Source organism: Anomaloglossus baeobatrachus, chromosome 1, assembly GCF_048569485.1.
Source record: "Anomaloglossus baeobatrachus isolate aAnoBae1 chromosome 1, aAnoBae1.hap1, whole genome shotgun sequence".
In the NCBI taxonomy this organism is placed as follows: Eukaryota; Metazoa; Chordata; class Amphibia; order Anura; family Aromobatidae; genus Anomaloglossus; species Anomaloglossus baeobatrachus.
The window spans coordinates 923,908,573-924,196,930 of record NC_134353.1 but is presented as its reverse complement, the minus strand read 5'-3'; the positions used below and the strand labels follow the sequence as shown (position 1 = coordinate 924,196,930).

Sequence of the window (288,358 nt, the reverse complement as noted above, 5' to 3'; positions counted from 1 at the left end):
AGGACGGTCCCACAGACGGCTGCTTTGCTTCCCCGGTAGGTGACGGTGATGTCTCTCTTCCTTGCACCTGTATGTACGGTTGGTTGCGATGGGTCCCCACCGGTAACCCGCTCCCCGGCTTCAAGCTGGGCCGGAGGAGCACTACACTTTGCCCGCAGGCGCTGGCCCTCAGAGACTGGTGCCCTGGCGGTGGCGGTGCCTCTGTTGTACAGGTTGGACTGTTGCCTTCAATCGGGACTTGGTTGTTGGGGGAATCTACGTCCCCTTCACTGACGGATTCGGCAAATTTGGCGACTCCTAGCCTTGCCGGGGTCCGAGAGGCCCCTGCCCTGGTGCTGACTGTCCTTCGGAACACTGCTCCAGACCACCGGGCACACAGCCAACGGGGTCCTTCCAGGAACTTCCAAACGGTCCCCCTCTGGACAGTCACCGCCGTTGCTGACCTTGCTGTTCTGGCCCTACACAAAGCTGGGCTCTCAGGCTTTCCTTTCTTCTTGTCACCTCACTTGCTTTCCTCCTTTACCACTTCTCTCTCTTTACTTTCACTTAGGTGTTTACACTTGCCCTCCCTGGGCTCTAACTGCCTGACACTTCCTGCCTCCAGAGCTGTGAGCTCCTTGGTGGGCGGAGCCAACCGCCTGGCCCACCCCCTGGTGTGCATCATCAGACTCCTGGAGGAAGGCAACAAGGATTTTTGGTTCAGCTTAGGTGTGCCTACCTGGGGTGTGGGGTGTGGTGGTGTTGTGACCTGTGTCCCCTGGCTTGCCCAGGGCGACACAGATGGATGAATGGATGTAGGGAGGGATAATGGATGGATGAATAGATAGATGGATGAAGGGATAGATGGATGATGGAAGAATGGATGGAAGAATGGATGGAGGGAGGGATGATGAATGGATAGAGGGATCATGGGTGGATGGGTATGTGGATGGATGAATGGATGTAGGGAGGGATAATAGATGTATGGATGAATAGATAGATGGATGAAAGGATAGATGGATGGATGGAAGAATGGATGGAGGGAGGGATGATGAATGGATAGAGGGATGATGGATGAACAGATGGATGGATGAATAGGTGGATGAGTAGATAGCTTTTCTAGGTCAATGCCATCCTGTCTATCAACTGGTGTCAAATCCTGACCTGCTTATTGCTGGCCACAATATTACATCTCTATCTCATGAATCCATGCCTCTTACAGTACATGACAATATCCTGCCGGCTTTAGAAGCTGCTGATTGACATTACGTGCTGTTATTCAGTCTGTGATCTACATTTACCCACAGTCCAGATCCTTCTCTACAAGTGACTCTCCTAGTTTTACCCCTTTGCACATTGCAAGCCCAATAGTTCTCAATACACAGGGGCAGAACATTACATGTATGTACTTATACTGATCATTCTCCTTCTTCTCTCTTGCAGCATGTGTCAGGGGGAATCCCTGGGTGCCCACCCAACATCTACCCTCCACCAATGTGGACCTGGATCTGGAGCTGTGGAGTGTGACAATGGTGTTTGTGTCAAAGCTATCAAACGCCATTATCACACTAATTAGCTACTGTGACACCATCTCAGTGCCCTCCTGCAGGAAGGAAACAACAACAGGTCTCCGAAAAATTCCAACACACAGAAGAGAAAAAGAGAAGGAACATCCCTGTTAGGTGACACCTCCGCTCCCATCATCTGCGCAGTTTGTAAGTCCTCTTGTGTTTGCACTGATTCTTTATGTTAATAAAGTTCCATCGTTATATAATAAACATTTCTGCAACTTCCTAACTTTGTGTTATTTCCTGCTTGCTGTAAGTGTGCCGCCCCCGTGCCAGCAGCCGGGCTGCTCGGATCCGGATCCGCGGTGGCTCGAGGGGTCTCGCGGCCACTCAGTTAAAAGGGGAATATTTACAGGGGGGATTGAAAAGTTTGTGACGCCACCCACGGTGCGTGGTAATGTGAGGGACCACCGCTGCTGTTGGGGAGCCCAGTGACGGTGGTGTGGCAGACTGATGTTTAACCCCTCCGTGGGTAGGGGGTTTGTGTCACGAGGCCGGCGGATGGTTGATGATTGGGTGCCGTTGGGGTAGGAACAGGGGTTTTTCAATGTACTCACTCAGTCCAGGAATAACAACACCGACAGCTTGTAAACCAGAATTCTGAGCACCACTGCAGCTTGTAGGGAGCACACTTGAGTCCGTGCCCCTTGGTGTTGCTGTTAGCCTGTGGCCCTGTCCTTGGCACCTCTGTCTCTGTTGGATTCGTGGGTATAAAACTCTTTGGGTCCCGCTCACCGTTATGGCTAACGGAGTGAGCTTGCTCTCAGGGTTCACGCGTAGGATTTCTTTGGACTGTACTGGGAAAGTCCTATCCCATCGGTGCGCTAGTACCCCGATTTTGGAGCGGGTTGGGGATGACACTTGAAGTCTTCACCCCCGTCGGGTAAATTACCGGAACGCGTGAAGCTACTTTCCGGCCTGGGGACAACGTACCCCGTCATGCCCTGGCCCCTGCCCGGTGATAGCTCAAGGCTGCCGGCCGCCCTCCTCGGCAGTCCGTGCCCCTTGACACTGTCACCTGCGACCGGGGTTCCAGCTCCTACCAGGCCCAGACCAATGTCTGCCACCTAGTACACAGGAGCTCTGCTCCGTGACCTCTCCTCACGAAGGTCACACTCTCCGCCTCTCTCCTCTAGCTCAACTTCAGCTCAACTCCAAGCTCAACTGTCACTTTCCTCACTTTCCCTTCACCAACCCCCCATGTGGGCGGCCCTATTCCCTTCAGGCCCCCCAATGGTGTGTCTGGTGGGTAAAGTGCAAAGTGTTTCTAGGATTTTGATTGGCTAAGCTGTTAGCAACACCAAAGCACCAGGACCTGTAACCAAGGAGGGTGGATACTGTGCAGAAGGGCATATTGCACAATACCCTGTGACAACCTGATAGGCCAGGGCGTCACAGAAGTGAATAGGAACATTATTGATTATAACCAGAAAGTGAAAAAAATGTACGTATCTATTGTAAGCTGCCACTATGGACTAATAAACCACTGTGGTTTTCTTAGCTTCCATCATACTTGGTACGCATGTCGTGCCTGTCCAAGTGTCCGACTGCTTGTTATGTAACCAGTAGAGATGAGCGAACCGGTCGCGGCTCGGCTCGAGCTCAGTTCGCCGAACCGAGGTCTGGTTCGAGTTCAGTTCGGCGAACCACTCGAACCCATAGGAAACAATGGGAGGCAATCACAAACACATCAAAATGCATTATAAATGTACACATACAGTTAATAAACATTGCCATAACACTTACCTGTCCCCGGGATGCGTCCTGCACTCTGTCTCCTGCCGCTATTCCTCCTGATAATCGCTGCGTCCTCCTGTTAACCAGCAGTGATGCAGGACCTACGTGACGTCATCAAAATAGCATGTGACCAGTCACGTGTCTGTTATCTCATTGGCTACAGACTGGTCACATGACTATGACGCCTCATGCTAGGACCTGTCATTGCATCTCTCTGTTACACGGTGCACGTTTGTGTATCGCCGTGTACCGGCGACATGCTCTAGCACACGGTCGACTCCCCGCTCTGCTTCCCCGTTTCCTTAAGGTACCGTCACACTAAGCTACGCTCCAGCGACCCCACCAGCAACCTGACCTGGCAGGGATCGCTGGAGCGTCGCTACACGGGTTGCTGGTGAGCTGTCAAACAGGCAGATCTCACCAGCAACCAGTGACCAGTGACCAGCAGCGCCGCGTGAAAGCGATGCTGCGCTTGGTAACTAAGGTAAATATCAGGTATCCAACCTGATATTTACCTTGGTTACCAGCGCACACCGCTTAGCGCTGGCTCCCTGCACTCCTAGCCAGAGTACACATCGGGTTAATTTAACCCGATGTGTAGTCTGGCTATGTGTGCAGGGAGCTGGCACTGGCAGTGTGAGAGCGGCGGACGCTGGTAACTACGGTAAACATCGGGTAACCAAGAAAAGGGCTTCTTGGTTACCCGATGTTTACCGTAGTTACCAGCGTCCGCAGAAGCCGCCTCCTGACCGGCTGACACAGCCGGTCAATAACGGAGATCACTGTTGCCATAGCAACGCGCTTGACGTCCCGCTACCAGCACGCAGCGGCACCGGAATCACGTAATCAGAGCAGCGTTGCTATGGCAACCCGTGCCACCGCTTACAGCCGGGAGCCTGTGGTCACTCTCACAGAGTGATTTCTGCACGGAGCACAGCGTCTTCCCCCATGCAGCTGTGCTGTCTGATGGAGCAGACAGAGCTGCATGTGTTGAAGGGGAAAGAAGACAGAAGAGCATGGATCGTGGAGGGCTGAGAGGGGGTAATAAAGATGGAGTCTCTAAATGTATCTGTGTATTTATTTCTATTAAAGTATTTTTTTTCTGTGTGGTGTTTTTTTTTAACCCTTTATTGGAGATTCTTAATGGCCAGGGGAAACGTGCCTGACATTAAGAATCTCTGACTTAATACTAGCTAGTAAAACAAAGCCAGTATTAACTCATGATTACCCAACAAGCCACCCGGCTTTAGGGCTGTTGGAAGAGTTGGATACAGCGCCAGATGATGGCGCTTCTATGAGAGCGCCATTTTCTGGGGCGGCTGCGGACTGCAATTCGCAGCAGAGGGGCCCAGAAACCTTGGGCTAACCTGTGCTGTGGATTCCAATCCCCAGCTGCCTAGTTGTACCCGGCTGGACACAAAAATGGGGCGAAGCCCATGTCGTTTTGTTTTTTTTTTTTTATTATTTCATAAAATTCATGAATTAAGTAAAAAAAGGGCTTCCCTATATTTGTAGTTCCCAGCCGGGTACACATAGGCAGCTGGGGATTGGGGGCAGCCCATAGCTGCCTGCTGTACCTGGCTAGCATACAAAAATATGGCGAAGCGCACGTCATTTTTTTTTTGTAGTTTTTTGGCAAAAAAAATAAAAAATGCTTCCGTGGATTTTCCTTTGCCAGTGAAGGTAACACCAAGCAGTGGGGGTCAGCAGCCAGTAGCTGCTTGGATTACCCTTAGCTAGCAATACAAAAAATGCAGCGGGAGCCCATATATATTTTTTTTAATTATTTATTTAAATAACTAAAAACAAAAAGGGCTTCCCTGTATTTTGATTGCCTGACATGACAGTGCTGTAAAAATAAATCTTTAAAAAAAATGACGTAGCGCTCCACGGTATTTTTGATTCTCAGTGCAGATAAAGCAGACAGCTATGGGTTGTCTCCCCCATCTGCCTGGCGTTACCTTGGCTGGCAATCAAAATACAGGGAAACCCATTAATTTTTTCTATTTAAAAAATAGTTAAAAAAAAAAAAATGACGTTGGGTCCCCCCATTTTTGATAGCCAGCTAGGGTAAAGCAGACGGCTGTAGCCTGAAAACCACAGCTGGCAGCTTTACCGTGGTTGGGGATCCAATGTAGAGGTCACCCCAGGCTCTCTTTTTATAATTATTTTATAAATATTAATAATTACAAAAAAAAAGTAGGGTCCCCCCCAAATTGGATCCCCAGCCAAGGTAAAGCGGACAGCTGTGGTCTGGTATTCTCAGGTTGGGAAGGTCCATAGTTATTGGGCCTTCACAGCCTAAAAATAGCAGGCCGCAGGCACCCCAGACGTGGCGCATCCACTAGATGCGCCAATTCTGGCGCTTCACCCCAGCTCATTCCGTGCCCTGGTGCAGTGGCAAACGGGGTAATAAATGGGGTTGATACTAGCTGTAAAGTCACCTGACATCAAGCCCAGCAGTTTGTGATGTCATGGCGTCTATCAGATACCCGACATCATAAACTGCCAGTACTAACAAAAAAAAAAATCGACAAAAAAATGTATTTGAAAAAACACTCCCCAAAACATTCCCTCTTTCACCAATTTATTGTAAGAAAAAAAATAAGGGGGTCCCACGACGACTCTGGACCATCTAGAATATGGGGGGAGACACTCAGGGAACGTATCCCCCATTTTCTAGGAGTGCAGACCCTCCATGTGAGGAGTGTGGGTGCAATGAATCTGCACTCACTCTCCCCGGGTCCACAGCAGCAGAGTCCATGCCGTAATGGTTGCTACCAAAGCTGCAATGCCCTGCTCATGACGTAAGGGCATGCCTAATCAGGAGAACTATTCTACATTTCCAAATATTGGTATTTTCTGATATTATTGCTATTCCACCTACTATATATTGGGGATAGGATCTTGGTGATGGAATACCCCTTTAAGTCCAGTTATCCAGCTGAATGAATACTAAACAACAGAGCTCGCTATTTAGATGTGTTTTCTTGTGGCGTACAACGGACTCTCATGTTTGGTATTCGTTCAGCAGGGCAACTATAAAATCAAATACCTCCATTTGGAAATGTAGTATATAGCTCTCCTGATCAACTATGTTCCTTACCTCATGAGCAGGGCATTGCAGTAATAATAATAATTTATTCATTTATACAGCGCTATTAATTCCATATTACTTTGCATACATTGGGAACACTGTCCCCATTGGGGATCACAATCTAAATTCCCTATCTGTATGTCTTTGGAGTGTGGGAGGAAACCAGAGTACCCGGAGGAAACCCACGCAAACACATGTAGAACATACAAACTCCTTGCAGATAGTGTCCTTGGTGGGAATTGAACCCAGGACCTCAGCGCTGCAAGACTGCAGTGCTAACCACTGAGCCACCGTGCCGCCCATTTAGCTGACAGATGCATAACCACCACTCACTGTGTCTGAACACAGGAAGCTGAGCTGACAGCCGCTCTGTGCATGCGGCAGCGTCTATTGTGAAGGAGAGGGCCACGGGGGATCAACGCTGCACAGGTACCGTGGGACACCGGGGAACACCGGTGGGGTATAGGGGGTGACCTGGCAGGGCCTGGGGAGGAGTTTTCTGTCGCATGTGTCATGGCACATGCAACAGAAATCAGAGGAATAGGGTGAATGCGGCCGGCGCACTGCTGTGCGCGCGGCCATCTTGGATTTCCGGGAGGGGTTCAGGGGGGGCACTTTGGCGAAACCGGGGGACCGGGGAGGAGATTTATCATGTTTGTTCATGCCAGATGGGAGATAAATAATTTTTTACCAACGCTGTCATTTACTGTAACGTGATTATCGGTATACAGTGTATACCGGTGATCACGTGAGCGGGGACCGGAAAAACTGGCCTAACTCATGATCTCCAGGGTCTCAGCTACCCCCTGAAACCCCGGAGATTTTCTGACGCTGGGGGGCGATATTCACTTATTTCTGCCTGCTGTTTATAAACGGCAGATCAGAATAAAGCTACGGTCACACGACCGATCCGTTTTTGCGGTCCGCGTGGCATCCGTTTCTGTTCCATATACGGTCCGTATGTCATCCATGTGTCCTTCCGTTTGTTTGCATACTGCAAAAAAACTGAAGGAGGGAAAATACATAAATTTACCCAGGATCTGTGATGCCCTGGACACCCAGGGGTCACAGGTAACAATACACAACACCACACACACCCCCATCCCAGTGAGGCACCAGCAGCCAACAAGTCCTGACCGCCTCCCTCAGGTCTAGCAAGGCACACCAGGTGGGCGGAGCCAGGCGGATAAGCACGCCCTCCGAGGAGTCTGCTGGCCTGAGGCAGGGAAAGGACAAGTTAGTCGAGTGGGGAGAGGAGTAGTGAGAGGAGTAAAAGTGGCGAGCTGAGAGTCAGGGGCCTAGGACGGATCCTAGGACCCCTTGGAACGGTCAGGCAGGCAGACGGTGGTGGCCGTCTGCAGGAGTCCGGTCAGGGACTGAACTGCGGAACCGTAGGGATCGAGAAGAGGGTGGTGACCCTTCGGACCCGAACCGGGGAGCTAACAAGTCAACTGGAGCACCAGGCAGGGTACTCAGACCCCGTTCTAGCCCAGAAGCAACCGGGCTCAGACAAATCTACTGATTGCGGTCTGGACCTCAGGGGTTCATTCCCACCCAAAGTCCCTATAGACAGCAACAGCCCACCGATTCCAGATAAGAGCCACCGCCAAGGGCCAGAGATCCAAAGGGCCAGTGCCTGCGGGCAAAAGGGCTCCTCCGGTACCCAAAAGCCGGGGAGCGGACTACCATTGCTGAAGCATAGGGAGTCACTATAGCAAATTTAAAGGTGCAGGAGAAAGGCGACATCACCAACCTCACTGGGGACACACGCAACTGGCTGCGGGCACCGATCTACACCGAACTTGGTTTACCATTGACTCTGTGTGGTTTAATCGTGAGTACACCAGTGCCATCAGACACCACGCTGCAAGCGACCCCTGCGTCCTGCAACACCCCACTCCTGCCACCTGGCCCTGGGACCAACAAACCTCCTACCCACGGAGGGGTCAACACCTAGCTGCGACCCACCACTGATCCTGGACGAGTCCCCGCACCCTCACCACAGCGGTGGTGCCCATCACCTCACCACGACCCGTGGGTGGCGTCACAAACTGTTACCGGTCACCGCGGCTTCGGCCATGAAACCGGTCCACCCCAAACCAAACAACCAAACCCCCCTCCTTTCCAGAGCGACGTGGCCCCCGGTCCGGAGGCGCTCGAGCCACCGACAACCCGAGCCCGGATCCGAGCGGCTCGGCGGAGAGCAGCCGAGGCCCCAGAGCGGTACAGATCCATAGCTTCAACCTACATGAGGCGGTCACATGTTCACTCCAGTGCCATTTTCTACTGCTTTTCACAGCGTAGAGCGCTCTGGTGATTTTCTTGTGCTTGTACACTTCATATCAGTCTTTTCTGTCATTATAATGGCAGAAAGACACATAATGTCCCACTCTCCTGCATTTTGTAATTTTGCACCCTTTGGTGCCTTTCATGTGGCACTAAGGGGTGCTTAGCCTTGTATTTAGCCAAAAAAATGAAAAAAAAATGACGTGGGGTTCCCCCTATTTTTGTAGCCAGCTAGATAAAGCAGACGGCTGCAGCCTGCAAACCATAGCTGGCAGCTTCACCTTGGCTGGTAATCCAAAACTGAGGGCACCTCACGCTGTTATTTTAAATTAAATAAATAATTAAAAAAAAAAACACGTGGGGGTCCCCCCAAAAGTGGATCACCAGCCAAGGTAAAGCAGACAGCTGGGGTCTGATATTCTCAGACTAGGGAGGTCCATGGTTATTGGACTCTCCCCAGCCTAAAAATAGCAGGCCGCAGCCGCCCCGGAAGTGGCGCATCCATTAGATGCGCCAATCCTGGTGCTTCGCCCCAGCTCATCCCGTGCCCTGGTGCGGTGGCAAACGGGGTAATATATGGGGTTAATACCAGATCTGTAATGTCACCTGGCATCAAGCCATGGGGTTAGTGATGTCACGCGTCTATCAGATACCCGACATCACCAACCCAGTCAGTAATAAAAAAAAAATAGACGACAAACACATTTTTATTTGTAAAAACACTGCCCAACACATTGCCTCTTTCACCAATTTATTAGAAAGAAAAACATATCCAGGTCTGCTGTAATCCAAGGGGTTCCCATGACGATCCACACTGTCCCAGTCATTGAAGAGCAGGATGTTCCCCATTGGCTGGGAGAGCAATGCAGTGACCTGAGCTAACATCAATGGGTCAGCCCAGGTCACTGCAGGGGATGACAAGTGCTCCTGTCAGCGAGGTACATTACCTGCGCTGATCTCCTGCACTGCTGACAGCACCTGTCACTGAGTTCAATGACCTTCACAACCAAGTATCGCGAGCGGCCCGTGACGTCGCCGCTAGTCACAGTCTCGGGTCGGAAGCGAGAGAAGGTGACATATATACTAGGAGGGGCCCAGGATGGGGATATATAACAGGAGGGGGGATATATATGTTTATATATAAACATAACTTTTATTGATACAAAATATTTAATTCTGCCAAAAACAAAGGTTGAAATCCTACCCTCTATTGACTTAAGGGGGCTTTACACGCAACGACATCGCTAATGAGATGTCGTTGGGGTAATGGAATTCGTGACGCACATCTGGCCTCGTTAGCGACGTCGTTGCGTGTGAAACGCACGAACGACTGCTAACTATCAAAATTACTCACCATATCGTGGATCGTTGACACGTCGTTCTAATATCAAATATCGTTGCTGTTGCAGGACGCAGGTTGTTCGTCGTTCCTGCGGCAACACACAACGCTATGTGTGACACCGCAGGAACGAGGAACAACATCGTACCTTTGGCCGCTGGCAATAAGGAAGGAAGGAGGTGGGTGGGATGTTCCGGCCGCTCCGTTTCTATTGGGCGGCCGCTTAGTGATGACGTTGTGACGCCGAACGAACCTCCCTCTTAGAAAGGAGGCGGTTCGCCGGCCACAGCGATCTAGCTAGGCAGGTAAGTACATTGGATCGGGACTAACGATGTTGTGCGCCATGGGCAGCGATTTTCCCGTGACGTACAACCGACGGGATCGGGTGCTTTCACCAGCGACATCACTAGCGATGTCGCTGTGTGTAAAGTGGCCTTTACTGTCTCATTACCTTTAGGATGAGGCTCTAAAGTCAGGTATTGGGTGTTTTGGGATTATATTATTTATCTGCGAAAAACGCCTTGTTTATATACATATTGTACATTTTTAATTATCAGTGCTCTGATACTTCATTGGGGATAAGTACAGGATTATTATGTCCATCCCCCTAATTCATCCATTCTTTTTCTCTTGTCAATCATGTTTTTAACCTTTGTTTTTGTCAGCCTTATTTGTTTTGTGTCAATAAAAGCCATGTTTATTTATAAGTTGCTGGGTGTGCACATTTTTATTATGCAGCTTTTTTCCTTTCATGTTACAATTCATTTTTCTGCATAGTTTTTGTTAGCACCCTTCCCTTTATTTATATTTGTTACACTACTTCTTTCTTAACAAAATGTTGTGAGGAACAGTGTGTGCGTGGGATATTATCCATAGGGGCAGTGTGAGTGTGGAGATATTATACAGAGGGGCAGTGTGGGAGAGATATTATGGAGAGGGGTGGTGTAGAAGGTGTATTGCTTAGAAGGGTGTATTATGGAGAGGAACAGTTTAGAGAACAACTAAACAGCTAACATTTTTGGCCATGACACTGTGTGTGTGTGTGTGTGTACATATATATATATATATATATATATATATATATATATATATACTTATACTCAAGGCAATGAGACTGTAGAAGGTTTGAAAGATGGAATGGAGCCTGCAATGAAGTCTCAGGGGGGCCCGAACATTTTTCCAGTATGGAACCCTGAAATTCCTATTGGCGGCCCTGTTGGTGGTGCTCGCTCATCACTAATTTGTAATTATAATTTGATGTAGTTTTCGACACTTTGTCCTGGATTTTCACAGCTGGGAGAAGAAATAATTCAATGATGTGAGGAGGTGGCCATGCGATAGATTTCTCACCGGTCCAGAATAAGCCCAGTGACAGGCAGATTAATGAATGTAAATGAGATGGTAACACAGGATGAGATTTGCCCTTTAATTCTCAGATTTATTTAAATTGGACACATCCCAGCGAATCTTTCCAATTTGTGCAGCTTTCTTAATATTTCACAAAGAGCAGTGATTTCTGAGGAAATCTTCATATCATTTAGTAATACAAAATGTCAGATATATATAAAATGGAATTTTACCCGCTGGATATCTGTATAGCGTTCAGATAGTTTGTGCTCCACATTTCCGTTCCTTCAGTTTCTCATCAAGAAGTAGCTGTCTTATTTTTACCATTGTCAGCCATATTAGATCTCGCTGGGTGTCATCTTCTGCAGCAAGAAGAAATACAGGACCTTATAGGGGTTGTCCACACTTGGAATGAAAGTTTGCAGTCACTCTATGATGTGACTGCAGACTTTTGAATCGTCACAGTGTGCACCCTGCACAGTGTCAGGATTCTGCGGTGCTGGCAGTGAGAGCATGAAATCACATTACCACAAATGTGCAATTTGCAAACTTCTGGCCACATTCCGATTAGACATGTCTGGCAAATCATATAATTGTGGTCATAATCACTGTCATCGGCGCCACTGCTGAATCCTGACAGCCTGCAGTGCACGCACTGTGAGGATTCAAAAGATCATTCCAAATCTGGACACTCCTGTTAAATAGTGTATCTACAGTGCCTACAAGTAGTATTCAACCCCCTGCAGATTTAGCAGGTTTGATAAGATGCAAATAAGTTAGAGCCTGCAAACTTCAAACAAGAGCAGGATTTATTAACAGATGCATGAATCTTACAAACCAACAAGTTATGTTGCTCAGTTAAATTTTAATAAATTTTCAACATAAAAGTGTGGGTCAATTATTATTCAACCCCTAGGTTTAATATTTTGTGGAATAACCCTTGTTTGCAATTACAGCTAATAATCGTCTTTTATAAGACCTGATCAGGCCGGCACAGGTCTCTGGAGTTATCTTGGCCCACTCCTCCATGCAGATCTTCTCCAAGTTATCTAGGTTCTTTGGGTGTCTCATGTGGACTTTAATCTTGAGCTCCTTCCACAAGTTTTCAATTGGGTTAAGGTCAGGATACTGACTAGGCCACTGCAACACCTTGATTTTTTCCCTCTTGAACCAGGCCTTGGTTTTCTTGGCTGTGTGCTTTGGGTCGTTGTCTTGTTGGAAGATGAAATGATGACCCATCTTAAGATCCTTGATGGAGGAGCGGAGGTTCTTGGCCAAAATCTCCAGGTAGGCCGTGCTATCCATCTTCCCATGGATGCGGACCAGATGGCCAGGCCCCTTGGCTGAGAAACAGCCCCACAGCATGATGCTGCCACCACCATGCTTGACTGTAGGGATGGTATTCTTGGGGTCGTATGCAGTGCCATCCAGTCTCCAAACGTCACGTGTGTGGTTGGCACCAAAGATCTCGATCTTGGTCTCATCAGACCAGAGAACCTTGAACCAGTCTGTCTCAGAGTCCTCCAAGTGATCATGAGCAAACTGTAGACCAGCCTTGACATGACGCTTTGAAAGTAAAGGTACCTTACGGGCTCGTCTGGAACGGAGACCATTGCGGTGGAGTACGTTACTTATGGTATTGACTGAAACCAATGTCCCCACTGCCATGAGATCTTCCCGGAGCTCCTTCCTTGTTGTCCTTGGGTTAGCCTTGACTCTTTGGACAAGCCTGGCCTCGGCACGGGTGGAAACTTTCAAAGGCTGTCCAGGCCGTGGAAGGCTAACAGTAGTTCCATAAGCCTTCCACTTCCGGATGATGCTCCCAACAGTGGAGACAGGTAGGCCCAACTCCTTGGAAAGGGTTTTGTACCCCTTGCCAGCCTTGTGACCCTCCACGATCTTGTCTCTGATGGCCTTGGAATGTTCCTTTGTCTTTCCCATGTTGACCAAGTATGAGTGCTGTTCACAAGTTTGGGGAGGGTCTTAATTAGTCAGAAAAGGCTGGAAAAAGAGATAATTAATCCAAACATGTGACGCTCATTGTTCTTTGTGCCTGAAATACTTCTTAATACTTTAGGGGAACCAAACAGAATTCTTGTGGTTTGAGGGGTTGAATAATAAATGACCCTCTGAATAAACTTTTCACAATTTAAAAAAAAAAAAAATAAAAAAAGAAATAACATTCTTTTTTGCTGCAGTGCATTTCACACTTCCAGGCTGATCTACAGTCCAAATATCACAATGCCAAGTTAATTCCGAATGTGTAAACCTGCTAAATCTGCAGGGGGTTGAATACTACTTGTAGGCACTGTATATGAAAATAAAGTACTCTGGGGTCTGTATTTAGGGGTGCTAGTCTGGTGGTCTATATTAGTTTACACGTTCATGCCTGGGGGTCAATATTAGAGTAGTACTTCTGAATTGGATTCTATATTAGTATTGGGGTTCTGGTCTGGGATTATTATTTAAGGGGGCTTGATTTGGTTTCTGAATATAATTTTGGGTTTGGTATAAACGTCTTAATTTATTTTGGGTTCTAGTTTGAATTTGTTTTGGGGTTCTGAATGTGGAGACACGAGGGTCAGTGGAGACTCTCGTCCGCTGGCCTCGCTGTCTTCAGAAAGACCGCACAGACCTGGGCACATTCCACTGAATGCCCGCACTTTTTCTCCGTGGATAGAACACTACTCAAACAACATAGGGTGAGGGAACCACACATTGGTAAGACTTTATTGGTTCACCAACCGGCAAAAACATACCATACATTCCCAGCAAGAACAGAAGATGGTACAAGTAACAGTGTCACCCTTCCACAGAGATAAGATTCTTTGTGGCTTTGGGGCTTCCAGGGCCAACTATCCCAGTCAGCAGCACTCTGCTTGTGGCGGGCACCTATTGAGAGGAGATAGCGGCAAGCTTAGGAAGCTGACTGAGCACAGCAAGATATGTAACCAGTTGACCGAATTGTCTAAACCTCGGTTCTCCAAGCAAATTTGTGGGCCCAGCTTTGAGCCATTTTCTGATCCTCCAGCTGGAACCATGGTTCCTAGGCTGAAGTCCTGTAGAAAAATGCTGATAGTGACAGGAGCATGATCCTTTTTATACCTGTCAGTTCTCATTTCAGGGTATTGTGTTTTACAGGATTTGAAGTCCTGTAGAAAAATACTGATAATGACAAGAGCATGACCCTTTTTCTACCCATCAGTTCTTATTTCAAGGTATTGTGTCTTGCAGGATTGGTAGGAGATGTCTTTTCTCTCATTTGTTGCTAGTTCAATCTGACTGCATAATTTTCCTCTGAAGAGGCAGAGGCAATCCACACTTAACCAACAATAGGGCTTTGATCAGTCTGACAATAAACAATGGCTAACGTCTCTTGATATACCGAACAAAGGAACAGTACATATAGGCCTAATTAAGAAGAGTTCACCCCCAAACACAAGTGGTTAGACAATGAGTTGTCACACTGTTGACCTAATTAATTGTGGCTTCTAGTCTACAATTCTTTCTTAGATTTGGGGTCTGAAGTAATTTTTGGGTTCTGACTAGGTTTCATTTACTTTTGGGGTCTGGTCTAGAGATCTGAATTCATTTTGCGATTAGAAGTGTTTTTTGGGTCTCTTTTGGTAACCTTAGTTAATTTTGGGGTTCTCAGCTCTGAATTAATTTTGAGAACTAGTCTACATTTATTATGGGGTCTTGGGGGGTCTGAATTATTTGTATGGTGTGTTCTGAGGTTACAATTCTATCAGGGTCTGATCGGGGGTGTTGAATCCATTTTTGTTTGGTGTCTGAATACATTTTGGGGTCTGATCTGAATTAATTTAGGGATCTGGTATTTGGTATGCATTCATTTTGAGGTCTGGTCTAAGGTCTGAATTTATTTTAGGGTCTGGTCTCAGCATTGAAGTAATTATACATTTTGGGGTATAATATTTTAATGGGGTCTCATTTAGGGTTTAATGCTTCAATCATTTCTACAATCATTCTGGCGTGACTCAGCTGGCAAGTGTGTAGCAGAAATGAGAGGCCGAAGACATCTGGAGAGAGACAAGCCTGGACCACAGATTAGAAAATTGGTGCCGTCTAACTCTGTACCTAGTATATATGATTGCTTAAATGGCGCCTGTAACATTGAACATAGTAGTATAGTAAGTAAGTGAAAAAGGTCAAATGAGCGAGAGGGGAGATTGTCTGGAAAAAGAACCGAACATAGAAAGAAGCCTGATACAAATGTCAGTGATAAGAAGAATAAACCTGTGATAACAAAGACAAGAAGCAAAAGGATTTTTGATACAAAAACAGCACAAAACATTTGCCATTTATAAGCAATGAATGGCAGGGGAGAAAGATGGATGGATGGATGGATAGATGGATGGATAGATAGATGATGGATGGATAGATGATGGATGGATAGATGATGGATGGATTGATAGATGATGGATGGATAGATGATGGATGGATAGATGATGGATGGATGGATAGATGATGGATGGATAGATGATGGATTGATAATGATGGATGGATAGCTGATGGATAGATGATGGATGGGTGGATAGATGATAGATGGATAGATGATAGATGGATGATGGAGAGATGATGGATGAGAGATTATGGATGGATAGATGAAGGATGGATGGATGTGTCGCGGGCGGGGAGGAGGGTGTCAGCACACCGCGCTCACCCCTTCTGCTCGGGTCCGGCAGTTGCTCCTGGTGGCTCGAGCTGCGGGCCGGATCCCGGGGTGTCTCGAGCGGCACTCCTCGCCCGTGAGTGAAAGGGGGGTGGTTTGTTGGGGTTATAGTTCGTGACGCCACCCACGGTTGTGGTGATTGCACCACCGCTGCTCGGTGTGGGGGTCCCGGGGATGGTGATGGGAGCAGCCAGGTGTTGTGTTGCCCCTCCGTGGGTAGGGGTTGGTGATCCCGGGGCCCGGTGGAGAGATGTAAAGTGTAGGGCCTGGAGGGCGCAGGGACGCGGGGGCAGCGCTGTGCCTTGCGGCACTATGGTACTCACTCAGCCTGACACGGACACAGTTTGTACGGTAACCCAACGGCTGGTAGGACGGTCCCACAGACGGCTGCACCTGCACTCCCGGTAGGTGGCGGTGACTTCTCTCTTCCTTGCACCTGTGTGGTCTGGTGGTATCGGTGGATTCCCTCCGGTTACCCGCTCCCCGACTGCAATCTGGGCCGGAGGAGCTCTACACTTTGCCCGCAGGCGCTGGCCCTGGGGAAACTGGTGCCTTGGCGGTGGCGGTGTCTCCCCGTTAATGGTCGGGCTGTTGCCGTCAATCGGGACTTTGTTGTTGGGGGATCTGCGTCCCCGTCACTGACGGATTCGGCAAATTGGGCGACTCCTAGCCTTGCCGGGGTCCGAGAGGCCCCTGCCCTGGTGCTGACTGTCCTTCGGAACACTGCTCCAGACCACCGGGCACACAGCCAACGGGGTCCTTCCAGGAACTTCCGAACTGTCCCACTCCGGACAGTCACCGCCGTCGCTGACCTTGCTGTTCTAGCCCTACACACAGCTGGGCTCTCAGGCTTCTCCTTCTCTCTGCTCTGTCACCACTTCTTGCTTTCCTCCTGTTCCACTTTCCTTTCCTTCACTTTCACTTCTTGTTGTTTACTCTAGCCCTTGCCTGGGCTACTCTGCTTCTTTACTCAAGCCCTGCCTGGGCTAATCTGCTCTTCACTCCTTCATGTCCCTGAGCTTTCTGCCTGGTTACTTCCTGCCTCCAGAGTTGTGAGCTCCTTGGTGGGCGGAGCCAACCGCCTGGCCCACCCCCTGGTGTGCATCACAGACTCCTGGAGGGAGGCAACAAGGATTTCTGGTTAGCAGGTGTGCCCACCTGGAGTGTGGGGTGTGATGGTGCTGTTATCTGTGTCCCCTGGCTTGCCCAGGGCGACACAGATGGATGATGGATGGATAGCTTGATAGATGATTGATAGATGATGGATGTAGATGATAAATAAATAGAAACAAGATATTACAAAAACAAGAAAATAAAGCAGCAGAAGCATAAGTGCAGGTTTGGGTGCCAGCCCACAGGTTGCAACCCACCAGTCTATGGTACATAAAAAAGCAAAGAAAGTTGGCAACACTAGATGGCAAATTCCATGCAAAGGCTCAATTGCTTTTTAGCTGAAATGTTGACACATATATATGACACATACACATTAATACAGTCATGGCCGAAAGTGTTGGAAACTCATTAAATGGAGCCAATCCCCAGGATTTTTTTTTTATATAAGCTAAAGCCAGTGCTATACTGGCACTATCATGTTGATTCTATACATACCTGTAGTGGTCAGCTGAAATATTTAGGCTTTGAAGTCCAAAAAAGTAAAGTTTATAAAATGAGCAGCTTCTTGAGTGACAGTTGCACTGGAGCAGATCATATATTCATAGTTATCCCCTCCCCCTGTTAGAATTAGCACAAGTATTATACAAATGATTCACTTTGTCTGTTGCAGGACCTGTGTGAGGTCATACCCATGTGACCAGAAGGGGCGGGGCCTCAGCCAACAAAGCAGGATACCGGGTCACATGGGTATGACCTCACACAGGTCCTGCAAGAGACAAAGTGAATCGTTTGTATAATGCTTATGTAGCACCTACGGGGCAAGGGGTTAACTGTACTCGTCGCCGGGCCAGTGATGTTGGATCTGGGGATGTCACAAGTGGCCCTGCCTGGTTTCGTGGCCCTGAGGCGTACAATAAAAAGGGGGATGGTTGGGATGATGGGAATAGTTTGTCTCGTGATGCCACCTGTGGTACGCAGCCAGGGATTAGCTGCCGCTGCGGGTGCTGTCCTCCGGGGCTGGTGGTATTGCAGCAAGGATGGTTCTGCTCCCCACAGGTGGGGGTGAAGCTCTCCCCTCAGCAACCATGTTTCTTCTCTGTCTCTCCAGCTCACCCGATCGTCTCCTGCCTTTTCCAGTCGGGCCGGTCCTAGCTGGAGAAGCTCTTAAGCACTCTCTCCAGTGATCATGTTGTTCTGTATCCCAGACTATTCTGAAGTGATTTCCCGTGTGTTCTGTAACTTCCCCAGTGCTGCCCCACCTCCCAGGCCATTGCCCTGGTAACCGGCAATTTCCCAGGCTGGCTGACTTCCTGAGTTGTGTAACTGACTGGCTCACTAACTGGGTGTTTGTGTGAATGTTGTATAAGTGCTAAACACTAGCGATTAACTTCTTCATTACCCGGAATAAGTACTGCACCTTAAGTGAGATGCAGTACCCTGTGGCGAATGAAGCATCAGGGGTGCCACCTTTATGCTAATTCTAACAGCGGGAGGGGATAACTATGAATATATTATCTGCCCCATTGCAACTGTCACTCAAGCAGCTGTCGATTTTTTTAAACTTTACTTTCTTAGATTTGAAAGCCTAAACAATATCCGAGCAGACCACTACAGGTATGTATAGTATCGACCTGATAGTGCCAGTGATAGCACTGGCTTTAGCTTAATTTATTCTCACTATCCCTTCAGTCTTGACTGTAATGAAGGCAGGAACAAGTGAATTTGAAGAAGTAAAGCAGCTATGTTGAGAGATGCTCTGTGTTCATGATGAAATGTACAAGAAGTTGTGTGCCCGCAATCTGCTGTACATAGTTGTCGTCAAATGGCTGGTAAGTAAAACAAAACTTATTACTTACTGTTGGTCTCCCTCTTTGAACTGGTTTAAAAATCTCATCCTGGCCATCTCAGGTCATCGGCATCATGCGGCTTCCAAAGACTTCTCACCACCCCAGTGCAAGTAAACACACCCAGCCAGGACTCCCAATCTCATGTAACATGCAGGGGTGTAAGAGATGACTACTGAGAGAATACAAGCCATTTTGTTTTTATAGCAACCATCTTGTCTCATAACTGATGCCATAGGGCTCAGCTAGCACTGATGTGCGGAGAAGTTTCTCATTTCTACTCACCCCTCTTATTGGTGCATAGTTATTTCTTTGTTTGGGATACTATAAAAACTGGTCACATGATGTAATAAATCAGAAACTTTCAGTACACCACAGAGTGTGTTCTGTATTGATTTCCCAAGTGCTTGTAAAACAAATCTTATTAAATTGGAGTTCTAATAGCATTGAAGGAGTGTATTTTGCTCACACTACCTTGCCCACAGCTACTGCCCCCGTGCATATATATACAACTAATAGTCATCCTGTGGATAGAATCTCCCACTGAGCTGTGGATCTCTGCGGCTCCTCCAGAGTGACCATGGGCCTCTTGGCTGCTTCTCAAATTAGTGTTCTTTCTCTTGCGACGTTACCTTAGGTGGACGGCTGTGTCTTGGTAGATTTGCAGTTGTGCGATACTCCTTCCATTTTGCATGATGACTTGAACAGTTCTCTGTGATATATTCAGAGCCTAGGCTATTTTGTTTTTTAATAGCCTAATCCTGCTTTACTCTTCTCTACAACTTTATTCCTGACCTGTCTGGTGTGTTCCTTGATTTTCAAGAAACTCTAGGTTTCTTAATGTTCTCAACAAACCTCTGAGGCCTTCACAGAACAGCTGTAGTTATACTGAGAATAAATAACACACAGGTGGACTCAATTTACTAATTAGGTGACGTCTGGAGGAAATTGGCCCCTCTAGATTTTATTTGGGGGATAAGACAACAAATGCACATCACTATTTTCAGATTCATATATTTTAAAATATTTAGAAAACCAGATCTTGTTCTATCTATCTATCTATCTATCTATCTATCTATCTATCTATCTATCTATATATCTATCTACAGTGCTGGCCAAAAGTATTGGCACCCCTGCAATTCTGTCAGATAATACTCAGTTTCTTCTTGAAAATTATTGCAATCACAAATTCTTTGGTATTATTATCTTCATTTATTTTGCTTGCAATGAAAAAACACAAAAGAGAATGAAACAAAAATCAAATCATTGATCATTTCACACAAAACTCCAAAAATGGACCAGACAAAAGTATTGGCACCCTTAGCCTAATACTTGGTTACACAACCTTTAGCCAAAATAACTGCGAACAACCGCTTCCGGTAACCATCAATGAGTTTCTTACAATGCTCTGCTGGGATTTTAGACCATTCTTCTTTGGCAAACTGCTCCAGGTCCCTGAGATGTGAAGGGGGCCTTCTCCAAACTGCCATTTTGAGATCTCTCCACAGGTGTTCTATGGGGTTCAGGTCTGGACTCATTGCTGGCCACTTTAGTAGTCTCCAGTGCTTTCTCTCAAACCATTTTCTAGTGCTTTTTGAAGTGTGTTTTGGGTCATTGTCCTGCTGGAAGACCCATGACCTCTGAGGGAGACTCAGCTTTCTCACACTGGGCCCTACATTATGCTGCAAAATTTGTTGGTAGTCTTCAGACTTCATAAAGCCATGCACACGGCCAAGCAGTCCAGTGCCAGAGGTAGCAAAGCAACCCCAAAACATCAGGGAACCTCCGCCATATTTGACTGTAGGGACCGTGTTCTTTTCTTTGAATGCCTCTTTTTTTTCCTGTAAACTCTATGTTGATGGCTTTTCCCAAAAAGCTCTACTTTTGTCTCATCTGACCAGACAACATTCTTCCAAAACGTTTTAGGCTTTCTCAGGTGAGTTTTGGCAAACTCCAGCCCGGCTTTTTTATGTCTCGGGGTAAGAAGTGGGGCCTTCCTGGGTATCCTACCATACAGTCCCTTTTCATTCAGACGCCGATGGATAGTACGGGTGACACTGTTGTACCCTCGGACGGCAGGGCAGCTTGAACTTGTTTGGATGTTAGTCGAGGTTCTTTATCCACCATCCGCACAATCGTGCGTTGAAATCGCTCGTCAATTTTTCTTTTCCTTCCACATCTAGGGAGGTTAGCCACAGTGCCATGGGCTTTACACTTCTTGCTGACACTGCGTACCGTAGACACAGGAACTCTCAGGTCTTTGGAGATGGACTTGTAGCCTTGAGATAGCTCATGCTTCCTCACAATTTGGATTCTCAAGTCCTCAGACAGTTCTTTGGTCTTCTTTCTTTTCTCCGTGCTCAATGTGGTGCACACAAGGAGACAGGACAGAGGTTGCGTCAACTTTAATCCATGTCACCTGCTGCAAGTGTGATTTAGTTATTGCCAACACCTGTTAGGTGCCACAGGTAAGTTACAGGGGCTGGTAATTACACAAATTAGAGAAGCATCACATGATTTTTCAAACAGTGCCAATACTTTTGTCCACCCCCTTTTTTATGTTTGCTGTGGAATTATATCCAATTTGGCTTTATGACAATTTTTTTTATTTTTTTTCATTGAAGACAAATTAAATGAAGATAATAATACCAAAGAATTTGTGATTGCAATCATTTTCAGGAAGAAACGGAGTATTATCTGACAGAATTGCAGGGGTGCCAATACTTTTGGCCAGCACTGTATCTATCTGTCTATCTATCTATTTATCTATGTATCGATCTATATCTATCTACAAACTAAACTTTTCTGCTGCGTGTTCTTTAAAAAACTAAAGTAATGAGGAATTGCTACAAAAAACTACAGAATTTCTAAAACGTTCCGTCCTTGTAGCAAAACTAATTGGAATTATATGTCATAGCTGGAATACTTCGGTATAATTGCTGCATTTCTCAGAGAAGCCGCAGAAATAATCAGCTCCCTGACAGGGTGACAAGCTATCCTCCGATGTACGGCCATAATAAACAGTGCATGCAGGTGACCGCTGCGCAGAGCGGGGGGCGCAGGTCTGGGATTCACACCTACACATGTGGACTATCCTATTTTTTTTGTTTTTGTTGGCATTTATATCTGTCAGCCAGGGGCACGGGTCATTTCATTAATTCTGCATTTGACTTTTACAAGGCTTCTTCTACCGCTGAGAAAATTGGTCACAAACTAAATGTATTTTAAGGGCACAAAAAGCAGGAAATATTCTTCTTTTGATGTAAAAAGACAAGTTGGACATGAGGTCAGAACTTTTAGCATATTATCTTTATCACAGGCTCGTATGGTTCTGTTTCATGTATGATTAGGCTTTCTTTGTTCGGAGCCATTATCAGGGAAGAATCTGACAATAATTGGGATAGAAAAATTCCTAATTTAGGCATAATTGCCACAGAGGTTCCTTCTATCGCCACATATACATAAAAACAAAAGCTTGCTCCTTTGATCACACGTTGTGGGGAGACCTACGACATCTGCTCCCCTCCTATTTATTCTGGTTGAACCCTTCCACCCATGCCAACTATAGTTTGTCTCTGTTGATCTGTGAGGTGTGGTGTCCCAGACTGTTTGGTGAAAGTTAGGCTTATTTGCTTGGAGTGGTTGTTTTGTACTTCCTTTCTGCTATTGTTTTTCCTCCTGAATCTCTTATTGTCTTTATCTTTGTGTGTATATGCTGTTTGACAGAGTTTTTATCTTCCCTTGTCTGTCTTTATCTGTGGGTTTCATCACACTCCTGTCCTGTCCCTCCCTGGGGGAGGGTAAGAGGGAATCAGATCAGGATTGGTCAGAAGCAAGGCCAGGAAGGAGATACGGGCATCTCCACCATCAGGAGTATCCCGAGGATTAGGGATAGCACAGGGCCCTAGCTTGAGAGACAGCTTAGGGGCCCCGGTTCCCCCCTTTCCATAGTCATTGTGACAGCAACTTTGCAATTTACCTCTTATTAAAAATCCTCTCCATTCTCAAGGGGTAGATTTTTAATTCTATAGTTTATTATTTATTGTCTAGGTCTACCTGAGGTGACTGGTTTCTTAGGCAAGTAGCATGCTCTTGCAAGAGTTTCACTACACAAATTGCAATCGCTGCTGGAAATCAGAACAAAAGAATGACTCTTTAAAAAACACACCATCAAAGTTTTTAACCTCTTAATATATTTCAGTCATTATATTATATGGCACTGTGTATTTACAATTGCTCATTTTGCCTTTCTACCCAGTAAATTCTTCTCTTTTCTCTGCTGTATGCAGAAACTGGAAGTCTCTTGTCACTGCATGAATCATTCCCCTCTTCAATTCCTGACTCAGCTGCTCTGCGCCATCCCCCTTACATTGACTCATGCAGGGAAAAGAGGCTTTCTGTTTCTACTTATAAGACATATATGATCAAACCCTATTATGCTGTGTGTCAATCATGCACTAAGGTTTTGTTATAGTCATGTCTTATGATTTCATAATGCACTCTTCGCTATCTCTATTATGGAGGTGCTATTTCACTTTCTATTTCCAGCAGCAAAAAGTCAAAAATTATGATTTTAGCAGTATAAAAATGAAGAAGGTTGCCCTCGACTAGAAAAAGATGACTTCTTTTTCCAGAAACAGCCCTGCGCCTTTCTATTAGTATTGCAGCTTAGCTGAGCTGCAATACCACTCAAAAGCTGTGAATAGGCGTTTGCGCTGTTTTTTGGGGAAGTAAACAGCCAGGTTTAGCCTATCCTGGACAACCTATTGCATTTTTATGAATTGTAATAAGTGCGTAACTAGAGTCCGATGAGTCCTAGTGCAGATTTGGATATGGCCCCGCCTTCACCCCACCCATCCTGCATGTTGGTCAGATATATGAGCCTTTCTAGCTTTCTACATCTTATAAAGACATACATGTTGCCCTCCCCCCATTATGTAGTAATGTTCCCCATCCTGGTTTATATGCCCCCATACTGGGCCCCATCCTGGTATTTATGTCCCTCATCCTGAATTATATGTTTCTCATCATCCTGATAGATATGCCCTCCATCCTGGGCCCCTTCCAGGTATATACGTCTCAAATCCTGGTATATATGTCCACAATCCTGGCCCCTTCCTGTTATATATGTCCATCATCCTGGTATAAATGTTCACCATCCCTGGCCCCATCCTGGTATATATGTCCCCATATTGAGCCCCTTCCAGGTATATACTGTATGTCCCTCATTCTGGTTTACATTGTATGCCCCCCATCCTGGAAATTATGTCCCTCTTCCTGGCCCCATCCTTGTATATATGTTACCCTTCCTGGTATATATGTTCCCCATCCTGGTATATATGTCCCTCATCCTGGGCCCCATCCTGGTATACATGTTTACATATTGGGCCCTTCCAGGTATATACTGTATGTCCCTCACATTGCTATATATTGTATATCATGTCCCTCATCGTGGTATGTTATATATATCCTCCTTCCTGGGCCCTATCCTGAGATATATATATGTCACCATTCCTAGTATATATATATATATATATATATATATATATGTCTCTCCCTTCCTAGTATATATGTGCCCCATCCTGGTATGTACTGTCCCCCTGCCTAGTATATATTGTATGTCCTCTATCCTGCCATAAACAGTGCCTTGCAAAAGTATTCGGCCCCTTGAATTTTTCAACCATTTCCCACATTTCAGGGTTCAAAATAAAGATAAAAATTTTAATGTTATGGTGAAGAATCAACAAGTGGGACAGAATTGTGAAGTTGAACGAAATTTATTGCTTATTTTAAACTTTTTTAAAAAAAATAATAAACTGAAAATTGGGGCGTGCAATATTATTCATCCCCTTTACTTTCAGTGCAGCAAACTCACTCTAGAAGTTCATTGAGGATCTCTGAATGATCCAATGTTGTCCTAAATGACTGATGATGATAAATATAAGCCCCCCGTGTGTAATCAAGTCTCCGTATAAATGCACCTGCTCTGTGATAGTCTCAGTGTTCTGTTTAAAGCGCAGAGAGCATCATGAAGACCAAGGAACACAACAGGCAGGTCCGTGATACTGTTGTGGGGAAGTTTAAAGCCGGATTTGGTTACAAAAAGCTTTTCTGCAACTTTAAACATCCCAAGGAGCACTGTCCAAGCGATCATATTGAAATGGAAGGAGTATCATACCCTGCAAATATACCAAGACCCGGCCGTCCATCCAAACTACCATCTCACACAAGGAGAAGACTGATCAGAGATGCAGCCAAGAGGCCCATGATCACTCTCGATGAACTGCAAAGATCTACAGCTGAGGTGGGAGAGTCTGTCCATAGGACAACAATCAGTCATACACTGCACAAATATGGCCTTTATGGAAGAGTGGCAAGGAGAAAGCCATTTCTCAAAGATATCCCTAAAAAGTGTCGTTTAAAGTTTGCCACAAGCCACCTGTGAGACACCAAACATGTGGAAGAAGGTGCTCTGGTCAGATGAAACCAAAATCAAACTATTTGGGCACAATGCAAAACGATATGTTTGGTGTAAAAGCAACACAGCTCATCACCCTGAACACACCATCCCCACTGTCAAACATGGTGGTGGCAGCATCATGGTTTGGGCTTGCTTTTCTTCAGCAGGGACAGGGAAGATAGTTAAAATTGATGGGAAGATGGAATGAGCCAAATACAGGACCATTCTTGAAGAAAACCTGTTGGAGTCTGCAAAAGACCTGAGACTGGGACGGAGATTTGTCTTCCAACAAGACAATGACCCCAAACATAAAGCAAAATCTACAATGGAATGGTTCACAAATAAACATATCCAGGTGTTAGAATGGCCAAGTCACAGTCCAGACCTGAACCCAATCGAGAATCTGTGGAAAGAGCTGAAAACTGCTGCTCACAAACGCTCTCCATCCAACCTCACTCAGCTCCAGCTGTTTACAAAGGAAGAATGGGCCAGAATTTCAGTCTCTCGATGTGCAAAACTGATAGAGACATACCCCAAGAGACTTGTTCTGTAATCGCAGCAAAAGGTGGCGCTACAAAGTATTAACTTAAAGGGGATGAATAATATTGCACGCCCCAATATTCAATTATTTATTTTTATTAAAATTCTTCACCATAACATTAAAATTTTTATCTATAAGTTTGAAGCCTAAAATGTGGGAAAAGGTTGAAAAATTCAAGGGGGCCGAATACTTTCGCAAGGCACTGCATGTCCCCCATCCTGGTACATATGTCTCAGATTCTGGTATTCATCCTTCTGCCTCTGCATATAAAAGCCGAAACATTCCAGTAACCTCCCTCCACTCCCCCGCCTCGTGGTGTCCTTCTCTACAGCCTGCGCAGGAGCTGGCGACTAACATTGGGGTGCACGAAACGGTGCATGATATCCTCAGATGCACATCCAGCTGAAAAAGGCGCTGGGGTCGGCGGGTCCCTCTGAAGGCACGGGTCCATAATGTTTTTTTGTAAAGATCTTTGTGTTTTAAGAATCACATCATTTTACAACCCTTGAATGTGAAGGGGTGTGCTTGGCGTAACCCAGTCTAGCGGCAGCTTTATCATCTTGGTGCTCCCTACAGACAAATGGCCCTTTTCTTCCTTTGCTGAAGATATGAAGAAAATGGGACTGGATTAATAATAAGTCAAAGCAGAATGGATTTTTATACAATGAGAAAATGAATTAAATATTGATTTTAACACTAGAAGTCCCAGGAATTTCGAGCTCCATAGGGTTCCAATGGTAGAAATGTTAAATGACCCCTCTCTGGGACTTCTAGTGTTAATGAATAGCTGCAGTCAATGTCGGTTTTAGTCTTCTATTTTTGCAAGGAAATTATTTCATTTCAGAACCTTCAGTTATGAATAGAGAGAGGAAGAGTAATATATAATGACTATCAGCAGCCTATTATACTTCTATGCACAATGCATTCTTCAATAATGAATCTCAGGGGGTGGACAAGAACCTATAGGTGTGCATTGAAAGCCTCGAAATGTTACCCTGCACCAATAGGATCTAAAAAGCCTACTGTTTCGACTGTTCCTCTGCTCTTCCATTATTTGTATTCCTCCCACAATGAAAAGTTCTGCAACTTTATAATTGACTTTCTTTGTTCAATTAGTCACCAGTTTCACGATCTTCACATCTTCACTTGCAGTCAGAAAGTGAGAAAACTCTTGAAATCCTGTTGACAGGTTTTAGATATGTTTGCACAATTTCTATGGATCATTTGCCTCCCAAATCCAAATTTAAAGCACCATTTCAGTGAGGTTTTTTTTTTTCAGAGCTGGAGTGGCGCTTTAAATGCAAGTGTGGCGCCCTGGACAAGCCAGGTCGTCACAGAACTACACCAACACACCCCACACCCCAGTTAGGCACACCGAAGTCAAACACAAAAATCCTTGTTGCCTTCCTCCAGGGGCTGATGTCCACACCAGGGGGTGGGTCAGGTGGTTGGTCCCGCCCACCGAGGAGTTCACAGTCCTGGAGGCGGGAAAAGGAGTCAGTTTAGAGATCAGTTTTGGGAGTGAGAAAGTGAAGTGGTAGAGGAGCAGCCTGACGGTGTCCAGGTGTGTGGCCCGGGCACACACAGCAAGGTTGGCAGACGGTGGTGACCGTCTGCAGGAGAGGCTGATTGGAGCAAACCGTACGGACTGTGGACGGGCGGTGGCCCGACGGTACCGGATCGGAGAGCAAAGAGACGCCAGCACCATTCGGCAGGGCTTACGGACCCGACCAGGCTAGGAGTCGCCGTAAAACCGGTCAAATCCGTTAGCGAAGGGAACCTCCGGGGTTTCCCAGCAGTCAAGACCCGATTGAAGGCAACAGCTCACACCGTGAAGGGAAACACAGTCACCGTCAAGGCTACAGTTCCCAGGGCCAGAGCCTGCGGGCAAAAGGGGCTCCTTCAGCATCCATCCAAGCTGGGGAGCGGGTTACCGGTGGGAAGCCATTGGAACCGTAACACAACACAGGTGCAGGGAAAGGCAGTCACCATCAACCTACCGGGAGGAGAACAACCGCAGCCGCCTGTGGGACCCGTCCATCCAGCTGTTTGTTTGACCAGAGACTCCGTGTAAATTACTGGCTGAGTGAGTACCACCGTGCTGTGCGGCACAGCGCTGCCCCCACGACCCTGCATCTCACCAGGCCCCGTAACCCGCCTGCCATCCATCCCTACCCCTCACCGGGCCCCGGGACAACCAACCCCCCTACCCACGGAGGGGAGAAACAACATCCAAGCTGACCCTGTCATCGCTCCCGGGATCCCCGCCCAGAGCAGCGGTGGTGTCACAACCTCACCACAACCGTGGGTGGTGTCACGGACAATAACCACACACCCAAACCACCCCCTTTCACTCACGGGCGAGGAACGCCGCTCGAGTCCCCGGGATCCGGCCCACCGCTCGAGCCACCACCGAGCAGCAGCAGCAGCCGGACCCGAGCAGTGGGTGAGCGCAGTGTCCCCTCCTCCGCCCGCGACACAAATCCCCTGCTCCCAGTGTTATACTCACCCGCCGCCGTCTTCATCCTTTTCCTGCGCTGCTCCAGTCCTGTAGTACCATCTTGTGCCTGTAACTTCTGGCTGTCTGGAAGTCAAAAGCTGTGTCACAAGTTCTCAATGCAAGTCTATAAGAGCCATAATGAGGCAAGACTGAGGGCCTCATAGAGATGTATTGAGTTGTGACCTCCATTAAACACTGGAGCTGCAGGCAGATCCCATATCACAGGAGACCGACCAGAGCGAAAAAGATTGTTATGGACATGATTATGAACTGTAAGGGGTAGTTTACACGTTACGACATCGGTAACGATATATCGTCGGGGTCACGTCATTAGTGACACACATCCGGCACCGTTAGTGACATCACAGCATGTAAACCCTTGGTGCGTCACCGATCGCAAAAACGGCATAAATCATTGATCGGTGAAACGTCGCTCCATTCCATAATGTCGTTGCTGCTGCCGGTACGATGTTGTTTGTCGTTCCTGCAGCAGCACATATCACTATGTGTGACACCGCAGGAACGACAAACATCTCCTTACCTGTGTCCACCGGCAATGAGGAAGGAAGGAGGTGGGTGGGATGTTATGTCCCGCTCATCTCCGCCCCTCCGCTTCTATTGGCTGGCCGCTTAGTGACGTTGCGGTTAGAATAAACTCTTTTTACAGTTTACCCAATAGGAGACGTGTTACGTATTTTTGGCTCCTAGCCAACTGATTTCTTTAAATGTATCTGAACTTCTGTAATTAAACCAGTCATATTTCTACCTAGATCCGTGTACACATCAATGGTCTGTGTGGATGAACCCAATACCATGCATGCTGACAAATGAATCATATGATATGGAATGCAGACGGGTTTAAGATGTGGATGCATAACTTGGATTGCATCACGCTAAATTATGCCCCCCTTATCAAGATGAAGATGCCAGAGGGTGAGTATATGACAGGGGGCAGGGAACTTGCATTTAAAGCACTACGCCAGCTGTGAAACAAAAAAAAACAAAAAATGCTGGAGTGGTGCTTTATGAAATTTTCTAAATAGCCTTCAATAAAAATATTCTACCATTTTGATGATGTAGAGGCTGTACAACGCCTTCACATAGCTGGTTTTGCTGTTGCTTCTCACTGACTTGTGTCAGTATTCCAAAGCTGATGTCATCTGCTCACTCTGCTGAACCTCTGCCTTTTCTGGATGTGTTTGGTGTTTTTCACCAGGTATTTTTCCATCCCTGAAACATGAAAAAACCTCCAAAAAAATTGAACAAAGCAGTTTAGCAAGAGAAATGAACATGACATCTTTCAAACAATTTTTCATGTGTTTCTTGGAGCTGTTCTGGACAGTGATAGTTGTAATCAAGATGGAGGGGAGGAACTACTGATTGCAGGAGGAGACATAACACAAGTATTAGTGTAGAAAAAGAAGAAAGCCTAGCTCTTGCACAAGGAAGAGGAGATTATTCAGGGGCTGCTGCATAAGGAACAGGGTCTGGTGTAGACTGGAGACTAGAGATGAGCGAACCGGTCCCGGTTAGGCTCGAGGTCGGTTCGTCGAACGGAGGTCCCGTTCGAGTTCGGTTCGTCGAACGTTCGACGAACCGAACTCGAACTGCAAAGGAAACAATGGCAGGCATTCACAAACACATGAAAACACCTAGAAAACACCCTCAAAGGTGTCCAAAAGGTGACAAACAACTCACAACACAACACAAACACATGGAAAAGTGACAAGGACATATACTCATGCGAAAACAAAACAGCTGGACAAGGAAAAAGATATAGGCATGGCACGCCCTTCTAAAATCATGTAAAACACCGCAAGGTGACTCCAAGCGGAGTCTCCCTTTTTTCCAAAAATTGTGCCCCACACACACCCACCCATTCAGTGGCAGCACTTGTGCCCTAGTTGTACACTTCACAGCTAGATTTGCATCAAGCACATTCAAAAATACGCCATAATTAACCGTCCCCAGGATGACACCGGGGTAGGTAGCAAAGTCTTTGCTGAACCATGACTTGTTCATCTTGGCTCCTTTTAAAAACAATGTAAGTAAGGGTTACTCCAAGCGGAGTCTCCGTTTTTTCAAAAAATTGGGCCACACAGACACCTTATCAGTGGCAGCACTTGTGCCCTAGTTGCAAACAGGATGTTTTGATTTGCATCAAGCACATTCAAAAATACGCTATTCTTAACCGTCCCCAGGATGACACCGGGGTAGGTAGCAAAGTCTTTCCTGATCCCAGCTCTGTGCATCTTGGATCATTTTAAAAAAACACAGCAATCAAGTGTTACTCCAAGCGGAGTCTCCCTTTTTTTCCAAAAATTGGGCCCCACACACACCCACCCATTCAGTGGCAGCACTTGTGCCCTAGTTGTACACTTCACAGCTAGATTTGCATCAAGCACATTCAAAAATACGCCATTCTTAACCGTCCCCAGGATGACACCGGGGTAGGTAGCAAAGTCTTTCCTGATCCCAGCTCTGTTCATCTTGGCTCCTTTTTAAAAACACTGTAAGCAAGGGTTACTCCAAGCGGAGTCTCCCTTTTTTTCCAAAAATTGTGCCCCACACACACCCACCCATTCAGTGGCAGCACTTGTGCCCTAGTTGTACACTTCACAGCTAGATTTGCATCAAGCACATTCCAAATCCACAAGCATTTACTCTCCCCAGGATGACACAGGGGTAGTAAATTCCTGGTGGATCCATGACTTGTTCATTTTGATGAACGTTAGTCTGTCCACATTGTCACTGGACAGACGCGTGCGCTTATCTGTCAGCACACACCCAGCAGCACTGAAGACACGTTCAGAGACAACGCTGGCAGCTGGACACGACAAAATCTCCAAGGCGTAACTGGAGAGCTCTGGCCATTTTTCTAGATTTGAAGCCCAAAATGAGCAAGGCTCCATTTGCAAAGTCATGGCATCGATGTTCATTTGGAGATACTCCTGTATCATCCTCTCCAGCCGTTGACTATGTGTCAGACTTGTTGTCTCTGGTGGCCTTGCAAAGGAGTGTCTAAAAAAATTATGAAAAGATTCCATAAAATTGCTGTTACCAGCACCAGATACGGTGCTACTGGTACGGGTAGACTGTTGAAGATGAGGAGACCGTCCCATGTTTGTCAAGTTACAACTGGGAGAATCACTCCCTGCACCTGCACGGTTGTTTGGTGGAAAAGCCGAGCTAAGATCGAGTAACAGCTTCTGCTGATACTCCTGCATACGTGCGTCCCTTTCTATGGCTGGAATTATGTCACAAAATTTGGACTTGTACCGGGGATCTAATAGTGTGGCAATCCAGTAGTCATCATCACTTCTAATTTTGACAATCCGCGGGTCATGTTGGAGGTAGTGCAGCAAGAAGGCGCTCATGTGTCTTGCGCAGCCATGCGGACCAAGTCCACGCTGTGTTTGTGGCATAGAGGTGCTACCCGTTCTTTCTTCCTCTGACATCTCCCCCCAACCTCTTTCAACTGAAATTTGACCAAGGTCTCCCTCATCTGCTGAGTCTTCCATGTCCATGGACAGTTCGTCCTCCATTTCTTCATGTTCTCCAGCACCTTCCTCAACATTTCGCCTGCTACCATGCGCCCTTGTTGATCCCTGTCCCCCATGGTCCCATGCCTGCTGCGTTGGTGATGATGAACGTCTGGACCTTGGTGATGTTGTTGTCCCTTGCGCATATGAATCCTCCTGTAGTTCCTCTCCTTCCTGTTGTCCCACCCCCTGACTCCGAATAGTGTTTAGCGTGTGCTCCAGCATGTAAATGACTGGAATTGTCATGCTGATAATGGCATTGTCAGCGCTAAACATATTCGTCGCCATGTCGAAACTGTGCAGAAAGGTGCATAGGTCCTTGATCTGAGACCACTCCATCAGGGTGATCTGCCCCACCTCTGCATCTCGTTGGGCCAGGCTATACGTCATGACGTATTGCACCAGGGCTCGGCGGTGCTGCCACAGTCGCTGTAACATGTGGAGAGTTGAATTCCAGCATGCCGCCACATCGCATTTCAGGCGATGAACCGGCAGGCCGAAAGACTTCTGGAGCGATGCAAGTCGCTCAGCTGCGGAGGTTAAATGGCGGAAGTGAGCAGACAGTTTTCGTGCCCTGGTCAGAAGGCCATCTAGGCCGGGATAGTGTGTTAAGAATTGCTGGCCAACAAGGTTCAACACGTGAGCCATACAAGGCACGTGTGTCACCTTGCCCAGGCGAAGGGCCGCACCCAGGTTTGCAGCATTGTCGCACACGGCCTTACCAGGCTGCAGGTTGAGTGGAGACAACCATTTATTAAACTCGGACCGCAGAGCTGACCACAACTCCTCAGCTGTGTGACTCCTATTCCCAAGACATGTCAAGCTAAAGACCGCCTGATGCCGTTGCGCTCTGCTGCCAGCATAGTAATGAGGGGTGCGTGATTCCTTCTGCGCAGTGAGAACGCTGGTGGCCTGACCAGGCAGGCTTGGGGCGGAGGTGGAGGACCCAGATGAGGTGGAGGAGGCAGAAGCAGTGGCGAAACTTGGACAGACAGAGGATTGACACACAAGTCGTGGGGACGGCAAGACTTGTGCAGCAGACCCTTCACCATCTATCACCATAGTTACCCAGTGCCCAGTCAGTGACATGTAACGTCCCTGTCCATGCTTACTGGTCCAAGTATCGGTGGTGAAATGCACTCGTTCACACACAGAGTTTCCCAAGGAAACGGTGATGTTGTGTGCGACATGCTGGTGTAGCGCGGGCACACCTTTCTTAGAGAAGTAGTGGCGACTAGGCATCTGGTACTGGGGCACAGCGACAGACATAAGGTCTCTAAAATCTTGTGTGTCCACTAGGCGGAAAGGCAGCATTTCGGTAGCCAAGAGCTTACAGAGGGATAGAGTCAACCTCTTAGCTTTGTCATGGGTCGTAGGAAGTGGCCTTTTATTTGAGCACATCTGAGGGACAGAGATCTGGCTGCTGTGTGTAGACGGTGTTGAGTAGGGTGTCCCTGGAAAAATGCAGGTTTGTGAGGAAAGTGCAGGCGGAGACATGATGTTGCCTTCATCCAACGTTGGTGGTATCGATGTCTGAGAGAGCTGTACACACTCACTTGTTTCCCCTTCCAAACCAACTGACGACCTACCAAGCAAACTGCCTGTTGCGGTTACAGTGGTGGAAGTTGTGCGTGGAAAACCAGGTGTGACAGCTGTCCCCACAGTCCTAGAAGATGAAGAGCGTGCGGATGCACTGGAAGGGGCAGGCCGTGGATGGTTCGCTCCGCTAGGCCGCACTGCAGCACGGTGAGCTTCCCACCGGGACCTATGATATTTATTCATGTGACGATTCATGGAAGAAGTTGTCAAACTGCTGAGGTTTTGACCTCTACTAACAGAATCACGACAAATTTTACACATCACATAATTTGGGCGATCTTTTTCTATGTCAAAAAAGGACCAGGCTAGGCAAGGCTTAGAGGGCATGCGACCTGCTGAGCCCCCCCGACTAGTGCTCAGAGGCAGAGTGGTGGCTGATGATGCAGTTGTAGATGTGCTACCAGTGCTCCTCCTCTGTCCAGGAAGGCGCAAGGTAACTTCGTCGTCGGTTGCATCCTCCTCCACCGCCTCTCTTGACCTCCTCGAGTGCCTGACTGGGGGTTGACAGTAGGTGGGATCTAGAACTTCATCATCAATTGTTGTGTTTGCACTCCCCTCCCCCTCAGACCAAGCCTCTTCTTGCCCTGACCGAATATTTAAGTTGTCATCCCAATCTGGTATCTGGGTCTCATCGTCATCAGTATGTTCCTCATTGTCTATAACCACAGGTGTTACAGTTTGTGACAAAGGGTCAACATTACGCTCAGAAACTTGGTCCTCACTGCCTGAATCAGAGTCACAAAGGTTCTGGGCATCACTGCAGACCATTTCCTGGTCTGTACTCACTGTAGCTTGGGAGCAGACCTCTGATTCCCAGGCTATAGTGTGACTGAACAGCTCTGCAGACTCTACAGCCATCTCAGTTCTACCATACTGTGCAGGGCTGATGGAGACTTCAGAGCTGGGAGAAAGCAAGTTTGATTGGGATGACAACTCAGAGGACTGGTGTTTTTTGGATGCGGTACTTGAAGTGTCTGAGAGGGCACTTGTTGGACCACTTGAGATCCATTCAAGCATTTTTTTGGCCATCATCTAGCTTTGTTCCTGTTGTTCGTGTCCGTAAAAAAGGGAGCACATCGGATTGTCCACGGTAAGTAGTAGACATCTTACTTTTGCTGGTAGATGGTCTTGTGGCGCCTCTGAGGCTTCCGTCGCCACAGGTCATTGCACTCCATCCAGCGGTGTGATGCCCATTCTGGGTGAGGAAAGGAGTGAACACCGGTCCCCTGGTAAATCCACACTACACCCATTGCTAGGAACACACTGGGACCAGGGATAGTGGCAGAAAACCCTCCCATGCTGCATGCTGGGAGGGGTCGTAAGACCCATCCCTGCTCCTATAGGGTAGAACAGAGCAACTGGGGAGGTGGGAGGAGCCACAAGAGTGCAGACACAGAGAGGAAGGTCTAGTGGAGTCAGTTGGAGAGAAGGAGAGAGAGTGGGGAAGGAGGAGGAGGTCTGCAGGAGGCAGGCAAGGAGGAGAAGTGAAAGGAAAGAGAGCTCCAAGTCAGTCAGGAGCTGAAAAGAAGAAAGAGACGCTTCCTGGTGAAGATCCTGGGACTCAGAGGGTCCAGGTGACACCAAGCAGAGAAAAGAAGGGATTCCAGGGCCACGGGTAGCTGTAGAGCTGCGGTGGCCTGCTCCACAGGAACATCGGTGGAGGGATCAAGCTGCAACAGGGGACGGTCCCTAGAAACCGGAGGAGTGCAAAATCATCTCCAAACAGTAAAAACCGAGGCCCAGGGAAAGTTGTAAACTCCCCGGGCCACAGCCCACAGCAGAACCTTTAGAAAAGGGGTAATCAGCCGACAGGTGACCCCCCCCAGCCTGGAGGCTGTTGTGGAGGCCAAGCCAGGTTTACCCTATAAAAGGCAAGGCTTAGGAAGACAGCGGAAGACAGAGTCACTTAAGAGAAGGGCACCGGGTTTTGCTCCAAGAATCACCCAGAAACGGCGGAGGTCCCTGACAGGGGTCCCAGCAGTCCCAGGGTTCCTGCCGGCTTTGACAAGAATTGTGAGTAAAGAACTTAAACTGCACCCTTGGAGTGGTCTCTGTTATTTTATCCGCTTAGCTTTCCATCACACCATAGACTCTCACGAGCACCAACTGTGCCCCGGGGCACCGCTCCACCTGTGGGGAGCAGTACCACCATTGCTGCCACTTCATCACCCTGGAGGCCTTACACAGCAGCGGCGGCTTAATAGCCGCATACCACAGGTGGCGTCACGAACACAAACTTTATTCATCACCAAGTCACTGAAGCCATATTTAAACTGACACCCACCAGGGCCACGGAGTCGGGCCCCGCCACCACTGACTACCCCTGGACTGGTCCGGCCCGGCACCGGGTGTCCCATAGCTCTGGGGTGGGGCGAGTCATCTTTTGGCGCTGTGAACAGGATTTCGTGCCCGGTCCCACCGGGTACTGTGCGCCTGCATAAACTGTGCTTAAAAGACTGTGCATTTTATTGTGAGAAACTGCCGCCATTGAAGCCACTGAGCGCGGGAAGAAGGGGGGCGTGCCTGCAGAAAGAGCGCGAAAAGAAGCCCCACCCCCTTGTCCAAGGAAAGAGCGCGAAGCGGTGCCCGCCATGGAAGGCGGAAGAAGAAGAAATGGCGCCTAGAAAAGCTGGCCGGCTGGCAGAACAAGTCAAAATGCCAGACCAGCAGAGAGAGAAAATGGCTCCTGCAAGCGGAGGCCAGGAGGAGCTTACCTGGATCAGTCCTGTGACCGCCGCTAAGCTGGAGGCTGAAGTCGGAAGGATGGCTGACGGGATGAAGAAGCAGAGCGGACGGGAGACAGCCGTGTGGGGGAAGGAGATGGTGCTGGCCATGAGGAGTCTGCAGATGTCAGTGCAGCGAGGCCTGTGTGGAGGTGCCGCCCACGACCATCCGGAGCCCACACCAGTGATGGCGATCCTGCTGCAGAACATCTCCAGCCTAGATCTGGGTGAGTCCCATGCTGCCCCTGCTGGCGCGAGTGCCCCAACCCCTGCTGCCATGCCCGCGGTCCCTGGAGAGACGCCCGGCATGGCGACGCCGATCCAGGCCGCAGCCACGCCAGGTGCGGCCCGCCAAGATTTCGCCGCCGGAGCGACGCCCATCCACACCGCAGCAGCGACGCCAAGCCCGGCCCGTCCAGCTCAGGCCCCAGCGATACCCCGCTCGGACCAGCAAGATCCCGCCGCAGCGGCGACGTTAATCCACGCGACAGATGCGGCCCGCCAAGCCCAGGCCGCAGCCACGCCAGGTGCGGCCCGTCAAGAATCGGTCACAGCAGCGACTCCAATACAGGCTGCCGCCATGCCAGGCGCGGCCCGCCAAGACCAGCAGACGCAGACTGTGCTGACCGCTGTCTACCTGCTGCCAGGTGGGGAGCCGGAAAAGAATCCCTACATGTAAAGAAGTAAGAAGATGCTGAACTGTAAATAGCCCCTGTCTGCCCCTTATGCTTTGTGAAGATGTCCCTGATGTGCTGCCCTAATGTTCTTTTTGAAGATGACACCCTTTCCTGCCTTAGTGTCCCTTGTACTTTTTGAAGAAGTCACCCCCCCTGTGTATGTGTATCGGGCCACGGAACTGGAATGTGGTCCCCGGTGAATGTGATGTCTTATGTGTCCTGTGTAACCAGGCCACTGGGCTTAGTGGCTGGTATTGTTTTCCACTTTGTCGATTGAGAGAAACGAACTGCCAGGCTACTGGACTTGTAGTAGCCAAAAATGTAATTAGTTGCACCCGTTGTGCCCCCTACCAGAATTATGGGGGATGTGCCCGAACCGTGCAATGGACTGGAAGTGCACACTTAGAGTTTTTCTTTATAAGAAGCTTGCAACGTTTACCAATATGTGCCTCCCATAAAGGGAAGAAATGTTTTATTGTTTTTCTTTCTACACGCGTGTAAAAATGTTTTTGCAGATTCTCCACATTTTCTGTTGTTTTTCAGCCCGAGGACGTGCTGGGATTTGCTGTGGGGGAGTGTGGCGCCCCTGAGGCTTCCGTCGCCACAGGTCATTGCACCCCATCCAGCGGTGTGATGCCCATTCTGGGTGAGGAAAGGAGTGAACACCGGTCCCCTGGTAAATCCACACTACACCCATTGCTAGGAACACACTGGGACCAGGGATAGTGGCAGAAAACCCTCCCATGCTGCATGCTGGGAGGGGTCGTAAGACCCATCCCTGCTCCTATAGGGTAGAACAGAGCAACTGGGGAGGTGGGAGGAGCCACAAGAGTGCAGACACAGAGAGGAAGGTCTAGTGGAGTCAGTTGGAGAGAAGGAGAGAGAGTGGGGAAGGAGGAGGAGGTCTGCAGGAGGCAGGCAAGGAGGAGAAGTGAAAGGAAAGAGAGCTCCAAGTCAGTCAGGAGCTGAAAAGAAGAAAGAGACGCTTCCTGGTGAAGATCCTGGGACTCAGAGGGTCCAGGTGACACCAAGCAGAGAAAAGAAGGGATTCCAGGGCCACGGGTAGCTGTAGAGCTGCGGTGGCCTGCTCCACAGGAACATCGGTGGAGGGACCAAGCTGCAACAGGGGACGGTCCCTAGAAACCGGAGGAGTGCAAAATCATCTCCAAACAGTAAAAACCGAGGCCCAGGGAAAGTTGTAAACTCCCCGTGCCACAGCCCACAGCAGAACCTTTAGAAAAGGGGTAATCAGCCGACAGGTGACCCCCCAGCCTGGAGGCTGTTGTGGAGGCCAAGCCAGGTTTACCCTATAAAAGGCAAGGCTTAGGAAGACAGCGGAAGACAGAGTCACTTAAGAGAAGGGCACCAGGTTTTGCTCCAAGAATCACCCAGAAACGGCGGAGGTCCCTGACAGGGGTCCCAGCAGTCCCAGGGTTCCTGCCGGCTTTGACAAGAATTGTGAGTAAAGAACTTAAACTGCACCCTTGGAGTGGTCTCTGTTATTTTATCCGCTTAGCCTTCCATCACACCATAGACTCTCACGAGCACCAACTGTGCCCCGGGGCACCGCTCCACCTGTGGGGAGCAGTACCACCATTGCTGCCACTTCATCACCCCGGAGGCCTTACACAGCAGTGGCGGCTTAATAGCCGCATACCACAGGTGGCGTCACGAACACAAACTTTATTCATCACCAAGTCACTGAAGCCATATTTAAACTGACACCCACCAGGGCCACGGAGTCGGGCCCCGCCACCACTGACTACCCCAGGACTAGTCCGGCCCGGCACCGGGTGTCCCATAGCTCTGGGGTGGGGAGAGTCAGTCTATCTTCAGCAGATGATAATGGAGCTTTGCCACCTTCCCCACGGACAAACCCTTTTTTCCTTTTCCACCACGCCTCTTCCCCTTTCCACCAGCATCTGTCATTTTGCCACTCATGTTGATTGCGACAAGATTGTGCACTGAAAATGTGGTAGTAAAAATTGAGAGGTGGTGTAGATTGCAGCGGTGGTCTAGCTTTATTAACAGCAGAATAATAAAGAATAAATATCCCTGACAATGCAACTATGGCCCTTAAACTGGCAGCATAAATTGCTAGTATAATGGCTTAGTAACAATGAGTTGGAGTGTGCAATGCAGGCAGACGTGCTGCAAATATCTTTGCACTAGTGGGGCAATACAGAAGTCCAATAGCCACGTTTAGGATGCCACTAGGTACACTCAGTGTTTGCTAGTATAATGGCTTAGTAACAATGAGTTGGAGTGTGCAGAGGACAGGAGGGTACAGTGGCAGGGTTGTGGGGCTCTGGGTAGAGGAATGGAAGCCTGCCTTTCTATTCCCTCCTAATGGGGAAATACAGCGAGGAAATCCCTGACCTTAGCTACACAGACGCTGTCTCTGTTTTCAGGACCTGTCACCTATGGCTCTGACCCTGCCGGTACGAGCCCTTAAAAGGACTGATAGAAAGTGCTATCCCTAAGCTGTCCAGCGCTGGGTATGGAGCGCATACAGCAGTATCGGCGATAGGACTCAGGACGGAGCTGCGCCAGTGATGTCTGACACCAAGGACGCAGAAGAGATAATGGCGTCCGGACGGGCAGATACTCGTTTTTATAATGCAGGGACATGTGACATGGACATCCTATCACACATGCTGTTGCTTCTCTGGCTAAAAGTCCACTTAGCTGTGTGTGTGTCTGGGATTGGCTGACATGCTGGCCCGCCCCACTACACGCGCGCGCTTAGGGAAGGAAGACAAGGAAAAAAAAAACAAAATGGTGATCGCCATTATCCATACAGCAGTGATCTGAATGCGCTGTTCCCGCACACTATACACTGAAATTTCATAATAGTGTGAGTCAGAGTGACTTACACTATTACAGCGGAAAGCCAGCTAGGAATTAGCTGGGTTTTTTGCTGCTAGAACCGTTCTCGAACGTATCTAGAACTATCGAGCTTTTGCAAAAAAGCTCGAGTTCTAGTTCGATCTAGAACAGCCCCCAAAATCACTCGAGCCGCGAACTGGAGAACCTCGAACCTCGAACCGCGCTCAACTCTACTGGAGACAACTACAGCAAATGATGTAGTCCACAAATGGGAACCTGAAATACAAGGGCAGCACGTGACAATATGCGTGGGGCCGGTACCACCAGGAATTCTAAGTACTTTTGGGGGTTTACTCACCCCTGATTTGGGTTGAGGTTTTTTGGGAGCAACCAGCATCAGGAGGGTTCTATTTTTCAAGACCTTCATATGCCTTGAGGCCATGGCCATTTGGCATTACTTCAGATAATATGTGTAGGCCTGCATTTAATCTTGATATTTGCGAAAGGGTTCCCTCACTCTCATATACTTTCTTTGGTTGTTATTAGTTGCAACAGTCACCGGGGAGGACCACTGGTATATCTGAATGTTGGTGGACCTTCCTCTCATTCATATTGGTCACTGGTGACCCTCACCCATTCATTGTTATTTGTACATCATTGAATGATTATTGCTTTGACTTATACTCGAATTATATTTATACATTATGTATTTTGATCTCCTGGTGGTCCATTGTTGTGATTTTTAATTTTTTTTTAATTGTATCTGTATTTTGTAAGTGGCTATTCCACATTATCATCTTCCATATGTCTGATTTGCGTTGTTTGTGTCACCAATAAAAATGTCCTTGTATTTCTCTACTTGAAATATTGTCTGGTTGATCCCTCATTTCTTTGGCATACTTTTTTCTTCTTGTGCTTTGACAGCTGACAAGAACCCCTTAAAATATTACCCGATTGCCGCTGCAACAGGGCAATCAGGAAGAACGCACTAAAGGGTGCAAGTGTAAAACCCTGCTCTAATCTAAGCTCTCCCTCCTAGATCAACTCTCTCTGAACTTCTTCCAGAGGACAGTGGACCGAGCATCGCACCCACGAGTCTCACAAGCTTCTCCATGAATCAGGAGCGCTGGAGGAGTGGTGTGGACCTCTATGTGGGCGCCTAGCTACTCCAGCCTCTGTGGAAGTTAGATTTGTGACGTAGCGAACGACGCCAGTCTTCATGAATTTAACAAGCGGCAGTTGCCGTCCCCCCGTCCTGCCCAACTCTTCTTGCTTTGGTGTAGCTGGGCAAAAAACACGTAGGAACCCCAAAAGTCACATTATTGCTCCAGTTGCACCAAACTTAGGTGACTTTTAGGCTAGTTTCACACTTGCGTTGTGCGGCATCCGTTGCTATCCGCAGCCTTGAGTAATTACGGTAACCGTTGCAGGAAACCGTTTGATTCCTCATAGACTTCTATTAGCTACGGATAGCAACGGATGGCCTTGCGTTGCATCCGTCCGCCGACGCTGCGTTGTATCCGCCTGGCGGATGGAACGCTGCATGTAGCGTTTTTTTTTGCGCTTGGCGGAGCGTCAAAGAAACGCAACCGGCAGGATTCCGTCGGTGTCCGTTGTTTTTATAATGGATGCCTATGGTGGCGGATTCCGTTAGAATCCGTCATTTGAAGGATTCCGTTAACGCAACCGTCTTTACACAACTGCGCATGCCCAGATGTGTACAGTGAAGGAAAAAACCTATAATGGATTTCGTCATTTTGTACGATCCGTTGCATCCATTGTGCCACCATATGCAACGCATTCGTCACACAACGCAATGCAACGGATGCCGTTCAACGCAACTGTGCAACTAGCCTTAAAAGCTTTTTACACCACAATACTGGCCTAAAAGCTTTGATGATTGGGGCCCTAAAGGTTTGTTAAAGCCAAAGTGACCATTAAAAGTTGGTGTCCTTTAACGTCAAAACAGTTTACAATCCAAGCCCATCAGCGTATGTCATTTGGCAACAAGACTTCTCGCATTTCACAAGTTGCAGTCTCCCCTTCATCAGATCTTAGAAAATCCCATCTAGTCTCATTATACTTGTCTCAGTGTACTGGGTGCAGGAGGAAATTAAATTTCTGTCCACAATGCTGGAGGCCGGCTTCCTATTCTAAAGTATATTGCTTACAAGAACAACGCACCGATAATGGAGCTCTAGCAAAACTCATTTCCACGGCTCCACTCAGCCTCCACATGGTGAACGCCATAATATAGTCATCACTGAAGTTAATTCTATCATTTTCTGACATGAGCTCATATTAATCTTGAGGGATAGAAAATTGCAATTTATTCATCTCTGAGATTTTCTTTCAATCATCATTAAAGGAAAACTATGGACAATTTGCAATATTAGTAAAATGGAGCTAATACAACATGCCAGATGACCAGTATAGACATAAAGCTACATGATAACATTCTGTTTAATTGTATCCACCACTAGGGGGAGCTTAGGAGCTTTTTTCATAAATTAATCTAAATAGACATTGAACTTAACCCCTACACCCCCCCTCCCCCCCAGCCTGTTTTAACCTCCATGACCTGGCTAATTTTTTTCACTTATGACCAGTGTCACTTTATGAGGTTATAATGTGCTGCCCCCGTGCCAGCAGCTGCGCTGCTCAGATCCGGATCTGCGGTATGGCTCGAGGGACTCTACCGGACCCAGGGGTCACGCGGACACTTCAACTAAAAGGGGACGTATTTGTAAACTGTCTGTGACGCCACCCACGGTGTGTGGTGAGATGTGACACCACCGCTACTGTTGTGGGGGTACCCGGGGGCGATGGACTGGCAGCTGGATGTTAACCCCTCCGTGGGTAGGGATGGTTGCCCCGGGGCCCAATGTCTCTGGTGCTGAGGATGGTGATTGCAGGGGCCGGCGCGCCCGGCCCTGCCGAGGGTGGTATCAGCTTACTTGTCGCGGGCGGAGGAGGGGACGCTGCGCTCTCCCTCTGCTCGGGTCCGGCTGCCGCTGCTGCTGCGGCCTGCTGCTGCTCGGTGGCTCGAGCGATGGGCCGGATCCCGGGGACTCGAGCGGCGCTCCAGTTGTTGATTTGCCCCTCCGTGGGTAGGGGATTGGTGGTCCCGGGACCCAGTGATGGGGTTGGGATGGTGGACAGGCGGGTTATGGGGCCTGTGGAGGTGCAGGGGCGCAGGGGCAGCGCTGTGCCGCACGGCACGGAGGTACTCACTCAGCCAGTAAACACGACACAGTTCTCGGTAAACAAACGGCTGGTTGGACGGGTCCCTCGGACGGCCATGGTGCTGATGTTCCCTGCAGTTAGCGGTGACGGTCTCTTCCCTGCACCGATGTAATGTTTGTTGGTAGCGATGGATTCCCACCGGTAACCCGCTCCCCGACCTGGATATGAGCCGGAGGAGCCCCTCTCTTGCCCGCAGGCGCTGGCCCTGGGAAACTGGTGCCTTAGCGGTGGCGATGTCTCCCCTTTACGGTTGGACGGTTGCCTTCAATCGGGACTTGGTTGTTGGGAGACCCAGTGGTCCCCTTCACTGACGGATTTGGCAAATTATGGCGACTCCTAGCCTTGCCGGGATCCGAAAGGCCCCTGCCCTGGTGCTGACTGTTCTTTGTATACCGCTCCGGTACCGCCGGGTCACCACCCATCCACGGTCCTTTCGGCAACCTCCGAGCAATCTCTCCTGCAGACGGTCACCGCCGTCTGTCAACCTTGCTGTCTCAGTCCGGGGCACACACCCGGACCAACTTCAGGCTTCTTTGCTGTCACTTTCTTCACTTTCTACTTCCACTCTGTCACTTGCTCCTCTTCCACTGTTTACTCAAGCTCTCCCTGAGCTAAACTGTTTACTCCTTCTACTTCAAGCTCTCACTCTAATCTGCCTGGTTTTCCCGCCTCCAGGGCTGTGAACTCCTCGGTGGGTGGAGCCAACCACCTGGCCCACCCCCTGGTGTGGACACCAGCCCCTGGAGGAAGGCAACAAGGATTTCTGGTCTGACCTTGGTGTTCCTGCAGGGAATGTGGGGTGCGTGTGGTGTTGTGACCTGTGACCCCTGGCTTGCCCAGGGCGTCACATTACTCCCGGTTGAATAAATCACACAAGTCACTGGTAAACCAAGGTGCTGGTGGCCGGCTGCCACAGACGGGTGTATCTGGTACCACACCCGGGCTGGTGGTCTGTATCTCTTCCCTCTGCACTTAGTGCTTCGTGTGGTGGACTTCCCGGTGTGAAACACGGGAGTCCGCTCCCGGTCCTTTGGTTGGGAGCCGTGCCCGCTGACGCTGGCCCGTGGGATCTATAGGCCTTTTTTACGGATGCCCATTATCCCCTGCATTGGGCTGTTGTCTCTTTTCAGGACTTAGGTTGGGACAGGACCTAGAATCCTGCCCTCAATCGGTTAATTAGCTAAGCCGTTGGTGACGGTCCTGGCTTCAGGGCCCGAGTACCCCCTTGTGTGCACGGTTTCCGGGTCAGTTCTCCGGTGTCGGTACCGGCGGGCTCCAACCCTGCCTCGGTCCACCTCGGATCTGCCGAGCCATCTTCCCGTCTCCTGCCGATGCAGACCACCGTTTACACGCCTAGTCAGTGTGTCAGGGCCCCGACCCTGGCACCTGTCACTTCCACCTCCTCACTCTCCTTTACTCTCAACTTAACTCCCAACTTCAACTCACTGTTTTCCCTACCCGGGCTCTCTAGACTCCTTAATGGGCGTCCCCATCCGCTTGGTTCTGCCCCCTGGTGTGTCTGTCCTGCCCTAAGGGGGGGTGACTAAGACTTCAAGTTGGCTGGTGTAACCCTTTGTGGGAAAGGTGTTGTGCGGGAGCCTATCTGTGACTACCTGATTTTGCCAGGGCGTCACAATAACTCTGGAATGCTTCAATAGATCCCGGTGGTTCTGAGAAAGTTTTTCGTGACATATTGTACTTCACTATAGTGGTAAATTTAGGACGATATCTTTTACATTTATTTCTGAAAATATCGTAAATTTTGGGAAAATTTAGCAATTTTCAAACTTTGAAATTTGACACCCTTAAACGAGAGAGTTCTGTCACACAAAATAGTTAATAAATAGCATTTCCCACATGTCTACTTTACATCAGCACAATTATTGAAGCATCCTTTTTATGGGAAGTTTATCAGAAATTTCTATTTTTTCCACCAAAATTTACAAAACAATTTTTTTAGGGACCACATCAAATTTGAAGTAACTCTGAGAAACCTAGGAGACTGAAAATACCCAAAAGTGACACCTTTCTAAAACCTGCACCCCTCAAAGTGCTCAAAACCACAGCCAAGAAGTTTATTAACCCTTCAGGTGCTTCACAGGAACTAAAACTATGTAGAAGGGAAAAAAAAAAAAAAAAATACTTTTTCACACAAAAATGTTAGTTTAGCCCCATATTTTGCATTGTCACATGGCTAAAATAGAAAATATGAGCTGCCCCTGCAGCGTTCGAACCACTCGGATCTGGGGGTCTGCTGTGGCTCGAGATTCTTCAGACCCGGGGGCTCGCGGCCACTTCAAATGGAAAGGGGGTATTGACAGGGGATGTTAGAGTTTGTGACGCCACCCGTGGTTCGCGGTAAGGAGAGTACCGCCGCTGCCGATTGGAGTACCCAGGGGAGATGGAGTGGGGCACCCAGATGACTTTCCCTCCACGGATAGGGAAGGCCCCAGGACTCTGGATGATGGTGGAGCAGGAGAGCGCAGGGCCGGTGGGGAGCAAGGGAGGACCACGTACTCACTCAGGCAGTGTTGGTGATGATGCGACCGCAAAGCAGACTCTGACAACAAGGTAAACCAAGTCTCTGGGTGCCGCTGTCCTCTTGGGGGAGCTCATCCGGGTATCCATCCCCTCTGGTACTGCTGGGTGATCCGGAGCCTGCCTCCGTGCACAAATTAGAAGTGTTCTGGTGGCCCTTTGGCCTAAAGCTGTCCGGGCCCCGCTCCCTACTTGTTGGTAGTTGAGCTGCGCTCTTAAGGGCTCACGCTTGGGATTTCTGTGGGCTGTATGGGTTGTAAAGCCCTATCCCCCTCGTTGCACTAGTGCCCCTGATCTCTGAGCTTCTTGGGGACAGTCCATAAATTCACTATCCTCCACAGGTTAATTGCCGGGTTGCCTGAAGCTACTCCCCGACCTAGGGTCCTGTACCCCGCCATGCTTTTGGTCCTGGACCGGTTATTAGACTCCGATGCCTCCCGTGCTCCAAGACCAGGTCTAGGCACCCAGCCTCAATATCCTGCGACTGGGTCTCTGACTCCTCCAGGCCCAGACCACCGTCTGCGACTCAACCTGCCACAAACAGGGAGCCACCACTCCCCAGCTCCTCACTTCTCGAGGGCTGTCTCTCCTCTCTCTACTTCCCTCCCACCAGTCTGCCTGACCCCTAGGTGGGCAGCCCTATTCCAGCTAGGCAGCCCACTGGTGTGCCTAAAAGGGTGTGGTGTGAGGTGTGGTTTGGATTTGGGATGCTGATGGAGGCATTACCATAGGTTAGGAACCCAGAACCATGAGGGGTTGAATACTGCACCAAAGAATAGGAAGTGCAGTACTCTGTGACGCCCTGAATAGTCCAGGGGCGTCACAAATACACCATACTGTTTGTTGTGCAATTTCTCCTGAGTACGCCGATACATCATATGTGGTGGAAATCTACTGTTTGGTCGCATGGCACAGAAGGGAAGGTGCGCCATTTGAATTTTAAAGCACAAAATTGTGTGGAATACAACAGTATAGATAGCAGACACTATGTTGCGTTTGTAGAGCCCCTGATATGCCTAAACATTGGATCTCCCACACAAGTGACCCCATTTTGGAAACAAAACCCTTCAAGGAATTTATTTAGATGTTTGGTGAGTACTTACAACCCTCAGGTGCTTCACAGACATTTATAACGCTGAGCCGTAAAAATATACGGTATATATTTTTTTACTATAAAAATGTTGCTTTATCCATAAATCTTTCATTTTCACAAGGGTACCAAGAGAAAATACATAGTGTAATTTGTTGTGCAATTTCTCCTGAGTATGCCGATACCTCATATGTGGTTGAAATCTAATGTTTGAGCGCACAACAGGGCTTGGAAGGAAGGGAGAGAGTGCCATTTGAATGCAAAATTGGCTGATATCGTTGCAGTTACCATGTCTCATTTGAAGAACACCTGATATGCCTAAAAAGTGGAGCATCCCTGCAAGTGACCCCATTTTGGAAACTAGACCCTTCAAGGAATTTATCTAGAAACTTAGTGAGCACCTTGATCCCCCCAGGGGCTTCACAAAATTTTATAACATTGAACCGTGAAAATTAAAAAAATACATTTTTAACAGAAAAATGTTGCTTTATCCCCAAATCTTTCATTTTCACAAGTGTAGCAGGAAAAAAATGCACCATACAATTTGTTGTGCATTTTCTCCATATGTGGTCAAAAAACACTTTTGAGGCACAGTGAAAAGTAAAGAAGGGAAGGAGCACCATATTTAAGATTTATTTGGAATGATTTGTAGGTGCCATGTCAAATTGCAAAACCCCTGAGGTGCCTAAACAGTGGAGCTCCCCCCCCAAGAGACCCCATATTGGAAAATAGACCCCTCAAGAAATTTAGCTAGATGTTTGGTGAGCACCTTGAATCCCCAGGTTCTTCACAGAATTTTTAACCACAAAAATGTTGCTTGAATCCCAAATTTTTCAAATTTACTAGGGTAACAGGAGATAATAGACCATATTATTTGTTGTGCAATTTCTTCTGAGTATGACAATATCCCATATGTGGTCAAAAATTACTTTTGAGGCACAGCACAACATGAAGAAGGAGGAGCACCATATTGGAGTTCAAATGTAGTTGGAATGGTTTGCCGGTGCCATGTTGCATTGGCAGACCCCTGAGATACCTTAACAGCAGAAACCCCCACAAGTGACAAGCGTTTTACAAATTGCACCCCTCAATTTCAAGCATATTGACACCACAGGTATGTCACAAAATTTTATACTATTGGGTAGTGAACAAAATATAATTACATTTTTACCACTAAAATGTTGTTTTATCCCCAGATTTCCACTTTTCACAAGGGGAATAGGTAAAAATGTGTTACACAATTTCTCCTGAACATGTCAATACCCCACATGTGACTGTACAGTAGTGTTTGGCTGCACCACAGGGCCCAGGAGAGAAGCAGTGCCATTTGATTTTTGGAGCACAGATTTTCCTAGAATAGTTTGCGGACTCCATTTGCAGAGCCCCTAAGTGCCAAAACAGAAGAAACCCCCTCAAGTGACCACAGTTTGGAAATTATACCTACGGGTGTATCTAAGATTTAGTCTCTGAAAAACAGAGCCATTTCATACCACAAACATATGGTATCTTTATAAATACATAGGTTTACCTTTGTCTACTTCCATTTGTTTGCATCTCAATTTTATGAGTTCAAATATGCATTCATTAATAGCCTGCCAGCACAAAATGACTGCTCAAACCAGGCGCTTGGTGCATTATTGAAACGGACAAGCAATTTAGTGCACCTTCTATCTCCATTCTTCTAGCTCGTGGAAAGCCAGGGCTGTCAATCAAGGAAAATTGGAGGTTGTGATTGATAAAAAGGAAGCAGAATAGGAGGTTGTCACGGGTGACAGACAGTTTTCTGGCAATAGAAGGTCACAGTGTTTGGCCTTCTATTGTTCTTGCTGTCAGTATTCATTGGAATAGGTAGCTTTCCTGCTAGATTTTTAACTCTCCCCCTTTAGGACTCAGCAGGAGCTGGCATTTCACCCAGCTGCTGATCATCAGTATTCTCTTGGTGCTTAAATACTCCCTTCTTCCCTGGTCTGGTGCTGGTGATATTATTTAGTTCATTCTAGCTCTGGTTGCAAGCAGGTGGCTAGCTCTCATCTGTAGTATTGTTGCTACGGTGGTGAGGACCCCAGGGATCAGCGCTAGGTTTGGTCAGGGGGTCACCATCTTCCCCTTGCCTAGACCCAGGGGTTCCCTTTCCTTTTGCCGCTCGCTTGGTACTTCCCAGTACCTAGCGTGACAGAGGTGCACTGAGCTGTTTGGTCACACGAAGAGTACACAGAGCAACTGTGTTTGATTTGAACAGTCATTTTGGGTTGACCAACTCTCTCTAGATTCTAGTCAAGTAATTTTGCAATACATTTTCATATGCTATCTCTTTCAGAGCCTGTTACAGATTTTGCATTAGGGTCAATGGTAATGTCAGTGATTGACTGCAGCAGTCGTCTGATCTGTCCTGCAGCAATAAAACTAACCAGCGTGGAGCAGAGGAGAGGTATAACTGGACAGGAGGTGGTTTTATCAGATAATTATTGAATCCAAAAAACACTTTATAGGGATTTTTCCCGTTTAGGGTATGTTCACACAGTGCATTTTTGCTCACTACAAAGATGCAGCATTTTTGGCCCCAAAAAACGCACAAAAAATGCACCTGTGGCAAAAACACATAAAAAAAGCATGCCTTTTTGCTGTGTTTTTACCGCATTTTGCCCAACACGTTTTTTTAAAGTCAAATCTATTGACTGGAAGGGCTCAACAACGCTGGAAAAATGCAAAAATAATGGTCATGCTGCATCTTCAAAAACACAGCCAAAAAAAAATGCCCAGTGTGGACAGCAAAATAGAAATCCCATAGACTTTGCTGGGGGAAGGAAATGCATGGAGCATCTTTGTGACCTCAAAATCGCACCACAAAAACGCAGCAAAAGATGCACTGTGTGAACTTAGCCTTAGCATTCTTTGTCATGCCTATGTTAAAAATAATAGGAGCTGCCGATACTCTCCTAAATCAGTTTCATACATGCACGGCCTGAATGTCTTGCACAGTTATGTCAGGATGCTTGAAGAGGTTAAAGCTCTCTGCCTCTCAGTCTCATTTAGGCCTCTTTCACACGTTGGTGAAAATCACGCACGTTTTTCACGGACGTGTCAAAGGTGCGTATTGCCCTGTGTGAGCTGTGTTTATAGCACACGTGTGTTATCCGTGATAACACACGGAGAACGGAACGGAGAACCCACGTGTCCCTGGCGTCGCTGTCCGTGTTGCTGATCTTCGGTCTCCGATCCTGCCGTCTCCCCGCTGCTGCTGCTTCCGGCCCGCAATGAAGTGAATATGTAATGAGCATAATGAGCGGCGGTCGGAAGCAAGTGACAGCAGCGGCAGAGACAGGAGGGCAGGAGAAGGTGAGGAAAGTTTTTTTTTTTTTTTTTCTCAAACACGTGTGTTTTCTCCGGTGTGTGTCACATAGAACACATCCATGTGGTCCGTTTGCGTTCCATGTGACACCCGTGATGCCGGAAAAAAACGAACATGTTTACGTGTGGAGCACACGGGCACACGTATGTTCCACACGGAAACACGGTCCATGGCAGAATACGCACGTGAGCGCAGACACATTGATTTTAATGGGTCTTCGTGTGCCCGTGCCTCCGGTACGTGAGGAAACTGACCAAACACGTACCGGAGACACGGACGTGTGAAAGAGGCCGTAAAGGGTTTCTCCCATCTACTTAAATAGGTCAGATAGCGCTTGCAATTGCAAGCAATTTTGCAATTTACTGCTTATTAAAATATTCAACCGTTCTTGAGATATTAACACTTTTAATTTGTTTTTAGCTCATTTCCTGGGAGACCGACCACCTCTGCTAGACAGCACAACATGCGCAGAGCTTATCAGTTCTTTTCTATGGAGCTTCTAAGCACTGTTTTGACGCTGGCCAGGATCACTGGAGCGCACTGTAAGGCTACTTTCACACATCAGTTTTTTGCCATCAGGTTCAATCCGGAAAAAAACGGGTAAAACGGATCCAGTACCGCATCCGTTTTTTCCCCATAGACTTGCATTGTTACCGGATTGTACCGGATGGCTTTGCGGTGCATCCGTTTTTTTCCGGATGCGGCAAAATAAATAAATGCGGCGGCCGGAGGCAACGTAGCTTGCAACGTTTTTTTGTCCGGCAAAAAAAAACGCATCGCGCCGGATCCGGCGCGATACGGCGTGTTTTACAATAGAAGCCTATGGACGCCGGATCCGGCGTAATGCGGTAAAAAACGGATGCGGCCGCCGGATCCGTTTTTGTTAACTGCGCATGCACCAATGTAATTAACAAAACGGATCCAGCCAAAAACCGGACGAAAAGGATGCAAAAACGGATGCAAACCGTATCCACCGGATCCGTTTTTTAACGGATCCGGCATAACGGATCCGTTAAAAAAACGGATCCGGTGGATACGGTTTTCACTTTTTTTTCAGGATCCGTTGGATCAGGAAAAAAAAGGACTGTGCCTGAATACAGAAAACTGATGTGTGAAAGTAGCCTTACCTCTTAATCCCAGCCAGATTAATGTTTACAAGCAAGACAGCAGTGGTGGTCGGTCTCCTAGGCAACGAGCTGTAAAGAAAAGTGGTAATATCTCAAAAGCAGTTGCAGATTTTAGTAAGCAGTAAATTACAAAAGTGTTTGTTTTTACAAGCGCTATCCAACAGTATATATTCATGAAAATAGGATTAACCCTTTAAATGACTGGGACTAAGCAGCAGTATCAGACTCGGCGACTCCTAATGAAGGTGACACAATAGTCGCTTCAGTCAGTTGATCGAGTCAGACCCCCATTGATCTGATAAGTTAGGACTATTATAATAATATTTCATGAATAATACAGTCTGAAAAAAGTCCCTTTAAATAATTAACCCTAACAAATACGATTGCTAGCGGATCAGCGAGTCACACATCCTCAGCCCCTGACTCGTGATTTATCTGTTCGCAGCTGTTGTTGACTTTTGATGGCTATTTGTTTGCCCTTTAAAATAACACGCTCGGTGTATTTTTGGAGCCCAGGGTACGAATGTGCGGCCTGTGCTACAGGAATATCATTTACACTGGACAAAGTGGCTCCAGTTTTGTTATAGTAAATACCTTTGAAAACGTGTTCTCACAAATCTGGCCACCAAACCCTAAAAAGAGCCAAACTGGGCTTCAATAAAATGGCTTCCTTTTTCTTAAACTGCCATGGTGACGGAGGTGTATATTAAAAAATAACCCACAGGTGACTCCATTGTAAAAATATAAAGTAATGAAATTATTCAATCACAAGGTCTATAGATTAGGCTTTATTTATCCTATTAGGCCCTCATTTTATTTTAAACTGTCTGTTTCCCATAGCAACCAATCAGAGCTCACCTTTCATTCCTTAAACTGCTTTGAAAAAATGAAAGCTGGGCTGTGATTGGTTGCCATAGGCAACAAAGACACACGTGGGTAAATGAGGCCTACAGGCTTTATAACTTTATACTTATGGCTTCTTTACATTTTATGGTTCTATATGTTTTATATGACTGGTAAAGGAAACCTGTTAGTGGTAACTGCAGGTAAATACCACTTTTTCACTATTTCGGCAGATAAAGGCCTTTTTGTGCTGTGTTTTTAAGGCCATCAAACGCTGAGTGTATGTATGTGTCTATGTCCACTAAAGGAATCAGTACCGTCACCTTTACCATCATGAAATGTTGCACAGATGCCTCAATTGACTCAGGGAACGTCATAGACCATGTTTTGAAGTGATAATTTAACCCCGCGCTTTACAGTTACTCTCCAAAAAACCTGCCTCCATTAAAGTCAATGAAGCTGGGAACTACAGGTTAGTAATAAGAGCTGTGGTTGGTTGCTATAGGCAACGAAGGACATTATTGTGTGAGGTAATATGATATCAGTAGAGACAGACACACACAAAGACACACAGAGACAGAGTCACACAGACAGATACACAGACAGACACACAGAGACAGAGACACACACACACACACACAGACACGCACCAAGACACAGACACACAGAGACAGACACATGTGACGCCCTGGGCAAGCCAGGGGTCACAGGTCATCACACCACCACACCCTACACCCCAGTTAGGAACACCAAGGCTACCAAAATCCTTGTTGCCTTCCTCCAGGGGCTGATGTTCACACCAGGGGGTGGGCCAGGCGGTTGGCTCCGCCCACCGAGGAGTTCACAGCCCTGGAGGCGGGAGAACCAGGCAGATTAGCTCAGGGGGAGCTTGAGTGAGGAGCTAAGTGAACAGAGATGAGTTTAGGAAGTGAAGTAGAAGGAAGTAGCAGTGGAGCTAAAGAGAAAAGCTGAAGTGACAGGAAAGTGACAGTAGTAAAGCCTGAAGTTGGTCCGGGTGTGTGCCCCGGACAGTGACAGCAAGGTCAGCAGACGGCGGTGATAGTTTGCAGGGGGACTGCTCGGAGGTTGCTGGAAGGACCGCGGACGGGTGGTGGCCCGGCGGTCTGGAGCAGTATACGAAGAACAGTCAGCACCAGGGCAGGGGCCTTTCGGATCCCGGCAAGGCTAGGAGTCGCCATAATTTGCCAAATCCATCAGTGAAGGGGACGTCTGTCTCCTAACAACCAAGTCCCGATTGAAGGCAACAGTCCAACCGTAACAGAGAGACACCGCCACCGCCAGGGCATCAGTTTCTCAGGGCCAGCGCCTGCGGGCAAATTAGGGCTCCTCCGGCCTATATCCAAGCTGGGGAGCGGGTTACCGGTGGGAACCCATCGCAACCATTATCAACTTAGGTGCAGGACAGAGGGACCGTCATCGTCACCTACTGGGGAAAGCAAGTGCAGCCGTCCGTGGGAACCGTCTTTCCAGCCGTGTGTTTTACCGAGAACTGTGTCATCGTCTCAGGCTGAGAGAGTACCACAGTGCCGCAAGGCACAGCGCTGCCCCCGCGTCCCTGCGCCCACCAAGCCCTGCATCTCCCACCTCATCACTGGGCCCCGGGATCACCAACCCCTACCCACGGAGGGGCAACACAACAACTGGCTGCTCCATACCATCCCTCCCGGGATCCCCATACAGAGCAGCGGTGGTGTCAACAAATCACCACAACCGTGGGTGGCGTCACGGACAATAAACAATCCCCACACCCGAAAACCCCCTTTCACTCACGGGCGAGGAGCGCCGCTCGAGTCCCCGGGATCCGGCCCATCGCTCGAGCCACCGAGCAGCGGCAGCAGCAGGCCGCAGCAGCCGGACCCGAGCAGTGGGAGAGCGCGGCGTCCCCTCCTCCGCCCGCGACACACACAGCCACATAGACACACACACACACACACACACCAAGACACAGACACACAGAGACAGACACACAGAGACAGACACACAGAGACATAGACACACACAGATTCACAGAGAGGGAGAAAGAGAGACCGACAGAGAGAGAGAGAGAGAGATAGGGAGACAAAGAGGAAGAATGAGAGCGACAGAGAGACACTTAGTTACTTTCCTGGGCAAAGTCGGGTATTGCAGCTAGTATATTATATTTCACACTCTGGTTGTGTGGCGTCCCAGGACCTGGTCGCCACAACAGCATTGCCCTTCCAAAGGGTTAATGCTGAGCCTGGAGGTAATTGGGAGGTCCATTGGCCAGCAAGTTTAACACCCAACGCAGTTCTCCCTCCGGCCAGCAGGGGGAGCTCTGAACCTGGAATTCCAGGGAGCCTTCCTCAAGTCTGGCCTGGGGGAGGAAGTAGTGTTCAGTCTGTAGGGAGAAGTGGAGGGAAGCAGACGCAGAGTGAGCTGTCCTGTGAATCTGGGGCCTAGAGCTAGAGTAGCTTGGCCCAGGAAAGCAGGAGTAGCTGAGAGGCAGCAGAGAGACTCGGACATCGGAGTCTGTGGCCACCAGGGCTTAAGCATACTCCCTGGTAGCCGAATCCGAAGGGCAGGAGAGCTGCAAGCACCTGGCCCAAAAACATCCCAAAGGTACAGCTGCAGCATCAAGGCCCGGTGTGGACTCCAGCAGAGAAGCACCAGAGAGGGCCTGCGCAGCCTGCTACAAAGGGAAAGGGACGTGCCATCAGTCCCAGCAGCAAAGAGGGCCATTGCTGGATTCAGAGAAGCAGGGTCCTATCATAACAAAGAAAAGTACAGGAGTAGGCCTCATACTCAGCTGGCCAGAAAGATCACCCCAAGTACTTCCAGGCCGACCGGATCCCCATCACCACCTGTAACGGTCTCCCAGGACTGGACTGTTTCCAAAGTAAAAGAGGAAAAGGTAAAGAGACTGTTGTTTGTGCCTGGTTCTTTCATTGCCTGTCGGCCCTGCACCGTGTTAGCCACACAACCCCATAGACTTTCACGAGCACTAACAGTGTCCCCGGGGCTCCGCTCCACCTGTGGGGAGCAGTACCACCATTGCTGCTATAACATCACCCCGGAGGCCTCACACAGCAGCGGCGGCTTAATAGCCGCAGACCACAGGTGGCGTCACGAACACAAACTTTATTCATCAAGCCACATATTCTACTGACACCCACCAGGGCCACGGAGCCGGGCCCAGCCACCACTGACTACCACCGGACTAGTCCAGCCCGGCACCGGGTGTCCCATAGCCCTGGGGTGGGCGAGTCAACTTTGGCGTCACGAACAGGATTTCGTGCCCGGTCCCACCGGGTACTGTGCGCCTGAAGAATTGCGCTTAAAAGACTGTGTTACTGCGTCTTTCACTGTTTGAAAACTGCCGCCGCCATTAGCCCCGCTGAGCGCAGGAAGAAGGGGGGCGTCTCTGACAAAGAGCGCGAAGGGAGCGCGCCATCAGAGCAGAGCGCTGTTAACCCCGCGTGACCCAGAAGGGAATTTGAAAAGTGAACGGAGCCTGGTAAGGTTCACTAAGGGGGAGGAAGATGTCCGACTCAGAGGGAGGGCAGGTGGCTGCCATAGCCCGAGACGCCGCAGCACCAGCCGACGCAATCCCAGTCGCCGTCGCCCCAGCCCCCGCTGTAGCGCCGGTAATGCCGATCACAATGCCGTACATCCCGGGAGCGGAATGGCTGCCGCAGTACTCCGGGGAGTCCCATACCTTGAGCGACTTCAGAGAAAGCCTGCACAGCTTGTTCCGGGTGTATCCGCTGACTGAGAGCCAGAAGGTGGGCATATTAATGGGGCAGCTAGCCGGCGCGGCCCAGCGTGAAGTGAAGTCCTGGCCTGATACAGATAAAGGGACAGTAACCCAGATACTGGCCAAGCTAAAGAGTACTTTTGACACCCGCACTGCAGCAGAAATAAAGATGAGATTCTTTGGGTGCAAACAACGGGCCACAGACAGCATAAGGGACTATGCCTTAAACTTGCAGGAGGCCCTGAAAGCAGTTAAACAGGTGGACCCAGAGAGTGTACGTGAAGAAGACAAACTCCTAACTGAGCAGTTCATAGAGGGGCTCCTGTCAGATGCCCACAGGACCCAGCTGCGTATCATGGTCCTGCAGAACCCTGCTCTGGACTTTGCAAAGTTTAAGGACCAGGCCATCCGGGTACTGAGAGAATCTACACCGAATGACCCAGTATCCCTCCGGCCTCTTGCTATCACGTACCCTGGGGTGGTGCCTGCAACACCAGCTGCTGCAGGGGCCGAGGCGCAGTCCCTGGAAAAGGATCCCACTGCAGAGCTCAGACAGCAGGTCCGGGAGCTGACCAAAACTGTAGCTGCCCTTGCCAAGACCGTGCAGTCTCTACAAGTGACCCCATCACCTGCAAGAATCGAGTTGGCCTCCAGCCCAGATGACGTCCCATGGATGCGACAGAGGAGGATTCCGCCGACCCGAGGCAGAGACACAGACCGGTATGATTCAACGGGACAACCGATCTGCCGCCGCTGCAGCCAGGCGGGCCACATTGCACGACACTGTCCTTTAAATGGGCCGAGCCTGGGGCCAGGAGCCGACCCCCAGGTGTAAGGAAGCCCGGCTCAACCCCCAGCCGCAGCAAGTATGTGGGAGGACGACCGGTCCTTCCTATTGTGCTGGATGGGATCCCTTTGAATGCTCTCCTGGATACGGGGTACCAGGTAACAACCATCCCCTATAAACTGTACAAAAGATATTGGGCTGATTCAGACATTGACCATGGCCCAGATGATGATTTAACAATTGTGGCCAGTAATGGTCAGCCCTTGCCTCAAATTGGGTACAAAGAAGTAACCATTAAAGTGGGGCGGGTAGAATTGCCATGTCAGGGGATGATAATTGTAGATATTGATCGCAAAGAATCTGACCCACTGCTAACCATTGGTATAAATGTGATAGAAAATTGTATTGCTGAAGTGATAATTTTGTTGCAACAGGCGTCTGAAACTGCCAGCTCCGGGCAGCAGCGTGCCCTACAGAGGGAGATCCGAGCCCTGATGAGGAGGCAGCAGGTAGAGCTGGCCGGAGGAGAAATTGGCAGTGTGAGGGTAAGTGACCCCCTCCCCATTGCAATACCCCCAAGAAGTGAAATGTTGATATGGTGTCGGGCAGCAATAGGCCTCAAGGGTCAGGACTACCATGCCTTGGTAGAACCGGTGTATTCAGACAGTAGGCCTGGAGTCCTGATAGCCAGAGGGGTAGCAGACGTCCGAAAGGGGAGAGTGCCCGTCTGTGTCCTGAATTGTGGGGAGGAGGAAGCCAAATTGCCCCGGTACGCCACGGTAGCAAAACTGTACACTGTCAGCAACAATACCATCAAAGCAGTGGAACCCTTGATCCCGTCCGACCAGGCGGAAGACAATGGCTCCAAGGGGCAGCTAGAAGACTGGTGCCAAAAATTACATGTGGGCACCGACTCCACCCCCTCACACCAAAAGCATGGGGTTTACCGGGTGGTACAGGAGTACGAGCGGGTCTTCAGCAAACACCCCCTAGATTTTGGGCAGGTGAAAGGGGTTAAACATCAAATCCCCACGGGTGATCATCATCCCATTAAAGAGAGATACCGCCCCTGTACCCCCCGCACAGTATCAGCGTGCCAAAGAAATGTTACGGGAAATGAAGGAGGCTGGGGTTATCAGAGATAGTTGTAGCCCCTGGGCAGCTCCACTAGTGCTCGTAAAGAAAAAAGATGGTACAATGACAATGTGTGTAGTTTACAGGCAAATTAACCGCATTACACATAAAGATGCTTATCCACTGCCCAGAATAGAGGAGTCACTAACAGTCTTAAAGTCAGCTAACTATTTCTCCACCTTGGATCTCACCAGTGGGTATTGGCAGGTTCCCGTGGCAGAGGCGGACAAGGAGAAGACTGCATTCACGACACCAATGGGCCTCTGTGAGTTCAACTGTATGCCATTCGGGCTCTGTAACGCCCCAGGGACATTCCAAAGGTTGATGGAGTGCTGCTTGGGCCACCACAACTTTGAAACCGTGCTGTTGTACCTGGATGACGTCATAGTCTACTCCAAGACTTATGAAGACCACCTGAGGCACTTAGCAGAAGTGTTTGAGTCCTTGTCGAAATATGGCCTGAAGATAAAGCCGTCCAAATGTCACCTCTTGAAGCCAAAGGTACAGTACCTGGGTCATGTGGTCAGCGCAGAGGGTGTGGCACCTGATCCGGAGAAAGTCACCGTAATCAAGGACTGGCCAAGACCCACCACGGTAAAGGAGGTGCGGCAGTTCCTTGGGCTGGTGGGCTACTACCGAAGGTTCATTGATGGTTTCACTAAGATAGCAGCGCCCCTTCAAGATCTCCTGGTGGGCCAGCCAAAGCAGGCTAAGAAGCAGAGCCCTCCATTTGAATGGAGCAGCCAACTAGAAACATCCTTTGTCCGGCTGAAAGGGGCTCTCACGGGAGAAGAAATTCTGGCCTACCCTGACTACAGCCAGCCGTTTGTACTGTATACAGACGCCAGCAACGTGGGACTGGGAGCAGTTCTGTCCCAGGTGCAGGGAGGCAGAGAGAGGGTGATAGCGTACGCCAGTAGGAAGCTTCGGCCCACAGAAAGCAATCCAGAAAACTACAGTTCCTTCAAGCTAGAGTTCCTCGCTATTATTTGGGCAGTGACTGAACGCTTCAAGCACTATCTGGCATCGGCCAAGTTCACCATCTTCACGGACAACAATCCGTTGACACACCTGGCAACAGCCAAGTTAGGTGCGTTGGAACAGCGATGGATGGCCCGGCTGTCTAACTTTGACTTTACCATCAAGTATCGGGCTGGCAAGAAGAATAACAATGCTGATGCGCTGTCCAGAATGCCTCACTTACCCGAGTCTGGAGAAGACCTGGATGAACTCGAAGAGATAGAGTTACCGGCTTTCCATCACCAAGGTGTTTCCCAGTGTGAGCATGCTGTAGGAGTGAAGCGCTCGAGCCAGCACGAGGTCTCGGTCAACCCATTACTCCACCATAATTGGGAAGAGACACAGAACGGTGACCCGGCCGTGCGATTGGTCAAAGAAAAGCTAGCACAAGCTGAGACTCATCTTGGCCCAGATGCTCCAGAAGAAGCCCAGCAGTTGTGGAAGGAGAGGGGACGACTGTTCACCTATCAAGGCAAGCTCTGTAAGAGATATGTTAACTGGCGAACGAATGAACTCGTCTGGCAGATAGTGGTTCCGCAGAGGGATGCTCCAATGGTCCTAGCAGCTTATCATGATAATGCAGGACACTTCGGGTGGAAGAAGTTGGAGACCCTACTCCGTGATCGGTTCTACTGGGTGCACATGAGGAAGACAGTCGAGAAGTGGTGCCGAGACTGTGGTCCGTGTAACCTGAGGCGGAAAGATGATGCCAGCCAGAGGTCTCCCCTACAGCCAATTGTCACGAAGCAGCCCCTGGAGTTGGTGGCCCTGGACCACGTGAAGTTAACACCAAGCCGGTGAGGCTATGTGTACGCCCTCACCATTGTGGACCATTACTCTCGTTTCCTGGTAGTAGTGCCAGTGAAGGACCAGACAGCCAGAACAGCAGCGAGAGCATTTCAGGCCTACTTTTGTCGACCTCACGGTTACCCTGAAAGGGTACTGACTGATCAGGGTCCTGCATTCGAGGCAGAAGTGTTCCAAGAGTTCTGTAACATGTACGGTTGTAAGAAAATCAGAACCACACCGTACCACCCCCAAACCAATGGATTGTGCGAGAAGATGAACCATGTGGTTATTGACATGCTCAAGACTCTACCTTTGGAAGAAAGAAACCAATGGCCAGAAAAATTACCAGATCTGGTAGACTTGTACAACCATATCCCGGTAAATTTGACCAACTGCAGCCCTGCTTACCTGATGCGAGCCAGACCTGGCAAGTTACCTGTAGACTTTGAGATGGGGACTGTGTCACCTGAGGCGGTTCAGGAAATAGAGGATTGGGATACAGAGCGGCAGCAGCGGTACCGTAAGGTCCAGGAATACGTAGAGAGGAGCCTGTCTCAAGCAAGAACGAGACAAGAGCAGCATTACAATCAAACAGCCCCAGCAACTCCCTTAGCACCTGAAGAACAAGTCCTCAAGAAGAAGCGGAGGACGCATAAATTGGATGATCAGTGGGAAAACGAGCCCTACACCATTATCCCCTCCAACTTTGACAATAGTAAGGTATGCCTCATAAGCAAGGATGAAGGCAAGACCTATCAAGCAGTTTCTCGGGACCGCCTGAAAGCGTGCCCTGAACGGTGCAGAACCCAAAAAGAAGTAGAAGAAGTACAAGAAAGTCCCCAAAGTCAAGAAAAAGAGGAAGAGATGATCCAAACAATCCTTGGAAAATTCCCCAAAACTTGGACCCGAATAAACAATGCCATAGTGGTACCAGTCTTGACGTTCCCGCAGTTGGTCGAGCCAGAAACAGAAGAGGTTCCAGATCCACCTAAAGAACCGGCCGCTCCAACACGAGGTGACACGCCAGCAGTGGAACAGGAGGTTCAACCCCCTGCCAGTGGTGAACCTGCCGTACCCTTGGCGAATCTGAGATCCCGTAGGCAACCGACATGTATCCCTGTCAGGGTTAGGCCTACCAATCACACGGGGGGGGCAGACACTCTAAGTAGTCAGGGACAAACCCCAGAGCTACGCCGGTCCCAACGTAGCACTCGGGGACAGCCCCCTCCAAGGTATAGAACATAGAAAGTAAAATACCTAACAGAATGTAAATAGTTATGTGAAATGTCTGTAATGTTGTGTATAAAATGCTTTTTTGTCTTAGGCGATTAAGTAAATGGACAATTGGGCCACTGGACTATGGGTGGCCAACACCTAAATTGTTCATAGTTAGCACCCGTGTGCTCAACACCCCTGAAGAAAAACCCGTCCGGCGTGCATAGAGTGGGGTCATCAATGCTCTGACGCACGCCCAGAGCCTACGTTGGGGGTTTGATCGCGGCGGGTCCCCCATGGAGCAGTGTAATGGACACCCGGCAGGGAGCCACACTGGACTCTTATAGTAGTGTTTAAGTTTGTAACGTTTAAGTAATGCGCCTCCCATAATGGGATGAGATGTTGTAACATGTTGTGTTTGTTTTCACAGTCCGGGAGTACTGAATTTAACTAAGGGGGAGTGTGGTGCCCCAGGACCTGGTCGCCACAACAGCATTGCCCTTCCAAAGGGTTAATGCTGAGCCTGGAGGTAATTGGGAGGTCCATTGGCCAGCAAGTTTAACACCCAACGCAGTTCTCCCTCCGGCCAGCAGGGGGAGCTCTGAACCTGGAATTCCAGGGAGCCTTCCTCAAGTCTGGCCTGGGGGAGGAAGTAGTGTTCAGTCTGTAGGGAGAAGTGGAGGGAAGCAGACGCAGAGTGAGCTGTCCTGTGAATCTGGGGCCTAGAGCTAGAGTAGCTTGGCCCAGGGAAGCAGGAGTAGCTGAGAGGCAGCAGAGAGACTCGGACATCGGAGTCTGTGGCCACCAGGGCTTAAGCATACTCCCTGGTAGCCGAATCCGAAGGGCAGGAGAGCTGCAAGCACCTGGCCCAAAAACATCCCAAAGGTACAGCTGCAGCATCAAGGCCCGGTGTGGACTCCAGCAGAGAAGCACCAGAGAGGGCCTGCGCAGCCTACCACAGAGGGAAAGGGACGTGCCATCAGTCCCAGCAGCAAAGAGGGCCATTGCTGGATTCAGAGAAGCAGGGTCCTATCATAACAAAGAAAAGTACAGGAGTAGGCCTCATACTCAGCTGGCCAGAAAGATCACCCCAAGTACTTCCAGGCCGACCGGATCCCCATCACCACCTGTAACGGTCTCCCAGGACTGGACTGTTTCCAAAGTAAAAGAGGAAAAGGTAAAGAGACTGTTGTTTGTGCCTGGTTCTTTCATTGCCTGTCGGCCCTGCACCGTGTTGGCCACACAACCCCATAGACTTTCACGAGCACTAACAGTGTCCCCGGGGCTCCGCTCCACCTGTGGGGAGCAGTACCAACATTGCTGCTATAACATCACCCCGGAGGCCTCACACAGCAGCGGCGGCTTAATAGCCGCAGACCACAGGTGGCGTCACAAACACAAACTTTATTCATCAAGCCACATATTCTACTGATACCCACCAGGGCCACGGAGCCGGGCCCAGCCACCACTGACTACCACCGGACTAGTCCAGCCCGGCACCGGGTGTCCCATAGCCCTGGGGTGGGCGAGTCAGTTGTATGCTAAGCTTTTGTTGCTAATTAATCCCTAATATCAATCCCCATATTTCGCAGGCTGCGGTAATTCAGGTTGCCTAGCAACCACAAAGTGACCGCCATGTTATCACGGGCACAAGAGACTGCACTTTTATGCTGCACAGACTTGTTTTGGCCAATCCATGCATGCTGACAGGAAGGGACGAGGGTCCAATGATGATCACTAAAGCCACGCTGAGAAATTATCATATTTATGAGCAAAGTAATTCAGTAATTCTCTGTACATAACATTTACTAACATGAGGAATAAACCAGGCGACACAATTTACATTGGAAACTACAGTAAAAGAGATCACAGAACACTGCATAGTAGGGAGTCAGAATATTCTATTAATTGCAATAAATATACAGTTTATAAAAGCATTATTACATCTTATTTATCATAACACAAAATTAGCGCATTACACTGAGAAACAGGTATGAGGGAGCTCTATGTCTGCAGCGTCCGGTATGAGGGTGCTCTATGTCTGCAGTGTCAGGTATGAGGGTGCTCTATGTCTGCAGCGTCCGGTATGAGGGTGCTCTATGTCTGCAGTGTCAGGTATGAGGGAGCTCTATGTCTGCAGTGTCAGGTATGAGGGAGCTCTATGTCTGCAGCGTCCGGTATGAGGGTGCTCTATGTCTGCAGTGTCAGGTATGAGGGAGCTCTATGTCTGCAGTGTCAGGTATGAGGGTGCTCTATGTCTGCAGCGTCCGGTATGAGGGTGCTCTATGTCTGCAGTGTCAGGTATGAGGGTGCTCTATGTCTGCAGTGTCAGGTATGAGGGTGCTCTATGTCTGCAGCGTCCGGTATGAGGGAGCTCTATGTCTGCAGTGTCAGGTATGAGGGAGCTCTATGTCTGCAGTGTCAGGTATGAGGGTGCTCTATGTCTGCAGCGTCCGGTATGAGGGAGCTTATGTCTGCAGTGTCAGGTATGAAGGAGCTCTATGTCTGCAGTGTCAGGTATGAGAGTGCTCTATGTCTGCAGCGTCCGGTATGAGGGAGCTCTATGTCTGCAGTGTCAGGTATGAGGGAGCTCTATGTCTGCAGTGTCACGTATGAGGCAGCTCTATGTCTGCAGCGTCAGGTATGAGGGAGCTCTATGTCTGCAGCGTCCGGTATGAGGGAACTCTATGTCTGCAGTGTCAGGTATGAGGGAGCTCTATGTCTGCAGCGTCCGGTATGAGGGTGCTCTATGTCTGCAGTGTCAGGTATGAGGGAGCTCTATGTCTGCAGTGTCAGGTATGAGGGTGCTCTATGTCTGCAGCGTCCGGTATGAGGGAGCTCTATGTCTGCAGTGTCAGGTATGAGGGAGCTCTATGTCTGCAGTGTCAGGTATGAGGGTGCTCTATGTCTGCAGCGTCCGGTATGAGGGAGCTTATGTCTGCAGTGTCAGGTATGAAGGAGCTCTATGTCTGCAGTGTCAGGTATGAGAGTGCTCTATGTCTGCAGCGTCCGGTATGAGGGAGCTCTATGTCTGCAGTGTCAGGTATGAGGGAGCTCTATGTCTGCAGTGTCAGGTATGAGGGAGCTCTATGTCTGCAGTGTCACGTATGAGGGTGCTCTATGTCTGCAGTGTCAGGTATGAGGGAGCTCTATGTCTGCAGTGTCAGGTATGAGGGAGCTCTATGTCTGCAGTGTCAGGTATGAGGGTGCTCTATGTCTGCAGCGTCCGGTATGAGGGAGCTCTATGTCTGCAGTGTCAGGTATGAGGGAGCTCTATGTCTGCAGTGTCAGGTATGAGGCAGCTCTATGTCTGCAGCGTCCGGTATGAGGGTGCTCTATGTCTGCAGTGTCAGGTATGAGGGAGCTCTATGTCTGCAGCGTCAGGTATGAGGGAGCTCTATGTCTGCAGTGTCAGGTATGAGGGAGCTCTATGTCTGCAGCGTCCGGTATGAGGGTGCTCTATGTCTGCAGTGTCAGGTATGAGGGTGCTCTATGTCTGCAGCGTCCGGTATGAGGGAGCTCTATGTCTGCAGTGTCAGGTATGAGGGAGCTCTATGTCTGCAGTGTCAGGTATGAGGGAGCTTATGTCTGCAGTGTCAGGTATGAAGGAGCTCTATGTCTGCAGTGTCAGGTATGAGAGTGCTCTATGTCTGCAGCGTCCGGTATGAGGGAGCTCTATGTCTGCAGTGTCAGGTATGAGGGAGCTCTATGTCTGCAGTGTCACGTATGAGGGTGCTCTATGTCTGCAGTGTCAGGTATGAGGGAGCTCTATGTCTGCAGTGTCAGGTATGAGGGAGCTCTATGTCTGCAGTGTCAGGTATGAGGGTGCTCTATGTCTGCAGCGTCCGGTATGAGGGAGCTCTATGTCTGCAGTGTCAGGTATGAGGGAGCTCTATGTCTGCAGTGTCAGGTATGAGGCAGCTCTATGTCTGCAGCGTCCGGTATGAGGGTGCTCTATGTCTGCAGTGTCAGGTATGAGGGAGCTCTATGTCTGCAGTGTCAGGTATGAGGGAGCTCTATGTCTGCAGCGTCCGGTATGAGGGTGCTCTATGTCTGCAGTGTCAGGTATGAGGGTGCTCTATGTCTGCAGCGTCCGGTATGAGGGAGCTCTATGTCTGCAGTGTCAGGTATGAGGGAGCTCTATGTCTGCAGTGTCAGGTATGAGGCAGCTCTATGTCTGCAGCGTCCGGTATGAGGGAGCTCTATGTCTGCAGTGTCAGGTATGAGGGAGCTCTATGTCTGCAGCGTCCGGTATGAGGCAGCTCTATGTCTGCAGTGTCAGGTATGAGGCAGCTCTATGTCTGCAGCGTCCGGTATGAGGGAGCTCTATGTCTGCAGTGTCAGGTATGAGGCAGCTCTATGTCTGCAGCGTCCGGTATGAGGCAGCTCTATGTCTGCAGCGTCCGGTATGAGGGAGCTCTATGTCTGCAGTGTCAGGTATGAGGGAGCTCTATGTCTGCAGTGTCAGGTATGAGGGAGCTCTATGTCTGCAGTGTCAGGTATGAGGGAGCTCTATGTCTGCAGCGTCCGGTATGAGGCAGCTCTATGTCTGCAGCGTCCGGTATGAGGGAGCTCTATGTCTGCAGTGTCAGGTATGAGGGAGCTCTATGTCTGCAGTGTCAGGTATGAGGGAGCTCTATGTCTGCAGCGTCCGGTATGAGGGAGCTGTATGTCTGCAGTGTCAGGTATGAGGGAGCTCTATGTCTGCAGCGTCCGGTATGAGGGAGCTCTATGTCTGCAGTGTCAGGTATGAGGGAGCTCTATGTCTGCAGCGTCCGGTATGAGGCAGCTCTATGTCTGCAGTGTCAGGTATGAGGGAGCTCTATGTCTGCAGTGTCAGGTATGAGGGAGCTCTATGTCTGCAGCGTCCGGTATGAGGCAGCTCTATGTCTGCAGCGTCCGGTATGAGGGAGCTCTATGTCTGCAGTGTCAGGTATGAGGGAGCTCTATGTCTGCAGCGTCCGGTATGAGGGAGCTCTATGTCTACAGCGTCAGGTATGAGGGAGCTCTATGTCTACAGTGTCAGGTATGAGGGAGCTCTATGTCTGCAGTGTCAGGTATGAGGGAGCTCTATGTCTGCAGTGTCAGGTATGAGGGAGCTCTATGTCTGCAGTGTCAGGTATGAGGGAACTCTATGTCTGCAGTGTCAGGTATGAGGGAGCTCTATGTCTGCAGTGTCAGGTATGAGGGAGCTCTATGTCTGCAGTGTCAGGTATGAGGGAGCTCTATGTCTGCAGTGTCAGGTATGAGGGAGCTCTATGTCTGCAGTGTCAGGTATGAGGGAGCTCTATGTCTGCAGTGTCAGGTATGAGGGAACTCTATGTCTGCAGTGTCAGGTATGAGGGAGCTCTATGTCTGCAGTGTCAGGTATGAGGGAGCTCTATGTCTGCAGTGTCAGGTATGAGGGAGCTCTATGTCTGCAGTGTCAGGTATGAGGGAGCTCTATGTCTACAGTGTCAGGTATGAGGGAGCTCTATGTCTGCAGTGTCAGGTATGAGGGAGCTCTATGTCTGCAGTGTCAGGTATGAGGGAGCTCTATGTCTGCAGTGTCAGGTATGAGGGAGCTCTATGTCTGCAGTGTCAGGTATGAGGGAGCTCTATGTCTGCAGTGTCAGGTATGAGGGTGCTCTATGTCTGCAGCGTCCGGTATGAGGCAGCTCTATGTCTGCAGTGTCAGGTATGAGGGAGCTCTATGTCTGCAGTGTCAGGTATGAGGCAGCTCTATGTCTGCAGTGTCAGGTATGAGGCAGCTCTATGTCTGCAGTGTCAGGTATGAGGCAGCTCTATGTCTGCAGTGTCAGGTATGAGGGAGCTCTATGTCTTCAGCGTCCGGTATGAGGGAGCTCTATGTCTGCAGCGTCAGGTATGAGGGAGCTCTATATCTGCAGCACTGGGTATCATGGAGCTCTATCACTGCAGCACCAGGTGTAAGGGAGCTCTATCACTTTAGCGCCAGGTATGAGGGAGCTCTATATCTGCAGCACCAGGTGTAAGGGAGCTCTATCACTGCAGCGCCAGGTATGAGGGAGCTCTATCACTGCAGCATTAGGTATGAGGGAGCTCTATCACTGCAGCATTAGGTATGAGGGAGCTCTATCACTGCAGCATTAGGTATGAGGGAGCTCTATCTCTGCAGCAGTAGCAATGAGGGAGCAGCTCTGTTACTGCAGCACTAGGTATGAGGGCGCTCTATCACTGCAGCACTAGGTATGAGGGCGCTCTATCACTGCAGCACCAGGTATAAGGGAGCTCTATCACTGCAGCATTAGGTATGAGGGAGCTCTATCTCTGCAGCAGTAGCAATGAGGGAGCAGCTCTGTTACTGCAGCACTAGGTATGAGGGCGCTCTATCACTGCAGCACTAGGTATGAGGGCGCTCTATCACTGCAGCACTAGGTATGAGGGCGCTCTATCACTGCAGCACCAGGTATAAGGGAGCTCTATCACTGCAGCAGTAGCAATGAGGGAGCAGTTCTGTTACTGCAGCACTAGGTATGAGGGAGCTTTATCACTGCAGAACTACGTCTTAGGGAGCTCTATGCCTGTAGCACTGGGTATGAGGCAGCTCTGTTACTGCAGCACTAGGTATGAGGGAGCTCTATGTCTGTAGCGTTAGGTATGAGGGAGCTCTATAACTGCAGCACTAGATATGAGGGAGCTCTATAACTGCTGCACTAGGTATGAGGGAGCTCTATAACTGCTGCACTAGGTATGAGGGAGCTCTATAACTGCTGCACTAGGTATGAGGGAGCTCTATAACTGCTGCACTAGGTATGAGGGAGCTCTATAACTGCTGCACTAGGTATGAGGGAGCTGTATCACTGCAGCACCAGGTATGAAGGAGCTCTATCACTGCAGCACTAGGTATCAGGGAGCTCTATTTCTGTGGCACTAAGTATAAGAGAGCTCTATCACTGCAGCAGTAGGTATGAGGGAGCTCTGTTACTGCAGCATTAGGTATGAGGGAGCATAATCACTGCAGAAATACGTGTGAGGGAGCTCTATGCCTGCAGCACTGGGTATGAGGGAGCTCTATTACTGCAGCACTAGGTATGAGGGAGCTCTATCATTGCAGCACTAGGTATGAGGGAGCTCTATATCATAGTATCATAGTATCATAGTTTTTTAAGGTTGAAGGGAGACTGAAAGGCCGGCTTTTCACATTACGACATCGCATGCCGATGCTGCGATGTCGAGCACGATAGTCCCCGCCCCCGTCGTACGTGCGATATCTTGTGATAGCTGCCGTAGCGAACATTATCGCTATGGCATCTTCACGTGCACTCACCTGTCCTGCGATGTTGCTCTGGCCGGTGAACCGCCTCCTTCCTAAGGGGGTGGGCCGTGCGGCGTCACAGCGACATCACACGACAGGCGGCTAATAGCATTACAGCCGGGAGGCAGGTAGGAGATGTTCCTCGCTCCTGTGGCTTCATACACAGCGATGTGTGCTGCCGCAGGAACGAGGAACAACATCGCACCTGTCGCTGCAGCGAAATTATGGAAATGTCGGAGACTACACCGATGATACGATAACGACGTTTTTGCGCTCGTTCATCGTATCAAAAAGGTTTTACACACTACGACATCGCAAGTGACGCCGGATGTGCGTCACTTTCGATTTGACCCCACCTGCGATGTCGTAGTGTGCAAAGCCGGCCTAAAGGCTACTTTACACACTGCGATATCGGTCCCGATATCGCTAGTGTGGGTACCCGCCCCCATCTGTTGCGCGACACGGGCAAATCGCTGCCCGTGCCGCACAACATCGCCCAGAGCCGTCACACATACTTACCTGTCCGGCGACGTCGCTGTGACCGGCGAACCGCCTCCTTTCTAAGGGGGCGGTCCGTGCAGCGTCACAGCGACGTCACTGAAGCGTCACTGAACCGCCGCCCAATAGCAGCGGAGGGGCGGAGATGAGCGGGACGTAACATCCCGCCCACCTCCTTCCTTCCGCATAGCGGCTGGGAGGCAGGTAAGGGGAGCTTCCTCGTTCCTGTGGCGTCACACAGAGCGATGTGTGCTGCCGCAGGAACGAGGAACAACTTCATTACTGCTGCAGTAACGATTTTTAAGAATGGACCCCCATGTCGCCGATTAGCGATTTTGCACGTTTTTGCAACGATGCAAAATCGCTTATCGGTGTCACACGCAACGGCATCGCTAATGCTGCCGGATGTGCGTCACAAATTCCGTGACCCCAACGACTCCGCATTAGCGATGTCGCAGCGTGTAAAGCCCCCTTAAGTCCATCTAGTTCAACCCGTAACATGTTGATCCAGAGGAAGGCAAAAAAAAACAAAAAACAATGTGGCAAACAAGCTCCAATGGGGAAAAAATTCCTTCCTGACTCCACATCCGGCAATCAGACTAGTTCCCTGGATCAACACCCTGTCATAAAATCTAATATACATAACTGGTAATATTACATTTTTCAAGAAAGGCGTCCAGGCTCTGCTTAAATGTTAGTAGTGAATCACTCATTACAACATCATGCGGCAGAGAGTTCCATAGTCTCACTGCTCGTACAGTAAAGAATCCTCGTCTATGATTATGATTAGGCCAGAGAATCACTTCTGGGCATGCTCAGAAGTAAAAACCGAATCCGGTACATGCCTCCGGCATTTGATGCATGCCACCGGATTCGGCATGCATAGACTTTTATTATGCACCATGCCGCACAGCGCCGCACCCGGCGCTGTGCGGTTTTTTTTATGAGACAAAAAAAGTTGCATGAAACGTTCCATACGGCCACCGCATTCATTAATTAAGCCGCATCCGGAAAAAGCCGGATGCAACGCAAGGTCATCAGGCCCAATCCGGCGACAATACAAATCAATGGGGATAAAATGGATGCGGTACCCGATCAGTTTTAACCGTTTTTTTCCGGATTGTGCCTGATGGGAAAAACCTAATGTGTGAAAGTAGCCTAAACCTTCTTTCCTCAAGACGTAGCGGATGCCCCCGTGTTCCAGTCGCAGGCCTAGGTGTAAAAAGATCTTTGGAAAGGTCTCTGTACTGTCCCCTCATATATTTATACATTGTGATTAGATCCCCCCGTAAGCCTTCTGCAGCGCTAAGTATGAGGGAGCTCTATCACTGCAGCACTAGGTATAAGGGAGCTCTATCACTGCAGCACTAGGTATAAGGGAGCTCTATCACTGCAGCACTAGGTATGAGGGAGCTCTATACTTGCAACACCACTGCATAAGAATCGCTATAAGAATATCTATCACTGCAGCAACAGTTACTAAAAGGTGAGAAGTCTAATGTCGTGTCAACAGGTATATTGTAGCTCGATCACTGCAATAACAGATATATGAGCACTCTATTATTGCAGTAACAGATATATGAGCACTCTATTACTGCAGTAACAGATATATGGGCACTCTATTACTGCAGTAACAGATATATGAGCACTCTATTACTCCAGTAACAGATATATGGGCACTCTGTTATTGCAGTAACAGATATATGAGCACTCTATTACTGCAGTAACAGATATATGGGCACTCTATTACTCCAGTAACAGATATATGGGCACTCTATTACTGCAGTAGCAGATAAATGAGCACTCTATTACTGCAGTAACAGATATATGAGCACTCTATTACTCCAGTAACAGATATATGGGCACTCTATTACTCCAGTAACAGATATATGGGCACTCTATTACTGCAGTAGCAGATAAATGAGCACTCTATTACTGCAGTAACAGATATATGAGCACTGTATTACTGCAGTAACAGATATATGAACACTCTATTGCTCCAGTATGAGAGCTTTATCACTGTAGTAACATATAAATGAGAGCTTTATTACTGCAGTAGCAGATATGAGAGCTTTATCATCGCAGTAAGGGGTACTTCACACACAGCGAGACCGCTACTGAGTCACGGTTTTTGTGACGCAGCAGTTACCTCATTAGCGATCTCGCTGTGTGTGACACTGAGCAGCGATCTGGCCCCTGCTGTGAGATCGCTGCTCGTTACACACAGCCCTGGTTCGTTTTTTTATTGTTGCTCTCCCGCTGATAAGCACACATCACTGTGTGTGACAGCGAGAGAGCAACAATCCTGAATGTGCAGGGAGCAGGAGCCAGCGTCTGACAGCCTGCGGTAAGCTGTAACCAAGGTAAACATCGGGTAACCAAGGTGGTTACCCGATATTTACCTTTGTTACCAGCCTCCGCAGCTCTCACGCTGCCAGTGCCGGCTTCTGCTCCCTGCACACGCTAAGCGGTGTGCGCTGGTAACTAAGGTAAACATCGGTTAACCATACCCGATGTTTACCTTAGTTACCAGTGTCCGCAGCTTCCAGACGCCGGCTCCGTGCAAGCGCAGTGTCGCTTGCACGTCGCTGCTGGCTGGGGGCTGGTCACTGGTCGCTGGTGAGATCTGTTTGTTTGACAGCTCACCAGCGACCATGTAGCGACGCAGCAGCGATCCTGACCAGGTCAGATCGCTAGTGGGATCGCTGCTGCGTCGCTAAAGGCCCCTTTACACACTGAAACTTTCTAGCGATCCCACCAGCGATCCCAACCTGGCCGGGATCGCTACGAAGTCTCTGGTGAGCTGTCAAACAGGCAAACCTGGCCAACGACGCAACAGCGTTCCGGACCTGCAGAACGACCTAGCTAGTCATTGGGGACGTTGTAAAGCAGCTTTTTGAAAGGGAAGTCGCTAACGAAGTCGCTGTAAAGTCCCCTTTACACACTAAAACTTTGCTGCACAGCGGGAAACAAAGGACCAAAGAATGGTCCTGAACGATTTGTAGCGATCACAACATCACAGCGGGGGCCAGGTCGCTGATGCGTTTCACACACTGCAATGTCGCTGGGGAGGTCGCTATGACGTCACAAAACCGGTGACGTTACAGCGATGTCGTTTGCGATGTTGCAGTGTGTAAAGCCACCTTAAAGTGTGACGGTACCCTAACGTATATATGAGGGCTCTATCACTACAGTAACAGATATATGGGAGATCTATCACAGCAGTAACAGATGAGTGCTCTATTGCCCCAGTGACATATATGATCACTCTATCACTGCAGTAACATCATATATATATATATATGAGCACTCTATTACTGCAGTAACAGATATATGAGTACTCTATTGCTCCAGTAACAGATGTATGCTGCAGTAACATATATATGAGCACTCTATCACTGCAGTAACAGATATATGAGCACTCTATTACTGCAGTAACAGATATGAGTACTCTATTGCTCCAGTAACAGATGTATGCTGCAGTAACATATATATGAGCACTCTATCACTGCAGTAACAGATATATGAGCACTCTATTACTGCAGTAACAGATATATGAGTGCTCTATTGCTCCAGTAACATATATATGAGCACTCTATCACTGCAGTAACAGATATAGGAGTACTCTATTGCTCCAGTAACAGATGTATGCTGCAGTAACATATATATGAGCACTCTATCACTGCAGTAACAGATATATGAGCACTCTATTACTGCAGTAACAGATATATGAGTGCTCTATTGCTCCAGTAACATATATATGAGCACTCTATCACTGCAGTAACAGATATAGGAGTACTCTATTGCTCCAGTAACAGATGTATGCTGCAGTAACATATATATGAGCACTCTATTACTGCAGTAACAGCTATATGAGCACTCTATTTCTCCAGTATGAGAGCTTTATCACTGTAGTAACATATAAATGAGAGCTCTATCACTGCAGTAGCAGATATGAGTGCTCTATTGCTCCAGTAACATATATATGAGCGCTCTATCATTGCAGTAACAGATATGAGAGCTCTATTGCTCTAGTAACAGATCTATGAGTACTCTAGCACTGCACTAACAGATATGAGTGCTCTATTTCTTCAGTAACATATATGAGAGCTCTATCACTGTAGTTATATGTAAATTAGACCTCTATCATATATTTTAATCTTGATATCTATAGTTTGACTCAAAAACACCCTTGAAATGTATCGTAACATGAAAATATGGAATTTGCAGTCACCCGCCAACAATCATCACAGCTATACATCAGTATACTCAGAGCGCTACTCACCATACAGTGACTAGCCTAATGCAGCAATGTCTATAGGGACAGGCACGTCCGTATCTCCTTATTCTATACATGACAGAGATCAGTGTGGCATACTTATTACAATAGTTTCGCAGACAGCGCTACATCCATGCAGTTACTGTATAAGAGATTTATAAGTGTCCTCTCTACTTCTTAAGAGTCCTACAGGAAATGGAAAGTCACGGATTACAGGACAGTTCAGATGGATAGCCACGTCCACGGAGAAGCAGTGTCATGTTTTTTTTGCTTTTGTGCTTTGGCGATTTTTTCGAGAGCTGGACGGGATCGGCTGGACCTTCTCTTTGACGGGATTGGGCTTCTTCTGCTTCGAAGTGTTAGGTCTTAGGGATTGTAAACCGAGTATCTCACAATACTTGTTGCACTGATGCAAGGCCTTGAATTGATCAATAAAGGACACTGAGCAATTTCCTTTAAATCCTTTGTATCTGAAACATAAAAACAAGGTGATTACTACAGGATTAAAGAGCAGAGGATAAGAAACAGGCTGGGGCTAGAGGGTGACATTACGATGCGTCACATTGCACCATAATGAGAGTGAATGGGGGTGCATTGCAAATTGCAAATTGACGTGGCACAAAAATCACAAGTGGGCCAGCAGGTTTTTAGCAAGGGGTGACAATGCAACTAGCCAGTCTCAAGACTATTGTCATTACTTTGCAATGACGCATCGATCTTTACTCATTGAACCTCAATACCAAATATCTCTGAAAATATAAAAATGTATTGACTAATGTAAAGAAAAAGTAATTGAAATGCCAGAATTGCCATTACTAGGTTGTTGCACCTTCCCCAAAAATGTAAAACACAACTATCTAAATTTTATATGTGCCCCAAAATGATACCAATATAAATTATAGCGCAGCAGAGTCAGCACGAAAATAATATGAACTCGTACAGCTCCATTGACAAACATATGTAAAAAAAATAATGGTACATGTCGCGGGCGGAGGAGGGGACGCTGCGCTCTCCCCCTGCTCGGGTCCGGCTGCCGCTGCTGCTGCGGCCTCTGCTGCTCGGTGGCTCGAGCGATGTGCCGGATCCCGGGGACTCGAGCGACGCTCCTCGCCCGTGAGTGAAAAGGGGGCTTGGTTTAGGGGATTTATTGTCCGTGACGCCATCCACGGTTGTGGTGATTGTGTGGACACCACCGCTGCTCTGTATGGGGATCCCGGGAGTGATGGTATGGAGCAGCTAGATGTTGGCCCTCCCCTCCGTGGGTAGGGGGGTTGGTGGTCCCGGGGCCCGATGATGGAGAGTTAGGATGGTTGACAGGCGGGTTATGGGGCCTGTTGAGGTGCAGGGGCGCAGGGGCAGCGCTGTGCTGCACGGCACGGAGGTACTCACTCAGCCCAAGGATGATGACACAGTTCACGGTAAACAAGCGGCTGGTTGGACGGCTCCCTCGGATGGCTGCGGTGTTGATGTTCCCTGCAAGTTAGCGGTGACTGTCTCTTTCCTGCACCTAAATACGGTTGTTGGTAGCGATGGATTCCCACCGGTAACCCGCTCCCCAGCTTGGATATGAGCCGGAGGAGCCCCTCTTTTGCCCGCAGGCGCTGGCCCTGAGAAACTGGTGCCCTGGCGGTGGCGGTGTTTCTCCAATATGGTTGGACGGTTGCCTTCAATCGGGACTTTGGCTGTTGGGAGACCCAGGAGGTCCCCTTCACTGACGGATTTGGCAAATTCACGGCGACTCCTAGCCTTGCCGGGATCCGAAAGGCCCCTGCCAATGGTGCTGGCTTCTCTTCGTATACCGCTCCGGTACCGCCGGGCCACCACCCGTCCACGGTCCTTTCGGCAACCTCCGATCAGCCTCTCCTGCAAACGGTCACCACCGTCTGCCAACCTTGCTGTCTCAGTCCGGGGCACACACCCGGACCAACTTCAGGCTCTTAACTGTCACTTTCTCTTCCACCTTAACGCCTCTCTCTTGCTCCTCTACCACTTCACTTCAACTCTAAAACTCATCTGCCTAGTTTTCCCGCCTCCAGGACTGTGAACTCCTCGGTGGGCGGAGCCAACCGCCTGGCCCACCCCCTGGTGTGGACATCAGCCCCTGGAGGAAGGCAACAAGGGTTTTGTGTTCTGACCTTGGTGTTCCTGCAGGGAATGTGGGGTGTGTGGTGGTGTCATGACCTGTGACCCCTGGCTTGCCCAGGGCGTCACATACAGATCTCTGGAGATGGAGTAAAAAATGAAACTTTTTTATAATTAATATTATTTTTTTTTTCAAGTTTAGAAATTCTTTTTAAGCCACTAGAGTCCTACAAAAAAACCCATATAAAAGTTCCTGATTGGTGTAATGTACTGGCGGAGAATAATGTTAATAGGTAATTTTTACTGTACAATGAAAACCCCAAAAAATGACGTGACTGTTGAGGATAAGAATTGAGTATACAAAAATACTTAATTCAGCCATTTCATAGGCTCAGGTATATAGTTTGGTAAATGTAAACTAACACACATGTTTATGTATGCTTTTGTTCCTTACTAACACGCATATATGTATATTGCATATTCAGTGTATTTTCCTTAGACACAGTATATACCAGCACATGTAATTGTAAAGATGGCTGCCATTTCCTGTCTACACCCGAGGTTATAAAAGAAATTCCTGGAGTCTGGACTGTCCAATCAAAGAGAGGATATGCAGTTTTCTATACGTCATGAAGCCCCGACCCACGATATTTGATTGGACTGTATTTTGTCCACGCCCTTCACTTCTGAAGAGCTGTGGAAAGTTTTAAACAATAAAGGACCACTTGGTCAATGCCAGTCATGGAGATAGATGTAACTGACTCGTTGTCCGTTATGTAGGCTGGCTTTGCACGTTGCGACATCGCAGGCCGATGCTGCGATGTCGCACGCGATAGTGCCCGCCCCCGTCGCAGGTACGATATCGTGTGATAGTTTTCGCTACGCCAGCTATTGCTACGCCAGCTTCACACGCACTCACCTGCCCTAAGACCGTCGCTCTGGCCGGCGACCCGCCTCCTTCCTAAGGGGGCGGGTCGTGCGGCGTCACAGCGACGTTACACGGCAGGCGGCCAATTGGAGCGGAGGGGCGGAGATGAGCAGGATGTAAACATCCTGCCCAGCTCCTTCCTTCCGCATATCCTACGGAAGCCGCAGTGACGCCGGTAGGAGATGTTCCTCGCTCCTGCGGCTTCACACACAGCGATGTGTGCTGCCGCAGGAGCGAGGAACAACATCGGACCGCCGCGTCAGCGTAATTATGAATTACGCCGACGCTGCACCGATGATACGATTACGACGCTTTTGCGTTCGTTAATCATTATCATCAAGGCTTTACACACTACGATATCGCATGCGATGCCGGATGTGCGTCACTTTCAATTTGACCCCACCGACATCGCACCTGCGATGTCGTAGTGTGCAAAGCCGCCCTTAGTCTCGAAGTGCACTCATGACATTACGATTTGAAACAGCTGTCAGATCGAAAAGGGATCGCTTGTGTCCCGTCCTTAACATGACCATGGGGCTATTTAGACGTTGGCCACCAAAACACCAAACACTGAAGTGGTTAAAAGCAGTGACATCAGACGGAACATGTGCACAGCAGTGGTGCTTTCACATTGCTGTGCACTGTGTTCACTTTATGGATACTTTTAGGATAGATGTTACATAGTTACTTAGGTTGAAAATAGCCCCCGGTCCATCTAGTTCATCCTTCCTCCACCAATTATATATTTTGTCACTAAATCATTTATAACCCACAATGTTGTGTACTGAGGAAATCATCCAGCCCTGATATAAAGCTGTTATAGTATCTGCCATTACTACCTCTTGTGGTCGGCATTCCACAGTCTGACTGCTCTAACTGTAAAGAACCCTTTCCTATTTAGCTGCCGGAATCGCTTTTCTTCCACTCGCAGTGAGTGCCCCCTGGTCCTTAGTATTGTCTTTGGAATGAATAAGTCATGTGCCAGTCCTTTATATTGACCACACATGTATTTATACATATAAATGAGATCTCCTCTGAGACGTCTTTTTTTTAAGCTAAACAAATCTAACTTTTCCAACCTCTCATCATATGTGAGGCCTCCATTCCTTGTAATAATCTAGTTTCCGCCTTTCAACTGACACTAAGGCCGGCGTTACATGGGACGATATATCGTGCAATCGCATGAGCGATCGCACCCGCCCTCGTTGTTTGTGCGTCACGGGCAATTCATTGCCCGTGTCGCACAAAGTCGTTAAACCCCCGTCACACGTACTTACCTCCTTAACGACATCGCTGTGGGCGGCGAACATCCTCTTCCTGAAGGGAGAGGGACATTTGGCATCACAGCGACGTCACACAGAGGCCGCCCAATAGAAGCAGAGGGGCGGAGATGAGTGGGACGTAACATCCCGCCCACCTCCTTCCTTCCTCATTGTCGGCAGGACGCAGGTAAGCTGTAGTTCGTCGTTCCCGGGGTGTCACACGTAGCGATGTGTGCTGCCTCGGGAACGACAAACAACTGGCGCACAGAAGGAGGAACGACATTATGGAAATGAACGACGTGTCAACGGGCAACGATAAGGTGAGTATTTTAGCTCGTTAACTGTCGTTCGGACGTGTCACACGGTACGACAATCTCTAACGATGCCAGATGTGCGTCACGAATTCCGTGACCCTGACGACATATCGCCCGATATATTGTACCGTGTGACACCCCCTTAACTTCTGAATATCCTTTTTAAAATGTGGAGCCCAAAACTGGATCCTATATTCTAGATGTGGTTTATAGAGGGGTAACAATACGTTGGGATCACGAGATCTAATCTCTCTTTTTATACACCCTAAAATCTTGTTTGCTTTAGCAGCTGCTGCCTGACATTGAGTGTAGCTGCTCAGCTTATTTGTAATGAGAATACCCAAGTCCTTCTCCTGTTCTGTAGTCCTGAGTGTCCTCCCATTTAATGTATATGCAGCTATAGGATTACTCCGTCCTAGGTGCATTACTTTACAGTTATCAACATTAAATCTCATTTGCCAAGTATCTGCCCATTCTGACATCTTATCCAGATCTTTAATATTGTACAATCAAGGTCAGTTTTTAATATCATACATAGTTTGGTGTCATCGGCAAAGACTGACACTTTACTATCAATCCCATCCACAAGGTCATTAATCAAGAGATTAAAAATAATTGGTCCTAGTACAGATCCCTGCGGTCCCCACTGCTCCCAGTACAGATCCCTGCGGTCCCCACTGCTCCCAGTACAGATCCCTGCGGTCCCCACTGTTCCCAGTACAGATCCCTGCGGTCCCCACTGCTCCAGTACAGATCCCTGCGGTCCCTACTGCTCCCAGTACAGATCTCTGTGGTCTCCACTGCTCCCAGTACAGATACCTGCGGTCCCCACTGCTCCCAGTACAGATCCTTGCGGTCCCCACTGCTCCCAGTACAGACACCTGCGGTCCTCACTGCTCGCAGAAATGTCTGCATCAAATCTGTATCTCTTGGCAGATCTACATTTTTTCCACGTTTTTGATGTGTTTTTTTATGCATGTGTTTTCTATGCAATCTGGAGTGGAAAAACGCTGCAAAAATGCTGAAAGAATTGACATGCTGCAGATTTATTTCTGCACCAAATCTGAAAGGGAAAAAAAGCAACATGTGCATAAAACTTCAGGATTCTCGTGGACTTTGCTGGCATAAGGATTTGCATGTGTGCCGCCCCCGCGTCAGCAGCCAGGCTGCTCGGATCCAGACCCGCGGTGGCTAGAGGGGCGTCCGGACCCGGGGGTCGGAGTTGTGCAGCCACTCAAATAAAAAGGGGGTATTTACAGGGGATTGCGTCTTTAAAGTTCGTGACGACACCCGTGGTGTGTGGTAAGGTGGAGTATCACCGCTGCAGCTGGGAGTACCCGGTGGCATTGGAGTGGGAAGCTAGGTGTTTAACCCCTCCACAGGTAGGGGGGATGCCCCAGGACTCGGTGATGGTGTTTGGGAGTGCCATTGGGGATGTAAGGGTCACTTGTGTACTCACTCAGTCCATAAAGCTGACACCGACAACTTAGTATGTCAAGGGAGGAATTTGGTTGAAGACTGCTAATGGAGTCCTCGTTTGGGATATCCAGAGACGGTGCCGTATTAGCTGTATATCAGTGCCAACATATATCAATGTATATAAGACAAAGAACACAGACATACTCTCTTTTCAGCCAGCGTCATCAACTGACTCATGTATTCTATTGTTCCAGCATTAAACACATCACTTCAGCCTGAAAGATATTTACAAAAACTTTTCCATTTGCTCACACATACTGATAAAGAATAATTAGGTGGGAGTGCGTATGGGCAGCATTGGGAGAATGCATGAGATCATACATCATCCCAAATAATACACTTTCATAGTTAGTATCATAGTATCATAGTTTTTAAGGTTGAAGGGAGACTCTAAGTCCATCTAGTTCAACCCGTAGCCTAACATGTTGATCCAGAGGAAGGCAAAAAAACCCCAATGTGGCAAACAAGTTCCAATGGGGAAAAAATTTCCTTCCTGACTCCACATCCGGCAATTAGACTAGTTCCCTGGATCAATACCCTGTCTTTGAAGACAGTAAGCGACGATGAGTTTCTGTAGAAATGATACATGGGAGTATGGGATCACCCGCCTCATCCTACAAATACTACATTCCTTCTCCTGTGAATTTCACTGATAAGGCTCCCAATTAACCTAATGAATATCTCCTTTGTTCATTTATACTTTGGCTAACTTTTTTCAATATACAGCTTTGAATTATACTATGGCTCCATGCGATGGCTACATAGACAGACAGATAATTATGCAACTACATCTACATTTTGATTATTTATATACACAGATATTCTTATTACGTTTGAACAAACAAGCTATAACTCAGGCGACCTCCACAGGTAAACCAAAGTCTGGACACTGCTGCCGCCGAGGGGAGCTAGTTTGGGTCCCGTCCCCACTGGTGTTGCCTGATGATCTGTGACCTTTCCCTTGGCACTTTGTTCTCTTGTTAGTTGGTCCCTTTAGCTTGAAACTAGTCGGGTCCCGCTCCCCAGTATGGCTAACCGAGGGGGCTTGCTCTCAGGGTTCACGCTTAGGATTTCCTGGACCGTTTTAGTGGAAAGTCCTATGCCCCTTGTTGCGCTAGTACCCCGATTTTGGAGCGGGTGGAGAGCGGTTCTTGAAGGCTCCGTTCTCGTTGGGTCAATTGTCAGGTTGCCTGAAGCTACTCCCTGACCTAGGGTCCATGTATCCCGTCGTGCCCTGGTCCCAGCCCAGTGATGGTACAAGGCCGCCGGCTGTCTTCCTCGACAATTCCGTGCCCCTTGTCACAATCCCCTGTGACTGGGGTCCAGCTCCTACTAGGCCCAGACCACTGTCTGCTACCTAGTTACTTCCAAGGAGCCCGGCTCCTGACCTCCTCTCATGTCCTCTCACTGACTACGACTCACTGACTCCTGACACTCCTGACCTCCCCTAATCAGCCATTCACCAGCTATTCCACTCAGACCGTCCACTGGTGTGTCTGGTGGGTGTGGTGCAGAGTGTTCCCAGGAATTAGCTGCTGTTGGCAACACCATTAGTTGGGGACCCATAACCAAGGAGGAGCTGTATACTGCACAGAAGGGCAGATTGCACAATACCCTGTGACGACCTGATAGGCGAGGGCGTCACACATGAATTCTCAGTTTTCTAACAAATCTGCACCAAAATACCCGCATCTAAAAACTCACTGTGTGTACACAGCCTTATGGAGTTTTTTAATTGGGCAAATTCCGGGCCAAACCTAAAACAATGGTGGAATTGCATTTTTTTTTCTCATCGTGGCACCCACAAGTGACATTATATGGTAAAGTGAACTACAAGTCTTTGAAGTAACTAAAGAGCAAAAACGAAACTTGGCAGTGCAATTAATGGGTTAATATACTGTATGTTTAGGAAACTAGGGATCAGAGTAGTTTGTCGCGGGCGGGAGGGAGCCGCGCTCACCACGCTCGGGTCCGGCGCTGCCGCTGCTGCTGCTCGGTGGCTCGAGCGTTGGGCTGGATCCAGGGACTCGAGCGGCGCTCCTCGCCCGTGAGTGAAAGGGGGTGGTTGCTTGGTTTGGGGATTTGGTCCGTGACGCCACCCACAGTTTGTGGTGAGATTGGGACACCACCGCTGCTCTGGACGGGGACCCCGGGAGCGATGACAGGGAGCAGCCGAGATGTTTCTCTCCCCTCCGTGGGTAGGGGGATTTGGTGGTCCTGGGGCCCGGTGAGGTGTCGGGGAGGCAGGGTTGGCGAAGTGCAGGGTCGCGGGGGCAGCGCGGTGCCGGACGGCACGGTGGTACTCACTCAGCCAAGAATGGATGCAGAGTCTCCGGTAAAACAAACGATGGACGGGTCCCGCAGCCGGCTGCTGTGGTTACTCCCGGAAGGTTGGTAGTGGCTTCCTTTCCCTGCACCTGTTGTGTATCTTCGGTCCTGATGGCTTCCCACCGGTAACCCACTCCCCAGCTTGGATATGTGCCGGAGGAGCCCCTTTTGCCCGCAGACTCTGGCCCTGGGAACTCTAGCTGTGGCGGTAGCTGTATTTCCCTTTTTCTGTTTGGACGGTTGCCTTTAATCGGGTCTTTGCTGCGAGGAAACCCCGGAGGTTCCGGTCGCTAACGGATTTGACCTGTTTAACGGCACCTCCAAGCCTGGTCGGGGTCTGCAGGCCCTACCGGTTTGTGCTGGCTTCTCTTCGCTCCCCGGTTTGGTACCAGCGGGCCACCGCCCGTCCCCGGTCCTACGGTTCCGCGTCGATCGACCTCTCCTGCAGACAGCCACCACCGTCTGCCAACCTTGCTCTCGGTGCTCGGGCCACGTACCCGGACACGATCAGTCTGCTCCTCTACTACCACTTCACTTCTCCTTCACACTCCCTAGCTGTTCTGACTTCCTTTCCCGCCTCCAGGACTGTGAACTCCTCAGTGGGTGGGGCCAACCACCTGGCTCCACCCCACCTGGTGTGGACATCAGCCCCTGGAGGGAGGCAACAAGGATTTGTGTGTGACTGGTGTGCCTATCTCAGGGTGTGGGGTGTTTTGTTGCAGTACCTGTGACGACCTGGCTAGTCCAGGGCGCCACAGATCTATACAGGTCAGAAAATGTATTATACAGTATATGTAAGTAGGTGCATTTCTGGCCATTTTGGGTGGTGGGGTGGGGGTAAGGTTGAGATTTCCAGGAGGAACAGGTGTATATCTTCAATGTTTCGTGATTTTGGGGTAATATGTTGGTAAATGTGTCGTCAGGCTGCCAGCTCCTGCTTATGCTCAGAACGTAATTGTGTGGAACAGAATTTATAAGGTCTCAGATGGCAGCGAGCGGAGGACGGGATTGTAGAAAAGAGGGGTTTAATTGGGCAACAAACAGATTATCTGGCTCCAGCTACGAGGCCTGAGAATAAATACCATTACGGTTTACTGCTTCTGTGCTAATTATCAGCCGTCGCTCATCAGACATCATCACAGCTCAGGAATAGGAGATCGGAACATTTCTCTGGAGCGATTGCACAGCTGGGAATCACAATGGGAGCAAATGTCCCTGAATGTTTCATACCCACCGAGCGCAAAAAATGGACCATAATCCGTATCTTGCATTTTGGGGATCATCTAAGTTTTAAAGGGGGAGATTATGTCTTTAATAACGGGCAATTTTCTGCTCTTATCCATATCTTATATGTTGGGGATGAAGCTTGTTTTTTTCTTTTACATAGCTCACCTGCATTGAGTTAAATATTTACAGACACCACTAGGGGGCGCTTACTGCATTCAATTTTATTCTTTTTGGGATATTTTGTTTTCTTACAATGTATTTGAGGTTAAAAATATATATTTTTTGCAATTGGGTTTCATTAAAAAAATTTGCACCGTTTGGTCAATAAAAGTCTGATCTATCTACACATATTATTTAAAGGGTTTTTCCCACAAAAAAAGTGAATTTCAAAGTTGAATTAAATCAATAGATCTTAAAATAATAATAATTTCCACAATTGGATGTGTTTAAAAAAAATGTTTCTGTGCTGAGATAATCTTATATACGTGTCCCTGCTGTGTAACTGTGTAATGGCTGTGTCGGACCGTACAGGGACATGGTCTGATCATACCAGAGCTCCTGGAGAGGGGAGGAAGTAAAAAACTACACAGATACTACAGCATGGGATTGTATCTGATTCTTTTTTTGGGGTAAAGCATTTCACCATCTGTTTTTAAAAATTATTATACCTCATAAAAATAATTATTTGCGATCCTGTGCTGTTATTTTTGTGTACTCTCTTTTGCGTCTGTCGGGGGCCAGCTTTCCCCGTCGCGGGGGCTGCTCGGGGAGATCGCGCTGGAATCCGGTGCCTTCTCCTCGGTGGCTCGAGCGGGCCGGACCCGGGGCTCGAGCAGTGCTCCTCGCCCACGAGTGAAAAGGGGGAGGAATTTGATTTTTGGGATAGATAGCGTTCGTGACGCCACCCACGGGTTGTGGTGATGGTGGGCACCACCGCTGCTGGTGACGGGGTTCCCGGGAGCGATGGCGGGGAGCAGCTAGGTGTTAACTTCTCCGTGGGTAGGGGCTGGTGGTCCCGGGGCCCGGTAGGAGGGAGGAGAGTTCCGCAGGATGGGTTTTGGTAAGGTGCAGGGTTGCGGTGCGGTGCAGCGCAGCGCGGTGCTGGATGGCACAGGTGTACTCACTCAGACACAGATGGACAGAGTCTCTGGTAAACCAAACGGCTGGATGGATGGATGGATGGGGCCCGCAGCCGGCTGCGGTGTTCTCCCTGGATGGTTTGATGGTGGCTGTCATTTCCCTGCACCTGTGTTTTGTATCTTGACTCCAATGCCTGGGCACCGGTAGTCCGCTCCCCGACGTATACGTGCCGGAGGAGCCCTTTTGCCCGCAGACGCTGGCCCTGTGGATCTCTGGCCCTTGGCGGTGGCACTTATCCGGAATAGTTGGGCTTTTGCCTTCACTCGGGACTTGGGTGGGAATGAACTCCTGAGGTCCAGACCGCAATCAGTAAATTTGACTAAAGGTTGGCTTCGAGCCTAGTCGGGGTTTGAGTACCCTGCCTGGTGCTTGGCTCCATTCGGCTCCCCGGTTCGGTAATGGTGGGCCACCACCCGACCCTGGTCCTACGGTTCCGCTGACCTTCGCCAACTCCTGCAGACGGCCACCACCGTGTGCCTACCTTGCTGGAAGTGCCTGGGCTCAAACCCAGACACCACCAGTTTTGCTCCTCTCACTCAACTGTCCACCACTGGACTCTCTGAACTCAACTGCGTGTTTTTCCCGCCTCCAGCCTGTGTACTCCTCGGTGAGTGGGGCCAACCTCCTGACTCCGCCCCACCTAGTGTGAACATCAACCCTGGAGGGTGGCAACAAGGGTTTAATGTGTGACTGGTGTGACCTGTCCAGAGAAGAGGGTGTATGGTGGTGTGTCTGTGACCACCTGGCTAGGCCAGGGCGTCACACGTCCTCCCCTGCCTAGGAGATGCGGTATGATTAGACCGTGTCCCTGTACGGCCAGACACGACCTAGGAGATGTGGTATGATTAGACCGTGTCCCTGTACGGCCAGACACGACCTAGGAGATATGGTATGAATAGACAGTGTTTCTGTATGATCAGACGCGACCCAGTAGCTGTGGTATGATCAGACCATGTCCCTGTACAGTCAGACATGGCCATTACACATTACACAGTACACAGCAGGGACACATAAATAACATTATCTCAGCACAGGAACATTTTTTTTAAACACATCCAATTGTGGAAATGATTATTATTCCAAGATCTATTAATTTAAATAAACTTTAAAATTTACCTTGTTCATGGGAAACCCCTTTAAGCCATATGGTAAACACAAGCAAAAAAACAAAAACAACAAAAAGCCAGAGATAATGTTTTTCAGTAGCCGCACCTCTTTTAAAAAAGTGATCAAAATATTGCTTGTACTCCAATGTTTTGTCAATAACAATATCAGCTCACCATGTGAAAGAAAAGCTCAATTAAAAAATACAAAAAATACTAATCACAGAAAATGGTTACAAAAATACATTTTTTGTATTTATTTATTAATTATTATTTTTTTTTTTTTTTACAAATGTGTGATTTTTTTTTTCATTACTACAATACTCAAAAAAAACCTCAAAAAACTATCCAAGTATCATACTGACCTGGAGAATCATGTTAACAGTTCATTTTAACAAAATGAAAAACAAATCCCCTAAAAACAATGGCTGAAATTATATTTTTTATTTTAAGGGGATGCTACTATTGTATGGGGACACAAAAGGTGGATTTTACTATTGCATGTGGGCACAAAAAGGGACAATATTATTCTGTGAGGGTCACAAAAGGAGCACATTATTATACTATGAGAGGCATTTAAGGAGGACATTGATGTTCTATGACAGACACAAAACGGAGGCAGTATTATTATATGGCGGGCACACAAGAGGGAACTTATTATTTTATGGGGGTTACAAAAGGGAGATGTTACTATTCTGTGTGTGCGTGGGGGAGGGGGGCCATAAAAAAGGAATTATTGTGGATCTCCAGTAACAGGAGCAGAGCACCTGAGGAGCGAGAGGAAGGTGAGTATGTGTATGGGCTCATCCTGTGTGTAAGGAGCTACAGTATGTAAGGGCTCATTCTGTATATAGGGGCTATGTGAGTTCTCATACTGTATATAAGGGCCATGTGGGGGGCTCCTTCTGTATACAGGGGGTATATGAGGACTCATCCTGTATACAAGGAACTATGTGGGGGCTCATTATGTATATAGGGGCTATGTGAAAACTCATACTGTATATAGGGACTATGTGAGGACTCATCTTGTATATAGGGGCTATGTAAGGGCTTATCCTGTATACAGGGGCTATGTAAAGGCTCACACTGTATATATGGATATATGGGGCTGTTTGAGCGCTTATACTGTATATAGGGGCTATATGAGAGCTCATCCTGTATGTAAGAGCTATGTGAGGGCTAATCTTGTATATAATGGTTATGTGTTGGCTCATACTGTATATATGGGGGGCCGTGTGTGGGCTCAACCTGTACGTAAAGAGGCGATGTGAGGGCTCATACTGTATATAGTGAGCTATATCGGGGGCTTATACTGTAATAGGAGGCTATGTGGAGGCTCATACATTATACAGCAATGTATATGGGGGCTCATACTGTATATTGGGAGGTATGTGAAACCTCATACTGTATACAAAGGGGCTATGTGGAGGCTCATATTGTATATAGGGGCTATGTAGGGGCTCGTACTGTATATAGGGGGCTATGTGGGCTCATACTGTACATAGTGAGCTATGTGAGGACTCCTACTGTATATTGGGAGCTATGTGTAGGCTCATACTGTATTTAGGGAGCTATGTCAGGACTCATACTGTATATAGGGGCTGTGTGTGGGCTCATACTGTATATAGGGGCTGTATGTGGGCTCATACTGTATATAGGGGCTGTATGTGGGCTCATACTGTATATAAAATGCTATAGGAGGTGTCAGCATACTTAATTCTGCTCAATATTATGTGTATCAATTAATATTAATATAAAATAATGTTTATAACTAATATGTTAATATTAATATTGTGCAGAATTAATTTCAGCCTCCGCAACAGCCATCGTCCTTCATGTGGACCCTCGGGAAAATTAATTTCCCACCCCTGCTCTATTATGTAAAGTGATGTACATAAGGGAAAAAAATATGCACCGTGTACCTGTGCGACTTTGCATCTACAGCTGTTCACCAGCACACCTGTGTACTAATCAAGTATCACATGATCTATTAAAAGGGGATGATGTGAAATGTCATGTTATACATCAGGGCTGGGGGGCCCACACATTCTAAACTGCCTCCTATTAATCCGCCCCTGCTGGCATGTAATGCTATATGGTCACTATATGCTGGTAATATTGGTCTTAGTACAGTGGTTTGTATTAATGATCAGTATGGCGAATGTAGTCAGACAACCTCAGTAACTTGCTGGTGGTAGTCGGCAAAATTTTGCCCAGGAGCCCATAGGGGTCTCATTACACCTATGGGTGCCGATGTGCTCAATTCTGGTTCCCAACTACTGCCCTGAAACAGACACCTTCTATCAGACATTCTTATGCGGGCTTTGCACGTTGCGACATCGCAAGCCGATGCTGCAATGTCGCATGCGATAGTCCCCGCCCCCGTCGCAGGTACGATATCTTGTGATAGCTGGCGTAGCGAAAATTATCGCTACGCCAGCTTTACATGCGCTCACCTGCCCTGCGACCGTCGCTCTGGCCGGCGACCGGCCTCCTTCCTAAGGGGGGCGGGTCGTGCGGCGTCACAGCGACGTCACATGACAGGCGGCCAATAGCAGCGGAGGGGCGGAGATGAGCAGGATGTAAACATCCCGCCCACCTCCTTCCTTCCGTAGAGCCGCCGGCGGCAGGTAAGGAGATGTTCCTCGCTCCTGCGGCTTCATACACAGCGATGTGTGCTGCCGCAGGAACGAGGAACAGCATCATACCTGTCGAGGCAGCGTAATTATGGAAAAGTCGGAGCCTGCAACGATGATACGATCACGACGCTTTTGCGCTCGTTAATCGTATCATCTAGGATTTACACACAACGATGTCGAAAGTGACGCCGGATGTGCGTCACTTTCGATTTGACCCCACCGACATCGCACGTGCTAAGCCGCCCTTAGATCGTTGTGCTCTAATGCAATTTCCAAACAGAAGATCCCCCCCTTCCCCCGAAGCAGCATGGATGATTCATCCCCCGAATGTTATCGAGAATAACTTTTAATAAGTCTTCTCCATTATGTGCAGGGATGATTTGTGGAAAATTCTCTGGTCGTTTATAGAAGTAAGAAATGTTACTCGCATTAATGAACGGTTGGAAGAGTCACGATTTCCAGATTTAGAATGATACATCTCGGATTGTAAAAGTGCATATAACATCCTGACGGGAGGATGAGAAGATAATGAAAGCGCGAAGAGCGATGTCTCAATAAAGACGCAAGATATTTTGCAAGGAGCTGAACTCTCCTTATTGCAATACTGGTAATGGCGATAGAACGATAGCGAGTCTCCAGGATGTGGTGACCCCTCTGTGCCTTCCCGTATATGGGCACTTAGGGGACTGGTATTTGTGCTTGGAAGGTGCATGGTGGTATTGTGCCGCCCCCGTGTCAGCAGCCGGGCTGCTCGGATCCGCATCCGCGGTGGCTCGAGGGGAGTCCGGACCCGGGGGTCGTGCGGCCACTCAAATTAAGGGGGTATTTACAGGGGATTATATTTAGAGTTCGTGACGCCACCCGTGGTATGTGGTAATATGGAGTACCACTGCTGCAGTTGGGAGTACCCAGGGGCGATTGAGTGGGGCAGCCAGGTGTTAGAACCCTCCACGGGTAGGGGGAATGCTCCGGGGCTCGCTGATGGAGTTCCGTTGGGAGTGAAGGAGTCACTTGCGTACTCACTCACTCACTCAAACCAAAGTTCTGGATACCGCTGCCGCTGAGGGGAGCTTAGTTCGGGTCCTGTCCCTAATGGTGCTGCCTGGTGATCCGTGACCTTCCTCCTGGCACCAAGTTCACTTGCTTGTTGGTCCCGGTAGTATAGAACTAGTCGGGTCCCACTCCCCAGTGTGGCTAACTGTGGGAGCTTGCTCTCAGGGTTCACGCTTGGGATTTTCTGGACCGTTTTTGTGGAAAGTCCTATCCCCCTCGTTGCGCTAGTACCCCGATTTTGGAGTGGGTGGAGAGCGGATCTTGAAGGCTCTTTTATCATCGGGTAAATTGTCAGGTTGCCTGAAGCTACTCCCTGACCTAGGGTCCACGTACCCCGTCGTGACCTGGTCCCAGCTTGGTGATGGTACAAGGCGGCCGGCTGTCCTCCTCGACAGTTCTGTGCCCCTTGTCACGATCTGCGACCGGGGGTCCAGCTCCTACTAGGCCCAGACCACCGTCTGCTACCTAGTTGCTTCCAAGGAGCCCGACTCCTGACCTCCTCTCTCTCTCTTCACTTCACTCTCCTACTGACCTACTCCTGACACTCCTGACCTCCCCTTAACCAACCCCTCAAGTGGGCGACCCTATTCCACTCAGGCCGTCCACTGGTGTGTCTGGTGGGTGTGGTGCAGAGTGTTCCTAGGATTTTATTAGCTGTCGTAGGCAACACCATGTAGTTGGGGACCCAGAACCAAGGAGGAGGTGGATATTGCACGGGAGGGCAGATTGCACAATACCCTGTGATGACCTGATGGTCCAGGGGCGTCACAGTATTAGTTAGGCAAAGCTGAATGATTAGGTTTAGGCATGGTATAGTTGGTAGTTCTTAGACACAGCAGGATGGTACTGTATGTTGGTATAGTTTAAGCATTCTAAGGCGGTATTGTTTAAGATCAGCTTGGTGCTATTGTTTAGGCAACGTATAATGGTATTGCTTAGGTACAGTATAGTGGCATTATTTAGGCACAGTACAGTGATTCCTTTTAGGTACTGTCCCCTGTTTTTGTCAATATTATTTGGGTGCTCTATAGTGGTATTACTTGGGCAGTACATGGTGGTATTTAAGCATAGCAGAGTAGTCTGGTTTCGCCTCTGTATGGTGGTATTTTTTTAGGACTGTATGGTTGCATTGTTTAGGCAGTGCATGGTGAACTTGTTTAGGTAGTGTACGGTGGTATTATTTAGACATTGGTGGTAATATTTAGGCAATTAATAGTGGTATGTTTTAGGCTCCATATAAAAGGAGAACAAGAAGAACAGAAACCAAAAATGTAGTAGAAAAAAAATATTTTTATTAAATATTTTATTATGCAAAAAATGTGATTGTTACAAAATACAAGCATAGAAGATCAGTTAAGAAAACAGGGCTAGCACATATTTCGTGAAAACCTGCATGAAATGGACAGGAAAATGAGAATTGAGCCCCCTCTCCCAGCCAGCGTGACCAGTAGAAAAATGTGAAAATTGTCACATGATAAAGTATTAAGTCTCGAGAATTAATGGCTGATACCTTTCTATAGCAATATAACAATAGACATTTCAAAGAATGTGGTATAGAAATGTCGCTGCATACAAAAAATGCCCATAAAATAGGAGAGCATATGTATCTCTATAGTAAAGAGGAGAGGGCAGACTGCAAAAGCAATAAACTATTTTGGAGCAAAAGAATTATTATACCTGAGGTGGAGAGTGGTCATGGTGGATGGGAGGGGGGGGTCCCCAACGAGCGTTTCGCAAACACTTTTACCAGGAACAGTTTATTGCTTTTGCAGGAAAATGAGAATTGAGCCCCCTCTCCCAGCCAGCATGCCCAGTAGAAAAATGTGAAAATTGTCACATGATAAAGTATTAAGTCTGATACCTTTCTATAACAATATAACAATAGACATTTCAAATAATGTGGTATAGAAATGTCGCTGAGTCCAAAAAATGCCCATTAAATAGGAGAGCATATGTATTTCTATAGTAAATAGGAAAGGGCAGACTGCAAAAGCAATAAACTATTTTGGAGCAAAAGAATTATTATACCTGAGGTGGAGAGTGGTCATGGTGGATGGGAGGGGGGGGATCCCCAACGAGCGTTTCGCAAACACTTTTTCCAGGAACAGTTTATTGCTTTTGCAGGAAAATGAAAATTGAGCCCCCTCTCCCAGCCAGCGTGCCCAGTAGAAAAATGTGAAAATTGTCAGATGATAAAGTATTAATTCTCAAGAATTAATGTCTGATGCCTTTCTATTGTGTAAAAAAGGGGAAAGACCTATACCTCCAGTTGTGGGCAACCATCCAAAGTGGATGGGATAAATGTCAGAGACATGGTATCTCACACATGGCTGTCTTAACCAGCATGTTGGACGCAGCTACGGCCAGAAAAATGAATTAATCAATGCATGTGTACAACAGTTGAAAAGTATATTAACATGCCTAGACAATGGCTATGGACTGTGTACGTTATAATGGCATGAAGGAAGGCCAATAGTTAATGATGGAAAATATAACAATAGACAGTTCAAAGAATGTAGTATAGAAATGTCGCTGACTACAAAAAATGCCCATAAAATGGGAGAGCATATGTATCGCTATAGTAAAGAGGAAAGGGCAGACTGCAAAATAAATAAACTGCCCTTGGAAAAAGTGTTTGCGAAACGCTCGTTGGGGCTCCCCCCTCTCCCATCCACCGTGACCACTCTCCACCTCAGGTATAATAATTCTTTTGCTCCAAAATAGTTGATTGCTTTTGCAGTCTGCCCTTTCCTCTTTACTATAGCGATACATATGCTCTCCCATTTTATGGACATTTTTTGTACTCAGCAACATTTCTATACCACATTCTTTGAGCTGTCTATTGTTATATTGTTATAAAAAGGTATCAGACATTAATTCTTAGAATTAATACTATATCATTTGACAATTTTCACATTTTTCTACTGGTCACGCTGGCTGGGAGAGGGGGCTCAATTCTCGTTTTCCTGTCAATTTCATGCAGGTTTTCACAAAATATTTGCTAGCCCTGTTTTCTTACCTGATCTTCTATGGTTTTATTCCATTTTGTGACAATCAAATTTTTTGCATAATAAAATATTTAATAAAAATATATTTTTTCTACTATATTTTTGGTTTATGTTCTTCTTGTTCTCCTTTTATATAATGTCTATTATAGAACATACCCACTCGGGGGCTACAACGTAGTGGTACCCCGGTGTTATCTATCCAGTACTATGGCCTTGCTGCTATATTGTTTAATGTTTTAGGCTCTGTATAATGGTCTTTGAGGCAATGTGTGGTGATATTGTTTATTTACTGTATAGTGGTATATTTTAGGAAATGTATGGTGGAATTGTTTAGCTACTGTATAGTGGTATTTTAGGCACTGAGTGGTGATATTGTTTAGGCACTGTATATGTCACGCTGACACTATCGGGGTCGCGCCAGGTATAAGGGGACCCCCAATGAGTGCTGCCATAAACAGGGTATATCGGGGACATGAGACAATGGTGGGCCCTGGCTGTAGGGAGAGTAGAGCCGGGTCCCAACCAGCACTCACCTAGGGTTGATCCCTGTACTTCCTAATGTCCCTACACGGGTTCTTTCACCCTGTCGAAGATCACGCACCTAGGCCCCTTCTTACGCTAAACTCACACTGGCTAGTGAGAAGGCCAGTGAGAGCTCTAGTCCCATCATTGCAATAAACCATCACAAGGGTAGTTAGACAGACAGGGGGAAATAAACAAAAGGTTATAACAAAACTACACAGCTGCAGCCAGACACCAAGGCTGCAGGCAACACAAATCCAAACAGCAGAACAACTGCAGCAAAAGGTCCAGCAGCTTCTAAAGGCTTCCTCCTTCCAAATGTTGTCAGAACAGAATGAATCTTCTATTTCTGGCATCAGGTGATGTATAATATGACTATTTAAAGGAGATGGGAGTGGTCACGAACCGGCTGCATGTGGGGTGAATAAACCAGCAACTACCAGCATGGAAAATTACATTAACCCTTGCTGCACCAGCAGAAAGCAAATACATTTAATATACAGAGCTCCACATGATAATGTGGAGCTCAGATCCCAGAATCGTCACAAATAGCTCAAGGACAGAAGACACTCGTGACAGTATAATGGTATTTTAGACACTGTGTAGTAGAATTGTTTAGGTACTGAATAGTGGTATTTTAGGTACTGTATGTCAGAATTGTTTAGGCACTGTATAGTATTATTTTGAGACACTGGTGGTATTGTTAGGCACTGTATAGTGGTATTTTAGGCACTGAATGGTGGTATTGTATAGGCACTGTACAGTGGTATTTTTGAGACACTGTATGGTGGCATTGTTTAGCACTGTATATTGTTTTTTTAAGCCACTATATTGTGAAATTGTTTCAAATCTTCATGGTGGTATTTAGGCATTGTCCAGTTTTGTTTAGGTGGTATTATTGGGACTTTGTATAGTGCTATTATTTGGGAAGTCTATGGTGGTACTATTTAGACAAAACACAGTGGTCGAGTTTAAGCATTTTATGGTGGTATTTATATACTGTATGGTGGTATTGTTTATCTATAGCAGTGAGTTACTAGTTTTTGGTACTGTGGGTTAATGTTATTTCGGTATTGAATAGTGATATTTTTTGCATTTGGATAGATATTGTTTGAGCAGTGTATGGTGCATTATTGTATGGAAAATTCATTGTACAATTTGAACATTATTTTAGTAGTTTCCTGTTTTCTGAAAGCAATGTAGTGGTCAATCCCCTGATTACAGGGATGTATGACTTACAGGACCAATTGGCACAGTTTTGCTATAATCCTTATTTTCCGTGCTATAGATGTAGCGGTGCTCAAAAAGCTTCTCTGTATATAACCCCGCCAATGACTGGCAGCTCCATGTGTATACTGCATTGTGAGAAAGCTGCCAATCAGTGGTGGGGGCGGGGTTACACAGATTAGCCTGACTGCTGGTAGGGTGACTCATAGTCAAGCAATGATAATCTCCTGCTGATAAAACACTCATTGTATTGTAGCTAAAACACTGCCTAATAAGTGATAAATCCCTATATTCAGGGTGTCAATCATTATATTATTCTGCTTACGGATTTAATAGCAAAACCTGCTAACAGATTCCCTTCACAGGTAAACCTGGCTATCGGAATAGGTCCTCATACACATCAGACGGTCGCATATTCCTTCTCAAATTGGCCATTTTGGACAATATTAATCTAGACTAGGGATAGATAACTGCTGTCAGCCATAGAAATAGCAATCGAGTTGCACAATTTGTGTTATTTAGTCTGGGTTTTTGATGCAACCTAACTGTATTGATGCCGCCATACTGTACATCAGGACTATAAGACGTTACTATGTTTTCCTAGCCATGCTTGTTTCTGCTGGTGGCCATAATATATACGTATATAAATGATACAGGTAGATGATGGAGGTGCTCTGCGGAGCAGAATGATTACGCACTCACCCTTTGCCCATGGTTGCTATGCCAACATCTGTCAGCTTCATTCCGACACCTACGGAATTAAAAAGATATATATATATATATTTATATGTTAACGGATTGTGATTATCTATGCAATATTTGCATTTTCTATCGATATACTGCCATGACATGCGAGCAGCAATTCTCAGAGGCACAGAATTTGCATTACATACAATGATCGTTACTCGATAAATTAATACTTGTTGCAATATTACAATCTGTGTTTTTACATAGGACTGCAAAGTAGCCTTATAATGACAAGTACAGTATCCTTGTGGTGCAGCCGAGGAGCTGGGTCACTCATCATGAGGTTGTAGCGCCCCAAGGGGCAGGCGGTTAATCTACTCTACGCTGGGCCGTTTCAAGTCGGGTCAGGCGATGTCACGGGTGGACTTGCCCGATTCCGTTGCCCCGAGGCGTACAGTAAATGGTGGGGGAAGTGGGGTATTGGGAAAAGTTTGTTGTGATGACACCTGTGGCATGCGGCTAGGGAGCAGTTGCCGAGGCAGGTGTTATGGCAGCCGGGATGGTATCGCTCCCCACAGGCGGAGCGTGCCCCGGGTGGATAATGAGGGTTATAATGGCTGTTGGCCCCTAAACACTGGGTGGCGGGCCGGAAAGGACGAGTCAACACAGTCTCTGTGGGTTCAGGGTGCAGTTTACTCACAACTTCAGCTGCCAGCCCAGTCACACTGGTCACTGCCGTGATGGGCTCCGCTCAATCCCAGATCCGGTAAGGGTCTGTTTTGAGACAGAAGGAGAGAAAGTCCTATTTCTAGGGTGTCCCCATCCGCAGTTAGGTACCCTGGCTGAGCTGCCACTCCAAGCCCCTGGGCCCAATGAAGTCCAAGCTTTCAGAGATGTCTTGCCAGAACTAGAACTGGTCCTGACGGGTCTGTTTTTTATGTCTGTGTGTTGCGCCTATTTCTACCCCAAGTGGAACCAGCCCCCCAGGTGGCTGGCTTCAGTGACTGGGGAAGTCCCATGATCGTGATGGCCATCCCCCTGCCTACCCTGAGCCATCAAACTCTATGTGAAGGCTCCTGAGCTGTATGTAGTACCCTGAGTCATCCCACCCTATGTGAAGGCTCCTGAGCTGTATGTAGTACCCTGAGTCATCCCACCCTATGTGAAGGCTCCTGAGCTGTATGTAGTACCCTGAGCCATCCCACCCTATGTGAAGGCTCCTGAGCTGTATGTAGTACTCTGAGCCATCCCACCCTATGTGAAGGCTCCTGAGCTGTATGTAGTACCCTGAGCCATCCCACCCTATGTGAAGGCACCTAAGCTGTATGTAGTACCCGAGGCCATCCCACCCTATGTGAAGGCTCCTGAGCTGTATGTAGTACCCGAGGCCATCCGACCCTATGTGAAGGCTCCTGAGCTGTATGTAGTACCCGAGGCCATCCCACCCTATGTGAAGGCTCCTGAGCTGTATGTAGTACCCGAGGCCATCCCACCCTATGTGAAGGCTCCTGAGCTGTATGTAGTACCCGAGGCCATCCCACCCTATGTGAAGGCTCCCAAGCTGTATGAAGTACCCTGAGCCATCCTACAATATGTCAAGGCTCCTGAGCTGTATGTAGTACCCGAGGCCATCCCACCCTATGTGAAAGCTCCTGAGCTGTATGTAGTACCCTGAGTCATCCCACCCTATGTGAAGGCTCCTGAGCTGTATGTAGTACCCGAGGCCATCCCACCCTATGTGAAGGCTCCTGAGCTGTATGTAGTACCCTGAGTCATCCCACCCTATGTGAAGGCTCCTGAGCTGTATGTAGTACCCTGAGTCATCCCACCCTATGTGAAGGCTCCTGAGCTGTATGTAGTACCCTGAGTCATCCCACCCTATGTGAAGGCTCCTGAGCTGTATGTAGTACTCTGAGCCATCCCACCCTATGTGAAGGCTCCTGAGCTGTATGTAGTACCCTGAGTCATCCCACCCTATGTGAAGGCTCCTGAGCTGTATGTAGTACCCTGAGTCATCCCACCCTATGTGAAGGCTCCTGAGCTGTATGTAGTACCCTGAGTCATCCCACCCTATGTGAAGGCTCCTGAGCTGTATGTAGTACCCTGAGCCATCCCACCCAATGTGAAGGCACCTGAGCTGTATGTAGTACCCGAGGCCATCCCACCCTATGTGAAAGCTCCTGAGCTGTATGTAGTACCCGAGGCCATCCCACCCTATGTGAAGGCTCCTGAGCTGTATGTAGTACCCTGAGTCATCCCACCCTATGTGAAGGCTCCTGAGCTGTATGTAGTGTGTGAATGTGGAACACCGGTGATTAACCCCCCTCTTATCTGAGATGAATACCACACCTTAATTGAAATGCAGTACCCTTTGGCGACCAGAGCCTCAGGGGCGCCACAACGTCACAATGTGTTAATTGTGGTTTCACATAGTGTTGAGAAAAAAACAAACTGCAAGAAGACAGACCAGCAAGAAGATATGTACTCATTATGTGCATCTAAAAGGGAACTTGTCAGCACGTTCTTCCATACAGAGGCAGTGGTGCGGCTGTGTATGTGCTTGTTCCCCAGTACAAATTATATTTATTTTGTAAAGATCTGATGTGCCAGTCATGAAAAATCTAGCATAGAAGTCATATGCAAATCAGGCTAGAAGTGCATGGGGGTGTGAACTGCTTCTTATAAGTGCATTGACACGCCCCCAATGAGATTCCAGCCTGATTTACATAGGACTTCAGTGCTAGATTTCTCATGACGGGTACATAGGATCTGTACAGAAAAGGTATCTTTTTATATTTGGTGTAAGAGCCTTCTCATCTGTATGGCTACTTCCATATGTAACAATGTGCTGACAGGTTCTCTTTAAGGGATTAATAGCCCGGCTGCTTTAATTTCCAATAGCTAATGTTAATTGTATCCTTTTCTGGTTTCCCGGGTCAACTTTCTCCCCACACCCCAGCCTCTGCTATTAGTCTGGATTTGCAAAATGTCAATACTGTTTTATTTCTTGTAATGATGTTTGGAAAAGGTCCGCTCTTGTTTTAAGTAGGCAGCGCCGCAGCGGTACCACGAAGACATGTCAATGATTCGCCAAAGATTAGTCTCAAGGAGCTTGACTTGCTTTATAGAGCGATAACATCAAACTATGGAAGCCGTACACTTCTATGGCTGATGCCCAAATTGAAGAATGTTTTTATGGGTGACTTTATTGTTACGCCTGCTTCCATGTTCCAAAATCTAGTGGTATTAAGAAGCAACAGGTGGATATTTTCATCAAAAGTAGTAAAGATGATGAACTCTTTTAAAATTTATCACAAAAATGGGATTCTTGGAAAGTTAATTGTCGCAAATTGCAATACTGCAAAGCCTCCAATTGCCAATCTGCACCCAAATCTGCATGTTCTGGCAGGAAAAATAGTGCAAAAAAAAAAGCCCAGCACTTTTTGCCACATTTTTTGCAGTGATCTGCTTTGGGGTTTTTTCAGCAATTTGCCGTGGTTTTATTTGCAGTGATTTTGCACATTTTTTGAAGAAATTTGCTGTGTTTTTTTTGCTGCGCTTTGCCACATTTTTAATGCACTTTTTGCATTGTTTTCAATGGTGAAAATGCAGAAAAAATTAACATGCTGCAGGTGTTTTCTGCAACAAAATCTGTAAAGAAAAATACCTGAATATGTGCACTACCAGATCAGATCAGATCTCATACTTTGCACTGATGAGGGGCAATCACCCTGAAACATCGTGCCTGCAAATTTAGGTTCTAATCTGGCATAAATCCGAAATCATATGACCATGCTCCTTAAAGGGTCACTTTTGACTTTTAGGATTGCTACCTCCAATAGGGGGCGCTAGAGTTCATCTACTTCCTCACTGAGGAGGCAATTTTCATATTTCCCAGAGGAGCATTGTGGCTCAAAGTCTCCTCACCACTGGCCTGCTGGAATGGTATGTCAGTCTCCGCAAGGAGAATAGTTTACAAAAACTTATGACAAGCTGACTGACACAGATTTCAGATTTTATTCTATGTAAAAAGTATTGCGCTGACTTGCGGATGCTTTCTAGTCCAATAAGAATGAAGGAAAACAAAATGTGCAATAGTGATTCAAATGGTGGTTATACAAGAAAAGAAAAAATGGAATACTTGGTGTAAAATAAAACAAAACGGTCCACTTTTGACTTGGTGACAGGTCCTCTTTAAATAGCTCTTGTTTCATTAGTTTGTTGTAAATGGCAGGAAATTTGTAAATGTTGCTAATTAACCCTTTTGATAGCGGCTGTACATGGAGATGAGGCTGATGATCTCTCTGTCTGGCAGCAGACCTAAATAATCTGTAATTCATTAAATTACTTCTGCTATTCGCATGTAACAGCGGACAGATGGCTGACTGGTTAGTGTCTGGTGCCAGTAGTTTCTTCTACTAGTATCACAATATTCCCCTGCTGTGAATTGTATATACTCCAATCCTCTTCCCTGGCTGTGAGATCACTTGTTACAATATATTGCGTCCAGTACAAGCACACTCCAAGATATAAGCCAAAAAGACGCCCCCATGTGGGGGTAGGTATCAAATCACTTCTTGATGCTTAAATGGATGGTTAATTCAAACCTTAAATCAGCTGAGAAAAATCATAGAAATATTTAAAAAAAAATTGCAATCTATAAATTAAAATAATATGCGAGTCATATTAATTCCTTTTTTTTTTTGTAAATTTGTAGAAAAATAAATTATTGCAATTTCCACACTGACCACTAGATGTCAGCACAATACATGATATTTTGGAAAAGCTTCTCATTTTACTGCCGGCAGTAAAACTGAAAGATGTCTCGATACTTTTAAACTGATGAGTAAAATAGAAAATAATGATGATTGTCTGCAGAAACACGTGATCTCACCTTGCATATCCGTGATGAGCAAGTTTCCATTGGTCCTGTCAAATACCCAGTGCTGAAAGGTGCAGCATTTCTGCCCAGCTTCCGAATCTTTTCTCAGTACGTTAATCTCTTTCCCATCTTTGATGGAATACTTCACAAAGTCTCCTATAAGTTCCTCCTCCACTGTGGCGTACGGGATGTTGTTGGCTGGACGATGAATGAGGAAAATGGGGATTATTCTAAAAAAAAAAAATAATAAAAAATTATAGAGTTTTATTGGACGGTCATTACTTTACCCAGATACAGAATATTTCTCAGGTGAGTTCACTAGAAGTTCGCAAGAAACTTTCATGATCAGTTTAAAGGGAATCTGTCAGAACAGTGCTACGGGGAGGCAGGGAATAACAGGGGACCGGTGCTTCTAAACTGGCTAGGGGGGCCCCAGCTGTCAATGATCCCAGAGATACGTATGAAGGTGATTATGTCTGGGCCACCTTTCAACCCCGATTCCTGACCACCACGATCTAGCACCCCCTCCCTCCCTACCCCAGGGATGAGGGGGCCAGGACAGGAGCGTGTAAAAACCCAACAGTAATGGACAAACAAGGAAAACCAAAACTCTAAAGGCCACAGTCTCACTAAGCGACATCGCTAGCGACATCGCTGCTGAGTCACGGTTTTTGCGATGCAACAGCGATCTTGCTAGCGATGTCGCTGTGTGTGACATCCAGCAACGACCTGGCCCCTGCTGTGAGGTCTCCGGTCGCTGCTGAATGTCCTGGACCATTTCTTCAAAGGCGATGTCCTGCTGGACAGGATGCATCGCTATGTTTGACACTGTGTGACAGGGTCCCAATGACAGCAGAGATCGTTATACAGGTCGCGAGTCGTTGGTAAGGTCTGACTGTATGACATCTCACCAGCAACCTCCCAGCGACTTACCAGCGATCCTTATCAGGTCGCATCGTTTTCGGGATCACTGGTAAGTCGTTAAATGTGACAGGGGATTTAAGGGGGCTTTACACAGTAGCGATATCGGTAACGATATCGCTATCGTGCGTACCCACCCCCAATGTTTGTGCAACACCGGCATATCGCTGCCCGTCGCGCACAAAATCGCGCTCCCCCGTCACACGGCTTACCTGCCCTACGACGTCGCTATGGCCGGCGATCCGCCTCCTTTCTAAGGGAGCGGGTTGTGCAGCGTCACAGCGACGTCACATGCCAGCCGTCCAATAGAAGTGGAGGGGCGGAGATGAGCGGGACGTAAACATCCCGGCCACCTCCTTCCTTCCGCATTGCCGATGGAGGCAGGTAAGGAGATGTTCCTCGCTCCTGCGGTGTCACACACAGCGATGTGTGCTGCTGCAGGAACGAGGAACAAAATCGGTAATGAGAGGTGAACGATTTTTGGTTTTAGGACGACCGCTCCACGGCAAACGATTTTTGCCACTTTTGCGATCGTTTTAGGTCACACATGACTGTTACACGCTGCGATAACGTTAATGACACCGGATGTGCGTCACTAACGACGTGACCCCGACGATAAAACATTAACGATATCGTAGCGTGTAAAGCCCCCTTAACACACAGCATGTTCACATAGAGTAATCAGACAACAAGTGATAAGGAGAAAACTAAAGCAGGGAGGACACACAGAGCTCACATCCAGCCTATATTACTGGGAGAGACACAGAGCTCACATCCAGCCTATATTACTGGGAGAGACACACAGACCTCACATCCAGCCTATATTACTGGGAGAAACACACAGACCTCACATCCAGCCTATATTACTGGGAGAGACACAGAGCTCACATCCAGCCTATATTACTGGGAGAGACGAACAGAGCTCACATCCAGCCTATATTACTGGGAGAGACACACAGACCTCACATCCAGCCTATATTACTGGGAGACACACAGACCTCACATCCAGCCTATATTACTGGGAGAGACGAACAGAGCTCACATCCAGCCTATATTACTGGGAGAGACACACAGAGCTCACATCCAACCTATATTACTGGGAGAAACACAGACCTCACATCCAGCCTATATTACTGGGAGACACACAGAGCTCACATCCAGACTATATTACTGGAGAAACACACAGACCTCACATCCAGCCTATATTACTGGGAGAGACACACAGAGCTCACATCCAACCTATATTACTGGGAGAAACACAGACCTCACATCCAGCCTATATTACTGGGAGACACACAGACCTCACATCCAGCCTATATTACTGGGAGACACACAGACCTTACATCCAGCTTATATTACTGGGAGACACACAGAGCTCACACCCAGCTTATATTACTGGAGAGACATACACAGTTCACATCCAGCCTATATTACTGGGAGCGACACAGAGAGCTCACATCCAGCCTATATTACTGGGAGAGACACAAATACCTCACATCCAGCCTATATTACTGGGAGAGACACAGAGCTCACATTCAGCCTATATTACTGGAGAGACACACAGACCTCACATCCAGCCTATATTACTGGGAGAGACACACAGAGCTCACATCCAACCTATATTACTGGGAGAAACACAGACCTCACATCCAGCCTATATTACTGGGAGACACACAGACCTCACATCCAGCCTATATTACTGGGAGAAACACAGGCCTCACATCCAGCTTATATTACTGGAAGACACAGAGAGCTCACATCCAGCCTATATTACTGGGAGACACACACAGTTCACATCCAGCCTATATTACTGGGAGAGACACAGAGAGCTCACATCCATCCTATATTACTGGGAGAGACACACATACCTCACATCCAGCCTATATTACTGGAGAGACACGCAGAGCTCACATCCGGCCTATATTACTGGGAGACACCCAGATCTCACATCCAGCCTATATTACTGGGAAACACAGATCTCACATCCAGCCTATATTACTGGGAGACACACAGAGCTCACATCCAGCCTATATTACTGGGAGAGGCACAGAGCTCACATTCAGCCTATATTATTGGAGACACACAAAAGAGCTCACATCCAGCCTATATTACTGGTAGAGACACACAGATCTCACATCCAGCCTATATTATTGGGAGACACTCAGAACTCACATCCATCCTATATTACTGGAGAGACACACAGACCTCGCATCCAGGGTATATTACTGGAGAGACACACAGACCTCACATCCAGCCTTTATTACTGGGAGACAAACAGACCTCACATTCAGCCTCTATTACTGGGAGACACACAGAGCTCACATCCAGCCTATATTATTGGTAGAGACGCACAGATCTCACATCCAGCCTATATTACTGGGAGACACACAGAGCTCACATCCAGCCTATATTACTGGGAGAGACACAGAGCTCACATCCAGCCTATATTACTGGCAGAGACACATAGAGCTCACATGCAGCCTATATTACTGGGAGACACACATACCTCACATCCAGCCTATATTACTGGTAGAGACGCACAGATCTCACATCCAGCCTATATTACTGGGAGACACACAGAGCTCCCATCCAGCCTATATTACTGGGAGAGACACAGAGCTCACATCCAGCCTATATTACTGGGAGAGACACAGAGCTCACATCCAGCCTATATTACTGGGAGAGACACACAGACCTCACATCCAGCCTATATTACTGGGAGAGACACAGAGCTCACATCCAGCCTATATTACTGGGAGAGATGAACAGAGCTCACATCCAGCCTATATTACTGGGAGAGACACACAGACCTCACATCCAGCCTATATTACTGGGAGACACACAGACCTCACATCCAACCTATATTAGTGGGAGAAACACAGACCTCACATCCAGCCTATATTACTGGGAGACATACAGACCTCACATCCAGCCTATAATAACGGGAGTGACACACAGGCCTCACATCCAGCCTATATTACTGGGAGAAACACAGACCCCTCACATCCATCCTATATTACTGGGAGAGACACACAGACCTCACATCCAGCCTATATTACTGGGACAGACACACAGAGCTCACATCCAGCCTATATTACTGGGAGACACACACAGACCTCACATCCAGCCTATATTACTGGGAGAGACACACAGACCTCACATCCAGCCTATATTACTGGGAGAGACACATACCTCACATCCAGCCTATATTACTGGGAGAGACACACAGACCTCACATCCAGCCTATATTACTGGGAGAGACACATACCTCACATCCAGCCTATATTACTGGGAGACACACAGAGCTCACATCCAGCCTATATTACTGGAGAAACACACAGACCTCACATCCAGCCTATATTACTGGGAGAGACACACAGAGCTCACATCCAGCCTATATTACTGGGAGACACACAGACCTCACATCCAGCTTAGATTACTGGGAGAAACACAGACCTCACATCCAGCCTATATTACTGGGAGAGACACATACCTCACATCCAGCCTATATTACTGGAGAGACACACACAGTTCACATCCAGCCTATATTACTGGGAGAGACACAGAGAGCTCACATCCAGCCTATATTACTGGGAGAGACACATAAAGCTCACATCCAGCCTATATTACTGGAGAGACACACAGAGCTCACATCCAGCCTATATTACTGGGAAACTCAGATCTCACATCCAGCCTATATTACTGGGAGACACACAGAGCTCACATCCAGCCTATATTACTGGAGAGACACACAGACCTCACATCCAGCCTATATTACTGGGAGAGACACACAGAGCTCACATCCAGCCTATATTACTGGGAGACACACAGAGCTCACATCCAGCCTATATTACTGGGAGAGACACAGAGCTCACATCCAGCCTACATTACTGGGAGAGACACAGAGCTCACATCCAGCCTATATTACTGGGAGAGACACGCAGACCTCACATCCAGCCTATATTACTGGGAGAGACACATAGAGCTCACATCCAGCCTATATTACTGGGAGAAACACACAGAGCTCACATCCAACCTATATTACTGGGAGAAACACAGACCTCACATCCAGCCTATATTACTGGGAGACACACAGACCTCACATCCAGCCTATAATACCGGGAGTGACACACAGACCTCACATCCAGCCTATATTACTGGAAGAGACACACATAGCTCACATCCAGCCTATATTACTGGGAGACACACACAGACCTCACATCCAGCCTATATTACTGGGAGAGACACACAGACCTCAAATCCAGCCTATATTACTGGGAGAGACCAATACCTCACATCCAGCCTATATTACTGGGAGAGACACACAGACCTCACATCCAGCCTATATTACTGGGAGAAACACAGACCCCTCACATCCAGCCTATATTACTGGGAGAGACACACAGACCTCACATCCAGCCTATATTACTGGGAGAGACACACAGAGCTCACATCCAGCCTATATTACTGGGAGACACACACAGACCTCACATCCAGCCAATATTACTGAGAGAGACACAGAGAGCTAACTTCCAGCCTATATTACTGGAGAGACACACAGACCTCGCATCCAGGGTATATTACTGGAGAGACACACAGACCTCACATCTAGCCTTTATTACTGGGAGACACACAGACCTCACATTCAGCCTATATTACTGGGAGACACACAGACCTCACATCCAGCCTATATTATTGGTAGAGACGCACAGATCTCACATCCACCCTATATTACTGGGAGACACACATACCTCACTTCCAGCCTATATTACTGGCAGAGACACACAGATCTCACATCCAGCCTATATTACTGGGAGAGACACAGAGCTCACATCCAGCCTATATTACTGGGAGAGACACGCAGACCTTACATTCAGCCTATATTACTGGGAGAGACACATAGAGCTCACATCCAACCTATATTACTGGGAGAGACACAGACCTCACATCCAGCCTATATTACTGGGAGACACACAGACCTCACGTCCAGCCTATAATACCGGGAGTGACACACAGGCCTCACATCCAGCCTATATTACTGGGAGAAACACAGACCCCTCACATCCATCCTATATTACTGGGAGAGACACACAGACCTCACATCCAGCCTATATTACTGGGAGAGACACATACCTCAAATCCAGCCTATATTACTGGGAGAGACACACAGAGCTCACATCCAGCCTATATTACTGGGAGAGACACATACCTCACATCCAGCCTATATTACTGGGAGAGACACACAGACCTCACATCCAGCCTATATTACTGGGAGAGACACATACCTCACATCCAGCCTATATTACTGGGAGAGACACACAGACCTCACATCCAGCCTATATTACTGGGAGAGACACATACCTCACATCCAGCCTATATTACTGGGAGACACACAGAGCTCACATCCAGCCTATATTTCTGGAGAAACACACAGACCTCACATCCAGCCTATATTACTGGGAGAGACACACAGAGCTCACATCCAACCTATATTACTGGGAGAAACACAGACCTCACATCCAGCCTATATTTCTGGGAGAGACACAGACCTCACATCCAGCTTAGATTACTGGGAGAAACACAGACCTCACATCCAGCCTATATTACTGGGAGAGACACATACCTCACATCCAGCCTATATTTCTGGGAGACACACAGACCTCACATCCAGCTTAGATTACTGGGAGAAACACAGACCTCACATCCAGCCTATATTACTGGGAGACACACAGAGCTCACATCCAGCCTATATTACTGGAGAAACACACAGACCTCACATCCAGCCTATATTACTGGGAGAGACACACAGAACTCACATCCAACCTATATTACTGGGAGAAACACAGACCTCACATGCAGCCTATATTACTGGGAGACACACAGACCTCACATCCAGCCTATATTACTGGGAGACACACAGACCTCACATCCAGCTTATATTACTGGAGAGACACACACAGTTCACATCCAGCCTATATTACTGGGAGAGACACATAGAGCTCACATTTAGCCTATATTACTGGAGAGACACGCAGAGCTCACATCCAGCTTATATTACTGGGAAACTCAGATCTCACATCCAGCCTATATTACTGGGAGACACACAGAGCTCACATCCAGCCTATATTACTGGAGAGACACACAGACCTCACATCCAGCCTATATTACTGGAAGAGACACACAGAGCTCACATCCAGCCTATATTACTGGGAGAGACACAGAGCTCACATCCAGCCTATATTACTTGGAGAGACACATACCTCACATCCAGCCTATATTACTGGGAGAGACACAGAGCTCACATCCAGCCTATATTACTGGGAGAGACACAGAGCTCACATCCAGCCTATATTACTGGGAGAGACACGCAGACCTCACATCCAGCCTATATTACTGGGAGAGACACATAGAGCTCACATCCAGCCTATATTACTGGGAGAAACACACAGAGCTCACATCCAACCTATATTACTGGGAGAAACACAGACCTCACATCCAGCCTATATTACTGGGAGACACACAGACCTCACATCCAGCCTATAATACCGGGAGTGACACACTGGCCTCACATCCAGCCTATATTACTGGGAGAAACACAGACCCCTCACATCCATCCTATATTACTGGGAGAGACACACAGAGCTCACATCCAGCCTATATTACTGGGAGACACACACAGACCTCACATCCAGCCTATATTACTGGGAGAGACACACAGACCTCAAATCCAGCCTATATTACTGGGAGAGACACATACCTCACATCCAGCCTATATTACTGGGAGAGACACACAGACCTCACATCCAGCCTATATTACTGGGAGAGACACATACCTCACATCCAGCCTATATTACTGGGAGACACACAGAGCTCACATCCAGCCTATATTACTGGAGAAACACACAGACCTCACATCCAGCCTATATTACTGGGATAGACACACAGAGCTCACATCCAACCTATATTACTGGGAGAAACACAGACCTCACATCCAGCCTATATTACTGGGAGACACACAGACCTCACATCCAGCCTATATTACTGGGAGACACACAGACCTCACATCCAGCTTATATTACTGGAGAGACACACACAGTTCACATCCAGCCTATATTACTGGGAGAGACACAGAGAGCTCACATCCAGCCTATATTACTGGGAGAGACACATAGAGCTCACATCCAGCCTATATTACTGGAGAGACACGCAGAGCTCACATCCAGCCTATATTACTGGGAAACACAGATCTCACATCCAGCCTATATTACTTGGAGACACACAGAGCTCACATCCAGCCTATATTACTGGAGAGACACACAGACCTCACATCCAGCCTATATTACTGGGAGAGACACACACAGTTCACATCCAGCCTATATTACTGAGAGAGACACAGAGAGCTCACTTCCAGCCTATATTACTGGAGAGACACACAGTCCTCGCATCCAGGGTATATTACTGGAGAGACACACAGACCTCACATCCAGCCTTTATTACTGAGAGACACACAGACCTCACATTCAGCCTATATTACTGGGAGACACACAGAGCTCACATCCAGCCTATATTATTGGTAGAGACGCACAGATCTCACATCCACCCTATATTACTGGGAGACACACATACCTCACATCCAGCCTATATTACTGGTAGAGACGCACAGATCTCACATCCAGCCTATATTACTGGGAGACACACAGAGCTCACATCCAGCCTATATTACTAAGAGAGACACAGAGCTCACATCCAGCCTATATTACTGGGAGAGACACGCAGACCTCACATCCAGCCTATATAACTGGGAGGGACACATAGAGCTCACATCCAGCCTATATTACTGGGAGAGACACAGACCTCACATCCAGCCTATATTACTGGGAGACACACAGACCTCACATCCAGCCTATAATACCGGGAGTGACACACAGGCCTCACATCCATCCTATATTACTGGGAGAAACACAGACCCCTCACATCCATCCTATATTACTGGGAGAGACACACAGACCTCACATCCAGCCTATATTACTGGGAGAGACACACAGAGCTCACATCCAGCCTATATTACTGGGAGACACACACAGACCTCACATCCAGCCTATATTACTGGGAGAGACACACAGACCTCACATCCAGCCTATATTACTGGAGAAACACACAGACCTCACATCCAGCCTATATTACTGGGAGAGACACACAGAGCTCACATCCAACCTATATTACTGGGAGAAACACAGACCTCACATCCAGCCTATATTACTGGGAGACACACAGACCTCACATCCAGCTTATATTACTGGGAGAAACACAGAGCTCACATCCAGCCTATATTACTAAGAGAGACACAGAGCTCACATCCAGCCTATATTACTGGGAGAGACACGCAGACCTCACATCCAGCCTATATAACTGGGAGGGACACATAGAGCTCACATCCAGCCTATATTACTGGGAGAGACACAGACCTCACATCCAGCCTATATTACTGGGAGACACACAGACCTCACATCCAGCCTATAATACCGGGAGTGACACACAGGCCTCACATCCATCCTATATTACTGGGAGAAACACAGACCCCTCACATCCATCCTATATTACTGGGAGAGACACACAGACCTCACATCCAGCCTATATTACTGGGAGAGACACACAGAGCTCACATCCAGCCTATATTACTGGGAGACACACACAGACCTCACATCCAGCCTATATTACTGGGAGAGACACACAGACCTCAAATCCAGCCTATATTACTGGGAGAGACACACAGACCTCACATCCAGCCTATATTACTGGAGAAACACACAGACCTCACATCCAGCCTATATTACTGGGAGAGACACACAGAGCTCACATCCAACCTATATTACTGGGAGAAACACAGACCTCACATCCAGCCTATATTACTGGGAGACACACAGACCTCACATCCAGCTTATATTACTGGGAGAAACACAGACCTCACATCCAGCCTATATTACTGGGAGAGACACATACCTCACATCCAGCCTATATTACTGGGAGACACACAGAGCTCACATCCAGCCTATATTACTGGAGAAACACACAGACATCACATCCAGCCTATATTACTGGGAGAGACACACAGAGCTCACATCCAACCTATATTACTGGGAGAAACACAGACCTCAAATCCAGCCTATATTACTGGGAGACACACAGACCTCACATCCAGCCTATATTACTGGGAGACACACAGAGCTCACATCCAGCCTATATTATTGGTAGAGACGCACAGATCTCACATCCAGCCTATATTACTGGGAGAGACACAGAGCTCACATCCAGCCTATATTACTGGGAGAGACACACAGAGCTCACATCCAACCTATATTACTGGGAGAAACACAGACCTCAAATCCAGCCTATATTACTGGGAGACACACATACCTCACATCCAGCCTATATTACTGGGAGAGACACACAGACCTCACATCCAGCCTATATTACTGGAGAAACACACAGACCTCACATCCAGCCTATATTACTGGGAGAGACACAGAGCTCACATCCAGCCTATATTACTGGGAGAGACACGCAGACCTCACATCCAGCCTATATAACTGGGAGGGAAACATAGAGCTCACATCCAGCCTATATTACTGGGAGAGACACAGACCTCACATCCAGCCTATATTACTGGGAGACACACAGACCTCACATCCAGCCTATAATACCGGGAGTGACACACAGGCCTCACATCCAGCCTATATTACTGGGAGAGACACACAGAGCTCACATCCAGCCTATATTACTGGGAGAGACACACAGAGCTCACATCCAGCCTATATTACTGGGAGACACACACAGACCTCACATCCAGCCTATATTACTGGGAGAGACACACAGACCTCAAATCCAGCCTATATTACTGGGAGAGACACATACCTCACATCCAGCCTATATTACTGGGAGAGACACACAGACCTCACATCCAGCCTATATTACTGGAGAAACACACAGACCTCACATCCAGCCTATATTACTGGGAGAGACACACAGAGCTCACATCCAACCTATATTACTGGGAGAAACACATACCTCACATCCAGCCTATATTACTGGGAGAGACACACAGACCTCACATCCAGCCTATATTACTGGAGAAAAACACAGACCTCACATCCAGCCTATATTACTGGGAGAGACACACAGAGCTCACATCCAACCTATATTACTGGGAGAAACACAGACCTCACATCCAGCCTATATTACTGGGAGACACACAGACCTCACATCCAGCTTATATTACTGGGAGAAACACAGACCTCACATCCAGCCTATATTACTGGGAGACACACAGAGCTCACATCCAGCCTATATTACTGGAGAAACACACAGACCTCACATCCAGCCTATATTACTGGGAGAGACACACAGAGCTCACATCCAGCCTATATTACTGGGAGACACACACAGACCTCACATCCAGCCTATATTACTGGGAGAGACACACAGACCTCAAATCCAGCCTATATTACTGGGAGAGACACACAGAGCTCACATCCAACCTATATTACTGGGAGAAACACAGACCTCACATCCAGCCTATATTACTGGGAGACACACAGACCTCACATCCAGCCTATATTACTGGGAGACACACAGACCTTACATCCAGCTTATATTACTGGAGAGACACACACAGTTCACATCCAGCCTATATTACTGGGAGAGACACATAGAGCTCACATCCAGCCTATATTACTGGAGAGACACGCAGAGCTCACATCCAGCCTATATTGCTGGGAAACACAGATTTCACATCCAGCCTATATTACTGGGAGACACACAGAGCTCACATCCAGCCTATATTACTGGAGAGACACACAGACCTCACATCCAGCCTATATTACTGGGAGAGACACACAGAGCTCACATCCAGCCTATATTACTGGGAGAGACACACAGATCTCACATCCAGCCTATATTATTGGGAGACACTCAGAACTCACATCCAGCCTATATTACTGGGAGAGACACAGAGAGCTCACTTCCAGCCTATATTACTGGAGAGACACACAGACCTCGCATCCAGGGTATATTACTGGAGAGACACACAGACCTCACATCCAGCCTTTATTACTGGGAGACACACAGACCTCACATTCAGCCTATATTACTGGGAGACACACATACCTCACATCCAGCCTATATTACTGGTAGAGACGCACAGATCTCACATCCAGCCTATATTACTGGGAGACACACAGAGCTCACATCCAGCCTATATTACTGGGAGAGACACAGAGCTCACATCCAGCCTATATTACTGGGAGAGACACAGAGCTCACATCCAGCCTATATTACTGGGAGAGACACGCAGACCTCACATCCAGCCTATATTACTGGGAGAGACACATAGAGATCACATCCAGCCTATATTACTGGGAGAGACACACAGAGCTCACATCCAACCTATATTACTGGGAGACACACAGACCTCACATCCAGCCTATAATACCGGGAGTGACACACAGGCCTCACATCCAGCCTATATTACTGGGAGAAACACAGACCCCTCACATCCATCCTATATTACTGGGAGAGACACACAGACCTCACATCCAGCCTATATTACTGGGAGAGACACACAGACCTCACATCCAGCCTATATTACTGGGAGACACACAGACCTCACATCCAGCCTATAATACCGGGAGTGACACACAGGCCTCACATCCAGCCTATATTACTGGGAGAAACACAGACCCCTCACATCCATCCTATATTACTGGGAGAGACACACAGACCTCACATCCAGCCTATATTACTGGGAGAGACACACAGAGCTCACATCCAGCCTATATTACTGGGAGACACACACAGACCTCACATCCAGCCTATATTACTGGGAGAGACACACAGACCTCACATCCAGCCGATATTACTGGGAGAGACACATACCTCACATCCAGCCTATATTACTGGGAGAGACACACAGAGCTCACATCCAGCCTATATTACTGGGAGAGACACATACCTCACATCCAGCCTATATTACTGGGAGACACACAGAGCTCACATCCAGCCTATATTACTGGAGAAACACACAGAGCTCACATCCAACCTATATTACTGGGAGAAACACAGACCTCACATCCAGCCTATATTACTGGGAGACACACAGACCTCACATCCAGCTTATATTACTGGGAGACACACAGAGCTCACACCCAGCTTATATTACTGGAGAGACACACACAGTTCACATCCAGCCTATATTACTGGGAGAGACACAGAGAGCTCACATCCAGCCTATATTACTGGGAGACACACACAGACCTCACATCCAGCCTATATTACTGGGAGAGACACACAGACCTCACATCCAGCCGATATTACTGGGAGAGACACATACCTCACATCCAGCCTATATTACTGGGAGAGACACACAGAGCTCACATCCAGCCTATATTACTGGGAGAGACACATACCTCACATCCAGCCTATATTACTGGAGAGACACGCAGAGCTCACATCCGGCCTATATTACTGGGAGACACCCAGATCTCACATCCAGCCTATATTACTGGGAAACACAGATCTCACATCCAGCCTATATTACTGGGAGAGACACACATACCTCACATCTAGCCTATATTACTGGAGAGACACGCAGAGCTCACATCCAGCCTATATTACTGGAGAAACACACAGAGCTCACATCCAACCTATATTACTGGGAGAAACACAGACCTCACATCCAGCCTATATTACTGGGAGACACACAGACCTCACATCCAGCTTATATTACTGGGAGAAACACAGACCTCACATCCAGCCTATATTACTGGGAGAGACACAGACCTTACATCCAGCTTATATTACTGGAGAAACACACAGACCTCACATCCAGCCTATATTAGTGGGAGAGACACACAGAGCTCACATCCAACCTATATTACTGGGAGAAACACAGACCTCACATCCAGCCTATATTACTGGGAGACACACAGACCTCACATCCAGCCTATATTACTGGGAGACACACAGACCTTACATCCAGCTTATATTACTGGAGAGACACACACAGTTCACATCCAGCCTATATTACTGGGAGAGACACAGAGAGCTCACATCCAGCCTATATTACTGGGAGAGACACATAGAGCTCACATCCAGCCTATATTACTGGGAGAGACACATAGAGCTCACATCCAGCCTATATTACTGGAGAGACACGCAGAGCTCACATCCAGCCTATATTGCTGGGAAACACAGATTTCACATCCAGCCTATATTACTGGGAGACACACAGAGCTCACATCCAGCCTATATTACTGGAGAGACACACAGACCTCACATCCAGCCTATATTACTGGGAGAGACACACAGAGCTCACATCCAGCCTATATTACTGGGAGAGACACATAGAGCTCACATCCAGCCTATATTACTGGGAGAGAAACATAGAGCTCACATCCAGCCTATATTACTGGGAGAGACACAGACCTCACATCCAGCCTATATTACTGGGAGACACACAGACCTCACATCCAGCCTATAATACCGGGAGTGACACACAGGCCTCACATCCAGCCTATATTACTGGGAGAAACACAGACCCCTCACATCCATCCTATATTACTGGGAGAGACACACAGACCTCACATCCAGCCTATATTACTGGGAGAGACACACAGAGCTCACATCCAGCCTATATTACTGGGAGAGACACATAGAGCTCACATCCAGCCTATATTACTGGGAGAGACACACAGAGCTCACATCCAACCTATATTACTGGGAGAAACACATACCTCACATCCAGCCTATATTACTGGGAGAGACACACAGACCTCACATCCAGCCTATATTACTGGAGAAACACACAGACCTCACATCCAGCCTATATTACTGGGAGAGACACACAGAGCTCACATCCAACCTATATTACTGGGAGAAACACAGACCTCACATCCAACCTATATTACTGGGAGACACACAGACCTCACATCCAGCTTATATTACTGGGAGAAACACAGACCTCACATCCAGCCTATATTACTGGGAGACACACAGAGCTCACATCCAGCCTATATTACTGGAGAAACACACAGACCTCACATCCAGCCTATATTACTGGGAGAGACACACAGAGCTCACATCCAGCCTATATTACTGGGAGACACACACAGACCTCACATCCAGCCTATATTACTGGGAGAGACACACAGACCTCAAATCCAGCCTATATTACTGGGAGAGACACACAGAGCTCACATCCAACCTATATTACTGGGAGAAACACAGACCTCACATCCAGCCTATATTACTGGGAGACACACAGACCTCACATCCAGCCTATATTACTGGGAGACACACAGACCTTACATCCAGCTTATATTACTGGAGAGACACACACAGTTCACATCCAGCCGATATTACTGGGAGAGACACATAGAGCTCACATCCAGCCTATATTACTGGAGAGACACGCAGAGCTCACATCCAGCCTATATTGCTGGGAAACACAGATTTCACATCCAGCCTATATTACTGGGAGACACACAGAGCTCACATCCAGCCTATATTACTGGAGAGACACACAGACCTCACATCCAGCCTATATTACTGGGAGAGACACACAGAGCTCACATCCAGCCTATATTACTGGGAGAGACACACAGATCTCACATCCAGCCTATATTATTGGGAGACACTCAGAACTCACATCCAGCCTATATTACTGGGAGAGACACAGAGAGCTCACTTCCAGCCTATATTACTGGAGAGACACACAGACCTCGCATCCAGGGTATATTACTGGAGAGACACACAGACCTCACATCCAGCCTTTATTACTGGGAGACACACAGACCTCACATTCAGCCTATATTACTGGGAGACACACATACCTCACATCCAGCCTATATTACTGGTAGAGACGCACAGATCTCACATCCAGCCTATATTACTGGGAGACACACAGAGCTCACATCCAGCCTATATTACTGGGAGAGACACAGAGCTCACATCCAGCCTATATTACTGGGAGAGACACAGAGCTCACATCCAGCCTATATTACTGGGAGAGACACGCAGACCTCACATCCAGCCTATATTACTGGGAGAGACACATAGAGATCACATCCAGCCTATATTACTGGGAGAGACACACAGAGCTCACATCCAACCTATATTACTGGGAGACACACAGACCTCACATCCAGCCTATAATACCGGGAGTGACACACAGGCCTCACATCCAGCCTATATTACTGGGAGAAACACAGACCCCTCACATCCATCCTATATTACTGGGAGAGACACACAGACCTCACATCCAGCCTATATTACTGGGAGAGACACACAGACCTCACATCCAGCCTATATTACTGGGAGACACACAGACCTCACATCCAGCCTATAATACCGGGAGTGACACACAGGCCTCACATCCAGCCTATATTACTGGGAGAAACACAGACCCCTCACATCCATCCTATATTACTGGGAGAGACACACAGACCTCACATCCAGCCTATATTACTGGGAGAGACACACAGAGCTCACATCCAGCCTATATTACTGGGAGACACACACAGACCTCACATCCAGCCTATATTACTGGGAGAGACACACAGACCTCACATCCAGCCGATATTACTGGGAGAGACACATACCTCACATCCAGCCTATATTACTGGGAGAGACACACAGAGCTCACATCCAGCCTATATTACTGGGAGAGACACATACCTCACATCCAGCCTATATTACTGGGAGACACACAGAGCTCACATCCAGCCTATATTACTGGAGAAACACACAGAGCTCACATCCAACCTATATTACTGGGAGAAACACAGACCTCACATCCAGCCTATATTACTGGGAGACACACAGACCTCACATCCAGCTTATATTACTGGGAGACACACAGAGCTCACACCCAGCTTATATTACTGGAGAGACACACACAGTTCACATCCAGCCTATATTACTGGGAGAGACACAGAGAGCTCACATCCAGCCTATATTACTGGGAGACACACACAGACCTCACATCCAGCCTATATTACTGGGAGAGACACACAGACCTCACATCCAGCCGATATTACTGGGAGAGACACATACCTCACATCCAGCCTATATTACTGGGAGAGACACACAGAGCTCACATCCAGCCTATATTACTGGGAGAGACACATACCTCACATCCAGCCTATATTACTGGAGAGACACGCAGAGCTCACATCCGGCCTATATTACTGGGAGACACCCAGATCTCACATCCAGCCTATATTACTGGGAAACACAGATCTCACATCCAGCCTATATTACTGGGAGAGACACACATACCTCACATCTAGCCTATATTACTGGAGAGACACGCAGAGCTCACATCCAGCCTATATTACTGGAGAAACACACAGAGCTCACATCCAACCTATATTACTGGGAGAAACACAGACCTCACATCCAGCCTATATTACTGGGAGACACACAGACCTCACATCCAGCTTATATTACTGGGAGAAACACAGACCTCACATCCAGCCTATATTACTGGGAGAGACACAGACCTTACATCCAGCTTATATTACTGGAGAAACACACAGACCTCACATCCAGCCTATATTAGTGGGAGAGACACACAGAGCTCACATCCAACCTATATTACTGGGAGAAACACAGACCTCACATCCAGCCTATATTACTGGGAGACACACAGACCTCACATCCAGCCTATATTACTGGGAGACACACAGACCTTACATCCAGCTTATATTACTGGAGAGACACACACAGTTCACATCCAGCCTATATTACTGGGAGAGACACAGAGAGCTCACATCCAGCCTATATTACTGGGAGAGACACATAGAGCTCACATCCAGCCTATATTACTGGGAGAGACACATAGAGCTCACATCCAGCCTATATTACTGGAGAGACACGCAGAGCTCACATCCAGCCTATATTGCTGGGAAACACAGATTTCACATCCAGCCTATATTACTGGGAGACACACAGAGCTCACATCCAGCCTATATTACTGGAGAGACACACAGACCTCACATCCAGCCTATATTACTGGGAGAGACACACAGAGCTCACATCCAGCCTATATTACTGGGAGAGACACATAGAGCTCACATCCAGCCTATATTACTGGGAGAGACACATAGAGCTCACATCCAGCCTATATTACTGGGAGAGACACAGACCTCACATCCAGCCTATATTACTGGGAGACACACAGACCTCACATCCAGCCTATAATACCGGGAGTGACACACAGGCCTCACATCCAGCCTATATTACTGGGAGAAACACAGACCCCTCACATCCATCCTATATTACTGGGAGAGACACACAGACCTCACATCCAGCCTATATTACTGGGAGAGACACACAGAGCTCACATCCAGCCTATATTACTGGGAGAGACACATAGAGCTCACATCCAGCCTATATTACTGGGAGAGACACATAGAGCTCACATCCAGCCTATATTACTGGGAGAGACACAGACCTCACATCCAGCCTATATTACTGGGAGACACACAGACCTCACATCCAGCCTATAATACCGGGAGTGACACACAGGCCTCACATCCAGCCTATATTACTGGGAGAAACACAGACCCCTCACATCCATCCTATATTACTGGGAGAGACACACAGACCTCACATCCAGCCTATATTACTGGGAGAGACACACAGAGCTCACATCCAGCCTATATTACTGGGAGACACACACAGACCTCACATCCAGCCTATATTACTGGGAGAGACACACAGACCTCACATCCAGCCGATATTACTGGGAGAGACACATACCTCACATCCAGCCTATATTACTGGGAGAGACACACAGAGCTCACATCCAGCCTATATTACTGGGAGAGACACATACCTCACATCCAGCCTATATTACTGGGAGACACACAGAGCTCACATCCAGCCTATATTACTGGAGAAACACACAGAGCTCACATCCAACCTATATTACTGGGAGAAACACAGACCTCACATCCAGCCTATATTACTGGGAGACACACAGACCTCACATCCAGCTTATATTACTGGGAGACACACAGAGCTCACACCCAGCTTATACTACTGGAGAGACACACACAGTTCACATCCAGCCTATATTACTGGGAGAGACACAGAGCTCACATCCAGCCTATATTACTGGAGAGACACACAGACCTCACATCCAGCCTATATTACTGGGAGAGACACACATACCTCACATCTAGCCTATATTACTGGAGAGACACGCAGAGCTCACATCCGGCCTATATTACTGGGAGACACCCAGATCTCACATCCAGCCTATATTACTGGGAAACACAGATCTCACATCCAGCCTATATTACTGGGAGAGACACAGAGAGCTCACATCCAGCCTATATTACTGGGAGAGACACACATACCTCACATCTAGCCTATATTACTGGAGAGACACGCAGAGCTCACATCCGGCCTATATTACTGGGAGACACCCAGATCTCACATCCAGCCTATATTACTGGGAAACACAGATCTCACATCCAGCCTATATTACTGGGAAACACAGATCTCACATCCAGCCTATATTACTGGGAGACACACAGAGCTCACATCCAGCCTATATTACTGGAGAGACACACAGACCTCACATCCAGCCTATATTACTGGGAGAGACACAGAGCTCACATTCAGCCTATATTACTGGAGAGACACACAAGAGCTCACATCCAGCCTATATTACTGGTAGAGACATAGAGAGCTCACATCCAGCCTATATTACTGGAGAGATACACAGACCTCGCATCCAGGGTATATTACTGGGAGACACACAGACCTCACATTCAGCCTATATTACTGGGAGACACACAGAGCTCACATCCAGCCTATATTATTGGTAGAGACGCACAGATCTCACATCCACCCTATATTACTGGGAGACACACATACCTCACATCCAGCCTATATTACTGGTAGAGACGCACAAATCTCACATCCAGCCTATATTACTGGTAGACACACAGACCTCACATCCAGCCTATATTACTAGGAGAGACACACAGACCTCACATCCAGCCTATATTACTGGGAGGGACACACAGACCTCACATCCAGCCTATATTACTGGTAGAGATGCACAGATCTCACATCCAGCCTATATTACTGGGAGACACACAGACCTCACATCCAGCCTATATTACTGGGAGGGACACACAGACCTCACATCCAGCCTATATTACTGGGAGGGACACACAGAGCTCACATCCAGCCTATATTACTAGGAGAGACACAGAGCTCACATCCAGCCTATATTACTGGGAGAGATAAACAGAGCTCATATCCAGCCTATATTACTGGGAGGGACACAGATCTCACATCCAGCCTATATTACTGGTAGAGACACACACAGCTCACATCCAGCCTATATTACTGGGAGAGACACACAGACCTCACATCCAGCCTATATTACTGGAGAAACACACAGACCTCACATCCAGCCTATATTACTGGGAGAGACACACAGAGCTCACATCCAACCTATATTACTGGGAGAAACACAGACCTCACATCCAGCCTATATTACTGGGAGACACACAGACCTCACATCCAGCTTATATTACTGGGAGAAACACAGACCTCACATCCAGCCTATATTACTGGGAGACACACAGAGCTCACATCCAGCCTATATTACTGGAGAAACACACAGACCTCACATCCAGCCTATATTACTGGGAGAGACACACAGAGCTCACATCCAGCCTATATTACTGGGAGACACACACAGACCTCACATCCAGCCTATATTACTGGGAGAGACACACAGACCTCAAATCCAGCCTATATTACTGGGAGAGACACACAGAGCTCACATCCAACCTATATTACTGGGAGAAACACAGACCTCACATCCAGCCTATATTACTGGGAGACACACAGACCTCACATCCAGCCTATATTACTGGGAGACACACAGACCTTACATCCAGCTTATATTACTGGAGAGACACACACAGTTCACATCCAGCCTATATTACTGGGAGAGACACATAGAGCTCACATCCAGCCTATATTACTGGAGAGACACGCAGAGCTCACATCCAGCCTATATTGCTGGGAAACACAGATTTCACATCCAGCCTATATTACTGGGAGACACACAGAGCTCACATCCAGCCTATATTACTGGAGAGACACACAGACCTCACATCCAGCCTATATTACTGGGAGAGACACACAGAGCTCACATCCAGCCTATATTACTGGGAGAGACACACAGATCTCACATCCAGCCTATATTATTGGGAGACACTCAGAACTCACATCCAGCCTATATTACTGAGAGAGACACAGAGAGCTCACTTCCAGCCTATATTACTGGAGAGACACACAGACCTCGCATCCAGGGTATATTACTGGAGAGACACACAGACCTCACATCCAGCCTTTATTACTGGGAGACACACAGACCTCACATTCAGCCTATATTACTGGGAGACACACATACCTCACATCCAGCCTATATTACTGGTAGAGACGCACAGATCTCACATCCAGCCTATATTACTGGGAGACACACAGAGCTCACATCCAGCCTATATTACTGGGAGAGACAAAGAGCTCACATCCAGCCTATATTACTGGGAGAGACACAGAGCTCACATCCAGCCTATATTACTGGGAGAGACACGCAGACCTCACATCCAGCCTATATTACTGGGAGAGACACATAGAGATCACATCCAGCCTATATTACTGGGAGAGACACAGACCTCACATCCAGCCTATATTACTGGGAGACACACAGACCTCACATCCAGCCTATAATACCGGGAGTGACACACAGGCCTCACATCCAGCCTATATTACTGGGAGAAACACAGACCCCTCACATCCATCCTATATTACTGGGAGAGACACACAGACCTCACATCCAGCCTATATTACTGGGAGAGACACACAGAGCTCACATCCAGCCTATATTACTGGGAGACACACACAGACCTCACATCCAGCCTATATTACTGGGAGAGACACACAGACCTCACATCCAGCCGATATTACTGGGAGAGACACATACCTCACATCCAGCCTATATTACTGGGAGAGACACACAGAGCTCACATCCAGCCTATATTACTGGGAGAGACACATACCTCACATCCAGCCTATATTACTGGGAGACACACAGAGCTCACATCCAGCCTATATTACTGGAGAAACACACAGAGCTCACATCCAACCTATATTACTGGGAGAAACACAGACCTCACATCCAGCCTATATTACTGGGAGACACACAGACCTCACATCCAGCTTATATTACTGGGAGACACACAGAGCTCACACCCAGCTTATATTACTGGAGAGACACACACAGTTCACATCCAGCCTATATTACTGGGAGAGACACAGAGAGCTCACATCCAGCCTATATTACTGGGAGACACACACAGACCTCACATCCAGCCTATATTACTGGGAGAGACACACAGACCTCACATCCAGCCGATATTACTGGGAGAGACACATACCTCACATCCAGCCTATATTACTGGGAAACACAGATCTCACATCCAGCCTATATTACTGGGAGAGACACAGAGAGCTCACATCCAGCCTATATTACTGGGAGAGACACACATACCTCACATCTAGCTTATATTACTGGAGAGACACGCAGAGCTCACATCCAGCCTATATTACTGGAGAAACACACAGAGCTCACATCCAACCTATATTACTGGGAGAAACACAGACCTCACATCCAGCCTATATTACTGGGAGACACACAGACCTCACATCCAGCTTATATTACTGGGAGAAACACAGACCTCACATCCAGCCTATATTACTGGGAGAGACACATACCTCACATCCAGCCTATATTACTGGGAGACACACAGACCTTACATCCAGCTTATATTACTGGAGAAACACACAGACCTCACATCCAGCCTATATTAGTGGGAGAGACACACAGAGCTCACATCCAACCTATATTACTGGGAGAAACACAGACCTCACATCCAGCCTATATTACTGGGAGACACACAGACCTCACATCCAGCCTATATTACTGGGAGACACACAGACCTTACATCCAGCTTATATTACTGGAGAGACACACACAGTTCACATCCAGCCTATATTACTGGGAGAGACACAGAGAGCTCACATCCAGCCTATATTACTGGGAGAGACACATAGAGCTCACATCCAGCCTATATTACTGGAGAGACACGCAGAGCTCACATCTAGCCTATATTGCTGGGAAACACAGATTTCACATCCAGCCTATATTACTGGGAGACACACAGAGCTCACATCCAGCCTATATTACTGGAGAGACACACAGACCTCACATCCAGCCTATATTACTGGGAGAGACACACAGAGCTCACATCCAGCCTATATTACTGGGAGAGACACATAGAGCTCACATCCAGCCTATATTACTGGGAGAGACACATAGAGCTCACATCCAGCCTATATTACTGGGAGAGACACAGACCTCACATCCAGCCTATATTACTGGGAGACACACAGACCTCACATCCAGCCTATAATACCGGGAGTGACACACAGGCCTCACATCCAGCCTATATTACTGGGAGAAACACAGACCCCTCACATCCATCCTATATTACTGGGAGAGACACACAGACCTCACATCCAGCCTATATTACTGGGAGAGACACACAGAGCTCACATCCAGCCTATATTACTGGGAGAGACACATAGAGCTCACATCCAGCCTATATTACTGGGAGAGACACATAGAGCTCACATCCAGCCTATATTACTGGGAGAGACACAGACCTCACATCCAGCCTATATTACTGGGAGACACACAGACCTCACATCCAGCCTATAATACCGGGGGTGACACACAGGCCTCACATCCAGCCTATATTACTGGGAGAAACACAGACCCCTCACATCCATCCTATATTACTGGGAGAGACACACAGACCTCACATCCAGCCTATATTACTGGGAGAGACACACAGAGCTCACATCCAGCCTATATTACTGGGAGACACACACAGACCTCACATCCAGCCTATATTACTGGGAGAGACACACAGACCTCACATCCAGCCGATATTACTGGGAGAGACACATACCTCACATCCAGCCTATATTACTGGGAGAGACACACAGAGCTCACATCCAGCCTATATTACTGGGAGAGACACATACCTCACATCCAGCCTATATTACTGGGAGACACACAGAGCTCACATCCAGCCTATATTACTGGAGAAACACACAGAGCTCACATCCAACCTATATTACTGGGAGAAACACAGACCTCACATCCAGCCTATATTACTGGGAGACACACAGACCTCACATCCAGCTTATATTACTGGGAGACACACAGAGCTCACACCCAGCTTATATTACTGGAGAGACACACACGGTTCACATCCAGCCTATATTACTGGGAGAGACACAGAGAGCTCACATCCAGCCTATATTACTGGGAGAGACACACATACCTCACATCTAGCCTATATTACTGGAGAGACACGCAGAGCTCACATCCGGCCTATATTACTGGGAGACACCCAGATCTCACATCCAGCCTATATTACTGGGAAACACAGATCTCACATCCAGCCTATATTACTGGGAGAGACACAGAGAGCTCACATCCAGCCTATATTACTGGGAGAGACACACATACCTCACATCTAGCCTATATTACTGGAGAGACACGCAGAGCTCACATCCAGCCTATATTACTGGAGAAACACACAGAGCTCACATCCAACCTATATTACTGGGAGAAACACAGACCTCACATCCAGCCTATATTACTGGGAGACACACAGACCTCACATCCAGCTTATATTACTGGGAGACACACAGAGCTCACACCCAGCTTATTTTACTGGAGAGACACACACAGTTCACATCCAGCCTATATTACTGGGAGAGACACAGAGAGCTCACATCCAGCCTATATTACTGGGAGAGACACATAGAGCTCACATCCAGCCTATATTACTGGAGAGACACGCAGAGCTCACATCCAGCCTATATTGCTGGGAAACACAGATTTCACATCCAGCCTATATTACTGGGAGACACACAGAGCTCACATCCAGCCTATATTACTGGAGAGACACACAGACCTCACATCCAGCCTATATTACTGGGAGAGACACACAGAGCTCACATCCAGCCTATATTACTGGGAGAGACACATAGAGCTCACATCCAGCCTATATTACTGGGAGAGACACATAGCGCTCACATCCAGCCTATATTACTGGGAGAGACACAGACCTCACATCCAGCCTATATTACTGGGAGACACACAGAGCTCACATCCAGCCTATATTACTGGGAGAGACACACATACCTCACATCCAGCCTATATTACTGTGAGAGACACAGTGCTCACATTCAGCCTATATTACTGGAGAGACACACAGACCTCACATCCAGCCTATATTACTGGGAGAGACACACAGAGCTCACATCCAACCTATATTACTGGGAGAAACAGAGACCTCACATCCAGCCTATATTACTGGGAGACACACAGACCTCACATCCAGCCTATATTACTGGGAGAAACACAGGCCTCACATCCAGCTTATATTACTGGGAGACACAGAGAGCTCACTTCCAGCCTATATTACTGGGAGACACACACAGTTCACATCCAGCCTATATTACTGGGAGAGACACACATACCTCACATCTAGCCTATATTACTGGAGAGACACGCAGAGCTCACATCCGGCCTATATTACTGGGAGACACCCAGATCTCACATCCAGCCTATATTACTGGGAAACACAGATCTCACATCCAGCCTATATTACTGGGAAACACAGATCTCACATCCAGCCTATATTACTGGGAGACACACAGAGCTCACATCCAGCCTATATTACTGGAGAGACACACAGACCTCACATCCAGCCTATATTACTGGGAGAGACACAGAGCTCACATTCAGCCTATATTACTGGAGAGACACACAAGAGCTCACATCCAGCCTATATTACTGGTAGAGACATAGAGAGCTCACATCCAGCCTATATTACTGGAGAGATACACAGACCTCGCATCCAGGGTATATTACTGGGAGACACACAGACCTCACATTCAGCCTATATTACTGGGAGACACACAGAGCTCACATCCAGCCTATATTATTGGTAGAGACGCACAGATCTCACATCCACCCTATATTACTGGGAGACACACAGACCTCACATCCAGCCTATATTACTAGGAGAGACACACAGACCTCACATCCAGCCTATATTACTGGGAGGGACACACAGACCTCACATCCAGCCTATATTACTGGTAGAGATGCACAGATCTCACATCCAGCCTATATTACTGGGAGACACACAGACCTCTCATCCAGCCTATATTACTGGGAGGGACACACAGACCTCACATCCAGCCTATATTACTGGGAGGGACACACAGAGCTCACATCCAGCCTATATTACTAGGAGAGACACAGAGCTCACATCCAGCCTATATTACTGGGAGAGATACACAGAGCTCATATCCAGCCTATATTACTGGGAGGGACACAGATCTCACATCCAGCCTATATTACTGGTAGAGACACACACAGCTCACATCTAGCCTATATTACTGGGAGAGACACACAGACCTCACTTCCAGGCTATATTACTGGGAGACACACAGACCTCACATCCAGCCTATATTACTGGAGAGACACACAGAGCTCACATCCAGCCTTTATTACTGGGAGAGACCCACAGATCTCACATCCAGCCTATATTACTGGAGAGACACACAGAGCTCACATCCAGCCTATATTACTGGAGAGACACACAGAGCTCACATCCAGCCTATATTACTGGGAGAGACACACAGACCTTACATCCAGCCTATATTACTGGGAGAGACACACAGACCTCACATCCAACCTATATTACTGGGAGAGACACACAGACCTCACATCACACCTATATTACTGGGAGAGACACACAGAGCTCACATCCAGCCTATATTACTGGGAGAGACACGCAGAGCTCACATCCAGCCTTTATTACTGGGAGAGACACATAGACCTCACATCCAGCCTATATTACTGGGAGAGACACACAGACCTCACATCCAGCCTATATTACTGGGAGAGACACACAGACCTCACATCCAGCCTATATTACTGGGAGAGACACATAGAGCTCACATCCAGCCTATATTACTGGGAGAGACACGCACAGCTCACATCCAGCCTATATTACTGGGAGAGACACACAGAGCTCACATCCAGCCTATATTACTGGGAGACACACACAGACCTCACATCCAGCCTATATTACTGGGAGAGACACACAGACCTCACATCCAGCCTATATTACTGGGAGAGACACGCACAGCTCACATCCAGCCTATATTACTGGGAGAGAAATGTTGAAAATAGCAGTAACTTGGGATGCAAATATCAGAAAGTTGCAGAGCTTTTCATTAAACAATGATTAAGATTAATTTCCATATAGCCTTATATAAAGTAATCAGTAGATTTCGCCATGCGTGCCGCCTCTGTTATTTCAGAGCACGGTTGATTGACAGCTCTCTATTCATGCAACCTTGTCTGGGTTCATCTGCAGAATTAAACACGAGCATAGAATTCTATTCATGATGGCATTTTTTAATATGTTCGGAAAAAATGAAATGAAAATCTATGATACAACACGGCTTCTACTTTCTAGTGTTAGCGCATAACAACCGTGACATCTGCCGGATGCAATAAGGTACTGCCCTCCATGATAACAAAGAGGACGGTGGCGATGGAAGGAAACAGAAATCACATGTACATCACTCCAGAATCTTCACGTTGGTACTTACCGTACTATTCATTTTTTTTTAACCCCTTCCCACAAATACCAATTTCCCTTTTTGCGCTTTTATGTTTCCTTCCCTTTTCTGGTTCAGTACAATTATTCAATAAACCAAATTTATATATATATTTTTTTTATTTAAGTGGTGAAAAATAAATACGAAATTTGTACAAAAAACAGTTTTGTGTCGCTATTTTCTGAGACCAATAACGTTTTCAATCAATGGAGCTGTGTGATGACTTGGCGACTTCATACAGTTTTCGGGTACATAGGTTTTGATCACATTATACATTGTGTGCAGAATTATTAGGCAAATGAGTATTTTGATCACATGATACTTGTTATACATGTTGTCCTAATCCAAGCTGTATAGGCTGAGAGCCAACTACCAATTAAGTAAATCAGGTGATGTGCATCTCTGTAATGAGGAGGGGTGCGGTGTAATGACATCAGCACCCTATATAAGGGGTGCGATATTAGGCAACTTCCTTTCCTTTGGCAAAATGGGTCAGAAGAGAGATTTGACGGGCTCTGAAAAGTCCAGAATTGTGAGATGTCTTGCAGAGGGATGCAGCAGTCTTCAAATTGCCAAACTTTTGAAGCGTGATCACCGAACACTCAAGCGTTTTATGGCAAATAGCCAACAGGGTCGCAAAAAGCGTGTTGGGCAGAAAAGGCGCAAAATAACTGCCCATAAATTGAGAAAAATCAAGAGTGAAGCTGCCAAGATGCCATTTGCCACCAGTTTGGCCATATTTCAGAGCTGCAACATTACTGGAGTATCAAAAAGCACAAGGTGTGCCATAATCGGGGACATGGCCAAGGTAAGGAAGGCTGAAAAACCACCACCTCTGAACAAGAAACATAAGATAAAACGTCAAGACTGGGCCAAGAAATATCTTAAGACTGATTTTTCAAAGGTTTTATGGACTGATGAAATGAGAGTGACTCTTGATGGTCCAGATGGATGGGCCAGAGGCTGGATCAGTAAAGGGCAGAGAGCTCCACTCCGACTCAGACGCCAGCAAGGTGGAGGTGGGTACTGGTATGGGCTGGTATCATCAAAGATGAACTTGTGGGACCTTTTCGGGTTGAGGATGGAGTGAAGCTCAACTCCCAGACCTACTGCCAGTTTCTGGAAGACAACTTCTTCAAGTAGTGGTACAGGAAGATGTCGGTATCGTTCAAGAAAAACATGATTTTCATGCAGGACAATGCTCCATCACATGCATCAAACTACTCCACCATGTGGCTGGCCAGTAAAGGTCTAAAAGATGAAAAAATAATGACATGGCCCCCTTGTTCACCTGATCTGAACCCCATAGAGAACCTGTGGTCCCTCATAAAATGTAAGATCTACATGGAGGGAAAATGGTACACCTCTCGGAACAGTGTCTGGAGGCTGTGGTGGCTGCTGCACGCAATGTTGATCGTAAACAGATCAAGCAATGACAGAATCTATGGATGGTCGGCTGCTGAGTGTCATCATAAAGAAAGGGGGCAATATTGGTCACTAATTTTTTTAGGTTTTGTTTTTGCATGTCAGAAATGTTCATTTCTAAATTTTGTGCAGTTATATTGTTTACCTGTTGAAAATGAACAAGTGAGATAGGAATATATTTGTTTTTTTATTAAGTTGCCTAATAATTCTGCACAGTAATAGTTACCTGCACAAACAGATATCCCCCTAAGATAGCCAAATATAAAAATAAAACCACTCCAACTGCCAAAAATATTAAGCTTTGATTTGTTATTATTGATCAACAACTATGTTCTCAATCAACTCAAAAGATTCATAAATATTATTAATTATTATTATTATTATTATTATTATTATTATTATTATTAATAATGATAAGTAATAATATTTAGGAGTCTTTTGAGTTGATTGAGAACATAGTTGTTGATCAATAATAAAAAAAATCCTCTAAAATACAACTTGCCTAATATTTCTGTAAACAGTGTATACTGCTGAAAAAGATAAAGGGAACACTAAAATACCATTTTGTTGTTTAAGTGTTCCCTTTATTTTTTTGAGCAGTAATATTTGGAGATGGGCGAATTGTAATAATTTGTGTTCGGATTATTTGAACAGAATACCGAGTACTATTCTAGAATTCAGCACGGCAAGAAAAATGCTGGGGTTCCCCATTGGCTTGCATTAGGTTCTTTATTTGGGATGAATACCGGAATAGTACTTTGGGATTCGTTACGAATAATCCGTACATGATTAGTTACTATTTACCCATCACTAACTACACTGGGGAAAAGTATTTAGTCAGCCACCAATTGTGCAATTCTCCCACTTATAAAGATGAGGTCGGCCTTGTCCTTCACATTGGGATAGTGAAGAAGCCAGAGGTTCGGCATTATTGGAGTTTTGATGTTTTATAGAACACTCCAGTGTTCCGCATGGCTATGGCCCGTAAACGTTTCGAAGCCATTCACAAATTTTTGGAAAAGAACGACAATGTTCAACCCTGAGGAGACTCCAACTTTGACCAACTTTTCAAATTTCTGCCAATCATTTGTCACTTCAGCAACTAATTTGTTGAGGTGTGCATTCCCCAAAGGGAATTCTGAGTAGATGAGTCCCTCATAGACGGCACGGTGTATCAGTGGTTGGGTCCTGGGTTTAAATCCCACCAAAGACAACATCTGCAAGGAGTTTATATGTTCCCCCCCATCTTTGCATGATGTTCCTCCAGGTTCTCCGGTTTCTTCCCACACTCCAAAGACATCCTGATGGGTAAATTAGATTGTGAGCCCCAATTGTGACAGTGATGATGATCTCTGTAAAGCGTTCCGGAATATGATGGCGCTATATAAGCATGCAAAACAAATGAATAATGCATTTCAAGAGGAAGCTTAATTTCCAAGGTATGACATAAGGGTACACCCACAGATTTAGGCTTTATGAAAGGAAGGACACCCGGATTCAACCACCTGAATGCCTCTCTGTCCTGGGAGTGAGTGGGAAAATTGTGTGGGATTTGGTGCATTCACTGTTATCACCTCTACGTAAATAACTATCATTTCAGTATTCCACTTTTCAAGTCCATCTCTTCTAAAGCTAGCGCAGCTTGCAGTACCGTGCACATAAACCAGAGGGGCCTCCCTAGGTCGCTAATTGAGCAGCTATTAAGAAAGGGTGAGGACAGAGCCCAATGTAGCAACAACATGCTGGTGGTCAAGTACTAGGACAAGAGGAATGTCCTCTACTGGACCATAGTGCATGATGAGGGCAGCACCCCCACTGCTGTACGAGATTCATCTACACAGGTAGATGAATCTACGCATCGCCCTGTGGATGTTTGCATGGTTTCCGTGGTATCATGCCCCTGTGGGCGCGATACCTTGGGTTTACTGTACATGAGCGACGTCGCTGTCCCTCCTTGAGATCCCGTGCATGCGTACTTACCATTCCTGTAGCCTTGTTATCCAGGTGCATGCTTCTCGGCGTCAGACGCGCTCTGCGCATGCTCAGAAGACTCCTGTGGTTCCGGTCATGCGCAGTACGCATCTGAAGCCTAGAAGCAAACGCCCGGATAACAAGGCTGCAAGAATGGTAAGTGGTCACGCGTGGGATCTCAAGGAGCAATGGTGACGTCACTCATGTAAATCCAAGGTATCACGCCCCCGGAAACCATGCAAACGTCCACAGGGCGATGCAACGCCCATGGGGCTAGAGCCCCTGCTCATCTACATAGGCAAAATGTATGTGATAAAACATATTTTTATACATTCATATTACACACTATTACAACACAGGGATGGGTAGGAAGGGGTTACTAGGCCAAACATCACCCTGCTTCTAGGTTAGAACACATAAGGGACCTGACAGGTTCCCTTTAAGTATTTTGTGCTGTATTATGGTCACTTTTTCTCTCCAAAAAGACAGATCTCAAAATTATCTGTCCTCATCCAGCTCTTATTGACCAAAAAATAAAAACATCATAGCTCTTTGAAGGCAAGGAGGAGAAATTGAAAGCGAAGAAGGGTCCACTGGGACTCTGTGGCCAAAGGGACCTCCTGCAGATGCCGATTTCCTTGATGGTGGCGGATGCTACACCCTTCGTCCTCCAGATCCCTCAGTGAAATGTTAGAAATGTGTTCCGACGCTTTGCTGCCATTTCAAGTAGCTTGGTGTTGCTGACGGACAGGCGCAGGTGCACGTCCCGCAGGCGAGTCACACACAGACTGGGTTACAACCAACCTTTTCACATCTGACATCTAAGAACAGCAAATCTTCCATGATCCCTCGGCAAAAAAAACCCAACTCCTTCTACTTCAGAGAGTCCTTACCCGGGACATCGGGAATGAAAACAGGGCTACTGTATACACAGATCAAAGGGCTGCAGTATTAAACGGAGACTCTGATAAACAACCGGAGCTTCGCTTTATAATCGTGCTTCACGCAAGGCCCCATTATAATCCCTTTGCATGAATCTTCACGTCAGATTTGCTAAGAACACCGTTGTATGAGATTCCAAAAAATGGCCTGCTTTTTTTAAATAACAACTCTAGCTTTGTCCATAGGTAGTGATGAGCGGACTCACAGATAACCAGGATCGGCGCATCCTGGTGATTTGGTTTTTAAAATCCGATTCCGGATCGGATTCCGGTCCCCATATAAATCTATGGGGACCGGAATCCGGCGATTAAAAATGTTGCTAGAAGGGATAAGTGGATAGGAGGCTCCATTGTGGCTGTACACTGCTTCCAGGTCACCCATTCACTTTCGGGCCCGCAAATTAGCCTTAATTGCATATGCACTGCTTTCCCTGCCCACCGGCACCTGTGATTGGTTGCAGTCAAATGCGCCTCCACCCTGAGTGGCAGCTTGTCAGTTTACAGCTTCCAATCACAGGCACAGTGTGTGTCTATCGTACAGTAAAAATAAAACAATTGGGGTAGGGTACCTCTATTTTATGATACCCAGCTCAGATAAAGCATAAGCTACAGGCTGCAGCCCCCAGCCATGCGCTTATCTTGGTTGTGTATCAAAATAGGAGGAACCACATGCGGCTTTTTTAAAAAAAAATATTTAAATAAATCATTTTAAAAAAATCGGTGTGCGGTCCCCCCAATTTTGATACCCAGCCAAAAAATGCATCACTACTGGATCATACTGCATGTGGTTTTTATGCCAGGAGGTGTAGATTGAGTGCATGAATATGGTGTAAAAAATGAATCACCATATTTGAATATCTTGGCCAAAAATTGCAAAAAAACCCTCCATTTTTTTCTGCCAGGAGGTGCAAATTTGGTGTTTAAAACCTGGTGCAGACATTTCAGCACCAAGTGTGCATCTCCTGGCAGAAAACTGCATTGAAATGGTGCCAAAACCTTTTTTTCTGCAATTTTGGGCAAAGAGATGCAAATTTGGTGAAGAAATTTTCACACCATATTCGTGCACCCAATATACATCTCCTGGTAAAAAAAAAAAACCTATAAAAACCACATGCGGTAGTGATAAGGTTTTTTGCCAGGAGGTGTAGATTGGGTGCAGGAATATGGTGTAAAAAGTTCAGCACCAAATCTGCACCTCTTGGCAAAAAAACATGGTTTTCTGCCAGGAGATGCAAGTCAATGAGTTTACTGAGGTCACCTGAGGTCAGGTTATATAAATTATAAATAATTAAAAAAAAAGCCGCATGCGATTCCTCTTATTTTGATACACAGCCAAGATAAGTGCACGGCTGGGGGCTGCAGCCTGTATCCATTTGCTTTTATTGTGCTGAGTATCATAATACGGGGGACCCTACGTCAAATATTTTCTTTATTTTTAAACCATGATACTGACTCGCAGACAGCGCCTGTGATTGGTTGCAGTCAGACAGTGTCACGCAGGCTGGGGGACATCTGACTGCAACCAATCACAGATGACAGGACAGCCTGTGGTTGGGGAAAGCAGTGCACATGGATGATCAATAATGAGTGGCGCAGGAAGTGAAACTTTTGCAATTTTACCCACAGATGTGAATATGTTCCTCGATCATGGATATATGTGTGGCGCTTTAAATGTAAGCCCCTGCCCCATCCATGTATTATACTCAACCTCCGGCGTTTTCATGCTTTTTCGGCATCACTCTGGTCCCTCGGCGCCATCTTGTGTCTTTACGTCTTACTGGCCGGAAGTCAGAAATTGCATCACAAGGTCTCAATATAACTCTATGAGAGCCAGAAAGAGACTCTCATAGACTTGTATTGAGTTGTGACCTCCAGCACACTCCATGAAACACTCGAGCGGCTGGCAGGTGCCAACTCACAGGAGACTGACCGGAGCAGCGGCAATCGGAGGTGAAGCCAACACAGGATGAGTGTAATACAAGGGTCAAGGGACTTAGATATAAAGCACCACTCCAGAGGTGCAATAAAAAAAATGCTTAAGTGGTGCTTTAAGGGGTTTATAGACCTCACTGAGGTGGTAATCTAAAGAGGGTCCTACTAAATAGAGAGGCAATTTGGATATTTAATCTCAAAACCAGATTTTAACACGGATTAAATCTGGATAAAGAGAAGATGATCCATTACTGGTCATATTGTGTCTTCACGTGTTATGTTTTTTCTCCCTGGTTTCTTGTGTATATCAATCTGCTTTCTTTTCGGTTTCCTACTTCCCTTTCATTCTCTGAATATACAGCTTCTCTGCCTATTTTGCAAACAGTTTTTGTGAAGTTGATGCACCGTTAATCCCGGAATATTGGTCCGAGGTTTTTCGATGGGGCTGCCTACGTTCCCCTTGAAGACACCAATGTTGTTATGATATGTAATGGGATTTGTGATATGTCATATTATTGATATAGGGGAAGACAGAGTGGGAGAGACTTGGGTGCAGGGATAGAGGACAGTTTGTGTCAGAACAATCAGATAGGACCCAACGAATTACAGAAACAGACCTAAGGTCTGGCTAGCAGCAGTGCAGCATGCCGTGGGTGTCCCAGCAATGTGAGGACATCGAGACCAAAACAGAGGATTGCGAGATCATAGAGAGAGAGTTAACCGAGAGACATAGCTATCTGGTGGAGACAGGTCAGAAGACTGACTGAAGGACTAAAGCAGGCTTTACATGCTACGAGATCGCTACAGCGATCTCTTTGGGGTCACGGATTTTGTGACGCACTTGCGGCCGCTGTAGCGATGCCGTTGCGTGTGACACCTATGAGCGACTTTGCATCGTCGCAAAAACGTGCAAAATCGCTCATCGGCGACATGGGGGTCCATTCTCAAATATCGTTACTGCAGCAGTAACGAAGTTGTTCCTCGTTCCTGCGGCAGCACACATCGCTCTGTGTGACACCGCAGGAACGAGGAACATCTCCTTACCTGCGTCCTGGCCGCTATGCGGAAGGAAGGAGGTGGCGGGATGTTCGTCCCGCTCATCTCCACCCCTCCGCTTCTATTGGGCGGTGGGTCAGTGACGCTGCTGTGACGCTGAACGAACCGCCCCCTTAGAAAGGAGGCAGTTCGCCGGTCACAGCGACGTCGCAGGGCAGGTAAGAGTGTGACGGGTCCGGCGATGTTGTGCGACACGGGCAGAGATTTGCCCATGTCGCACAACCGATGGGGGCGGGTACGCACGATGGCGATATCGGTGCCGATATCGCAGTATGTAAAGCGGCCTTTAGGGACTGAATGGAGACAGGTCCAAAGAGAGGACGCCTTGCAGAACGGTCCAGAGTTTACAACTCTCAAAGGTAATGGGTCAGGATGGAGCAGAACGTGAAATAAAATGAGTGCCCTGGGTGGTAGTTCCCCAAGTGTCAGCAAGCTAGGTTTGGCCATATTGACGCTGAATCACGGGAGGAAAATATGACTTTCATGGACTGTACTGTGGTGCTCGCCTGGCTTCTGGTGAAACAAGGGAGAGTAGTGGAGGCTGGAACAGGAGAAGTGGAAGGAGTAAACAGACTGTGTATAAAGATGATGTGCGCTAATGAAATGACATGTGCCCGCTATCTTGTGCGTAAAGCAATGATTTTAAAGAACCGATGGTCCCTCTCAAGGACCTTGTTGAGATCTGGTCCTGGCCACATGCCGCCTGCTTGGACGTACTGCCTCTTTAGTACAAGAGCATACACCCAACCAGGACCCCTTCTTTTATGTAACGTATACGAAACACAGACCTAGCCCGCCACGATTACCGCCCCGTACCACTTTACAGGACTATTAATTATTCAGCAGCCGTGTTCACGTAATGTTTTGTGTTTTTAATGAACTGATTATCTTTCCGGCATCTTCTTGTTCCGACAGTGCACGTATCAGCTCGTTATCTGGAAGCTATGGGGTGGTATTGTCATTTTAGCACTGGGCAGGGGTCAGAAATGCTTGGTTTGCACACAAGCCGGCTGTCATTATACTCAAGATTAGGATATCACTTACTCTGGAACCTTCCCAAACTCCTCCAGCTGTTCAGCTTCTGCTGCGTAAATCTTGGCATATTCCCGAGCGGTATTTTGTACATGACATTCCTGTAAAGTAACATATGTTCATTTAATACAAATCCGAAAAACAAGCAAAGAAGTCTACCATACAGTATATCCTTATAGGCGGTAGTGCTGTTTGGTTTTTTTTTTGGTTTTTTTACAAAAAGCTGTAATTTATCCGCTTTATATTAATATGAAGTTAAATAAGTAACTCAACTTTTTATTTATTGATCAGTCTTTGAAAATATGAATATTTGTAGTATACACCATTCATTTATCTTGCTTCCTTTTCCCCCCAAACTCTGGTAAAACAGCTGTTTTAGCTGCCTTCTTTGTACACTTGGAGTAGCTGTTTTGATCTGTAGGTTTTGCAAATATCCATATTCCGGTGTGAGATTTTTTTCTCCCCTCCCCCATTTGCGGACACTATTTACCTGTCTGAACATAGAGGAGGGGCGCAGAGAAGCTCACACAGGAGGAAATTTGCAAATCTTGCAGTACAAAACAGCTGCATGGAAAAGGAAGATGAATCAGCACTTTCAGCATGAAATGTGAGAGAAAAGGAAGCAAGATAAGTTATTGGAGTACATTACAAAGATTCATAATTTTGCAAGGACGGATCAATAATTTAAAGGGGTCGTCTACTACTTTGACATTGATGGCCTATCCTTAGGAGAGGTCATCAATGTCTGATCGGCCTGGGTCCGACAACCCACACCTCCGCCGATCAGCTGATTTTGCTCCTGGCGACGGTAGCAGGCAGCTGGAAATGCTCAATTCTGGCGCTGCTCCATCTTCTAATAGCGATCGCGGCCGGGTACTGCGCATCCTCCTCCTATTGATTAGAATGGGAGCGGATGTGCAGTGCCCGGCTGTGGCCGCTATCAGAAGACGGAGCAGCTCCAAAACTGAGCATTTCCAGCCACTGCCAGCTATGAGAACAGCTGATTGGTGGGGGTGCGGCATGTCAGACCCCGGCCAATCAGACATTGATGACCTATCCTAAAGGCCAATTTACACACAGCGACATCGCTAGTGAAAGCACCCGCCCCCGTCGGTTGTGCGTCACGGGCAAATCGCTGCCCGTGGCGCACAACATCGCTAACACCCGTCACACATACCTTCCTAGCGACGTCGCTGTAGCCAGCGAACCACCTCCTTTCTAAGGGGGCGGTTCATGCGGCGTCACAGTGGCGTCACTAAGCGACTGCCCAATAAAAGCGGAGGGGCGGAAATGAGCGGCCGGAATATCCCGCCCACCTCCTTCCTTCCTCATTGCCGGCGGCCGCAGGTACGGTGATGTTTCTCGTTCCTGCGGTGTCACACATAGCGATGTGTGCTGCCACAGGAATGACGAACAACATCGTACCTGCAGCAGCAACGATATTTGAGATTAGAACGACGTGTCAACGGTCAACGATATGGTGAGTATTTTTGATCGTTAGTGGTCGTTCGTATGTTTCACAAGCAACGACATCGCTAACGAGGCCGGATGTGCGTCACAAATTCCGTGACCCCAACGACATCTCGTTAGCGATGTCGTTGTGTGTAAAGTGGCCTTTACAGTAGTGGACAACCCCTTTAAAAAAAAGTCCTGGATAATTAGAAAGCCTCTTTAATGCTTATTATATTCATGCCTAGCTAGTAACATTTTGTTGAGACATTTTTGAGAAATCTATAGTTGAACTTTTATTATCAAGTGTGGCAGTGCGACATTTCACTCATCATCTCTGCTGTACTTCACCGCCTACCACTGCTTTCCGGTAATTGATTGACAGGTCACATTTCTCAATGAAGTATCTCCATTGTGCAAGCACCAAATTGCACGGATTGGCCAGCATGTATCAGCTGTTATGTTCCCGTTAAGTTTCTTTTTCACTGATAAAATTGAGACAGTCTATAGCCACCACTAGATGGAGCTGCCTGTATATGGATTTATACAACCTCTAAAAAAGGGCTTGTCTCATCTTCTAAAATAAATGTTGAAATGTGCCTCTTATTAAAGGGAATCAACTGGTCATTATGTACATTTCTTCCTTCCTTTGCCACCATTATAGTTATGGTCGGCGCATGCGCAGTAGAATCTTGAAGCATTACAGGAACTCGTCAATAAAATGGGTCAGCGTCAGTGCATGCGCATACTGCCATCTCCGGTGCCATTTTATTGACGACACTGTTCTCCTGCTTCTGACTTGTCGAATGCTTGTGCCGTGGGCGGCACATGTGTGCTTGCAATTTCTGCCCTCGTCAACAGCACACGAGCATGCATGGTCACAATAACCCACAGCACGTACTTTTGACAAGTCAGAAGCAGGAGGACAGGTGTCTTCAATAATATGGCGCCGCAGAGAGCGGTATGTGCATGTGCAGACTCCAATGCCATTTTATTGAAGAGTTCCTGTTATACGTCAAGATTCTACGGCGCATGCACCGGCCATAATTGTAATGGCAGTGACAGAAAGGAGAAGTTTACGTAACGGCCAGCCAAGCACACAGGGGAGGAATATTTACAGAAGACCCAACCTAAATAGTATCGCCCCGATAGTCAAGCCACTGCACCAATGACGCCATTTCTGAAGCTTTGATAAAGGATATTTCTGCAATCAAACATCCAATCTCTAAACTGAAGGTATGATTTACATCAACATCCTAGCGCCAACATAGCATTCCTGTACTATATATGTGAAAAGCCTATTGATTGGTTTCCTTTAAAAATCCTCTGTATTCTCAAGAATAAAAGGATTTTTGATTCTTTAGTTTACTCCTCATTGCCTAGGTTATCGGTCACATCTGCAGTGTATCAGAAGTGGCCGGGAATGAGCATGCAGTTGCCGGATCCGGCCAGCTTGAGTCACTGTGCACTGCTCCAACGGTGGCAGGTTTCCTCGGGAATGAGCATGCACTTGCCAGATCTGGCCAGATTGAATGCCTGTGCACTCCTCTAATGGTGGCCAGTTTCCTCGAGAACGAGCATGCTCTTGCAGATCTGGCCAGATTGTGTCCCTGTGCACTTCTCCAAGGATTGCCGGTTTCTTCGGGAATGAGCATGCATTTGCCGGATCCGGCCACATTGAGTCCCTATCCACTCCTCCAATTGTGGCCATTTTCCTTGGGAACAAGCATGCATTTGCCGGTTCCGGTCAGATTGAGTCCAGGTGCACTCCTCCAACGGTGGCAGGTTTCCTCGGGAATGAGCATGCACTTGCCAGATCCGGCCAGATGGAGTCCCTGTGCACTCCTCCAATTGTGGCCATTTTCCTTGGGAACAAGCATGCATTTGCCGGTTCCGGTCAGATTGAGTCCCTGTGAACTCCTCCAATTGTGGCCATTTTCCTCGGGAACGAGCATGCACTTGCTGGACTCGGCCAGATTGAGTCTCTCTGCACTCCTCCAATGCTGCAAAAGCATAGTTGCCTCTGAAGTATTGAAGAGCGCACCGTTCTTCAAGAAACTGGAAGCCGAAGGCAATGAAGTGGTGCGCTCAAGAAGACAGAAGACGAGACAAACCCTTTCAAATCATTGTTGTACATCGAGAGCTCCTCCTAGTGGCAGATAAACAGAAGAAAAGAGTTTTCTTTCATCAACCAATGCCTGAATACCTGTAGCATTTGCACCATGTTGCCCCCTCATATGAGCAATTGGTTTTAGCCTCCTAAGAGTTTTTGGCTTCCTCATTTAAGATGACAGTCCTGGCTCTAATCTCCCACTTGCAAACCCTCCGAAAATGCTTGGAACGTCTGGTGAAGTAGGCTTGGCAAGTCTCCCAGATGCCACTAAAGCTTTTTCAACACACCCACCCACTCAAAAAGATGTGAGCCCCAACGTCCAAATGAAAAATTAAGATGTGAGAAATGAGGGGATGCGGTATTAACTGAAAGGGGAAATGATTCCGAAAAACGGTGGAAAGTGCCAAAACAAGCATTGTAAAAATTTGGTAAATATCCTTCATCTTCAAACTAAGGCAGAGAGTGGCTGATTAGCTCTGGAGGAAATGGCCAACTAATGAGCCATTTGTGATGCTTTTCTTCCCCTTTGAACATTTTTTGGTACCAGCTTATCATTACACTAATATTATGTGCCAAAAAATTGTGCATGACTGTAAAAAACATTGACGCTTTTTAAATGGTCACTGTTATCTCAACATATTTTGCTCAAATCAATAGAAAAAGTAAACATAAGAAAACTTTGTAATATAACGTCATATTTTCTCCACTTCTGAGCCACTTCTCATTTACTTTCATAAATGCCAAAATGTATCTAAGCAAAAAAAAAAAAAAAGGCTGAGTACAATCTAACTCAGGGATCAGATTACTGCAGCTTATTAAATGCTATGTAGGGGCAAAGTGAAAAAACAGGAAGAGGAAGACATAGATAGATGGTGCTCAAGCTTTTTAGAAAGCGTTTATCTCACCCCAAAGCTGGTTTCACAGCTACACTGCTGAGTACTACTGTATAATGTTCTCCATGCTGCTGCTACTTCTGAACATTTGTTACATAGAGACAGAAGAGCAGGAATCCCTCATATCTGTGTGTGCTGTGTATGAGAGGCATCATAGCAGCCAGTCTCCACCCACCAGCTCAGAGACAGAAGAGCAGGAATCCCTCATATCTGTGTGTGCTGCGTATGGGAGATCATAGCAGCCAGTCTCCACCCACCAGCTCAGAGACAGACGGGCAGGAATCCATCATGTCTATGTGTGCTGTGTATGGGAAACCTCATAGCAGCCAGTCTCCACCCAGCAGCTCATAAGCAAGAGAGCAGGAATCCCTCATGTCTGTGTGTGCTGTGTATGGGAGACATCATAGCAGCTAGTCTCCACCCACCAGCTCCGAGAAAGAAGGGCAGGAATCCATCATGTCTGTGTGTGCTGTGTATGGGAAACATCATAGCCGCTAGTCTCCACCCAGCAGCTCATAAGCAAGAAAGCAGGAATCCCACATGTCTGTGTGTGCTGTGTATGGGAGACATCATAGCAGCCAGTCTCCACCTACCAGTTCAGAGACAGGAGAGCAGGAATCCCTCATGTCTGTGTGTGCTGTTTATGGGAGACATCATAGCAGCCAGTCTCCACCCACCAGCTCAGAGACAAGAGAACAGGAATCCCTCATGTCTGTGTGTGCTGTGTATGAGAGATATCATAACAGCCAGTCTTCCCACACCAGCTCAGAGACAAGAGAGCAGGAATCCCTCATGTCTGTGTGTGCTGCGTATGGGAGACATAATAGCAGCCAGTCTCCACCCACCAGCCCAGAGACAGAAGAGAAGGAATCCCTCATGTCTGTAATGTATTGGAAATATTTCAAAAGACTGACCTGCACATCCTACAAGTGTGTATAGGTGCCAGCTGAAAAAACCTAGCAAATACAAAATGGATACAGCCGCACACTAAATGCCATCAATGTATAAAGGAACTCTGGTACTGCATTACTGCTATATGAAAAATTTTTCATATAGCAGTAATGCAGTACCAGAGTTCCCTTATACATTGATGGCATTTAGTGTGCGGCTGTATCCATTTTGTATTTGTAATGTATTGGAGACATCATAGCAGCCAGACTATACCCACTAATTCAGAGACAACTGAAAATCAAACGCAGAGCCCCCAAAAGGGAAAACTGGTGAAAGTGCAGGATACAAGTCATATAATATCCAGAAATAATGTTTTCCCTCGTGTACAAACACAGGACAGCTTACTTGTTAGAAACAGTACATAACAGAGACAAATAAATTACCTGCACGGCCAGCTTGTAGTTCTTTTGCACCAACTCATCATTGTTTTTTGTCCCATACGCTATGGCGTTGTGCACTTTGAGTACACACAAATGTCCCGGGTTAAAGACGGGCAGCAGTCCACACATGACTTTACTCCGAAAGGCTTTTCGGTGGACTCCTTCTCCAAAGTGCAGGTCTTCTGTAGCAATCCGCCCATGGAGATTTCCTCCAAAGTACATGTCGGTGATGAAATCTTCCCTGAAGAAGAGCTGGTTAAACTCGATCTCTTCTCCACCTTGAAGGACAAAGAATTATCCATCAAACAATGGAAGGAATTTTATGGAAATGTCAGTATTTTGCTACTTATGGTGTGAGGGGTCTTTATGGTTTCATATGTCTATTTTATGCATGAGATCTATTGCTTAATATTCTCTGCTCCTTTGGTCCTTATGGTTCCACATTATGTACTATATACAGTTTTTTTATGGTTGCAAAACCAAATATTCACTGGCTATATTGGGTACATGTTCAAAGATGTTACTTGAAATCTAGGCACCAATGCAAAAATTAGTCAAAGGGGCTCCAAAGTGACCTCCATTATCAGGGACAATATTCTGTTGCAAAAAGTCTGCTAAATCTTTTTAGGCTCCCTACGTAATGTATGATGTAACCTGTGATATGTAGTGTTGATAATGTGTAATGTGAAGTATGGCATAGCAATGTGTAATACGTTACCAGACCTTAGGGTAAGCAACAGTTAAGCACTGGGACTAGCCCACAATGGGAGGGATTAGTGATAGGGTTCGTTCTAAAAGAGTCAGTTCAATTCAGGGAGTGAAGTGAAAGTGGTGGACGTATGGTCTCTTGGTTGTGGAGGTCGCATACAGTGGGTGCCTTGTGGCGACAAAGGAAAGAAAGGAGAAGAGATAGCGTGAACCTTGAGTGTTAACTGAGACATGGATTATGGACAGTGTTGTAACGAGACCGATCCTCGAACAGAGTGTGCCCAGACAATAGGAGACGGAGGACAGGACTCTTGCCACCAGGCCTGTTAGCCGTAAAGGTAATGGGTAGTCATAACTGGCATGTAACTGAAGTCAGCCTAACTGAGTGGATTCTCCTTGAGCATCTGAACGTGGAAGGCTCTACTGTGACCATGGTGATGGGTTCCCTGACCCTCACCCCGCTGCATGGGAAAGTAACCATCATGGGTGGTACTATAATGCTGAGCTGAGTTGTGCTGGAACTCGCAGGACCAGTAAGATCTCAAGCAACCTAGCGGGAACTAGAACTGTGTCTGAATATGCCTTGTAGAACTCTAATGTACTAGCAGTTATGTGCTCATTAACTGAAGTTTAAAGTTGTTGCAGAGAATGAACCTTTGACTAAAGAGTTGTTGTTTGAAACAAACTGTTGGTCTCTATGTGAGTACAAGTCGTCATCGGGTCCTGGCCAGTCTATGTCAGCGGCAGTATGCAGTCTTCACATAGGCTGTAATGGATGTGTGCCGCCCCCGCGTCAGCAGCCGGGCTGCTCGAATCCGGATCTGCGGTACCTCGAGGGGTCTCCGGACCCGGGGGGTGGTGCGGCCACTCGAATAAAGGGGGCTGTGTACGGGAGAAGGTCTGGATAGTTCGTGACGCCACCCGTGGTGTGTGGTAAGGGTGAAGTACCACCGCTGCGACTGGGAGTACCCGATGGCGATGGTGTGGGCAGCCAGGTATTTGACCCCCTCCACGGGTAGGGGGGATGCCCCGGGACTTGGCATTGGTGTCGGGAAGGTGCCGTCGGGCCGGTAAGGGTTGATTACGTTCACACTAACTCCAATAACGTTGACGCTGACAACCGTGGTAAACCAAAGTTCTTGATGCCTCCGCAGTAGGGAGGGAGCACGCCTGGGTCCCGTGCCCGTTGGTGTTGCTTGTTAGCCGGTGACCTTGACCTTGGAACCTCTTTCTGTGTTTGGTCCCTTTCAGCTTGAAACTAAAACGGGTCCCGCTCAACCGTATGGCTAACGGAGTGAGCTTGCTCTCAGGGTTCACGCTTGGGATTTTCTGGACTATGTAGTGGGAAAGTCCTATCCCCCTCGTTGCACTAGTACCCCAACTTTGGAGCAGGTGGAGAACAGATCTTGAAGACTCCGTCCTCGTCGAGTGAATTACCAGGACGCCTGAAGATACTTCCTGGCCTAAGGTCGACGTACCCCGTCATGCCCTGGCCCCTGCCCGGTGATGTCACAAGGCTGCCGGCTGTCCTACTTGACAGTCTGTGCCCCTTGTCACGATCCCCTGCGACCAGGGTCCAGCTCCTACCAGGCCCAGATCAACTTCTGCCACCTAGTAGTAACAAGGAGCCCAGCTCCTGACCTCTCCTCTCAAGAGTCACTTCTCAACTAACTGTCTCCTAACACTCCTGACCTCCCCTTAACCAATCTCCCAAGTGGCCAACCCTATTCCCTTCAAGCTGTCCACTGGTGTGTCTGGTGGAGGGGTGCAGGGTTCCTAGGGTTTTGATTAGCTTGTTCTTATCAACACCAACGTTCAGGGACCCGTAACCAAGGAGGAGGTGGATATCCTGCAGAAGGGCAAATTGCACAATACCCTGTGACGACCTGATAGGCCAGTGCGTCACAGATGCGCTAATTGTGGGATGGCTGCGGGTCGCTATTTTTAGGCTGGGGAGGGCCCAATAACCAATAACTTTCCCAGCCTGAGAACACCAGTCCCCAGCTGTCTCCTTTACCTGCACTGATTATCAAAAATGGGCAGGAGTTCATGTCATTTTTTTTTCCACTGATCCTGCCAATCACAGTAATGCCAGTAGCATAGATGGCTACAGCTTCTCTGTGATTAGCTGATTGGCAGGCAATACCGGCATGTCTGAAAATCAGGCACCAAACATGTGGGTGGAGACTCAATACTGACAAGGCGAATATCAAAATACCCACCGAGTAACAAATGTCATGAATACCTTAAAGGGAATTTGTCACTAGGTTTGGCAACTATAAGCTGCGGCAACCAATAGTGGGCTCATTTATATGTGGCGCCCCTGTGACTTCATGCGCCACAGGGTACTGCACCTCACCCGAGGTGTAGTATTCATCTCGGATACGGAGGAGGTCATCACCGGTAAACAACCACAACACATCCAACACAACCTGGGAGCTTTGTCACTGGGACTGGGCGAGGGTAGGTGCCAGGGGTAGCCATCATAAGGTATGGGACTTCTTGCCCACTGGTTCAGCAACCCGGGAGGCGAGGCACCTGAGGGGAAGTGAGGAGCCATCTCACACACAATTCAGTTAGCTCCGGACGCTGGAAGCAGGAGCAGGTGTATGGAAGAAGTGACAAAACAGACAGGGGCCCGTGGTCAGGAGCTGGAGGCTTGACCCGGGTTCTTCGGAAGAAGGGGGATCCCAGGGTTCGTGGGGAGTGCAGCAGGCACCCGTGACCCATTGTACGGTCCAGGAGCAGGGGTAGAGGGAAGACCTCCCAGAAAGGACACACAGAGGGAAACACCAGCCTTGACCTCTGAACTATCCGGGATCGGCTGGAGCCGGCACTCCAAGGGCGGTGTGATTTCAGTGAGTAAAGAACTTGAACTGCACCTTCTGTGTCGTACCATCATTGCCAGCGCTTTCATCATTGCGCCCCGGCGCCATATGCGACTACTCCAACCATCCTCCCTGGGGCCTAGCTCTACCTGTGGAGAGCTGCAACACCCGATCTGCGTCACCATCTGCCTCACAAGAGAGACCTCATGCAGTGGCGGCTAATACCTGGCTGCACACCACAGGTGGCGTCACAAATAACTACTCCCATCATCCCCATACCCATCTTTATTGACACCGAACGGGGTCACGAAACTGGGCCAGGTCGCTGTGACAACCCGAATCTGCACCGGCCCGGTGACGAGTGTCCCCCACAAGACCCCATGGGCACGTCATATACAGCATTCTAACATGTATAGAACATAAAAATCACTTTATAATACCTAAAGGACGATGCAGTGCAGACTGGTCGGATGGGTGTCTCTGTTCTCCGGTACCAGCGCCACCTCTTTGGGCCATCTTTGTCCTCCTTCTTTTGAAACCTGCGTGCATGATGTGTCCTACGTCATCCAATCTAGCCGGCATTGAGGTCCTGCGCAGGCGCACTTCTGCCCTCAAGATCAAAGTATTGTAGTAGGAAGCGTCATGCACCCAGGCTTCAGAAGAAGAAGGACAAAGATGGCCAAAAGAGGAGGCACTGGTACCGGAGAACGGAGACCCCCATCCAACCAGTCCAGTCTGCACTGCACCGCCTCTTAGGTGAGTATTATAAAGTGATTTTTATGTTCTACACATTGGCCTTGGCTCTTCAATACATCATGTTAGAATGCTCTATATAAGAGCCCACTGGTGGTTGCCGCAGCTTATAGTCGCCAAATCTGGTGACAGGTTCCCTTTAATATTCATGCGCGTAATGAATAATGTACAACCAAAACTAATAGTATTAGGAGAAAAAAATGTGGAAAACCAAGAAAAGAAAAAACTCCTAAAATATATGATTTTATTATAGTTAATTATTAAAATCTATAAGTATAAAACGAAAATTGCTTTAACGTGGTCTTTATATAGACAAAGAAATTAAGTGGGTGTAAAGGGGTGATAGATCTGATTCGTGGGGGCAGTGTTGGTTATTTACTGTTCTCAAGGTAGGGACAACTATAATAGTTGCACTTCTTACTCCAAATAGTTGTTATAAGGAGATAGGGGTAAACTATCTATCCCTCCCTTTCACCTACCTACCAGCGGAGGTGCACCATACGTTATTGGGTACCCCCCGCTCCACGTCGTCTCTCCCTATTTTCTCCCTGCAGCTTGTTAGTTGCAACCGGGAGACCCGCCACCAAAGGAAGTTAGTGCAATTAGTCACAATTCACTGTTCAGCCGTACATAAATATGCTCCAGCCATATTATAGATATTAGATAAATCTCAGATCACTGAAAAATATTTTCTTTATATAGATATAAATTCCCAGCAGGGGTAACTTATCTGCCAGGATCATCCAATAGTCTATCCCGTAGTCCCGACGCGTTTCCCCCCTATATTTTTCTTAGGGGTTCATCAGGGGAATAACTGATCCGAGGCTTCTTTCTGGAGGACCAAATAGGTGCCTGTAGTCACAGCGTAGCGTCAGTGGCCCATAATAGGGTCAGTTGTCCGATGTACAATAACTGGCTGCATTCAGAGTCCTGCAGGTCCCATAGTGCCGGCTGCCATGCATAGCGGTGGACACCGTTGCCTTGACACTCCAATTTTGGCCAGTTTATGATACCAGTTGTCTGATGAAGGCCACCTAGTGGCTGAAACGTCACATGTTTAAGACTATTTTGGAATAAATTATAGGAAAATTAACCCTTGAGAGTGCCTTGTACCTATTTGATGGAGTTGAAATACGAAGACACAACCTTACAGACAACTAGTGCAACCTCTTGGAAAAAAGTAGCCCTATCTGGACAAACCCTTAGCATGGATTGTAAAGGAAAGTGACTAAACACAAGACCTCGCTATCATCCTTTATTTATACGTGTCCGATCATCTCCAGGATTGTGCAGCTGCATCCAGTGATTCTATTAATCGAACAAATGGTGAATAACTAATTTTCGGAAAATGAAATGAAGCAGATACTTGAGGTGTCCCAGGAGAACATTCTGTCCACTACTGAAGACATGAGGGCTGTCTATATTTAGTAGTCGCTTCACTTGCGGAGACTGGAAGATGAAAGCTAATCATATATCTGGACGGTGCCATCAAGCTCGTCTTATGGAGAAATTATGTTCTTGGAGAGGTTATCAGATTTGTTTGGCAGAGATATCTGTCACCTTGTAAAATGTCCTTTCCTACTTCTCTCCAAACATCTATTCTGCATTTTCCGGTGGCTGACATATACACTCGGTAATATTCCAGTAAATCGTACTCGCCATGGATTAGAACGGGATTATCAGATTTTATGAATAGGTGGATGTTTTAGAAATACTGTCCAAGTCATTAACCCAAATCACTGCTACCGTGACTAAATCCTTCGACGGCACATCTCCCTCATTTCTCTACAATGATCTTAATTCTTTGGGGATTTATAGTTCATGTGTGGAAGGAATACTCAATGACTTTCTCTTAAAACACAATTCCAGATACTTTTATGATGTTACTGGGGTTCACTCTGTGACAAAAATCTTCCAAAAATGAAGGTGAACTAATGATCTCCTTCTACCACCAAACAGTCAGCCACAGTGGTCACAGCAGGAGACATGATATAGGAGGACGTCCGGGTCTGCCAGAGCAGGAGTCAATAATAGAAGAACCTCAAGACCCACCTCTCCAACAAGCCTACAACCTACAATAGCCCTCAGTCCAGTAGACCACTGCGCAACCAGCTCTGTCCTCACCTATTGTACCATCACCCATTCCCTGTAGACTGTGAGCCCTCACGGGCAGGGTCCTCTCTCCTCCTATACCAGTCTGTCTTGTACTGTTAATGATTGTTGTACGTATACCCTCTTTCACTTGTAAAGCGCCATGGAATAAATGGCGCTATAATAATAAATAATTATAATACTTCGCAGTAGAGATGAGCGGATCGATCCACGGAGGATTGACTTTCAATAGAATATCCTGACATTACTTACATTTTGAGATTTGATTCCTGGCTCGCAAAGGAAACAAACAATTTACACTATTTTCATCACTGCTAAAGCATCAGAGATAGCGCTGACATAATTTAGTGTTGTCACGTGGCCTTCCCATAATGCCTTGCACTGCTGACATCTAGCGGATTATTATACCTTGTACAGTGGAGGTCAGTACAGGGGACATCACAGATCAGCAGCTGCCAGCGGAGCACAGTCTATACAACTCCAGAGTCATTCAATATGTTTCTCTTCTGTAGAGTGTAAGCTCTTATGGTCAGTGGGGTCCTCTCTGTCTTTTTTGTAGAGTATAAGCTGTAATAGTCAGTGGGGTCCTTACTCTCTCCTATAGAGTGTAAGCTCTTTTGGTCAGTGGGGTCTTCTCTCTCTTCTGTAGAGTGTAAGCTCTTATGGTCAGTGGGGTCCTCTCTCTCTTCTGTAGAGTGTAAGCTCTTATGGTCAGTGGGGTCCTCTATCTCTCTCTTCTGTAGAGTGTAAGCTCTTATGGTCAGTGGAGTCCTCTCTCTCCTGTAGAGTATAAGCTCTTTTGATCAATGGGGTCCTCTCTGCCTCTCCTTTAGAGTGTAAGCTCTTATGATTAGTGGTGTCCTCTCACTCTCCTCTAGAGTGTAAGCTGTAATACTCAATGGGGTTCTTTCTCTCTCCTTTAGAGTGTGAGCTGTAATGGTCAGTAGAGTTCTCTCTGTCTCCTGTAGAGTGTAAGCTCTTTTGTCAGTGAGGTCCTCTCCCTGTCTCCTGTAGAGTGTAAGCTCTTATGGTCAGTGGGGTCCTCTTTCTCCTGTAGAGTGTAAGCTCTTATGGTCAGTGGGGTCCTCTCTCTCCTGTAGAGTGTAAGCTCTTATGGTTAGTGGGGTCCTCTCTCTCTTCTGTAGAGTGTAAGCTCTTATAGTCAGTGGGGTCCTCTCTCTCCTGTAGAGTGTAAGTGTCGCGGGCGGAGGAGGGGACGCCGCGCTCTCCCTCTGCTCGGGTCCGGCTGCCGCTGCTGCTGCGGCCTCTGCTGCTCGGTGGCTCGAGCGATGTGCCGGATCCCGGGGACTCGAGCGGCGCTCCTCGCCCGTGAGTGAAAAGGGGATTGGTTTTGGGGATTTATTGTTGTCCGTGACGCCACCCACGGTTGTGGTGATTGTGTGGACACCACCGCTGCTCTGTATAGGGATCCCGGGAGCGGTGACAGGGAGCAGCTTTGTTGTTATTTCTCCCCTCCGTGGGTAGGGGGTTGGTTGTCCCGGGGCCCAGTGATGGGGTAGGGATGGATGGCAGGCCAGGTGCAGGGCCTGGGGGGGTGCAGGGTCGCGGGGGCAGCGCTGTGCCGTACGGCACGGTGGTACTCACTCAGCCTGAGACGTTGACACAGTTCTCGGTAAAACACACGGCTGGAAGGACAGTTCCCATGGACGGCTGCTGATGCTTTTCCCCAGTAGTTAGCGGTGACTATCTCTTTTCCCTGCACCTATGCTCAATGTCGGTAGCGATGGATTCCCACCGGTTACCCGCTCCCCGACTTGGATATGGGCCGGAGGAGCCCCTCTTTGCCCGCAGGCGCTGGCCCTGAGAAACTGGTGCCTTGGCGGTGGCGGTGTCTCTCCTTCACGGTTGGACTGTTGCCTTCAATCGGGACTTAGTTGTTGGGAGACCCGGAGGTCCCCTTCACTGACGGATTTGGCAAATTCACGGCGACTCCTAGCCTTGCCGGGATCCGAAAGGCCCCTGCCAATGGTGCTGGCTTCTCTTTGTATACCGGTCCGGTACCGCCGGGCCACCACCCGTCCACGGTCCTTTCAGCAACCTCCGATCAGCCTCCACTGCAGACGGTCACCGCCGTCTGCTAACCTTGCTGTCTCAGTCCGGGGCACACACCCGGACTAACTTCAGGCTCTACTTCTGTCACTTTCTCCTTCACTTCAACTCCTCTCACTTGCTCCTTTACCACTCCCCTCTCACTTCAACTCACAAAACTCAACTCCCTGGTTTTCCCGCCTCCAGGACTGTGAACTCCTCGGTGGGCGGAGCCAACCGCCTGGCCTACCCCCTGGTGTGGACATCAGCCCCTGTAGGAAGGCAACAAGGATTTCTGGTGTAGCTTTGGTGTACCTATCCGGGGTGTAGGGTGTGGTGGTGTCATTACCTGTGACCCCTGGCTTGCCCAGGGCGTCACATAAGCTCTTATGGTTAGTGTGGCCCTCTCTCTCCTGTAGAGTGTAAGCTCTTATGGTCAGTGGGGTCCTCTCTCTCCTGTAGAGTGTAAGCTCGTATGGTTAGTGGGGTCCTCTTTCTGTTTTCTGTAGTGTAAGTGTCGCGGGCGGGGAGGACGCCACTGCGCTGCGCTCGCTAACGCTCGGGTCCGGCGCTGGTGCGATGGCTGCTCAGTGGCTTGAGCGGTGGGCCGGATCCGGGGACTCGAGCGGCGCTCCTCGCCTGTGAGTGAAAGGGGAGGGTGGTTTGGGGACTTTAGTCTGTGACGCCACCCACGGGTCGTGGTGAAGATGGGCACCACCGCTGCTGGTGACGGGGATCCCGGGAGCGATGTTAGGGAGCATCTGGGATGTTGTTTCCCCCCTCCGTGGGTAGGGGTCGGTGGTCTCGGGGCCCGATGATGTGACGGGGAGGCAGGGTTGGCGAGGTGCAGGGTTGCAGGGACAGCGCGGCGCGGTGCCAGATGGCACGGGTGTACTCACTCAGCAAGAAAGGTACAAAGTCCTCGGTAAACCAAACGGCTGGATGGACGGGTCCCGCAGCCGGCTGCAGTGTTTCTCCCCAGACAGGTGATGGCGGCTGTCTTTGCCTGCACCTTGATGTTCTTCTTCTGACTACTATGGATTCCCAACGGTAGTCCGCTCCCCGGTGTATAGGTACCGGAGCAGCCCGTTTGCCCGCAGGCGTTGGCCCTTGGGTCTCTAGCCTTAGGCGGTAGCTGTATACCAACACGGTGTGGGCTGTTGCCTTCAATCGGGACTTTTACTGTCGTGAAACCCCTGGGGTTCCAGTCACATTCGGATCTGACTATTGACGGCGGCTCCAAGCCTGGTCGGGGTCCGATGGCCCTGCCTGGGTGTGCTGGCTTCACTTCGCTCCCCGGTCGGTACCGGCGGGCCGTCACCCGTCCCCGGTCCTACGGTTCCGCGTTGCTCCACCACTCCTGCAGACGACCACCACCGTCTGCCAACCTTGCTGTCAGTGCCTGGGCCACAAACCCAGACACCCAAGTGTTTGCTCCTCTCACTTCAAACTCCAAACGCTATCTGTCACTTTTCCCGCCTCCAGGCCTGTGAACTCCTCGGTGGGTGGGGCCAACCGCTTGGCTCCGCCCCACCTGGTGTGGACATCAGACACTGGAGGGAGGCAACAAGGGTTTTGTGTTTGGCTGGTGTCCCTGTCTAATGGGGGTGGGAGTGTTTGTATGTTATCTGTGACGACCTGGCTAGGCCAGGGCGCCACATAAGCTCTTATGATCAGTGGGGTCCTCTCTTCTGTAGAGTGTAGGCTCTTAAAATCAGTGTGATTCTCTCTCTCTCCTGTCCCCACTTTTTAGTTTCTGGGCAATTTCAATCTTTACAATACTGAGATTCATGTAAATGTATTCACCATGAATTTAATGTTTGGGGAAATCTCAGCAGTCGTCTAATTCAAATTTAAAAAGATCTGCTCATCTCTACTCAGTAACACTTCAACATAGCAGAGTCAGACAAGTGAATCCCTTTTAATGTCCATGTATAGTGAGGTCAGAAGAGTTTTATCCTGTATCGGGTAGATTTGAAGCTCTCTTATTATGCTTGTTGACACTTTCCAAGTAGCAGGCGGCTATATTTTCTGTGCTATGTGACAATGGCAACAGCAGAAAACATTAGGGCAGAGGCCCCACGAGGTGATCTGGGCTCTGCCGGGCGGGGGTGGCATCTTCCTTACCCGGCTCCGCAGCGGCGGCTGGAGACTCTCGGCTCTCGGTGACGCAGGACGCAGTCTGGATTACAGGTACGCGTCCCGGTTCAACCACTCCTCCTCTGATCATCCGTTGCTCGGCTTCCACCTCGAGCCTCCGTAACCGGTGAGCCAGCTGCTCCATCTCCTCTAGCAGGAGGTTCAGGCCGGGGTCCGGTCCCTTCTCCCATGCTTCTCCCGGTGTACTGGAAGGAGAGAGCTCCGCCATAGCGCCTTTGCAGCCTTCCCGGTTGATGCTCGTGTCTGCCACTCCCGAGCGTTCACCGCCAATGCTCGGCTGCACCCTTCTCCACTCCGGAGGCGGGGTTGGGTAAAGTACCAGTGGTTGGCACCAGGCCGGCACCCCGCCCACCAAGGGTGGCATTCCTCCGCCCATTATCCAGTACATTCTGGCAACTTCTTCTTCCTCTAGACAGCAGTATTAACTGCCAGACAGTCAATTTCTTTAGCGAGCCATTTTCAACACTCCACAGAGCACATAGGGGGCGGGGCTTATCTTTGAGCTCTTTTTCTGGCACGCCCCCTTTCTTCCTGCGCCCGAAAGTTTTAATGGCGGCGTCAGTTTTTCCACACAAGTAAAACACAGTCTAATAAATGCAATTCTTTAAGGTACACGTCACCCGTGTTAACGGGTCTTGTTCAAATCCTGTTCGTGACGCCAAAGATGACTCGCCCGCCCCAGGGCCTTGGGTGACTCGGTGTCGGGCCGGACTAGCCCAGGGTAGTCAGCGGTTGCGGGGCCCGTCTCAGTGACCCTGGTCGAGTCAATTAAAATGGCGTTATGGGGGAGATGGTAATAAAGTTTATATAAGATTTGTGACGCCACCTGTGGTAATTTGCAGCTATGGAGCCGCAGCTGCTGGAAGGGACCTCCGGGGCTGATGGTATGGCAGCTGAGGTGTTTCTTGCTCTCCACAGGTAGCGCGGGAACCCCGGGGCAACCTTTGGTGCTTGGTAGAGTCTATGGTGTTTGATGATGTGGTGCAGGATAAAGCAGACCACACAGGGCTTGCAGTTAAGATGTTTACTCACTGTTCAGTTTTAGTGCTGCAGCTGACCGGTTACCCACGGAATGCCAGGATCCGCTGTCAGGGGCCTCCGCCGATCCCGGATAGTTCAAGGGTCAGTACCACTGCACCCCTCTATGTATCCTTGCTGGCTGACTCTTTAGCGCCAAACTGTACTAGGCTGTCTGGCGCCTCCACCACAGAGCCTGTCCAAAGGTGGCTGACCTCAGTCGTATCTTGCTCCCCTTCACTGGTGATCTGTGGCAGGTTGTGGCCATGGGCACCTGCAACGATCTCCCAGGCCTTCGGTTTCACTAAAAGTGATGTCTTTCTTCTTTCAGCCTAGGGACCGTCCCTGTGTTGCAGCCGGATCCCTCCACCCGGTATTCTACTGGAACAGGGCCACGGGACGTTCATACTTCCGTGGCACCCTGGAATCTCTTCTATCGGTGTCACCGGGGCCTAGCAAGACCCCAAAATCTCCACCAGGAACCTCCTTCTGTCTTTGTCCTTCCTTTCCGCTGTCCCTCTCCTGACAGCCCACCTACTCACTCCTTGACTTCTTCTCACTGACTGAACTAACTGGTTTCCCGCTCTACTCCCTGACTCCTCCCACACCCTTCCCTGGTAGGCTCCACCCCCTCATGGCCAGTGAATGGGACTTAAGGACCCATAACCAGGTATACTGGTCGCTACTCTCAGCATTAATGGAGTCCTGCCTTAAACCCTGACCCGGTGTGTGACCTATCAATTGGTGTGTGCAAGTTTTGTCTGTGAATCGGTAGATGACCTCATTCTTACCCGGGATGGGATACCACACCTCTGGCTGAGGTGCAGTACCTCTGTGGCGACGAAAGCCCCAGGGGCGCCACAGTGACACATTGGGAAATGTATTTGCTTTGATGCAGCAAAGACCTTCAGCTCAATCTCCACCGCGGATTTAATTTGTGACATCTAGAATTTGTCACTAATGAGCGATTAATGGGAATACCAAATAAGCAGAATTACTTTTCAATTTACATCTCTATAAGTAGCCACTGACACTAATAAGCACTAAAGTCCATAACCGCATTTTATAGAAAAATGGATGATGGTAAATTATTGAAATCAATTGCTAATCTTAACTGAATGTCACACGGAGCATGAAAATACATATCGGCTCCAAACACAAAATTCCCCCCCCAGCTTCTTTCTCCATGCCATAGAAGATGCAGACGCAGAAAATGTGAAATGTTCCTGCACCTTCCTGGTTCTCTTCAGTCTTAATGGAATCCGCAGCGGACTTTAATATTATTATATCTCATCCACATGATTCGGGGATTGATTACTTATTTTTCTAATTGAATTCAGATCTGATTTGTCACTGCAGATTTCACTGTGATAGGTCTGTGCAAATACAGAGAGGCAGTCTGTTGTATAGCTGATACTGTGACACCTAGCTTGAGGTGCATACTTTGTGGTCACCCAGAGAGCTGATGATCGTGCTGAATACATGAATGAAGACCATAAGATTCTGATAAAGTTCCCCCAGATTGTTCTAGTTACACGATATACCTAAAAGCTTGTCCCCCCCACACTTTTCACCTAAATGAGCTTTTATGACCACCAATTCTAAATCCGTAGATATTGAAATAGAGACAATCTTTTTGCGCCAATAATAGCTACCACTGTTCTGGGAAGATTTTAAGGGTAATCTATGGGAATTTTTGCCCATTCATTTGGAAAAATATATGTGAGGTCAGACACTGATGAATTGGTCTGGCTCACAATATCGGTATTCGCCAAACCCAGACTCTTCCATCAGACTCCAGAGAAGTGTGATCCATCACTGCACAGAACACGTCTCCTCCAGAGTCTAGTGGTGGTGGCTTTACACTCCTTCAGCAGATGCTCGGCATTGTGCTTGGTGATGTACGGCTCAGCATTGTGCTTGGAGATGTACAGCTCAGGATTGGGCTTGGTGATGTGCGGCTCAACATTGTGCTTGGTGATGTACGGCTCGGCATTGTGCTTGGTGATGTGCGGCTCAGCATTGTGCTTGGTGATGTACGGCTCGGCATTGTGCTTGGTGATGTATGGCTCAGCATTGTGCTTGGTGATGTATGGCTCGGCATTGTGCTTGGTGATGTACGGCTCGGTATTGTGCTTGGTGATGTACGGCTCGGCATTGTGCTTGGTGATGTACGGCTCAGCATTGTGCTTGGTGATGTACGGCTCGGCATTGTGCTTGGTGATGTACGGCTCGGCACTGTGCTTGGTGATGTATGGCTCGGCATTGTGTGTCGCCCTGGGCAACCCAGGGGACACAGGTCACACACCACCACACCCTACATCCCAGGTAGGAACACCACAGCTAACCAGAAATCCTTGTTGCCTTCCTCCAGAGGCTGATGATTCACACCAGGGGGCGGGCCAGGCGGTTGGCTCCGCCCACCGAGGAGGTCACAGCTCTGGAGGCGGGAGAAACCAGGCAGTTCGGTAGAGGAGGGAGAAGTGGAAGGAGTGGAGGAGTAGCCTAGACAGGGCTAAAGTAAACAGCTAAGTGAAAGTTAAGGAAGAAAAGTGGTAAAAGAGGAAAGCAAGTGAGGTGACAAGAAGGAAGGAACGCCTGAAGGGTCCAGCTTTGTGTAGGGCCAGGTCAGCAAGGTCAGCAACGGCGGTGACTGTCTGGAGGGGGACCGTTTGGAAGTTCCTGGAAGGACCCCGTTGGCTGTGTGCCCAGCGGTCTGGAGCAGTGTTCCGAAGGACAGTCAGCACCAGGGCAGGGGCCTCTCGGACCGCGGCAAGGCTAGGAGTCGCCAAATTTGCCGAATCCGTCAGTGAAGGGGACGTAGATCCCCCAACAACAAAGTCCCGATTGAAGGCAACAGCCCAGCCAGTATAGAAGAGACACCGCCACCGCCAAGGCACCCGTTTCTTAGGGCCAGCGCCTGCGGGCAAAGAGTAGAGCTCCCCCGGTCCAGCTTGAAGCTGGGGAGCGGGTTACCGGTGGGGACCCATCGCAACCAACAAGTACATCAAGGTGCAAGGAAAAGGGACATCACCGTCACCTACCGGGAGAGCAAGTGCAGCCGTCCGTGGGACCGTCTATCCAGCCGTTTGGTTTACCGTAAAAACTGTGTCACGTCTCAAGCTGAGTGAGTACCACAGTGCCGCAAGGCACAGCGCTGCCCCCGCGTCCCTGCGCCCACCAGGCCCTGCACCTCCCTCACCGTCACCGGGCCCCGGGATCACCAACCCCTACCCACGGAGGGGCAACACAACATCTGGCTGCTCCGCATCACCATCCCTGGGACCCCTGTACTGAGCAGCGGTGGTGAAATCACCACAACCGTGGGTGGCGTCACGGACAATAATCATCCCCACACCCAACAACCCCCTTTCACTCACGGGCGAGGAGTGCCGCTCGAGAAACCCCCGGGATCCGGCCCACCGCTCGAGCCACCACTGAGCAGCAGCCGCCGGACCCGAGCAGAAGGGGGTGAGCGTAGTGTGCTGACACCCTCCTCCCCGCCCGCGACAACTTGGCGTCACGAACAGGATCTTACCGCTCTGCCGTTTGGTAGAGGTGTGCCTTGTTACCGCCGGAGGCATCCGGCAGAAAAATTTCAGAAGCCGCCATCTTTGGCGCGAAAAGTTCCCGCTCGAGCGTCTTCTCGAGCAGTAGAGGCGCGAAGGCCAAAACCCCGCCCCGAGAGAGGAGGGGCCGGAAAGAGCTAAGGGGGACGCGATGGCGGCTGGACGCATGTAGCTGCGGCTGTGAAGGCAGGGACGCCAGGACTCTGCAAACATACCGTTCCTGGAAGAGAAAGCCATCATGTGGATGCCGTCCCGCGACACCGTAGCCCCCGCGCCTGGAACCGCGGTGTGGGTGGAAATCCGAACCGCGCAGCTCTACCAAGGGCTGCAGGTCAGGATGCAGCTCCTCATGGAGGAGTGGGAGGCCGACATGGCGGACGTTGTAGCCACCGTGCGGAGACGCGAGGAGGAAGCGGAGAAAGGGAGGGTGAGTGACCCACGTCCCGATGCCCTTGAAGGGCCGGTCATCGCGGCTGTGGGGCCCGGTCCAAGCCCTCTCCCCCCATTGCCTCCCTCGCCACCCGTCCCGGAGGTCGTGACCCCGCCACTAGGCCTGCTACCGCCGCAACCGGTAGCAGTACCCAGCGTCCCCGCCCAGGCGGGCCGACCTGTAGCCGGAGCCCGCGGCACCCCGGAGGTGTTACCGTGGAAGACTCCGAAAGTGGAACCGGAGGCATCCCCCGAGAAGTTCCCCGAGCCGGAGCCGATGACCCGCTCCGAGCCGAAGGCCCAGCAGCAGAAAGCCCCTATGCCCATCCCCCACACCTCGGCTGAGGTAGCGCCGGGTTGTTGCTGCAAGGCAGCGCCCAAGGCCAAGACACCGCGGGACATGCCGCCCAGATTCCTGACAGTGGGCAACGTCCAGGATGTCCCGCGGGGCCCGACCCGTGCGCCGGCGCTGGCGGCAGCGCCGTATTGGGATAGGGAGCCGGTACCGCTGGGCCTGGAGATCGCCGAGAGGGAGCGGAAGAAGGCCGAGCTGGTGGCCCGAGCTATCCGGGAGAAAGAAAGTCTCCGCCAGGCCACGTTCCGTGTCCGGGGCCCGTTGTACGTGGGGCAGGTGAGGCGGTTTGATGTCCGCCGGGGCTATGGGTTCATCTACGAACCGGGCCTGGAGGCCGAAGTGTTTATAGCCCGGCGGGATGTGAATGCCCACCTGCCTGAAGAGCATCCCGGCCGCAATCTGATGCCGGGTGACATAGTGGAATACACCCGGTTCTTTGGGGAGCGGGGGTGGTTCGCGCTGGACGCTAAACTAAAGGGCAGCCCAGAGGCCCGAGCGAGCGCCGCGCCCCCTCCCTTGGATGAAGCCGAAGGCCTGCAGTAGGGCAGCGGAGCACCGTTGTCCAGTCCCCGTTGGGACCACCATTTTGTTAGTTTGAAAAGTTTAAAAAGTTTGAAAGAATGATAAGAAAATGATGACCGAGTGCCTTACCTGATTTGCTTTGTGATTGTAACCGGCTGGAGCCGGCACCGTTGTCCCCGTGGGGACCGTTAAAAAGTTTTGCATGGGAACTATCCATGGACAAGCCCGTGAACTTGCAGGGCAACCACAAACGTTAAGTGGCTTGTAAATATGTTGTTTACCGTTACCGTTTTCCGCAGTGCTGCCTCCGGAGAGGCAGGTTGGAGGGAGGGCCCTCAGCAGAGCAGGCTAGGGCCCAGCCACCAAAGGAACCGGTGGCTACCCTCTGGAGGAAAGGACAGATCCCGCTCGGGTACCGTGTGCTGGACTGTGGGTCAAGGGGTGCTGCCTGGGTTTTAGGGGCAGCATCAGGGCCAGGTTGCTTGGGTGGGAGAGAGCGGAAACCGTAGCCGTAAACCGTTATGCAACGTTAAAAGAAATGTGCCTCCCGTCTTGGGAAGAGTTATTATTAAAAATGTAAATATGTTATATCACTATGTTATCTTTTTCAGAAAAATAAAACCGGTGTTGGACGGCAGCCCGCGGACGGTCTGCATTTTGCTAAGGGGGAATGTGTCGCCCTGGGCAACCCAGGGGACACAGGTCACACACCACCACACCCTACATCCCAGGTAGGAACACCACAGCTAACCAGAAATCCTTGTTGCCTTCCTCCAGAGGCTGATGATTCACACCAGGGGGCGGGTCAGGCGGTTGGCTCCGCCCACCGAGGAGGTCACAGCTCTGGAGGCGGGAGAAACCAGGCAGTTCGGTAGAGGAGGGAGAAGTGGAAGGAGTGGAGGAGTAGCCTAGACAGGGCTAAAGTAAACAGCTAAGTGAAAGTTAAGGAAGAAAAGTGGTAAAAGAGGAAAGCAAGTGAGGTGACAAGAAGGAAGGAACGCCTGAAGGGTCCAGCTTTGTGTAGGGCCAGGTCAGCAAGGTCAGCAACGGCGGTGACTGTCTGGAGGGGGACCGTTTGGAAGTTCCTGGAAGGACCCCGTTGGCTGTGTGCCCGGCGGTCTGGAGCAGTGTTCCGAAGGACAGTCAGCACCAGGGCAGGGGCCTCTCGGACCCCGGCAAGGCTAGGAGTCGCCAAATTTGCCGAATCCGTCAGTGAAGGGGACGTAGATCCCCCAACAACAAAGTCCCGATTGAAGGCAACAGCCCAGCCAGTATAGAAGAGACACCGCCACCGCCAAGGCACCCGTTTCTTAGGGCCAGCGCCTGCGGGCAAAGAGTAGAGCTCCCCCGGTCCAGCTTGAAGCCGGGGAGCGGGTTACCGGTGGGGACCCATCGCAACCAACAAGTACATCAAGGTGCAAGGAAAAGGGACATCACCGTCACCTACCGGGAGAGCAAGTGCAGCCGTCCGTGGGACCGTCTATCCAGCCGTTTGGTTTACCGTAAAAACTGTGTCACGTCTCAGGCTGAATGAGTACCACAGTGCCGCAAGGCACAACGCTGCCCCCGCGTCCCTGCGCCCACCAGGCCCTGCACCTCCCTCAACATCACCGGGCCCCGGGATCACCAACCCCTACCCACGGAGGGGCAACACAACATCTGGCTGCTCCGCATCACCATCCCCGGGACCCCTGTACTGAGCAGCGGTGGTGAAATCACCACAACCGTGGGTGGCGTCACGGACAATAATCATCCCCACACCCAACAACCCCCTTTCACTCACGGGCGAGGAGTGCCGCTCGAGAAACCCCCAGGATCCGGCCCACCGCTCGAGCCACCACTGAGCAGCAGCCGCCGGACCCGAGCAGAAGGGGGTGAGCGTAGTGTGCTGACACCCTCCTCCCCGCCCGCGACAATTGTACTTGGTGATGTACGGTTTGGCATTGTACTTGGTGATGTATGGCTCAGCATTGTGCTTGGTGATGTACGGCTCGGCATTGAGATTGGTGATGTACAGCTCGGCATTGTGCTTGGTGATGTACGGCTCGGCATTAAGCTTGGTGATGTGTGGCTCAGCATTGTACTTGGTGATGTATGGCTCGGCATTGTGCTTGGTGATGTACGGCTGCAGCATTGTGCTTGGTGATGAACGGCTGCAGCATTGTGCTTGGTGATGTACGGCTCAGCATTGTACTTGGTGATGTACGGCTCGGCATTGTGCTTGGTGACGTACGGCTGCAGCATTGTGCTTGGTGATGTACGGCTGCAGCATTGTGCTTGGTGATGTACAGCTCGGCATTGTGCTTAGTGACGTACGGCTGCAGCATTGTGCTTGGTGATGTATGACTCGGCATTGTGCTTGGTGATGTACGCCTCGGCATTGTACTTGGTGGTGTATGGACTGGTCTGGACTCTGCAGTTATGGGATCAGCCGAGCGGTGGAGACTTTTCTGCTCCTCAGCACTCTGGCTCCCGCCGCTCTGTAACGATATGAAGTCTCCACTTCATGGCCGAGTTGCTGCGGTTCCTTCCACTCCTCAGTAATATCACTCACAGGTGATGCGGGAAGATTCAGGAGGAAGAAATGACATTAACGGACTTGTTACCCCGGTGGCTCCTATTACAGGACGCGCTGGTATCAGTGAGCTCTGCACCACCGGCAGCTCTGTCACATGTTAGTAAGGGCAGACGGCATGGATGGAGCTGGATGTTATACACTAGGGGCGAGGGGCCGGATGTTATACACCGGGGGTGAGGGGCCGGATGTTATACACCGGGGGCGAGGGGCCGGATGTTATACACCGGGGGCGAGGGGCCGGATGTTATACACCGAGGGCGAGGGGCCGGATGTTATACACCGGGGGCGAGGGGCCGGATGTTAAATGTGACGCCCTGGGCAAGCCAGGGGTCACAGGTCAGCACACCACCACACCCTACATCCCAGTTAGGAACACCAAAGCTACTAAAATCCTTGTTGCCTTCCTCCAGGGGCTGATGTTCACACCAGGGGGTGGGCCAGGCGGTTGGCTCCGCCCACCGAGGAGTACACAGCTCTGGAGGCGGGAAGAACCAGGAGAGGAGTTGAGTTAAGCTAGGGGAGCGAAGTAGAAGGAAGTGGTAGAGGAGCTAAGTGAAAGTGAAGTAGTAGTGGAGCAAAGAAGAAAAGGAGTAAAAGTGAGAGTAGAAAAGCCTGAAGTTAGTCCAGCTGTGTGCAGGACAGAGTCAGCAAGGTCAGCAACGGCGGTGACAGTCTGGAGGGGGACTGCTCGGAGGTTGCTGGAAGGACCGCGGACGGGTAGTGGCCCGGCGGTCTGGAGCAGTGTTCCGAAGGACAGTCAGCACCAGGGCAGGGGCCTCTCGGACCCCGGCAAGGCTAGGAGTCGCCAAATTTGCCGAATCCGTCAGTGAAGGGGACGTAGATCCCCCAACAACAAAGTCCCGATTGAAGGCAACAGCCCAGCCAGTATAGAAGAGACACCGCCACCGCCAAGGCACCCGTTTCTTAGGGCCAGCGCCTGCGGGCAAAGAGTAGAGCTCCCCCGGTCCAGCTTGAAGCCGGGGAGCGGGTTACCGGTGGGGACCCATCGCAACCAACAAGTACATCAAGGTGCAAGGAAAAGGGACATCACCGTCACCTACCGGGAGAGCAAGTGCAGCCGTCCGTGGGACCGTCTATCCAGCCGTTTGGTTTACCGTAAAAACTGTGTCACGTCTCAGGCTGAGTGAGTACCACAGTGCCGCAAGGCACAGCGCTGCCCCCGCGTCCCTGCACCCACCAGGCCCTGCACCTTCTTCACCATCACCGGGCCCCGGGATCACCAACCCCTACCCACGGAGGGGCAACACAACATCTGGCTGCTCCGCATCACCATCCCCGGGACCCCTGTACTGAGCAGCGGTGGTGAAATCACCACAACCGTGGGTGGCGTCACGGACAATAATCATCCCCACACCCAACAACCCCCTTTCACTCACGGGCGAGGAGTGCCGCTCGAGAAACCCCCGGGATCCGGCCCACCGCTCGAGCCACCACTGAGCAGCAGCCGCCGGACCCGAGCAGAAGGGGGTGAGCGTAGTGTGCTGACACCCTCCTCCCCGCCCGCGACAATTGTACTTGGTGATGTACGGTTCGGCATTGTACTTGGTGATGTATGGCTCAGCATTGTGCTTGGTGATGTACGGCTCGGCATTGAGATTGGTGATGTACAGCTCGGCATTGTGCTTGGTGATGTACGGCTCGGCATTGTGCTTGGTGATGTGTGGCTCAGCATTGTACTTGGTGATGTACGGCTTGGCATTGTGCTTGGTGATGTACGGCTGCAGCATTGTGCTTGGTGATGAACGGCTGCAGCATTGTGCTTGGTGATGTACGGCTCAGCATTGTACTTGGTGATGTACGGCTCGGCATTGTGCTTGGTGACGTACGCCTTCAGCATTGTGCTTGGTGATGTACGGCTGCAGCATTGTGCTTGGTGATGTACAGCTCGGCATTGTGCTTAGTGACGTACGGCTGCAGCATTGTGCTTGGTGATGTATGGCTCGGCATTGTGCTTGGTGATGTACGCCTCGGCATTGTACTTGGTGGTGTATGGACTGGTCTGGACTCTGCAGTTATGGGATCAGCCGAGCGGTGGAGACTTTTCTGCTCCTCAGCACTCTGGCTCCCGCTGCTCTGTAACGATATGAAGTCTCCACTTCATGGCCGAGTTGCTGCGGTTCCTTCCACTTCTCAGTAATATCACTCACAGGTGATGGGGGAAGATTCAGGAGGAAGAAATGACATTAACGGACTTGTTACCCCGGTGGCTCCTATTACAGGACGCGCTGGTATCAGTGAGCTCTGCACCACCGGCAGCTCTGTCACATGTTAGTAAGGGCAGACGGCATGGATGGAGCTGGATGTTATACACTAGGGGCGAGGGGCCGGATGTTATACACCGGGGGTGAGGGGCCGGATGTTATACACCGGGGGCGAGGGGCCGGATGTTATACACCGGGGGCGAGGGGCCGGATGTTATACACCGGGGGCGAGGGGCCGGATGTTAAATGTGACGCCCTGGGCAAGCCAGGGGTCACAGGTCAGCACACCACCACACCCTACATCCCAGTTAGGAACACCAAAGCTACTAAAATCCTTGTTGCCTTCCTCCAGGGGCTGATGTTCACACCAGGGGGTGGGCCAGGCGGTTGGCTCCGCCCACCGAGGAGTACACAGCTCTGGAGGCGGGAAGAACCAGGAGAGGAGTTGAGTTAAGCTAGGGGAGCGAAGTAGAAGGAAGTGGTAGAGGAGCTAAGTGAAAGTGAAGTAGTAGTGGAGCAAAGAAGAAAAGGAGTAAAAGTGAGAGTAGAAAAGCCTGAAGTTAGTCCAGCTGTGTGCAGGACAGAGTCAGCAAGGTCAGCAACGGCGGTGACAGTCTGGAGGGGGACTGCTCGGAGGTTGCTGGAAGGACCGCGGACGGGTAGTGGCCCGGCGGTCTGGAGCAGTATACAAAGAACAGTCAGCACCAGGGCAGGGGCCTCTCGGACCCCGGCAAGGCTAGGAGTCGCCATAATTTGCCAAATCCGTCAGTGAAGGGGACGTCGATCCCCCAACAACCAAGTCCCGACTGAAGGCAACAGTCCAACCATTGAGGAGAGACACCGCCACCGCCAGAGCACCAGTTTCTCAGGGCCAGCGCCTGCGGGCAAAGTAGGGCTCCTCCGGCCCATATCCAAGCCGGGGAGCGGGTTACCGGTGGGAAGCCATCGCTACCAACAAAGAGACATTAGGTGCAGGACAAAGGGACATCACCGTCACCTACTGGGAGAGCAAGTGCAGCCGTCCGTGGGAACCGTCTTTCCAGCCGTGGGGTTTACCGAAAAACTGTGTCAACGTCTCAGGCTGAGTGAGTACCAAAGTGCCGCAAGGCACTGCGCTGCCCCCGCGTCCCTGCGCCCACCAAGCCCTGCATCTCCCACCTCCTCACTGTGCCCCGGGATCACCAACCCCTACCCACGGAGGGGCAACACAACAACTGGCTGCTCCATACCACCCTTCCCGGGATCCCCATACAGAGCAGCGGTGGTGCCAATAAATCACCACAACCGTGGGTGGCGTCACGGACAATAACCAATCCCCGCACCCAACAACCCCCTTTCACTCACGGGCGAGGAGCGCCGCTAGAGTCCCCGGGATCCGGCTCATCGCTCGAGCCACCGAGCAGCAGCAGGCCGCAGCAGCCGCGGCAGCCGGACCCGAGCAGCAGTGGGAGAGCGCGGCGTCCCCTCCTCCGCCCGCGACATATACACCGGGGGTGAGGGGCCGGATGTTATACACCAGGGGTGAGGGGCCGGATGTTATACACCGGGGGCGAGGGGCCTGATGTTATACCCCGGGGGCGAGGGGCCAGATGTTATACACCGGGGGCGAGGGCCGGTATACACCAGGGGAGAGGGGCCAGATGTTATACTATTGGGGGGTGCTACTGCTATGGACAATAAGAAACACGCTGCCACTTTAAGAGACAGAAACCTCCCCGTGTTGAGGGGTAATGGAATGTTCTGCTCCCCCTGCAGAAAGTGTGCTAATGGACAGCTCGAGTGTAGGAAGAGAAGTGAGTTTCTGTTTTGCTTTTAGAAGCGTGTGAAGGAACACACAGCCGGTATGTCTCGGAGGATTGGAGTTTTTCTTCTGAATCGAGAGAGAGACTTGCAGATAACAGGGAACAAGCGAGGAATCAGACGCAAGAAGAAGATTTTGATCTCCTTAACCCGGCCCAGGAGACGTGCGCACCTCCAGATGAGACTATTGTTGGGGGGCCCCCGGGACTGGATCCACGTCCCCAGCATCACTGTGAGTTGAATATTGTGCACATACTAGGGGCTAAAGTAGGCTTCAGTAGGTAGAACACGGCATCCGTGTGGCCCGTTTAGCAGAGGCCAGAGAGGTTACGTGTAGTGTAGCATTGTACCTGACTGTTTTTGTGTTTCTTGAACCTGTAATAGTTGGAGCACCGTGCTATTGAGCGGACCAGCTAGAGAATACAAAAGTGTTGTTAAATCAGGTTTTGCCACTGTATACCCCGTGCCTGAACCTGCCTTCTCCACATCTTTCCCCGCCTGTTAATAAATACACCCTTGTTGTTCGCACCTCGTCTTGTGTACTGTAACCTACTCTGCACTGCGGTGGTCCTCTCGGCCATCACTGCAAGTGGCGCTGCGAGCAGGGTACGGTCACCAAGATGGAGGCAGCAGACAGCAATGGCGGGGATGCTAATGTTAATAACATCGGCCCAGAGCTTGAGGTGGACATCGCTTTGACTGCCCTAGAGGGAGAAGCCCGTAGAAACGTCTGTCTACAACCAGAACCCACCCGTAGTACCCTGAAAGAGTTAGTTGGATTCTTGGAAGAGATCTATGGCGAGACTGCTAGCGCGGGACATCTTCGCGCCAAATTTTTTTCGAGGCTGCAGCGGGAAGAAGAAGGGATCTCTCAGTATGCAACAGCACTACAAGAAGTGTTAGCGGAGGTCCAGAGAAAGGAGTCAGATGGACTCGGCGGCATAGGCTCTACCGACCGGATACTCCGGGAACAGTTTATTCTGGGATTGCATAGCGTATCTTTGTGGCGAGCCCTGGCAGAACGGGTCCGAGCGAATCCGGGTCTTACTTTTCGTCAAATCCTAGCAGAAGCAGTAGCCCGAAGTAAAGAAGAAAGTTACGCATCTGGAGTGGTGCGCGTCCAAACCGCCACCTCCAGAGTGGACCCAAACTGCTAGGTGGGACTGGTCCAGGTGGTGCAAGATTTACAGAAATCCGTTCTCAACGTACAGGAGAAGCTGACCCAGATGGAGCAAAGAATGAGGGACTTGTCTGGTGAACATCCCTACCCAGCTGCATCCTCCTCCTTCCAACCTGGCCCATCATATTCATGCAATAATTCCTCGGCTCTACCAATGGGGGACTGGAGGCTGCAGGCTTCCTCTCATCAGCCACCAGAGGCACGAGGTATTCCCCAGCGAGGAGAAGACATCCACTGCTGGGGATGTGGAGGTCGGGGGCATATTGCCAGGGGGTGCCGGAATAACACTCAAAGCCAACGGAAGCCATCGTTAAACTACCAACCCCCGCAGTAGTGCGGCACTCTGCGGGGGAGGCGAAAAGGGAGGCCGCTCCGTATCATAACGAACATTTGATCGCTGGTTGTCCCATCCTACGTGCTGAATTCGAGAGTGTCCCAGTGAATTGCTTGATAGATACTGGGTCACAAGTGACGACGATGCCAGAAGCATATTTCAATCAACATTTCCAGACACTGGCCAGGCCAGAGAAAGAGACCCTGATCCGGGTGATTGCTGCTAATCAACAACCGATCCCGGTCACAGGAGTTGTGTGGATGAATGTTCGAATCTGTGGGCAAGAAGTGGGGAAAAAAGGGATCCTACTAGTCCCCGAGCCCATCAACGAAGATGTACCTGTAATATTGGGGATGAATGTCCTACGTGAATTAGATCAGATTATGTTCACCAAACGGGGACCCGGATACTGGAAGCAAGCTACTACACATAAGCCTACACAGGAAGCACTTCAACGGCTGATCCGCGTCTGTGGGACGCAGAAGAGTGTGCCATCTCATCAGACGGTAGGGGTCATCAGGGCTCCTGGGAAGGAACCTATAATCTTGCCTCCCGGCCGAGAAAGTATATTACACCTCCCAGTGGGAACCTATCGCAATCTCGATGGGATACAAGTGATTGTTCAGCCTGTAGCAACCGGAAGAGTGGACCAAGAAGTTATGATAGCTCGTACGGTAGCTGTGGTCCAACAAGGACGCGTCCCTATCAGAGCCTTGAATGTGGGCCCTGGTGAGGCCACCTTGCCTCGAGGGACGGATCTGGCCCTGGTATACGTACATAAAGGTGAGGTAATGAGTCATAAAGAGATATCCTTATCACCGATGGAAGGTGTGGGGTGGACCCTAGCAGTCTCTGCGAGGGCCAAAGAGATGCCATCCCCAGAGTGGAGTGGAAAGGCCATCCTCGATCAGATGGAAGTGGATGTGAATTCGCTGGGCCCTGAGCGTGTGCAAGCAGTAGAAGCTATGCTGTGGGAGAACCAGGCCGCATTCGCTCGCCATGCTGAAGATTTCGGCTGCACTGAAGCCATCATGCATGAGATACCGACCGGGGAAGCTCGCCCGATTCGAGAACGGTACCGACAGATTCCTCCCAAGATGTACCAAGAGGTACCAAGAGGTACCAAGAGGTAAAGACGTTACTGAAGCAGATGCTGGATTCAGGAATAGTGCAGGGCAGCCAGAGCCCTTGGGCGGCCCCGGTGGTACTCGTCAAGAAAAAGGATGGAACCATCCGGTTCTGTGTAGACTACAGAAAACTCAACGCTTGTACCCTTCGCGACTCGTACCCATTACCACGAATCGAAGAATCCTTGACGGCCTTGGGGAAGGCCAAGTACTTCTCCACCTTGGATTTAGCAAGCGGGTACTGGCAAGTACCTGTGGCGGAAAAAGACAAAGCTAAGACCGCGTTCATCCTCCCGATGGGATTGTTTGAGTTTAACCGGATGCCCTTCGGACTCTCCAATGCTCCGGGCACGTTTCAACGGCTGATGGAAAAGTGCTTGGGAGACCTAAATTTTTAAGCGACCCTGATCTATCTGGATGACATCATTGTGTTCTCGGCCACGTTCAAAGAACACCTTGACCGGCTTGGACAGGTACTCGGGAGACTGCAGGCTCATAACCTGAAGGTGAAGCCCAAAAAATGCCACCTCTTCAAGAGAGAGATCGAGTACCTGGGCCACACAGTGTCACAAGATGGAGTCCTACCCTCCGCAGAAAAGGTGGCGGCCATTCAGAAGTGGCCAGTCCCTCGAATGGTGAGGGAACTCAAGGCATTTCTTGGACTCGCCGGGTATTACCGCCGGTTCGTCAAAGACTTCGCAAAGGTGGTGGGTCCTTTGAACGAGCTGCTGAGGGGGACCGCCGGAGTGTCGAAGAACCAGGGCATCTCTTGGGCTCAAAGACAAGATGAGGCTTTTCAGGCTTTGAAGAATGCCCTTACTTCAGCCCCGATCCTGGGCTATGCGGACTTCGATCGACCATTCCTGCTGTACACAGATGGTAGCCTTCATGGACTCGGTGCTGTATTGTCTCAGATGCAAAATGGACATGAGAGAGTCATTGGCTACGCCAGTAGGTCCCTGCGGGACAGCGAAAGAAGCCCCCACAATTACAGCTACTTTCAACTAGAGCTCCTGGCCCTAGTGTGGGCCATGACAGAGAAATTTGCTGGCTTCCTGACAGGAACCAAGATCCAGGTCCGGACAGACAATAATCCTCTGGCCCACCTTGAGAATACCAAATTGGGAGCCTTGGAACAAGGGTGGGTGGCTCGCCTTGCAAAGTTTGACTTTACCATCTGTTATCGCCCTGCTACCGAAAACGCAAATGCGGATGGGCTGTCAAGAGTGACGGTGGAGACCCCAGTGGGGGATCTCGATGAACGATTAGAGGAGGAAGAAACGCCAGACTTTAGCAAGTTTGGGCCCTCGGTGGTTGCGTCCCAGTTGAGTAGGCAGGCTTGCACACTGCCCCGGTCCCTGGGGAGAACCAATGAAGAATGGGGACGTGCTCAAGATGCAGACGAAGGGCTGCAACAGATGAAACACTCGGTAACTGAGAAGCAGAAGCCAGACAAACAAGAAAGGGCTAACCTGGACGCCGAGATGAAGAGTGTCTTACACCAGTGGGATAGACTGGAAGTTGGAGGATCAGTGTTATATCGTAAGAGACAACAGCCAAAAGATATAGAAGCAAGATGGCAGGTGGTCATCCCTGGAAAAATGGCTCAAGAGGTAGCTAAGGAAGCTCACGAGTTTGGCGCTCACTTTTGACCTGCAAAGACCTACCAATGGTTACAGCAGTACGTGTACTGCCCCAGGTTGGAGTCTGTGGTGGAAGAGGTTTGCTGGCAATGTCGAGTATGCAACCTCGTTAAAAGCACCGAACAAAGGGCACCCGTTCAGACCATACAGACCAAAGAACCGCTAGAACTGTTGATGATTGATTATCTCCTCGTGGGACACTCCACTCGGGGACTACAATACTGTTTGGTTATGACCGACCATTTCTCCAAGTTCGCTGTAGTCACCCCGACTAGAGATCAGATTGCTGAGTCGGCGGCACGGGCCATCTGCCAAGACTTCATCCGGGTGTATGGATGCCCGAAGCGGATCCACTCCGATCAAGGTTCATGTTTTCAAGGCAAGGTGATGGAGGAATTATGTCGTATGTATGACATCGAGCGATCTCGGACTACACCTTACCATCCCCAAGGCAATGGAGCATGTGAATGCTCCAACCGAACTCTACTTCAAATGCTGAGAACATTAGAGGAAGATAAGAAGGCATGTTGGCCGGATTACCTCGCAGAACTGGTCTGGGCCTACAATAACCGAGTTCACTCCACTACAGGTTACACCCCATATCTACTGCTGTTTGGAAGAGTTGGGCGAGAAATCATCGAGCTGAATTTGGAGCAGCCAGAGGATTTCATGGAACGAACTGTCACTTCATGGGTGAAAGAACATCGACAACGATTACAGACGATACGTCGGTTGGCTTGTCAACAGCTACAGAAGAAAGAACATATGAGCCCTAAACCGATTCAAGAGATACCGCTTCAACCTGGAGATCGAGTGTTAGTCAGAGAGAAACGCCCCAAGGGTAAACTGAGTGAAAGATGGGAAGTTCAACCCTACAGAGTAATCGAACGGGTGTATGCTGACGGCCCGGTCTACAAGGTGCAAATTGAGAATGGAGCGTCCGGCTCTAGAGTACTACACAGAAATATGTTGCGACCATGCCGGTCTGAAGCTCTTTCTACGCTAAGATCTCCTGCAGTCTCTGCCCCATTCCCTGAACATACGTCATCTGTGTGTGAAGTCGATGATGACTGGTGGACAGCCCCCGATGCAGGGGGGGATCCTCAGCCTTCCGGAAACGGAGATCCCATGGATGAGCCACTACCGCCATGGGAAGAAGAGACCAGCCAAGATTCCACTGCAGCTCCCACAGCAAGTGTTCCGCCGGAAGCTAGTCAAGCCGGGCCTGATAGTCAAGATCTTAGAAGATCTCAGAGGTCTACTGCAGGGGTTCCACCAATCCGATATGTTGAACAATGTACTAGGTCTGCTGTACTGCCATTGTTGTCTCCTCTACAGGTTTCAACCTTCCTTCAAAACACAGTGGGCTCGAAGCTGTGATGGCCGAGGACGACCATGATTAAGTGGGGAGGCATATTGGGGGGTGCTACTGCTATGGACAATAAGAAACACGCTGCCACTTTAAGAGACAGAAACCTCCCCGTGTTGAGGGGTAATGGAATGTTCTGCTCCCCCTGCAGAAAGTGTGCTAATGGACAGCTCGAGTGTAAGAAGAGAAGTGTGAGTTTCTGTTTTGCTTTTAGAAGCGTGTGAAGGAACACACAGCCGGTGTGTCTCGGAGGATTGGAGTTTTTCTTCTGAATCGAGAGAGAGACTTGCAGATAACAGGGAACAAGCGAGGAATCAGACGCAAGAAGAAGATTTTGATCTCCTTAACCCGGCCCAGGAGAAGTGCGCACCTTCAGATGAGACTGTTGTTGGGGGCCCCCGGGACTGGATCCACGTCCCCAGCATCACTGTGAGTTGAATATTGAGCACATACTAGGGGCTAAAGTAGGCTTCAGTAGGTAGAGCACGGCATCCTTGTGGCCCGTTTAGCAGAGGCCAGAGAGGTTACGTGTAGAGTAGCATTGTACCTGACTGTTTTTTGTGTTTCTTGAACCTGTAATAGTTGGAGCACCGTGCTATTGAGCGGACCAGCTAGAGAATACAAAAGTGTTGTTAAATCACGTTTTGCCACTGTATACCCCGTGCCTGAACCTGCCTTCTCCACATCTTTCCCCGCCTGTTAATAAATACACCCTTGTTGTTCGCACCTCGTCTTGTGTACTGTAACCTACTCTGCACTGCGGTGGTCCTCTCGGCCATCGCTTCAATACACCGGGGGCGAGGGCCGGTATATACCAGGGGAGAGGGGCCAGATGTTATACACCGGGGGCGAGGGACCGGGTGTTGTACACCGGGGGGCGAGGGACCGGATGTTATACATCGGTGGATGAGGGGCCCGATGTTATACATCTGGGAATAAGGGGCTGGATGTTATACACCGAAGGAGACGTGCCGGATATTATACACCGAAGGAGAGGATGGGCCGAAGGTTATATACTGGGGGCGAGAGGGTCTGATGTTATACCTCGGGACAAGGGGCTGAATGTTATACACTGGGTGCAATGGTTCTGAAAGAGAAACCCAATTTCAATGATTAACAATTCCATTGCAATACTTTTCTCCAAATTCTGTATATTATTCCCCCCAACATTACAAAAATTGCCATTAAGTATAAAACTATGAAGGAGTTGTCTTGTGATACACAGGTAATGTATGTCAGCACATGACTGTCTTACCCTCCGAGTCCTGATTGTGAGTCAGCTGGTCCAAAACTAGAGAGAGAATACGGATTAGTAATTGAATAAAGCTCTTCTATGGCATGTAGCAGTTTTTATCATAACAGTAGTAATCAAAATATGGATCTAAAGTGCCTTGAAAAGTATTCATGCCCCGTGAACTTTTTCACATTTGTACATATTACACCCACAAACTGAAATTTATTTTATTGGGAGTTTATGTGATATACCAAACACAAAGTAGCAAGTATTTGTGAAGTGTAAAGGAAATACATGATTTTCCAAATACTTTAAAAATATAAATCTGAAAATTGAGACATGCATTTGTTTTCAGCCACCCCAAGTGCATACTTTGTAAGATCACCTTTTGCTGCAATTACTGCTGCAAGTCTTTTTGGATATGTCTCTACCAGCTTTGCACATCCAGAGGCACATCTCTCCGGCCACATTTTCTCAATGGGATTTCGGTCTGGACTGTGACCGGACCATTTACACATGAATATGCTCTGATCTAAACCATCCATTGTAGCTCTAGAAGGATATTTAGGGTTTTTATCCTGCTGGAAGGTGAACCTATGCCCCAGTCTCTAGTCTTTTGCAGCCCCAAGATTTGCCCCCAGGATTGTACTGTATTTAGCTCCATCCATCTTCCTATCACCTCTGACCAGCTTTTCAGTCCCTGCTGAAGAAAAGCCTCCCCACAGCAGGATGCTGCCACCACCATGTGTGATGGTGGGGATGGTGTTTTCAGTGTGATGTGCAGTGCTAGTTTTCCACTCCACATAGCGCTTTGTATTTAGCCCAAAACGTTCTACTTTGGTCTCATCTGACTAGCGCACCTTCTTTCACATGTTCGCTGTGTCGCCTACTTGGCTTTTTGCAAATGGGACCTCTTATGGCTTCTTGCTTTTAAAAATGACTTTCCTATTGTCACTCTTCCATAAAGATAGATTTTTGGATTATACTAGTCATCCTGTAGACAGATTCTCCCACCTGAGCTGTGATCTCTGCAGCTCCTCCAGTTATCATGGGTCACTCAGCTTCTTCTCCCAGTGCTCTCCTTGTCAGTTTTGGTGGACGGACCTTTCTTGGTAGGTTTGCAGTTGTGCCATACTCTTTCCAATTTTAGATCATGGATTGAATAGAGCTCCGTTGGATGTTCGGAACTTGGACTATTTTTATAACCTAATCCTGGTTTACTCTTCTCGACAACTTTATCCCTGACCTGTCTGGTGTGTTCCTTGGTTTTCATGATTTATGTTTGATCCCTAATGTTAGGAAACAAACCTCTGAGGCCTTCACAGAACAGCTGTAGTTATACTGAGAATAAATTACACACAGGTGGACTCAATTTACTAATTATGTGACTTCAGGAGGCAATTGGTCACTCATGATTTTATTTGTGGGTATCGGACTACAGGGGGCTGAAAACAAATGCACGTCACAATTTTCAGATTTATATTTTTAAAATATCTAGCAAACCTTGTATCATTTACTTTAGACGTTACAAATACCTGCTACTTAGTATTGGAATATACTTAGGGTTAGTATATGACATAAAATACCAATAAAATAGATTTAAGTATGTGGGTGTAACATGAAAAAATTAGGAAAAGTTCTCAGGGTACTGTATATATATAACGGGAGTTTTAGTCTCACAGCAGCCCGATAGATATTGTAGAATAAGTATTTTTGGGACATTCGCAATGATATTTGGATGTGCAAACTCAATCCCATGACTTTGCACCACAGGAGCCTATTTTACAAGACAATTACCTTCTGCTGTTAAGTGGAATTCAGTGACCACTTTTCCATGGATGTTCTTCAGAGTGCAGTTATATAGCCCTTGGTCTTTCTTGCTGGTCTGCACTATAGCGAGAGATACCGGAGAGTCATCTTTAGAACTGAAATGAGAAAGAATAATCTATAATAGTTTCTAAAACGTCATCTATAGACCTCCAATACCTATATAAAATTCAGAGAGACAGAGACCATTGACTTAAAGTCATGAGAAAATCTAAGTGTACCCTCTTTGAACTCAAGATATAATAAAGAAAACAATCTGGTCCTCAAATTGTCTTAATATCATGTAAAAGCAACACAAGACAGGTGACCGTGTCATTATTTATTTAAGAAAAACTAGGCCAAAAAGCAGAAGGAATGTGAATAATTAAGTACACCTTTACTGCTTCTGTAGGAATTAGGAGGGTTAGTGTGATGGTGGAATATGGGGGTTTGTGTATAATTTTGTGTAGGTTCGTATTGTAGGTGTGGTGCTCTGTCCATTCTATGTACATTTTCCTGTTAAGTTAGGTTAATCACCCCCTGCTGGGCTTTTGTCCCTAAGTCTGGGGGAGGAGGGCTTGGGATCCACCAAACGCTCTGCTTACCTGGGAGATTATTCAGTCTGTCTGAGACAGAGAAGAGAGAAGGAGTAAGATTGATCCTCTGAGGGAGAAGCTGCAGCTACAGGCAGCACCCCTGAGAGTCGTTGAGAAACCCCAATTTCCCTGGAAAAGGACTGCTGGAGAATTAAGACTCAACCCCGGGACATTTATCCCATTACTGGACTATTTTACCCTCTGTGTGGTGGATTATTTGATGGACACTCTGAATTGCATGGAATAAATATTCTTTGAATTGTTCAATATTCTCTTGCTCTGTTGATTGTATGATATCGGAGAAGGACCCCGTAACAGTTAGGCTGGGGCCACATAAGCGTATGACATCCAATGCGAGATGCTAGTGACCCTCGGTTCCCGTAGTGCTGCCAGTGTGAGCCGAGTGTCATGCCATTGTGATCTGATCCTGTGATCAGATCACAACTGCAGATGAGAAGGCGGGTGCTGCGGAGAAGAGGAAGGGGTTAATCTCTCCCTCTCTTCTATCATCAGCTGATGCGATTATCGCACTGCACTCCGGTGTCATCTGAGTGCAGTCAATGTTTCACTCGAACCCATAGACTTGTATGGTTGCGAAAGAATACGGGTCAGATTCCACCCACAGCATGGTGTGACAGTTTTCCCATTCCGATTAGGGCTGAGAAAGTAATCACAGATGGGAGCGGCCCCATAGAATAAAGTGTCCGAGTGGAATACGATTTTCTTATCGCATTCCACTCGGGCCATTTTACTCGCCGTGTGTCCTACCCCTAACTAGCAGCGAGGTGCTGCTCATCAAATGCCCTTGATTAATTTCAAATAAGGAAGTATAACTACTCCTCTAAAAGCAGTTGTTTTTGCAATTTGCTGGTGTAGAGCATTAAGGCTTGTGCTAACATAATGCCAATGAGGAAAAAATTAGCAATGATTTTAGAGAAGAATTTGTTTCTACTCATTAATCTGGGAAGGACTAAAAGGCCATTTCCAAAATATTTGTAGTCCATCGATCTACAGAAAGACTATTATTCCCAAGTAGAAAACTGTCAAAAATTCCCGATCTTCCTGGGAATTGACATCCGAGTAAATCCACTCCTAAGCCAGACCAAGCAATATTCAGAGAAATTGCCAAAAAAGAAACAAAAACACAAGAGCTACAGCTCAGAGTCTAAAGGCCACAACTTATTACCGTACATATTCCAGTTCATGGCTTAACAATTAGAGAAAGACTCAAAAAGTGTTATTTGGAAGCGCTGCCAGAAGAAAGCCTCTTTCTGCAAAGAATATGGTAATTCAGTTTGCATCTGAACAAACCACAAGATTTCTGGAATAATGTCCTTTGCACGGACAAGACCGAGGAAGATATGTTTGGCCATAACTGCCCTGTGATGAATTTGGTGAAAAACAAGCACTTGATAGGAACTGTAAAGCACAATGTTGGAGGGGTGATGATTTTTGCTTATATTGCAGCTAAAGAACATTTACAACTTGTCACCTTGTGTCCTCCTTGTGTCTTCTTTAGTGTTTAGTGGGATTGATCAAGAGCTCATCCCACCTGTTCCTTAGGGTCAGGTATCCAGATCGGCTCATAGGTGCGGAACCTATCTAGGGTGGGGAGGGACCCCAGGGACCAGTGGTAGGTTTGGTGAGGGGTCACAGTCTTCCCCTTCCCTAGACGCGGGACTTCCCTTCCCTTCCTTTTCGCCGTTCGCTTGGTAATCCCCCATACCTAGCGTGACACTGTGTGCAAGCAGCAGTGTACATGTGTGCGTGCGTGGCAAGTGCATGTGCCAACAGCTTTAGAAACAGGGCCAGTGACCCATTAGGTACTTAATTACTGCAGCCCACTGGGAATTTGCCCGGTGGGAAACTTGGCCAATCCGGGTCTCTGCTGAGTTCCTTCCTAAAACTGTGTGGAAATTTACATATTATTGATTATTTGATCCGTTCCTAAATGTAAAGGGCGGTCACACCAAATCTTGATGTGATTTAGACCGTTTGCATTTTGTTAATTGTTCTTCATCCAGTTTTAAGCCCCCCACACAACTGTTTCTGTTTCAGTTAATAACTATATATCAATTTACATATGAAAATACTTATCATTATCACATGTTTGTTATATCTGGTTACTCATATACCAGACTATAATCCTATAAAATCCCTGACTGTGTGTGAATGTACCTAGAAGAATTGATGTTCTCCTGAAGGTAAAGATTAGGTGCACCAAATATTGATGTAGTTTAGATTTCTCTGTTGTTCCTTCATTTTGCCTTTTGTTAATTCATAAAAATAAACTATTAATAATTCAAATTTTGAAAACATTCTTAGCTTGCAGCATTATTTACACACCTGCCTAAAACTTTTGCACAGCGCTGTTATATGTAACTGTGGCGCCCCTGATGCTTTAGTCGCCACAGGGTACTGCACCTCACCTAAGGTGCAGTACTCATCCTGAATCCAGAGGAGGTCGGTACCGGTTTTACACACACAAACTCATACACACAGTCAGGTCTCCCTCCCCATTGGGAGCGGGCTGGGGTCGGGTCTCAAGGTAGTCTCAAAACATGGGGGGCTGCCACCCACTAGTGACAGTGAACCGGGGAAGAAGCGGACACCAGGGGGAGTTAGGAGCCAACACAACAGAAAGAGAGTTCTCCAACATGAGAGGAAAGGAGCAGACGGGTTTCTTGGTAGCTCCCGTGGGACAGAGGAGACAATTCGGTTGTCGAGGGGAGAGCTGCATTGCTCCCTCGGGTCCGGCGCAGAGCAGGGTGCAGAGCCCTAGGGTGGAATAGACTTCAAGTTGGATCACCAAAATCTGCAGGACAGGAGGATTGTACGTCCTTCTAATCCACCACTAGTTCCCGGAGCACAGTGGAACATAGGACTCGGGGTTGCGATTGAAAAGTCCGACCCCACTGTGGACCCGCGTCACCTGCACACAGGACGGAAGCTAAAAACGACAAGGACCGGGATCCCTAAGTAGCCACAGGGATTCATCTTTAAAAAAGCGCAAACAGCAAGGGCCCACGGACTACCGAACTGTTACTGACCTCCAACGGATCCGGGATCGGCTGGGGCCCATCAAGGCAGAGACCGGTACCTGTAGGCTGCATTGAAACTGTGAGTAAAATGACCTGGAACCGCAGCAGCCGACTCTGCCTCTTACTGCCATAGCCGTCGCCCCGGGCTTCGGCGCCAGCCATCACTACAACCCTCATCATCCTCCCCACGGCCCGCTTCACCTGTGGGGGGCAGAACTATCTTTGCTGCGACACCATCAGCCCCGGAGGACATCACCCGCAGCGGCGGCTAATCCCTGACCGCGTACCACAGGTGGCATCACGAGACAAACATCCTTCTTCATCACCCTCCCCCTTTTATTGTATGCTTCAGGGCCACGAAGCTGGGCTGAGCCACCCGTGACATCCCAGACCCTGACATCACCGGCCCGGTGACAAGTAATAGTTAACCTCTTGCCCCATGGGTGCTATATAATACTGGGGCATTGATAGACGTTTAATAATTTCCAGCAATTTCTCAATATTCGGTTTGAATGCTGGTGTCATAGGGGTGGATTTCTCTATGTGACTTCTTGCAGCATAACACATGGGATGATCTGAGGATTCTGAGTCCCTCGGGCGTTGGTTGTCCCTGAGAACCCTTCCAGCAGATGGGTAACCCATCTTCAGACTTGACTATTGGGTTTCATTAGCATCCTGCTTATTTGTCAATCACAAGTTGTTTAATAAGCCCCTCCCAGCCCAACCCCGCTGACAAATGGTGAAAAGTCAAGTGAGCGCTGTAATAGCGTGGGATGATGTAGTCACCGGCAGTCATTGCTGTCACTTACAGTCCCGGCTATTACTTTCTACTGCCTGGTATGTGAGTCCATCTGAGCATGCATGACTAGTAATCACAGCTAACCCTGCGGCATCTATAACATCCCATCAGTCACTGTCTATTTTTACTTCCAGAGGTCATTAACAAATAGAGGAAATACAACCTAAAATCATGAAATCCTCCATACATAATTCAACAAAGGAAGGAGAAGGATTTTAAGAATTTACAGGGTTTGTCCAAACCAGACAATCCCATCTAATGACCCTATAATAGAGGATTTTTCTGATATATGTCCCAAGGATGGCACATGGACAGCACACATGTACACACTAATGGCACATACATACACATAGATGGCATACGGACACCACACACAAACAGGGACGGCACACACAAACAGATAGTTCATGGCTTACACACACATACACGAACAGCACCCGTACACAAAGATGGCACAATGAAGACACACATATGTAGCGCCCCTGAACCCATCAGGGCACTACAAGGTACTGCATCCTGCCAAAGATGAAGGGCCTACCCCCAGGGAGCTCGAAGACCAGTGCCGGTAACAGCAAAACACATTATAATCCCAAATTTCCTCATCCACAGACTGGTGACAGACTAGAGTGGACCCAATGGATGGCCACCCAGGACCTCACTGACCTTAGAAGTCCGGGGGCACCAGCAGTAACAGGAGAGCCAGGGACCGGAACGTTACACCGACCCTACAGGGTTCACACTACCCGCCGTACGGACCAGAGACTGAGAGACAAACAGGAAGGGACCCCTAGACGTTCCAAGCCATGGGGACCCACCAACTTGAGAAGTACAGGGGAAAAAAGCCACCAGGTCATCAACCCGGCACTGGGACTAAGGGAATCAGAGGTGAACACCAGCCTTCCACTGGGTACCAATTACCATCCACTGTGAGTAAAGAGAACCAGTAATACAGCAACCCCTTGTGTGGCCTACCTTCTTTCTGTGCCTAACTCCATCACCTACCCCCTGGGGCCCCGACCCTATTTGTGAAGGGCCCAACATGAAGGCTGCCGTCAACATCAGCCCCAGCGGAGACTGCAGCGGCGGTTCTATCTCCATAACCGCAACCCGCAAGTGGCGTCACAACATAAACTTTATTGAACATCCACCTGTATATAACCCCCTTTAAAAGCAACCCCCAGGGTCACGGAACCGGGCAACGGCCACCCAGTGAACTGTCCCCGTAAATATACGGCCCGGGACGGAATACCCAATAGCCCTGGGGCGAGACACATACACATGAACATCACTCACATACAAACAGCACACGGATGGCACATGGACCGTACACACGAACGGCACACACAATTGTGATGCTCTGGCCTATCAGGTCGTCACAGGGTATTGTGCAATCTGCCCTTCTGCACAGTATCCACCTCCTCCTTGATTATGGGTCCCTGACCTTTGGTGTTGCCAAGAACAAGCTAATCAAAATCCTAGGAGCACCACACCCACCAGACGTACCAGTGGACAGTCTGAAGGGAATAGGGTCACCCACTGGGGGGTCGATTAAGGGGAGGTCAGGAGTGTTAGGAGACAGTCAGTTGAGCAGTGACTCTCGAGAGGAGAGGTCAGGAGCTGGGCTCCTTGAGACTACTAGGTGGCAGACGTTTGTCTGGGCCTGGCAGGAGCTGGACCCCAGCCACAGGGGATTGTGACAAGGGGCACGGAATGTCGAAGAGGACAGCCGGCGGTCTTGTGCCATCACCAGGCAGGGGCCAGGGCACAACGGGGTACGTGGACCCTAGGCCAGGAAGTAGCTTCAGGCGTCCTGGTAATTTACCTGACGAGGACGGAGCCTTCAAGATCCATTCTCCACCCACTCCAAAAATCGGGGTACTAGCGCAACTAGGGGGATAGGACTTTCCCACTACATAGTCCAGAAAATCCCATGAGTGAACCCTGAGAGCAAGCTCATCCAGTTAGCCACACTGGTGAGCGGGACCCGAATAGTTTTATGCTAAAGGGACCAGTTAGGAAGAAAAGGTGCCAAGGAAAAGGTCACAGACTTACAGGCAACACCAACGGGCAAGGGTCCAGGCGCGCTCCCTCCAAGCGGCAGCGGTGTCAAGAACTTTGGCTTACCACAGTTGTTGGTTTTAGCGTTATTGGACTGAGTGAGTACATAAGTGACCCTTACCATCCCAACGGCACCTCCCCGCAGCCCTCATCGAGTCCCGGGGCATTCCCCCTACCCGTGGAGGGGTTAAAACACCAGGCTGCCCCCACCATCGCCACGGGTACTCCAAACAGCAGTGGTGGTACTCCACCTTACCACACACCACGGGTGGCATCACGAACTTTCCACATCCTCTCTTGTAAATATTCCCCCCCCCTTTATTCTCAGTGGCCGCGCGACCCCAACCCCCGGGTCCGGAGATCCCTCGAGCCACCGCGGATCTGGATCCGAGCAGCCCCGGCTGCTGACACGGGGGCGGCACACACACACATGGTGAATATACACAAAATTGTATATGGATAGTACACAGATGATACACACAGATACACAGATAGCACATGGAAAGCACACTGATGGCACACACACATGTACACACGGACGGCACAAACATACACACAGGACATAGCACACGAATGGTACATGGATACAAACGGCACACACAGATGGCACACACGAACATTAACGACACACACACCACATGGATAGCACACGGATGGTATACACGAATGGCACACACATATGTGGCGCCCTGGACAAGCCAGGACGTCACAGGTACTACAACAACACACCCCACACCCCGGCTAGGCACACCGAAGTTAAACAAAAATCCTTGTTGCCTCCCTCCAGGGGCTGATGTCCACACCAGGGGGTGGGCCAGGCGGTTGGCCCCACCCACTGAGGAGTACACAGTCCTGGAGGCGGGAAAAGGAAGGAGAAGCAGATCAGATCAGTTTGAGTCGTTTTGGAGAGTGAAGTGGTAGTAGAGGAGACTGACTGTGTCCGGGTGCGTGGCCCGGGCACATACAGCAAGGTTGGCAGACGGTGGTGACCGTCTGCAGGAGAGGCTGATCGACGTAAACCGTAAGGACCGGGGACGGGCGGTGGCCCGCCGGTACCGGATCGGGGAGCGAAGAGAAGCCAGCACCATTCGGCAGGGCTTACGGACCCCGACCAGGCTAGGAGTCGCGTAAAACCGGTCAAATCCGTTAGCGAAGGGAACCTCCGGGGTTTCCCAGCAGTCAAGACCCGATTGAAGGCAACAGCTCAAACCGTGAAGGGAAACACAGTCACCGCCAAGGCTACAGTTCCCAGGGCCAGAGCCTGTGGGCAAAAGGGGCTCCCTCAGCATCCATCCAAGCTGGGGAGCGGGTTACCGGTGGGAAGCCATTGGAACCGTGAACACAACACAGGTGCAGGGAAAGGCAGTCACCGCCAACCTACCGGGAGAACTACCGCAGCCGTCTGTGGGACCCGTCCATCCAGCCGTTTGTTTTACCGGAGACTTTGCATTCATCATTGGCTGAGTGAGTACCACCGTGCCGTGCGGCACCGCGCTGCCCCCGCGACCCTGCACCTCACCAGGCCCCGTAACCCGCCTGCCATCCCTAACCCTCACCGGGCCCCGGGAAGACCAACCCCCCTACCCACGGAGGGGAGAAACAACATCCAAGCTGCTCCCTGTCATCGCTCCCGGGATCCCCGTCCAGAGCAGCGGTGGTGTCACAACCTCACCACAACCGTGGGTGGCGTCACGGACAATATCCCTAAACCAAACCACCCCCCTTTCACTCACGGGCGAGGAGCGCCGCTCGAGTCCCCGGGATCCGGCCCACCGTTCGAGCCACCGACCGAGCGAGCAGCAGCAGCAGCCGGACCCTCGCAGTGGGTGAGCGCAGCGTCCCCTCCTCCGCCCGCGACACATACACACAGATAGCACATGTATAACACATACATGGTACACTGACGACATACAGGTACACAAGGAAACAAACGGCACACACAGACAGCTCTCACGTACACACGAATATTAACAGCATAGACACAGCACATGGATCGCACACATATGAAGCCCCGCTGGGGTCGCCCAGGGAAGTTGCTGATGCCTCTCTCCCCTTCTTTTGGCCCGTTTGCTTGTAGCCTGGACCTGGTCACTCCAGCTGCTTGCCTCCTGTGAGCTATGGGCCCTCTCTTCGCTACGTGGCTCCGGACTCTGTGTATGGTGGTGAGGGTGTGAGGTACCCCCACCTGCAGGTTGAGCAGGACAACTGAATGGTCCCCTACTCTGAGAACCTGCACTCGTACGGGCCTGGTACCTCCCTGGCAGTCCCCTTACTCAGCCTCCCCTTTGCTCTCACTAGCCTTGGGTGGTTTTCGGGTAGCACTACCAGGTGACCGGTCTCCCCCGTTGGTAGTCACTGCGCGGACGCTGTCAGTGTTGTCTCAGCTTCCAGGGTCTGCTTCACACGTCTCCTCTCCCTGAGCTGCACTCCAGACTGGCTCACTACTCCCTCCCCACTGTGCCTGCCTACGCCACCAGGCTCTCTACCACACCCCTTGAGTGGACATGGAGGCTACGCCCCCTCCTCGATTCCCCAGGGGTCCCTATCAAAGGTTGATGTGTGAGACCTGATTACTATGCATCTGTGTAGTCACACCTCGGTCAGGCTTCTGGTTTACCTGTGTTGCACTGCCCCCAGCATGGGTGCAGTACTCAGTGGTGCCTGACCAGGTCAGGGGCGCCACACACACATACACAAAGATAGCACAAGGATGACACACAGGTACACATGGATGACCACATGGATGGTCAAAATGGAACGTGCACACATGCGATTATTATACACACGTGTGAACTGGTCCTGACAGTGTGATGCCCCCAGTTTACACCCTACACAAAATCCTACTCGCTTGTGTGTCCAGCTTTTCTGCAAAGTTGGTCTCAGCTGCCAGTTGTATAACATGAGATTTAATGGTCTTTGCAGCTCTTTCAGTCTCTACCTAGACTAAACAATGGAGTAGGGATCTATTGGCTCCCTGCTCCTTCATTATAGTCCAACATACAAACGCCCAAACTCCTGGGACCGCAGGACAGCTCTCCAAATTCAGAACTGTTCCACTGGATGTGGGACAGTTGTGAGGTAGGTAAGCAGAAGGACCATATAGCAAGGCAAATACTAATAAAGTCCCATGATAGTTGTGGTCTAGGAGATTTTCCATTGTAGTCCATGACCTTCAAGTTACGCTAGTGTCTTCTGATACAGTTTCACTCATTGTGGACCCGACCTCTTGAAGTCACAACTGATTTTCACAGCCATTACGGTATGATACGGTACGGTATGAATCTCTGGAGGTAAATTATTGCTGGACTACAAGGATCAAGATACTCCTATTGAGGCCTGGTTCACACGTCAGTGTCTGACTATGGACTGTGATTTCCAGACCCGCTGTGCGTCTAATGACCCAAACTCAACAGCCTCATGACTATTGAGACCCACGGTCATTCCACACATCATTGATCCAAAATTATACATGAGGGTCAGTATTCTGCATTTGCCACAGATATAAGTAACCTAGCACTGCAATTAACCATATGGCCAGTAGGGGGTGCTGCAAAGTCTTCCTGTTTACTGGCTTTATAACATTACCCAATGCAGAATATAAACCATTCTAGGGCAGGATTCATATGAGCCATGCATAAGAAGCAGAATACTAAGGATAAATCTATTAGGGACTTTTCTGCTTAGGAAAATCTTTAGGTTGTCCCCACAATCCTTGCTCTAATTCAGTGTCTTGCAAAGGTTTGGGCGCCCCTGGTCAAAATTTCGGTCAGGGGGAATGACGACCGCAGGGGGTGTTGGTGTACTCCCTTTCAGTAAAACACACAAGTCTCTGGTAAATCAAGGTGGAAGTGGCCGGCGCCGCGGCTGGCTGCGTTCGGGTTCCCCCACATGGCTGGTGGTCTCTATCCTTTTCCTGCACTGTTTAAGTAGAAAAGACTTCCTAGTATGAAACGTAGGAGTCCGCTCCCGGCTGGATGTGGCCTAAGGAGCCGTGCCCGCAGACGCTGGCCCGTGTGATCTATGGGCCCTGGCGGTGACCTCTTATCCCAAATCGGTGGGCTGTTGTCTTCTATGAGGGACTTTGGCTGGGACTGAACCTCTAGTCCGGGCCTCAATCGGTTAATTAACCAGTTCCACTTGTTTCTGGCTCCTGGCTTCAGGGTCCGAGTACCCCCCTTTTTGCTACAGTTTCCGGGTTGGTTCCCCATGTCGGTACCGGCGGGCTACAACCCTGTCCCGGTCCACCTCGGTTCCACCGAGCTGTCTTCCCGTCTCCTGCTGACGGAGACCACCGTCTGAATCCCAGCCAAGGCACCAGGGCTACCCTGGCACCTGTCAGTTTGCTTCAGGCCTGACACACAGGCCTGACCTCCACTCACACTCCTCTCCAAAGCTAATCTGCTCTTTTTCCCACCCCGGGCTGTCTAAACCTCTAGGTGGGCGTGCACCAACAGCCTGGCCACGCCCACTGGTGTGTCTATCTGTCCCTAAGGAGGGTGACTAGGGTTTAATGGTTGGCTGTGTGTTTCCTAGTGAGGGAAGGTGTTATGCAGGGGCCTATTGGTGACTACCTGGTTTTGCCAGGGCGTCACATAAGATTCCTGGCTCGTCTTGTATGCACTGCTCTATTGAGGTCTAGCTACAGATGTTCAATGATGTTCAGATCAGGGGACCGTGAGGCCATTATAAAACCGTCTTCTTGCAGCTTTTGAGGTTGTCTATTTTGATGTGTGTTTAGGATCATTATCCATTTGTAGAAGCCATCCTATTTTCAACTTCAGCTTTTTTACGATAAAATTTCTGTGAGAGCTGCTCGTAGGATTACTAGAGAGGCAAATCAGAACCCCTGTAAGACTGCAAAAGACCTTCAGGAAGATTTAGCAGACTCTGGAGTTGTGGTACATTGTTCTACTGTACAGAGACACCTGCACAAATATGGCCTTTATGGAACAGTCATCAGAAGAAAACCTCTCCTGCGTCCTCTCTATAAAATTTAGATTCAAAAGTCTGCAAAAGAACATCTAAACAAGTCAGATGCATTTTGGAAACAAGTCCCATGGACCTATGACTTTAATATAGAACTCTTTAGCCACAATGATCAAAGATATGTGTAGAAAACAGGTCACAGAATTTCAGGAAAAGAATATCTCACCAACCATTAAGCATGGGGTGGATTAATCATGCTTTGGGATTGTGCTGCAGCCAGTGGCACAGGAAACATTTCATAGGTAGAGGGAAAAATGGATTTAATCAAATTTCAACAAATTTTTCATGCAATCAGAACGCCATCTGTAAAAAAGCTGAAGTTGAAAAGAGGATGGCATCTACGAATGGATAATGATCCTAAATACAGGTCAAAATCCACAATAGACAACTTCAAAAGGCGCAAGCTGAAGGCTTCACAATGGCCTCACAGTCCCCTGATCTGAACATCATTGAAAATCTATGGCTAGACCTCAAAAGAGCAGTGCATGCAAGATGAGCCAGGAATCTCACAGAACTGGAAGACGAGCCATGAAACTCACAGAACTGGAAGACTTCTCCAAGGAAGAGCAGTGCATGCAAGACGAGCCAGGAATCTCACAGAACTGGAAAATGACCTAAGAATCTCACGGAACTGGAAGACGTCTCCAAGGAAGAATGGATGAAAATCCCTCAAAAAAGAATTGAAAGACTCTTGGCTGCTGCAAAAAGCATTTTCAAGCTGTAATACTTCCCAAAGGGCGTGCTACTTGATACTAACCATGCAGAGTTCAAAAACTTTTGCATCCCTCATTTTTTATTTGTTAATTTAAAAATGTAAAACTTTTTTTTTTGCCTAAAATAAAAATGTAAAATAAAATGTGTCATCTTTAACTTTATACCCTTTAGAGATCATTTCATCTTAAAGTTGCTTAACAATAATTTTGACCAGGGGTGCCCAAACTTTTGCATGCCACTGTATATGTTAAGGCAATAGGTAAGTCACAATACAAAAATATAATATTATATAATACATTTAGAAATCAGATCTCATGAAGGTTTTTATCATTTGGATTTTATCTTTTGGAACAAAATATATTGATATCAGTCGTTTTTCCAGGTAAAATCTTAGTAGCACAAAAAGCTCTGCTTCATGTACAGACAGACTGTGAATGAGGCCTATAATAAACACACAGGTTAATCTATGTATAGCTTATGACAGGGTGGTCTCAAAAATGCTACCCCCACCCTGAAGATGAGGCTCATGTTCATATGCAGCTGTCAGTCCTCATACATTGTCCATATCCAGGTCTACATTGGTGGTCATAGGAGATAGTATATGGGTCTTGTAAAATTCCACATTAGATCACTTGTCCAGATTATCACACTTTTTGCATTATCAAATGCCAGAATAAAAGAATTTTACTATTTCTAGGTGTCACCCAACTTTGTGGGATTACTGAGAGGGAATGTAGTGTGGGAGGCATAATACTGTGTGGGGGTTATGGAGGCATCGTACTTCATGTGGGGGACGCTGAGGAAATCATACTGTGTGTGGGCATCATAGTTCATGTGGGAATCACTGGGGGCATCATACTGTGTGTGGGGGCTATGAAGGCATCATTCTTTGTGTGGGGGACACTGAGGGTATCATACTGTGTGGGGGCTATGGAGGCATCATAATTTGTGTGAGGGATACTGGGGGAATCATACTGTGTGTGGGTGCTGTGTAGGCATCATACTTCGCGTGGGGATACTAGAGGAATCATATTCTGTGTGGGTACTGTGTTGTCATCATACTTCATGTGGGGGATACTGGGGGAATTAAAGTGTGTGTGGGCGTTGTGTAGGCATCATACTTTGTGGGGAGAACATTGGGGGCATCATACTGTGTGTGGGGGCTATGGAGACATCATACTTTGTGTGGGGTACACTGGGGGCATCATACTGTGTGTAGGCTGTGTAGACATTATAGGTGGCTATGGGAGAATTATACTGTATGTGAAGGGCTGTGAGGACATCATTCTGACTGCGGGAGAAACTACTATGGGGGTATAATACTATGTGTGAGCTAAACTAATATGGGGCCATAATACTCTATGTGTGGGGAGTTGTGGGGGCATCATACTTGTAGGGAGTGCTGTGGGGGGATAACTATGTGTGTTATGGAAACAATTGTTGAGGAATCATACTGTGTTCCGGGCATTGGGGTCATCATATTGTGTATGGAGGAATGTACTGTTGGAGCATCATACTATGGAGGCCATGGAAAGGGTACCATACTGTATGGAAAAATTAACAGGTCTCTTTCTTATGTACTCTGGGGTTTCATAATGTGTATGTCACTATTGGCATAATACCATGGGGGTGACTGTGGGGGTGACTGTGGGGGCCATTAAAAGAGTACCAGTCTGTATGGGAAAACTAACGAGCCTCTTTCTTATGTACTCTGGTTCATCATTCTGTGTGGGTCAATGATGGGGCACAATATTGTGTGGGGGACTGTGGGGGCCATGCCAAGGGTACCATACTCTATGGCAAAATTAATGGGCCTTTTTCTTATGTAATCTGGGTGCATCAATATACGTGGGTCAGTGAGAGGGCATAATACTGTGTGGGGGATTGTGCGGGCCATGCCAAGGGTACCATACTGTATGGCAAAACTAATGGACCTCTTTCTTATGTAAATTGTGTACATCATTCTACGTGGGCCAGTGAGGGGGCATAATACTGTGTGGGGGACTGTGGGGGCCATGACAAAGGTACCATATTGTATGTAACAACTAATAGGTCTCTTTCTTTAATTTCAAAGTTGGGAGGTATGGATTAGTTATGTGGAAATATGGATGACCAGAAACTATCACTGTGTCACTCGGAAGACTTACCTAAGGATTCAATGAATAGAGTTTTTGGTAATATAAAGCTAAGGGTCATGTCATAAATTCTGTCACCCTCTAACGTTTGAGAATACCTCTTACCTTCTGTGCAGTCTGGCCAGTAACTTGGAATCCTTAGTCCATGTAATTGTGGAATCAGCGTGAATATCCCCAAAATGACAAAATAATTTCAAGTTTCCCGAGCAATCAGGAAACAGCTCAGCCTGGATGCCATTCACCAACTGGGGGGCTGTAGACAGAAAGAATAAGTGATCAAAGTCAGCTGCTGCATTATTTATTATATATCTACACATCTCAACATAGTATTATACTCTTGTACATAGGGGGCAGTATTATAGTAGTTATATTCTTGTACATAGGAGCAGTATTATAGTAGTTATATTCTTGTACATAGGGGGCAGTATTATAGTAGTTATATTCTTGTACATAGGGGCAGTATTATAGTAGTTATATTCTTGTACATAGGGGCAGTATTATAGTAGTTATACTCTTGTACATAGGGGGCAGTATTATAGTAGTTATATTCTTGTACATAGGGGGCAGTATTATAGTAGTTATATTCTTGTACATAGGGGCAGTATTATAGTAGTTATATTCTTGTACATAGGGGGCAGTATTATAGTAGTTATATTCTTGTACATAGGAGCAGTATTATAGTAGTTATATTCTTGTACATAGGAGCAGTATTATAGTAGTTATATTCTTGTACATAGGGGCAGTATTATAGTAGTTATATTCTTGTACATAGGGGCAGTATTATAGTAGTTATATTCTTGTACATAGGGGCAGTATTATAGTAGTTATATTCTTGTACATAGGGGGCAGTATTATAGTAGTTATATTCTTGTACATAGGGGCAGTATTATAGTAGTTATATTCTTGTACATAGGGGGCAGTATTATAGTAGTTATATTCTTGTACATAGGAGCAGTATTATAGTAGTTATATTCTTGTACATAGGGGGCAGTATTATAGTAGTTATATTCTTGTACATAGGGGCAGTATTATAGTAGTTATATTCTTGTACATAGGGGCAGTATTATAGTAGTTATACTCTTGTACATAGGGGGCAGTATTATAGTAGTTATATTCTTGTACATAGGGGGCAGTATTATAGTAGTTATATTCTTGTACATAGGGGCAGTATTATAGTAGTTATATTCTTGTACATAGGGGGCAGTATTATAGTAGTTATATTCTTGTACATAGGAGCAGTATTATAGTAGTTATATTCTTGTACATAGGAGCAGTATTATAGTAGTTATATTCTTGTACATAGGGGCAGTATTATAGTAGTTATATTCTTGTACATAGGGGCAGTATTATAGTAGTTATATTCTTGTACATAGGGGCAGTATTATAGTAGTTATATTCTTGTACATAGGGGGCAGTATTATAGTAGTTATATTCTTGTACATAGGGGGCAGTATTATAGTAGTTATATTCTTGTACATAGGGGCAGTATTATAGTAGTTATATTCTTGTACATAGGGGCAGTATTATAGTAGTTATATTCTTGTACATAGGGGCAGTATTATAGTAGTAACATTCCTGTACATAGGAGCAGTATTATAGTAGTTATATTCTTGTACATAGGGGGCAGTATTATAGTAGTTATATTCTTGTACATAGGAGCAGTATTATAGTAATTATATTCTTGTACATAGAGTCAGTATTATAGTAGTTATATTCCTGTACATAGGAGCAGTATTATAGTAGTTATATTCTTGTACATAGGGGCAGTATTATAGTAGTTATATTCTTGTACATAGGGGGCAGTATTATAGTAGTTATATTCTTGTACATAGGGGGCAGTATTATAGTAGTTATATTCTTGTACATAGGGGGCAGTATTATAGTAGTTATATTATTGTACATAGCTGCAGTATTATAGTAGTTATATTCTTGTACATAGGGGGCAGTATTATAGTAGTTATATTCTTGTACATAGGGGGCAGTATTATAGTAGTTATATTCTTGTACATAGGAGCAGTATTATAGTAGTTATATTCTTGTACATAGGGGCAGTATTATAGTAGTTATATTCTTGTACATAGGGGCAGTATTATAGTAGTTATATTCTTGTACATAGGGGCAGTATTATAGTAGTTATATTCTTGTACATAGGGGCAGTATTATAGTAGTTATATTCTTGTACATAGGGGCAGTATTATAGTAGTTATATTCTTGTACATAGGGGCAGTATTATAGTAGTTATATTCTTGTACATAGGGGCAGTATTATAGTAGTTATATTCTTGTACATAGGGGCAGTATTATAGTAGTTATATTCTTGTACATAGGGGCAGTATTATAGTAGTTATATTCTTGTACATAGGGGCAGTATTATAGTAGTTATATTCTTGTACATAGGGGCAGTATTATAGTAGTTATATTCTTGTACATAGGAGCAGTATTATAGTAGTTATATTCTTGTACATAGGGGCAGTATTATAGTAGTAACATTCCTGTACATAGGAGCAGTATTATAGTAGTTATATTCTTGTACATAGGGGGCAGTATTATAGTAGTTATATTCTTGTACATAGGGGGCAGTATTATAGTAGTTATATTCTTGTACATAAGGGGCAGTATTATAGTAGTTATATTCTTGTACATAGGGGGCAGTATTATAGTAGTTATATTCTTGTACATAGGGGCAGTATTATAGTAGTTATATTCTTGTACATAGGGGGCAGTATTATAGTAGTTATATTCTTGTACATAGGGGGCAGTATTATAGTAGTTATATTCTTGTACATAGGAGCAGTATTATAGTAGTTATATTCTTGTACATAGGGGCAGTATTATAGTAGTTATATTCTTGTACATAGGAGCAGTATTATAGTAGTTATATTCTTGTACATAGGGGCAGTATTATAGTAGTTATATTCTTGTACATAGGGGCAGTATTATAGTAGTTATATTCTTGTACATAGGGGCAGTATTATAGTAGTAACATTCCTGTACATAGGAGCAGTATTATAGTAGTTATATTCTTGTACATAGGAGCAGTATTATAGCAGTTATATTCTTGTACATAGGTGCCGTATTATAGTAGTTATATTCTTGTACATAGGAGCAGTATTATAGTAGTTATATTCTTGTACATTGGGGGCAGTATTATAGTAGTTATATTCTTGTACATAGGAGCAGTATTATAGTAGTTATATTCTTGTACATAGGTGCCGTATTATAGTAGTTATATTCTTGTACATAGGAGCAGTATTATAGTAGTTATATTCTTGTACATAGGGGGCAGTATTATAGTAGTTATATTCTTGTACATAGGAGCAGTATTATAGTAGTTATATTCTTGTACATAGGGGCAGTATTATAGTAGTTATATTCTTGTACATAGGGGCAGTATTATAGTAGTTATATTCTTGTACATAGGGGCAGTATTATAGTAGTTATATTCTTGTACATAGGGACAGTATTATAGTAGTTATATTCTTGTACATAGGGACAGTATTATAGTAGTTATATTCTTGTACATAGGGGCAGTATTATAGTAGTTATATTCTTGTACATAGGGGCAGTATTATAGTAGTTATATTCTTGTACATAGGGGCAGTATTATAGTAGTTATATTCTTGTACATAGGGGCAGTATTATAGTAGTTATATTCTTGTACATAGGGGCAGTATTATAGTAGTTATATTCTTGTACATAGGGGCAGTATTATAGTAGTTATATTCTTGTACATAGGGGCAGTATTATAGTAGTTATATTCTTGTACATAGGAGCAGTATTATAGTAGTTATATTCTTGTACATAGGGGCAGTATTATAGTAGTAACATTCCTGTACATAGGAGCAGTATTATAGTAGTTATATTCTTGTACATAGGGGGCAGTATTATAGTAGTTATATTCTTGTACATAGGGGGCAGTATTATAGTAGTTATATTCTTGTACATAGGGGGCAGTATTATAGTAGTTATATTCTTGTACATAGGGGGCAGTATTATAGTAGTTATATTCTTGTACATAGGGGCAGTATTATAGTAGTTATATTCTTGTACATAGGGGGCAGTATTATAGTAGTTATATTCTTGTACATAGGGGGCAGTATTATAGTAGTTATATTCTTGTACATAGGAGCAGTATTATAGTAGTTATATTCTTGTACATAGGGGCAGTATTATAGTAGTTATATTCTTGTACATAGGAGCAGTATTATAGTAGTTATATTCTTGTACATAGGGGCAGTATTATAGTAGTTATATTCTTGTACATAGGGGCAGTATTATAGTAGTTATATCCTTGTACATAGGGACAGTATTATAGTAGTTATATTCTTGTACACAGGAGCAGTATTATAGTAGTTATATTCTTGTACATAGGGGCAGTATTATAGTAGTTATATTCTTGTACATACGAGCAGTATTATAGTAATTATATTCTTGTACATAGGAGCAGTATTATAGTAGTTATATTCTTGTACATAGGAGCAGTATTATAGTAGTTATATTCTTGTACATAGGTGCCGTATTATAGTAGTTATATTCTTGTACATAGGGGCCGTATTATAGTAGTTATGTTCTTGTACATAGGAGCAGTATTATAGTAGTTATATTCTTGTACATAGGGGGCAGTATTATAGTAGTTATATTCTTGTACATAGGAGCAGTATTATAGTAGTTATATTCTTGTACATAGGGGACAGTATTGTAATAGTTACATTCTTGTACATAGGAGCAGTATTATAGTAATTATATTCTTGTACATAGGAGCAGTATTATAGTAGTTATATTCTTGTACATAGGAGCAGTATTATAGTAGTTATATTCTTGTACATAGGTGCCGTATTATAGTAGTTATATTCTTGTACATAGGGGCCGTATTATAGTAGTTATGTTCTTGTACATAGGAGCAGTATTATAGTAGTTATATTCTTGTACATAGGGGGCAGTATTATAGTAGTTATATTCTTGTACATAGGAGCAGTATTATAGTAGTTATATTCTTGTACATAGGGGACAGTATTGTAATAGTTACATTCTTGTACATGGGGATCTGTTAAAGTATAGCAAATATTTTTAACACCGTCCAAAATTAACCATGTGCTAGAACAATGCAACTTACACTGAATATTCACTATTTTAGCAGCGATAAATACATTTTCGTTGATTACTTTGTATACTGTCAATGAGACTGGCTCTAATCTGTCCACTGTTGTAGTAATGGCTGTGCTTATGGGATGTATAATATTTTCTCTTGCAGAATTTCTCATCTGAGTCAACCTTTACCCAACAACAGACATATATTTGGCTGCTGCATTTTAAGGTCAGATGTACGGTATATATCTCCATTTCTTTTTCTCCCTCCTGCTAGTGACAGATGGGACCATGAAGTCAGGCCTGGAAACAACTGAAGAACATTATATTTTTACATTATATAGTTAGTTTTTAGTCCAAATTCTGTTGCATCTTCTACTGTCTACATTGGTCCCTATAAGATACAGCTGGCTCATGGCTGTAGCGGTAAAGGGTGTAGAGATTGTCCTGGTACCTATCACCAGATCCAAAGTGTCCAAGTTTTTTCTTTCATAGTATTCTGGCAGTTTCCCTTAATATTCAGTTTTTTGCTCGTTTAGAATCCACCAAATGATTCCAAAGATATGGCATTTTTTTTCTTATTGCTAACTGTCATGGTCGTTACTCAGAGGGTGTGGCTTACAGGATCCTCGGGGGCGTGTCTTTAGGCTGCTTTATAATATTACCCTGTGAGCAACAACCCTTTGGTAAGAATAAAAAGAAAAACACAAAATATTAAGTCCCATATCTGTAAAGCCATATGGCAGATTTTAAAATAAATAAATAAATAATAAATGTAATAATCAGGGGAGCTGTGGTACGCTGAGGTTCAAAAGAGATCGCACTTTTCACTATATGAAGAAAAGCTGTTGTATTGCAGTATATTTTCTTAGGATGATTGCAAAAGTTTCTAAAAAATAAAAAAAAATAAATTAAAAAATTTAAAAATATATATATATATATATATATATTATTTTTATTATAATATTATTATATTCAATATATATTATTGAAAAATTAAAGATAAAGAAATAAAAAAAAAATACATGTGGTACAGAAAGGTCCAATCTATCAGAATATAGAACTAATTAATCCAACTGGTAAACTCCATAATGAGAAAAAAAAAATATTAAAAATCCAGAATTGCAATTTTTAGTCGCCAAACCTCCCTAAAAAAAGTGATCAGATTTTTTTTTCCTATATTTAAATAAAATAAAATAAATAGATAAATAAATAAAACAATATATATGTTTTTAATATTTTCTTAATTATACTGACCTGGAAGATTAAACAATGGTGCCCATTTTTCACTATTTTGTCTCACTTGGAATTTTTTTTCCTATTATTGAGTACATTGTTTAACATTTCTACTTGCCACCGTACTATAAATGTCGTATCACCATTACTTGTGGCTTATTAATTATATATTTGTGTGTAATTAGGGTGTAAATGCCCCTTTATATAAATCCGCATTCAGTCTGTAGCTAAATATTTGCACATAGTAGCACATAGTGGTCATCACCAGGCCATATTTTTCCATTTGGTCTGCAGGATGAGGCAACTGGCATTCCTCTTACATACCGGTTGATTAGGAGGATCACACCGCCGTCTGGCATCCTGTAGTAAAACTACTCAGCGCTAATTAGTCGTCACTTGTTATTATGTCCTATAATGACCTGTTACCATTCACACGGTGTGGCGGTACTTTCTGAAAACCCATTAAAATCTCCATCCCTGCAAGAGATGTTGAAGGTAGCGCTGTTGGTGACTCCAAAAATCAAGGCTACGTGTGACCACAAAAGCTCCAAAAAACACCAGACCATTAGCAGATGATGTAAAGAGCAATTCTACCTGTGGGCAGCTCATTGTAGACCTGGATGACCTACGCAAATTAATATATCAGTTTTCAGGAATATATTTGATGTATCCTGTAATGCTTTAGCTTAAAAAGGACCTGTCGAAAGGTCAAAAGTGAACAGTTTTTGCGCTTATTATATTCCCGCTGCTCCCCTAAATATGATTTTTTTTGTTTGTTATTTTGTGTGTAAATCTAGCACTAAATTTAGTGCCGATTTTAATGGTTACTTGGCTCACAGGATCCTCTGGGGCGTGTCTTCAAGGTGCTGTGTATTATTACACTGTAAGCCACGCCCCTTTGGTAAAGACCATATGAATTAACACTAAACAAAAAGGCTCATATCTTTGGAACCGTATTAACAAAAAAAACCGGGGGGGCGTGGCTTGAGCTTGATGGCAGGCAGACGTGCTCTGTAGGAGCTCTTGCAAGCTGAGGTGGCAAATAACATAGCAAAACCCACCTGGCACTCTCTAACATGCCGGGGAAGAGAGGCACAGCACCACAGACTGGACCACCAGCCCTGAGAAGCAGCAGCGCAGCAGTGGATCGTCTGTTCAAAGGGGGGAAGCTCTCTCCGGTCTCCAGGCCTGCTTCAGTAATGGCACCTGCATCCATGAGGCAGGGGCCTGCAGCAACAGCAGCCGTCAGTGGTGGCAGCGGGACAGAAGTGGCGGTGGCGATGCATAGCGTGCAGGTACAGGGCGGTACCGTCAGAGATCAGCTGGGACCGAGATCTCTGCTTTCGTCACAGAGACCAGTGGTGCAGGGGTATACAGGAGGTGAGGCTGCTGCACAGAATACTCAGAAGGAGGGGGGCGGTGGAGTTCAGGCCCCACAGCAGAGCTTGATGAGCCAGGCTGGTGAAGAGAGCAGGAGTCTGGGCACTGATGGAGATATGCATGGGGGTAATGAATGCAGGGCCTCCCAGGCATGTCAGGAGTTGTCAGGCTCCCAAAGCAGTCAATCCCCACACAGTCAGGGGAACCAAAATGGAGGTCAGCTCACACAAGGAGTTAACCCAGGAAGCTCCACTGTGGATACAGAGCGCATCCTGCAGCTGCTGGCTGCTCTCCCCACCAAACATGACCTGGACAATCTAGTTACTAAAATGGAGGCGGCACATGAGAGGGCTCTGTCCATTGTGAAAGGGGACATTGATGCTCTGGATACACGCACCACTGCAGTGGAGAATGATGTGTTTACACTATTTGAAAGAGTTAACACACTGGAGCAAACTCTATCCAAAGCCAGTACACACCTGCAAAATGTCGCCATCCTGTTAGATGATCAAGAAAACAGGGGGAGGCGAAATAATATTCGTTTAAAAGGCATCCCAGAAGAGATAGCAGCAGCTGCCCTCCTTAAGTCTGTAACTTTAATTTTCAACAAAGTGATGGGAGCTGCAGAGGACTCCACTTATGTGATCGACAGAGTCCACAGAGTGTTCCGCCAGGGGCCGGGTGACACAGCACAGCCGAGAGATGTTCTGTGCAGACTGCATTACTACACGGATAAAGAAGCCATACTGAGGAAGGCATGGGTCCATGGAACCGTCTCTTACAAAGGGTCTGAAATCAAGCTTTTTCCTGACATATCAGCCAGAACCCTGTATATGAGGCGTCAGCTCCTCCCTATTCTACAAAAAATTAAAGAGAAAGGAGCATCTTACAGATGGGGACATCCATTTCACCTAATAGTACGCCACAATGGAGACCAATATCTGCTGAAGCGGCCGGAGGAGGTGGAGGGTCTCTTCCAATTTCTTGATACACCGGCAGTAGAGATCCCTAACTGGCTACATATGGACAGACCCGCCGGGTTACCCCAAAGAAGAAGAGAAGGTGGACGCCGCCGTGCAAGACCTCAGAAGAGTTCCAGGGATCCCAAGCCGGCCGGAGAATCTTCCCAGGAGGAGCCAGATTGAAGACTTGGGTCTGATTGCGGTTTTTTATCTTGTGGTGGGGGGAGCGGGAGATGTGGGAGGATGGCCCCTTATAGGCCGGACGCGAACTTAAATATTGGGTTAATTGCTACTTGAAATGTATTTGTCTCTCTTTTCTTGGGTGGCAGGGAGAGAGGTGGAGAGATTATTATTCCCCCTCTATGCTCTCTTTTATCAGTTTGTGTTCCTCCCTCTTCTCTCTCTCTCTTCCCTCTCTTTCTCCTCTCTCTTGTTGCTCCTCCTTTTCTCTCTCGTCCCTTTCTCTCTTTCTTCTCTCTCTCTCTGCTCCGTCGTTTCTCTTTCGCCCCTTTTTCTCTCTTCCTCCACTCTCTCTCTTCTTTATCTTTTTCTCCCCTTTCTTCCCCTTTTCTATCTCTTTCGCTCTCCCTTTCACACCACCTCTCTTTGTCTCTCTCTCCCCCTAAGGGGGTCTCACATGGACCCTTCAATTGATAATGTTGATGGATAGTCTGATAAACGTGTTGTTCTTCTAAGAAATGTGCCTCTCACTGCCCTGTCGTGTAACGGGGGGGTGAGACGTGGGTTTTCAGTTCACTATAATATTGTCATTTCTGCCTCGAGCTTGTTTAGCTTTTGCCCTTGGTCTTCCACGCACCCCAAGGGTGGTTCTCCCAGCTGGAGAGCACCAGGTCTCTAAGTTCTTCAGAGACTGCATAGTTTTATTGTGTGAAACTTACTGGCCATTCCTTTAGGCCAGCTGTTACTGTTCATATTTTCTGTCTGCTAATACTTCTCGCTTTTTTTTTTTTTCTTTCTCTCTCTCTGCTCTTTCTTCTCTGCTGCTAGTTCTTTTTTCTACCTGATTCTTGATCCCCCCCCCCACCCGATCCTTACCCCACTTTCCCGTATCCGGTCAGTGTTTTGTAGGGGGTTCAACACTGTTCCTGACCCAACATGCATAAACCAGGGAACTCGGAGGTGAAATGTGGGACATTGAATGTGAAAGGTTTACATAGCCCGGGTAAGAGGTCTATCCTGGCAAATACGTTAAAAAAAATGGGGGTCCAAATTGCATTCTTGCAAGAAACGCATCTGTGCAAACATAAACCGTTTAAATTGACATCACGCTGGTTCCCTGAGGCGTATCATAGCTTCTCGCCGGACCCGAAGTCCCGAGGTACTAGTATTCTTGTCTCGCGCTCCATCCCTTGGGAATTCATGGACTCTCGCAGTGATGACAGGGGACGGCTATTGTTGGTGAAGGGCAGGATCGCTACGCATATTTACACATTAGCTTCTATATATCTCCCCAATGTGGGGCAAATTGATACCCTGGCCGGATTTGTTGAAACTATGGAGGATTTCGTGGAGGGGACACTCATTATGGGGGGGGATTTCAATATCGCTCTAAACCCAGCTCAGGACACCTCCTCGGGGGCCTCTGCACATCCTACATCAGCCCTCCGCAGGCTGCGGTACTTATTACATGAGCAGCAGCTCGTGGACACATGGAGATTGTTACACCCGTCTGACAGGGACTACTCTTTCTATTCAAATGCACATGGAGTATACTCCAGATTGGACTACTTTTTTGTAAAACATAAAGACCTCGAAAGGATCTCCAAAGCCCAGATAGATAGCATAACATTCTCTGACCATGCACTTTGCACTGTGTCTATGGTGCTACAGTCTCCGTTTCCACAGCAGTGGCAATGGAGACTGAACACTTCCCTACTGGAGGACCCTGAAAGCCTTCAGTCAGTACAGAACTCCCTGACTGAATACTTTACGTTGAACGCGGGTGGGGATACATCACCAACGACGGTCTGGGAGGCCCACAAATGTGTTATTCGAGGGGTTCTCATACAGCAAGGGGCAAGAAGAAAGAGGGAAAGGGAACTAGAGGTCAACAGACTGCTAACACAGCTGAGAGATCTGGAGACACAACATAAGCAGATGCCCTCGGCAGAGGTGGGAGGAGCCTTATTCAAAGTCCGGGACGAGCTACGAAAACTACTCAACAGCAAGGCAAAAGGGGTCCTCAATAGATGCCGTAGACATTTTTATGAATACGGGAACAAGTGTAGCAAGACATTAGCGAGAGCACTCAGACAACAACAGGCGACAACCTTTATATCAAAAATTTCCCCTACACAGCCTCAGGGATCAATATTACATTCTTCGGCAGAAATTGCGGAGACGTTCCAAAAATTCTATGCATCCTTATATAATTTAGAGACACATGACCCCACTTTGTCAAAATCATCTATTAAAAGTAAAATTTCAGAGTACATCAGAGAAGCAAAAATGCCGCGGTTGACAGACTCCGAGATAGCCGCATTGGAAACTCCAATTTCAAATCAAGAGCTGGTGGACGCAATAGGGTCATCCAAATCGGGAAAGGCACCTGGGCCTGATGGACTCCCCCTCGTATACTACAAAAAACTTAAGGAGATTATATCCCCACACCTCCTGTCAGCCTTTAATTCTAGGGCTTCAGAGGGCTCAACTCCCAATGCAGATTCACCTAAGAATGGGGAAAGACCCAACACAATGTGCTAGCTATCGCCCGATATCCCTGTTGAATGTGGATACAAAATTATTTGCTAAAATCCTTGCAAGCAGGCTGGCACCTCTGATCTCTCAAATAATCCACCCAGATCAGGCAGGGTTTATGGCGGGTCGTGAGGCACGTGATAATACAGTTAAGGCCATTAATTTGATATATAAAGCTAAAAGTGGGGGTCTACCCTCTATCCTGCTGTCAACTGATGCCGAAAAGGCTTTTGATAGAGTGGATTGGACCTTTATGGAAGCCACGCTCGGGTGTCTGGGGTTGGGAAGTGGAATGATGGGTTGGATCATGTCTTTATACTCGGTACCCTCGGCGAGAGTCCGAGTGAATGGGATTCTGTCGGACCCATTTAAAATATCTAATGGCACCCGTCAGGGATGTCCGCTGTCTCCCTTAATCTTCATCTTGACGCTAGAACCCTTCCTCGGACACGTACGAGCCAACTCAGATATTGCGGGTATTGGGGTGGGCCATGTTACGCACAAAGTAGCTGCATATGCGGACGATCTCATGTTTTTCGTTTCAGCCCCCAAGATCTCCCTGCCCAACTTAATGAGGGAATTCCGGAGATACTCCAGTTTATCAAATTTCAAGATAAATTTCACGAAATCTGAGGCCCTTAACATAAATCTCTCATCCAAAGAGGTGGAAGAGTTGAAGGGATCGTTTAAGTTCCGATGGGCATCCCAATCTCTAAATTACCTGGGGATACGGCTGACTGGGGATCTCGGTCTGCTCTACTCTCAGAATTTCCCGTCTCTGCTGTCTTCCATTAGGCGAGACTGTGACAGATGGGGGAAATCATTATTCTCTTGGTTTGGCAGAAGCCAGATTTACAAAATGAATATCTTACCTAGAATTCTATATCTACTGCAGGCGCTCCCAATCAAAATACCCTCAGGATTTTTCAAATCTCTGGAGTCCATTCAGTCCTCCTTCATTTGGGCAGGTAAATCGGTACGAATAAAAAGAGCTATTTTGCACAGGACCAAGTGTAGCGGGGGGATTGGGCTGCCAGACATGAGAAGGTATCATTTAGCAGGTCATCTAACTAGAATGATTGGTGCAGGAACGGGTCTCAAAAGGCTTGGATACAAATTGAACAGTCCTTTTCCCCAATTCCCCTCAACAAATTGCCATGGGTGCTCTCGGAGGTCCCTGCAAGCTTGAAAACACATCCAACTATCGGGTCAACTGTGAAATACTGTAATACGGGGAAGGTGCAATCAGAAATGTTACCCAGGCAATCGAGCTTGACGCCAATCCTGAGCCATCCTGCCTTTGAGCCAGGCAGAGCGGATCCAGTTTTTCAGTCTTGGGTTCGGGGCGGGGTGGATCGGGTAGAGGACTTTGGAAACCGGGACACCTGGCCGTCGGTAGAGGGATTGGCAGCTAAACAGGATCCCAGCTCACTTGGTCATTGGAGATGCTTGCAACTGGCACACTTTTTCAGTAGCCTTCCAGCCAGATCCCTCTTTCAGCGACCCAAGACACAGTTTGAACAAATATGTATGGGACCAGGCACGATACGGCATTCTCTTTCGGCAGTATATTCGCTCTTATCTTCGCCCCCGGACCAACAAATCCCCCCTTTTGCTTCACAGTGGGAACGGGATCTGGGAATCCAGCTGACACCAACACAGTGTGAAAGGGTCTTCAGATTGGCGCACACATCCTCCATCAGCTCCAGGTTTCAAGAGGCTAGCTACAAGCTGCTAACCAGATGGTACAGAGTACCTTCGAGGTTACATGCGATGTTCCCAACGGTTGATCCCATGTGCTGGCGGTGTGGCACAGCAGAGGGCAACATTCTACACGTGTTCTGGGAATGTGAGGCGATCCGGCCCTTCTGGAGGGGAGTGTCTGATATCATTTCACGGGTGACGGGTGGAGAGGAGGAATTGGGACCTGCTGCCGCCCTGTTACATCACTGCGGGACTTCTGAAAAAATATACAAAAAATCTCTGAGGAAATTCCTCATCATGGCGGCGAGAGTGTGCATCCCAGAGAGATGGAGGAGCACAGCACCCCCCTCGCTGGTTCAATGGATCAATAAGGTCAATGACCTCATGTATATGGAGGATCTAACTTCATCATTACACAACTCATATGAGAAATTTTGGGCCACGTGGAGGGAGTGGATGGACTTCCAGCATTCGGAGGACTATGGTGCTCTGGTGGGCAGTGTTGAGGCGGCTGAGGGAACCACAGAAGGTAGTACATAAGCGGATCCCCAGACCCCCCCCCACCCCTTGTTACCCTCACCTGGCCCCTCCACCTCCCAGCCCCCCCACCACCCCTTCTTACCCTCACCTGGCCCCTTCACCTCCCAGCCCCCCCCCCCCCACCCCTTCTTACCCTCACCTGGCCCCTCCACCTCCCAGCCCTCGCCCCCACCACCCTCCTCCTTTTCCCCAGTTTCTCACTCTTTTCTATTCTTTGTTTTATTTCTCTTGCTTTCTTTCTGGTCTTTTCCTCTTTCGCTTCTTACTATTCTTGGTGAGTTACGTATGTTACCTGTTAAATGTGAATTTATTCTTTGAAAAAGCTAGATGGAACCTTGAATGTCTATACACCTGAAAGGGGGCATTTGCGGGAACATTTTCTGTCACAATGTAAAAATGCAAAGTGTGCCTTATGTCCTATTTTTTTGGTGTGTTGAATGTATCTTACAAAGGTCCATTTGATCTTAAGAACTGTTACGTGTACTGTTAAAGGATTACATTTATAAATAAAAGAATTTAAAAAAAAAAAAAAAAAAAAAAACCCATCATATTCAAGGTAGCACCCGGAATAATATTAGATATAAACCAGGTGTCATGAATGTGTCATGGCTGCCTTACAATCTAGTGGCAGCAGGGGTTAAAAAATACCAGAGATTGGCAGCATGTGTTGTTATCTGACAGTTCCCTATTTCTGCAGTAGCGGACTCTAGGACCCTGGGAAACTGTCAGTATTTCCTCTCTGTTGCCAGCCGCTAACTTCCTTTATAAACCTCACCCTGGGGATATTTGGGTGCGGATTATAGTTTGTTCCTTGCTGAGCTCTGGAAGTCATCTTCTGTTGCTCCAGACTTCTGTGGTTGCTGCAGTTCAGATAAGTGTTGTATTTTACTATCTACTAGGGCTCTGGTGATTGCTGTTGTGTTTCCTCTGTATTGTTCCCTTGTGTCTTCCCTTAGTGATAATGGTGTTGATGAAGATCTCATACCCTCGATCCTCAGGGCTTGCCTAGGGTGAGGTATCCAGCTCGGCGACAGGGTTGCTGAGGGCAGAAAGGGTGAGCTGAAGACTGTTGTCAGGGGTCACCACTTCCCCCTTTCACTGACAATAGGGCATTCCTATCCCCTTCCCTTTGTGTTGTCCTATATGGCCGGTTTAGCTTCTATCCCCGGCCGTGACCCTAGGTCCCTTTACACCTGCTAACAGGTCTGCATGTAATCGTTGCTCTTACTATGCCTAGGAGTCCAGTGGGCTGTCCTATAAGGCAGTTTATGAGTAAGTGAATAGGACAACCCACTGGACTACTAAGCACAAAAAGAACAGTGGCAAAGAATCTTTTGTCTCAAAGTGATATATTAGTCTGCTGAAGTCATTCTGCTTCATCTGTCACAATGACTTTGGGATAGCGAGGAACTGGAGCTCCTACGCTGTCCCTCAAGCTAGGGGGCCCTATGCTATCCCTAACCTCAGGGATACTCCTGATGGTGGAGGGGCCTGAGTCTCCTTCCTGGCCCTGCTCCTGACCAGTCCTGATCTAATTCCCCCTCCCATCAGGCAGGGACGGGACAGGAGGGTGTTGAAACCACAGATAAAAGCAGAGAAGGGAAAAAACAAAACTCTGTTACACAGTGTGCACACACACATGATAAGACATGATAAAAGATTCAGGAAAGCTACAAAACAAGAAGTAAACTCCACAACCGCTCCAAGCAAAAAACACAACTTTCACCAGAGAGAGTCTGGGACACCACACCTCACAAACCAACATAGCATAAACTATAGCTGGCATGGGTATAATGATTCCACCAGCATAAATAGGAGTTGAGCAGATGTGATAGGTCTCCCCACAAGATGTGATTAAAGGAGCCAGCAGACCAGCAGAGATTAACATTTGCTAGTCTGCCTATGAATCAGCACACAGCAGGTTTACACCTTGTGCTGGTTCCAGACACCAGAGAAACCATCGGGCGGAGTGTCAGAATCCAATGCCGCCATGACAGTAGGCAAAGTTTGTGCAATACTCCATGTGACAATATCACTTTATGCTACAGATCAAACACCACATTAAGTAAAATAGTTAACCTTATATTTTTGGAAGGAGGCTTTTTTTTCTCACGGGCCATCCCTTCAACTGTAATTGTCACCTGAGCTCCTCTTAGGTCCGCTTTTTTTGTGAACCCTGTATCAGTTGAAAAAAATAACGGCGACATCCTTTTTTGATCCAAATCCAAATCACAGATCAGTGTCACCCATCCAATACTTTGAGTCCTTGAAAATCACAGACAGCACACGTGTGGATCCATGGTTTCCATTTTTAACATTCTTATGGGCAGGAGAAGCTTCGTAATATTTTTTTTTCTGGGGGTGCATCTTATAATGCGGATATGGCTGACCGGGGCGGCAGTGGTGTAGTGGGGTCATAGGACGCAGGGTCGGCGATACTGAGGGTGTCACTGCAGTGTTACGGCGATGGGTGCTTGGTCTAACTGAAGACTGTATTGAATTGCCCGCGGTTGACGCAATGAACATCAAGAAAATGGCTGCAAAGTCAGCGCATGTGCAGATTGACACGAGGGACTTTAAGAAAATGGCTGCAGAGGTCTTTCTGCGCACGCACCACCTCTTGAAGTCCATCGCGTCAACCGTGGTCAATTCAATGGAGTCCGCAGTAAGATCAGGTGCCCACCGCTGCAGCGACACCCTGTCCTGCCTGTGACCCTCCTGAGTCGCTCCACTGGAGTGACATACACGCAGCAAGGCGGCAGATCAATGGCATCCGCTTCCACTCTTTTGACTGCTCCTTGTTTTCAGGGTCATCTGTCGCGGGCGGAGGAGGGGACGCTGCGCTCACCCACTGCTCGGGTCCGGCTACTGCTGCTGCTCGGTGGTGGCTCGAGCGGTGGGCCGGATCCCGGGGACTCGAGCGGCGTTCCTCGCCCATGAGTGAAAGGGGGGTTGGTGTGTGGTTTGGGGAGATATTGTCCGTGACGCTACCCACGGTTGTGGTGAAGTTGTGACACCACCGCTGCTCTGGACAGGGATCCCGGGAGCGATGACAGGGAGCAGCTTGGATGTTGGTTCTCCCCTCCGTGGGTAGGGGATTTGGTTGTCCCGGGGCCCCCGGTGAGGGTTTTAGGGATGGCAGGCGGGTTACGGGGCCTGGTGAGGTGCAGGGTCGCGGGGGCAGCGCTGTGCCGCACGGCACGGTGGTACTCACTCAGCCAGTAATTCACACAGAGTCTCTGGTCAAACAAGCGGCTGGATGGACGGGTCCCACAGGCGGCTGCGGTTGTTCTCCTCCCAGTAGGTTGATGGTGACTGCCTTTCCCTACACCTGTGTTGTGTTTACGGTTCCAATGGCTTCCCACCGGTAACCCGCTCCCCAGCTTGGATGGATGCTGAGGGAGCCCCTTTTGCCCACAGGCTCTGGCCCTGGGAACTGTAGTCTTGGCGGTGACTGTGTTTCCCTCTACGGTGTGAGCTGTTGCCTTCAATCGGGTCTTGGCTGCTGGGAAACCCCGGAGGTTCCCTTCGCTAATGGATTTGACCGGTTTTACGGCGACTTCTAGCCTGGTCGGGGTCCGTAGGCCCTGCCGAATGGTGCTGGCTTCTCTTCACTCCTCGATCCGGTACCGGCGGGCCACCGCCCGTCCCCGGTCCGTACGGTTCACTCCAATCAGTCTCTCCTGCAGACGGTCACCACCGTCTGCCAACCTTGCTGGGTGCCCAGGCCACACACTCGGACATGGTCAGTCTCCTCTCCTACCACTTCCCTCTCCAAAACTCATCTGAAAACTCTTCCCGCCTCCAGGACTGTGAACTCCTCGGTGGGCGGGACCAACCGCCTGGCCCACCCCCTGGTGTGGACATCAGCCCCTGGAGGAAGGCAACAAGGATTTGTGTTTGACTTAGGTGTGCCTAGCCGGGGTGTAGGGTGTGTTGGTGTAGTACCTGTGACGACCTGGCTTTTCCAGGGCGCCACACATCCATAGTGACTAGTCGATCCTGGAAGTTCTTATCAGTCTGGAAACACTGAAAAATGGACCGGGAAGTTTTCACTCGCATGTGTGGTGCCCTGGACTAGCCAGGTCGTCACAGGTAACACACACACACCCCCACCACCCCAGGCAGTTACATTAGCCAAACACAAAACCCTTGTTGCCTCCCTCCAGGGGCTGATGTCCACACCAGGTGGGGCGGAGCCAGGCGGTTGGCCCCACCCACCGAGGAGTTCACAGGCCTGGAGGCGGGAAAAGAGTCAGAACAGAGTTGGAGGTTGAAGTGAGAGGAGTAAAGTGGAGAGTGTCTGGGTTTGTGGCCCAGGCACTGACAGCAAGGTTGGCAGACGGTGGTGGCCGTCTGCAGGAGTGGTGGATCAACGCGAAACCGTAGGATCGGGGTCAGGCGGTGGCCTGCCGGTACTGACCGGGGAGCGAAGTGAAGCTAGCACATTCAGGCAGGGCCATCGGACCCCGACTAGGCTTGGAGCCGCCGTCAACAGTCGAATCCGAGTGTGACAGGAACCCCAGGGGTTTCCTAACAACCAAAGACCCGTTAGAAGGCAACTGTCCGCACCGTGAGGGTATACAGCCACCGCCACAGGCTAGAGACCCAAGGGCCAGCGCCTGCGGGCAAACGGGCTCCTCCGGCATCCATACACCGGGGAGCGGACTACCGTTGGGAACCCATCGTAGTCAAGACAGTACACAAAGGTGCAGGGAAAGACAGCAGCCATCACATGTCCGGGGAGAGGCACAGCAGCCGGCTGCGGGACCCGTCCATCCAGCCGTTTGGTTTACCGGAGACTTTGTGACTTTCTGTCTGAGTGAGTACAACCGTGCCATCCGGCATCGCGCCGCGCTGTCCCTGTGACCATGCACCTCACCGACCCTGCCTCCCCGTCACACCACCGGGCCCCGGGACCACCGACCCCTACCCACAGAGGGGGAAAACAACATCCCAGCTGCTCCCTATCATCGCTCTCGGGATCCCCATCACCAGCAGCGGTGGTGCCCATCTTCACCACAACCCGTGGGTGGCGTCATAGACTAAATCCCCAAACAAACAATCCCCTTTACACTCACGGGCGAGGAGCGCCGCTCGAGTCACCGGATCCGGCCCACCGCTCGAGCCACCAAGCAGCAGCAGCAGCGCCGGACCCGAGCGTTAGCGAGCGCAGCGCCCCGCCGCCCGCGACACATGCTTCTCTGATCTGTTGTCAAACATTTGGGGACCCACTTTGCAGATCACTTCCAAATGTTCATGGATAATGACACAAACATGTTCACGGGAAATCCCCATGATGTCTGCTATTGCTTTAGCTAAAATTCGTGGATTCTCCAGTATGAGGTTGTGCACAGCATCGACGATCTCCGGAACAACAACCGCTCTCAGGCGTCCAGGACTTTCCTCATCATTGGGGCTGAAGTGGCCGGTTTTATATTTGACAACCCGGTTCTTAACTGTGGAATATGAAGGGCATTGATCCCCCAATGTCTGCGGCATATCACCATGAATATCCTTCATGGACTTTCCTTGCAGAAACAAGAATTTTATCCCTCCTCTGCTCTCAGTTGCTGTGAATATCGCATTAGACTCTACCATTTTGTTTTCCCGCGTGCGTAGAACACTGTTGCCATAAGCAACAAGCACAACATTTTGAAAACATATAATAGACACATAAGGCTTTCATGTGATGTAACATTCATTACCATAGAAAGATCACAAAGCCAAAGACTTATCAGCAGCCCCTCGTACTTCATGCTTCTCCTGCCGAGTGTAACGCCTGCCTGGATCCACAGACTCAGATGGGCTGTAATGGGAAGGCTAGAGGGAAGCCACTCACCAAGCAGGACCCCCAGAACCCTGAAACCCTTTAACCCCTATACAGGGATTTGGAATTACACAGGGCCCTGGAGATCACTACCTGTGGAAGGCTGCAGTCCGATGAGAGTAGTCGTCAGGGTCAAACCAGGAATTGCGGAACAGGGACAGAATCGGCAGGTAATGACGTTGTCAGCAAACGTAGCAGAGGTCAAATCCGGATCGGGCAGCGAGGTACAAAAACAGTAGGCAGGAGGGTAGTCAGAAAACACGCAGAAGTCAGCTCACAGGAATCACCAAACAGAATAGGGCGGACCAGGAGCGAGGAAAATCAGAACTATCTCTGGCAGTGGTCATGTGACAGGAGGGGGAATAAGAACGGTGTGGTGTCTTCCCATTGGCTGTAGCTTAACGCTGGCAACTTCAGCTGGAAGACACACGGCACCCACAGTCAGCCAGTGGTACTGCAGATCCCAAGATAACCCAGACCAGTGGACGATCGGAGCCTGCGCCCACCGGTGCCGCTGGCATCGACTCCCCTCCCACCACCAGCACCATCCACGGCAGGAACACGGCGTCGCCTGGTGATCGGAGCAGAAGTCGCTGGAGCAGACTCCGGCAGTAACGTAACACCCAGATCTCCATGAAGATCTCTTTCAGCTATAACTCCTGTCGATAGGGTTTGGTGCCCAGACATGTTTGGCACCGTGTAGGACCCCCTGCTACACAATCTCTCCTTATTGCTACCTGCAATTCTGCCACATTTGCTTTTGCAATGTCACCCCAAAAAAATAATAATGCCAAACTAGTACCCTACAAAGTAATGGCGCCCCAAATTGAGCTCCAGACAGAAGCAGTGACACAGTAATAGTTACTTTTTAGGAACTCATATCATTTTATAAAATTGTACACTTATTTTTACACTCGTTCCTTCCAGATTGAGTCACCCCTGGAAGAAATCGGCACTTTACATGTTCTCGTATTCGTCCTCTCCAATGGAAAGTGAAGATCCATGCAGCTAACCTTACTTCTCGGAGCATCTTCTAGGACTACTTATGGCGTCTTATTTCATAACATGTCATAAAGCTGTCGCTGCCTTGTTTTATACGGACCCTAAACCTGCTGGTCAGGTGGTCTTCACTGTCATGACTCGTTACGGTATGGAAACTGCAACATCTACCAGATTGCAACTGTTTCCATCTTGTCTGTCCTTTAAAATTGACTGCAGTAACTTTAAGGCCGGTTTCACACATCAGTTTTTTGCCATCAGGCGCAATCCGGCAAAAACATGAAGCTGTTGCCGCCGGATGCGTTTTTTCCCCCATAGACTTCTATTAGCGCCGGATTGCGTCTGATGGCCTTGCATTCCATCCGGCTTTGTTCGGCGGCCGGATGGAACGTTAAAGTGAACGTTTTTTGTCTACGCCAAAAAAACGGATTGCGCCGGATACGGCACCATGCAGCGTTTTTTATATTGAAAGCCTATGGACGCCGGATCCGGTGTCATCCGTCATATGCCGGAATCCGGCGCCGGTTTCCGTTTTTTTTAAATTGAGCATGCTGAGTATCAAAACGGATCCAGCAAAAAACGGAAGAAACGGATGTAAAAACTGATGTGAATGAGCCGTTTTTTCTCGGATCCGTCGCATCAGTTTTTTCGCCGGATCGTGCCTGATGGCAAAAAACTGATGTGTGAAACTGGCCTAAGGGAGAAATTATACCGAAACACAGTGCACAGAGCCATAACTTGTTCATGTTTATTGGCAAAATCTGGAAAGCGTCTGATCACGGGTTATTGGTGGTATTCTGAATGTAATCAAGTGGGCACAGATCACTGCCACGTATGGCACATGATCTGAGGCAGAAATGGAGGCAAGCTGACAGGGATCAGGACCTACGATAAAGTAAGGGATTTTTAGGGTGGAAAATAAGAAAGTTGCGACGGGTGGCATGGTGCACTTCCTTGGGAAATCCCTTTCAGCTGTTGCAGATTCGCTACAAAGTTGTTTTGTGTATTTGGCCCCCAAAGTCCAATACACGTAGATGCTATTTTCATAAATTGGATGCCATATTGATCCATGTAACCATATGGTATCCGTTTCTTACCCACATCGACTGAGTTTACTGGCAGGTTTGATCCGAAAAATGGATTAGTATAGAGCGTGCTGCGTTTTATCCCACATGGACCACAGGTCAATTTAACGTTCATGTCAACTACGGTAGTCCTTGGTCTGTGTGATGTCCATGTGTGGTCTTGTGACGCCTTGGCCTAGCCCCCGACGAAGCATACCAACGCGAAACACGTGTTGGAACGCCGGTATTACGGTGATCTAATTTGTTGAGTTGCGCTGCCTTTACTACACTACACATGGAAGTGCTTACTACATGTGGGTCTTAAATCATCCTGATGCAGCTGTTTCTCGCCTTGGGCATTTGCCTATAACTTTTTCATGATCACCTTTGGAGCAGGGAAAACTTTCTCCCTCCATTTCTGGGACACGTGGGGTTTTTCTCCTTATCCCGCTCCTCTCTGGTTGTTATTATACCATTTTGTATGTATTTACTGTTATGCCCTTCAGCAATTTTTGTAATAAATATTAATGCATTCTAATACTGCTTGTGTGGGTATTTTGTATATAGCAAATTTAAAGACTCTTATTGCTCCTGATTAACATGATGTATGAGTTGTTGCTCTTATAGTTATGCGATCCTCTATTGATCCCCATGCGTTTTCACTTAATATAGAGCGTGCTGCGTTTTATCCCACATGGACCACAGGTCCATTTAACGTTCATATCAACTACGGTAGTCCTTGGTCTGTGTGATGTCCATGTGTGGTCTTGTGACGCTCTGGCCTAGCCAGGCAGTCACAGAAGAGTGCATCCTCCTTGGTAATTCCACACACACCCCCACATGGTGCATATGAGCAGCCGCCCTTCCCCCCCCTAGGGTAGGAAGTAGGAAGTGAAGAGAGCGGGAGGGGAGGAGTTGAGTTCAGTTGTAGGAGAGAGGCAGAGCAGTGAGGAGTGTGTCTCCTGGACTGCTGGAGAGAAAGAAAAAGAGCAAGCTGTGTGCCGAAGGAGTCTGCAGTGAAAGGAGCAGAGCGGTCAGGGGTTGGAGCCCCTGGACTGTGGGAACAAGTCAGGCATTAGGAGGGGACCAGAAGTGGACCGGGGCAGGGTAGTGGCCCGCCGGCATCTTGAACGGGAACCCGGACTAGTGCAGGGGAGTGGACTCCCGGTTCCAACCAGAGGAGTTAAGCAGACTACGAAGGGGGTCCTGCTCATTGCACTGTGTGTGGAACCCGGACACTACTCGCCCACGACACCGGCAGTTTGGTTTACAAAAGGACTCTGTGTTTACTAACCCTCCACATCAGTACAGCCTCAGGCTATGTGCCCACGTTGCGTTCTGTCCCTGCAGAAATTTCTGCAGCGATTTGAACAGCACACTTCAAATCGCTGCAGAAACAGTCCGTAATGAAAAGCCGATTTCATGCACTCTGAATGCAGCCTCTGCCATAGACAGAGCGGGGGCTGCATCCAAAGCGCATGAAAGAAGTGACATGTTGCTCTTTAGAACGCAGTGCTTTGGCAGGAGCCGAATCACTGCGTTCTAATACGCCACGGGCAATGGATTAGGCACAATCTTAATAGATTGTGCTGGGGACGCAGGACGCATGCAGTTACGCTGCGGTGCAGAACGCAGCCTAACTGCATGGAAATACGCTACGTGGGCACATAGCCTCATCCAGCACCACGACTACCAACTGTAAGTTTCCTATTTCCTGCCTCCTAAAGACTGCTCCCTGCAACCCCCCACAGAGACACTGGGCCCCGGGGCATCCATCCCTACCCTCGGAGGGGTTAACATCCAGCTGCCACCCCATCACCCCCGGGTGTCCCACAACAGCAGCGGTGGTGCCACACCTCACCACACACCGTGGGTGGCGTCACAGACAACCTCCCTTGTAAATAGGCCCTTTTCACTTGTGGGCGGCGGACCGCTGCTCGAGCCCGGGTCCGGTTCCAACTCGAGCCACAGTAAAGCCCCGGATCCGAGCGTCCCCTTAGCTACGGTCTTGCCCGGCTGCCCACGACAATTTGTTTGGCACAATTTGGCTAGAAGGCTATGTGTAGTTTTTTGAGGTGTCCAAAAATAACTAGCAGAAACCATTTCAGGAACGCTCTTTTTTTGGGATGTTTTTTGGAGTAGTTCTTTTTCATTTTTTTTTTTGCAGCTTAATGATTGCACATCGCCTTGTTTGGAGCAGATTTCATTGGGAGCCGCTTCACAGAAGTGACCTGCACCTTTTTACATTTTCCATCAGGTGGGTTTGAAACCGGAAAAAAAACAGAAAACACTGAATTAAGAGTCTCTCGGGCGTTTGTAATTGATTTTTCGGGCATTTTTTTAAGCAGACGGGCTCCAAAAATCCATATCGTCTATATTCCTACTGGACAAGAACCCGTCTCAACTGCTCATGACGTGAAAGGATTTTTCTCCTCTGTGCCATCAATTCAACCAAAAAGGAAAAATAAAAACATCCACAAGATATTTAGGTCTCCAAGTCATCCAGTCAATATTCTTCAATTACAAGTGTTTAGAAGAGTTGAGTATGTCCGTATGGCCGTCCTTTCATTGCACACTGCGGAAGTCATTGACCCAAACTCATGAATTCCAAATTTTCTTAGGGATTAATTAACACATCTTTCAAGTCTCAAACGGCCACATCCAATCGGCAGTGTATGAAATTTCAGAGACATCTCCCCTCACCCTACTGGTCGTAATGGCACCTAAATTTACTTGCATTTTTTTTTCTCCAACTCTGTAATAATAGTTCTCTCTATGAAGTTCTGGATGAGCAAGAGAAAACTTCGGAGACTACAAGGGCAGAGTTTCAGATTACCTTTTGGTTGCAGGTCTGAAAATAGAACCCATACATATGTGTGTGTGGACGTTTTGAACTGTTATACAGAGCTAGGAATCACGTGCATCATATATATATATATATATATATATATATATATATATATATTTATATTTATTTATATATATATATATATATATTTATATATACTGTATATATATGTGACGCATTACCACTGGTCAAAAGGGTTTTTGATTGGCATTGGTTTTTCTCTGGCAGAATCTTGCATGATGCTATAGAAAAGGAATAGCCCGGACTGCTGCCCCAAAGGGGCTCAAGGGAGGGCAGCATGACTAGGAGGGATGCCAGGCCATAGGGTCAGTAAGGGGTTAATGTAGGATGTAGTTTGAGCGGGAAATCTGAGGGTGGAACTAAGGGGCAGTTAGGACTAGGAGTCAGTTGATTGGTCAGGGGGGTGGTGCTGTTGGGGGTTGTATATAGGTCAGGTCAAAGGGTGGGAGGGCATTCTTACCTGGACGGTGACTGGAATCATTCCCGCCCGCCCACCCTGATGATGGATTCAACATCGAAGACGAAGAGGAGGAAGATCGTAATTTGTCGCAGCGGCGGAAAGGAGGGGGGTGTCTGAAGGTGGGGGTTTGCACAGAGGAGAGGAAGGAACCCAGTGCCGGAGCGGGTTACCTCTAGCGGTGCAATTGTTTGGTGAAACGGCTCCTTGCTGGGTTGAGTCTCAGCAGGACATGGTGTGGGCAACATCTGGCCAGGGCTCTCGAGTCGGTGTGTTGCGGCTGAGGGTCAGGAGGTGGGCTGATGTTGCAAGGAACAGTTTGGTCAACCTTCAGTTACCCCACCCTCCTTTTTCGGGTGTTCTTCAATGAAGATGTGTAATGTTATATGGCTTATGTTTTGTTATTAATAAATGGGTCTGCTGTGGCCTTTATATCCAATGTCACGCAGTGTTTTGTGTTTATTTTAGATAAGAACCCTGGTGGGTAGGGGGTGTTGGGTGAATGATAAGGCCTTCAGTCAGACATTCCGGAGTCATGTGTTATAGAGCTGAGCTGCTGAGCCCAGGAACGACACAATACAAGGTTGATAACAGCTGTCCCACCTATATGATATTGATGACCTATCCTAAGCACAGGTCGTCAATATGTAAGTACTGGACAACTCCTTAAAATATATGCATCTATGGCACTGGTGGACACAGACAGGAGAGGCCCCTGAGCAAGAACAATATATGGGCCCTTTTCAGTCCAATAACTCATCATAGTGCACCATGTTTGGAAGTGGAAATGGACCCCCTTACGTCTTGGGTTGCACCAATGGTATATCCCCGACTTTCTCATGGGCTGAACCTTCGTTCATGTAAATAAAGCCTTAGCCACATACTAGATTGTTGCGGGATTACTAGATTGGTGTCATAAACGATTAAGTCTTATGGTGGAGCCCTTTTGTTAGCGTGTCACTCATGGGCTGCCATATGAGTGGCGCAGTGATCTGGACAGTTGACTTGCAGCATTGGGGATCTGACCATAAAACATAGACACAACCACGTGTAATTTCTATGTTCTCTATATGATTTTTATGGTTTCTTAGGCCGCTTTCACACTGTGTTCCTCTCTCTGTTAAGTGGTCTCGTCGGAGCTTCAGTCTACACCCCCCGCAAAACGGGATTCGGACTTATGCTCCGACAGGATCACTGACTACAATGGTGCAGACGGAGACACCGTGTGGTCTTTCATGCACCATTTTCGGGAACATACGCTTACTGCAGACGGACACACAAACACAATCTACTATGGCTGGGTATCCACCTCCAACAGGCGTATACTCCAGAAAATGGTGCACGACAGAGCACACGGGTTGTCCGTCTGCACCATTATAGTCAGTGGCCCCGTTGGCGCGTACATCTGAAATCCGGGGGTTCGGACAGAAGCCCCAACGGGGCCACTGAGCGAAGGAGAGGAACGCAGTGTGAAAGCGACCTAAGGTTTCTTCACCCACTCCAAAAAGAGAAAAAAATAGAACTAATAGGTTTCAGTGATGAGAAAAATTGTCTAAATTCATACTTGGCAATTTACTAAAATTTGACCAAGAAATTTTATTGACATTGACTCTGCCTTACTATTAAGTTTACTTTGCTCTTACTCTTTTGGTCCCTGCATAATAAAAAAAAAAGTAAAGAATAACTTTCTTATGTCACCAATCACGTGTCTTGCTCCTCTCCAAGCCCCCTGTTAGCCTCTTCTGGCCTTGGCCTGTATGGTAGGTGACATTGCTTCCGAGCCTTTCATTACTCTGTGGTGGCGCCTCCTGCTCTGAATCAACGTCGAGCAAGATATACTGTGATTCAGCGACCCACGTCGTGATGTCATAACATCATGATATTACAACATGTGATTCTTGAAGCTTAGTCAGCATAGAAAGCCCTGGCATAGAGTGAAGGAAGACACGGAAGAGGGTGTCACTTCTCATGGAGACAGGAGGTGGATGGAGCCAGTAGAGAACCTGATGTTGCTGCGGGACAGGTGAGTGGGAATGTAAGTATTATTCTATTTTTTATTTTTGTTATCACCTTTCCAAGCCCTGTATAATCTAGAGAAATCTAGCCAGTTGCAATTTCAGAGAGCCAATCCCCAAAAAATTCAGACTTAAGCGGGCTTTACACGCTATGAGATTGCTACAGCGATCTTGTTAGGGTCACGGATTTTGTGACGCACATACGGCCGCTGTAGCGATCTCATTGTGTGTGACTCCTAGGAGCGATTTTGGATCGTTGCAAAAACGTCCAAAATCGCTCCTCGTTGACATGGGGGTCCTCTCCCAATTATCGCTGCTGTCGCTTGGGCGAAGTTGATCTTCGTCCCTGCGGCAGCACACATCGCTACGTGTGACGCCGCAGGAACGAGGAACCTCTCCTTACCTGCCACACGCCAGCAATGAGGAAGGAAGGAGGTGGACGGGATGTTCGCTTTGATTGGGCGGCCGCTTAGTGACGTCGCTGTGACGCCGAGCGAACTGCCCCCCTTAGAAAGGAGGCGGTTCGCCGGTCACAGCAACGTCGCCGAGCAGGTAAGTGCGTGTGATGCTGCTGTAGCTATAATGTTCGCTACGGCAGCGATCTTCACATATTGGCATAACGATAGGGGCGGGTGCTTTCACGCTCGCCATCGCTAGCATCGGCTAGCGATGTCGCAGCGTGTAAAGCCACCCTTAGTCAAACCCATATTTTTTTTTTATAAAATTTGAGGTACATTTAATTAGTCTCAATCAGACTAGAAAACAACAAAAAAAAATGTGTGGAATAGTCTCACTGTACGAACATCCTGAACTAATCCCTCTGCGGGTGCAAAAATCCAGATCATAGACAACCGGTAAAGGCAGGAAGGAAAAAATCAGATCAGCACATGCTTAAAATCCATAAGCTTTATTCCATGAAGATTAAAATGTGTATATCCAGATAAAAAAAAAACATATTGTAGCACTCTGATGCGTTTCTGGAATAGTAGCCCTTAGTCGTAAAGTATGACTCTATGACACTATGGCTAAGGGCTACTAAGCCAGAAACGCATCAGAATGCTACTGTGCCGCCCCTGCAGCGGTTGAACCGCTCGGATCCGGGGTCTGCTGTGGCTCGAGGGTCTCTGGACCCGGGGGCTTACGGGCCACTTCAAATGAAAAGGGGGTATTTACAGGGGATAAGAGTTCGTGATGCCACCCGTGGTTCGCGGTAAGGGGATTACCGCCGCTGCTGATGAGAGTACCCGGGGGAGATGGAGTGGGGCAGCCAGATGACGTTCCCTCCATGGGTAGGGTAGGCCCCAGGACTCTGGATGAAGGAGGTATAGGGGAGCGTGGTGCAGATTGGAAGCAGGGTGGACAGCGTACTCACTCAGTCAGTGTTGGTAGTGATCCAACCGCAAAGCAGACTCTGACACAAAGGTAAACCAAGTCTCTGGGTGCCGCTGCCACTCCAGGGGAGCCTGTCTGGGAGTCCGCTCCCTTTGATATTGCTGATGGTCTGCACCTTGCCTCCATGCACTGTATTTTAGATGTTGTGAGTGACCCCTATGCCTGAAGCTATCAGGGTCCCGCTCCCCACTGTTAAGTAGGGAAGCTTTGCTCTCAATGGCTGACACTTGGGATTTCAGTGGGCCGCATAAGCTGGAAAGCCCTATCCCCCTCGTTGTGTTGATGCCTTCTATCTCTGAGCTCTTGGGGAAAGTCCGTAAAGTTACTATCCTCCACAGGTTAATTATCAGGTTGCATAAAGCTACTCCCTGATCTAGTGTCCAGTACCCCGCTGTGCTCGGTATCGGTTCGATTACTAGGTAGTCCGATGCCAACGGTTCCCCAAAACTAAACTTGGCACTTTTCTCCAATACCCTGCGACCTGGTCTCTGACTCCTTCGGTTCCAGACCACCGTCTGTGACCTAGCCAACGTCTCCCAGGGAGCTTCAACTCCCTCCTAGCTCCTCACTCTCTGAGGGCTACCACTCAACTGACTCTGCGCATCCCACTAGTCTGTCTGACCCATAGGCGGGTGGCCCTGTTCCAGCTAGACCACCCACTGGTGTGCCTGACAGGGTGTGGTGTGAGGTGTAGCTAGGATTTACATGCTGATGAAGCAATACCAAAAGTTAGGATCCCAGAACCATGAGGGGTTGAGTCCTGCAGCAGACAAGAAAGACATGCAGTACCCTGTGACACCCTGACTAGTCCAGGGGCGTCACACTACCATATGTTTTTAATTTGATCTGGATGTACACCTTTTAATCTTCATGGAATAAAGCTTTTGGATTTTAAGAATGTGCTGATCCGATTTTTTCCTACTACCTTGTTTCTCTGAAAATAAAATCTACCTCGAAAATAAGCCCTATTATGATTATACAGGATTTTTAGAGAATATTTGAAATATAAGCCCTACTCCAAAAATAAGCCCTAGTTACAGTCAGGGCCGGTGTTAGGGGGCAGTCAATCTCCTCAATTTCTCAGGGCCCCCACTCTCTTAGGGACCTCATCAGTTATATTTCGAGGTAAAGATTGTTTAAGGACCTTTGATGACATCACAGTCATGAAACCAAAGGTCTCTAAATTGCAGGAGTCTGAAAGAACTGAACAGGAGACAGATTAGTATGCAAGACTGGCATTAGAGGAAAGGAAAGCAAACTGGGCAATTTCACAGGATCCCTACTCTTCTAGGAGCCATAGCTTTTATATCTTGATGATAACATTGCTTAGGGACCTTTATGATGTCATGTCATGGGACCAAAGGTCTCTACATTGCGGGAGTCTAAAAGAACTGAACAGGAGACAGGCTGGTATGCATCACTGGCATTAGGGGGAAGGAAGAGTAAACTTGGTAATTTCACAGGGCCTCCATTCTAATAGGGGCCCCAGCGTTTATATCCTGCTGATGAGACTGCTTAAGGACCTTTGTGATGTCATGTCAAGTGGCTATGTTGTCATCAAAAGGTCTCTTAATTGCAGGAGTCTAAGGCTGAAGAAGAGTCAGGCTGGTATGTAAGTGCAGTGTGCGTATGTCTGTGTATGTGTGGATAGATAGATAGATAGATAGATAGAGGGATAGATAGATAGCTAGATAGATAGAGGGATAGATAGATAGATAGATAGATGGATAGAGGGATAGATAGATAGATAGATAGATACACATGTGTTACACACAGGGTTTGGAGAGTTATGCCGATGTTCCAAAATGCAATATGAAAAAATAAGACATCTCCTGAAAATAAGCCCTATCCCATCTTTTGGCGCAAAAAAACATAATATAAGACCCTGTTTAATTTTAGGGGAAGCATGAGTAGCCTCAATCAGATTTGCTCATCTTTAATAGATTTATTTGGAATTTTATTTGTGATTTCTAATATCAACATGGACTCGTGTGATGATTGACAATCTCTGTACAATACTGCTGAATATGTTGGAACCATAGATATATAAAGAAATAGCAAGAACAGTCTTTGGAGGATTGAGCCCACAACACATCACGTAGTGGAGTATATCAAGATGTTTGTTTCGTGAAGACAATAACAAAAAGTCTCCATGCACCTCCTTATTAAGCCAAGTTAGACTATGGGAATTGCATTAATATTCAAAACAAAACCTAGCATACCCTAGAGCCTTTGACAATTCCATGGTCTAAAATCAGCTTTCTACTATCTAAAATATAAACTGAAGGGCCATCATCCTGAAGATATATACCATTAACTATATAATACATAGGTTGAAAAAAAGACTTAAGTCCATCAAGTTCTATCTTTCTCCACATACTCATATTACAATATTGCCTAGGACAGCTATCTACTGATATCCATGGAGTCCCTTAGACTAATTGAGTTCCTTCCAAGTTCCTACCAATCTTCATCTATCATGTACATCTATCCATATAAAATATATATATATTTTCCATCTTGACCACATATACACACAGATTGTCTACAAGTGAACACAGTACACGTTTTCTTACCTTTTTTGCTATCCTTGGCTACAGTTCCCTCAATGCTGTTTTCCCTTTTGAGCCTCTTCTCCTCATCAGGGGTGAAGACCTCATTGACATCCAATGACTCCTGCTCTTTTTTTGTGTCCTTGCTTGCTTCTTTTCCACCAGATTTAAATTTTTTCTTGACCATTTTGCTTTCTGTGCTCTTTTCGCACAGATTTTTAGAGCCTATGAAATGTATAGAGCAGCTGGCTCCTCTACAAGTCTGGTCAAGGGTGCTCTTGTGAGTTTGGCCAGGCCCACCAGCACCACCACCTCCTCCTGCTCCTCCTCCCTCTCCTGCTCTAATTGTATGAGGGTCTCTGCACACTTGTGACAGTTCATTGGAATTTGGAATGTAATCCTTGACATGTAGCGAATGTCTCTTTTCTATTTCAGTTATATTATTGTGTACAATGGCCGTTGTCTTCTCTAGGCTTCCGTTGTTCTCTACACAACCAGCAAAGTCTTTTTCGGCAACATTTCCTCGGTAATTTTCCATATGAAATGTATCATTCATTTCATGATCTCCTTTAGTTATTTTATGGACAGAGGAATGCTCCTTGGCTTCCTTCATGATATTAAATACATCCTTGACTTGATGACCCAACACGTTTTGATATTCACTACCTCCTTTAATGTCTTCTACTACCGTATTATTATCAAGATTGGAATCACTCAATTGTTCCTTAGAACTTATGGAATCATTGAAGACATCAAACATTTTAACCATGTCCAATTGATTTTGTTCTTCTGAATGTCTAATGTTGGGGTCAACTAAATGAGTGCTTCCGATAATATGTAGGATTTCACATTTTGGTGCATTATCATTATACTCCTTGTTGTCGGCGTGGCTAAAATCACAGTCATCTCCAAACTGATTTTTTAAATCGATGTCCATTTTTTCCGGCATGACATCTTCATTTTGCAATCCATCGTCAATATATTGCGCACCGATAGTAACAGCTGGTGACCCAGTATCCTCACAAAATGATCCACTATCCACAATTTGTGCTCCAATAATCACGGTTTTCGAAACAACATCCAACATTTGGGATCTATCATCCTCAATTTGTGGTCTGAAATCCATATTTTCTAATCCATTGCCCTCAACTCGCAATCCATCATCTAGAACGTAGGATCCACAATCCAGAAGTCGTGATTCATTTTTCCGAATTTGTGACTGATTATCAAAAATTTGTGATTCAATTTCCGCACTTTGTGACTCATGATTCACAATTTCCGATTCGCATTCCAGAATTTGCGATTTGCTGTTGAAAATTTGCAACTCGTTTCCCGCAGTTTCCAATACGTTGTGCAAAATTCGTGATACATTTTCATCATCTTGTGATTCATTCCCTACAATTTGTGACTCGTTCTCGAAAATTTGCAACTCATTCCTCGCAATTTGTGGTTTATCATTTAAAATTTGTGATTCGCTGTTCAAAATCAATGATTTGTTTCCCTCAATTTGAGATTCGTTGTACAAAATTTGTAATATATTTTCTCCAATTTGTGACTCTTTTTCCTCATTTTGTATAGTGGAATCCACAACTTTTAACTCGTTGGACATTTGTAACGCATTTTCCACTATTTGTGATTTATCATCTAAAATTTGTAATTCGTTTTCTGCAATTTTTGATTCATCATCCCAAATTTGTGCTTTACCGTTCAAAATTAGCGGATCATTTCCCTTAATTTGGGATTCATTGTACAAAATTTGTATTGCGGTCGCCACGCTTTGTAATTCATTTTCCATAATTTGCGATTCATTCTCTGAAATTTGAGATTCATTGGTCAACAGTTCCAATTCATTTCCCTCAATTTTTGATCCACTGCCAAAAAGTTGTGATTGATTTTCAACAATTTGTGATTCTTTATTCAAAATGTTTACTTTATTTCCCATAATTTCTGCTTCAAAATCCAAAATTTGTGATTCATTTGCCTCCAGTGATTCATTTTCTGCAATTTGTGATTCACTATCTAAATTTTGTGATCTATTTTCTACAATTTTGGATTCATTGACCAAAATGTTTAATTTATTTCCTATAATTTCTGCTTCAAGATCCAAAATTTCTGTTTCATTTCCCTCTAGTGTTTCATTTGCGGCAATTTGAGATTCACTGTCTAAAATTTGTGATCTGTTTTCTACATTCTGCGATTCATTGTCCAAAATTTTTAAATAATTTCCTAAAATTTCTGGTTCAAACTCCAAGATTTCTGATTCATTTACTTCCAATGATTCATTTTCCGCAATTTGTAATTTATTATCCACAATTTGTAATTCATTTTCCAAAATTTCTGATTCATTTTCCACAATTTCTGATTCATTTTCCAAAATTTGTGACCCATTATCTGTATCATGTCCGATATCCTCAATCTCTGAAATAGAATCTGTTGCTTCAAGTTCGCTATTCAGAATTTGGGATCTATAATCCACAATTTCATTTTCCCCACCAGATTCAAAAGATATAAACGCTTCAGTTGTGTCATTGTCTTCATTAGCATCGCGAATATATTCATTGATATCTTCAGATTCTGCAAGGCATAACTTGGTTTCTTCTAATTGATGGCTGTCTTCATTTTCCTCAGTCTTTGAGCTTTCTTCGGCTAAATTGTCACAGTCGTCAGGATCTTGGATGTTTTCTTTCAAAAATTCAATCAGCTGTAAGGTAAATTTTAAAAAAATATATATTAGGACATATACATCATCACATATACAACAATGTATGTCTATATATACATGAAGTATTTTATATAAAGTATTATTTTCACATGCAGGCTGAAACACAGTCATAAACTGAAACAGAAACAACTGTGTAGGAGTCACAGTGACAAGCAAAAGGGTAACAATGTTTTGAACTTTTAACTTTCAGACCCCATATGTCACCATCCATTACAGCTTTGAGAGTGGGACACCCTTCATTTTATGGACAATCATCTTGGCTATCTCGAATATAAATATGACTTGAAACCTGGATGATGCTATTTCTCTTTTCTTGGGAAATCTTCTTCATAGCAGCTCCTGTCTGACACACTACAAAAACACCACCAACAAAAAAGGGGGGGGGGAACACCAAGGTCACAATACAACGGAGGTCCCTGCCGCTAGGGAGAGGGGTGAGGGAGCAGCTCCTGAACTCACCTCAAGCTGAGTCTTTAGCTCCCTAGCATCCTTATACAGATTCTTTTAACTTGTCGGAGAGCAGGATACCTAGGACCCTCAGCTGGCCCTAAGCTCACCGTGTCTAGTGAGTAGGCCGACGAGGACACTAGACCCACCACTACACTAATAAACACAGAGGGAAAGGAAAGATAGACGGGGGAATAAACAGAAGGATGCAAACATCAAACTTCAAAGCAGCAGACAGACTGTAAAGTGGATGAGCACAGGACAATTCCTCAGCAGTTCCTTCCACCAGGCTGGCCAGAGTAGAAATTATTCTAACAGCAGCAAGGACTGGTGAAAAAGCTCCAGTATTTAAACCTAAATGTGCCTGGGGCCAAAGCAGCTACAGCTGACCTGCCCTGCTCAGAGCTACTGGCAACAAAAACTGACATTAACTCATGAGACACCAAAGGAAAGGAAACTTTGTTTAAATAAGGAGTCTGGATGGAGATGGGAGGCTCCAGTCCTAAAGGTGGTGTCACACATAGCGACGCAGCAGTGATCACGACCAGCGATCTGACCTTATCAGGATCGCTGCTGCGTCGTTACATGGTCGCTGGTGAGCTGTCAAACAGGCAGATCTCACCGGCGACCAGTGACCAGCCCCCAGCCAGCAGCGATGCGTGGAAGCATAACTAAGGTAAATATCGGGTAACCAAGGAAAGCACTTCTCTTGGTTACCCGATATTTACTTTAGTTACTAGCGTCCGCCGCTCTCACGCTGCCAGTGCCGGCTCCCTGTACCCTGCACTCCTAGCCAGAGTACACATCGGGTTAATTACCCGAAGTCTACTCTACTACGTATGCAGGGAGCAGGGAGCCGGCACTGGCAGCGTGAGAGCGGCGTACGCTAGTAACTAAGGTAAATATCGGGTAACCAAGGAATGGGCTCCTTGGTTACCCGATGTTTACCGTGGTTACAGCTTACCGCAGGCTGCCAGACGCCGGCTCCCTGCTCCCACCTCGCTTCAGTTCGTCGCTCTCTTGCTGTCACACACAGCGATGTGTGCTTCACAGCGGGAGAGCAACATCCAAAAAATGAAGCAAGACATTCAGCAACGACCGGCGACCTCACAGCAGGGGCCAGGTCGTTGCTGGATGTCACAAACAGCGACAGCGACGGGACGTCGCTGCTACGTCACAGAAAATGGTGACATAGCAGCAACGTCGTTGTCGTCGTCGCTATGTGTGACACCACCTTAAGACTGTCACTGGTCTCAAAACAGCAGAGAGAAGACCGTGACAGTGAGGTCATGACAGTATAAAGGACTTGTAACCCCCGACTTCAAGAGCACTTATGCCGCCCCACACCGGGACACTGGCACCACCAAATTTTACTGTAGGCACCAAGGAGTATCCTTATGTGGGGCTGAATGAGTGCTCCTGGTGTTGGGGCCACATTTCATTGCTGTTATCATGTATTTACAGATGCACTGTTCTATAGTGAAAGAGAAGATACTGTCATCACTCCGTGCCCTGGGTAGATGTGCCTGTTTCCATCCAAAACACACATCTGTTGTATTTTTGAAGACGAACAGGGTGAAAGTTATTTGGTGGTGAAGTGTCTCCTGTTCTAAACCCAACTGAGCACCTATAGTGAACTCTGAGGAGACAAGATGTCATTCCTGTCCATCCAACATCCAGGCTCTAAAAGACGTCATTCTGCTCTATAAATAAATAATAATAATAATAATAATTCTGGAAGAACAGAAAAAGATTGATGTTGTAATATGTTGCCAACGTGTTCATTCCAGGCCTAGAAGACTTGGTGCTGTCCGTAAAAATCATGGAGGTCACACAGAATACTATATGTGGTAGTTTTTGATTTTGGATGTACTCATTTTTGCATCAACTAATTTGAGTAAATTCAAAGACTTTGTAATGATGCTTAAATTATTAACCTTACTTTCATTATGCTTTACTTTTTGGAAATTGTTCTAGCTCTCATTGAAATATTTATTAAGATTTTAGTTTTTAAAGGAGTTGAACACATTATATAAATGTATACACAAACACACGTACACACATATACACACACATATATATATATATATATATATATATATACATACACACACAGTATATATATATACAGTTAGGTCCAGAAATATTTGGACAGTGACACAATTTTCGCGAGTTGGGCTCTGCATGCCACCACATTGGATTTGAAATGAAATCTCTACAACAGAATTCAAGTGCAGATTGTAACGTTTAATTTGAAGGTTTGAACAAAAATATCTGATAGAAATTGTAGGAATTGTACACATTTCTTTACAAACACTCCACATTTTAGGAGGTCAAAAGTAATTGGACAAATAAACCAAACCCAAACAAAATATTTTTATTTTCAATATTTTGTTGCGAATCCTTTGGAGGCAATCACTGCCTTAAGTCTGGAACCCATGGACATCACCAAACGCTGGGTTTCCTCCTTCTTAATGCTTTGCCAGGCCTTTACAGCCGCAGCCTTCAGGTCTTGCTTGTTTGTGGGTCTTTCCGTCTTAAGTCTGGATTTGAGCAAGTGAAATGCATGCTCAATTGGGTTAAGATCTGGTGATTGACTTGGCCATTGCAGAATGTTCCACTTTTTTGCACTCATGAACTCCTGGGTAGCTTTGGCTGTATGCTTGGGGTCATTGTCCATCTGTACTATGAAGCGCCGTCCGATCAACTTTGCGGCATTTGGCTGAATCTGGGCTGAAAGTATATCCCTGTACACTTCAGAATTCATCCGGCTACTCTTGTCTGCTGTTATGTCATCAATAAACACAAGTGACCCAGTGCCATTGAAAGCCATGTATGCCCATGCCATCATGTTGCCTCCACCATGTTTTACAGAGGATGTGGTGTGCCTTGGATCATGTGCCATTCCCTTTCTTCTCCAAACTTTTTTCTTCCCATCATTCTGGTACAGGTTGATCTTTGTCTCATCTGTCCATAGAATACTTTTCCAGAACTGAGCTGGCTTCATGAGGTGTTTTTCAGCAAATTTAACTCTGGCCTGTCTATTTTTGGAATTGATGAATGGTTTGTATCTAGATGTGAACCCTTTGTATTTACTTTCATGGAGTCTTCTCTTTACTGTTGACTTAGAGACAGATACACCTACTTCACTGAGAGCGTTCTGGACTTCAGTTGATGTTGTGAACGGGTTTTTCTTCACCAAAGACAGTATGCGGCGATCATCCACCACTGTTGTCATCCGTGGATGCCCAGGCCTTTTTGAGTTCCCAAGCTCACCAGTCAATTCCTTTTTTCTCAGAATGTACCCGACTGTTGATTTTGCTACGCCAAGCATGTCTGCTATCTCTCTGATGGATTTTTTCTTTTTTTTCAGCCTCAGGATGTTCTGCTTCACCTCAATTGAGAGTTCCTTAGACCGCATGTTGTCTGGTCACAGCAACCGCTTCCAAATGCAAAACCACACACCTGTCATCAACCCCAGACCTTTTAACTACTTCATTGATTACAGGTTAACGAGGGAGACGCCTTCAGAGTTAATTGCAGCCCTTAGAGTCCCTTGTCCAATTACTTTTGGTCCCTTGAAAAAGAGGAGGCTATGCATTACAGAGCTATGATTCCTAAACCCTATTCCAAAACATAACAGCAGACAAGAGTAGCCGGATGAATTCTGAAGTGTACAGGGATATACTTTCAGCCCAGATTCAGCCAAATGCCGCAAAGTTGATCGGACGGCGCTTCATAGTACAGATGGACAATGACCCCAAGCATACAGCCAAAGCTACCCAGGAGTTCATGAGTGCAAAAAAGTGGAACATTCTGCAATGGCCAAGTCAATCACCAGATCTTAACCCAATTGAGCATGCATTTCACTTGCTCAAATCCAGACTTAAGACGGAAAGACCCACAAACATGCAAGACCTGAAGGCTGCGGCTGTAAAGGCCTGGCAAAGCATTAAGAAGGAGGAAACCCAGCGTTTGGTGATGTCCATGGGTTCCAGACATAAGGCAGTGATTGCCTCCAAAGGATTCGCAACAAAATATTGAAAATAAAAATATTTTGTTTGGGTTTGGTTTATTTGTCCAATTACTTTTGACCTCCTAAAATGTGGAGTGTTTGTAAAGAAATGTGACAATTCCTACAATTTCAATCAGATATTTTTGTTCAAACCTTCAAATTAAACGTTACAATCTGCACTTGAATTCTGTTGTAGAGGTTTCATTTCAAATCCAATGTGGTGGCATGCAGAGCCCAACTCGCGAAAATTGTGTCACTGTCCAAATATTTCTGGACCTAACTGTATATTGTATTCACTTTTTAGTAAATGGTGAAAACAACTTTTGGAAACCTTGCAACTTCCATTAAATGTCCATTTTTGATCCACATAGAATTTCACAAAGTGAATGGATACAAAATAGATATACTGATGCCGAATGCAACTTGAAATTAATAAACAATAGATTTTTGCTTTCTTGGAATCTCACATTTAGGAATAACAGCTGTATTATAGATCCATCATTTAAATGGGAACATGTGCAATTTGTATTGTGAAATCTGGGGACAGATCAGCTTTAAAGGAAAGCTGTCACCAGATTTGGTGACTAAAAGCTTCGGCCACCACCACTGAGCTTTTATATACAGCTTTCCAATGTGGCGCCTCTGAGGCTCAGTCGTCACAGGGTATTGCATCTCACTTAAGGTGCAGTACTCATCCCGGGTGAGGAGGAGGTTAACCACTGGTTTTCACTTACACAACACACACAGCTCAGGTGCTTCCCTACAGAAACTGGGCTAAAGGTGTTCACCATAACAAAGGGGTTTTCCCAGCCACTGCTGAGTCATCAGGAAGGTGGGGGCAGCACAGGGGAAGTGAGAGAACACACAGTTTTACTAGGGAATAGTCTGAGACACAGAAGAAGTAGGGTCGCTGAGGGGTGTGCTGCATAGCTCCCCTCAGAGGGACCGGCCGGGAGGAGTGCTTAAGAGCTCTCCCGGGACCGACAGAGAGAGCCAGAACATTAGAGACTCACAGGACCGCGGTCACTGGAGGGCGTGCTTCAGAGCTCCTTCAGTTAGGACCGGGCAGACTGGAAGAAGCAGGAGATGACCAGTGGACTTGGTGAGACAGAGGAGAAACACGGTAGCCGACGGGAGAGCCTAACAGCCCCTTCGGAACCGATGCAGTCAGAGTGCAGAACCCTAGTGTATACTTCACGTTGCTCCATCAGAATCTGCAGGGAAACGGGATTTCATGTCCCATTGCCCACCACAGATGTCCCGGGGCACAGCAGCATATAGAGTCAGGAGTCAAGACCATGGTCAGCCCACAATTCATTTGCGCTGCCTGCGAACTGGACGGGAACTAAATCCAAGGACACTGGGGTCCCCAAGTAGCTCACGCCATGGGGATCCTCACTACATGCGCAAGGAAGGAAGGTCTGACACACCACAACACCGGTGGTGGCCTCTGAATCATCCAGGATCGGCTGGGGCCCATCACAGTGGAAACCAGCACTCCAAGGGTGATGACCTGACACAGTGAGTAAAAGAACTTTGTCCGCAGTCTTGGTGTCGTCCCGTCATTGTTGGTGCTGTCGCCCCGCGCTCCGGCGCCAAAGGCTGCTACTACCCCACCATTGTCCTGCCTGGGACCGAGCTCTACCTGTGGGAAGCTTGAACATCTGAGGTGCATGACCATCCGCCCCGGAGGAGAGGAACATCTCGCATCAGCGGCTGATTGTTGGCCGCATACCATGGGTGGCTCTGCAAAGCAGACCCCCCATCATCCCCCTTCCCGGTCACCTTGCACCCTTTTTATTGACACCGATCGGGCCACGGAGCTCGGGCATGCCATTCACAGCAACCCCAAAAAACCACTGGCCTGGTGACTAGTAGCCCTGAGGCCCCCTGGGGCGCGTCACTAACATACTGTATATAGGAGTCCAGGCCACTCTGTATAATGTAAAAAACACTTTTATAACACTCACCTAGGTAAATGGTCCAATGGATGTTGCTGCTCTCCAGTGTGGCACCTCCTCTCTCTGGTCCGGCGCCTCCTCTCTGCTGCAATCTCCGTCCTCCTTCTACCCAGCCGAGTGTGGATGCCGAGTCTACGTCATGTACACGTGCCAGCACTGAGGTCCTTTGCAGGCGCACTTTGATCTGCCCTGCTCAGGACAGGTCAAAGTATTGTAGTGCGCATGCGCAGGCAGTCTTTAACCTTTCCTCGTGCATGCGCATTACAGTACTTTGATCTACCTCAGCAGGGCAGATCAAAGTGCGCTTGGAGAGGATCGCAATGCCGGCCTGTGTGGATGACGTAGACATCCACACTGTGCTGGGTAGAAGGATTACGGAGATCAGAGAAGAGGCGCTGGATTGGTGAGAGGAGGTGCCAGATTGGAGGGCAGCGACACCCATTAGATCGGACCACCCCCTGGGTGAGTATTATAAAAGTGTTTTTTACGTTATACAGTGCGGGCTGGACACTTATATACAAAATTCTGGAATGCTGTATATAAGTGCTCACTGGTGGTGGCCGCAGCTTATAGTCACCAAATCTGGTGACAGGTTCCATTTAAGTGGGACTTCAACCTATCCGGTTAATACGGAGGTCTATTATCACCTGTTTCGCCAGGCCCAGGGGTTGCAAGACCTATCAGTCATTTATTCTGTAGATAAACCCCTTTAAGAAGTCTCAATGTTCCATTCTTTCTGTGCAAAATTCCTCATTGTAAAACAAAAAAAAATAAGAAAAAAGAAATGTTTATTCAAAGTTATGCGCCGAGCTAAAACTTTTCTCCAGGTCTGTTTATCACAATGTAATTGATCATCCACAGAGATTCTCATCAGTTTTAGTTGAGAGGAGACGATTGCTATTATTACATTTGCTTGTCATTCATTGATGCCTGAAATTACTTCTTTTCCATTTTGCATTAAATAATTGTATAAAAAAGGAGAAAATACGACTCGTAACTATTTTTTCTTGGCTCCTCTGGTAACAATGTGACGTGTTCTGTGCTGTAAATGTCTTAACTTCCTTGGATTCCTTTGTCAGGAATGATATGGTGTAATGATATTGATGGCTGACACTGTAGGGCAGTAGGTAATAGAGTGTTTCATCGAGATTCTGGAACGCTGGTGGCCACATTCTGTTCCTGCTGATGAACTGCGGAGAGGACAATTAGGCTATGTGCCCACGCTGCGGAAAATGCGCGGATTTTGCCGCGGATTTCTCGCAGAAAAAGCCGCGGGTTTCCCGAAAATCTGCAGCACAGGTACTTCCCAGCCATTTCTATGGCATTTGGGAAATGCTGTGGCCACGCTGCGGATTTTTCCGCAGTGGATTTCGTGCAGATTTTGGTCCGGAAAAATCTGCAGCATGTCAATTATTGTTGCGGATTTTCATCCAGATTTTGGCTTTAAAATTGGGAAAAAAAAAAATCGCACCAAAATCCGCGGCAATTCCGCGGTAAATCCGCACCTTTGAAAAGGTGCGGATTTTGCGGGAAAGCTGCGGATTTTGATGCAGAAAAATCCGCAGCTACATTCTCCCGTGGACACATAGCCTTACAGTTCATTACAAAAAGTTAATGTACTGCAGATAGATAATAGAGACGAGCCAATCTTTTTTACCGTATTTTGAATTTCTTGAATGTTTCAAAATACTGCCTGGAAAAGACACATGTAACACTCTGAGGTCTCCTAGGACTGTAACCGATCCCTTTAAAACGTTTTAACACAAACATACTGTACCTTAATAATGTCCAAGTGACCGCAACATATCTGGCTATGGGTATGTAAGAGGTGGTCGGGCCACCCATCTCCTACGATGTACATATTATGTACTGTATTTTTTGGAGTATAAAACGCACTTTTCCTCCAAAAAACTTGAAACAGGAAAATGAGGGGTGTGTCTTATAATCCGAATGTAGTTTACCGGGAGGAGGAGAATGGGCGCTGTGCTGGGGCTGCGGGTGCTGGAGCTGCGAACATTGTGCTGGGACTGTGGGCATTGTGCTGGGGCTGAGGTAGCTGTGCTGGCTGTGTGGAGCAGGGCGGTACGACGGGTGTCCCAGAAGCTCAGTTGATGGTGCGGGCTTCAAATAATGGTGCCCGAAGTCGGCGCGTACACAATTGGAGCTCTCGGTTCATGATCTCATTTGTGCATGCGCACAGCCCGTCAGGGCTAGTAGCGGTGCCCGTTTTATGCAAGTGGATAAAGTCCCTGTTAGGAAGATCAATAAAGTTAAGTTGTTGAAAGAAACTATACCGGTGTCTGCTTTATTGAATCAGAGAAAGAATGGACTGTGGCGAAAGCATCCTTCCAGTGGATTGGCGTCCGGGACGCAAGGGGTCACCGCTTTGTGACGTCGCAGTGACGCCGAACAAACCGCCCCCTTAGAAAGGAGGCTGTTCGCCGGTCACAGCGACGTCACTAGGCAGGTAAGTAGTGTGACGGGTCCGAGCGATGTTGTGTGCCACGAGCAGCGATTTGCCCATAACGGACAACCGATGGTGGCGGGTACGCACGCTAGCGATCTCGCTAGCGAGATCGCAGCGTGTAAAGCGGCCTTTAGAAACATGGAAAAATAGACATTTGGACTAGGTCACTGGAAGGCTAATACCCACTCAAGGGCTACACAGGAAAAGTGCCCAACAGAACAGCGGCAGCAGAACAAGATTGTATAAGGAAAGTGGCCATGTCTGTCCAGAAGATGGAAAGTCAAGTAGTGTTTGTTGTTGTGTTGCAAAGAATATCTCAATGTGATGTGTTATCCTGCTACGTTTAAGATGGTGACCGGCTGTGGGGTGGCGAATGTACCCCCCAGAAGACTCAAGTAAGTGTCACACCCCCCTGCTGGGGTGGAACACATGCACAAGTTCAGACTAGTGAAGAGGAACGGAGCCTAGTTGGCCATCATCTGGCTCCTTCTCTCAGGTAAATCGATGATAAGCGGTGGAAAACAGCAGGATGACAGAATATTTAGGATTTTCCAAAATGAAATAATAGTCAAAAATTATCCATTTTGGAAGTAGATGATTGTTGTGCTGGTGCTTATACACAGACAGTGCAAACAAAAGAAGCCGTGGCACAAAAAAACCCAAACCAATACCGGTTCATTTTTTTTTTTTCGTTTTTCCCTCTCCATCATCTTGTCATCAAAGAGTCTGTTTCCTTGTGCTACATACAGCAATGCCATAGTAGTGTTGTTTATAGTGAAAATTACAGTCTCCTAAGAACACCAGCCAAGGGCTTGCTTTCACTGGAGTACTGTGATGACAGGCACACGGGTCTTCATCAGACCCCTGTCTGTTACAGCAACCTATTGATGTTCCGTGATTGCGTCTCAGACACGATGATGAGCAGTTAGAACAGCGACCCCCCCCCACAAATTGACAGCGGTATTTAACAGGTTAACAGCCATGAGCAGGGCTTGACTCCACACATAACTGTTAGAGGCAGATGATGGCTGATTATTACAGCCATCATCTGCCAATAAAGATGAGGGCTCGGCTTGTGAACCTGCATCAAAGGAAGGGAGTTGATATATACTTTATTTTTTGGATTATAAGATGCACTTTAAGGGGTATGTCTTAATATCTGAATGCACCTTACCGGGAGGTGATGGAGAGGGGTTGCAGGAGGCAGGTCCTGTGCTGGGGCCTCTGCGACAGCGGGCTGTGTTGGAGCCTGTGTGGCGGCGAGCTGTGCTGGGGCCTGTGCGGTGGCGGGCTGTCATTCGGTCGCTGCTGCAGCGGGCTGTGCTGGGGCTGGTACAGCAGTGGGTTGTTAGGCAGGGGCATCCTGAAAATGTCGGCGGTGCAGGGGTTCAAATAATGGCACCTGGAGGCGGCACGTGCGCAGATGGAGCTCTCAGCTCAAGATGTCAGCTGCGCTCACACCTCCTCTGGCCCATTGATCTCCCAGCAGTGGACTTAAGGAAAATGGCGCCCTGAGGTGGTGCATGCGCTGATGAAATCTCGGCTTGTCGATAGCTCAATCTGTGCACGTGCTGACTCTGGGAGCCATTTCATTGAAGCCTATTCCGCTGACAGTTTCTGGAAGTTGCCTACCTCACAACATCTGGGACACCCACCACCCGCAACATCGCCCTGCACCACCACCCCCCCGCCTCCTGTGACCCCATTCCACCACCGCCCCTACCTCCTGTGACCCCGCTCCATCACCGTCCCTACCTCCTGTGACCCCACTCCACTACAGCCACCATCCTCTCAGTAAGAGACCACAGGTTTGTAAGACGGACCCCCCCCTTTTTTTTTTACCTTTTTTTCCTCTAAATTTGGGGTGCGTAATATAATCCGGTGTGTCTTAGAAACTGAAAAATATGGTAACTTCCCTTGTATGTCACATGTTGTTAAGGGGTTAAACTTCCCAAAATGTATTTTGGTAGCAGTAATAGTTTTGCTGTATATAAATTGAAGAAACAATGTCTTCTTAAAAAGCCATGCAAAATATATTTTTGGAGTTTATTAACACTGTATAGGGTAGGCTTTCAAACAGCAGTACAGAATAGGAATAGGACAGTGTGGAGAAGTAGGAGCTGTCTTCTGGCTGTGCAGTTGCAATGATAGCAACTACACAGTATAGAACATGATGGGACACGCAGGGAGATGTCCAGCTATGTAGTGTCAGTGTGCCGCCCCGCTCGCAGCAGCCAAGCTGCTCGGATCTGGACCTTCTGTGGGGGGCTCGAGGGTCTCCGGACCCGGGGGTGTCGCGGTCACTTCGATCAAAAAGGGGGTTTGTAGTGGTGGATGTAGGACGTATATGTACGGGCTGAGCCGTATTAAGTGACGCCACCCACGGTATGTGGTGAAGTTGGACACCACCGCTGCAGTGACGGGGCACCCGGGGGAGATGTTATGCAGTAAGTTGTTAACCCCTCCGTGGACAGGGATGGTGGCCCGGGACCCGTTGGGGATTGGTGCAGGGAGATGGGCGACCGCAGGGTGCTGGTGTACTCACTATTGCAGGAAACACACGAGTCTCTGGTAAACCAAGGTGATGGTGGTTGGTGCCCGCAGCCGGCTGCGTTTTGGTCCCCCACCCGGCTGGTGGTCTCTATCTTTCTCCTGCACCTTTGTGTAATGGTGGACTGCCTGTGCTTGCAACTTCAGAAGTCCGCTGCCGGCTGGATGTGGCCTAAGGAGCCCTTGCCCGCAGACGCTGGTCCGTGGGATCTCTGAGCCCTGGCGGTGGCCTTCTATCTCCCTCGGTGGGCTGTTGTCTTCAATCAGCACTTTGGGTGGGACAGGACCTCTAGTCCTGGCCTCAATCAGTGAATTAACCAGTTCCAGTACCTTCTGGACTTGGCTTCAGGGTCCGAGTTCCCCCCTGTGTGCTCCGGTTTCCGAGTCGGTTCCCTGGGTCGGTACCGGCGGGCCACTACCCTGTCCCGGTCCACCTTGGTTCCACCAAGCCATCTTCCCGACTCCTGCAGACAGAGACCGCCGTCTGCCTCCTAGCCAAAGGGCACCAGGGCTCCTACCCTGGCGTCGTTCAATTTGGGGTATTCGCCTCTGCTGGAGCTGCACACAGCTCCAGCCCACACTCCTCTCCAACTTGAACTTTAACAGAATCTGTCTACTTTCCCGCCCTGGGCTGTCTAGACTCCTTGGTGGGTGTCTTCCAACCGCCTGATTCTGCCCCCTGGTGTGTCCATCCAGCCGCGAGGGGGGTGACTAGGGTTTTAAAGGTTGGCTGATGTTGCCTATGAGGGAACGGTGTAGTGCAGGGGCCTATTTGTGACTAACTGGCCTGGCCAGGGCGTCACATCAGTACTGGCAGCTCCAGAAACATCAGTACAGTAAAAGCTCTAGAACACCATGACAGACAAGAGACGTGTAGCTGCCTATTAGCAGTGTATGTGGCAGCAACAGCAACTGCACAGTACAGAATATGTTGGGACAGGCTGTGTTGGGCCAGAACTGAAAGCCCTGGGAGCAGCAATATCATATAGCTCTAGAAAACAATGGACAGGCAGGAGATATTTAGCTGTCTATCGGATTCGGAATTGGCAACCACTATGAAATCCAACTCAGTTGGCACTCAGGCAGACCGTTATGTTTTTGCACAGCTTGGAGGTCATGGTTAACCACATGAGAATGGTTGAAATGCCTAGACACTTCTAGCCATTGCCAACACATTTTTTTATGCGGGTATAATTCTGTAAGAATTTTTGCATGATTAAATTCAGGACATATGTCCTGTAGAGAGTTAGATAGTATAAGTTACTTTTCAAAAAGATACTACAGCCACAAGGTTCTGGCATTGTCACTTACTACACTGCCTAGTTGCCGGTGATGGGGAGCTATCCAGTATGATTTTGCTGCTTGATGCAAAAGAATGTCTTGATGGCTTTTGTTAGATGCAAAGGAGTCGAATCGGGACCTGCGTTTAGTAGTATTACTGCCTTCACATCTGAAAGCGGTGGTAGTGCTGTGGCAGCTTTCAGCTTCCACTTTCTTAGCCATTTTATGGGGTTCTTATCTTTTACGTTCTACACTACCCCATACATTGCCGGTAACAATACTTTTGCCAATTTTTTAACCCCAATTATTCAGTCCTTGCTAAATAGGACATAAAAAGAAATACTATTTAGGTAACTATCCAGAAGATTAGCAAGTGTAGGAGGTGGTCGTGTTTCCCCTCTCTCCCCCTACTGAGTTTTATGTCTAGTGTGTTTTATGTGTTCGGCCCTGCTGTGGGAGTATGCGGTTCCCATTGAACGTAGTGAGCTGGAGTGTGCAACGGCTGGTGCCATCTAGCACTGAGGCCTTGTAAAGCCAACTGTATTTGATGGCATCCCATCCCCTGAAGAAGAAATTTCACGTCTATCGAAACGTACGTCGGGCAGCCTTGGGGCCACCTTCCTTTGACCACCCGTGAACTCCAGCATTACGCCATCTGAACCCATCATTGGGACAGAAGGGTATGATCCCTGCCCTGGCAGGATCCATATACTACGGGCTAAAAATCCTGGACTTGCCATGGACTATAATGTTATAATCTGATGATATACCCTATGTGATACCGATTGGCCCACATATTTGTCTTATACTTAAATTAATCAGGGTTTTCGTTGATTCTTGGGTCTATATATGTTTTACTGTGTGTATAATCTATTGACACCGCCTTACACATGATAGAGATATCCCATAACAAAGATCCCTTGATTTTGTATATTGAATTGATCATCCTCTAATACAGGGGGTTCAGTATTTTATATGTATGTAACATCCGTATTAGTCTAGGCTATTTTATCACTCTTTACCAACTTTTACAAGACTTGTCACCTTAATCTTTAATAAATCATGTATTTATGCACTTTAAAAAACTTGCTTGCTCTCCTTTCCTTAATATGATTACGAGTTTGTGCTACCCGTGTGGCCCTTGGACCTATAGGACCCCCGGGAAATTGTTGAGTATGGTTTTCTGGAATTTTGCTCTAAATTGTATGTATATTGTGTTGTAGTGTGACGCCCTGGACTAGTCAGGTCGTCCCAGGTAGTCCCATGCACACACACACCCTCCCTGAAAAGGTGACAGCAGCCAACCAAGAAACCCTTGTCACCACCCTCCAGGTTTGATGTCCACACCAGGGGGAGCCAGGTGGTTGGCTCCGCCCACCGAGGAGTTCGCAGGCCTGGAGGCGGAAAAAGGACACCAGTCTAGAGAGTTGTCTTGACAGTGAAGGAGAGAGGTTGAGTTCAAGGGCAGACCTATGACCAGGCCTGCCAACAGTCAACTCAGGTGGCTGGGTCGGAGCCCAGTCACCTCTGGCAAGGAGGCAGATGGTGGTGGCTGCCTGCAGGAGCTGGGATTACAGCCGGTGGAACCGTAGGGACCGGGGTCGGGCGGTGGCTCGCCGGTACCGAACCGGGGAACCGACTGGAAACCGGAGTACCAGGAGGGGTACTCAAACCCAGTACAAAGCCCCGAACCGACAGGGCCGAGTCAAATCAACTGATTGAGGACTGGACTTAAGGACCTATCCCACACAAGACCCGTTAGAAGACAACAGCCCAACCATACAGGGTAAAGCTACCGCCAAGGCATAGAGACCCAAAGGGCCAGCGTCTGCGGGCAAACAGGGCTCTTCCGACAACCAGCAAGCCGGGGAGTGGACTACCGTTGCTTAGGCATAGGAGTCAAACATTCATACAAAGAGGTGCAGGAGAAAGGCGGAAACCACCAACCTGTTCAGGGAGAAGCTGCAGCCGGCTGTGGGCCCCGTTCATCATCCCGTTTGGTTTACCAGAGACTCCCGTGTATTGTGTCATAGTGAGTACACCAGTGCGTTCGGGCCGCGCACCGCGCTACACTGCGCCAGCTTCCAGTACGCACCCGCTCCCACACCTCAGCACCTCCCTCGGGACCATCACTTTCCCACCCACGGAGGGGTCAACACCAAGCTGCGCAACACTGTCCCCGGGAGGCCTAGTTAACGGCAGCGGTTGTGTCCATCCATTCACCACAACCCGTGGGTGGCGTCACGAACTTACATCCCTTCCAAACCACCGCGGTCCCCGGCCGTGGAACTCCCCACAGAAGTCCCTTCATGTAGCGCCAACCCCCTTGCAGAGTGACGTGACCCCCAGGTCCGTGAGGAGCTCGAGCCACCCACCGTACGAGCACGGATCCGAGCGGCTCGGCGGTCACAGCCGAGCCCGCGGGGCGGTACAGTAGCTGTAGTAACTACATATGTATATGGCAATGTGAAATGTGACCTGCTATGTGCTATTAATGTGTTATCAGTGTAATGTAGAGTACAGAAATGTTATGTAGATTTTGATAGTAACAGATACAGCAGTGATGTTGGAGTCCCTGGGAATAGAGGGAACAAGGAGCAAAGGTAGAAGGAGTGACAGACGGCTAGAGGGTTGGCTAGAGAGATGGGTCTCTAGGGAGTCAGTTCTGCAGTGGGGTTCCTGGCGAAGACGTAACCTTGTAACTTGGGTCTGTCAGGGAACCCGAAGATATCCTCCACGAGTCCAGATCCTACGGCTTACCCCAGGATGGGTTTAGAAATGTCCAGGGACTAGACAGATGTCCAGAGCGAAAGTACCTTGGAATGGGCCTATGGAAGTTGAGAGACTAGAAGCCATCAGAGGTAGTGAAAGGACCACGGGTAGCCATGGAGAGAAGAACAGGTGGGAAGCGGAGGCATATGCCCAGCAGCTAGAGGACTAGGTCCAAGATAGCAGTATAGGCCAAGTCGGAGTACCCCGGAAAAGAGCGGCAGCAGAACCATATAAGTGTGGTCATGTCCGTCAAGAAGGTGGAAGAAGTAATTAACCGTTTGCAGTTATTTTACACGAGTTCTCCTTTATCCTGAATCTATCTACTACATCTCTGATGGTGACCGACTGCCGGGTGGTGGATGTTGCTCTGAAGAGTACAGTAACTGTTGTACACCCCACTCAAAATGGTCTACAAGCACTGGCCCTCTCTGGCAAAGGAGTGTGGAGCCCTCACGGCCCAGTGTCCACATCTTTCTTCAGAAGTGCAACAGGCCATTGTATTGGTGTGGAATTCATTGGAGCTGTAAAACAGGTGAGTAAAAAGAGGCATGCAGTTTATGTCTGGATTTTTTGTACAGTTTTTTTCTAGAAACTATTCTGGCCCTGCACTTTACCAAAAAGGAGGTTGAAACACATCCAAAAAGTAAACAACTGTATCAGGACCCGGTATCAATGTGGCACGTACAAATATAAAAATTAACTAATAAAACAGGTGTGCAAAAAAAAAATACTTTGTTTGTGACACAAACTAAAGTGTCACGTAACGACAATGCTAACGAGATGTCGTTGGGGTCACGAAATTCGTGACGCACATCCGGCCTCGTTAGCGACGTCGTTGCGTGTGACACCGCAGGAACGACCGTTAACGATCAAAAATACTCACCATATCGTTGATCGTTGTCCAGTCGTTTCTATTCCGATTATCGTTACTGTTGCAGGACGCAGGTTGTTAGTCGTTTCTGCGGCAGCACACATCGCTATGAGTGACACCGCAGGAACAAGAAACAACATCGCACCTGTGGCCGCACGCAATGAGGAAAGAAGGAGGTGGGCGGGATGTTACGGCCGCTCATCTCCACCCCTCCGCTTCTATTGGGCAGACGCTCAGTGACGCCGCTGTGACGCCGAACGAACCGCCCCCTTAGAAAGGAGGCGGTTCGTCGACAACAGCGACGTCGCTAGGCAGGTAAGTATGTGTGACTGTTCCTAGCAATGTTGTGCGCCACGGGCAGCGATTTGCCCGTTATGCACAACTGACGGGGGCGGGTACGCTCGCTAGCGATATCGCTGTGTGTAAAACTCGCTTTAGTGACGACCATTGCAGTTCAATGGTCTGGTTTATAGTTTATTTCCTTTTGTATTTTTGAAACACAATTATCTCCCCATTAACAAAAAGGATTACGTCAGAAATGCAAAAACTCAGTACAATCATTTATTGAAGGCAAGCACACATTCTCTGACACTGAGTTCAGATTTTTTCTTTGGAAAATATTGTGTTGGCTTTCTTCTGCTTTTTAATACAAGAAAAATGAAAAGGTCAATACCCCCACACACTGCCAGGGGTCCTAAACACGCGGCCCACGGGCCGCATGCACACCCTCAGGCTGCTTGTTGCGGCCCACAGGCATGTGCCCGGCTTGATGATCGTGGCAAGCAGCTGACGCCTATAACGTCAGCTGCTTGCCTCTAATTGGCTGGTGGCTGCCATTGCAATAGTTATGCAGTGAGAGCTTGACTCTGCGCAGCACCAGCAAAACGTTCATCTGGCAACGATTGTCAATGGGGGCATGTGCCTGCAGGCCGCAAGAAGGAGGGGTGAGGACGCTGAGGAATCAGAGGACATGTGAGAAGAATGTTTTGGCTTGTGTGTGTTGTGTGTGAAGAAAGGCACAATAGGGGACCAGGATGGGACATTGCTGCAGGATTACCAGTAAAGGGGACATTACTACAAGAAGAGGACCTGCATGGGCACATTAGTAAAAGTGGACAATAATGGGGCACATTACCACAGAATGGGGAAACGGATGGGCACATTACTTCAGGATGGGCACAAAGATGGGGCACATTACTACAGGATGGGCACAAAGATGGGGCACATTACTTCAGGATGGGCACAAAGATGGGGCACATTACTACAGGATGGGCACAAAGATGGGGCACATTACTACAGGATGGGCACAAAGATGGGGCACATTACTACAGGATGGGCACAAGGATGGGCACATTACTACAGGATTGGGACAAGGATGGGCACATTACTACAGGATGGGGACATTACTACAAGAAGGGGGCACAGATGAGCACATTACTACAGGATGGGGACATTACTACAGGATGAGGACAAGGATGGGCACATTACTACAGGATAGGGACATTTCAACAAAAAGGGGACAAGAATGGGCACATTACTACAGGATGGCGACATTACTACAAGAAGGGGGCAAAGATGAGCACATTACTACAGGAAGGGGACATTACTGCCTGATGAGGACAAGGATGGGCACATTACTACTGGATAGGGATATTACAACAAAAAGGGGACAAGAATGGGCACATTACTACAGGATGGGGACATTACTACAAGAAGGGGGCGAAGATGAGCACATTACTACAGGATGGGGACATTACTACCTGATAAGGACAAGGATGGGCACATTACTACAGGATAGGGATATTACAACAAAAAGGGGACAAGAATTGTCACATTTCTACAGGATGGGCTATAGTACCACTAAAAAGGTCACTTTGTCCTGCAAAGAATGCGGCCCCCAAAATATTTTTTTTTTTTCTATGTGCGACCCATATACCCAGCTAAGTTTGAAACCCCTGCTCTAAGGGTTGTTGGATGCAAGCGGAGCACAGCAGCCCAGATATTGTATAGTAGCCGCAGCCAGGTACTGCGCCTTAGCATTGAAAATACAGTAACCCGAGGCCAATATATATTCGTGTATTGGTTTATATAGATCTGTTACTGCATGTGTGTGTATATATGTCTTTTAATGTGTATGTATTATGGTATCTGTTCATATGGATGCCATTTGTGTGTGTACATAGAGTGCTGTGCAAATTAATTGGGACTAAGCATTTTTTAAGTAAAATCGTAAGTTGATTACCAGTCAGTGATTCAAACCAGTTTTAACTGCTTTGAACAGGTGTGAGTGTACATCCTTGAGTGACAAAATGTGTTTTGACTGGTTTTAGTCAGAAAATAACAGCTAGCTGCCCCCTCAGCTTCAGTTGAGAGCTTGTTTCTGTAAGGAGTGGTTTAGTGTAGTTTTTCTCTCAGTGTGATTCGTGCCAGTAAAAATGGATGTTACTCCACAGAAGAGGTCTAGAATTATTACTCTTAATGAATTTACAAGTCTGACTATAAGAGAAATCGCTTCCACCGTTGGTATTGGAAACTCTACAGTTTCAAGAACAATTCACACACACACACACACACACACACACACACACACACACACACACACACAATAAAACTGGAAAAGGAAAAATGTGGAAGAAAAAGGAAAATTTGAAGGGACATTTCCAAGAAGATTTGGCTCCATGCCCCAATTCCAAGTGTGTGAAGAAATTTCTGGAAGAAAATAAAGTAAAAGTGCTGGACTGGCCTGGCAATTCACCAGACTTAAGGGGGCTTTACACTGAGCGACATCGCTAGCGATATCGCTAGCGATGGCAACCGCCCCCATCGTTTGTGCGTCACGGGCAAATCGCTGCGACGTCGCTAGGCAGGTAAGCACGTGTAAAGGGTGTTAGCGATGTTGTGCACCACGGACAGCGATTTTCCCGTGACGCACAATCGCCGGGGGCGGGTACGGTCGGTAGCGATATCGATACCGATATCGCAGCGTGTAAAGTACCCTTCTGCGATGTGTGTTGCCATGGGAACGACGAACAACCTGCGTCCTCAAAAACCAACGATTTTTTGAAAATGAACGACGTGTCAACGATGGACGATTTGGTGAGTATTTTCCATCGTTAACGGCCACTCGTTGGTGCACACGCAACGACGTCGCTAACGATGCCGGATGTGCGTCACGGAATCCGTGACCCCGGCGATATATCGTTAGATACGTCGTTGCATGTAACGGGGCCTTTAAATCCTATAGAAAAATTTGTGGAGCATTGTGAAGAGACGTCTTGGCAAAATGGACTGTACAACCAAAGAACGCATGATAAACAGCGCCATTCAGGTGTGGCTCCATGATGAAGAATTTATGCAACAACTTGGTAGAATCAATGCCAAAACGCATTGAAAACCTCATATCTGATATCAAATTGGTATGTAACAGTGTATTATAACATTTCATCACTAAATATTCAAAAATATGTGTCTTTTTGCTTTGTCCCAATTCATTTGCACAGCAATGTAACTGTGTCTGAGCTGTAGGACATCCAAATTTATCTCTGGTGTCCACTAATGACTTGTTTTGCTTCCAGGAGAATCTGTTATTTTCTAAATATATCAATAAATACTGAATGGTCCTTTAATAGTGTGACACATGTGACAGCCTCCGGGGCACATCCGACCCCTGCAGTCACTGTATATCATCTCCCTACATAAATCAGACACTTTAATTAATGGTGTTTCCTTCTCATCAGAACTTTTCCTTGTCATCGTGCACCGTTAGTTATGAGAGTATGGAAAGGATCCACGACCTTCAGAGAAGATTGTCATTTCTTTATGGCTGAAATTAGAGATGGGCGCATATTTAAAGGCGACCGGTCAGGAGTTTTTTTGTGGGTACTTTGTGCTATGTGCGACCACTTCACATAACCTCCTCCATTCACTGAAAAAGTGTTTTGCAAAAGTATTAAATTAATTCCTTTAACTACAGGAAAAATATATATATTTGATTGATATTTATACAGTCTATCACAAAAGTGAGTGCACCCCTTGATTTTTGTAAATATTTTACTATATCTTTTCATGGGGCAACACTGCAGATCTGACCCTGTGATACAATGTGCAGTGTCAGTGTGCAGCTTGTATAACAGTGTAAATAACTCAAAATACAGCCATTAATGTCTAAACCACTGGCAACAAAAGTGAGTACACCCCTAAAGTGAAAACGGTCAAACTTTGCCCAAAGTGTGAATATTTTGTGTGGCCACCATTATTTTCCAGCACTGCCTTAAATCTTTTGGCCATGGAGGTCACTAGAGCTTCAGAGGAGCCGCTGAATCCTCTTCCATCCTCCATGATGACATCACAGAGCTGATGGATATTAGAGATCTTGCGCTCTTCCACTTTCCGTTTGAGGAGGCCCAATAAATGCTCCATAGTGTTAAGATGCTTGGCCAGTCCATCACCTTTACCCTCAGTTTCTTTAGCGAGGCAGTGGTGGTCTTGGAGGTATTTGATGTCATTATAATGTTGGAATATGAAGGGAGGGGGGATCATACTCTTCTTCAGTATGTCACAGTACATGTTAGCATTCATGGTTCCCTCAATGAGCTATAGCTCCGCACAGCCGGCAGCACTCATGCAGTCCCAAACCATGACAGTCCACCACCATGCCTGACTGTAGGCAGGACACACTTATCTTTGTGCTCCTCACCTGGTTGTTCTTCCACACACCCTTGACTCGATCTGAACCAAATAAATGTATCTTGGTCTCATCAGACCACAGGACGGTTCCAGTACTCCATGTCCTTAGTCTGCTTGTCTTTAGCAAACTGTTTGTGGGATTTCTTGTGCATCATCTTTCGAAGAGGCTTCCTTCTGGGATGACAGCTATGCAGACCAATGTGATGCACTGTGCGACGTATGGTCTGAGCACTTACAAGCGCATCCCCCACACCGCTAATTTCTTCAGCGATGCTGACAGCACTAATAAGTCTATTCTGAAAGGACGAGCTCTGAATATGACGCTGAGCTCGTGCACTCAACTTCTTTGGTTGACAATGGTGAGGCCTATTCTGATTGGATCCTGTCTTGTAAAACCGCTGTATGGTGTTGGCTACCGTGCTGCAGCTCAGTATCAGGGTGTTGGCAATCTTCTTATAGCCTCGGCCATCTTTATGTAGAGAAACAATTATTTTTTTCAGATCCTAAGAGAATTCTTTGCCATGAGGAGCCATGCTGAACGTCCAGTGACCAGTATGAGAGAGTGTGTGAGAGATAACACCAAATATAACACACCTTCCCCCCCATTCACACCTGGGACCTTGTAACACTAATGAGTCACATTGAGTTTCTGTTGGATTCAGGTCCAGTATTTGGCTTTGGGAGACTAGCAGCTTTATTTTCTTTTTCTGAAACCAACTGAGGGTTTCCTTGTGTGTTTGGGATTATGTCTTGCTGAAATGTCCACCCTCGTTTCCTCCTCATCATCCTGGTAGATGGCAGCAGATTTTTATCAAGAATCTCTTTACATTTGTCCATTCATCCTTCCTTCAATCACATGAAGTTTGCCAGCTCTCTATACTGAATAACAGCCCCACACCATGATGCTTCCACTTCAAAACTTCACTGACAGTGCTTTCGGGGGGATTTGCCTTTCGGCCTCCAAATATGGTATGTATTATGGCCTCCAAAGAGTTCAATTTTGCTCTCATCTGACAGAGCTATATTCTCCCAGTATTTCACAGGCTTGTCTAAATGTCATTGAGCAAACTTTAAATGTGCTTGAACATGCTTTTTGTTCAGCAATGGAGTACAGGCCAGGGAGGTTGAGGGCGTTACTTATTGTTTTCTTTCAAACATTTGTACCTGCTGATTCCAGGTTTTTCTGTAGCACTCAACTGTTGGTTCTTGGCTCTTGGACAACTGTTCTGATAATTATTTTCACTCCTCTGTCTGACAGTTATGGGTTGGTATTATTAGGGTGGGGAGGGGCATGGTTATTGGCCCCTCCCAGCCTGAAAATAGCAGCCCACAACTGCCCCAGATTTGGTGCATCCATTTGATGCGCCAATTCTGGCATAGTACCCGACTCATCCCGATTGGCCTGGTGCGGTTGGCAAGCAGGTAAATATATGGGGTTGATTATAGCTGGGATTTGTCAAAAATCACAGCTGCCATCAAATCCTAGATTAGTAAAGGGGAGGTGTCTATGAGACACCTCCACTACCAACCACTCAGATAAATCCTTTATCTGAAATAAAAAATACAGATACCCTCTTTCACCCCTTTATTAACCACCAAAAGACCCCTGCAGGTCTGACATAATCCACGCAACGTCCCACGAAGATCCTTGGCTCTGCTACATCTGTAGGCTGCAGTGACAGAAAACGTTACCGGTCACAGCAGCCTTTGGGAAATACTGAGAGCAGAGGTGGAGCCCCCTGCTGTGAGAAGTGGTGACGTTACTCAGGTCACCAGAGGTCGCAGCTGGAGGTTCTCACGCTGCCCTCTGTGACCTCAGTTGAACTCGCTGCCAGATTGCTGGACTGTCAAATTCAGTGATACGGCAACAAAGCAGTCCAGCAATCCGGCAGTGAGTTCAACTGAAGTCACAGATAGTTCCCACTGTGACCGCAGGTGAACTCACTGCTGGACTGTTCTGCCACTGTGTCACGCAATCTGACAGTACCGCAATTCAGCCGCAAGTACAACTGTGGTCAGAGTTAGCGGCTAACGCAGCACAGATGATACCATGGGAACCAGCCTATGACCTCAGTTGATCTCACTGCCGGATTATCGGTTAATCAGATTGCATGACACAGCGACAGGGCAGTCTGGCAATTCGTCAGCGAGTTCAGCTGCGGTCAGAGAAGGGTAGGGTGGGAGCCTCCTGCTGTGAACTCCGGTGACCTGAGTGATGTCACCGCTTCTCACATCCAGAGGCTCCCCTGCTGCCCTCAATGTATCCCTATGAGCTGCAGTGAGCAGTCACATTTTCTGTCACTCCAAGGAGAAAATGTAGCAGAGCCGAGAATTGTCATGGGACGTCATGTGCATTACATTGGACCTGCAGGGGTGTTTTTTTGGTTTTTAATGGGTTGAAAGACGGTGTCTGTAGTTTTTATTTCCAATAAAGGATTTTTCTGGGTGTGTGTTTATTTCTTTTGACTTACAAAGTTAGTAATGGGGGTGTCTTATAAACACTTCCCCATTACTAACCCAGGGGTTTATGACAGCTGTGATTTTTGACAATTCACAGCTATCATCAACCTATATATTACCCCTATTGCCACTGCACGAGGGTAATTGGGAAGTGCCAAGGAGAAGCACCAGAATTGGTGCATCTAATGTGATGCTCCAGTTCTGGGACTACTGCGGGCCAATAACTATGGTCCTTCCCACCCTGATACTTACTACCAGTCCCCAGCGGTCTACTTTAACTTGTATGGTTATCAAAAATTGGGGGGACCCCAAACAATTTTTTAAAATTTTCTATTGAAATAATTTTAAAAATGGCGCAGGATCCCCTCTAGTTTTGATAACCAACCAAGGTAAAGCTTACGGCTGAGGGTTGCAGCCCGTAGCTGCTGTTTTGCCAACTCTGGTTATCAAAAATAGGGTTCAGCCCATGTCTTTTATGTATTTTTTTACAGTGGTGCGCTGAACAATCACAGTCCTGCCAATACTTAACATGGCTGTGATGGACCCGGAATTGTCCATGCAGCAAAGCTTGCTGACTGGCTGGCCCTTCAACAAGGTTTTTTTTCAGATGACAAACCTGAAGAGGAACCAGATGTACAGGTAAAAGTCTGTGTTCAGAGCTGCTCATCCCTACTCACTGGTTTTTACCTATCATGAGATGTTTCTTGTGTGGTACCTTAGTATGAGACATTTTATAGACCATCAGTTTAATTAGCTGATATTATTTTTCACAAAGTAGCAGCATTGATTTCTAATTACTGATAGATTTCAGCTGGTGTCATGAATTTCAATGGCTGTTTGCCTTTCTTTCGTCTTAAGTACAGTACTTTTTCTTTGTGTATTTTCACATTATTACACATAATATATGGACATCACATCCCAGCAAAAAGGTGTAAGGTGCGTGTTGATGGTTATAGGAAGCAATTGATTGCAGTTATTTATTCCAAAGGGGATGCAACCAAGTTTTTGAGAAATTATGTCCAATTTACCATTTTTACATTTATATACAAAGCCTTGCAAAAGTATTCGCCCCCCTTGAATTTTTCAACCTTTTCCCACATTTCAGGCTTCAAACATAAAGATAAAAATGTTTAATTTTATGGTGAAGAATCAACAACAAGTGGGACACAATTGTGAAGGTGAATGATATTTATTGCTTATTTTAAATTTTTGTAACAAATAAATAATTGAATATTGGGGCGTGCAATATCATTCGGCCCCTTTAAGTCAATACTTTGTAGCGCCACCTTTTGCTGCGATTACAGCTGCAGGCGCTTGGGGTATGTGTCTATCAGTTCTGCACATCGAGAGGCTGAAATTCTCGCCCATTCTTGCTTTGTAAACAGCTGGAGCTGAGTGAGGTTGGATGGAGGCGTTTGTGAACAGCAGTTTTCAGCTCTTTCCACAGATTCTCGATTGGGTTCAGGACTGGACTGTGAATTGGCCATTCTAACACCTGGATACGTTTATTTGTGAACCATTCCATTGTAGATTTTGCTTTATGTTTGGGATCATTGTCTTGTTGGAAGACAAATCTCCGTCCCAGTCTTAGGTCTTTTGCAGACTCCAACATGTTTTCTTCAAGAATGGTCCTGTATTTGGCTCCATCCATCTTCCCATCAATTTTAACCATCTTCCCTGTCCCTGCTGAAGAAAAGTAGGCCCAAACCATGATGCTGCCACCACCATGTCTGACAGTGGGGATGGTGTGTTCAGGGTGATGAGCTGTGATGCTTTTACGCCAAACATATCGTTTGGCATTGTGCCCAAAAAGTTTGAGTTTAGTTTCATCTGACCTGAGCACCTTCTTCCACATGTTTGGTGTCTCCCAGGTGGCTTGTGGCAAACTTTAAACAACACTTTTTATGGATATCTTTGAGAAATGGCTTTCTCCTTGCCACTCTTCCATAAAGGCCAGATTTGTGCAGTGTACGACTGATTGTTGTCCTATGGACAGACTCTCCCACCTCAGCTGTAGATCCCTGCAGTTTAACCAGAGTGATCATGGGCCTCTTGGCTGCGTCTCTGATCAGTCTTCTTGTTTGAGATGAAAGTTTGGATGGACGGCCGGGTCTTGATAGATTTGCAGTGGTATGATACTCCTTCCATTTCAATATGATCGCTTACACAGTGCTTCTTGGGATGTTTAAAGTTTTGAAAATCTTTTTGTAACCAAATCCGGCTTTAAACTTCTCCACAACAGTATCATGGACCTGCCTGTTGTGTTCCTTGGTCTTCATGATGCTATCTGTGTTTTAAGCAGAACACTGAGACTATCACAGAGCAGGTGCATTTATACAGAGACTAGATTACACACAGGTGGATTATATTTATCATCATCAGTCATTTAGGACAACATTGAATCATTCAGAGATCCTCAATGAACTTCTGGAGTGAGTTTGCTGCACTGAAAGTAAAGGGGATGAATAATATTGCACGCGCCAATTTTCAGTTTTTTATTTTTTACAAAAGTTTAAAATAAGCAATATATATTGTTCAACTTTACAATTGTGTCCCATTTGTTGTTGATTCTTCAGCATAACATAAATTTTTTTATCTTTATGTTTCAAGCCTGAAATGTGGGAAAAGGTTGAAAAATTCAAGGGGGTTGAATACTTTCGCAAGGCACTGTATATATATATATATATATATATATATATATATATATATAAAATTCCTAAAATCTTTAAAAAAAAATACACAACACAAAAGCCTGATTTAAGCAATACAGTGGGTCGTTTTCTGATTTCTGATGTCATGCTCCCCTTAAGTCATTGGTAACTCGTCCGTGCGATCAATGATTTCCTTTATATTGATTGGAAAAACACCATCATCTCAAGTATTTACAGTGCAGCACTTTAGCCACCGATGACCCTCATAAAAGCTGCATCTGCCATTCACAGACTTGCACCTGTTCTCAGACATACGGACTGTGCACACTTTGTATGCTGACTCTTCATGGATTACATGGAGACTGTGTGGACACTGTATGCTGACTGTTATGGATTACATATGGACAGTGTGTGCGCACTGTATGGTGACTGTTTATGGGTTATATACATACTGTATGCACACTGTATATTGACTATTTATGGATTATATATAGACTGTGCGCACTGTATTCTAACTATTTATAGATTATATACGGATTGTGTGCGCACTGTATTCTGACTATTCATAGATTATATATGGATTGTGTGCGCACTGTATTCTGACTATTCATAGATTATATATGGATTGTGTGCACTGTATTCTGACTATTCACATATTATATTCGGACTGTGTGCGCACTGTATTCTGACTATTCACATATTATATACGGACTGTGTGCGCACTGTATTCTGACTATTCATAGATTATATACGGACTGTGTGCGCACTGTATTCTGACTATTTATAGATTATATATGGACTGTGTGCGCACTATATTGACTATTCATAGATTATTTACGGACAGTGTGCGTACTGTATTCTGACTATTTATAGATTATATACAGATTTTGTGTGCACTGTATGCAGACTATGGATTATATATGGACTGTGTGTGCACTGTATACTGTTTAAGGATTATACAAGGACTGTTTGCGTACTGTATGCTATTTGTTTATGGATTACGTGGATTATACATGTACAGTGTACGCACTGTATGCTATTTGTTCATGGATTATATGGATTATATACAGACTGTGTGCGCATTATAGTATGTTACCTATATATGGTTTATATATGGACTTTGCGAGCATTGTATTCTGACTATTTATGGATTATATACGGATAGTGTGTGTGCGCACTGTATGCTGATTGTTTATGGATTATATCCGGACTGTGTGTGCATTGTATGCTGATTATGGTTTATATATGGACTGTGTGTGCACTGTATTCTAACTATTTATGATTATATATGGACTGTGCGCTCACTGTATGCTGACTGTTTATGGTTTATATACGGACAGTGTGCACACTGTATGCTATTTATGGATTATATACGGACTGCGCGCTCACTGTATGCTGACTGTGGTTTATATACGGACAGTGTGCGCACTGTGTGCTGACTGTTTATCGTTTATATACGGATTGTGTGCGCACTCTATGCTGACGATTTATGGATTATATACAGACTGTGCGCTCACTGTATGTTATTTATGGATTATACACAAACAGTGTGCACACTGTATTCTGAATATTTATGGATTATCTACGGACTGTGTGTGCACTGTATGCGGACTGTATATGGACTTATATACGGACTGTGTGCTCACTTGTATACTGGCTCTTTATGGATTTTATACGGACTGTGATCACTGTATGCTGACTATTTATGGTTTATATACGGACTGCGCGCTCACTGTATGCTGACTGTGGTTTATATACGGACAGTGTGCGCACTGTGTGCTGACTGTTTATGGTTTATATACGGACTGTGTGCGCACTTTATGCTGACGATTTATGGATTATATACGGACTGTGCGCTAACTGTATGTTATTTATGGATTATACACAAACAGTGTGCACACTGTATTCTGAATATTTATGGATTATCTACGGACTGTGTGTGCACTGTATGCGGACTGTACATGGACTTATATACGGACTGTGTGCTCACTTGTATACTGGGTCTTTATGGATTTTATATGGACTGTATGCTCACTTGTATACTGGCTCTTTATGGATTTTATACGGACTGTGATCACTGTATGCTGACTATTTATGGTTTATATACGGACAGTGTGTGCAATGTATGCTGACTATTTATGGAATATATACGGACAGTGTGTGCACTGTATGCTGACTATTTATTGAATATATACGGACAGTGTGTGCACTGTATGCTATATATGGATTATACACGGACAGTGTGCGCACTGTATGCTGACTGTAATTTGCACTACGTGGGAACTGTATGTGGACTGTGTGATTCCCACACTTCATACAGCAGAGGTATCCCTGATAATGTTTGGTGTAGCCGGCGATGAATGTGTTGTATAACTTTGCGGATCATCTTTAAACAGGTGAATGCCATTTGCTTTTTCTAGTATAGAAGTGATAGATCTTGTTCTTTCTACAATTTTTGGAGCGCATCTGCCCATTCTATATGGAGAGGGTTAAAATATATGCCCCATAAAGTGAGCCCAAGCGTAGATCACGTTTCTCCATACAGCTGTTGTGTCTCCACCGGTTTATCCGGCTATTATCAGCCATTTTCTATAATTAGGAATGTTCACTGTTTATCCAAAGCCCGTCTACAAATCGGTTCCCCAGAACAGCGGTAGCTGCCACTCACTTTACATACTAAATGGTATCATGGGAATTCCTAGTCTGTGGAGCAGGAGAGACACCAACAGAAACCATTACCATAGCTGAGCCGAGTCTGTCCCAACTCATTATTATGTATTAAGAATACGGTAATCATGGAACAGCCCCAAAAATGAGGTACAAGTTGACCTCAGCTACTCAAAGCTAGTGGAGTGTTCACAAACCCAACTTTTTGTAATTACCTGACTTGGTTTCTCGCCATTCTCCATGGGATCTTCTGCATCCATGTCTTCTATAACAAGAAGAGAAATTTCTGATGTCTTCTCCTGCATAAGGTCTTCTTCAAGACTGTCATCTTCAGCTATGTCCTTCATAAAATGTTTTTGGACTTCCCATTCTTCTATAGACTCAGAACTTCCCGGACTTTCCATATCAATCTGGTCCAAAGCTCCTTTTTCTTTTGAGAAGTCATCAATCAGATCTTCTGTTGGCTCCTCGGTCATGGTGATGAACCCTTTGGCCGAATTGTCTAATACATTAACAAGATACAGTTCCATGTAAGGGCTACTGACTCTTGGCTTAAGACATGTAGAAACATCTCCTCTAAGATCATTTTCCATGGTGTCTTCCTCAATAATTCCAGCTCTTTCATCCTGAATCGCAGATAGAGGAAGTTTACATTGTTCTTTTCTTTTCAAACTAGGAGTATTGTCCTCTTGGTGCCCGGCTGTAATCACCATCTCTGGTTGCAATGCTTTTAGATTGTCTCCGGGGAAGTCTCCTTTTACATCTAGTCGTGGTGGCTGTGAGTGACTGACACAGAATCCAGTTAAGGCATTCATAGATAAAGTGTTATTTGATCCTTCATTCGCACCAGTCTCACCACTCTGGATTTTATCGCACTCATTTAGGCAATCCTGGCTTACTTTTGTCTCATCATCCTGGTCACTTTCCAGTAAAAAGTTCGGCTCATAGCCTAGAAGAACATGCTGCCACATACCATTCTCGTAATCCGTCATGACATCAGAGCATTCCAAATAGTTGAGACAATCATCAAAAAGGTCCTCTCCTATAGTCCGTTGCTCATCCAACTTTGGCTCAAGGGCTCTGCAACAATATTTAGACCCATGCCACATGCAGTAGACAAGATCAATGCTACTCGTGTGGCACCTAACTCTATCTGTCTTGAGGTTTCCTTCCAAGTCTCCATTTTGATACCCATTCGATTGTGTCTTAACGGTTAAATGATCACATTTTTCTGACCCAGACTCTGTTTTGGAATGTTCCGAAATGGGATCATCATTCTCCCAAATAAATAAACTTTCATCTGCACCCATGGTAGAATCATAGGGTTTGATTCCTTCGAGATCAGATTTGGTGTCTAGCCCAGGATCTTCCAGTTGGTATCTGTAAAAAAGCAAAGTCCTTTCACTGTCAAGAAGGGATCCAATGAAAAGTCAATGTTTTTTGTAATATTAACATATCATGGAAATATGTCCTTACGTAAGTCTTCGAATTCCAGTTTAGAAAACGGATGCATAAAAATGGAGTCTTCTTATCCTTAATACTTGAGAAAGAGATGAAGATTTGTAAACTTCTGGAATTCCAATGCTATATTTTTTGTGTTCTTATTTTCTTCATATTCTACTTTGTGAGCGTACCTAGAAACAGAATAGTAACTTATTATGAAAAAAGAAAAAATAGGCCCAAAGGTATACAAACAATAATAATAATAAGCTTCATGAAAAAATACCTTTTATTTTAGTTGACTTTTCCAAATAAGCTGTCAAGTGTACATGAGGAGTAACACTGTATCTGTCAATTGTATGAATCGCATCCTGTATTTTCAACAGTTTTATCCTTTATAGTTTTAATGTCTAATTTCCAGTTGTCTCTGAGCTGGTGGGTGTAGACTAGCTGCTATAATGTCTCCCATACACAGCACACAGACATAAGGGATTCCTGCTCTCCGGTTTCTGATCTGGTGGGGGGAGACTGGCTGCTGTGATATCTCCCATACACAAAGACATGAGGGATTCCTGCTCTCTGGTTTCTCATCTGGTGGGGGGAGACTGGCTGCTATGATATTTCCCATACACAAAGACATGAGGGATTTCTGCTCTTCTGCCTCTCAGCTAGTAGGTGTAGACTAGCTGCTACTATGTCTCCTATACACAGCACACACAGACATGAGACATTCCTGCTCTTCTGTTTCTGAGATGGTGGGTGAAGACTAGCTGCTATGATATATCCCATACGCAGCACACACAGACATGAGGGATTCCTGCTCTCCTGTCTCTGAGATGGTGTGTGGACACTAGCTGCTATGATGCCTCCTATACACAGCACACACAGATATGAGAAATTCCTGCTCTCCAATTTCTGAGCTGGTGGGTGGAGACTAGCTCCTATGATGTCTTCCATACACAGCGCATACAGACATGAGGGATTCCTGCTCTCCTGTCTCTGAGCTGGTAGGTGGGGACTGGCTGCTATGATGTCTCCCATACACATCACACACAGACATGAGAGATTCCTGCTCTCCCGTCTCTGAGCTGGTGGGTGGAGACTGGCTGCTATGATGTCTTCCATACACAGCGCACACAGACATGAGGGATTCCTGCTCTCCTCTCTCTGAGCTGGTGGGTGGAGACTGGCTCCTATGATGTCTTCCATACACAGCGCACACAGACATGAGGGATTCCTGCTCTCCTCTCTCTGAGCTGGTGGGTGGAGACTGGCTCCTATGATGTCTTCCATACACAGCGCACACAGACATGAGGGATTCCTGCTCTCCTCTCTCTGAGCTAGTGGATGGAGACTGGCTCCTATGATGTCTTCCTTACACAGCGCACACAGACATGAGGGATTCCTGCTCTACTTTCTCTGAGCTGGTGGGAGGAGTTTAGCTGCTATAATGCCACTGAGGAACACTGTTAATGTGGAACTATTACTGCCCTGCTGAAGATATGACACACATCCAGGAGAGGTATAATGCAAGGTGGTTTAATTCTACGCTTTTCGAAGTGTACCCCACTTCTTCCTCAGGAAATCCAAAATCATAACCCAATAAGGTGAGCACATTCCCTTATTACTTTGATCCTGTGTTACTTTATTGCGCTTTTTTCCCCTTACAACTTTTTATATAGCTGCTATGATGTCTTCTGTACACAGCACATACAGACAGGAGGGATTCCTGCTCTTCTGTCTCTGAGCTGGTGGGTGGAGACTGGCTGCTGTGATGTCTCCTACACACAGCTCACATAACATGAGGGATTCCTGCTCTACTTTCTCTGAGCTGGTGGGAGGAGTTTAGCTGCTATAATGCCATTGAGGAACACTGTTAATGTGGAACTATTACTGCCCTGCTAAAGATATGACACACATCCAGGAGAGATATAATGCAAGGTGGTTTAATTCTACGTGTTTCGAAGTGTACCCCATTTCTTCCTCAGGAAATCCAAAATCATAACCCAATAAGGTGAGTACATTCCCTTATTACTTTGATTCTGTGTTACTGGGTAAGACCCTATTGTGCTTTTTTCCCTTCCAACTTTTTAAATAACAGCTATAATGCCTCCTATACATAGCACACACAGACATGAAGGATATCTGCTCTCTCTGAGCTGGTGGGTGGAGACTGGCTGCTATGATGTCTCCCTTACACACCACACCCAGACATGAAGGATTCCTGCTCTTCTGTCTCTGAGCTGGTAGGTGGAGACTATCTGCTATGATGTCTCCCATACACAGCACACACAGACATGAGGGATTCCTGCTCTTCTGTCTCTGAGCTGGTGGGTGGAGACTGGCTGCTATGATGTCTCCCTTACACAGCACACACAGACATGAGGGATTCCTGCTCTTCTGTCTCTGAGCTAGTGGAAGGAGATTGGCTGCTATGATGTGTCCCATACACCACACACAGACATGAGGGATTCCTGCTCTTCTGTCTCTGAGCTAGTGGAAGGAGACTGGCTGCTATGATGTGTCCCATACACCACACACACAGACATGAGGGATTCCTGCTCTTCTGTCTCTGAGCTAATGGAAGGAGATTGGCTGCTATGATGTGTCCCATACACCACACACACAGACATGAGGGATTCCTGCTCTTCTGTCTCTGAGCTAGTGGGTGGAGACTGGCTGCTATGATGTCTCCTATACACAGCACACACACATGAGGGATTCCTGCTTTTCTGTCTCTGAGCTTGTAGGTGGAGACTGGCTGCTATGATGTCTTCCATACACAGCACACACACATGAGGGATTCCTGCTTTTCTGTCTCTGAGCTTGTAGGTGGAGACTGGCTGCTATGATGTCTTCCATACACAGTACACACCGACATGACGGATTCCTGCTCTCCTGTCTTTGATATGGTGGGTGGAGACTAGCTACTATAAAGAATGGCCGGAGCACTGACCCCCCCCCTGCCCCCGGGCATGTGTGGAGGCCAGCATGACACTGATTGGAGTGGAGGTCATGATGTTACGGGTGGGGGAGGGGGAGTAAGTCAGGGTACAGTTAAAAGGTGAAGCTGGGGGAGGAGCGGAACTTTTCCCGCTCTGGGACACCAGTGAGAGTGAGAGTCCCCATCCCCGTCTGTGGATTAGCTCCTTGAGCATGAGAGCTGCTGCCGGCGACCATCCCCCTAGGTGGCTGCAGAACACTGTAGCGGGGATCACCGGTGGGAGTCCGGAGGGGGCAGGGACTGCATCCCTACAACAGCGGCGCCCCCGGAGCTCTGGACCGCCAGAGAGGCTGTCGCCTGACCTGACTCCCAGGGCCCAGCGTCGCCACAGAAGCCCCTCCGGGGACCCTCCAGGCCGGACGCCGCGAGCTGAGAGGTTCATCAGGCCCCGGCCTTTGAGGAATTCTAACGGGTGGCTGGGCCCAGCGGCGGTTAGCAGGCCTGCGCTGGAGTAGGGGGGCGGGGCCTGCTGCCGCCTTGTCTGCGAGTGACGTCGGCGGTGCGGCGGGGCGCTCTGGTGATGTACCTGCCGAGCGCCCTGAGCCCCTCCCTGCAGCGATAGTACCCCGGATGGATCCCTGTGAGGTGGGCGGAGCCAGGCGGCTGCGGTCTGAAATACATCGGGCCTGGCATTCAGGGCCTGCGGCTACAGAGGCCCTGTCTGGAAGAGGGGCCACATGGAGCGGGGCAGGGGGGGCCGTGCTTGGAGAGCCCAGAGGACAATACGCGGCTCCCCCTGTTGGTCGGCGCTACTGATCATCAGGTCCAGGATATGCGGCCGGTGGGGTCCTCAGGCCGTGCGGCTACACAAGCAATGGAGCAGAGTCAGATGGGAGGAGCCAAGTCATGCTAGATCGGCAGGAGGGATGTCAGGATGCAGGTGGTCCGGCTGGCGGGGTTTCTACCTTTGTGCAGCCTGGTGAGTATGATTCAATGTCTTGTTTGTCTTCACATGCTGGTCAGGTACACAGTAAGGGGGGGTGACAGGTCAGCTGGGGTTAGGATTGGGGGTGCCAGCGGGTGTTGGGGGGAATGCGTTAAGTGGGGAGTTGTCAGAATTTAAGTTGCGTTCGCCAGTTGCGGGCACCGATTGGGGGCCAGGGAAAACCCCGGGGCCAGTGGCGGCTTGGGTTCATTCGTCCGTCATTGCGGCTAGTGAGTCCACAGTTGGGAGTTTCTCTTCCCCAGTATTAGTGTCAGTTCAAACAGAAAAGAGTACGGAGGTGACAAGATGTATTTTGACAAAGGGAAAAGACGATAGCAAGAAGGAAGATGTGGAGAAGTGGCGATGGCGCTCGATTCCTCAGACATTTGTTAATTGGTTGCAGGCGTTGCAGTTTGGGCAAGAGTAATTGGCAAAAAGGCGAAGGGGGAATTGTTTTTCATTTGTTTTGCTATATGGGCTCGTTTGGTGAGGCCTATAGGATTTATGGGGGGTAGACCTGGATCCGTTATGACGAGCAGTTTCATCAGAGGATGGCTACCGTCCATCCATATGATGGGATCAGAAGGATATAGGTTTGTGGTTGTGGGTGATGGCGGCAGCCAGATATGGGCAGTCATTTCAGGGCGGGGCCGGGTTCCCCGGCCGGTCAGGAAGCTGGGGTGCCAGTGGTCAGTACGGACAGACAGGGTCCTAGAAGTCAGGTTCGTGTTGGTAAGTTAATGAGAGGGAATGCAAGTTCGGTGCCACTTGCCGTTCTTTGAACACCTCTGCACCCATTGTAACGGAACATCCCATGGGGCGTCCAAGGGTCAGACACCGGTGAGCTTAGTTGCGATGCTTCCGTACCTAAATAGTGATCCTGATAAGGACAAAGCTGAAGTTTTGAGGTTGGGTTTTGGGGAGGGTTTTAGGATTCCTTTCCCTGTTTTGAAGTTCCAGGGACAACCAGGAATCTCCCTCGGCGTATCAACATGTGGCGGTGGTAGGTGGAAAGTTAGGAAAGGAGGTGGCGTTGGGGAGAATGGGGGGCACGATTAGGCACCCTCCTACCTTTTTCTAATTTTGTGGTTTCGCCATTCGGGGTGGGGCCCAAGAAGGAGCCAGGTAAAGTTCGGCTGATCCACCATTTGTCTCATCCCAGGGGTAGGTCAGCGAATGATGGTATACTGGCTGAGCTTCATTAGGTGGTGTATACGTCATTTGATGAGGCTACAAAGTAGGTAAAGAGTTGTGGGAGGGGTGTGTTGATGGCAATAGACAGATATTGAGGCAGCTTTCTGGCTCCTACAAGTTCATCCAAACACTTCGGTTATTGGGTTGTTTTTGGGAGCGAGATTGTTTTGGAGACCCCTGCTTACCAATGAGTTGTGCAGTATCGTGCACATTTATTGAAACCTTTAGTTCTTTTTTAAAATGGGTGGGGCGTGATGTTTCTGGTTTGGCATCACTGGTACCTTATCGGGATGAATTTTTGGTGGGTGGGATTGGCTGTTTCGGCACAGGCACCAGCATTCTAGCAATGGAATGGATGGTGAGAGGCTTTGGGGTGCCTTTGGCACCTGGAAAAAACTGTTGGGCCAAATACCTGTATTTATTTTCTGGCCATTGTAATTGAATCAGTGATTTGGGAGGTTCGGCTTCCTGACGACAGGTTGCCACACTTAAGGTTGAGGTAGCAAGGGCATGCCGGGTGAGGAAATTACAATTAAAGGAGGTTCAATCACTATTGGGGAAAACTTAATTTTGCGTGTCGGGTAATGTCAATGGGCCGAGTTTTCACGTCGGCTAGCTTGCGCTACAGCTGGAGTGCTTGCTCCTCACCCCTACATACGTTTGTCGGCGGAACATAGAGTGCACTTGTCGGTTTGGGGAGAGTTTTTGGGGAGCAGGACAATGGTCGCTCGTTGCTTAAGGATGAGGTAGTGGATAATTTCAAATTGGAATTGTTTACAAATGCTGCGGGTGACTCAGGTTTCGGGGCCTTTTTTCAGGGTCAGTGGTGTGCGGATTGGTGGCCAGAAAGTTGGATGGCGGAAGGGTTGACAAGGAATGTGTCGCTATTGGAAATTTTTTCCAATGATGGTCGCACTTCATTTGGGGAGGGACCAGTTGTCGAATAAGTAAATCCGGTTCAACTGTGACAATATGGGGGTGGTGCTGGCGATTAATAACGGCTCGGAATATTCTCCCACAAGTTGTTCTGGGGTTGCGGCAGCTGGTCTTTATTTATTTGGAAATTAATACGTGTCACAGCAGCTCAGGTACCAGGTATAGAGAACCTAATAGTGGATTTCCTCTCTTGTTTTCAGTGAGATCGCTTCAGGGATTTTTTGCGGTAGAGGCGGACGGCAGCAGCTTGTAGTCCCCTGCGCAGCTTTGGAGCGTGGTCTTCAAGCAGCAAGGCCACTGATTCGGGCTGTTTGGCTGGTACCACGTGGGCGGCGTATCAGGCCACATGGATTTTCTGGGAGTAGTGGTTGGGTGGTTGCATGCTGACTGAGGATTCTCAGTTAGGACTGTTCCTGCGAAAATTGGGGGAAGTGGCGATAACAGGTTGGTCTTCCACGAAGTTGAGTCATTTGATTGCAGGTTTGGCATTCGATTTCTGGTTGTGAGGTGTACAGGATTTGACAAAGAATTTTTGGGAACTTCAGGCGCTGAAAGGTTTTCATAGGGGCCATAGGCCGCGTGATGGTAGACGGCCTGTGTTATTCACCTTATTGGAATGTTTGGGTAGGGTATTGCGAGTAGTTTGTACATCTGCATTGAGGTATCCTTGTTCCGGTTGGTTTTTGGTTGGCGGTTTTTCGGGGCTTTGCGTATTGGCAAATTGGTATTTCCCAGTATGACGTGCCCCAGGGGCTTGGGTAATACGCCCAATTTAAGTCCTAATTTACATACGTCCTAATTTTGGAGCATGGGGATCGAATTTTGGATCCAGAAATCAAAAACGGATCAAGTAGGGGCAGGCAGGCGGGTTCGTTTAGGGAAGATTACGGCATCGGGGATGTGCCATTGGCAGTGTGTTTTTGAGTTTTGCAAAGATCCACCCGAGTCAGGATGGCCCATTGTTATGTCGCGAGGACGGGTCTTTTTGTCCAGATATCAGTTCATTAGTGTTTTTGGGCATGTTTGAGATCATTGGGGTTGGTTTCGGCGATGTTTGCGTTGCATTCTTTTCGTATTGTGGCGGCGATGGAAGCCTTTATGTGTGGTCTCCCTGCTGAGACAGTTAAACAGATTGGTCGATGGAAGTCTCAGCGTTGTAAGTCGTAGGTTCCCAATGGTTTTCATGGGCAACTGATCGGAAGACTGGTTCTGATAGAAGTGGGCGTGGGGGGGGGGTGTCATTCTTTGTGTTTGTATTGGAGCTACTTGGTATTTTTGTTAGTGCCTTGTTTTTCAGACCCCCCCCCCCTTTTTCTTGCCTGGTCTGGATCCTGGGCCATTCTAATGTGTACTGGGGAGCACGGAGAGCAGATACGAGAAGGAACAGGAGACAGCTAGTTTTTTCAGAGGGATAGGGCTCTTGTCGGATGGCTTGGGATCAGGGGTATGGGGTGGAATACGGTGTTGCAGGAGATGCATAACTATGCCCATTTGGGCTGGCCCCCTGACATTTTGGTTTTACGTGTCGAGGAAATTATTTGGGTGAGCGGCTTTTTCGCATTTTGATACAAGATATTAAGCATGACTTGTTGCGGTTATGGGTGTCTTTTCCAGGCATGACAATTGTGTGGGTGGACATGGTTCCGAGAAGGGTTTGGGCGAAAGCATGGTCTGTGGAGAAGCTAAATAAGGTGCGGGTGAAGGTTAATAGGGTTATCTCAAAAATTGGTGGGCTGCAACGGGGGAGTTGCAGCTCGGCATTTTGAGCTGGAGCGGGAGGATGACGAATTTTGGTAGGCGGATGGGATGCATTTGAATGCAGTAGGGATTGATTTGTGGGCCCTTGGATTGCAAGGAGGTATTGAGCGAGCTTTGCTATTGCGGGGGGTCTCAGGCACTTGAAGGTTATCAAGGTGCCCTCGTTGTGGCAGGTTTATTGGTGGGTCCTTGAAGTTGGTTTTAAATTGGTTCGGGGAACCCATCCGAGTATGGATCCCCTCATTGGCAGAATGGTTGGTCACCTGGTGATTTTTGGGGGATCCCGACGGGGTATGTCGGGGCCCCCGTGGGTGTTTTTGGTGGTTAATGAAGGAATAACCCTTCTTTGGTGCTCCTGAGCCAGTGTGGGTAACGGCTGGGAGCAATTTGGTTATTTTAGGTGAATCACCAGGGTTTTAGCTTCAAGGACCTTACCACAATGCAAATTTTTCCATGTTATGTATTTGTTTAATAAATGGCTGCTATGGCCAAAATTATCCAAAAGTTAAATTGGTGTCTGAGTGGTTATTAGCGGATAAGGGGGAATTGAAAAAAGGGGTGTGTATGCTTAATTTTGGCCGGAATCTACAATTCCAGGGTCATGTCTCCTATACACAGCACACACAGACATGAGGGATTCCTGCTTTTCTATCTCTATTTAACACATGTTCAAAAGCAGCAGCAGCATGGAGATCATTAGGCAATAATACTAAGCAGTGCAGCAGTGAATCCAGAACTCTTGCTATTATGCAGCAGCACATCAAGTCATTCCTACTCCACCTCCCTTCTCCAAAGAGTCTAATAGGTAACTGTAATTTGATGCTTCAGTAAACTGCAAGTCTGTTTTGTTTTGACTAAGATGGATTTTAGCAGATTTTCAGAGTAAACAATTAGTGCAGGAGAAGAAGTGGCTCATAAGTGGAGAAATAAACTGATTTTTTTTTCTCATAAGATATATTATAAAGTTCCTTATATTCATTTATACTATTGATTTATGTAAAGTTTATTGAAACAACCATTTAAGATGGCATAATGTGGACATATTTTTGGCACTATATGGTGGTATTACTTTGCTGATATATAACAGTATAGCAGTGGGATGAAGTTATTTAGCAATGGTTTGCTGTTAAGGGCTTTATCTTGTGTTAAAACAGCCCTGAACTGTGAAGCACAGACAGAGGATCTATGTGAAATGACGTGTTCAGAAAAAGAATAATCATGGGCACAGGGAAATGTTTGGGCACATAATATGTTACATTATCCTACAGTCTTATACAAAAATGATTTTTCGCTCAAATTCAACTCTGTCTCACATAATAACATCATATAATGGATGTAAATGCAGGAGAGCAGAGGAGGAGACCATGTAACAGACATTGGATTGATATGATTAAGAATGTTTGTTTGCGCGAAACGCGTCAGTGAATCTCTTTCTGGTCTGAGCTGGATTTGATTCTATATTTGTGGGCAATAAATGTGGAAATCTTTTATCTTCTATCTCCCTCTCTTGTCCTACACATTGAATTGGGCCTTAAAATACTGGCCCTCGTATAAATATACACAAAACAAAGGGCAGATGATTCCGGGGATTTGTCTGGACTCTGCCGCGCCGTGTCAGCGTCTTTACTGATATGTATTTTCCAACATAAATCAGTCACTGGGGTATTATAAGTAATCAGGCACGCAGCTTCTGTGCACATCGTTAACCTTCTTAGCCTGTAACATCACACTAAGATTCTTCCCAAAAAACACCAGCAAAGTCAAAAGAGACATTAACCCCTTAATGACCATGGTTTTATGACTTCTGTTAAAGGGGTTGTCCACTATGGGGTAATTAATTAATTTTTGTTCCTGGAGAGCTACGTGACATTGTTGTCTGCAGAAAATTAATGGTTGCTCGTCTGCTGAAGGCCTGATGTAAAATTAGCGAGCTGCAGCCGACGAGCTGACGAGCGGCCGCTCATTGCCTACAGCCGGCACGTAAGACAACGTCATGTCCCTCTGTGGAAACAGAGGTGTCATTGCTGGAATGGCGCCAATGGAGAAGGGGATTATGCAATGTTTTCATTAATATGGGTCTTGAATTTATTAGACTACGGTTGTCCAGTAGAGCAAAAACACTTGTAATTGGACTAACGTTGGCCAAACCTTATATCGATGGGCTTGGCATACAGTAGAGTCTATTGAGTCTATTGTGTATGGCAACCACTGGACAGATAATTTGGGGGGAGGTAAGGATCCAGCATGTCCAATTTTGAACTGCCAGTGCAAATCTTTTTTCTCTCAGTGAAATAAGCCATCACCCAATATGTTTTAACAACAGCTCTTTCAGAGGATGTAAAGCAAAGCTCGACAAAGGATTAATCGTTCCGCCAACAGCTATCTTTTCTGACTCCTGTACAGAGGAACGTTGTGATGAGATAGCTGTTGGGAGAACCATAGATTGGCCAACAGCTATCCAAAGTATTTTTTAAGACACACTTAGGGGCACTTTGCACACAACGACATCGCAAGCCGATGCTTGCGATGCCGAGCACGATAGTCCCCGGCCCCGTTGCAGCAGCGATATCTTGTGATAGCAGCTGTAGCAAACATTATCGCTACAGCAGCTTCACATGGACTCACCTGCCTTGCGACGTCGATCTGGCCAGCGACCCGCCTCCTTATTAAGGGGGCGGGTCGTGCGGCGTCATAGCGACGTCACACGGCAGGCGGGCAATAGAAGCGGAGGGGCGGAGATGAGCGGGATGTAAACATCCCGCCCACCTTCTTCCTTCCGCATAGCCGGCGTGAGCTGCAGGACGCAGGTAGGAGATGTTCCTCGCTCCTGCGGCTTCACACACAGCGATGTGTACAGCCGCAAGAACGAGGAACAACATCGTACCTGTCGCTGTCACGTAATTATGGAATTCCCAGGCACTACACCGATGATACAATTACGACGATTTTGCGCTCGTTAATCGTATCATCTAGCACTTACATACTACTATGTCGAGTGTGACGCCGGAAGTGCGTCACTTTCGACATGACCCCTCCGACATCGCACCTGCGATGTCGTAGTGTGCAAAGTGCCCCTTACACTGCTGTATATACAACACATTAGATACACTGCAACTGCTGTATATATCACATAGGAGACATTGAGACTGCAGTTATAAATTACATAGGACACACTGAGACAGCTACATACATCACATAGGACACATTGAGACAGCTATATGCATCACATAGGACACACTGAGTCTGCTATACGCATCACATAGGATACACTTCAACCGCTGTATAAATCATATACGAGATTCCAAGACTGCTGTATATACATCACATAGGACATACTGAGACTGCTGTATATATATTACTTAGGACACACTGAGACTGCAATATACATCACATAGGACAAACTGAGTTTACTATACATTTCACATAGGATACACTGAGACTGCTGTATATATCATATAGGACATAATGAGACTCTGCTATACATACATCACATAGGACATACTGAGACTGCTGTATATATATATTACTTAGGACACACTCAGACTGCAATATACATCACATGGGACCCACTGAGATGGCTATATTCATGACATAAGATACACTTCAACTGCTGTATATATCACATAGGACATACTGAAACTGCTGTACATACATCAAATAGGACACACTGAGACTGCTGTATATACATCACATAGGACACACTGACACTGCTGTATATACATCACATAGGATACACTGAGACTGTGCTGTGTACATCACATAGGATACACTGAGAGTGCTGTATATACATCACATATGAGACATTTAATCTGCTGTACACCTTACATGGATGCCTCATTTACAGTAGAAAAAAGGAACAATAAGATAAAAAAATATACTCGCCAGAGATCTTCTCTTATCTCTTAGAGGTCGATATAATGTAGAATATATACCATATACCAGTGGCATATAACTAATAGTCATTATGGGAGCCAGTATTAGTCTGGAGTGGTGACGCTACTGGACCTAGTCCCACCACACATCACACTTTCAACCATGGAAATAATGGTTTGGAACTACTGGTTCCATGAGTTTACAACAGTGGTAGGGGAAGTCACCCAAATGTAGAAGAAAATAATCACGACAGTCCAAGAGATAAAATCAGAAAATGAATTTTAACTTTATTGCAGGGGTCAGCACCGCAAGACAAGCTCCTTAATAAAGACAGGCCGTGAGCTTGGTCCACAGTTGACCAATGCATTGGCTATTATACTTATTGGAGCTTTATGCTGACACTTCAATAAAGTTAACATTCATTTTCTGATTGCATTTTTTGGAGTACCTTTGTTATTTGCTTTTACACTTTCGTATATACTGGCGTATAAGACGACTTTTTACCCCCTTAAAATAATGGCTACAGTGGGGGGTCGTCTTATACGCCGGATATACGGGGGGTATATATATATGTACACTGCAGGGTCCAGGGGAGGTGGGGGCAGCAGCTCTGGAGTGCAGGGGAACGCTGGGGGCTGCAGCCTTTGATCTCCTGCACCCGCTCATATAATATGCACAGCCGCTGTCCATCTCCAATGGTGCTGAAATCGCAGGCAGTGAGGGGCTGGGGCAGCGGTGCATATTATATGTCTCTGCGCCCCCCTGTGATGGCACATGCCCCCCCTGTGTTAGATTTGGCCCCCAGGCTGCTGCTCATTCTAAAATAAAAAAGCTTTACTTACCCCTGCAGCGTTTCTCCCCGTGTCCCTGCTTCCACTATGATCAGGCAGAGATCTCAGGCTGCTGTGCCGATCACATGACCGCACTGACAACCAGGAAGTGGAAGAACAGAAGCACGGAGGGAGACAGGAGGGAGCTCAGCGCTGGAGGAGGTAAGGAAAGAGGGTTTTATTTTACTTTGGGCAGCAGCCTAGGGGCCATATCTGACACAGGGGGACTTGTGCGATCTATAGGGGCCATGGGCAGCACTATGGGGGCGATATCTGACACAGGGGGACTTGTGCGATCTATAGGGGCCATGGGCAGCACTATGGGGGCGATATCTAACACAGGGGGACTTGTGCGATCTATAGGGGCCATGGGCAGCACTATGGGGGCGATATCTGACACAGGGGGACTTGTGCGATCTATAGGGGCCATGGGCAGCACTATGGGGGCGATATCTAACACAGGGGGACTTGTGCGATCTATAGGGGCCATGGGCAGCACTATGGGGGCGATATCTGACACAGGGGGACTTGTGCGATCTATATAGGGGCCATGGGCAGCACTATGGGAGCGATATCTAACACAGGGGGACTTGTGCGATCTATAGGGGCCATGGGCAGCACTATGGGGGAGATATCTAACACAGGGGGACTTGTGCGATCTATAGGGGCCATGGGCAGCACTATGGGGGAGATATCTAACACAGGGGGACTTGTGCGATCTATAGGGGCCATGGGCAGCACTATGGGGGAGATATCTAACACAGGGGGACTTGTGCGATCTATATAGGGGCCATGGGCAGCACTATGGGGGCGATATCTGACACAGGGGGACTTGTGCGATCTATAGGGGCCATGGGCAGCACTATGGGGGCGATATCTGACACAGGGGGACTTGTGCGATCTATATAGGGGCCATGGCAGCACTATGGGGGAGATATCTAACACAGGGGGACTTGTGTGATCTATATAGGGACCATGGGCAGCACTATGGGGGAGATATCTAACACAGGGGGACTTGTGCGATCTATATAGGGGCCATGGGCAGCACTATGGGGGCGATATATAACACAGGGGGACTTGTGCGATCTATATAGGAGCCATGGGCAGCACTATGGGGGCGATATCTAACACAGGGGGACTTGTGCGATCTATAGAGGCAATGGGCAGCACTATGGGGGCGATATCTAACACAGGGGGACTTGTGCGATCTATAGGGGCCATGGGCAGCAGCATGGGGGCGTTATCTAACACGGGAACGTGTGCAATCCATAGGGGACCATAGGCAGCACAGGGGAACGTGTGCCATCACAAGGGGGCTATATTCAATATAAGGGGGCCATATCCAGATTAAGGGGGCTAATTTTAGGATGGGGGGCTATGAGGGACATATACCCTATATGATTTGTTAGAGGGACACTGGTATTATAAGATGGACCCCATTTAACATTAAAAAAAAAAAAATTCTCTTTTCCTTCACCAAATTTGGGGGTGCGTCTTATAATCAGGTGCGTCTTATAAAGCGAAAAATACGGTATATATCATACAGCAGGGGTCGGGAACCTATGGCACGCGAGCCAGATATGGCTCTTTTGATGGCCGTATCTGGCTCGCAGACAGGGCTCCTACCTGTCTATGGACAAATGCCGGGGCCCTGGAGAGACGGGGGGCCCACTCGGCCTCGTCAGTTCTCCTGTCCCTTGGCCGGGGCCCACTCGCCTTTATAGTTCTGCTGCCCCCGGCCGAGTTCCGGGGACCGCAGTCCTCGGCAGCAATCTGCGGCGCCGTCACTTTAAGGCGCGCAGACATCCTGTTTTGAATTTCATCTGTGGGCGGAGCTACCGCCTTCTCAGTCCCACAGATGAAGGAGGCGAGCTTCTGTCCGGCGCTGTGTGGGCCCCCTCTCCACCGTGACCTAATCGGGTAAATGCCCTCCCCGCCTCCCCATTATGGGCCCCGGTGAGCTTCTTCTAACCCCCCAGATGTATGCCCTGCCAATCCCCCCCCCCGCCGATGCCGCGGGTGCTGTACCCGCCGAGCCGCGGGTGCAGGCCCCACAGAGCAGCAGAGTTGTGTGTATTTGTCTGTATATAGCAGAGTTGTGTGTGTTTGTCTGTATGTAGCAGAGTTGTGTGTGTTTGTCTGTATGTAGCAGAGTTGTGTGTGTTTGTCTGTATGTAGCAGAGTTGTATGTGTTTGTCTGTATGTAGCAGAGTTGTATGTGTTTGTCTGTATGTAGCAGAGTTGTATGTGTTTGTATGTAGCAGAGTTATGTGTGTTTGTCTGTATGTAGCAGAGTTGTATGTGTTTGTATGTAGCAGAGTTGTATGTGTTTGTCTGTATGTAGCAGAGTTGTATGTGTTTGTCTGTATGTAGCAGAGTTGTATGTGTTTGTATGTAGCAGAGTTGTATGTGTTTGTCTGTATGTAGCAGAGTTGTATGTGTTTGTCTGTATGTAGCAGAGTTGTGTGTGTTTGTCTGTATGTAGCAGAGTTGTATGTGTTTGTCTGTATGTAGCAGGTATGTGTTTGTCTGTATGTAGCAGAGTTGTGTATGTTTGTCTGTATGTAGCAGAGTTGTATGTGTTTGTCTGTATGTAGCAGAGTTGTATGTGTTTGTCTGTATGTAGCAGAGTTGTATGTGTTTGTCTGTATGTAGCAGAGTTGTATGTGTTTGTATGTAGCAGAGTTGTATGTGTTTGTCTGTATGTAGCAGAGTTGTATGTGTTTGTATGTAGCAGAGTTGTATGTGTTTGTCTGTATGTAGCAGAGTTGTATGTGTTTGTCTGTATGTAGCAGAGTTGTATGTGTTTGTATGTAGCAGAGTTGTATGTGTTTGTCTGTATGTAGCAGAGTTGTATGTGTTTGTATGTAGCAGAGTTGTATGTGTTTGTCTGTATGTAGCAGAGTTGTGTGTGTTTGTCTGTATGTAGCAGAGTTGTATGTGTTTGTCTGTATGTAGCAGAGTTGTGTGTGTGTGTTTGTCTGTATGTAGCAGAGTTGTGTGTGTTTGTCTGTATGTAGCAGAGTTGTGTGTGTTTGTCTGTTTGTAGCAGAGTTGTGTGTGTTTGTCTGTATGTAGCAGAGTTGTATGTGTTTGTCTGTATGTAGCAGAGTTGTGTGTGTGTGTTTGTCTGTATGTAGCAGAGTTGTGTGTGTTTGTCTGTATGTAGCAGAGTTGTGTGTGTTTGTCTGTTTGTAGCAGAGTTGTGTGTGTTTGTCTGTTTGTAGCAGAGTTGTGTGTGTTTGTCTGTTTGTAGCAGAATTGTGTGTGTTTGTCTGTTTGTAGCAGAGTTGTGTGTGTCTGTTTGTAGCAGAGTGTAGTACCATTGTTTCAGTCCAGTTGTGGCTTTATACAGCAGGGAGGAGCATTCCTTGCTGTACTAAGTGAACATTGGAGCGATTGATCTGTCAATGGCCCTTTAAAAACATATTGTACGGCTCTCGCGGAATTAAAATTAACATGTTGCAATCAAAGCAGACTTTTTTTCATTTGGGAGCGGGGTAGTCTTATACAGTGAGTATATCCCAAATTCTATATTTTTAGGGCAGAAGTTGGGGGTCATCTTATACGCCCAGTCGTCTTATACGCCGGCATATACGGTATATCGTAAACTGGATGCAGATAAAGTTATAGTTGAAAGCATTGATATAACAAGGAGCCATTCCACCATTTCAGGGTGATTATACTGTGTGGAGGGCTGTGGGGGGTCATTATACTGTGTAGTGCTCATAATAATATCTGGAGGGCTATTGGGACTCATTATTGTGTGTTGAAGGCAATTATACTGTGTATTAGGGCGGCTTTGCACATTGCAACATCGCACATGCGATGTCGGTGGGGTCAAATCCAAAGTGACGCACATCCGGCGTCACTTTCGACATCGTAGTGTGTAAATCCTAGATGATACGATGAACGAGCGCAAAAGCGTCATTATCGTATCATCGGTGTAGTCTCCGACATTTCCATAATGCCGGTGCAGAGACAAGTACGATGCTGTTCCTCGTTCCTGCAGCAGCACACATCGCTGTGTATGAAGCCGCAGGAGCGAGGAACATCTCCTTACCTGCGTCCCGGCTGCAATGAGGAGGAAGGAGGTGGGCGGGATGTTTACATCCTGCTCATCTCCGCCCCTCCGCCGCTATTGGCCGCCTGCTGTGTGACGTCGCTATGACGCCGCACGACCCGCCCCCTTAGGAAGGAGGCGGGTCGCCGGCCAGAGCGACAGTCGCAGGGCAGGTTAGTCCATGTGAAGCTGGCGTAGCGATCATTTTCGCTACGCCAGCTATCACAAGATATCGTACCTGCGATGGGGCGGGGACTATCGCGTGCGACATCGCAGCATCGGCTTGCGATGTCGCAACGTGCAAAGCCCACCTAAGACTGTGAAAGCGTCATTTTACTGTGTGGATGGCAGGATAGGGGTCATTATACTGTGTGGACACCATTACACAATGTGGATGGCTGCGGGGGGGCCAATACACTGTGTGTAGGGCTATGTGGGGGCCATGTGTGGAGGACTGTGTGGCATACTCATACTGTGTGGAGGACTGTGTTGGGGCCATTATACTTTTCACAGGGCTGTGTGGGTGAGATCATACTGTGTGGAGGACTGTGTGTGGGTCATTATACTATGTGGAGGATTATGGGGAAGTCATTTTAATGTTTGGAGGACTATGTGGGGGACATTATACTATGTGGAGAGCTTTGTTAGAGACATAACAGTGTGTGGAGGGCTTTTTTAAGATCCATTGCATGTGTGCTGCTGTGGTGGTTATTATTCTGTGCAGGACTGTGTGGGAGCTATTATACTGTGTGGAGAGGTATCTGAGGGACATTATACTGTGTGAAGGGCTGTCTGGGGACATTATACTGTGTGGAGGACATTATGCTACAGGGGTGGGGATACTGCAGGGGTGTGGATATTTAAACATCCGGGTTGGAGGGGTTTGCGTAGGGGAGACGGGGGGGATAAGGGGCGTACATGATTAGCATCTTGAAATTTATCCTGCCATTTTTGGTCAAACATTTAACCTCTTCACGACACATGACGTATTGGGTACGTCATGGATCGTGTCACTATAATCCCCGCGGACTGCCATTTAAGATTATTTCAACAGTGTGTGCCTGCCAGGCGCAAGTGGAATCGCGTTCCACCCGCGCCTATTAACCCTGTTAAATTCTGACAGCGAGATGTAGCAGCGCACTGCCATAAGGATAACTTACCCACCCCCATCGGAAGTCACTTCCGGTGGTTGCCGTGGTAGCACAGGGTCATGTGATGACTCCTGTAGCTATCATGAGTCACTTTCTCTCACTGCCAGCAAAGGGCAGTGTGTGAGAGTAAAGCAGCATATCTGGGGATCTCAGCTGTGTAGCTGTGATCTGGAGAAATGGAAGAGCGATCAGACTGCTGATCCTTATAGCGCCCTAGGGGACCTAGTAAAAGAAAAAAAAAGTTGAAATTTTTTTTTTAAAATATTTAAAAAAAAATTAAAAAACCTAAAAGTTTAAATCACCTCCCATTCGTCCCATTGAAAATTAAAGGGAAAAAAATATTAAAAAAATATAGACACATCTGGTATCGCCGCATTCAGAAATGCCCGATCTATGAAAATGTAAAATTAATTAATCTGATCGGTAAACTGCGTACCGGTAAAAAAATTCCAAATGCCAAAATTAGGTCTGTTGGTCGCCGCAAATTTTACGCAAAATGCAATAACAGGCGATCAAGGCGTAACATCTGTGCTAAAATGGTACAGGTAAAAACGTCAGCTTGAGACACAAAAGTCAGCACTGAGCCATAGAGCCCGAAAAATGAGAATACTACGAGTTTCGGAAAATGGCGCAAAAAGTGCACTGCTTTTTTGGACAAGCTTGTGAATTTTTTTAACCTCTTAGACAAAAGTAAACCTATACATGTTTGATGTCTTCAAACTCGTATCGACCTCAGGCATCACAACAACACATCAGTTTTATCATATAGTGAACATAGTGAATAAAATATCCAAAAAACTATCGCACTTTTTTATTTGCAGTTTTTCCGCACTTGAAGTTTTTTTCTGTTTTCCAGTACACTATATGTTAAAACTTATGGTTTGATTTATAAGTACAGCTCGTCTCGCAAAAGATAAGCCCTCATATGGCAGTATTGATGGAAAAATAAAAAAAAGTTATGGCTCTCAGAAAAAGGGGAGCAAAAAAAAACAAAATGGAAAAATGGAAAATCGCCCGGGGGTGAAGGGGTTTTAATGAACTCCATAATGTGATGGCTGAAACAACTTCTTTTTGGTGCAACATTTGATGTTAGGTGATATTGAAGATACTACTCATAACTGGTTTTCCAGATTTGCACAGGTCTGGAGCACAGTCGACTCTGAGATCAATTTTGAAAAGAACTTGCAGCAGTAAGATATGAACAAAGATGTATGTTGAACTACATGTCTCCTTATAGAACTCAAGTAGTGGGAGGTCTGACGTACAGTATACATCACATAGGAGACACCAAGACAGCTGTATAAATCACATAGGATACACTAAGATTGCTCTATACATCACATATGAGATGCTAAGATTGCTGTACAAATATCACATCGGAGACACTTTGGCTGCAGCATATACATCACATATGAGATCCCGAGACTGCTGTATATACATGACATAGGAGACACTGGGTTTGAAGCATATACATCACATAACATAGAAGATACTGGGTCTGAAGCAGATACATCACATAGGAGATGCTGGGGGCAGAGCATACACATTACACAGGGGACCCCCAACACTGCTGTTTATACATCAAATAAGATACATTGGGGCTGGTGTAAATATATCACATAGGATACACTGGAGCTGGAGCATATACATCACATGGGAGACACTGAGGCTTGTGTACATACATCATATAGCATGCACAGTGGCTTGAGCATATACATCAAGCAGGAGACCCCTGAGACTGCTGTATGTAAATCAAATAGGATACACTGGGGCTGGTGTAAATATATCATATAGGATACACTGTAGCTCGAGCATATACATCACATGGGAGACACTGAGTCTTGAGCATATACATCACATAGGATACACTGGGGCTGCAGCATATACATTACATAGGAGACGCTGAGGCTGGAGCATATACATCACAGGAGACACTTGGGCTGCAGACTATATATCACAGCAAATGCTGGGGCTGCAGTATATGTATAACAGGAGAAGCTGGGGCTAGGGCATATACATCACATAGGAGATGCTGGGGCAGGAGTATATACATCACACTGGAGACCCCTAAGACTTCTGTATATACATCATTCAGTATACATTGGCACTGGTGTATATCGATCATATAGGAGATATTGGGGTTGCAACATATACATCACATGGGACACTGGGGCTGCAGCATATACATTACTGGAGACACTGGGGCATATACATCACAGGAGAGGCTGGGGCATATATATATATATATATATATATATATATATATCACAGGAAAGGCTGGAGGCATATATATCACAGAAAATGTTGGGGCAGCATCATATATATTACAGGACATGCTGGGCCTGGGGCATATGCATCACAGGAGATGCTGGGGCTGGAGCATATACATCATAGGAGACATGGGGTCTGCCACATCTACCTTTGTCAGTGGACTGGAGTGTAGAGCGTGCTGACTCCTCCCAGAAAGTACATCGTGACACTGGCACTGACCAGAGTCAGGATGTAATCTTTCATTGCATAAGCCACAGCGTTCAGTAGTGAATGGTGCATGTGCATGCTTGCAGTCTAAGGAGCAATTAAAGGGCACTGACGTCCCCAGGAATCTTACCGGGTCTGAGAGGGCTGATGAGCCAACTGCAGTGTCTCCTCCCAGCCACCATTGGGGTGTCTGTGCAGTCTGGGAGGAGGATCCAGGGAGAGAAACAAGAGAGAGGGAAGAGACTGAAAGAGGAGATTCTGAGGATAAGTGGCTGCCGTTTCCCTGCTCTGGATACCTAGAGTGTGAGAGAGAGCCTGCTGGTTGATGTACAAGCAGAGGCCACGCAGCTGCGTGTGAGTGGAAATAAACCGCTACCAGAGAGATAACTGTGAGAGGAGCAGTTGTCCTGGTGATCCGTACCTGAGGTCTTCCTATCGGACCTGACTCTTGTCCTGAGGTGATCCGTACCTGAGACCTTCCTATAAGACTGTGACGTCTGCCCTGAGGTGATTTGTCCACCTGATTGCTGGCGGCATAGAGAATTGCTGCAGAGCCTAGCCCTGATGCGATCCGTACCTGAGACCTTCCTATCAGTATCAGACTGTGACTTCTGGCCCAAGGTGATCTGTCCCCGTGATTGCTGGTGCCATAGACAACTGGTGCGGAGCCGAAAGCGGTGCGGATATCCCTTTGTACCGGAGACCTTCCTGGATCAATCCATTGGTACTGTAAGTACTGAGCTCAGGCCACGCCTATATATTTCTGTTTTTGCTGGCCAGTGTGCACACTTATGCAGTAGTGGTGTTGGCACCAAACCAGGTATAATACATAATACATTCATGCAATTTTTCTCTTTGGTTTTTTTATAATACATAATATGCAGCAGTCACCACTGCAGTACTGAACCTTACTTATTGTGTATCCCTGCTAGCAGGTGTCTAACTCTGGGGTACTTTCCTGTTTGTTCTTATGTGTGGGGGAAGGGCGGGGTAATAGAGATTTAGCTTAGATTGTTCATTGGTGTGCTGGTCCAGAGACAGTTCCTCATTACACCCAGTGATTTACACCTCTTAGTTCCTTCCTGGAGTTCCCAGTTAAGTAAATTGTGTTTCGGTGGTTACTGTCCTATTGGAATTGGTCCCTAGAGCAGCACACTGATCCTAGTTTAGTAATCGGGTGTTTGTACATTTATAGGGGTTGAAATTTGTTTTTCATATTGAGTTCTATTTCCTGTTTTCCTTACTGGGTTATGAAGAGTTTGCATTTAAACCTATTCTGGCCTCGTTCCTGATTCGTTGCCTGCTGTGCCCTGAAAGTAACCTCTCGGTTCCACACCGGGTGTCGGAGGAAAGATCACTATAATTTATGTAGGGCTAAATCGGCCATAATACAGTGTTTGGAGAGCTGTGGGTGCCACCATACGATGTTGGGGGACTGTGTGTGATTCATTATACTGTGTGGAGGGCTGTGTGGGAGCTATTATACTGTATGGTAAGCTATGTCAGGGACCAGGGCCATTATACTATGTGTAGCTGTGGGGATCATGATACTATTTGGGGGTAATTATACTGCGTTGAGGGCTGCCTGATAAATATTATACAGTGTGGAGGGCTGCATGTAGGTGTGACATCTGTCCAAGGCCACAGGCACAAAATCTCGGAAAGACTAGGCACAAGCCGCTCTGTTGGGCAGAATCCCGAATAACCCTAAGACCCTTTAGTTCCTATATGGGGATTTGGATTTACAATAGGGTCCAGGAGATTGCTGCTTATGGATGGGCTGCAGTCCAGAGACAGAAATAGTTGCCAAGTAGGGTCAACACCGGGAGGTCACAAAAAGCACAATAACAGGATTCATTAAAGACGTCGGGGAGCCGGGTCAAACACAAGCAGATCAACAGGCAGGAGAGTAGTCATTAAAACAGACTGAGGTCAAAAAGGAAGACTAATACAGAGCTCGGGAAGTACAAGACCTAACCAGGGAAGCACAAGCTATATCTGGCAGCTTCCAACAGAAAGCTGAAGGTTTAAGTAGGGTATGGTGCTTTCTAATAGGCTTAAGCTAGGAGCTGATGACTTCAGCTGGACAGCACACATATCCACTTAGTCAGACTGTGAAGTTCTGCAGGTCCCAGCCACTCTAACCTTAGTGGATGGGCGAAGCTTGCACTCTGCAGAGTTTCTGGCACTGACTTCTCTACCACCAGCACCACCTACAGAGTGAATATGGCAGTTCATGATGACAGCAGTAAATGTCGCAGGAGAATGCTCTGTTGGAAAAGTGACAGTACCCCTCGTTTTACCAGGGGCCTACGGACCCTTAAGAGAAGACTGATTAGGAAACAGGAGTTGAAACTTCCTGATCAGATTTTGTGTTGATATTACTCACCAATACCCAGGATCTCTCCTCTGGAGCATAACCCCTCCAATGCCCCATATATTGTACAAACCCACTATCAATACGATAATCAAGGATTTTCTGCACTTCATACTCCAAATTACCCTTAACTAGAACAGGAGGAGGAGGATTTCTGACTAGGTGAATGGGGAAACGATATAGCTTGAGGAGGGACTTATGAAACACATTGAGTATCTTAAAGGATGGAGGACATTTCAGACGGAAAGCTGAGGGGTTAAAATGAACAATAAATCTGGGACCCAGCTTGGCAGAAGGAACCTTAAGCTTGATATTTTTTGCAGACAACCATACCTTGTCCCCAACTCCAAGGCTTGTGCCCCTAGAATGTCTCTTATTAGAAGCTGGAGCCTGACCACCCTGTGACAGCTTCATGCCGTCTTCAAGTTCTCTCTGACTTCACACCAGGTAACTTTTAGTTTATCCACAAATGTTTCAGCCTCAGGAGTATCCATCAACGTAGTTGAAAAAGAACCAAAATGAGGATGCAACCCAACATTACAGAAAAAAGGGGTAGTTTTGATGGATTCTTGATATTGATTATTAATAGCTAATTCTGGGAACGGCAGATGATCCATCCAGTCAATCTGCTGATCGGACACATACCACTGAAGATATTGTTCGAGTGTTTGATTAGTATGTTCAGTTTGATCATTAGTCTCTGGGTGGTAGGCAGAAGAAGAAGACAACTCAATATTTATCTTTTTTATAAGATGCCCCCAAAAATTTGGAAGCAAACTGAGTCCCCTGGTCGGAAACTATATTTTCCAGAACACGATGTAAGCGCACAACATGACTAATGAATAACTTACTTAGGGTTTCATAATTAGGCAATCCAGACAGAGGAACAAAATAACACTGTTTACTGAACATATCTACCTCCACCCAGATACAAGTCTTCCCTTCCAAAGGTGGGAGATCATAAGTCCATGGAGAGGTGGGTCCAATGACTCCTGGGATGAGTGAGGGCTTAATAAACCTGGTGGGATGGGTTCAAGGTTTCTGTGCTCAGACACAAGTTTTAGAAGCAAGCACGTATTCCTTACAGTCTTTAACGATGGTTGGCCACCAAAAATTCCTGATTTCCAGTGGAATAGCATTGTTTACACAAGGATGACCTGCAAGCACTGAATCATGAGACTCCTTAAGAATATGTTGGCGAAACCGGGGAGGAAAAAATAATTTTCAGGTAGCAGTAGAGTCAATGCCTTGGTCTTGGGGTCTAAGAATATGCTCTACAAGATCTAAGTTAACAGACGGCACATTTATGCCTTCAGCTAAAATAGGAACTAGTTCAGAGTCATCAGACTGAAAAAAAACAGAAACTTTGGTAAAGTGCATCATTGTGTTCTTAGTGCCAGGTCGGAAAGTCACCACAAAATCAAATCACGAAAAGAGCAATGCCCATATAGCTTGCCTAGGATTGAATCTCTTAGCTGACTCCAAATAAGTCAGATGTTTGTGGTCCATGATAAATGTGACCTTATGTTTGGCACCTTCAAGGAAGTGACACCATGCCTTGAAAGCCAATTTAATTGACAATAATTTAGAATTACCAATGTCGTAATTCTTCTCAGCAGATGAAAATTTTCATGAAAAGAAGGCGCACGGAGGAAATTGAGTGAGAGGCTGAATACCCCGGGCCACCACTAGGATTTTCAGGGCCCTATACTGGCAAAATTTTGGGGCCCCCATGAAACTCCGCCTAGGCTCCACCCCAGATCCGCCTCCACCCCTCAAATCTTCCACACTCACCACCATTCTTGGAAAAACGTGTGTGTGTGCGTGTGTGTGTGTGTGTGTGTATATATACCTATATATATAATTGCCTTATTCTGTCTGTCTGTCTGTCTGTCTGTCTTGCTCCAAAATTGTGTCCTTACGGTGACACAAAGCTAATTGGCCGCTGGGCTCGCCATGGCCCCGCCCCCCGCACGGATTGGCCGTTCGCCCAGGCTCCGCCCGCACACGGATTGGCCTCTCGCCCCGGCATCCTGCACGCATTGGCAACTCGGCCACGCCCCGCCCCCCTCACGCAATGCACGCTCGCTCTGGCCCCGCCCCCCGCATGCATTCCCCGAACCGACACGAAGCCACGACTCCCAGGTGAGTACTGTACCCCCGGGAGCCCACATCAGCGTACGCCGCCAACCCAGCCGACACATACCCTCGCATTGCTGGGGTTGCCGCCGTATGCTGGTGTGGGCTCCCGTGCGAGCGGGGGACGGGATACGCTGGTAACCATGGTAGCATAGTTACCAGCGCATCAAGGTCCTGCAGCGGTGGAACATACACACACGCACGCACACACACATCAGATCACACTCACTCTCACACACACATCACATCGCATCCACACACTCACAACATCCTGGGATATCGCTTGCTTCTCGGCAGCGATACTGTGGAGTGACCTTCCAGGACCTGCCTGAGGATCACATGGCCAGAAGCATGTGGTATCTCCGGATGTTGTGAGTGTGAGCGCGTATGTGCGATATCGTCAGTGTGTGTGTGTGAGTGTATGCGATCGGGTGTGTGTGAGTGTATGCGATCGGGTGTGTGTGAGTGTATGCGATCGGGTGTGTGTGAGTGTATGCGATCGGGTGTGTGTGAGTGTATGCGATCGGGTGTGTGTGAGTGTGTTCTGATGTGTGAGTGTGTGTGTGAGTGTATGCGATCGGATCTGTGAGTGTCGGCAGAGGAGCACGGCGTGCTGGGGGAGGCTGGGAGGAGAGAGGCTGATCCTGGGGAAGGCTGGGAGGGGGAGGCTGATGCTGGGGGAGGCTGAGAGGAGAGAGGCTGATGCTGGGGGAGGCTGGGAGGGGGAGGCTGGGGGAGGCTGGGAGGAGGGAGGCTGGGAGTAGAGAGGCTGATCCTGGGGAAGGCTGGGACGGGGAGGCTGATGCTGGGGGAGGCTGGGAGGAGAGAGTCTGATGCTGGAGGAGGCTGGGAGGAGAGAGGCTGATGCTGGGGGAGGCTGATGCTGGGGGAGGCTGATGCTGGGGTAGGCTGATGCTGGGGGAGGCTGGGAGGGTGCAGGCTGATGCTGGGGGAGGCTGAGAGGAGAGAGGCTGATGCTGGGGGAGGCTGGGAGGGGGAGGCTGATGCTGGGGGAGGCTGGGAGTAGAGAGGCTGATCCTGGGGAAGGCTGGGAGGGGGAGGCTGATGCTGGGGGAGGCTGGGAGGAGAGAGGCTGATGCTGGAGGAGGCTGGGAGGAGAGAGGCTGATGCTGGAGGAGGCTGGGAGGAGAGAGGCTGATGCTGGGGGAGGCTGGGAGGAGAGAGGCTGATGCTGGGGGAGGCTGATGCTGGGGGAGGCTGGGAGGAGGGAGGCTGGGAGAAGAGAGGCTGATGCTGGAGGAGGCTGAGGCTGGGAGGAGAGAGGCTGATGCTGGGAGGAGAGAGGCTGATGCTGGGGGAGGCTGAGGCTGGGAGGAGAGAGGCTGATGCTGAGGACAGAGAGGCTGATGCTGGGAGGAGAGAGGCTGATGCTGGGGGCAGAGAGGCTGATGCTGGTGCAGCATGGGGGATGGAGCACGATGGGGGGTGCGCAGCATGGGGGATGGAGCACGATGGGGGTGCGCAGCATGGCGGATGGAGCACGTTTGGGAGTGCGCAGCATGGCAGATGGAGCACGTTTGGGAGTGCGCAGCATGGCGGATGGAGCACGTTTGGGAGTGCACAGCATGGCGGATGGTGCACGTTTGGGAGTGCGCAGCATGGCGGATGGAGCACGTTTGGGAGTGCGCAACATGGCGGATGGAGCACGTTTGGGAGTGTGCAGCATGGCGGATGGAGCACGATGGGGGGTGCGCAGCATGGCGGATGGAGCACGTTTGGGAGTGTGCAGCATGGCGGATGGAGCACGATGGGGGGTGCGCAGCATGGGGGATGGAGCACAATGGGGAGTGCGCAGCATGATGGGAGGTGCACACCTCCCCCCAACACACACACACACGCACTGCACAACACACACACACACACTGGGAACCACAAACACCGCCCTACACAGACACCCACACACACAGACAACGCTGCACACACACAACACCCAACACACAAACACCGTGGCATACATAAATATACGCACATACCACGCAACACACACACATTGCACAAAACATACCCCCCCTAAAACACACACACACCCCACACCCACACAAACCACGCAACACACACAACGCTACAGACACACAGCGCTCCACAAACAACGCAACACACGCAACACACATACAACACCGCTCTCAGCCCCCGCCACACCCAGACAACACCCAGAACATGCACAGCCCCTACACAAACACTTGGTAACTACAGACAACAACATCTATATATATATATATATATATATATATATATATATATATAACAAAAATCATACATTAACTACACAATACGTAAATTCTAGAATACCCGATGCGTAGAATCGGGCCACCTTCTAGTATATATATATATATATATATATATATGCTGTATACAGACACACACACACAGTCATGGCCAAAAGTGTTAGCACCCTTGAAGTTGTTCCAGAAAATTAAGTATTTCCCTCAGAAAATTAATAATACCTCCCCTACACTGCCCCTCTCCATAGTATACCCTCTACACTACCCCTCTCGATATCTCTTCCACACTGTCCCATGTATAATATCCCCCCACACACTGCCTCTTTGTATAATATGCACACAATGCACATGTATAATATCCTCACACACGCACACACACACATTGCTCCTCTGTATAATATCCCCCGCCACACACTGCTCTTCTGTATAATATTCCCACACACACTGCTCCTCTGTATAATATTCCCACACGCATACTGGTTCTCGGAATAATATTCCCACACGCACACTGGTCCTCGGAATAATAACCCCACACACACTGCCCCTCAGTATAATATCCATCAAGCACGTTGCCCCTGTCTGTGCGGCTGTCTGTGCAGGTGGCCAGGTGCCTTTCTGTCCGGGTGGCCAGGTGCCGGTCTATGCAGGCGGCTAGGTTCCTGTCGGTGCAGGCAGCTGGCTGCCTCTCTGCCGGCGGCCGGCTGCCTCTCTGTGCCGGTGGCTGTTTGCCTCTCTGTGCGGGTGGTCGGGCAGCCTGCTGACTGCCACTCTGTGCGGGCGGCCGGGTGGCTGTGCAGACTGCGGTGGCTGTGCTGGCAGCAGTGACTGTGTGGCGAGTGACCCAGATGGTCTGTTTGCGGTCCGGGCTTCAAATGATGGCACTCAAAGTCAGCACGAGCGCAGATGGAGCTCTTGGATCAGAGCTCCATCTGCACACGAGTCGCTCCGGGCACCATTTCTTTCAAGCTCGGACTGCCGACAGAGCATCTGGGACACTCACTGCACTGGCCTGCTCCACCACACAACAGCCGCAGCTTCCGCTGCCAGCACTGACCCGCTGCCGCTGCCAGCACAGACATGCCACCACTGCCAGCACAGCCTCTGCCTCCTGCAACCCCGATCCACCACCGGTGCCGCCCCGCTCCGGTAAGACAACATCGGAGTATAAGATGGACCCCATTTTTTTTTCTTTATCTCTAAATTTGGGGTGTGTTTTATAATCTGATGCATCGTATAAAATGAAAAATAAGGTAGTTTTTTTTTTTTTTTTAAATGATAACAGAAAATGTTAAGCATTCAACTTCTGATCTGTTGAAATTTCTGTGAGGGATAAAATATGGTGTCCCCAATATTCTGCAGCTGGGATTGTTCAATATACATTCTATGCATTTTATACATATATCTATATATATAATTGCCTTATTCTGTCTGTCTTGCTCCAAAATTGTGTCACCGTGACAGTGTCACCGTGACAGTGTCGTTAGAGTGACAACTGTCGGATTGGCTGCTGGGCTCGGCCTGGCCCCCCCCCCATGGATTGGCCGCTCGCCTCGGTCTGGCCCCGCCCCCTGCATGGATTAGCCGCTCGCCCCGGCCCTCCGCACGCATCGCCCACTCCAGCGTACACCGGCTCCCAGTACACATGTGCAGGGAGCCGGCATACGCTGACGCCTCGCCCGCTAAGCCCCGCTCCAGCGTACACCGGCTCCTAGTACACATGTGCAGGGAGCCGGCATACGCTGACACCTCGCCCCCGCCACACGTTGGCACACTCGGCCCCGCTGGGATCGTGACCGAGCCGGTGTATGCTGGTAACCATGATACACATCGCGTAACTATAGGAAGCGCTTCCCTTAGTTACCCGATGTGTATCATGGTTACCAGCGTACACCGGCTCCCGGTACACATGTGCAGGGAGCCGGCATACGCTGACGCCTCGCCCGCGCAGCCCCGCCCCACGGCACACGTTGCCACGCTCGGACCCGCCCCCGGCGGCCCCAGCATGCGGGATGGAGCACGATGGGGGGGTGTGCAGCATGGAGGATGGAGCACGATGGGGGGTGTGCAGCATGGAGAATGGAGCATGATGGGGAGTGCAAAGCATGAGGGATGGAGCACGATGGGGGGTGCGCAGCATGGAGGATGGAGCACAATGGGGTGTGTGCAGCATGGAGGATGGAGCACGATGGGGGGTGCGCAGCATGGGGGATGGAGCACGATGGTGGGTGCGCAGCATGGGGGATGGAGCACGATGGGGGGTGTGCAGCGTGGGGGATGGAGCACGATGGGGGGTGCTCAGCATGGGGGATGGAGCACGATGGGGGGTGCGCAGCATGTCGGATGGAGCACGATGGAGCGTGTGCAGCATGTCGGATGGAGCATGATGGGGGGTGCGCAGCATGGGGGATGGAGCACGATAGGGGGTGCGCAGCATGGGGGTTGGAGCACGATGGGGGGTGCGCAGCATGGAGGATGGAGCACAATGGGGGGTGTGCAGCATGGAGAATGGAGCACGATGGGGGGTGCGCAGCATGGGGGATAGAGCACGATGGGGGGTGCGCAGCATGGGGGATGGAGCACGATGGGGGGTGCGCAGCATGGAGGATGGAGCACAATGGGGGGTGTGCAGCATGGAGGATGGAGCACGATGGGGGGTGCGCAGCATGGGGGATGGAGCATGATGGGGGGTGCGCAGCATGGGGGATGGAGCATGATGGGGGGTGTGCAGCGTGGGAGATGGAACACGATGGGGGGTGCTCAGCATGGGGGATGGAGCACGATGGGGGGTGCGCAGCATGTCGGATGGAGCACAATGGGGGGTGTGCAGCATGTCGGATGGAGCATGATGGGGGGTGCGCAGCATGGGGGATGGAGCACGATAGGGGGTGCGCAGCATGGGGGTTGGAGTATGATAGGGGGTGCGCAGCATGGGGGATGAAGCACGATGGAGGGTGCGCAGCATGGGGGATGGAGCACGATGGGGGTGCGCTACATGGGGGATGGAACACGACGGGAGGTGCGCAGCATGGGGGATGGAGCACGATGAGGGGTGCGCAGAATGGGGGATGGAGCATGATGAGGGGTGCGCAGCATGGGGGATGGAGCACGATGGGGGGTGCGCAGCATGGGGTATGGAGCACGATGGGGGGTGCGCAGCATGGGGGATGGATCACGATGGGGGGTGCGCAGCATGTCGGATGGAGCACGATGTGGGGTGCGCAGCATGTCAGATGGAGCACGATGGGGGGTGCGCAGCATGGGGGATGGAGCACGATAGGGGGTGCGCAGCATGGGGGATGGAGTACAATAGGGGGTGCGCAGCATGGGGGATGGAGCACAATGGGGGGTGCGCAGCATGGGGGATGGAACACGATGGAGGGTGTGCAGCATGGGGGATGGAACACGATGGGAGGTGCGCAGCATGGGGGATGGAGCACGATGAGGGGTGCGCAGCATGGGGGATGGAGCATGATGAGGGGTGCGCAGCATGGGGGATGGAGCACGATGAAGAGTGCGCAGCATGGGGGATGGAGCACGATGGGGGGTGCGCAGTATGGGGGATGGAGCACGATGGGGGGTGCGCAGTATGGGGGATGGAGCACGATGGGGGGTGCGCAGCATGGGGGATGGAGCACGATGGGGGTGCGCAGCATGGGGGATGGAGCACGATGGGGGTGCGCAGCATGGGGGAAGGAGCACGATGGGGGGTGCGCAGCATGGGGGATGGAGCACGATAAGGGGTGCGCAGCATGGGGGATGGAGCACGATAAGGGGTGCGCAGCATGGGGGATGGAGCACGATGGGGGTGCGCAGCATGGGGGATGGAGCACGATGGGGATGCGCAGCATGGGGGAAGGAGCACGATGGGGGTTGCGCAGCATGGGGGAAGGAGCACAATGGGGGGTGCACAGTATGGGGGAAGGAGCACGATGGGGGGTGCGCAGCATGGGGGATGGAGCACGATGGGGGTGCACAGCATGGGGGATGGAGCACGATGGGGATGCGCAGCATGGGGGAAGGAGCACGATGGGGGGTGCGCAGCATGGGGGATGGAGCACGATGGGGGTGCATACCTCCCCCAAAACACACACACACCGCCACACGCGCACCGCACAACACACCACACTCACACTGGGAACCACAAACACCGCCCTACACAGACACCCACACACACACAGACAAGGCCGCACACACACAACACCCGACACACAAACACCGCGGCATACATAAATATACGCACATACCGCGCAACACACACACTGCACAAAACATACCTCCCCCCAAAACACACACACGCACTCTACACCCACACAAACCGCGCAACACACACAGAACGCTGCAGACACACAGCGCTACACAAACAACGCAACACACATAACGCAACACACATATGACACCGCTCTCACACACTCCCACACCCAGACAACACCCAGAACATCGCTGTCTGTCTGTCTCTTTCCTTGTCTGTCTGTTTCTATCTCTCTGTCTGTATTTGCATCAGTCTATCTGTCTCAATCTCTGTATCTGTCTGTCTCTCTCTCTGTCTCTTTACCCGTCTGTCTCTTTGCCCGTCTGTCTCTTTGTCCGGCTGTCTTTTTTCCCGGCTGTCTTTTTTCCCGGCTGTCTCTTTGCCCGGCTGTCTCTTTCCTGGTCTGTCTCTTTCCTGGTCTGTCTCTTTCCAGGTCTGTCTCTTCGCCCGTCTGTCTCTTTGGACATTTGTCTCTTTGCCCGGCTGTCTCTTTTCAGGGCAGTCTCTTTCCAGGGCCGTCTCTTTGCCCGTCTGTCTCTTTGCCCGTCTGTCTCTTTGCCCGGTTTGTCTCTTTCCTGGACTGTCTCCTTCCAGGTCTGTCTCTTTGCCCATCTGTCTCTTTGCCCGTCTGTTTCTTTGCCCGTCTGTCTCTTTCCAGGGCTGTATCTTTCCAGGGCTGTCTCTTTCCCCGTCTGTCTCTTTCTTCGTCTGTCTCTTTCCAGCTCTGTCTCTTTCTAGGTCTGTCTCTTTCTAGGGATGTCTCTTTCCAGGGCTGTCTCTCTCCAGGGCTGTTTCTCTCCAGGGCTGTTTCTCTCCAGGGCTGTTTATCTCCAGGACTGTCTCTCTCCAGGGCTGTCTCTCTCCCGGTCTGTCTCTTTCCCAGTCTGTCTTTTTGCCCGTCTGTCTCTTTGCCGTCTGTTTCTTTGCCCGTCTGTCTCTTTGCCCGTCTGTCTCTTTGACCATCTGTCTCTTTGACCGGCTGTCTCTTTGCCCGGCTGTCTCTTTGCCCAGTCTGTTTCTTTTCAGGGCTGTCTCTTATCAGGGCTGTCTCTTTCCAGGGCTGTCTCTTTCCAGGTCTGTCTCTTTGCCCGTTTGTCTCTTTGCCAGTCTGTCTCTTTGCCCGTCTGTCTCTTTCCACGGCTGTCTCTCTCCAGGTCTGTCTCTTTCCCGCTCTGCCTCTTAACCGCTCTGTCTCTTTCCCGCCTGTCTCTTTGCCCATCTGTCTCTTTGCCCGTCTGTCTCTTTCCAGGGCTGTCTCTTTCCACGGCTGTCTCTTTCCAGGGCTGTCTCTCTCCAGGGCTGTCTCTCTCCAAGGCTGTCTCTTTCCCGCTCTGTCTCTTTCCCGCTCTGTCTCTTTCCCGCTCTGTCTCTTTCCAGGTGTGTCTCTTTGCCCGTCTGTCTCTTTGGGCATCTGTCTCTTTCCCTGTCTGTCTCTTTCCCCGTCTGTCTCTTTCCCCGTCTGTCTCTTTCCCCGTCTTTCTCTTTCCCCGTCTGTCTCTGTCTGTTTCTCTGTCTTTTTCTGTCTCTCTCTATCCGTCCCACCACCGACATCTTTTTACCTCACACATAAGCTTCTTATACTAACAGTTTATTTTGTTCCTATAGCAACCACTGACAGTTGCTATTTAAAGCCAGCAGCTCCCAGCTCCATTCAGTTTAATGGCTGCAGGATTTTTGTAGGGTCACTGGAAAGCATGGGGTTCAATTTTCCCACGCAAACATAGTCTATGACGTTCCCTGAGTCACATGGAGTGTCTGTGCAAAATTCCGTGATTGTACATGCGACGGTGCGGATTCCTGTAGCGGACATACACTGAGCTTATATATATACTGGCTGTACTACCCGGCTTCGCCCGGGTTAATAACTGCTGTTAACAAAATAGAATGTATTAACAAAAATGTATTGTGCACACAAAAACCACAAAACAAATAGGAAGAAATGTAATTATTAAATAGTTGCCTATATTAACCAATTAGAGCTCAGATTAATTAACTGTAGCAAAATAGAAGCTAAGCTGTGATTGGTTGCTATTGGCAGCCTGATAAATCTCCAGGCAACAGAAAGCCCTCCCCCTGACAGTATATATTAACTCACACATACACATATAGACAGGTCATGTGACTGACAGCTGCCGTATTTCCTATGTGGTACATTTATTGTTCTTGTAGTTTGGCTGCTTATTAATCCGATTTTTATTTTTGAAGGATAATACCAGACTTGTGTGTGTTTAGGGCGATTATGTGGCAAGGTTGGTGTATGTGTGGTGAGATGTGTGCTGAGGGTGGTATATGTGCTCAAGCACGTGGTAGTGTGTGGCGCATTTTGTGTGTGTGTTTATATCCCCGAGTGTGGTGAGTATCCCATGTCGGGGCCCCACCTTAGCAACTGTACGGTATATACTCTTTGGCGCCATCGCTCTCATTCTTTAAGTCCCCCTTGTTCACATCTGGCAGCTGTCAATTTGCCCCCAACACTTTGCGTTTCACTTTTTCCCCATTATGTAGATAGGGACAAAATTGATAGGTAAATTGGAACGCGCGGGGTTAAAATTTCGCCTCACAACTTAGCACCCGGCGCTGCCCGGGATAGTAACTGTATATATCTCTCTGTCTCTCTCTCTTTGTCTGTCTGTCTCTTTCTCCGTCTGTCTCAATCTCTTTCCCTGTCTATCTCATTCCCTGTCTATCTATCTCTTTCCCTGTCTGTCTATCTCTGTCTTTTTCCCTGTCTGTCTCTTTCCCTGTCTGTCTCTTTCCCTGTCAGTCTGTCTCTTTGTCTGTGTCTGTCTCTTTGTGTCTGTCTCTTACCCTGTCTATGTCTGTTTCTTACCCTGTCTGTGTCTGTCTCTTTACCTGTCTGTCTGTCTCTTTACCTGTCACTCTCTTTCCCTGTCAGTCTGTCTCTTTGTTTGTGTCTGTCTCTTTGTGTCTCTCTTACCCTGTCTATGTCTGTTTCTTACCCTATCTGTGTCTGTCTCTTTACCTGTCTGTCTGTCTCTTTACCTGTCTCTCTCTTTCCCACTTTTTTCCTGTCAGTCTGTCTCTTTGTCTGTGTCTGTCTCTTTGTGTCTGTCTCTTACAATGTCTGTCTGTTTCTTACCCTGTCTGTGTCTGCCTCTTTCCCTGTCTGTGTCTGTCTCTTTCCCTGTCTGTCTCTTTCCCTGTCTGTCTCTTTCCCTGTCTGTCTCTTTCCCTGGCTGCATTGTGACACACCAACATTCCATATAAGGGCGTGGCTGCGCATTCTTCTGAAGTTCTGGCTGCACTGTGGCTCCCAGCTCCATTCGCTTTAATGGAGGCAGGTTTTTTGGTGAATAACTGTAAAGAGCGGGGTTAAAATTTCCCCTCAAAACATAGCCTATGACGCTCTCGGGGTCCAGAAGTGTGAGTGTGCAAAATTTTGTGGCTGTAGCTGCGACGGTGCGGATGCCAATCCCGGACATACACACACACACACACACACACACACACACACACACACACACACACACACACACATACACACACACATACACACACACATTCAGCTTTTTATATTAGATATATATATATACACACACTGGAATATATATGTACATATACATATATAAAAGTGTGTGTATATATATATATATGACAAATAAAAACTATGTGAAAAAGCATACATAAGCCCCAGACAGACAAAAAAATATGATTTTTGTTATTAAAGATAATGTCATCAGTTTTCTTCTTATGTTTACACTTTGCATAGGCAGAGACTTGGCAGAAAATTGCCAATCAAATTGGTGATGGGGCGGGGTTATGCAGAGCTCATGAAAATGAAGGACTACATGTTTTTATCAAAACTACAGCAAGCAGCCCAGTGACACATAACTGGAATCAGGATCTCTGTCTCTACATCATGTTGTTCTCAGATTAGGTGGCTGATGGAATCCTTTTAAATACAGCCGATTACATGAAGATAGCAAAAACACTGTGCAAATTAAGTATCGATGAGACCTAAAAAATTATTATTATATTTTTAATCTATCCATATACATTCAGATAGTGAATGTAATAATTTATTCAGTGTGAACAATACTAAAACAAACAAAACAAAATACAAAAAATAACAACAAAGAAAAAATTATCTAAACTGCATGGTCATACATAACAAAACAATTAAAAAAATATATATATAAATTATTCTACATTAAAACAAAGCTTCAATCATCCACAGCAAAAAAAAAGAAATCTAGACAGAGGCAAAAGTAACAAAAAAACATTGTCTAGTCACTGAGTGTGTATATATATATATATATATATATATATATATATATATATGTATGTATATATATATATATATATATATATGTTTTGTTATATATATATATATATATATATATATATATATATATATATATATTTATATTTATTAGGGGTGATCGAATACTTCGATTATTCGGCTTCGCGAATATTTTTTGAATACCTCGCCACTATTCGCGAATATTTGATGCGCAATGTAAGTCTATGGGAAACCAGAATAACAATTATTCGGGCTTCCATTAGACTTACATTGCGCATTGAATAGTCGAATAGCGGCGAGGTATTCGGAAAATATTCTTGAAGACGAATAATCTAAGTATTCGATCATCCCTAATATATATATATATATATATATATATATATATATATATATATATATATATATATATATGTATATATATATATATATATATATATATATATATATATATATATATATATATACTCAGTGACTAGACAATTTTTTTTAGTTACTTGTGCCTCTCTCTAGATTTCTTTTCTTTTTTTGCTGTGGATGATTGAAGCTTTGTTTTAATGTGGAAGAATTTATATATATTTTTTTTAATTGTTTTGTTATGTATGACCATGCAGTTTAGATATATATATAAATTATTTTATTTATTTAGTATAACTACCCAAATAGGATGACAATTTATGTTGTAGAAAAAGGAAAAATAAAATTATAATCAACTTATTAATGGAATGTTTATCATAGCTATAAACAATAAAATACTATTCCCGCCATTACAAGGCAAAACCTCATGTACAAATATGTTACAGGTGGCACTAAGATTTGTATAATATAACAAGCCATGCAGTGTTTTCTTCCCTCGGACGCAAAGATTTGAAGATGTCGTTTTATATCCTCCATGTTTAGAACCGGACATGCGGCAAAATGAGAGCATTAATACCCGCAATAATGAAGTTGATGGGTAAGTGCCTGGCAGGATTCACGCTCACGTGCCATAGCTCAAGTATTTCTACAGCAGCAAACACTTGAATATCTAAGGAGCGAATGTTTATGCCTTACCTTATAACTAAGACGGAGATGATGAAAAGCTTGTGATGCCCGCTCGTACCTTTAATGTCTCCCCTTCATCTATTTTTATCTATTTGCCAAGTAAATGTAACTGAGACGAGCAACATGCGCGCTCTCGGAGTGTAAGCTTACACACCCGCACATCATTTCAGCATTAGGAGCATTTTACTATGATCAGTATTAAATAACTTGGAGTTTGGCCACATAACGTGGAAAATATCTCACTACTAGAGGGGGCACTAACTTTATTGCTGCTATATTATAAGCCAAGCAATATGACATGATATAAGAACCAGCTCTAATACAAGAACTAGATGTGTCTGTCTCTGGAGGACCCAGAATGACCTTTCAATAAATGATTTTAATTAGCACCATGCAATACTTTTTTTCACCTGTGGGGGAGCTATAGGCTAATTGAACAGTTATTTCCAGAATGCCATACAGATTACAGCTAACTTTTGAGGATCTAAGCAGTGACATATTATAAACTCGATTAACTATTTATTTATTTTTTTGTCTTGTAGTATTCATTGATGGGTTTTTTTTGTGCCAAATTCTTCTTTGCGCATGTGTATGATGATTTTTAGGGATGATCGAATACCTGAAATATTCGGCTTCGCAAATATTTTCTAAATAGGTCGCCGCTATTCGACTATTTGTGAATATTTGATGCGCAATGTAAAGGGGGCTTTACACGCAGCAATTTCACTGGTGAAAGCACCCGCCCCCGTCGTTTATGCATCACGGGCAAATCGCTGCCCATAGCGCACAATATCGTTAGGGGCCGTCACATGTACTTACCTGCCTAGTGACGTCGCTGTTGCCAGCGAACCGCCTCCTTTCTAAGGGGGCGGTTCGTTCGGCGTTACAGCGGCGTCACTAAGCGGCCGCCCAATAGAAGTGGAGGGGCGGAGATGAGCGGCCGTAACATGCCGCCCACCTCCTTCCTTCCTCTTTGCCGGCGGCCGCAGGTAAGCTGTACTTCGTCGTTCCCGAGGTGTCACACGTAGTGATGTGTGCTGCCTCGGGAACGACGAACAACCTGCGTCCTCAACAATCAACGATTTTTTGAAAAGGAACGACGTGTCAACGATGGACGATTTGGTGAGTATTTTCCATCGTTAACGGTCACTCCTTGCTGTCACACGCAACGAAGTCGCTAACGATGCCGGATGTGCGTCACGGAATCCGTGACCCCGGCGATATATCGTTAGATACGTCGTTGCGTGTAATGGGGCCTTAAGTCTATGAAAAACCCGAATGACAACTATTCGGAACTATTCGG

The 288,358-nt window shown here is 47.6% G+C and overlaps 1 protein-coding gene across 1 annotated transcript; it reads right to left on the bottom strand.

Annotated features, from left to right (window-relative positions):
• Positions 1-62,498: 62,498 nt before the first annotated feature.
• On the bottom strand, positions 62,499-287,138 carry ALPK2 (alpha kinase 2). Its single transcript, XM_075327957.1, has 12 exons — positions 287,065-287,138; positions 250,567-250,724; positions 249,306-250,470; positions 217,565-220,241; positions 186,844-186,991; positions 172,401-172,528; positions 170,625-170,660; positions 140,618-140,892; positions 134,841-134,929; positions 98,695-98,912; positions 93,816-93,864; positions 62,499-73,271 (listed from the first exon to the last, which is right to left on the bottom strand). Exons 3-12 carry the CDS (start codon positions 250,398-250,400, stop codon positions 73,058-73,060), a joined length of 4,929 nt encoding a protein of 1,642 aa, XP_075184072.1. The 5' UTR covers positions 250,401-250,470; positions 250,567-250,724; positions 287,065-287,138; the 3' UTR covers positions 62,499-73,057.
• Positions 287,139-288,358: the final 1,220 nt, after the last annotated feature.

Coding starts and splice junctions, on each gene's coding strand:
- ALPK2 (XM_075327957.1), bottom strand. CDS start 250,400: ATGGGTGCAGATGAAAGTTTATTTATTTGGGAGAATGATGATCCCATT. Junction 172,529..186,843: donor CTGGCCAGACTGCACAGAAG/GTAAGAGGTATT, acceptor TTCTCATTTCAG/TTCTAAAGATGACTCTCCGG. Junction 93,865..98,694: donor GCTCATCACGGATATGCAAG/GTGAGATCACGT, acceptor TTAATTCCGTAG/GTGTCGGAATGAAGCTGACA.